Source organism: Rhinoderma darwinii, chromosome 4 (assembly GCF_050947455.1).
Source record: "Rhinoderma darwinii isolate aRhiDar2 chromosome 4, aRhiDar2.hap1, whole genome shotgun sequence".
NCBI lineage: Eukaryota > Metazoa > Chordata > Amphibia > Anura > Rhinodermatidae > Rhinoderma > Rhinoderma darwinii.
This window is the reverse complement of record NC_134690.1, coordinates 121,274,576-121,562,933: the sequence shown is the minus strand read 5'-3', so window position 1 is coordinate 121,562,933 and position 288,358 is coordinate 121,274,576. Positions and strand designations below refer to the sequence as shown.

General features: G+C 42.0%; 1 protein-coding gene across 2 annotated transcripts; it reads left to right on the top strand.

The window, feature by feature from the left end:
- The first annotated feature begins 90,861 nt into the window (after positions 1 to 90,861).
- On the top strand, positions 90,862 to 272,182 carry GPR149 (G protein-coupled receptor 149). 2 transcript variants are annotated; one of them, XM_075861525.1, is made up of 4 exons: positions 90,862 to 92,204; positions 99,521 to 99,713; positions 152,340 to 152,758; positions 270,081 to 272,182. In XM_075861525.1, exons 1-4 carry the CDS (start codon positions 91,278 to 91,280, stop codon positions 270,648 to 270,650), a joined length of 2,109 nt encoding a protein of 702 aa, XP_075717640.1. In that variant the 5' UTR covers positions 90,862 to 91,277; the 3' UTR covers positions 270,651 to 272,182. The 2 variants fall into 2 exon arrangements, with proteins under 2 accessions (XP_075717640.1, XP_075717639.1); XM_075861524.1 differs by having other exon boundaries at positions 152,298 to 152,758.
- The last annotated feature ends 16,176 nt before the right edge of the window (positions 272,183 to 288,358 follow it).

The following is a 288,358-nucleotide window of genomic DNA, read 5'->3' as shown; positions in this document are numbered from 1 at the left end:
TTTTTAGAAAAGAGTATTTTTATTGTGGGAACTTAAAACGTAAAAAAAACTATATAAATTTGGTGTCGCTGTAATCGTATCGACCCACAGAATGAAGTTAACATGTTGTTTATACTGCACGGTGAACATTGTAAAAAAAAAAAACGTGCTAGAATTGCTGTTTTTTGGTTTCCTCATCTCCCAAAAAATTAAATAAATAGTGATAAAAAAAATCGCATGTACCCCAAAATGGAACCAATAAAACTTACAGCTCGTTCCACAAAAAACAAGCCCTCACGCATCTCCGTGAACGGAAAAATAACACGTTATGACTCTCAGAACGCAATGATCCTAAATGACGGCCCAGACTAATTTTTTAGGTCCAGTAGAATTTCACTAAATACCCCACATCATCATTTGCTGGACCCCACAGGTGGACCCCGTTTAGGGCCTTGTGCTGCTTATAGGGCTAGTGAAGAAGTCAAAGATTAGGCAATACTGGAGCGCAGATATTTTGTATAATACCCCAAAAACCCGGCCTGTGCATAAAGGATTGGTTCAAAGCATACCTGTAAAGGATCTGCCAGGCACTGCTTCGGGGTTAATTCCCAGAATTAATCAGTCAACACCTGAGTGTACATCCCTGAGACAGACACCAGCTTCCTCCACTCAGGCTGGCAGGCTTAGGAGTGGGAGAGCCTATCGCAACCTGGCCAGACTCAGCTAGCTCCCGCCCTCGGTCTATTTAAGCCTGCTCTTCCTGTCCATCTGTGCTTGTGAATTCTTTCCTTGAGGTTTCCTGGCCCAGCTACAGCTCCTGCTACTTTTTGATCCTGCTCCATACAGACCCCGGCTTACCAACTACTCTTCTGCTTTTCGCTTTGTACCTCGCACTCTCCTGGCTTGACTCGGCTCGTTCACTACTCTGTTGCTCACGGTGTTTCCGCGAGCAACTGCCCATTTCCCTTGCTTGTATTCCCTTGTTTGTTTGTCGTGTTTGTCATGCACTTACTGAGCGCAGGGATCGCCGCCCAGTTGTACCCCGTCGCCTAGGGCGGGTCGTTGCAAGTAGGCAGGGACAGAGTGGCGGGTAGATTAGGGCTCACTTGTCCGTTTCCCTACCCCCCCCACCATTACAAATTCACAAGCCCTATACCTAGTCTACCCTGGTCCCTGACACCATTATGGAACCCCGTGAAACCCTGGCTCAGCAAATGCAGGGTCTCTCCCTACAGGTCCAGGCCCTGGCTCAGAGGGTCAACCAGCCTGATGCTACCTTGGTAGTTCCCCTCACCGCACCCCTTGAACCCCACCTCAAGTTGCCCGACCGGTTCTCAGGTGACCGGAGGGCTTTTCTCTCCTTTCGGGAGAGTTGTAGGCTTTACTTTCGCTTAAAGCCTCACTCCTCAGGTTCTGAGAGCCAGCGGGTGGGTATAATTATGTCCCGGCTCCAGGAAGGGCCCCAAGAGTGGGCCTTCTCCTTGGCTCCTGGCGCCCCTGAACTTTCCTCCGTTGATTGTTTCTTTTCTGCCCTCGGACTTATTTATGACGAGACTGACAGAACTGCCTTTGCCGAGAGTCAGCTGGTGACCTTACGTCAGGGTAAGAGACCTGTTGAGGAGTATTGCTCTGACTTTAGGAAGTGGTGCGTAGCTTCTCGGTGGAATGACCCTGCCTTAAGGTGCCAGTTTAGGTTGGGTCTGTCGAATGCCCTGAAAGACCTGCTAGTTAGTTATCCCTCTTCTGACTCCTTAGACCAGGTTATGGCTTTAGTGGTACGACTTGACCGACGTCTCAGGGAACGACAACGTGAACGTTTATGTGTTTTTTCCTCCGACTCCCCCATGATGCCTCCCGAAGTCCCGTTGCTTCGTTTCTCCCCTAAAGACTCAGAAATACCTATGCAACTCGGGGCCTCCGTGTCCCCTCAACAACGTAGAGAATTCCGCAGGAAGAATGGTCTCTGCTTCTACTGTGGGGATGTCAAGCATCAAGTAAACAACTGTCCCAAGCGTAAGAATGCTGTCAGAGAGCTCCCGCGTCTAAGTGATCATCGGGGAGGTCACTTGGGCGCACAGGTATTTCCCGTAAATATGAAACGTACTAAGATATTGCTTCCCTTTCAGGTCTCTTTTGGTGGTAGGTCTGCTACCGGCAGTGCCTTCGTGGATTCAGGGTCCTCTACTAATATCATGTCTGTGGAATTTGCTATGTCTCTCGCTATGCCTCTGATTGATTTGCCTAAACCTGTTCCGGTAGTGGGTATCGACTCCACTCCTCTTGCTAATGGTTATTTTACACAGCATACCCCTGTTTTTGAACTCCTTGTTGGCTCCATGCATTTGGAGCAATGCTCTGTACTATTGATGCAGGGATTATCGTACGATTTGGTTCTAGGTCTTCCCTGGTTGCAGTTGCATAATCCTACGTTTGACTGGAATACTGGGGAGCTAACCAAATGGGGTAATGAATGTTGTACGTCATGTTTTTCTGTTAATTCTATTTCTCCCCCTAAGGAGGTGAATACGCTACCCGAGTTTGTTCAGGACTTCGCTGATGTTTTCTCTAAAGAGGCCTCCGAAGTATTACCGCCTCATAGAGAATACGATTGCGCTATCGAATTGGTACCAGGAGCTAAGCTTCCTAAGGGTAGGATATTTAACCTTTCTTGTCCCGAACGTGAAGCCATGAGGGAGTATATCCAGGAATCCCTGGCCAAGGGTTACATTCGTCCCTCTTCTTCTCCGGTAGGTGCTGGCTTCTTCTTCGTAGGGAAGAAGGATGGGGGTCTTAGGCCATGCATTGACTACCGTGGCCTGAATAAGGTCACGGTAAGGAACCAGTATCCCCTTCCTTTGATTCCTGATCTCTTTAATCAGGTTCAGGGGGCCCAATGGTTCTCTAAATTGGATCTACGGGGGGCGTATAACCTTATTCGCATCAAAGAGGGGGATGAGTGGAAGACTGCGTTTAACACGCCCGAAGGCCATTTCGAATACCTCGTCATGCCCTTTGGGTTGTGCAATGCCCCTGCGGTCTTCCAGAACTTCATAAATGAGATTTTGAGAAATTACCTGGGGATATTTCTTGTAGTGTACCTTGATGACATATTGGTGTTTTCCAGGGACTGGTCCTCCCACATAGAGCATGTCAGGAAAGTGCTCGAGGTCCTTCGAGAAAACAAACTGTTTGCCAAAATCGAAAAATGTGTATTTGGGGTACAGGAGATACCATTTTTAGGTCAAATCCTCACTCCTCATGAATTCCGCATGGACCCTGCCAAGGTTCAGGCTGTGGCTGAATGGGTCCAACCTGCCTCCCTGAAAGCGCTACAGTGTTTTTTGGGGTTCGCTAACTATTACAGGAGATTTATTGCTAACTTCTCGGTCGTCGCTAAGCCTCTTACGGACCTCACTCGCAAGGGTGCTGATGTCCTCCATTGGCCCCCTGAGGCCGTCCAGGCTTTTGAGACCCTCAAGAAGTGCTTTATCTCGGCCCCCGTGCTGGTTCAGCCCAACCAAAGGGAGCCATTTATTGTGGAGGTTGACGCGTCCGAGGTGGGAGTGGGGGCCGTCTTGTCCCAGGGTACCAGCTCCCTCACCCATCTCCGCCCCTGTGCTTACTTTTCTAGGAAGTTTTCGCCCACGGAGTGTAACTATGATATTGGCAACCGCGAACTTTTAGCCATTAAATGGGCATTTGAAGAGTGGCGCCACTTCCTGGAGGGGGCTAGGCACCAGGTAACGGTCCTTACCGACCACAAGAATCTGGTTTTCCTAGAATCTGCCCGGAGGCTAAACCCGAGACAAGCTCGATGGGCGTTGTTTTTTACCAGATTCAATTTTTTGGTTACCTATAGGGCCGGGTCTAAAAATATTAAGGCGGATGCACTGTCGCGTAGCTTCATGGCCAGCCCTCCTTCGGAGGAAGATCCTGTTTGTATTTTGCCTCCAGGTATAGTCATTTCCTCTATCGAGTCCGATTTAGTCTCTGAAATTGCTGCTGATCAAGGTTCAGCTCCTGGGAACCTTCCTGAGAACAAGCTGTTTGTTCCCCTGCAATTCCGGCTAAGGGTACTTAGGGAAAATCACGACTCCGCACTATCTGGCCATCCAGGCATCCTGGGTACCAAACACCTCATTACCAGAAATTATTGGTGGCCTGGTTTGCCTAAAGACGTTAAGGCCTACGTCGCCGCCTGTGAGGTTTGTGCCAGGTCCAAGACTCCCAGGTCCCGACCAGCGGGCTTACTGCGTTCGTTGCCCATTCCCCAGAGACCTTGGACACATATCTCCATGGATTTTATCACCGATTTGCCTCCATCCCAAGGCAAGTCGGTGGTGTGGGTGGTGGTAGACCGCTTCAGTAAAATGTGCCACTTTGTGCCCCTCAAGAAACTACCCAACGCCAAGACGTTGGCTACCTTGTTTATCAAACACATCCTGCGTCTCCATGGGGTCCCCGTCAATATTGTTTCTGACAGGGGGGTACAATTTGTTTCATTGTTTTGGAGAGCCTTCTGTAATAAGTTGGGGATTGATCTGTCCTTCTCCTCTGCTTTCCATCCTGAAACCAATGGCCAAACGGAGAGGACTAATCAGTCTCTAGAACAATACTTAAGATGTTTTGTCTCTGACTGTCAATTTGATTGGGTTTCTTTCATTCCCCTCGCCGAATTTTCCCTTAATAACCGGGTCAGTAACTCGTCAGGGGTCTCTCCCTTTTTCTGTAATTTTGGGTTTAATCCACGGTTCTCCTCCGTTTCACCTGGTTGTTCCAACAATCCCGAGGTGGAGGTCGTTCATCGGGATCTGTGCACAGTCTGGGCCCAGGTTCAGAAGAACCTAGAGGCGTCCCAGAGCATACAGAAGGCTCAGGCCGATAGAAGACGTTCTGCTAACCCCCTGTTTGTGGTCGGGGATCTGGTGTGGTTGTCATCCAGGAACTTGCGTCTCAAGGTTCCGTCCAAAAAGTTTGCTCCCCGGTTTATTGGGCCGTATAAGGTCATTGAGGTCCTCAGTCCTGTCTCTTTCCGGCTGGAGTTACCCCCGTCTTTTCGTATACACAACGTGTTTCATGCCTCCCTCCTGAAACGCTGCTCCCCGTCCTTGGCCCCCTCGAGGAAACCTCCTGTTCCTGTCCTCACCCCTGAGGGGGTGGAATTTGAGGTGGCCAGGATCGTGGACAGCAAGATGGTCCAAGGCTCCCTCCAGTACCTGGTCCATTGGAGAGGATACGGGCCCGAGGAGAGGACTTGGGTACCCGCCCGGGATGTTCACGCTGGGGTATTGGTCAGGAGGTTCCACCTGCGTTTCCCCAGTAAGCCAGGTCCACTTAGAAAGGGTCCGGTGGCCCCTCATAAAAGGGGGGGTACTGTAAAGGATCTGCCAGGCACTGCTTCGGGGTTAATTCCCAGAATTAATCAGTCAACACCTGAGTGTACATCCCTGAGACAGACACCAGCTTCCTCCACTCAGGCTGGCAGGCTTAGGAGTGGGAGAGCCTATCGCAACCTGGCCAGACTCAGCTAGCTCCCGCCCTCGGTCTATTTAAGCCTGCTCTTCCTGTCCATCTGTGCTTGTGAATTCTTTCCTTGAGGTTTCCTGGCCCAGCTACAGCTCCTGCTACTTTTTGATCCTGCTCCATACAGACCCCGGCTTACCGACTACTCTTCTGCTTTTCGCTTTGTACCTCGCACTCTCCTGGCTTGACTCGGCTCGTTCACTACTCTGTTGCTCACGGTGTTTCCGCGAGCAACTGCCCATTTCCCTTGCTTGTATTCCCTTGTTTGTTTGTCGTGTTTGTCATGCACTTACTGAGCGCAGGGATCGCCGCCCAGTTGTACCCCGTCGCCTAGGGCGGGTCGTTGCAAGTAGGCAGGGACAGAGTGGCGGGTAGATTAGGGCTCACTTGTCCGTTTCCCTACCCCCCCCACCATTACAATACCACACCAATCCATGGATTATTCATTCTCCCCATTATTACATCATCCTATTATGCCCTGATGTACTCCGCCCAGTTTATATATACCCTGATGTACTCCACCCAGTTTACATATACCCTGATGTACTCCACCCAGTTTACATATGCCCCCACATTATAAGATAAAATACCACTAAAACACCAAGCAAAATCTGCGCTTCAAAAGCCAAATGGTGGTCTAACTGAGCCTGGCAGTGTGCCCTAATAGCAATTTACACATATGGGGTATTACTGTATTCTGGAGAACCCGCTTAACAATTTATGGGATGTGTGTCTACGGTGGTACAAGCTGGGCACAACACATTGGGCACTGAAATGGCATATCTGTGGAAAACGGCAATTTTCAATCTGCAACATCTTTTATTTACTCATTTTTGCAAAACACTTGTGTGGTCAAAATGCTCACTACAGCCCTAGATAAATTCTTTGAGGGATCTAGTTTCCAAAATGGGGTAATTTTTCGGGGGTACCACTGTACTGGTACTATAGCTCAATTCAACATGGTGTCAAAAAACGAATCTTGTAAAATCTCCACTCCAAATACTAAATGGCGCTCCTTCCATTTAGAGCCTTGCTGTGTGTCCAAATAGCAGTTTATGACCACGTGTGGGGTATTTCCCTACTCTGAAGAAGTTGCTTTACAAATGTTATGGTGCTTTTTATCCTTTATTTGTTGAGAAAATGAAAAATTTTGAACTAATGCTACATCTTATTGGAAAATAATGTAATTTTTCATTTTCACTGCCCATTTCTAATAAAATCTATGAGACACCTGTGGGGTCAAAATGCTCACTACCCCCCTAGATGAATTCCTCACTGGGAGTAGTTTGCCAAATGGAGTCACTTTGGGGTAGTTTCCACTGTACTGGTACCTAAGGGGCTTTGCAAAAGCGACATGGTGCAGAAAAACCAATCCAGCAAAATCTGCTCTCCAAAAGCCAAATGGCCCCCCTTCCGTTCTGAGCCCTTATTTGAATTCATACAGTGGTTTATTACCACATATAGGGTATTTCCGTACTCTGGAGAAGTTGCTTTACAAATGTTATGGTGTTTTTCTCCTTTATTTGATGAGAAAATGAAACATTTTTACCTAAAGCTGTTTACTGCCCAATTCTAATGAAATCTATGAAACACCTGGGGAGTCAAAATGCTCACTACACCCCTAGTTGAATTCCTCTAGGGGTGTAGTTTCCCAAATGGAGTCACTTTTGGGGGGTTTCCACTGTACTGGTACCTTAGGAGCTTTACAAATGCGACATGGTGCAGAGAAATCAAACCAGCAAAATCTGTACTCCAAAAGCTAAATGGCGTGCCTTCCCTTCTGAGTCCTGCCGCTTGCCCAAACAGCAGTTTATGACCACATGTTGGGTATTTCCGTACTCTGGAGAAGTTACTTTACAAATGTTGGGGTGCTTTTCCTCATTTATTTTTTTTAAAAATTAAAAATTCTGAGGTAAAGCTACATCTTATTGGAAAATAATGTAATTTTTCATTTTCACTGGCCAATTCTAATGAAATCTTTGAAATACCTGTGGGGTCAAAATGCTCACTACGCTAGACGAATTCCTCTAGGGGTGTAGTTTCCCAAATGGAGTCAGTTTTGGGGGTTTCTTTTGTTTTTGCATCACAAGTCCTCTTCTAACCTGACATGGTGCCTGAAATATAATTTAAGAAAAGGAAGGCCGAAAAATCCACTAGGTGCTCCTTTGTTACTACGGCCATTGTTTCAGGCCCGTACCACACTGGGGACACATGTGGGATATTTATAAAAACTGCAGAATCAGGGCAATAAATATTCAGTTGTTTTTCTCTGGTAAAAAACCTTCAGTATTACAGGAAAAATGGATTAAAATGGAATTTCTGCAAAAAAAAAAATGAAATTTGCAAATTTCCCTTCCACTTTGCTTTAATTCCTGTGAAACGCATAAAGGATTAAAAAACTTTGTTACATACATAGTTACATACATAGTTTGTACGGTTGAAAAAAGACACATGTCCATCAAGTTCAACCAAGGGATGGGAAAGGGGAAGTGGGATGGGAAAGGGGAAGTAAAAAATTTCTACACATAGGAGCTAATATTTTTTTGTTCTAGGAAATTATCTAACCCTTTTTTAAAGCCATCTACTGTCCCTGCTGTGACGAGCTCCAGCGGAAGACTATTCCATAGATTCACAGTTCTCACAGTAAAGAAGGCTTGTCGCCTCTGCAGGTTGAACCTTTCTTTTTCCAGACGGAGGGAGTGCCCCCTTGTTTTTTGTGGGGGTTTTACATGGAACAGGATTTCACCATATTTTTTGTATGTGCCATTCATATATTTATATAAGTTAATCATGTCCCCCCTTAGTCGTCTTTTTTCAAGGCTAAATAGGTTTAGTTCTTTTAATCTTTCCTCATAACTTAGATTCTCCATGCCCCTTATTAGCTTCATTGCTCTTCTTTGTAAATGCTGTTTTGAATACTTTAAGGGATGCAGTTTTTAAAATGGGGTGATTTGTAGGGGTTCCTCAAAGCTACTTCAGATCTGAACTGTTCCCTAAAAAAATAGGCTTTTGACATTTTCTTTTGTGTGAAATTGCTGCAAAACTTATAAGCCTTGTAACGTCCTAGAAAAATAAAAGGATGTTCAAAAAATGATGCAAACATAAAGTAGACATATGGGAAATGTTAACTAGTCACTATTTTGTGTGCTATAACTATCTGTCTTACAAGCAGTTACATTTGAATTTAGAAAAATGCAGATTTTTGCAAATTTTCTCTAAATTTTGGTGTTTTTCACAAAAAATATTGAATTTATCGACCAGATTTTTTCACTAACATGAAGTACAATATGTCACGAGAAAACAATCTCAGAATCGCTTGGATAGGTAAAAGCATTCCAGAGTTATTACCACATAAAGTGACACATGTCAGATTTAAAAAATGAGGCTGTCATTTGGTCCAAAAGTGGCTGCGTCCTTAAGGGGTTAAAAAGTCAATTGAAAACTTGCTTAAAGGTTATGTACACCTTTGAAAACAATTTTTTCTTTATTTTTCTTTATTTTTTATTAATAATTATAATAAAATGTAATTACAAAGTTGCACCAATCACACTGATACACTTTTTTTCCTTTTTCGATACAGCTGCTTTGTATCCTGTTTACAGAGCAGCTTTATGGTGCGCCGCAAAAAGGTGCCAGCCAGTGCAACAGCATTGGCTATTGATTACTTGCCATTGCAAGTCTTCTTTTTTACAATAGAAACGACAGCCACAAATAACCTTTTAGATAAAGCTGGCTTTGACTAATCTCCCCTGAGGAATCGCTCGGTCACGAGGAAACGCGTCGGGAGGAATTATTGGCGGAGAGAGACCCACTGATCCCCTATAGAGTACCGTGCATCTGAACGAGTAGGGAGGGCAGTGACCCTCAAAAATTCTATGGGCAAACATAGCCAACAATATGAGGATCTTGAATGTGAATCCCTCTCTCTGAAATAATTGAGAACATTTATATGACCCACAACTGGGTGTATGTTATGCTCTCTATTTTTTCACAAGCAAAGAAGCACTATATACTTATAAGCCAGACTATATAGGTAGAGATAAGCAGCACTCTGCGACAGATTCCAACACGGTACTGGGTGCAAGCAGGTAATCCAGATCCGTGGATTATAAAACATAAATGAAAGAAATCCCACAGCACTCCGATGGTTCCAAAAAGTATGTGATTTATTCAAACAGCTGCAACGTTTCCGTCCTGCTATAGGACCTTTGCTTGAAAAAAGGTCCTATAGCAGGACGGTAACGTTGCAGCTGTTGACTGAATAAGGGCATGGCCACACGTGGCGGATTTCCTCCGCAACTGTCCGCATCAATGCCGCACCTAATCCGGGTTGCGGATTACGGCTGCGGATCTGCCCAAAATGTGCAGAAAATTGATGCGGACTAGCTGCTGCGGACTGCGGGAAAAGTGCTTCCCTTCTCCCTATCAGTGCAGGATAGAGAGAAGGGACAGCACTTTCCCTAGTGAAAGTAAACAAATTTCATACTTACCGGCCGTTGTCTTGGTGACGCGTCCCTCTTTCGGCATCCAGCCCGACCTCCCTGGATGACGCGCCAGTCCATGTGACCGCTGCAGCCTGTGCTTGGCCTGTGATTGGCTGCAGCCGTCACTTAGACTGAAACGTCATCCTGAGAGGCCGGACTGGAGACAGAAGCAGGGAGTTCTCGGTAAGTATGAACTTATATTTTTTTACAGGTTGCTGTATATTGGGATCGGTAGTCACTGTCCCGGGTGCAGAAACAGTTACTGCCGATCGCTTAACTCTTTCAGCACCCTGGACAGTGACTATTTACAGACGTCTCCTAGCAACGCTCCCGTCATTACGGGAGCCCCATTGACTTCCTCAGTCTGGCTGTAGACCTAGAAATACATAGGTCCAGCCAGAATGAAGAAATGTCAAGTTAAAAAAGCAAGACGCATCCGCAGCACACATAACATGTGCATGACAGCTGCGGACTTCATTGCGGAAATTAGAATCTCCATTGAAGTCAATGGAGAAATTCCGCCATGAGTCCGCCACTGCTCCGCAACAGACAGAGCATGCTGCGGACACCAAATTCCGCTCCGCAGCCTATGCTCCGCAGCGGAATTTTACGCATCGTCTAAACGAACACTGCTAAATTAAAGTGGAAGTCAATGGACAAACGGCTCCGCTGCGGATTAACGCTGCGGAGTGTCCGCAGCGGAATTTAAGTGAAATTCTGCCACGTGTGAACCCAGCCTAAATCACATACTTTTGGAACCATCGGAGTGCTGTGGGATTTCTTTTGTTTATAAGCCAGACTAGGTATATAAGAGTGTAGAAAGGAACAATATCTCATAGGCTACACCAGGCAAATGATTGATGATGGTACATATGTTAGAAATTTTTGTATGTTTGTATTTTGAATTTTAAAAGAAATACTAGTAAAAGTTATATTTTATATTTGAAACTCCGGATCATCCTCTTTTTTCTATCCTGTTTACAGAGCAGCTGTATGGTGCGCTGAAACCTGTATCCGTCAGGTCAGCAGCACTGACTGGTTCAGTGACAGCGGGTCTTGCGTGTCTATGACATGCAGGATCCATCTGTTATCGATCACATCTACACGCAGGAGCCACCTGTTATCAATCAGATCTAAGTTCATAACTTAGATGTGATCGATAACAGGTGGATCCGCAGGACCCGCTGTCACTGACCCTTTCAATCCTGCTTACCTGAAGAATTCAGAACTAGATCCAGATGCTCTGTATGCAGGATACAAAGCAGCTGTATCTCAAAAAGTAAAAATAATTTAAAATAAAATGTTATTATAAAGTTGCACCAATCACACTGATACACATTTTATTTAAGGGTGTACATAGCCTTTAAAGGCAATGTGTCCTCAAAAAAATAAATATTAAATTGATATTAAAAAGTAATCTTAAAATCCTGCAGTTCTCTCTTGCCACTGAGCCTAAGGGCATGACCACACGTGGCGGAATTGCGCTGGAATTCCGCTGCAGACAGTCCGCAGCGGAAATGCGCAGCGTACACGTTTCTCTATTGCCTTCCACAGCTTTTTAATAGGGTTTGTTTACACGTTGCGGACAATTCCGCAGCGGAGCATAGGCTGCGGTGCGGAATTTGGTGTCCGCAGCATACAATGGTTGTTGCGGACGTGTCGCGGACTTGTTGCGGACTCATTGCGGAATTTCTCCATTGACTTCAATGGAGAGTCAAAATTCTGCAATGAAGTCCGCAGATGTTATGTGTGCTGCGGAGCAGATTGGTTTTCCTAACATGACATGTCTTCATTCTGGCTGGACCTATGTATTTCTAGGTCTACAGCCAGATTGAGGAAGTCAATGGGGCTCCCGTAATTACGGGAGCGTTGCTAGGCGACGTCAGTAAATAGTCACTGTCCAGGGTGCTGAAAGAGTTAAGCGATCGGCAGTAACTGTTTCAGCACCCTGGACAGTGACTTCCGATCACAATATACATCAACCTGTAAAAAAAATAGAAGTTCATACTTACCGATAACTCCCTGCTTCTTCCTCCAGTCCGGCTTCCCAGGATGACGTTTCAGTCTAAGTGACGGGTGCAGCCAATCACAGGCTGCAGCGGTCACATGGACTGCCGCGTCATCCAGGGAGGTCAGGCTGGATGCCGAAAGAGGGACGCGTCACCAAGACAACGGCCAGTAAGTATGAAATTCTTTTACTTTCACTAGGGAATGTGCTGTCCCTTCTCTCTATCCTGCACTGATAGAGAGAAGGGAAGTACTTTCACCTGAATACGCAACGCCTAGTCCGCATCAATTTAATGCCCATTTTGGGCAGAGCCGCAACAGAATCTTCAACGCAGATTCTGTGCGGCATTGATGCGGACAGTGGCGGATGAATTCCACCATGTCCGGGCATGCCCATAAAGTAGTATTACATGGTTCGACGTGGGCTGTGTAAACGATTGCCGATCAATGAGATAGCTCGTTTATCAGCGCTTATTTACTCCTTTCACAAGGAGCTAGTATGGGACGAGCGCTCGTTACTATGATCGCTTGTCCCCATACATTTCTATCTTTTCGGCAGCATGTCTCCATGTTTACACAGGGAGATGTGCTGCTGACAAAGATAAAAATGTATGCATATAAAATGATGCGACCAGCCGATGAACGAGCATTTGCTCGTTTATCGGCTGATCATTGCCCTATTTACACAGGGAAATTAACGGGAATGAGCATTCTATGAACGCTCGCTTGCCCGATAATTGGCCCGTGTAAAAGGGCCTTTACAGTAGACTGAAACTTCCTGCACTTTACAAGGACAGGTAACACCTCTCTAAAGATAACTCAGGAGCCACCATTGACAATAGATGATGAACACAGCTCCCTCCCTGCCCAATGACCTCTGCATAGATCACAGAGCATGCTTAGAAAACTCTGCCAAAGAAATCAATGGGTCTCCACCTGTTCACAGGTTCCTATGTGGCTGCTATAAAGCATATCTCTAAAAGCTGTTAACAGCAGTCCAGGCAAAATGGTTGCTCCAATAATCATGTACAGAACATAAAATAAAAACATCTATAATTGGAAAATAAAAACAGATTAGGAAAAGAGATTATGTTTTACTATCTGGTTTTATTTAGCTAAAGAAAATATAGGTGATACATTCCCTTGAAAATCACCGAAAACATTTTTATTTTTTAACCCCTTTAGGACACAGCCTCTTTTGGCCTTGTGGACACAGATGATTTTTTCGAATCTGACATGTGTCAATTTATGTGGTAATAACTCCGGAATGCTTTTACCTATCCAAGCGATTCTGAGATTGTTTTCTCGTGACATATTGTACTTTATGTTAGTGAAAAAATTTGGTCGATAAATTCAATATTTATTTGTTAAAAACTTCAAATTTAGGCGAAAATTTGCAAATATTAGCATTTTTCGAAATTTTAATGTATTTGCTTGTAAAACAGATAGTAATACCACACAAAATAGTTACTAGTTAACATCCCCCATATGTCTACTTTATGTTTGCATAGTTTTTTTTCACGTCCTTTTATTTTCCTAGGATGTTACAAGGCTTAGAACTTTAGTAGCAATTTCTCATATTTTCAAAGAACAGCCTATTTTTTCAGGGGCCAGTTCAGGTCTGAAGTGGCTTTGAGGGTCTTCTATATTAGAAAGTCTCCATAAATCACCCCATTTTGAAAACTGCACCCCTCAAAGTATTCAAAACCACATTCAGAAAGTATTTTAACCCTCTAGGCGTTTCACAGGAATTAAGGCAAAGTAGAGGTGAAATTTACAAATTTCATTATTATTGCCGAAATTCATTTGTAATAAAAAAAAAATCTTTAACACAGAAGGTTTTACCAGAGAAATGCAACTCAATATTTATTGCCCAGATTCTGCAGTTTTTTAGAAATATCCAACATGTGGCCCTAGTGTCCTAATGGACTGAAGCACCGGCCTCAGAAGCAACGGAGCACCCAGTGGAATTTGGGGCCTCATTTTTTTAGGAATATATTTTAGGCACCATGTCAGGTGGTACTTTAACAGTCGAAACCCCCAAAAGTGACCCCATTTTGGAAACTACACCCCTCAAGGCATTTTTCTAGGGGTATAGTTAGCGTTTTGACCACACAGTTTTTTTGCAGAATTTAGTGAAATTAGTCTGTGAAGATGAAAATCACCTTTTTTTCTGTGGAAACAGATTTTTTTCATTTTACAAGGAATAAAGGAGAAAAAGCATGTCAACATTTGTAAAGCAATTCCTCCCAATTATGGCAATACCCCAAATGTGGTCATAAACTGATGTTTGGACCCACAGCAGGGCTCAGGAGGGAAGGAGCGCCTTTTGGATTTTGTAGCGCAGATTTTGCTGGATTGGTTTTCAGTGCCATGTCAGGTTTGCAACGCCCCTGAGGGACCAAAACAGTGGAAACCCCTCAAAAGTGACACTATTTTGGAAACTACACCCCTCAAGGAATATTTCTAGGGGTATAGTGAGCATTTGGACTCCACAGGATATTTTTTAGAGCTAAGGTGAACAAAAAACAGCGATTTTGGCGCTTTAAATTCTTTATTTCTTTCAGCGTTCACCATGCGCAATAAATTACGTTTTACTTTATTCTGCAGGTCGGTACGATTACGGCGATACCATATGTGTATAGTTTTTTTTACGTTTTGCAGCGTTTGCACAATAAAATTACGTTTCTATAAAATAATTTATTTTCTGAGACACCCTATTCTGAGCCGTAACTTTTTTACTTTTTGTCAAAAAACCTGTGGGAGGTCTTGTTTTTTACGGGACGGGTTGTAGTTTTTATTGGTACTATTTTGGGGTAAATGCGACTTTTTGATCACTTTTTATTCTAAATCTTGGGAGGGGTGGTGACCAGAAAATAGCGATGCTGACATTTTCCGTTTATTTTGTTTGCGGAAAAAATAACATTATAGTTTCATAGTTTGGGTCGTTACGAACACGGTGATACCAAATATATGTACATTTTTTTAAAGTTTTCATTTTTTTCCTATAATAAATGACTTATTATAGGAAAACAAAACTTTTATTTTTACACTTTTATAAAACATTTTGATAAACTTTTTTATTACTATTTACACTTTATTTTTTTGTTTAATAACTTTTTTTTAACTTTTTACACTTAATTTTTTTTTTACCTGCAGCTGTGATCACTGCTAGAACACATTACACTACTTAGGTAGTGTAACGCATTTCAACTGTCAGTGGGACGTCACAGTCTCTCTGACAGTTAGTCTATGAGGACCAGCTAGAGCAGGGGTGGGCAAACTTTTTGACTCGCGGGCCACAATGGGTTCTAAAATTTGACAGAGGGGCCGGGCCAGGAGCATTTGGAGGGAGTGTTTGGGCCGGATATACTAAAGCATTAAATGTAGTGTGTGCAAACCTCATAGCACAGTAAGAACACTACAACCCAATTTATTAACTGTCTTTCAAATGTGAAAAATAGCCCTTATCAGTTAATAAATTTGTCTCAAGGAATATGCAAGATATGGCATTTACATACTATTTCGCAGATACTGGGAGGAGGAAATGTAAATAGATTAAAATAACATACGCACTGTGATTTATCAAGAAAAAAGTTCTGTTGACTCTGTAAATTAGCTGCCAACCTCTGAGCAGTAGCCGCCCGTTCTTGTGTTGACTGCTTGCTAGCATAGTTTGCATGCTTCGTGGCAAAGTGACGGCTGATATTGTACTCTTTGAAAACCGAAGGGCTTAATGGTGACGTGAAACGAAGTGAAAATTAAAGTGAAATAAAGAGAAATACGCGCCACATTAACCCCTTAATGACCGGGCCATTTTGCACGTTAATGACCAAGGATTATTTTTTGTTTTTTCATGGTCGCATTCCAAGAGTCGTAACTTTTTTTTTATTACGTCGACATAGCCGTATAAGGGCTTGTTTTTTGCGGGACGAGTTGTATTTTGTAATTGCACCATTTTTAGATGCTTACAATATATTGATTAACTTTTATTAACTTTATTTTAGGAGAGAATTGAAAATAAGCAGCTATTCCAGCATTAATTTTCACGTTATAAATTTATGCCCTTTACTATGCAGCATAAATAACATGTTACCTTTATTCTACGGGTCGGCACGATTACGAGGATACCAAATATGTAAAGGTTTTATATGTTTTCCTATGTTTGCACAATAAAAACCCTTTTAGAAAAAAATTACTTGTTTTTGCATCGCCGCGTTCCAAGAGCCGTCATTTTTTTATTTTTCCGTCGATGTGACCGTATGTGGGCTTGATTTTTGCGGGCCAATGCGTAGTTTTCATTAGTACTATTTTGGGGTACATAGGACTTATAGATGAACTTTTATTTTATTTTTTATGGGGGGAATGGGAGAAAAGAGAGAATTTTGCCGTTGTTTTTTGCGGGTTTTTTGGACGCCGTACATCCGGCGGTTTCATTAATGTGTTCATTTTATTGGTCAAGTTGTTATGATCGCGGGGATACCATATATGTGTATGTGTTATTTGTTTTGACACTTTTACTGAATAAAACCACTTTTTGGGCAAAAAAAGTAGTTTTATTTGATTTTGACTGTAATTATTTTATTTTTTTTCAACAAACTTTATTTAACTGATTGACATTTTTTTTTTAAGTCCCACCAGGGGACTTCACTATGCGATGTGCCGATCGCATATATAATGCTTTGGTATACTTAGTATACCAAAGCATTATTGCCTGTCAGTGTAAAACTGACAGGCAACCTGTTAGGTCATGCCTCCGGCATCGCCAAACAGGCAGTTGCGGAAGACAGACCTGGGGGTCTTTGTTAGACCCCCGGCTGTCATGGAAACCCGACGGCGACCCGCGATTTGTTTGCGGGGGCGCCGATCGGGTGACAGAGGGAGCTCCCTCCCACTGTCAAACACATTAGATGCCGCTGTCACTATTGACAGCGGCATTTAATGGGTTAAACTGCCGGAATCGGAGCGCGCTTCGATTCCGGCAGTTGCAGCAGGAGCCAGGCTGTGTATAACAGCCGTGCTCCTGCCGCTGATCGCGTGGGTACACTGGCAGTACCCGCGCCATCACAGGACGGATATATCCGTCCTCCTGCGCGAACTAGCAGCTGCTGAGGACGGATATATCCGTCCTTCGGCGTTAAGGAGTTAGCAACGGTCAATGTGTTTTGAGTGCGCCATCTATTGGGAAAACGTGGGCATTGCAGGGAAAGGGGAAAAAAAAGGAGGTTTTTACTATGATTTGGACAAGTTCGGCGGGCCGGATTAAAAAGCCTAACGGGCCGTATGTGGCCCGCGGGCCGTAGTTTGCCCATGTCTGAGCTAGAGGCTGGTCCTCATAGGCTTCCATACATGGCAGACCCGGAGGCCGTTGCCTGGCCTCCGGATGCCATCACAAGCATCAGCAGCCCCCACAATTGCATGTTCACAGGTTCCTATGTGGCTGCTATAAAGCATATCTTTAAAAGCTGTTAACAGCAGTCCAGGCAAAATGGCTGCTCCAATAATCATGTACAGAACATAAAATAAAAACCTCTATAATTGGAAAATAAAAACAGATTAGGAAAAGAGATTATGTTTTACTATCTGGTTTTATTTAGCTAAAGAAAATATAGGTGATACATTCCCTTGAAAATCACCGAAAACATTTTTATTTTTTAACCCCTTTAGGACACAGCCTGTTTTGGCCTTGTGGACACAGATGATTTTTTCGAATCTGACATGTGTCAATTTATGTGGTAATAACTCCGGAATGCTTTTACCTATCCAAGCGATTCTGAGATTGTTTTCTCATGACATATTGTACTTTATGTTAGTGAAAAAATTTGGTCGATAAATTCAATATTTATTTGTTAAAAACTTCAAATTTAGGCGAAAATTTGCAAATATTAGCATTTTTCGAAATTTAAATGTATTTGCTTGTAAAACAGATAGTAATACCACACAAAATAGTTACTAGTTAACATCCCCCATATGTCTACTTTATGTTTGCATAGTTTTTTTTCACGTCCTTTTATTTTCCTAGGATGTTACAAGGCTTAGAACTTTAGTAGCAATTTCTCATATTTTCAAAGAACAGCCTATTTTTTCAGGGGCCAGTTCAGTTCTGAAGTGGCTTTGAGGGTCTTCTATATTAGAAAGTCCCCATAAATCACCCCATTTTGAAAACTGCACCCCTCAAAGTATTCAAAACCACATTCAGAAAGTATTTTAACCCTCTAGGCGTTTCACAGGAATTAAGGCAAAGTAGAGGTGAAATTTACAAATTTCATTATTATTGCCGAAATTCATTTGTAATAAAAAAAAAATCTTTAACACAGAAGGTTTTACCAGAGAAATGCAACTCAATATTTATTGCCCAGATTCTGCAGTTTTTTTAGAAATATCCAACATGTGGCCCTAGTGTCCTAATGGACTGAAGCACCGGCCTCAGAAGCAACGGAGCACCCAGTGGAATTTGGGGCCTCATTTTTTTAGGAATATATTTTAGGCACCATGTCAGGTGGTACTTAAACAGTCGAAACCCCCAAAAGTGACCCAATTTTGGAAACTACACCCCTCAAGGCATTTTTCTAGGGGTATAGTTAGCGTTTTGACCCCACAGTTTTTTTGCAGAATTTAGTGAAATTAGTCTGTGAAGATGAAAATCACCTTTTTTTCTGTGGAAACAGATTTTTTTCATTTTACAAGGAATAAAGGAGAAAAAGCATGTCAACATTTGTAAAGCAATTCCTCCCGATTATGGCAATACCCCAAATGTGGTCATAAACTGATGTTTGGACCCACAGCAGGGCTCAGGAGGGAAGGAGCGCCTTTTGGATTTTGTAGCGCAGATTTTGCTGGATTGGTTTTCAGTGCCATGTCAGGTTTGCAACGCCCCTGAGGGACCAAAACAGTGGAAACCCCTCAAAAGTGACACTATTTTGGAAACTACACCCCTCAAGGAATATTTCTAGGGGTATAGTGAGCATTTTGACTCCCCAGGATATTTTTTAGAGCTAAGGTGAACAAAAAACAGCGATTTTGGCGCTTTAAATTCTTTATTTCTTTCAGCGTTCACCATGCGCAATAAATTACGTTTTACTTTATTCTGCAGGTCGGTACGATTACGGCGATACCATATGTGTATAGTTTTTTTTACGTTTTGCAGCGTTTGCACAATAAAATTACGTTTCTATAAAATAATTTATTTTCTGAGACACCCTATTCTGAGCCGTAACTTTTTTACTTTTTGTCAAAAAACCTGTGGGAGGTCTTGTTTTTTACGGGACGGGTTGTAGTTTTTATTGGTACTATTTTGGGGTAAATGCGACTTTTTGATCACTTTTTATTCTAAATCTTGGGAGGGGTGGTGACCAGAAAATAGCGATGCTGACATTTTCCGTTTATTTTGTTTGCGGAAAAAATAACATTATAGTTTCATAGTTTGGGTCGTTACGAACACGGTGATACAAAATATGTGTACATTTTTTTAAAGTTTTCATTTTTTTCCTATAATAAATGACTTATTATAGGAAAACAAAACTTTTATTTTTACACTTTTATAAAACATTTTTATAAACTTTTTTATTACTATTTACACTTTATTTTTTTGTTTAATAACTTTTTTTTAACTTTTTACACTTTATTTTTTTTTTACCTGCAGCTCTGATCACTGCTAGAACACATTACACTACTTAGGTAGTGTAACGCATTCCAACTGTCAGTGGGACATGACAGTCACTCTGACAGTTAGTCTATGAGGACCAGCTAGAGGCTGGTCCTCATAGGCTTCCATACATGGCAGACCCGGAGGCCGTTGCCTGGCCTCCGGATGCCATCACAAGCATCAGCAGCCCCCACAATTGCATGGGGGCTGCTGATGTGCTACAAACCCTCTAAATGTGGCGAGCGCAATCGAGCACCACATTTATCGGGATAATTGCAGAAATCAGCGGCGATGAGCCGCTGATAGGCAACACTGGAGTGTCAGCTGTTGGGGACAGCTGATCTCCCAGTTCCCGATGCACACCTTGTCGCCGACAGTGTGCATTGGGAACGACACAGTGACTTCCTGTCACTGTGACAGGAAGCCTATCGGGACCAGCCGAAGGTTGGTCCTGATGGGCTTCCGTCCATGGCAGACACGGAAGCCATTGTTTGACTTCCGTTTGCCATGCTAACTATCGGCAAACCCCGCGATTTCGGACCGGGGTCTGCCGATATGCTATAAACCCAGAGGTGTGTGAGGGCTTATTTGTTGCGGGATAATCTGTAGTTTTCATTGGTACTATTTTAGGGTATATGCGATGTTTTGATCACTTTTTATTACATTTTTTTGCATGCCGGGTGACCAAAAACAAGCAATTCTGACAATGTTTTTTAGTTTATTTTTTTGCAGCGTTCACCGTGCACTATAAATGACAATTTTACTTTATTTGCAGGTCGATACGATTACGGCGCTACCATATGTATTGTATATAGGTTTAACTATATACATATAGCCATAACTTTTTTATTTTTTAGTAAAAAAAAGTTGTGTAAGGGCTGGTTTTTTTGCGAACGGGCTGTAGTTTTTATCGGTACTATTTTCGGGTATATGTGACTTTTTGATCACTTTTTATTCTCTATTTTGGGAGGGATGGTGACTAAAATGTATCGATTCTGGTGTAGTTTTTTATTGATTTTTTTTGGGGTGTACATCGTGCAGGAAAAATAACATTATAGTTTTATAGTTGGTGTCGTTACGAACGCGGTGATACCAGATATGTGTACTTTTTTTAACGTGTTCAATTTTTTTCCTATAATTAAATTCTTATTATAGGAAAAAAAACATTTTTTGTTTATGTAACCTATAACTTTTATTTTTACTCTTTCTTTAAAGCATTTTTATGACCTTTTTTTTCAGTTTTTACTTGTCCCACTAGTGGACATTTAGACATGCAGCTTTGATCGCTGCTAGAGTACATTACACTACCTACGTAGTGTAATTTATTCTAACTGTCATTGTAACGTGACAGTCACACTGACAGGAAGCCTAGGAGGACCGGCCGGAGGCTGCTCCTCCGAGGCTTCCGTACATGGCAACCCGGAGGCCATTGTCTGGCCTCCGATTGCCACAACAAGCATCGGCAGCCCCCCACAATCACTTTGTGTCGGCTGCCGATGTGCTTCAAACCCCTTAAATGTGGCGATCGCAATCAGTTGCCGCATTTATGCGGTTAATTGACGAAATCAGCGGCGATGGTCCGCTGACCAGCAAAACTGGAGTGTCAGCTGTCGGGGACAGCTGACCTCCCGGTTCCCGGACACTATCCGTCAGGACAGTGTGCGCCGGGAACCACTTCGCAACTGTACGTTCTGGTGTGGGAAGCAAACCCTCTCCAGGACGTACATTTGCGGCGCAGTGCGTGAAGAGGTTAATGGCAGTTGCCTCTTTCAGCAGAATAATGTTCACTGCAAAAATTATTCAGGAATGGTGTGAGGAACATGCCAATGAGTTCAAAGTGTTGAATTCCTCAGATATCAATCCGAATGAGCATCTGTAAGATGTGCTGAAAAAACAAGCTTGATCCATGAAGGCCCCACCATGCTTACAGGTAGAGATGAGCGAACCGGGACAACCGAACCCGGTTTTGGTCCGAACATCGGGAAAAGTTCGGTTCGCAGCGAATCCGAACTTCACCGGGTTCGGCCGAACCCGTTTTGACCGAACCCGGTCAAAAATATTATACAAATCGGCAGCCACTTGTCTCTATCAATCACTGATAGAGAAAAGAGGCTGCTGATTAAAAATAAAATAAAAAGCATTTCATACGTACCCGGTCGTTGTCTTGGTGACAAGTCCCTCTTCTTCCTCCAGTCCGACCTTCTTTTCTGACGCGGCAGCCTGTGATTGGCTGCAGAGGCCTCTGCAGCCTGTGATTGGCTGCAGAGGCCGCGGCAGCCTGTGATTGGCTGCAGCGGTCACATGGGCTGTATCGTCATCCAGGAATGTCGGGCCGGATGTCGAGAGGGACGCGTCACCAAGGCAATGGCCAGGAGACCGGACTGGAGGAAGCAGAAAGTTCTCGGTAAGTATGAACGTCTTTTTTTTTACTGGTTGATGTATATTCTGATCGGAATTCACTGTCCAGGGTGCTGAAACAGTTACTGCCGATCAGTTAACTCTTTCAGCACCCTGGACAGTGACTATTTACTGACGTCGCCTAGCAACGCTGCCGTAATAACGAATGCACACATGTAGCCACCCGTCATTACGGGGCCTCATGCACACGACCGTAAAAAAACACCCGTTATTACGGGTCGTAATTACCACCCGAAATAGCGGGCCCATAGACTTCTGTTAGCCATGGGTACCTTCCCATTTTCTCATGGGAAGGTGCCCGTGCCGTTAAAAAGATATAACATGTTCTATTTTTTTATTTTACGGCCCGTGCTCCTATACTTTATAATGGGAGCACGGCTCGGAAAAACGACCGGCTGCCCGTGCCCGGCCGTGCTCATCTCCTGAAATACTCTGTGCTGCCTTAAACTCTGTGGACAGGTCAGGATCCTGTTTCTTTTAAATGCTGCTGGGGAACCCGCTCGATCCACTATATAAGGCTGCGCTACAGTGCAGCATTTAAAAGAAACAGGATCCTGACCTGTCCACAGAGTTTAAGGCAGCACAGAGTATTTCAGGAGATGAGCGTGCGGATCTTGTGCGGGGTGGTGACTTGCCAATCATGTGAAGGTGTTATTGAGGACAGGAGTGGAGGAGAGGTAACAGACTGAGCTACGTAATGGTAAGAGCAGAGTTCACAGCAGCACAGAGTATTTCAGGAGAGGAGCGTACAGATTCAGTGCTGCTGTGAACTCTGCTCTTACCATTACGTAGCTCTCAGTCTGTTACCTCTCCTCCACTCCTGTCCTCAATAACACCTTCACATGATTGGCAAGTCACCACCCCACACAAGATCCGCACGCTCATCTCCTGAAATACTCTGTGCTGCTGTGAACTCTGCTCTTACCATTACGTGGTGACTTGCCAATCATGTGAAGGTGTTATTGAGGACAGGAGTGGAGGAGAGGTAACAGACTGAGCTACGTAATGGTAAGAGCAGAGTTCACAGCAGCACAGAATCTGCACGCTCCTCTCCTGTAATGCTCTGTGCTGCTGTGAACTCTGCTCTTACCATTTTACCTCTCCTCCACTCCTGTCCTCAATAACACCTTCACATGATTGGCAAGTCACCACGTAATGGTAAGAGCAGAGTTCACAGCAGCACTGAATCTGCACGCTCATCTCCTGAATTACTCTGTGCTGCCTTAAACTCTGTGGACAGGTCAGGATCCTGTTTCTTTTAAATGCTGCACTGTAGCGCAGCCTTATATAGTGGATCGAGCGGGTTCCCCAGCAGCATTTAAAAGAAACAGGATCCTGACCTGTCCACAGAGTTTAAGGCAGAAGAGTATTTCAGGAGAGGAGCGTGTGATTGGCTGCAGAGGCCGCTGCAGCCTGTGATTGGCTGCAGAGGCGGTCACGTGGGATGAAGCCTCATCCCTGAAGGCCGGCCTTCTGACGTCATCCTGACGTGCGTGACCGCCACTACAGCCTGTGATTGGCTGCAGCGGCGACATGGATGAAACGTCATCGCTGGAGGCCGGACAGGAGGAATGTAAGTATGAACGTATTTATTTTTTATTACATTAAAATTGTATTTTCCGTGCGCCGAGCATGTACTGTCAAGGTTGCTGAAAGAGTTAGTGCAGCCCATTAACTCTTTCAGCACCCTGGACAGTACCATGCTCGGTGCACGGAAATTACAGGTTCGGTCAGAACTAGTTCGGTCCGAATCGAACTTTTTCGTGAAATTCGGCGAACTAGCCGAACCGAACTTTTCATAAGTTCGCTCATCTCTACTTACAGGACTTAAAGGATCTGCTGTTCTCGTGCCAATTACAACAAGGCACCTTCAGAAGTCTTACGGAGTCCATGCCACTACGGATGAGAGCTTTTTTTGCGGCATGAGGTAGACCTACACAATATTAGGCAGGTGGCTATTATAGCTGACTGGTGTATATGTGTTATATGTACATTTACCCATAACTGTGTGAATCCAACCTACGTGGGAAAAAGTAGCTACAACTTATAAAACCACTCAGAAATCCCAGCATGTGGTGATTCAAAAAGTAAATTGCCAGCGACTTACTTGACTGGAGCGATTTTAGAAGAGATTTTAAGGCTACTCAATACATCTCTATGGACTGCGATTTCATAGATATTTTTTATAGTGAGCGATAAAAAGTGTAGCCCTAACCTAAAAGCAAATATGGTAACAAATGTTTATTGTATAAAGCTTGTGAACATCAAAAAAACAATTTAATACTTAATTTAATATTTAATATTTAAACCTATTTAATACTTAATTTAATATTTAATATTTAATTTTTAAGATTTGATTCAATTATAGCACCATTGCTCCAGGGTTGTTTACACTAAGAATTACAATGGGAAAGAAAAACTGTATATTAGAAATTGACTATCTATACAAGGGACGCAAAAGGTCATCTATCTGAGTCCATTGCTGTTAAACAGTGTTCCCTTAAGGCCATATTCACACTAACGTGTCTGTTTTACGCGCGTAAAATACGCAGCGTTTTTCCTGCGTTGCAGTTCCGTGTGACATCGGTGTATGGTGCGTGTCTGCGTTTTTTACGCGCGTATGTCATCAGTATGTCACGCGTTTCACGTCAGCAAAATAAACTGAAGGTGTTTTTCTTTTTCAAAATCATTTCTTTAGCAACTGTTGCGTGAATCACGCACAGCACACAGATGTGCGTCCGTGTGCTGTCCGTGATTTTCACGCACCCATTGACTTCAATGGATGCGTGATGTGCAAAAAACGCACAAGTATAGAACATGAAGTGAGTTTCACGCAGCGGACACACGCGTGACGTGCGTTATTTTTACGCGCGTAACACGGACGTGAAATACGCTCCTGTGAATTAGACCTTACCCTGTGGCCTGTGTGTGGGATAACATAAAGATAAATCCTGTCAATCCAACAAAGCTAAAAGAATAAAGAAGCATGAAGAATGTATGAAGTGGTAAGGAAAGGGTGTTAGGGATGGTAAAAACAAGAAAGTAGCCAGGGTATAAGAATATACAGTGAAGGAAATAAGTATTTGATCCCTTGCTGATTTTGTAAGTTTACCCACTGTCAAAGACATGAACAGTCTAGAATTTTTAGGCTAGGTTAATTTTACCAGTGAGAGATAGATTATATAAAAAAAAGAAAAAGAAAATCACATAGTCAAAATTATATATATTTTTTTGCATTGTGCACAGAGAAATAAGTATTTGATCCCTTTAGCAAACAAGACTTAATACTTGGTGGCAAAACCCTTGTTGGCAAGCACAGCAGTCAGACATTTTTTGTAGTTGATGATGAGGTTTGCACACATGTTAGATGGAATTTTGGCCCACTCCTCTTTGCAGATCATCTGTAAATCATTAAGATTTCGAGGCTGTCACTTGGCAACTCGGATCTTCAGCTCCCTCCATAAGTTTTCGATGGGATTAAGGTCTGGAGACTGGCTAGGCCACTCCATGACCTTAATGTGCTTCTTTTTGAGCCACTCCTTTGTTGGCTTGGCTGTATGTTTCGGGTCATTGTCGTGCTGGAAGACCCAGCCATGAGCCATTTTTAATGTCCTCATGGAGGGAAGGAGGTTGTCTCTCAGGATTTGACGGTACATGGCTCCATCCATTCTCCCATTGATGCGGTGAAGTAGTCCTGTGCCCTTAGCAGAGAAACACCCCCAAAACATAATATTTCCACCTCCATGCTTGACAGTGGGGATGGTGTTCTTTGGGTCATAGGCAGCATTTCTCTTCCTCCAAACACGGCGAGTTGAGTTATTGCCAAAGAGCTCAATTTTAGTCTCATCTGACCACAGCACCTTCTCCCAATCACTCTCAGAATCATCCAGATGTTCATTTGCAAACTTCAGACGAGCCTGTACATGTGCCTTCTTGAGCAGGGGGACCTTGCGGGCACTGCAGGATTTTAATCCATTATGGCGTAATGTGTTACCAATGGTTTTCTTGGTGACTGTGGTCCCAGCTGCCTTGAGATCATTAACAAGTTCCCCCCGTGTAGTTTTCGGCTGAGCTCTCACCTTCCTCAGGATCAAGGATACCCCACGAGGTGAGATTTTGCATGGAGCCCCAGATCGATGTCGATTGACAGTCATTTTGTATGTCTTCCATTTTCTTACTATTGCACCAACAGTTGTCTCCTTCTCACCCAGCGTCTTACTTATGGTTTTGTAGCCCATTCCAGCCTTGTGCAGGTCTATGATCTTGTCCCTGACATCCTTAGAAAGCTCTTTGGTCTTGCCCATGTTGTAGAGGTTAGAGTCAGTCTGATTAATTGAGTCTGTGGACAGGAGTCTTTTATACAGGTGACCATTTAAGACAGCTGTCTTTAATGCAGGCACCAAGTTGATTTGGAGCGTGTAACTGTTCTGGAGGAGGCTGAACTCTTAATGGTTGGTAGGGGATCAAATACTTATTTCTCTGTGCACAATGCAAATAAATATATATAATTTTGACTATGTGATTTTCTTTTTTTTAAAAATATAATCTATCTCTCACTGGTAAATTTAAACTAGCCTAAAAATTCTAGACTGTTCATGTCTTTGACAGTGGGCAAACTTACAAAATCAGCAAGGGATCAAATACTTATTTCCTTCACTGTAGGTTGTGGAGAAAGCTGACTGTTTGTACAAATTAAAGGGGTATTACAGTTTCAGCAAATAAAGTTTATTCTTTGTATAATGGAAACGTATACAATTTTCTAATATGCTCTCTATATTAGTTCCTAACAGTTTACAAGACTTTATTTTTGCAGAGATTTGATGGACATGGAAAGTCCATAAGGCTGACATTGAACCCAATTGCTTGCAAGGAGGACAACCATCAATATCATTACTACAGATGTACTGTAAGTATGCAAAATCTATTTAAAAGAAGTGTGTTTTCAGGATATAACTAGTTAGAATATAGTTTTAAAGTACTATTTTGTTAGAAGTGAAGTAACAACTCCGCCAGGAATAGTGCCATTACTGCAGAAATGATGGTTGTCTTTACTGTGAATAAATGTGAGTTTGAAGGCAATGTAATGAATTGTTGTGTTCTCCGGCCAAAGACATCTCAAGAGCATAGCAAACATTTGAACATAATGCCTGAAAGCTTTGCAATTGAACAAATACAGAGCACTCTCAATAACATTCAGGCACTTAAAGACATGATACATTTGTCTTACTACTGTCAAATATGCCACATTTGAAGGGGTTAACCGGGGAACAAAAATTGCATTGCATTAATATATTTATGTGAAACGAAGTAACTTACTAATGTAGTTTAATTTAAAATTCTGTAGTAAATGGTGCAGTTCAAACCTTGTGAATTGTTCCCGGAAGTGCTGGAGCTTTTCTAATAATGATGATGCTCTGACACGTCCCCACGTGGCTGAGGGTTTGCTTCATGTGCTGTTCGTGAACATGACCACAAGGGGCTGTCACATTGCCTAATGCTTGAGTCCCGAGCAGAGCATCAGCTAGCGCTTTGCTCGGGACTCTAGCACTTCTCCTGACATCCATATTTGGTCAATTCAGGGGTTTCCTATCTCTGGAGTTCCCGAGCAGATCATCAGCTTATGCTCTGCCTGGGGACTACAGCACTTCTGCCACTGTCACTGTCACTGTCCATATATGTGCAGTATCCAGGTAGTCTCCCAGCTGCTGTATGTAAGTTGTCGGGTGGCTGAGGAGTTCTCTATATGTATTCCTTGCGTATTTGCTGGGTACCGTGAGTTCCAAGTGTGTAATAATAAGCATTTCCTTTTATCTGCTGCAAAGCTCTTGTGTACCCTGAATGTGATATTGTGCAAGGGTTAAAATATTCCCCTTGAGGAAGCGGACATCGCGAAACACGCGTCGGGGTTCCAATACACAGGTATCCAGGCCACCAGGACTACTATCATGGGTAAGACTATCTGAGTCACCAATCCCAGGGGTCATTTGCTTCAGAAAATATATACTTTGTACATCTTTTTCTTAACCTAATAGCTTATACCCAACTTACTGACTTTATACAAGATAGCATACTGCCCTAGTCACATGCCCTCTATAACAGGGACTTGATCAGGAGACTGTAGACTGCGTACACTCGTACCGGGGGCACGTGGCTTCACCTACTCACCTTCCCCATTAACGGCCATACCTTTTCCAAACCCCCGCCCCCCCCCCCCCCCCCCCCCCGTCCCCCCGTCCCTCTAATAAGACTCAGACACTTGGGCTGGATAAATTTGCTTCTTTATGTGTTACTGATTATTTTTGTGTGTTTGTGATTTTTTACAGGTTCGGTTGTTGGACTTCGGATACGAGGACTTCAATGACGGCGTTTTTTTATTCTTAATAAATTGGTTAATGAGGGTTGTGTTTTTTTATTTCAATAAAATATTTTTTCTATGTGCTTGTATCTTTTTAAACTTTATTATTAACGCCTTAGTAATGGCCGCTGGCTGATTGACAACCTCCATTACTAAGGCAGGGCTAAATGTTAGCCGGTGCAAAGGCCAACACTAACCTCCATTATTACCCCGATACCCACCGCCACCAGGGGTACTGGGAAGAGCCGGGTACGAACCAGTACCCGTCCATCTGTAGTGACGGCCAGACACCGGGGCAGCCGCAGGCTGGTAGTATTAGGCTGGGGACGGCCAAAAACAGTGGCACCTACCACCCTGGTAATGCTGCCTGCTGCTGCTGTGTTGTATCTGGCTGGTTGTGAAAATTGGGGGGGGGGGGGCCTGACATCGTTCTTTCCAATTATTTTTTATTTTGTTTCTTTAAAATGACGTGGGGTCCCCCCCATTTTTCATAACCAGCCAGATACAATAAAGCAGCAGCAGCCTAGCATTACCAGGGTGGGAAGGGCCACTGTTTTTGGCCTTTCCCCTCCTGATAATACCAGCTTGCGGGCGCCCCAGTGACCGACCATCACTACAGATGGTCAAGTACTGGATGGTACCCGGCTCTTCCCAGCACCCCTGGTGGCAGTGGGTACCGGGGTAATAAAGGGGGTTAGTGTTAGCCTCTGCACCGGCTAACACTAAGCCCCGCTTTAGCAATGGATGCTGTCAATCAGCCGGCGGCCATTACTAAGGCGGTAGTAATATAGTTTAAAAAAAAACACAAAGACATATAAAAAATATTTTATTGAAATAAAAAAAAAAAAACCCACACAACCCTCATTAACCATTTTATTGATAATAAAAAAAAAGCCGTCATCGAAGTAGTCCTGGAATCCGACGTAGTCCAATGTCCGGACCTGTAAAATAACACAAACACAAAAAAAAAACATTAGTAACACATGTGGTAGGCTTAGGGTATGTTCACACGAGGTCATTACGTCCGTAATTGACGGACATATTTCGGCCGCAAGTACCGGACCGAACACAGTGTAGGGAGACGGGCTCCGAGCATCATAGTTATGTACGATGCTAGGAGTCCCTGCCTCGATGCCGGACAACTGTCTCGTACTGACAACATGATTACAGTACGGGACAGTTGTCCTACAGCGAGGCAGGGACTCCTAGCGTCGTACATAACTATGATGCTAGGAGCTCGGCTCCCTGCACTGTGTTCGGTCCGGTACTTGCGGCCGAAATACGTCCGTCAATTACAGACGTAATGACCTCGTGTGAACATACCCTTAGAAACAGGACCCATGTGTGATACTGTCTGTGGGACCCTGTATCTAAGCCTACCACAAGGTAGGCTTAGATACAGGGTCCAGCAGACAGTAATCTTATACAGTATAAGATTACTGTGTGCTGGGGCCCTGTATCTAAACCTACAGTGTGGTAGGCTTATATACAGGGCCCATCAGACAGGATCACACATGGGCCATGTATCTAAGCCTACCATGTGATTGGCTTAGATACAGGGCCCAACAGACAGGATTACACAATCTGTGATCCTGTCTCATGGGCCCTCTAAGCCTGCTACATCGTAGGCTTAAAGGGGTTGTGCAGTCCCTAAACATTGATGGCCTATCCTCAGGATAGGCCATCAATAGCTGATGTGTCGGGGTCCATCTCCCGGGACCCGCCAATCAGCTGTTTTGAAGGGGCCGCAGCACTCGTATGAGAGCTGCTTCCCTTGATTTCACTACTCGTTCACACTGTGAATCGCCGACACCGATTCACAGTGTGACCGGAATGAAGGGGAAGCAGCTCTCGTACGAGTGCTGCGGCCCCTTGAAAACAACTGATTGGCGGGTCCCGGGAGTTGGACCCCGTCAGTCAGGGCTAATCTTACCTTCCTCTTCAGCCGCGGCGGAAGTTCTGTCCTCTCGATGTTGTGCGCGGCGCATAGCGCTGTGACGTCATGCGCTGCGCACAGCGCTTGACGTCAAGACCTCCGCTGCGATCCGGAAAAAGTAACAAAAGTAAAAATCCCCCTTTTTCCCTTATCAGTCCTTTATTATTAATAAAAATAAATAAATAAACAAATAAACTATACATAATTGGTATCGCCGTGTCCGTAACGGCCTGAAGTACAAAAGTATTTCGTTATTTATCCCGCACAGTGAACGCCGTCAAAGAAAATAAAAACAAGTCCTCACGCGGCTTTCTTGATGGAAAACAAACAAAAACGTTATGGCTCCTAGAATAAGGCAATACAAAAAGTAAATTACTTTTAATAAAAAGTATTTTATTGTGCAAACGCCATAAGACAAAAAAAAAATTAAAAAATATGGTATCGCCATAATCGTATCGCCGTAATCGTATCGCCACGCAGAATAAAGTGAATATGTCATTTATAGCGTACGGTTAACGCTGTAAAAAATTTCTTTAACAAAAAACAATAGTAGAATTGCTGTTTTTTAATCACCACGCCTCTTAAAAATAGAACAAAAACTGATCAAAAAGTCGCATGTACGTGGAGGCGGAGTTACCGCGCATCGTGATGGACGCTTAACTCGAGAGCTCCTCACTTCACCTCCAGAAACAACAGCTTCTAAGCGGATTACAGCGACAAAATGGTGAGAACCTCTAAGGATAAATACAAAAACTCTCCTGGTCTGACAAAACAGGGGAAACAACAACCAGAAATGGACAAATTTCTGAAGAAAAAACTCACGTCCCCGACTAAAATGGCGCTGGAACGCCAAGCAGAAGAGGCCGGAGATGACGACTCCGATGGAGAAAGTTCGACAGCATACTCGGACACGGCAAGGAGCAGAGATACATTCTCGAGATCATATTTTAAGAAAGTCCTGACACAGGCGGTCTCACCGATAATGCAGGAGTTAGCAGATATAAAAAACGACATCAGACAAATTGGACACAGAGTGGATGCGCTGGAAGAAGCCCAGTCCTCCATTTTGGAACATAGTGCCGCGGTTAATACCACGCTTGCATCACATCAACTCCACATTAATAATACTCACCTGATGATAGAGGATCAAGAAAATCGCAGCAGAAGACGGAATATAAGAATAAGAGGCCTCTCCGAACTGACAACAGGAGAAGTGCTGCAACAGGTGACGAACCAAATTTTTGTGGAACTAGTGGGGCAAGAGAGAGCCGCTACAATGGTGATAGAGCGGGTACATAGAGCTCTGAGACCAAAACCTGCACTGCATGAACTGCCGAGAGATATAATTTGTGGACTGTTGAGCTTCGTGGATACGGCATGTTTGTTGATGGCGGCGAGAGAAAAAGGAGACTTTCAGTTCGAAGAGTCCAAACTATTATTTTTTCAGGATCTTGCTCCTAGCACCCTTGCAAAGAGGAGAATTTTGAAACCTGTCACAGATAAATTGAGATCTAAGAAATTACCAGTGAGATGGCTATATCCGTTCGGACTAGCAACCATAAAAGATGGACGGCAAATTTCTATTCGAGCTCCAGAGGATTTACCGAAGTTTTGGGAAAAGACAGAAATTCAACCAATTGAAATCCCGTCCTGGCTACCGGCACAGCTAGATACAAATTTTCCGGCACTACGGTCACAAGAGGAGTGGCAGAGAGCTTCTAGAATGAAGTCTCCAAGAAATAAGAAACAACAAGCGACCGACTTCAGGCCTCGAGACACTTGACCTGGATAGAAGGACGTTATGTTATAATATATTATTTTCTCATTTCTACAGATAGCGGTGAAATTAGAAGACTGCGTGAGTGATGTAAAACAAATGTTTTAATTATATCTCACCCATACACGTAATTTTATTTTATTATATCTTATTTCAAGTTTACGCTATTTTATCTTATTGTATGCTGAAAGGTTAACTTTTCACAGTATATATAGGTAGATGAGAAAATGTAAAATGGCCGCTTTTGGTAATTCCTGTATAAAATAAGTCTGTATTCAGTTTAGCATAAACAGAGGAGAAGCTGTTCTTTACCGCAAAGATTGTTTAGTTCGCTACTAAAGTTTCTGGAGGGGGAATTTATATCTGGTGGCGCTATGCTTACCCCCCCCCCCCCCTCTTGTCTTTCCTTACTTTATTACTGTTCTAGTAAGAGAAAACAAACGGCGACCAGGGAGAATGTCTATCTCTCTATGGTCATCAGACTATGGTTAATTCTATGTCTTGACATATCGCTAAGCTCAGTTATACACGGCGGGCAAGATATAGAAGAAGAGCTTAAAAATGCATTTGTACATAATTTGTTACGTTTATACTGTGATCGTACTTGGATAATACTGCGTCTGTCTCACAATGAGGTGGATAGATGGCTTTGTGCAAAATAATATCATTTAATGTTAAAGGATTGAATATTCCGCAAAAAAGAAGCCAGATATTTAATTTAATGAGACGGGAAGCTGCCGATTTGGTCTTCTTGCAGGAAACACACTTTAAAACAAACAAGATCCCATCACTTCATACTAAAACATATGATAAATGGTATCATTGTACTCACAATGCGGCTTCTAGAGGCGTCTCAATTGGCATACGGAATACTATACCATTTACCCATGAAACCTCACAAGTAGACCCATTAGGTAGATATATCTTTATAAAAGGTACTATCTCCGGTAGGAAAGTCACGCTAGTAAACCTCTATGCACCGAACGTGAGACAGGCGCTGTGGTTGCTGAAAGTAATGCGATTATTGCAACCTTTTTTTGAGGGCCTTGTGGTATTAGGGGGAGACTTTAACCTAACTTTAGATCCGATTATGGATTCCTCTTCAAAAATATCACCTATTGCCCACAAAAACCTTAGACGTCTTAAAGTTATGCTAACCAAATTTCAGTTAATAGATGTATGGAGACTTCAACACCCATCTATGAGAGATTACACCTTCTACTCTAATCCACATGATTCGTACCATCGCTTACATTACTTATTTTTATCTAAACAGTATTTGCCCCAAATATGTTCTTCTACAATTGGGAACATTACCATCTCAGATCATGCCCCAATTTCTGTTAAGATAACTTTGGCAGAATTGCCGGCCAGGGAGAGGAATTGGAGATTGAATGATACACTATTAGAAAGTACTACAGATGTAGCATCAATTGAAAGTAAATTGAAAGAATTCTTTGCATTTAACGATGATCCTCTCATAGCCAGACCTATACTATGGGAGACACACAAGGCGTTTGTGAGAGGAGAATTAATAGCTTTGGGCTCACGTGTAAAGAGACAGAGATCTCAACTCATAAATGAGGTGTTAAACCAAATCTCCTATTTAGAAACCGTACATAAGAAATCGCAACTGCAAGCTAATCAGATAGAACTCCAGAATCTCAGACAGAAATTGAAAAATGTATTGAATGTAAGAGCAGCGAAATCCCTTCAGTTACTTAAATATAAATCATATGCCCATGGGGATAAAGGGAATAAAATGATGTCAAATCTTATTAAACAGCAAAGAGGAAAAACATTTATATCATCTATCCGAGACACCTTAAATAAGAAAATCACGAAGACTGCCCAAATAGCTCAAGAATTTCGGAACTATTATGAGGGGTTGTATAACCTAAATACGGAAGGTGATCAAAATAAAGAGGTTTCACGGGTTAATATGGTAGAGAATTTTTTTAAATCGATTGAGGCTCCATCCTTGACAGAAGAGGAAAAATCCTCGTTAATCGCCCCATTCACTTTAGAGGAAATAGAATTTTTTTTTAGTTCCATTCCAAATTGGAAAAGCCCTGGACCAGACGGTCTTCCTATTATTTACTTTGAAAAGTTTAAACAAACCCTATTGCCTTATTTCATGTCAGTATGTAATGATGTTTTGAGGGGTACACACTTCCCAACACAAGCATTAGCAGCAAACATCACAATAATCCCTAAAGAGGGGAGGGATCTGGAAGGATGCGGTAACTATAGACCTATTTCCCTACTGAATGCGGATTTAAAATGGTGGGCAAAAATATTAGCGACAAGAATTGGTTCCTTTCTGGCCAAGCTGATAGGAGTGGAACAAGTGGGATTTGTGCCTGGATGAGAGGGGAAGTTTAACACCACTAGAACCATTCAAGCCCTGTTCTATGCAAAACAACACAAGATTCCTCTGATGCTTCTTGGTACAGATGCAGAAAAAGCCTTTGACCGAATTGACTGGCCTTATTTAAAAGCGGTTCTGCATAAATTTGACTTCCCGCAACAATTCATTGACGCAATTTTCTCCTTATATAAGAACCCCACAGCAAGAATACAAGTGAACGGCGTCTTTTCAGACCCCTTTCCTATTGGGAATGGAACACGTCAGGGATGTCCCCTATCCCCTACCTTGTTCATACTTGTAATGGAAACTTTGCTATTAAAGATAAGACAAACTCCCAAAATTAAAGGGCTTCAGGTAGGGAATTTTGAACATAAAACGGCAGCCTTTGCTGACGATTTGTTAATTTATATAACCAACCCCTTGGAAGCGCTTCCAAAAATTTTACAGATCTTTGAAGATTTTGGCCAGGTATCTAACTTTAAAATCAATTATGACAAATCAGAAGCGCTTAATGTGTCTCTGCCACAGAGCATGTTCCTAGCTGTCAGTACACAATCTCCCTTTAAATGGCCGAAGTCTGAACTAAAATATTTAGGTTTAAAAATTACAGCGAACCCAAAGATGCTGTTTGATAGGAATTCTAATCCGATATACTACAAAATAAAAAAGTTTTTAGCAAAATTGAAAATACAATTTATGACAATGCTAGGCAGGAAAAACCTGATGACAGCATTTGTCATACCTCAAATTCTTTACATCTTACAATCCTTGCCCATTGATATACCAACATATTACTTCTCTAGATTCAAACGATTATTCATGGAGTTCTTATGGAATAAAAAACGTCCTAGACTCGCATACGCACAATTGATGAGGAGAAAGGGGGAGGGAGGGTTGTCATTCCCGTATCTAAATACCTATTATAGAGCTATACAATTAGGGAGATGGGCACAGTTAGCAAATAAAAACATCTCACTTCCACATGTTGATATAGAAAGGTATTCATTAGGTAATGGCCTGGTATCTTATTTATGGGTAGGGTCACAATTGCCCCCCAGAACATTGATTCAGAGTGACATGACTAGGGGACTAATTAAGATATGTCAAACCTCCTCGGCTTTACATCTACAGAATAATATGTACTCAATTCTGATGCCTCTGTCCATGGCACCATGTTTAGTTGATAAGAATTGTACTCGGATCCCAGAGACATGGTCACAGCTGCACTCCATAAAAATAGCAAGGCTCTTCGAAAAAACTGATTTACCATCTCTGGAGCAATTACACAGAGAATTACACATACCGCAACCCAACGATATACAGACGCTGGATTTTGCACACACATGTCAGAAGTTGAAGTTGTTAGCAAAGGAGAGAAAATCGGAGCCGAATTGGTTAGAAAATTATACATTATTTCCTACAGTTCCCAAAAGATCTATTTCCAAGATATATAAAGAACTAATAACTAATATGTCAAATAAAGTCCCGAGTTATGTGTGTGCTTGGGAGAAAGAATTTGGTTGCAGATTCTCTGAAAAAGAGAGATCTATTATTATGAGACACTCCCATGGCTTCTCGAGATGTATGAGAGTACAGGAAAACTCATATAAAACACTCACACGTTGGTACAGAACACCTGAATTTTTACATAACATATCAGTCTCACTAGTGAACACGTGCTGGAGATGTGATAAAGAAGTAGGTAATATGTCCCATATTTGGTGGTCTTGTACGAAAATTCAGGGTTTCTGGAGAGAAGTGGAAACTTTGATTTGGGATGTGTGTTCTGTCTCGATAAACCTCACGAAAGAACTAGTGTTACTTTGGTTGCCTATTAAAGATTTTTCGCCTTCAGCTAAAAATCTACCTACTTATATAATATCTGCAGCAAAACTACTGATCCCGGCTCAATGGAAAAAGACATTTACACCTACTAGATCACGACTTATGGCTAAATGACATCAGATTTGCAGGTTGGAAGAACTAGCTGGGTGGGAAAACAAAAATAGAAGCTCTTTCTTAAATATATGGCAGCCCTGGATAGACTATAGAGATAAAGTTTAGAAATATGGAAGGGACACAGAGATGTAAACAGTCAGTAAAAAGTCAGAAGACTACGAAAGTTACAAAGAGACAGATAGATAGAAAATGGATATTAATTTATTAACATTTCAATCCGGGTCTTTGGCCAAATGATATCTAAAAATATATCTGAGATATGATCACAGTGGTTCATATGTTCTTTAATTGTTTGTATGTCTGTTAATTACTTGTTATGAAAACCAGTAGACACACGTATGGTTACTGAAAAGAAGCACATTACTAACAGTTGACATGGTATGTAAATTGACATGGTATGATAAGATGTGATGGTTCACTGATAAACAGTGTTAATGTACTATGAAACACAGGAAAAGTTTGTAAAAACAATAATGTTTGTTATGCTATATATGTCTACTTTCAATAAAAAGAGTTTATACAAAAAAAAAAAAGTCGCATGTACCCCATGAAAACTACAATGAATTCCTCAAGGGGTCTAGTTTCAAAAATAGGGTCACTTTTCGGGGGTTTCCACTGTTTTGGCACCACAAGACCCCTTCAAACCAGAAATGATACCTAATAAAAAGGAGGCCTCAAAATCATCTAGGTGGTCCTTTGCTTCGGAGGCCGGTGCTTCAGTCCATTACCACACTAGGGCCACATGTGGGATATTTCTCAAAACTGAAAAACCTGGGCAATAAATATTGAGTTGCGTTTCTCGGGTAAAACCTTGTTTGACAGCAAAAAAATTGAATAAAAAGGATTTTCTGACAAAAAAATGAAATATGTAAATTTCACCTCTACTTTGCTTTAAATTCCTGTGAAACACCTAAAGAGTTAATAAACTTTCTAAATGCTGTTTTGAATACTTTGAGGGGCCTAGTTTCTAAAATGGGGTGTTTGATAGGGGTTTCTAATATATGGGCCCCTCAAAGCCACTTCAGAACTGAACTGGAAGCTAAAACAAAAAACAAAAAAAGAGGCTTTTTCTTATACCACACCCCGATCTACCGTATAGTCGTGTCCAGGTTGCATTATGAGGCAATACGTCGATTCTTACATTATACTGATAATGAGCAATGTCCACTCCGAGATGACCCCAGTTTTCACCGTTTGTATTAACGGAGACCCCTATTAGACTGTTTCAGTGCCCGGTTTTCCCAATGATACACCCCCGAGAAGTGTATTTCTATTGATGAGTCCTTGGTACATTTTAAAGGGAGGCTTCAATTCCGCCAGTACCTGCCAAGTAACAGGGCAAGGTATGGCGTGAAGATGAACAAGCTGTGCGAGAGTGCGTCAAAGATTTAGAAATTTAGGCTATATGTAGGGAAGGTTACCAGTATTCAGCCCCCAGAATGCCCCCCCCCCCCACCCGCTTACTGGGAGTTAATGCAAAAATTGTGTGGGATTTGGTGCACCCACTGCTGGACCAGGGTTACCACCCCTACCTGGATAATTTTTATACCAGCGTACCACTCTTCAAGCGCCTCGCTTCCAGAAGTAATGCGGCACTGCTAGAAGAAATCTGAGGGGCTTCCCTAAGACTCTGCTTGGGCAAACAAGAAGGGGTGAGAGCAGGGCACATTCTAGCAGAAACTTATTGTGTGTCAAGTACAAGGACAAGAGAGATGTCACACCAGCACCCATGTTCCTGTATGAGGTACCAGTTCAGAGACCCCCAAACCAGACTGCATCCTGGACTTCAATAGGTACATGGGAGGGGTGGACTTGTCAGATCAAGTCCTGAAGACCTGCAGTGCCATGCGGAGTGGTATAAGAAGTTGGCCGTGCACATCATACAGATGGCATTGTACAATGCGTACGTGCTACGTCGATGTACAGGCCAGAGGAGAACTTTCCTGGAATTTCAAGAGGTGGTTATCAAGAACGTAATCTTTAGAGACCAAGAAGGGGGTGTACCCAGTACTTCTGGAAGCGAGGCCACACGCATCGTACCAGGGCAACACTTTCCAGGAGAAGTTCCCCCAACTGGCAAGAAGGGAAAAAGTCAGAAGAGGTGCAAAGTCTGCTATAAGAGGGGTATAAGGTAGGACACAATATATCAATGTGATACATGTCCCGAAAAACCAGGGCCCTGTATGAAAGTGTTTTAAAATGTATTATACATCCCTTGATTTTCAATCTACCCCAGTTTTACTTACCCTGATGAACTCCACACAGCTTATCCCCCTCATCTTTCCCCTCTGAGCCATGCTGTGTGCCCAGGCAGCTGTTAACAGCCACATGTAGGGTATTGCCGTACCCGGGAGGACCCACTTTACAGTTTATGGGGTGTATGTCTCTGGTGGTACATGCTGGGCACAATATATTGGACACTGCTATGGTATATATGTATAGAAAATTGCAAATCTCGCTCTACACCATCTGCTGCACATTATCTTTTACACAATACCTGTGTGGTCAAAATGCTCACAACACCTCTAGATGAATGCCTTAAGGGGTGTAGTTTTTAAAACGTGGTCACTTTTTTGGGGTTTAAACTGTACTGGTACCTCAGGGGCTTCTGACATACATGACTTAGCACCAGACAATCCCCAGTAGGCCAAATGGTGGTCCTTTCCTTTTGAGCCCTCCCATGGGCCCAAACAGTCGTTTATCACCACAAATGGGGTATTGCCGCACTCAGGACAAATTGGGCAACAAAATGGGGTATTTTATTCCTTGTGAAAATAAGAAATTGAGCCAAAACTACATCTTATTGGAAAAATAAATATTTTATTTAACTCACAGCCCAGTTCAAATTAATTCTTTGAAAAAACTGTGGGGTCTAAATGGTCACAACACCCATAAGTGAATTCCTTAAGGGGTGCAGTTTCCAAAATGGGGGATTCTGATATAACATTTATTTTATAACTCTCTAAAAACAGGGGTACAATCATCACTGTGAAAAAGCCCCACCGTGTGTATTAAAAACGTATTAAACAATAAATACCGAGTTCTGATTCAATTGGTGAACCCTCTATGACTCAGTATTTGATCAAGATATCAATCCGGAATCAGCATTTGAAATGGGCATAACAATAGTCTTGACCCTAAACCACACTAGAGTCTGTGATAACCGCACCGGAATCTCCTAATGTTAAGGTATACAAACAATGCTAGTGTTCCCTATGCTAAAATTCCTCCTAACAACCGACCCTACGCGTTTCAATACTTATCATCAGGGGTCTGTAGCTTGGTCACTCTGGCCAGGATGCCAGCGATATTTAGTTCAGCAGCAGATATTCTGCTGTACACTACGGAAGCATGCTCGCATAGATGTCAGCGGCATGCTTCATTCCGGGACTATGAGTTACTATAAGCACCTGACTCCTCCCCCTGTCCTCGGCAGCGCCAACCGAACCAGCCAATCAAACTCACCACCCGAATTCGTGACGCCTGTCCATGTGACTCCCGGCCGTCAGCTGACAACCCGGAACCAACATCGACCGCATCAAACCCGAACGCGCAGGCGCAGTAGAGGCCACGGACGCATCGCCCATGCTGCCAGGAACTAACCACTACAAGGAAGGAGTACAACGATATTAAAAGTTTGGATAAGTGTTGCGGATCAGCTCAAAACCGCAACTGGACTGCCATTGATAAAGCAACTTCACTGTGAGTACATATTGTGTAGATAAATGAATGTCTACCACACTACGAAGTATTATTGAAAACACCTAGTGAAAAGGACTTAGCATGTTAGCCCAAACAATAAATGCAAATGACTGAAAAAACACCTGTCATAACAGCCATATGTATATCTGGCTGCCTTGAAAGGATAACAGACAATAAAAGTGCATGTTTAAATAAAACACGCATAGTTTGTCTGCTCGTTTAAACCCTCTGGTTGTACGCACGCCAATCTATAGATCCACTGGGCTTCTTTTCGCAGAATGAGGTTATCCCAGTCACCTCCCCGTTTGGGAGGCCTTATGAGTTCAATTGCCTGAAATTTTAAACATTCTGCACGACCCTGATGTTTAGAGTGTACGTGTTTGGATATAGGAGTATCTCTAGAATGAGCAATGTCTCCAATATGCTCTCTGATCCGGCGCCGAAACTGCCGCACCGTTTTGCCCACATAGTTTAGTGGACATGGACATGTAATCAGGTAGACCACCCCTGCTGTTTTGCAATTAACAAAATTACGAATGTCGTATTCCACTTTCGTAGCGACACTCCTGAACTTGTTACCTCTTTGGATGAACTCACAGGCCTTGCACCTGCCACATCTATGTGTACCTGGTATCTGTCTGTCCAGCCATGTTCCTTTTTGTGTAATTGGGTCAAAACAGCTATGCATAACCCTGTCCCTAATGTTTTTCCCTCTCCGGAACGTAACTGAAGGCCATTGTGTAATCTTGTCTACTAAGTCTGCATCAGTACTAAGGATACGCCAGTACCTTTTCAGGATTTGCATAATTTCACATTGTTTGGAATCATAAGTGCCTATGAGTCTCGTAACTCTCTCTTCCCTTCGTTTTCTAGGAACAAGGAGACTCTGTCTATCTGCATCTCTCGCTCCCTCATAGGCCCTTCTGATTACTCCCATGGGAAAGCCTCTATCCTTCAATCTAGTTGTGAGCTCCTGCGCCTGTCTCTCAAAGTCGTCCATGGAGCTGCAGTTCCGGCGTACTCTCATGAACTGACCTTTGGGGATACCACGTTTGAGGGGATAGGGGTGACAACTGTTCCATTGCAGGAAACTATTGGTTGCTGTTTCCTTACGGTGTACTTGAGTACAAATTGTACCTTCAGCTGTTTTTGTAATTTTAAGATCTAGAAAGGACAGTTCCTGATTACTGATTTCGCATGTGAACCTTAGCCCTAGATCATTTTGGTTGAGGGCGGCTACAAAACTATTGAATTCCTCCACTGTTGAATTCCAAAACAGTAGCACGTCATCAATATATCTGATCCAGATCCCTATTGACGAAGTCCACTTTGAAAACCTCTCCCTAAAAACAATTGTCTCCTCCCACCAGCCAAGAAATAGATTTGCATAAGTGGGAGCAGTTGGACTCCCCATTGCTGTACCACATTGCTGGTGAAAAAATCCTGTCTTCAAAGATAACTACATTTTTCTCCAGCACAAAATGTAATAACTGCAGAACAAGCTGGTTATGGGCCACAAATTGAGTACCTCTAGATCTAAGGAAGTACTCTACCGCCTCACAACCAAGTTTGTGTGGAATGGAGGAATACAAGGCCTCTACATCCAGGCTAGCCAAGAATGTACTGCGTTCCAATGTGATACCTTCAATTTGTTTCAAAACATCCATGGTATCACGTACATATGATGTAAGACTCAGTACAAACGGACGCAACACCTGATCTATATATGTGCTCACATTTTGAGTTAGATTGTTTATGCCTGAAACAATAGGTCTGCCGCGTAAGGGGGGATACCGTTTGTGGATTTTGGGCAGGCTATAAAAACATGCCATGATGGGAAATTGTGGAAATAAGAAGTTAAATTCACTAGCACTGATCAGGGACCTGCTTTTTGCATCACCCAAAATGCCCAAGAGCTCCTTTTTGAACAGTGCTGTGGGATTTTCCTTTAAGATGGTATAACAGTCAGGATTGAGCAAAATTTCCTCACACATTTTTTTGTAGTCTTCCCTACTCATCACCACGATGTTCCCACCCTTATCGGATGCTTTCAGAACAATATTTTGTTTTTTCTCCAACGTGGTTAGAGCTAGCCGTTCAGACCTAGACAAATTGTTGTCAATACCCCTCATATCCTGACTCAATGCTTTAATCTCATCTCCCACCATGTCAACAAATAAATCCACATTAGTGAAGTCTCCTATTGGTGGCAACATCCTACTCTTGGTCTTGAGATTGGTAAAGGGGCCTAGTCCTGGGGCTCTACTTGATTCCTCAAGCAACCCCTCCAAAGCCGCTAGGCCTTCTAAATCAGATTCTTCTAAACCCATTTCCATACATTTTTTTCTATTATGATGTTTAAAGAATTGTATCCATTTAAGTTTCCGGGCAAACAAATTTAAGTCCTTAATCCAGGTAAATGAATCAAACTTCACTGTGGGGACAAATGAAAGCCCCTTCTCTAATAACATGGTCTCAGATGCGCTCAGATTATATTCAGATAAATTAATGATTTGTAACATATCCGTGTCTATTCCCTTCACTAATCCTTTTGTCCCCTCAGCATGTAGCTGGAAATGGGGGGATTGTTGGATAAAAAATTACTGCCACTTTTGGAAGAGGCTCTGGCCCGGCCTCTACTCCTACCTCTGGCACCTCCCCTAAATTTCTGTCTGCCACCACCAGTCCCAAAGAAAGGACCCACTCTTTCAGAGTCTGTTGTTTCACTCTCAGATGTTGATGGGTCAGATTCTCTTGGTCCCCTATTTAGTTGTTGGTGCTGCTGTTGTTGTTCATTGACAAAATCGTAGGCTTTTTTCTCCCTAAATTCCTGCAGGTCTCTCTGGAACTGGAAGTGCTTACGCTCTTTTAAATGATTAGTGAACCTCTCTAGAGTTTGTTGTAGGATTTTATCTTTTTTCTCAAAACCAGGGGTATCAACAAGAGTCTTAACGTCTCAATTTCTTTTTTAAGGTCAACACTGATGTGATCAAACTGGATTTTCTCTTCCTCAACCAAAATTTGCATTAGTCTCAGTGAGCTCCCTGTGATCTCCTGTTCCCACCTCTCTTTTATATTAGATGTTTTTAATCTGGAAGCTGGGGCAATAGGTACTCTCAGGCCTCTAGGTACTATTTTGTTCTTGAGATAGTTCTCCAGACTCTGGATCTCCCACCAACTCCTTGTATAATCCTTATGTAGTCTAGTCAGGTTTTTAAAGGTGGATTTGAGGGACACACCCTGCGTTGTATACACCAGTTCACACTCAGAGAAGACACTTTTTGCTTCACTCATCCATCCTTCTGTACTTAAATCAGAAAGTGCGAAGGCTGCCATACCCAGATGTAATATACCATATAATGAACTGTATTAATTTGTAATATTCACTGTATTTTAACGATGTATGTAATTGTGCTCCCACAACATAGGAAAATTAATGGATTCACTGAAGTGATATATGAGTAAAATATAACATTTATTTTATAACTCTCTAAAAACAGGGGTACAATCACCACTGTGAATAAGCCCCACCGTGTGTATTAAAAACGTATTAATGTGTGTTTAATACGTTTTTAATACACACGGTGGGGCTTTTTCACAGTGGTGATTGTACCCCTGTTTTTAGAGAGTTATAAAATAAATGTTATATATAACCCATATATCACTTCAGTGAATCCATTAATTTTCCTATGTTGTGGGAGCACAATTACATACATCGTTAAAATACAGTGAATATTACAAATTAATATTAAACCCCTGGTTTTGAGAAAAAAGATAAAATCCTACAACAAACTCTAGAGAGGTTCACTAATCATTTAAAAGAGCGTAAGCACTTCCAGTTCCAGAGAGACCTGCAGGAATTTAGGGAGAAAAAAGCCTACGATTTTGTCAATGAACAACAACAACAGCACCAACAACTAAATAGGGGACCAAGAGAATCTGACCCATCAACATCTGAGAGTGAAACAACAGACTCTGAAAGAGTGGGTCCTTTCTTTGGGACTGGTGGTGGCAGACAGAAATTTAGGGGAGGTGCCAGAGGTAGGAGTAGAGGCCGGGCCAGAGCCTCTTCCAAAAGTGGCAGTAATTTTTTATCCAACAATCCCCCCATTTCCCGCTACATGCTGAGGGGACAAAAGGATTAGTGAAGGGAATAGACACGGATAAGTTACAAATCATTAATTTATCTGAATATAATCTGAGCGCATCTGAGACCATGTTATTAGAGAAGGGGCTTTCATTTGTCCCCACAGTGAAGTTTGATTCATTTACCTGGATTAAGGACTTAAATTTGTTTGCCCGGAAACTTAAATGGATAAAATTCTTTAAACATCATAATAGAAAAAAATGTATGGAAATGGGTTTAGAAGAATCTGATTTGGAAGGCCTAGCGGCTTTGGAGGGGTTGCTTGAGGAATCAAGTAGAGCCCCAGGACTAGGCCCCTTTACCAATCTCAAGACCAAGAGTAGGAAGTTGCCACCAATAGGAGACTTCACTAATGTGGATTTATTTGTTGACATGGTGGGAGATGAGATTAACCCCTTCCCTCTTTAGCCACTTTTGACCTTCCTGACAGAGCCTCATTTTTCAAATCTGACATGTGTCACTTTATGTGGTAATAACTCCGGAATGCTTTCACCTATCCAAGCGATTCTGAGATTGTTTTCTCGTGACACATTGGACTTTATGTTACTGGCAAAATTTGCTCGATATGTTCAGTATTTAATTGTGAAAAACACCAAAATTTAGCGAAAAATTGCAAAAATTAGCATTTTTCTCAATTTAAATGTATCTGCTTGTAAGACAGGCAGTTATAATACACAAAATTGTTGCTAATTAACATCCCCCATATGTCTACTTTAGATTGGCATCGTTTTTTGAACATCCTTTTATTTTTCTATGACCTCACAAGGCTTAGAACTTTAGCAGCAATTTCTCACATTTTCAAGAAAATTTCAAAAGGCTATTTTTACAGGGGCCAGTTCAGTTGTGAAGTGGTTTTGAGGGCCTTATATATTAGAAACCCCAAAAAAGTCACCCCATTTTAAAAACTTCACCCCTCAAAGTATTCAAAACAGCATTTAGAAAATGTCTTAACCCTTTAAACATTTCACAGGAATTAAAGCAAAGTAGAGGTGAAATTTACAAATTTCATATTTTTCTGCAGAAATACATTTTTAATACAATTTTTTTTATAACACAGAAGGTTTTACCAGAGAAATGCAACTCAATATTTGTTGCCCAGTTTTTGCAGTTTTAGGAAATATCCCACATGTGGCCGTAGCGTGCTACTGGACTGAAACACCGGCCTCAGAAGCAAAGGAGCACCTAGTGGATTTTGGGGCCTTATTTTTGTTAGAATATATTTTAGGCACCATGTCAGGTTTGAAGGGCTCTTGCGGTGCCAAAACAGTCAAAATCCCCCAAAAGTGACCCCATCTGGGAAACTAGACACCTCAAGGAAATTATCTAGGGGTGTAGTGAGCATTTTCACCGCACAGGTTTTTTACAGAAATTATTGGAAGTAGGCCGTGAAAATTAAAATCAACATTTCTTCAAAGAAAATGTAGGTTTAGCGATTTTTTTTCTCATTTCCACAAGGACTAAAGGAGAAAAAGCACCGCAAAATTTGTAAAGCAATTTCTCCCGAGTAAAACAATACCTCACATGTGGTAATAAACGGTTGTTTGGAGACACGGCGTGGCTGAGAAGGGAAAGAGCGCCATTTGGCTTTTGGAGTTCACATTTAGCAGGAATGGTTTGCGGAGGCCATGTCACATTTACAAAGCCCCTGAGGGGACAAAACAGTGAAAACCCCAAACAAGTGACCCCATTTTGGAAACTATACCCCTTGAGGAAATTATCTAGGGGTATAGTGAGCATTTTGACCCCACAGGTTTTTTGCAGAAATTTTTGCAAGTAGGCTGTGAAAATGAAAATCTACATTTTTTCAAATAAAATGTAGGTTTAGCTAATTTTTTTTCATTTCCACAAGGACTAAAGGAGAAAAATCACCATAAAATTTGTAAAGAAATTTCTCCCGAGTAAAACAGTACCCCACATGTGGTAATAAACGGCTGTTTGGACACACGGCGAGGCTGAGAAGGGAAAGAGCGCCATTTGGCTTTTGGAACTCAAATTTAGCAGGAATGGTTTGCGGAGGCCATGTTACATTTACAAAGCCCCTGAGGGGACAAAACAGTGGAAACCCCCCACAAGTGACCCCATTTTGGAAACAACACCCATTGAGGAAATTATCTAGGGGTATAGTGAGCGATTTGACACCACAGTTTTTTTGCAGAAATTATTGGAAGTAGGCCCTGAAAATAATAATCTACATTTTTTCAAAGAAAATGTAGGTTTAGCTAATTTTTTCTCATTTCCAGAAGGACTAAAGGAGAAAAAGCACCACAAAATTTGTAAAGCAATTTCTCCCGAGTAAAACAATACCCCACATGTGGTAATAAACGGCTGTTTGGACACACGGCAGGGCTTAGAAGGGAAAGAGCACTATTTGACTTTTTGAGATCACATTTAGCAGGAATGATTTGCGGAGGCCAGGTCACATTTGCAAAGCCCCTGAGGGGACAAAACAATGAAAACGCCCAAAAAGGGACTCCATTTAGGAAACTACACCTCTTGAAGAATGCATCTAGGGGTGTAGTGAGCATTTTGACCCCACAGATGTTTCATAGAATTTATTAGAATTAGGCAGTGAAAATAAAAACAGTCCTTTTTCTTCAATAAGACGTAGCTTTAGCGCAAATTTTTTCATTTTCTCAACAAATAAAGGAAAAAAAGAACCCAACATTTGTAAAGCTATTTCTCCCGAGTACGGCAATACCCCATATGTGGTCATAAACTGCTGTTTGGGCAAACGGCAGGGCTCAGAAGGGAAGGACCGCCATTTGGAGTGCAGATGTTGCTGGATTGGTTTCTGGGCACCTGTGGGCCCAAAACAGTGGAAACCCCCCAGAAGTGACCCCATTTTGTAAACTACACCCCTCAATGCATTTACCAAGGGGTGTAGTAAGCATTTTAACCCTGCAGGTGTTTTGTAGAAATTAGTGTGCGCTCAATGTTGCAGAGTGAAAATGGGATTTTTTTCCATAGATATGCCAATATGTGGTGCCCGGCTTGTGCCACCATAACAAGACAGCTCTCTAATTATTATGCGGTGTTTCCCGGTTTTAGAAACACCCTACATGTGGCCCTAATCTTTTGTCTGGACATATGACAGGGCTCAGAAGTGAAGAGTACCATGCGGAGTGGAGGCCTAATTTGGCGATTTACAAAGTATTGGTTCACAACTGCAGAGGCTCAGATGTGAAATAATAAAAAGAAACCCCTGATAAGTGACCCCATTATGGAACTGCACCCCTCAAGGCATTTATTAAGGGGTGTAGTGAGCATTTTCACCCCACAGGTCTTTTCCATAAATGAATGCGCTGCGGATGGTGCAAATTAAAAATTTATATTTTTCCCTAGATATGCCATTCAGTGGCAAATATGTCATGCCCAGCTTATGACGCTGGAGACACACACCACAAAAATTGTTAAAAGGGTTCTCACGGGTATGACGGTGCCATATATGTTGAAGGAAACTGCTGTTTGGGCACGCTGTAGGGTTCAGGGCCGAGGGAGCACCATTTGGCTTTTGGAGAGCGGATTTTGCTTGGTACTATATTTGTTTGAGTATTGCTGGTGTTTTATAATGTGGGGGTACATGTAAGCGGGGCGGAGTATATAAGGGGCATAGTCAGGTGGTATAAAAAAATAAAAATAATCCATAGATGTGTGTTACGCTGTGAAGCAATCCTTTCTGCACAGGCCGGTGTCGCACTGATAAATGGTGTCATTTCTTATCCCCCTTTTGGTCCACACTCCGCGCCTTTGTAGTTTGGGGAATTTTGCTGGGAAAGTATTATCCTGGTATAATACGGGCACCGTCGCTTCCATCGGATATGATTGGGCCCTCCCTTCCTGGTTCCCTAATTTTAGGTCCTTGATAAATCGCCTCTTGAAACAGAAGAAATGTTCTCCTCGGGCACAACTGCATATTTTTTTATTTCCTGACTTATTGGAGCCATAACTAATTTTATTTTTCATAGACGTAGCGGTATGAGGGCTGGTTTGTTGCGGGACGAGCTGTAGTTATTATTGGTACCATTTTGGGGTACATGTGACTTTTTGATCACCTTTTATCCTATTTTTTGGGATGCCAGGTAAACCAAAAAACGCAATTCTGGCACAGCTTTTTTTGGTTTTTTTTTATACAGAGTTCACCACGCATTATAAACTACATGTTACCTTTATTCTGCGGGTCAGTACGATTCCGGCGATACCTCATTTATAGAACTTTTTTATGTTTTACAACTTTTTGCACAATAAAATTACTTTTGTAAAAAGAATGTATTTTTTCTGTCGCCAAGTTGTGAGAACCATAACGTTTTAATTTTTTTGTCGACGGAGTTGTATGAGGGCTTGTTTTTTGCGGGACGAGCTATAGTTTTTATAGGTACCATTTTTGGATACGTGCGACTTTTTGATCACTTTTTATTGTAATATTTGTAGGGCAAAGTGACTAAAAAACAGAAACTCTGGTAACGTTTTTTACGGGTTTTTTTTACGCTGTTCACCGCGTGCAATAAATAATATAATATTTTGATACCTCCGGTCGTTACGGTCGTGGCGATACCAAATACATATGGTTTATTATTATTTTTCAATAATAAAGGACTTGATAAGAGTAAAAGGGGGATTGTGTGTTATTTGATTACTTGAAACTTTTATTGTTTTCAAACTTTTATTTTTTGCACTTTTTTTTACACTTTTTTATACTTTTTTTACACTTTTTCTCAAGTCCCACTAGGGGACTTGAAGGTCCAACGGTCAGATTTTTTTTTTTCTAATACATTGCACTACCTATGTAGTGCAATGTATTAGATCTGTCAGTCATTCACTGACAGCAAGCCGTTTAGGCTTCGCCTCCCGGCGGGGCCTAAATCGGCTTCCGTAATGGCAGAGCAGGAGACCATTGTGTCTCCTGTTGCCATAACAGCAGTCGCCAGTCCCGATTGCCTGTCAGGGCTGGCGATCTGCTTGTAACCGCTACGATGCAGCAATCGCTTTCGATTGCTGAATCGAAGGGGTTAATGGCAGGGATCGGAGCTAGCTCCGGTTCCTGCCGTTACAGGTGGATGTCAGCTGTACAGTACAGCTGACTTCCACCGCTGATGACGCCGGATCAGCTCCTGACCCGGCGCCATCTTGCCGGCAGCTACGGAAGCCGATCAGGCTCCGCCGCCGGGCGGATCTTGACCGGCTTCAGTGCTAGGCAGACCGGGAGGCCAGTATTAGGCCTCCGGTTGCCATTGCAGCCACCGGAACCCCGGCAATTTCATTACTGGGGTTCCGATGAGCTGCAAACACCTTAAGTGCAGCGATCGCGTTTGAGCGCTGCACTTAAGGGGTTAATGGCGGGGATCGAAGCTAATTTCGGTCCCCGCCGTTACAGTCGGATGTCAGCTGTAAGATACAGCTGAGATCCGGTGATGATGGGACCGGCTCAGCTTCTGAGCCGGTGCCAAACGTTTGACGTACATGTACGGCAAGATGCGGGAAGTCAGTACTTTCCATGACGTACATGTACGTCAAATGTCGGGAAGGGGTTAAAGCATTGAGTCAGGATATGAGGGGTATTGACAACAATTTGTCTAGGTCTGAACGGCTAGCTCTAACCACGTTGGAGAAAAAACAAAATATTGTTCTGAAAGCATCCGATAAGGGTGGGAACATCGTGGTGATGAGTAGGGAAGACTACAAAAAAATGTGTGAGGAAATTTTGCTCAATCCTGACTGTTATACCATCTTAAAGGAAAATCCCACAGCACTGTTCAAAAAGGAGCTCTTGGGCATTTTGGGTGATGCAAAAAGCAGGTCCCTGATCAGTGCTAGTGAATTTAACTTCTTATTTCCACAATTTCCCATCATGGCATGTTTTTATAGCCTGCCCAAAATCCACAAAGGGTATCCCCGCTTACGCGGCAGACCTATTGTTTCAGGCATAAACAATCTAACTCAAAATGTGAGCACATATATAGATCAGGTGTTGCGTCCGTTTGTACTGAGTCTTACATCATATGTACGTGATACCATGGATGTTTTGAAACAAATTGAAGGTATCACATTGGAACGCAGTACATTCTTGGCTAGCCTGGATGTAGAGGCCTTGTATTCCTCCATTCCACACAAACTTGGTTGTGAGGCAGTAGAGTACTTCCTTAGATCTAGAGGTACTCAATTTGTGGCCCATAACCAGCTTGTTCTGCAGTTATTACATTTTGTGCTGGAGAAAAATGTATTTATCTTTGAAGACAGGATTTTTCACCAGCAATGTGGTACAGCAATGGGGAGTCCAACTGCTCCCACTTATGCAAATCTATTTCTTGGCTGGTGGGAGGAGACAATTGTTTTTAGGGAGAGGTTTTCAAAGTGGACTTCGTCAATAGGGATCTGGATCAGATATATTGATGACGTGCTACTGTTTTGGAATTCAACAGTGGAGGAATTCAATAGTTTTGTAGCCGCCCTCAACCAAAATGATCTAGGGCTAAGGTTCACATGCGAAATCAGTAATCAGGAACTGTCCTTTCTAGATCTTAAAATTACAAAAACAGCCGAAGGTACAATTTGTACTCAAGTACACCGTAAGGAAATAGCAACCAATAGTTTCCAGCAATGGAACAGTTGTCACCCCTATCCCCTCAAACGTGGTATCCCCAAAGGTCAGTTCATAAGAGTACACCGGAACTGCAGCTCCATGGACGACTTTGAGAGACAGGCGCAGGAGCTCACAACTAGATTGAAGGATAGAGGCTTTCCCATGGGAGTAATCAGAAGGGCCTATGAGGGAGCGAGAGATGCAGATAGACAGAGTCTCCTTGTTCCTAGAAAACGAAGGGAAGAGAGAGTTACGAGACTCATAGGCACTTATGATTCCAAACAATGTGAAATTATGCAAATCCTGAAAAGGTACTGGCGCATCCTTAGTACTGATGCAGACTTAGTAGACCAGATTACACAATGGCCTTCAGTTACGTTCCGGAGAGGGAAAAACATTAGGGACAGGGTTATGCATAGCTGTTTTGACCCAATTACACAAAAAGGAACATGGCTGGACAGACAGATACCAGGTACACATAGATGTGGCAGGTGCAAGGCCTGTGAGTTCATCCAAAGACGTAACAAGTTCAGGAGTGTCGCTACGAAAGTGGAATACGACATTCGTGATTTTGTTAATTGCAAAACAGCAGGGGTGGTCTACCTGATTACATGTCCATGTCCACTAAACTATGTGGGCAAAACGGTGCGGCAGTTTCAGCGCCGGATCAGAGAGCATATTGGAGACATTGCTCATTCTAGAGATACTCCTATATCCAAACACGTACACTCTAAACATCAGGGTCATGCAGAATGTTTAAAATTTCAGGCAATTGAACTCATAAGGCCTCCCAAACGGGGAGGTGACTGGGATAACCTCATTCTGCGAAAAGAAGCCCAGTGGATCTATAGATTGGCGTGCGTACAACCAGAGGGTTTAAACGAGCAGACAAACTATGCGTGTTTTATTTAAACATGCACTTTTATTGTCTGTTATCCTTTCAAGGCAGCCAGATATACATATGGCTGTTATGACAGGTGTTTTTTCAGTCATTTGCATTTATTGTTTGGGCTAACATGCTAAGTCCTTTTCACTAGGTGTTTTCAATAATACTTCGTAGTGTGGTAGACATTCATTTATCTACACAATATGTACTCACAGTGAAGTTGCTTTATCAATGGCAGTCCAGTTGCGGTTTTGAGCTGATCCGCAACACTTATCCAAACTTTTAATATCGTTGTACTCCTTCCTTGTAGTGGTTAGTTCCTGGCAGCATGGGCGATGCGTCCGTGGCCTCTACTGCGCCTGCGCGTTCGGGTTTGATGCGGTCGATGTTGGTTCCGGGTTGTCAGCTGACGGCCGGGAGGCACATGGACAGGCGTCACGAATTCGGGTGGTGAGTTTGATTGGCTGGTTCGGTTGGCGCTGCCGAGGACAGGGGGAGGAGTCAGTTGCTTATAGTAACTCATAGTCCCGGAATGAAGCATGCCGCTGACATCTATGCGAGCATGCTTCCGTGGTGTACAGCAGAATATCTGCTGCTGAACTAAATATCGCTGGCATCCTGGCCAGAGTGACCAAGCTACAGACCCCTGATGATAAGTATTGAAACGCGTAGGGTCGGTTGTTAGAAGGAATTTTAGCATAGGGAACACTAGCATTGTTTGTATACCTTAACATTAGGAGATTCCGGTGCGGCTATCACGGACTCTAGTGTGGTTTAGGGTCAAGACTATTGTTATGCCCATTTCAAATGCTGATTCCGGATTGATATCTTGATCAAATACTGAGTCATAGAGGGTTCACCAATTGAATCAGAACTCGGTATTTATTGTTTAATACGTTTTTAATACACACGGTGGGGCTTTTTCACAGTGGTGATTGTACCCCTGTTTTTAGAGAGTTATAAAATAAATGTTATATTTTACTCATATATCACTTCAGTGAATCCATTAATTTTCCTATGTTGTGGGAGCACAATTACATACATCGTTAAAATACAGTGAATATTACAAAATGGGGGATTCCTACTGTTTTGGCACCTCAACACCTCTTCAAACCTGGCATGCTGCCTAAAATATATTCTAATAAAAAAGAGGCCCCCAAAATGCACTAGGTGCTTCTTTGCTTCTGGGGCTTGTGTTTTAGTCCACGAGCGCACTAGAGACACATGTGGGACATTTCTAAAAACTACAGAAATTGGACAATGCATATTTAGTAGTGTTTCTCTGGTAAAACCTTCTGTGTTACAGAAAAAAAAATAGAATACAATTGAAATTCAGCAAGAAAAATGAAATTTGCAAATTTCACCTCCACTTTGCTTTAATTCCTGTGAAATGCCTTGTAACGTCCAAGAAAAATAAAAGAATGTTCAAAAAACGATGCCAATCTAAAATAGATTTATGGAAAATGTGAACTAGTAACTATTTTGGGTGGTATAACCATCTGTATTACAAGCAGATCCATTTAAATTCAGAAAAATGCTATCTTTTCAAAATTTTCTCTAAATTTTGCAATTTTTCACGAATAAACACTGAATATATCGACCAAACTTTACCACTAACATAAAGCCCAATGTCTTACGAGAAAACAGTCTCATAATCACTTGTATAGGTTTAAGCATTTCGAAATTATTACCACATAAAGTGATATATGTCAGGTTTGAAAAATGGGCTCTGAGCCTTAAGGCCCAAACTAGGCAGCGTCTTTAAGGGGTTAAAGGCGTAACGCATTGCAGAGAAGCCCTTGTACAGCATTATCTTCTCCGGTACATGGAACTTAGAAACAGATGCCCCACTGGTGTGGACTGGAACAGGCTTGGATTCGTTGTATTACTTCACGGCACCGTGTAACACCGCGGACGCTACAAGGCTGGAAACGGATGAAGGTTTTGGCAACCGGATACTGGTGAGTTCACTGGCAGCTCCAGGCTTAGAATATTGCTTGTAGATAGGGAACTGGGCATATGTGGCCTACTCTAGCCTTAGCTAAAGTTGGATGAGTGAACAGACAGCATGTCTGTCTCACCTCATGGCTGAGCTAGAGTCGACTCACTACTCAAAAACTGGTTTCTGCTGGTTCTGCCCTCTGGGGAGAGAGGGTGGAACTTCTAGCTCCTCCTACAGAGCTAGCTGATTGGCTTCAAGTTGAAGCCTGAGGAGTAGCATATGACCAAGTATTTTACTCCTCTACAAAGTGAGAATATTTTAACCCTTGCACAACATCACATTCAGGGTATACATGAGATTTCTAGCAGATAAAAGGAAATGCATATTATTACACACTTGGAACTCACTGTACCCATCAAATACACAGGGAATACATAGAGAGAACTCCTCAGCCACCCGACAACTTACATACAGCAGCCGGGAGACAGTACCGGGATACTGCATATGGACAGTGATGTCGGCAGCAGTACTGGAGTCCCCGAGCAAAGCATCAGTTGATGCTCTGCTTGGGGACTCCAACACTTCTGCCAACGTCACTGTCCCTATATGGACAGTGATGTCGGCAGCAGTACTGGAGTTCCTGAGCAGAGCATCAGCTGATGCTCTGCCCGGGGACTCCAGCCCTGCTCCCGACGTCACTGTCCATATATAGTCAGTATCTTCAGGGGTTTCCTATCGCTGGAATTCCCAAGCAGAGCATCAGCTGATGCTCTGCTCGGGGACTCCAGTACTGATGCCAACGTTATTGTCTATATATGGACAGCGACGTTGGCAGAAGTTCTGGAGTCCCCAGGCAGAGCATCAGCTGATGCTTTGCTCGGGGACTCCAGTACTGCTGCCGACGTCATTGTCCATATATGGACAGTGACAGGGATGTTGGCAGAAGTGCTGTAGTCCCCAGGCAGAGCATCAGCTGATGATCTGCTCTGGGAACTCTAGCGATACGAAACCCCTGAATTGACCAAATATGGATGTCTTGAGCAGTGCTGGAGTCCCGAGCAAAGCCCTAGCTGATTCTCTGCTCGGGACTCAAGCAATAGGCAATGTAACAGCCCCTTGCGGTCATGTTCACGAACAGCACATGAAGCAAGCCCTCAGCCACATGGGGCCGTGTCGGAGCGTCATCATTGTTAGAAAAGCTCCAGAACTTCCGGGAACAATTCAGGAGGTTTGAACTGCACCATTTAATACAGAATTTAAAATTTAAGTACATTAGTAAGTTACTTCGTTTCATATAAATATATAATTGCAATGCAATTTTTGGTCCCCAGATAACCCCCTTAACTATTTTATAGTCATACTGTAAATTCAGTTCTGTACTAAATTTAGTATTCTTAGTCATAATGCAAACATTCACTACTTGCAGGCCAAGCACGAAAAAAAATAGTCTTCTAATGCGCATTACTACCACCATGTTCGTTTTAATCAATGACCAAGCCATAAAAAATTTTACTGCAAAAATAATGCAAGAAAGTTTTCCATCTGCAGAAAAGTCTACCTCTGAAACAATGTGCCTCAGAATACAGCTAAACCCCCTAATGAACGTGGTGTCTCTAAACAAGATCCCCCTTCCTTTGAAACATAGTGTTATAACCTTCAAAAGTATGGTTCATAAATATGTTACTGTAATCCTCTTGCTCTCTTTTGCAGCTCTTCCTGCTTTGAGACAACTCCTGGTATCACAGGTTAGAGCTCTTTAGCTTCTTGAGACATACTGGAAATGCATTAGTCTTATTGATCTTGGGTAACATGAATCAAACATAAGGTGCTTTACACAACTGGGATAAATATACAGATACCAAATAACTTGAATATCTTACCTAAAAAGCAAATTACATGCTGTCTGTGTTTCTGTAGAGGGAACTTGCTTGTTAATAAAGTATTTGGATTACAGCAGCTTCTGCACTGAGTCAAGCAGTTTTTAGTAGTGTACTAACATGGGAGTGGGGAGTAGTGGCAAGTGTAATGTAAGCTAGTAGGCCTGTAGAGACAGTGGCCAGTGACCGGGCTGCAGCTCCACTGTATCTGTAACATGTCAGAATATCTACCTTTTAGTAAATTAGAAGAATAGTTGTGCAACAAAAATAGCTGAGCGTTGAAGGAAAAGCTATAAAAATATATTTCACATGAAGATCTGAGAGCACTGTAAAGTTTGTATTTGTCACGATTCTGGGGTATGTTGACCTAAGAGGCCGCTCCACCGTAGCCGAATAGCAGCTGGCCAAACAAGAGTCAATGATAGTCTTTAGGACTAGAGTACCTGGATAGAAGACTTGGCTGACACTTGATTTGGCAGACACTTGGCACAGAAGACACTTGGCACAGAAGACACTTTACACAGACACTTGACTTGGAACGGAACACGAATAATGCAGTCATCTCGGACACTTGACTTGACTCGGACACAGATACTGGATACAGGATCCGGGAACACAGGATACAACTAAGGAGCCATTTGATAGACAAACATGGATAGACGGAACAACGCTCAGACAAAGAGGACAAGGGAAGAGTCATTTTTAAAGTCCAGGGTGCATAGGGATGGGCTAGGGAAAATTACACTTGTGCGCGTGCTGGCCCTTTAAGGCCGGGAACGAGCGTGCGCGTGCATCCTACAGGAATCAGTGGGCAGCTGCAGCCGCGTGTGCTGGCGTCTACGGGGAGGGAATTCTGCGGTCGCGGCTACCTGTGAGTAGGATATGCCGGCGGTCACAACAGTATTTTTCACTGGAGGCACAGATGATAGTGTACAATAGTAGCATTAAAGGGTTATTCCCAACATAAAGTTCAATATCCCAAGACCTAGAAATGTAAAACGAAACATCTTTCTAAATACCTTCTTTTTTCTATAGTGCAGCGTTTCTCAGATATGCCCTACTCTGAAGCGCATGTCTTTTATTAAGTTGTGCCGATCGTTTCTATGGAAACGACCACCATCGGCGTTTCATTCATTCTGTCGTTCTCCCTTTTTCTCCTCTCTCTTCTATATCATGAGCGCGCATTACCGGCGCGTGCGCACTTACTTGCCGGCTCTTCGTCCTCCCCCCGCTTTTCACATAGTTCTGCTCTTGCTCCACCCAGTTTTTTTACTATATGCTGATAGAGAGATAATTTTGTGACTCTCTTTGAACAGGCACTTTGTGTTGGCTTTGTAAGTACCTTTCTAAATTTACTTATATGTTTCATTATACATGTTTTTAATAATATATATTCTTTGAGTTATTTTCTTTTATTAGTAATTCATAGAGAAGAAAGAGTTTGAGAATATTTTATTTAGATGCACAAAATAGACTATTTTTGAGCAATGTTGTTATATCAGCCCTTTATCTTGAGCGAGGCACAAATTTAAAATTCAGCTAACATAGGGTGTCTTTCTACTATGTTGAGGCACTATGGAGTCTTTCTACTATGTTGGGGCACTATGGAGTCATTATACTGTGTTGAGGCACTATGGAGTCTTTATACTGTGTTGAGGCACTATGCAGTCTTTATACTATGTTGGGGCACTATGCAGTCTTTATACTATGTTGGGGCACTATGGAGTCTTTATACTGTGTTGAGTTACTATGGAGTCTTTATACTATGTTGAGATACTATGCAGTCTTTCTACTATGTTGAGGCACTACGCAGTCTCTATACTATGTTGAGGCACTATGCAGTCTTTATACAGGGTGGGCCATTTATATGGATACACCTAAATAAATTGGGAATGGTTGGTGATATTAACTTCCTGTTTGTGGCACATTAGTATATGGGAGGGGGAAACTTTTGAAGCTGGGTGTTGACCATGGCGGCCATTTTGAAGTCGGCCATTTTGTATCCAACTTTAGTTTTTTCAATGTGAAGAGGGTCATGTGACACATCAAACTTATCGAGAATTTCACAAGAAAAACAATGGTGTGCTTGGTTTTAACGTTACTTTATTCTTTCATGAGTTATTTACAAGTTTCTGACCACTTATATAATGTGTTCAAAGTGCTGCCCATTGTGTCGGATTGTCAATGCAACCCTCTTCTCCCACTCTTCACACACTGATAGCAACACCGCAGAAGGAATGCCTCCCGATCTGACCCCCTTAGACTTTTATCTTTGGGGTCATCTGAAGGCAATTGTCTATGCTGTGAAGATACGAGATGTGCAGCAACTGAAACTACGGATACTGGAAGCCTGTGCTAGCATTTCTTCTGCGGTGTTGCTATCAGAGTGTGAAGAGTGGGAGAAGAGGGTTGCATTGACAATCCGACACAATGGGCAGCACTTTGAACACATTATATAAGTGGTCAGAAACTTGTAAATAACTCATGAAAGAATAAAGTAATGTTTAAACCAAGCACACCTTTGTTTTTCTTGTGAAATTCTCGATAAGTTTGATGTGTCACATGACCCTCTTCCCATTGAAAAAACTAAAGTTGGATACAAAATGGCCGACTTCAAAATGGCCGCCATGGTCAACACCCAGCTTGAAAAGTTTCCCCCCTCCCATATACTAATGTGCCACAAACAGGAAGTTAATATCACCAACCATTCCCATTTTATTTAGGTGTATCCATATAAATGGCCCACCCTGTACTATGTTGAGACATTATGCAGTCTTTATATTGTGTTGAGGCACTATGCAGTCTTTATATTGTGTTGAGGCACTATGGAGTCTTTATACTATGTTGAGGCACTATGCAGTCTTTATACTATGTTGGGGCACTATGGAGTTATCATACTGTGTTGAGGCACTATGGAGTCTTTATACTGTGTTGGGGCACCATGCAGTCTTTCTACTATGTTGAGATACTATGCAGTCTTTCTACTATGTTGAGGCACTACGCAGTCTCTATACTATGTTGAGGCTCTATGCAGTCTTTCTACTATGTTGAGGCACTATGCAGTCTTTATACTATGTTGAGGCACTATGGAGTCATTATACTGTGTTGAGGCACTATGGAGTCTTTATACTGTGTTGAGGCACTATGCAGTCTTTATACTATGTTGGGGCACTATGGAGTTTTTATACTGTGTTGAGTTACTATGGAGTCTTTATACTATGTTGAGGCACTATGGAGTCTTTATACTGTGTTGAGGCACTATGGAGTCTTTCTACTATGTTGAGACACTATGCAGTCTTTCTACTATGTTGAGGCACTACGCAGTCTCTATACTATGTTGAGACACTATGCAGTCTTTATAATGTGTTGAGGCACTATGCAGTCTTTATATTGTGTTGAGGCACTATGGAGTCTTTATACTATGTTGAGGCACTATGCAGTCTTTATACTATGTTGGGGCACTATGGAGTTATCATACTGTGTTGAGGCACTATGGAGTCTTTATACTGTGTTGGGGCACCATGCAGTCTTTCTACTATGTTGAGGCACTACGCAGTCTCTATACTATGTTGAGAAACTATGCAGTCTTTATACTATGTTGGGGCACTATGCAGTCTTTCTACTATGTTGAGACACTATGCAGTCTTTATACTATGTTGAGGCACTATGGAGTCTTTATACTATGTTGGGGCACTATGCAGTCTTTCTACTATGTTGAGACACTATGCAGTCTTTCTACTATGTTGAGACACTATGCAGTCTTTATACTATGTTGAGGCACTATGCAGTCTTTATACTATGTTTAGGCACTATGCAGTCTTTATACTATGTTGAAACACTATGCAGTCTTTCTACTATGTTGAGGCACTATGGAGTCTTTATACTGTGTTGGGGCACCATGCAGTCTTTCTACTATGTTGAGACACTATGCAGTCTTTCTACTATGTTGAGGCACTATGCAGTCTCTATACTATGTTGAGACACTATGCAGTCTTTATACTGTGTTGAGGCACTATGCAGTCTTTATACTATGTTGGGGCACTATGCAGTCTTTCTACTATGTTGAGGCACTATGCAGTCTTTATACTATGTTGAGGCACTATGCAGTCTTTATACTATGTTGGGGCACTATGCAGTCTTTATACTATGCTGAGGCACTATGCAGTCTTTATACTATGTTGAGGCACTATGCAGTCTTTATACTATGTTGAGGCACTATGCAGTCTTTATACTATGTTGGGGCACTATGCAGTCTCTATACTATGTTGGGGCACTATGCAGTCTTTATACTATGTTGGGGCACTATGCAGTCTTTATACTATGTTGAGGCACTATGCAGTCTTTATACTATGTTGAGCCACTATGCAGTCTTTATACTATGTTGGGGCACAATGAATTCTTTCTACTATCTTGAGGCACTATGCAGTCTTTATACTATGTTGAGGCACTATGCAGTCTTTATACTATGTTGGGGCACTATGCAGTCTTTATACTATGTTGGGGCACTATGCAGTCTTTATACTATGTTGAGGCACTATGCAGTCTTTCTACTATGTTGAGGCACTATGCGGTCTTTATACTATGTTGAGGCACTATGCAGTCTTTATACTATGTTGGGGCACTATGCAATCTTTATACTATGTTGAGGCACTATGCAGTCTTTATACTATGTTGAGGCACTATGCAGTCTTTATACTATGTTGAGGCACTATGCAGTCTTTATACTATGTTGGGGCACTATGCAGTCTCTATATTATGTTGGGGCACTATGCAGTCTTTATACTATGTTGGGGCACTATGCAGTCTTTATACTATGTTGAGGCACTATGCAGTCTTTATACTATGTTGAGGCACTATGCAGTCTTTATACTATGTTGAGGCACTATGCAGTCTTTCTACTATGTTGAGGCACTATGCAGTCTTTATACTATGTTGAGGCACTATGAAGTCTTTATACTATGTTGAGGCACTATGAAGTCTCTATACTATGTTGGGGCACTATGCAGTCTTTATACTATGTTGGGGCACTATGCAGTCTTTATACTATGTTGAGGGATTATGCAGTCTTTATACTATGTTGAGCCACTATGCAGTCTTTATACTATGTTGAGGCACTATGCAGTCTTTATACTATGTTGAGCCACTATGCAGTCTTTATACTATGTTGGGGCACTATGAAGTCTTTATTCTATGTTGAGGCACTATGAAGTCTCTATACTATGTTGGGGCACTATGAAGTCTCTATACTATGTTGGGGCACTATGCAGTCTTTATACTATGTTGAGGCACTATGAAGTCTCTATACTATGTTGGGGCACAATGAATTCTTTCTACTATGTTGGGGCACTATGCAGTCTTTATACTATGTTGAGGCATTATGCAGTCTTTATACTATGTTGAGCCACTATGCAGTCTTTATACTATGTTGAGGCACTATGCAGTCTTTATACTATGTTGAGCCACTATGCAGTCTTTATACTATGTTGGGGCACAATGAATTCTTTCTACTATGTTGAAATACTCTGCAGTCTTTATATTATGTCGAGGCACTATGCAGTCTTTATACTATGTTGGGGCACAATGAATTCTTTCTACTATCTTGAGGCACTATGCAGTCTTTATACTATGTTGAGGCACTATGCAGTCTTTATACTATGTTGGGGCACTATGCAGTCTTTATACTATGTTGGGGCACTATGCAGTCTTTATACTATGTTGAGGCACTATGCAGTCTTTCTACTATGTTGAGGCACTATGCGGTCTTTATACTATGTTGAGGCACTATGCAGTCTTTATACTATGTTGGGGCACTATGCAATCTTTATACTATGTTGAGGCACTATGCAGTCTTTATACTATGTTGAGGCACTATGCAGTCTTTATACTATGTTGAGGCACTATGCAGTCTTTATACTATGTTGGGGCACTATGCAGTCTCTATATTATGTTGGGGCACTATGCAGTCTTTATACTATGTTGGGGCACTATGCAGTCTTTATACTATGTTGAGGCACTATGCAGTCTTTATACTATGTTGAGGCACTATGCAGTCTTTATACTATGTTGAGGCACTATGCAGTCTTTCTACTATGTTGAGGCACTATGCAGTCTTTATACTATGTTGAGGCACTATGAAGTCTTTATACTATGTTGAGGCACTATGAAGTCTTTATACTATGTTGAGGCACTATGAAGTCTCTATACTATGTTGGGGCACTATGCAGTCTTTATACTATGTTGGGGCACTATGCAGTCTTTATACTATGTTGAGGGATTATGCAGTCTTTATACTATGTTGAGCCACTATGCAGTCTTTATACTATGTTGAGGCACTATGCAGTCTTTATACTATGTTGAGCCACTATGCAGTCTTTATACTATGTTGGGGCACTATGAAGTCTTTATTCTATGTTGAGGCACTATGAAGTCTCTATACTATGTTGGGGCACTATGAAGTCTCTATACTATGTTGGGGCACTATGCAGTCTTTATACTATGTTGGGGCACTATGAAGTCTTTATTCTATGTTGAGGCACTATGAAGTCTCTATACTATGTTGGGGCACTATGAAGTCTCTATACTATGTTGGGGCACTATGCAGTCTTTATACTATGTTGAGGCACTATGAAGTCTCTATACTATGTTGGGGCACAATGAATTCTTTCTACTATGTTGGGGCACTATGCAGTCTTTATACTATGTTGAGGCATTATGCAGTCTTTATACTATGTTGAGGCACTATGCAGTCTTTATACTATGTTGAGGCACTATGCAGTCTTTATACTATGTTGAGCCACTATGCAGTCTTTATACTATGTTGGGGCACCATGAATTCTTTCTACTATGTTGAAACACTCTGCAGTCTTTATATTATGTCGAGGCACTATGCAGTCTTTATACTATGATGAGGCACTATGCAGTCGTTATACTATGTTCACACAATGTTGATTTTGTCTACTATGTTGAGGCCCTCTGAAGTCTTTAGAATATGTTGATGCACTATAAAATAAATTGTTTTTAATTTCATTTTACAATTTATTTATTTTTTAAGATAAAACACTTAATGACAAAATGCCTTTCCTGCATAATTAAAAATTGTGCAAACGCATGAAAAAATAAGGACCCTGAAACGGTTATGCATGTTTTCCCAAAAGAATGATCAATTATACGGTTATGGCTCATGCAGGCCCACAACATTTTCCAAACCTGGATGACATGGTTGATTATATATACATTGGGGAAAAAACAGATCGATAGAGATTATGTTCTATTCATTTTGATGTTGGATCATATAGATATGATGATTTAAAAAAAAAAAAAAAAAAAAAGACTTCGTTTGGACGTCATTCAAACCATTTTTCCAAGTTTTGTCAGTACTTTGGAGAAACCACCTTCACAATTTTTAGAAAGATCGGTAAAAAGAAAGAGAAAGAGTTTGTCCACTAACATAATTGACAATCAAAGCGCAAATGCTTCAGAAGGTTTTACAATCAAATCATTAGAAATTAGGACGCATGTAGATACAGCGTTGCAAAAACAATCATTCTTACCAACATTGTCTTCTATGGTAATAAAAAAAAAAAAAATATTACTACACATGTCAAAATTATTGGCAAGGCTGTAATCACAGACATTTTGTTTGGAAAGAAAAATCGTGCCGTTTCAACAAGAATAGAGGAACACCTTGTTATTTGATAAAGTATGATATTTATATTGGATTTTCTAAAAGGAATGAACCTTTTGAAGAAAAATTAAATTACCAGAGATCAGACACACACTCAACAGGACACGACAATTGGATGATCAGATGGAATTACCAATTACTCCATGTAAAAATATTACATTACAAGAGCTAAATTCACCATTGTCAGAAGCTACACAGGAGGAAGTTACATGCTGTTCATTTCAAAATTTCAGAAAAACATTGACCCCACACAGTCACCAAAGTCTGCAGTAACTGAAAATTTACTAGTAAGTCCAATTATTATAATTATTGTTAAAACACAATCATCACGTCGGCAATTGGATATATCTGAACATGCAGTACATGAAGAAGACATGTATTGTGATTCATTGGACCAAGTGATTATAATTTCCAATTAGTAGATTCTGAAGAAGAGAAAGATGAAGATACATTAGCATTTTTAAATGAAACAACGGATGATAAAGATGAAGTTGAAGAATGTAAATATGATGCAACACATATAGAAATTATTGAAGGATGTGACGTAAACCCAGTCATCGAACAAAAATTGATTGTTTTTAAACGTAGTTTGAAAAAACTAACTGAATTGGTTTCTTGTCGATACAGGAAAAAATGTAATCAAATGCTAACACATATCTACAGTATTTACGAAAATATGGTTCATGTGTTAATGTGGATGTCATGTGTGTCAGAGGCCACTTACAACAAATTTGGACAACTCAACCAAAAGTGAATAAAAAAACACTGGGTAATCTCCTTCTGTCAACAGGAATTGTTTTGAGTGGATGTAATTTCATGGAGATCAAACACTTCTTTGATTTACTAAACATTTTCATGATTTCGAGATCAACACATTACAGAAACCAACCTAAATACATATTTCCAATGATTCATGAGCGATGGAAAAAGGAAAGAAATGAAAATTTCCACGAAATTGGAAGAAATGCCGTTTGCTTGGCGGGAGATGGACAATCAGACAGCCCTGGTTTCTCCACTAAGTATTGCATATATACCATGATGGATACAGAGACTAGCAAAATTTTAGACTTTACAGTGGAACAGCTTATTCCACCTGCAAGTTCAGTTAGTCTCGTGAAAAAGGTCTTCAAAATCACTTTGGATAATTTAATAGATTTCAACATCAATGTTCGTATAATGACCACAGACAGACACGTAGGAACTAGAAAATGTATCAGGGAGGACTATCCGTCACTAAATCACTAGTTTGATGTTTGGCACCTTGCAAAATCAACTGGACAGAAGTTGCTAGCTATCTCAAAAGCAAAAAATTGTTCATAACTTGCACAGTAGATAGCACCTATAAAAAAATAATAATCTCTGGTGGTGTTCCTGAAATTGTGATGAAGACCCATATGTTTTAGTTCAAAAATGGAAGTCACTGCTGCATCATGTTCAAAATATACATGAATGGAATGAAAAAAATTGATGATGAGGTTAATGAAGAACAACGAAAGATATATAGTTTTGAATACTCTAAAGCACATAAGGCATGGGTGGAAAAAACACTCTATGAGCCAAGGCCTTAAAAAGTTCTTAAAAACATCCTCACAGATGTACTGTTGATGGCTGAGCGTCAAAAACAAAGTAGATGACCCTCTGTTTTACCTACACTACCTTCAAACATTGCACCTGTTGAAAGACCACCCCGTGAAGTAATGGTTTCATCTTTAATTCTAGATTTAGATAGTTCTAAAATGTTGAAGATTTTTATGATGAAAATTTTTTGGTTTTCAGGTTTGTTATACTTTTATAGATGCAGAATAATGACAATATTATATCATCTCTATGTTATATTGTTATGTTAGTGATGTTAAATTTACACATAAATTATGCTGTAACTTTTGACGTTTTTTGAACATCTTACTACATTATTGTATTCTAATAAAGAAATTTTGAGACAAACTTACATGGATGATATCTGACAGAAGAAGTTTAAATAAATCAATTTTGGCATAAAAAATTTTGTTTCACAAAATTTATTTTTGAAACGTTTTCAAAGTATTGTTTTATTTGTAGTGTTAGATCTATATATGTTTATTTAGAACTTTAGATCAAAATCAGTATTTGATAGAGGAACACGAAAATCCTCGATACTGAATACCAGTATATCTTTGGTTAGGATCCGGAAATTGTTGTCTAATCTGATGAACAAGATGGTATTGGACGACGATTGTGTTTTCCAACCCACATTGTGAAAGCACGGTATGCAGCTAGTCTTAGACATCTGTAATGATGATAAAATAATTTTTATTTTTTTTAACTCCATCCCGACATCCGCCGTATATATACGCCGCTGTCGGGAAGGTGTTCCCGCAAACTGCAGTACAGTTACGTCGTCGTGGTGGTGCAGGCTCAGAAGCGGAGCCCGCACCATCACTGCGGGGTGACAGCTGTATTATACAGCTGGCACCCTCTCTTGTAACTGCCAAGACCAGACCTATTCTCTGATCTAGTCGATTAATCCCTCAGGTGCTGCGCTCAATAGAGAGCGATGCATCTGAGGGTTTTTTACCCGCGGGCAACCCAGCGATGCAATCGCTGGGTTGCTATGGCAACCGGAGGCCAAATAATGGCCTCCGTGTCTGCCTTGTACAGAAGCCGATGGGGACCCGCCTCCTGCAGGCCTTTATAGGCTTGCTGTCAGTGAATAACTGCCAGCTCTAATACACTGCACTACGTATGTAGTGCAGTGTATTAGAGTAGCGATTGGGGCATCAGGCATTGAACTCCCCTAGTGGGACAAGTTAAAAAAAAGTGAATAAATATGTTGTTAAAAAATAAAAACACACACCTTTCAAGTAAAAAAAAGCAACTACCTTTTTTCCCATAATTAGACTTTTATTATTGGAAAAAATGTAAACAATAAAAAAAACTATACATAAATGGTATCGCCGCATCCGTAACGACCCAAACTATAAACCTATTATGTAATTTATCCCACACAGTGAACGCCATAAAAAACTAACTAAATAAAAACAATGCCAGAATCCCTGTTTTTAGGTCACATCTCCTCCCCCCTCCTTCAGGGCCATAGTATTTAGGAACTAGGAAGGGTAGGGACATAGCACATCTGCTGGAAGCGAGGGCACCCATGTTATACCAGCATAACACTTTCCCAGCAAAATTTCTCAAAGGAGAAAAAGTCCCCAAAAGGTGCAGTGTTCAAAAGGGAGATAAGAAAGAATACCGTTTATCAGTGCGACACTGGCCTGTGTATAACAGATTGCTTCACAGCGTACTACACATCTATGGATAATTGTATTATTTACCCCATTATTATACCCCCTTATTATGCCCTGATGTACTCCACACAGATTACATATGTCCCCACATTATAAACTGAAAGACCAGCAAAACCCCAAACAAAACTACTACCAAGAAAAATTTATGCTCCTTCCCTTCTTAGCACTACAGTGTGCCCAAACAGCAGTTTACGTCCACAAGCAAGGCATTACCATACCTGGGAGAACCCGCTTAACAATTTATGGAGTAAGATTCTCCAGTAGGACAAGCGTGAATAGGCATATCACAAGGGTGAATAGGCATATCAGAGGAAAAATTAAAATTTTTACTTTGCATCATCCACGTTTATATGCATCATCCAAATTTTTTTTTTAACAACATTTTTATAAAAAAATTTTTTTACTTGCCCCACTATATTAACTGGGGCCTATGTATTCATTTCTAAAAAAAAAAACACCTGTGGGGTCTAAATTCACACTACATCCCTTGATAAACGCCTTTAGGGGTGTAGTTTCTAAAATGAGGTAACTTTTTTTTTTTTGGTACATCAGGGATTTTGCAAATGCAACATGGCGTCCACCAACTATTCCAGCAAAATCTACACTCCAGAAGTCAAATACCACTCCTTTTCTTCTGAACCCTCCCATATATGTAAACAGCAGTTTATAACCACATATGGGGTGTTATCATACTCTGGAGAAATTGCTTTACAAGTGTTGGTGTGCTGTTTCTTCTTTATTCCTTGTGAAAATGAAAAATGTCGATCTAAATCTACATCTTATTGGGAAAAAAAAAATTTCAATTTTCACAGCTTAATTCTAATTAATTCAGCAAAAAACCTTTGGGGTCACAATTCTTACTATACCCCTAGATGATTCCTCAAGGGGTGTAGTTTCCCAAATGGAGTCACTTTTCCTGTGTTTCCACTAAACTAGTACTACGGGGGCTCAGAAAATGTGACATGGTGCCCAGAAACCATTCAAAAATCCAAATAGTGCTCCTTCCCTTCTGATCCCTACCGTGGGTCCAAACAGCAGTTTATGACCACATATGGGATATTTCCGTACTGGGGAGAAATTGCTTTACAAATGTTGTTGTGCTTTTTCTCCTTTAGTCCTTGTGGAAATGAAAAAAAATTAGCTAAACTTCCATTTTCTTTGAAAAAATTTAGATTTTAATTTTCACAGCTGCTTCCAATAATTTCTGCAAAACACCTGTGGGTCAAAATGCTCACTATACCCCTAGATCATTTGCTCAAGGAGTTTAGTTTCCAAAATGGGGTCACTCGTGGGGGGTTTCCACTATTCTGTCCACTATGGGGCTTTGCAAATGCGACATGGACCTCGCAAACCATTCCTGCTAAAGTTGAGCTCCAAAAGCCAAATGGCGCTCCTTCCCTTCTGAGTCCTGCTGTGGGTCCTGATTGACAGCGTCCATTACTGGACGCTGTCAATTAGGAAACACAAAATTGGGGGGGGGGACCCCACGCCATATTTTTACCAGCTAGATGGCAGCAGCAGGCTAGCATTACCGGGGTGGTAAGGGCCACTGTTTTTGGCCTTTCCCAGCCTAATAATACCAGCCTGCGGCAGGCCCAGTGCCCGAACATCGCTACAGCTGGTCAGGTACTGGGTCGTACCAGGCTCTTCGCAGTTCCCCTAGTGGCGGTGGGTACCAAGGTAATAATGAGGGTTAGTGTTAGCCTCTGCATCGGCTAACACTAAGCCCCGCCTTAGAAATGGACGCTGTCAATCAGCCAGCAGCTATTAAGAAGGCAGTAGTAATAAAGTTAAAAAAAACTACAAGGACATAAAAAAAAATATTTTATTGAAATAAAAAACACTCAATTAAAGAGGCTCTGTCACCAGATTTTGCAACCCCTATCTGCTATTGGAGCAGATAGGCGCTGCAATGTAGATTACAGTAACGTTTTTATTTTTAAAAAACGAGCATTTTTGGCCAAGTTATGACCATTTTCGTATTTATGCAAATGAGGCTTGCAAAAGTACAACTGGGCGTGTTGAAAAGTAAAAGTACAAGTGGGCGTGTATTATGTGCGTACATCGGGGCGTGTTTACTACTTTTACTAGCTGGGCGTTGTGTATAGAAGTGTCATCCACTTCTCTTCACAACGCCCAGCTTCTGGCAGTGCAGCACTGTGACGTCACTCACAGGTCCTGCATCGTGTCGGCACCAGAGGCTACAGATGATTCTGCAGCAGCATCGGCGTTTGCAGGTAAGTCGATGTAGCTACTTACCTGCAAATGCTGATGCTGCTGCAGAATCAACTGTAGCCTCTGGTGCCGACACGATGCAGGACCTGTGAGTGACGTCACAGTGCTGCACTGCCAGAAGCTGGGCGTTGTGAAGAGAAGTGGATGACACTTCTATACACAACGCCCAGCTAGTAATAGTAGTAAACACGCCCCGATGTACGCACATAATACACGCCCAGTTGTACTTTTACTTTTCAACACGCCCAGTTGTACTTTTGCAAGCCTCATTTGCATAAATACGAAAATGGTCATAACTTGGCCAAAAATGCTCGTTTTTTAAAAATAAAAACGTTACTGTAATCTACATTGCAGCGCCTATCTGCTGCAATAGCAGATAGGGGCTGCAAAATCTGGTGACAGAGCCTCTTTAACCATTTTATTGACAATAAAAAAAGCCGTCATCGAAGTAGTCCTAGAATCCGGCGTAGTCCAACAAACGAGACTGTAAAAAAACACAAACACAAAAAAATTAGTAACACAAAAAAGTAAAGCAATTCTTAGGGTATGTTCACACGGCCTATTTACGGACGTAATTCGGGCGTTTTTGCCCCGAATTACGTCTGAAAATAGCGCCTCAATAGCGCTGACAAACATCTGCCCATTGAAAGCAATGGGCAGACGTTTGTCTGTTCACACGAGGCGTAATTTACGCGCCCCTGTCAAAAGACGGCGCGTAAATAGACGCCCGCGTCAAAGAAGTGACCTGTCACTTCTTTGGCCGTAATTGGAGCCGTTATTCATTGACTACAATGAATAGCAGCGCTAATTACGCCCGTAATGGATGCGGCGTTCAAGCGCCTGCACATACCGTTGCGGCTGAAATTACGGGGATGTTTTCAGGCTGAAACATCCCCGTAATTTCAGCCGTAACGGACGCCCTCGTGTGAACATACCCATATACTTAACTTTCCTGGGTCCAGCGCATGTAGCCGCAATGTCAGCAAGCTGGGACCTATATCTAATCCTATCATGTGTGATACTGTCTGCTGGGCCACACTGTATTTAATCCTATCCATAGCTCAAAAGCTCATAGGTCAGAGTGCTACAGATATGCTGTCTCATATATATATATATATATATATATATATGTATATATATATATATATATATATACATATACACACACATACATATACACATACAAACATGCACACACATTTGTTTTGGGGGTTGGACATATGTTGGTACAAGGATACTTACTGCTGGGACCCTTTATCTAAGTCTATCGTGTGATACTGTCTGCTGGGCCATGTATCTAAGCGTGACAGATTTATGCGCGTAAAAAACGTAGCATTTTGCATCAGTGTGCTTCGCGTGTGACATGTGTTTTTCACACACTCGCAAGCACTTTAAAAAAAAATTTCAGTGTAATTAATGCGTCTGATGTCGTTTGGGTGTGGTGCGTGATTTTCACTGACCCATTGACTTCAATGGGCGACTAGGTGCTGAAAACGCACTAATATAGGACATGCAGTGAGTTTCACACAACGGACACTCGCTGCGTGAAAACTCATGCATATGTGAATAGCCCCATTGAAATCAATGGGGCCGTATTCTGTGCGTTATTTCAACGCACAGCACACGGACGAGATTCACGTTCGTCTGAATGAGCTCTAAGTCTATCATGTTTGATACTGTCTGCTGGGGCCATGTAATTAAGCCTATCATGTATGATACTGTAAGCTGATACAATGCAGCTAATTCTATCCAGCAGTGTAGCTATAGGAGCCTTAGTCTTATAGATATGATATCTCCGATACGTATTTAGAAAAAAATTATTTGGTGGGGGGGGGGGGAATATATGTCTTGGGGCTTGTGCCCATGACCTTTTGAAACCCTAGCAATGCCCCTGCTCGGGAGAGATTGCTTTCCAAACTTTGTGGTGCTTTTTCTCTTTTAGTCCTTCAAAAAATGTAGATTTTCATTTTCACAGCCTATTTCCAATAATTTTTTAAAAACAACCTGTGGTGTCAAAATGCTCACTATACCCCTACATAATTTCCTCATGGGGTGCAGTTTACAAAATGGGGTCACTTGTGGGGGGGTTTCCAGTGTTTTGTCCCCTCAGGGGCTTTGCAAATGCGACATGGCCTCCGCAAACCATTCCGGCTAAATTTGAGCTACAAAAGCCAATTGGCGCTCTTTCCCTTCTGAGCACTGCCCTGTGTCCAAACAGACGTTTATGACCACATATTGGGTATCATTTTACTCGTTAAAAATTGCTTTACAAAATGTAGGAGTGTTTTTCTTTTTTAGTCCTTGTGGAAATAAAACCAATTTGCTAAACCTACATTTTCTGTGAAAAATTTTATATTTTCATTTTTACTACCTACTTCCAATACTTTCTGCAAAAAAAATTGTGGAGTCAAAATGTTCACTATACCCCTAGATAAATTCCTTGATGGGTGTAGTTTCCCAAATGGGATCACTTTTGGGGGATTTCCACTGTTTTGGTACAACAAGACCTCTTCAAACCTGACATGGTGCCTAAAATATATCCTAATAAAAAGGAGGCCCCAAAATTCTCTAGATGCTCCTTTGCACCTGAGGCCTGTGTTTCAGTCCAGTAGCACACTAAGGGCATGACCACACGTGGCGGATTTCCTCCGCAACTGTCCGCATCAATGCCGCACAGAATCTGCGTTGCAGATTCTGCTGCGGATCTGCACAAAATGTGCAGAAAATTGATGCGGACTAGCTGCTGCGGACTGCGGGAAAAGTGCTTCCCTTCTCCCTATCAGTGCAGGATAGAGAGAAGGGACAGCACTTTCCCTAGGGAAAGTAAAAGAATTTCATACTTACCGGCCGTTGTCTTGGTGACGCGTCCCTCTTTCGGCATCCAGCCCGACCTCCCTGGATGACGCACCAGTCCATGTGACCGCTGCAGCCTGTGCTTGGCCTGTGATTGGCTGCAGCCGTCACTTAGACTGAAACGTCATCCTGGGAGGCCGGACTGGAGACAGACGCAGGGAGTTCTCGGTAAAGTATGAACTTATATGTTTTTTACAGATACATGTATATTGAGATCGGTAGTCACTGTCCCGGGTGCAGAAACAGTTACTGCCGATCGCTTAACTCTTTCAGCACCCTGGACAGTGACTATTTACAGACGTCTCCTAGCAACGCTCCCGTCATTACGGGAGCCCCATTGACTTCCTCAGTCTGGCTGTAGACCTAGAAATACATAGGTCCAGCCAGAATGAAGAAATATCATGGTAGTAAAAACAATACGCTCCGCAGCACACATAAGATCTGCGGACTTCATTGCGGAATTTTGACTCTCCATTGAAGTCAATGGAGAAATTCCGCCATGAGTCCGCCACTGCTCCGCAACAGACAGAGCATGCTGCGGACACCAAATTCCGCTCCGCAGCCTATGCTCCGCAGCGGAATTTTACGCCTCGTCTAAACGAACACTGCTAAATTAAAGTGTAAGTCAATGGACAAACGGCTCCGCTGCGGATTAACGCTGCGGAGTGTCCGCAGCGGAATTTAAGTGAAATTCCGCCACGTGTGAACCCGCCCTAAGGCTGGATTCACACGAACATGTTCGGTCCGTAAAGGACGGAATGTATTTCGGACGCAAGTCCCGGACCGAACACACTGCAGGGAGCCGGGCTCCTAGCATCATAGTTATGTACTACGCTAGGAGTCCCTGCCCCTCCGTGGAACTACTATCCCGTACTAAAAACATGATTACAGTACGGGACAGTTGTCTCGCAGCGAGGCAATGACACCTATCATCATAGATAACTATGATGCTAGGAGCCCGGCTTCCTGCAGTGTGTTCGGTCCGGGACTTGCGGCCGAAATACGTTCTGTGCTCTACGGACCGAACATGCTCGAGTAAATCCAGCCTAAGGCCACATATGGGATATTTCCTAAAACTGCAGAATCTGGGCAATAAATATTAAGTTGTGATTCTCTGGTAAAACCTTCTGTATTACAAAAAAAAATGGATTAAAAATGAATTTCTGCAAAAAAAAAAAAAAATGCTGTTTTGAATACTTTGAGGGGTGCAGTTTTTAAAATGTGGTGACTTATTGGGGGGTTTCTAATATATAAGGCACTCAAAGCCACTTCACAACTGAACTGGTCCCGGAAAAAATAGCCTTTTGAAATTATCTTAAAAATGTGAGAAATTGCTGCTAATGTTCCAAAGCCTTGTAACGTCCTAGAAAAATAAAAGGACGTTCAAAAAAACGATGCCAATCTAAAGTAGACATATGGGGGATGTTAATTAGCAACTATTTTGTGTGGTATAACTGCCTGTCTTACAAGCAGATACATTATCATTTCGAAAAATGCACATTTTTGAAATTTTTTGCTAAGTTTTGGGTTTTTTCACGATTAAATACCGAAGGTATCGAGCAAATTTTGCCAGTAACATAAAGTCCAAGAGAAAACAATTTCAGAATCGCATGGATAGGTAAAAGCACTCCGAAGTTATTACCACATAAAGTGAAACACGTCAGAATTGAAAAATGAGGCTCTGTCAGGAAGGTCAAAAGTGGCCACAGCGGGAAGAAGTTAAATATTACAAATAATAATAATTTATGTATTTATTTTATATAGGTTTAGGAATACATTTATTAAAACCTTACAATACAATACAATACAATACAATAAAACCTTGGATTAGTAAGATCAAAGGAACATCCAGAGTAGTTGGTGGTTATGGTTAGTATTCTTTTTAAATTATCTTTGTCCATGCAGATAGATTGAAAAGAGGAATTTGGGGTAATGCATGAAATCTATTGTCCCTCCAGTTCTCCAAAGAATCAAATTCTGTGTATCAAATAATACATTGATAAAGAAATAAAAAATATAGATTTATTAGAATGTGGCATCATAATTATAAGTACTTCACATACAGCTAGCTCCACCTATAGCTAGTGCCATACAGCACACCATTTAGATAGCAACCCCCATAAAGATATTACCATACTGAACACTATGTATATAGTCACATTCAGCTCCACCTATAGCTACCGTAGTGCCATACAGCACACCAGAAATTTTCTGCAGCAATTCCGTTGTGTGAGGACAAGCCCTAATAGCATCCCCACACAGTCATGATACCTCCTTAGTGCCCCCTCAGTCATGATGCCCCTTATTGCCCCCAAACAGTATCATGACCCCATAGTTCGCCCACACAGTATCACGCCCCATATTGTTGAACAATATGTTTTTTCTCCTGTTTTGATGTATTGAGTTTATGGTAACTAGTAGATGATCGAGGACCATATCTTTAAAGGCGTTATACAGGATTAGAAAAACAAGGCTATTTTTTCCCCAAAACACTGCTACATCTGGCCATAGGTTGGGAGTGGTATTGCAGCTTAGCCCCATACAGTTCTATGGAACTGTAATGACAGACACATCCCATAGACAAGTGTGTTGCTGTTTCTGGAAGAAAGTGGCTATGATTTTCTAATCTTGGACAACCCAGTTAAGTAAATATACAGAAATTTAAGATGAATGTTACATAATCCTATTCTCATTATTCATTATTGTTAGCATGACTGTGCTTTCCCGTTAGAGACTAAATTTGCAAGGTCTGATTTCATACACACATCAATTACAAAGAGAAGCAGAACAGAGCCTTGTAATGCACTAATTAAATCCATTGGAACCACATGTTGAGCCTGATCCAATTTGATGAGGAGTCGTGCCCTCCAGCTCCTGTATCTAAAATTATTTTATTAAATACATTGAAATAAGTATTTACAGTACTAAGACAAATCACTATCATCAATTTATTACTCAACCAATAAATCATTAAATTTCTGTTGAACATTTTTTGATGCTAAATCTGTTATATGGAATAGTAAAGGTTAATAGACCAATTTTTATAGTTATCAGCAATTTCCAAGATTTTGAAAATTCTTACTTTAATCCCTTGGCGCCACATGCAATTTTTCTGTTTTTCATTTTCGTTTTCTTTCCTCCCTGCCTTCCAAAAGCCATAACTTTATGTTTCCTTTGACATAGCCACATGACAGCTTTTTTTTTGTGGGACGAGTTGTAGTTTTTCATGGCACCTATTAGGGCTTGTCCGCTGCGGAATTGCTGCTTTTTTACCATCCGGAATTGTGGACGGAAAAAATGCAGCAGAATACAGTACGAGCAAAGTGGATGAGATTGAACTAATCTCATCCACACGCTGTGTAAATACTGAGCGGAGAAGCCACTCAGAAAATTACCTGCGGTGCAGAAATTTATTCCGCAGCATGTCAATTGTATTTTCGTAAATGCTGCTTATTTGTGTCGGGAAATCCACATTGAATTCAATGGGGAGCTAAATCCAGCAACAAATAGCAGTTGTTAAGTTTATTTTTGCGGCGGGTTTGCAGCGATCCCGCAACAAAAAACGCAACTCAGAAAAAAAAAGCCTGATACCCAGAAGTCTGTGTTCCTTCCTCCAACGTGGCCTCCGGGGATGACGTTTCATCCCATGTGACCACTGTAGCCAATTACAGGCTGTAGGCAGTCACATGGGATGAAATGTCATCCCAGGAGGCCGGCCTGGGTGACGTCAGAAGGCCGGCCTCCTGGGATGACGTTTCATCATCTGAACCCCGCTTTAGCCAATCACAGGCTGCAGCGGTCTTCTGGGATGAAACGTAATCCCAGAAGGCTGGCCTGCTAGCAAGTTGGCAAGTGCTGCAGTTTTCTACAGTGGACATTCCAGGTGAAAAACTGCATTACAGTATGGTGAAATCCCTGCAGTGCACATGGCAGATAAGCTGTGTGCTTTTACACAGTGTATCCGTCATGTGTGAACCCGGCCTTATGCCTACACACAGTGCAGTTTTGCTGCAGATTTTTCATGCATTTTTACAGCAAAAACCAGAGTTGGATCCAGGAGAGACCTATAAGGCCTTAATTTATAGGATGAGTTCACACGGGGCGGATACGCTGCATAAAAGCACGCAGCAGGGAATTCTTGGCGAAAAAACGCACCAAACTGTGGTGCAGTTTTTCGCCTGGAATGTACGCTGTAAAAAGCTGCAGCATTCAGCTGGCCTACTAGCAGGCCAGCCTCCTGAGATGATGTTTCATCCCAGGAGACTTCTGCAGCCTGTGATTGGCTGAAGCGGCGGTCAAATGGAATGGTAATGCTCCCATTGAAATTGGTTTCTGTGTTTTTCCGTTAAGGTTTCTGTTTTTTAGTGGAAAAAATAGCGTAGTCGACTATGCTATAGTTTCCGCAAAAAAAAGGAGACCTTACAGAAAGGAAACAATCGGAAACCAATAGCAACGGAAGCATTACCGTTAAAATCAATGGTAATTCAAACGGAAGCTACGGATGTAGCCATCTTTAACTTGACTGTGAGAACTTGCTGCAGCGTCATTGAACGTCATTGAAAAACTCAAGATAAGGGATCTAGCTACTGTTTATTTAAGGCATTAAAAGTCAAGGTAAAGATGGCTACATCTGTATGGTTTCCATTTGGCTTTTGGTTCATCGGTTCCTCCGACAGAAAGGTCAAAACGGAACCCAGGACGCTCAACGCTGATGTGAACACAGCCTATTATAATCTTTACACTCCCCTTGGAGTGCCTTGTTCGTTACGATTTATGCTTTATCACTAGGCCGGGATGGCATTGAATTTAAAGGGTATATCACTCTGCTGTGTCAGTGTGAGGCAGCAGCAATCCTTATTGAACTATGACACTCCGTCTGGATGGTCTCTGTGTGGAGGGTCTTCGTCATGTGGCAGCAATCTGGGTTTGAGGATGGTACTCCGTTTGGATGGCCTTTTCGTTACGGGTTGTTTGCCGGCATTTCAATGTGCTGCTACTTGATGTCTGACTCTGGCACTCTAATGTGGTTTATCTGTGGGCGGGTGTTTGTTCCTGCGTTCATCGTTCGCGATTTTAGTGGTTTTACATGATTAGCTCTCTCCTTGCTGTCGCACGGCGTCCACTTCGGTGCTGTGTCGTCTTAGATTGTTTGGCCGCCTGTAGCTCCCCCTGTTACCAAGGATGCGGCACGCATAGATCCCATTGGCTGTGTGGTCACTAGGGAGCCGGCCGATTGGATGGGCGTCGGTTTAGACGTTGCAAGATCCAATTGGTTTGGCTTGGTCGTGTCCGAAGCCTAGGAGGTGGGGTCTGAGGTGTATAAGACTTCAGTATTTCCCCGGCGCGTACTGGGACCGATATCAGTTGTCTTGTGCGCGCCGAAAACTTAATGAACAGCATAATACATGCTGACCGGCACTTTGTTAATAGAAATGAAATAATCAGACAAAATTATACCCCTGAGGACGCTCCCCTATGTGGTGCAGAAACGCGTTGGGAAGTGTGTCTGTTATATCTGTGGCAATCAGATTTATTTGAATATTTGTCAGCACACGTGGCAAGATAATGTTACAACGTATATCTGACATATCGGGCACTTGTGAATAGGTGCTTGCGGTGTGTCCATACTGTGATAGCTCTCGTGTGCAATCTGGATCTGTTTGCCAACGCCTGTATCTGGATCTTTGGCACTTTATGCCCTACCAATTTTAATGATAATTTTTGTGAATTAAAACTTATTTTAAAACATTTACACAGGCAGAATAATTACATCCTAATAAAGAGAAACGTATACCTATTACACTGCTATTTTTTGAAGTTCAGAAAAAAGTGTCGTCTAGCACTCGATCCAGTAAAACAAAAAACTTTTCATTCATAAACTCTAAAACAAGATAAAACATTCCTAGGAAGTATGTTTACGCGTTTCGGACCATGAGGTTCTTCGTCAGGACTAAGAACCTTATGGTTCAAAACGCGTAAGCGTCCTTCCTAGGAATGTTCTATTTTGTTTTAGAGTTTATGAATTAAAAGCTTTTTGTTTTACTGGATTGAGTGCTTTTTTCTGAACATCATTTATTGTCATATTTACCGGCTCTTATTCTGTGACGTGGCAGATATGGGGCTTATTGTTAGGCCCCTGACTGCCATGGAAACTTATTGGCACCTTGCGATCCTGTCGTAGGGTTGCCGATGAGTCCTCTCCCTCTGTAAGACATTATAGGTGCTGCGGTCAGTATTGACTGCGGCATCTAAGGGGTGTGAAACAGCCAGATTTGAGTCAACTCTGAACCCAACCATTGCAGCAGGGTGCAGCCTGTGTGTTACAGATGACAAATGCTAGGGATGGCATGGGCACTGTTCCTGAGCCAACACCATTCTCGTGCTTCCCACAAAGTACTATTACGACGTGGTGCAGGAAGGGGTTAATTAAAGACTCGTACCTACCATAGGCAGACCACATATTGCTGTGGGGCAAGTGGTGAGAGGTAGTCAGGCACTGAACTGCTCCTATTAATTTCCTTCACATGGTCAATATTCTGGTTACCTGCAGTCATCACTAAGGGGAGCTCAGTGTATAAATTTGTATGCAGAATTCCCCCACTAGGGGTGACTGCAGGTAACCAGAATATTATCATTAATCTGTCACTGTAGGAAACAGTGGATTTTAAATTCTGTTAGAAAAAGTGAACTGCGAACCCCTATAAAGATTTTTCTATGAATTGAATTAGCCTGATGAAATGCTGTTGGAAGTTATATATTCACTTTAATATAAAGGAGATAAAGACACATCTAAACTGTACTAATATACAAACACATTAGGACATTTGTGCCAGTTTAGGGCCTGTTCACATCACCGTTCCTTTCCGCTGAGGGTTCCGTCTGTGGTTTCCGTCGGGTTAACCCCTCAATGGAAAGGCAAACGGAAACCTAAACTTCCATTTCTCTCACCATTGATATCTATGGTGACGGAAACATTGCTAAAGGTTTCCGTTTGTCACCGTTGTGGCAGGGTTCAGTTATTTTGATGTAATCAATGGCGCAGTCGACTGCGCTATTGATTCCGTCAAAAACGACAGGACCCTGTCACAATGGTAACCATTAGCTAGGTTTCCGTCACCATTGAGATCAATGGTGAAAAAAACGGAAGCTAAGGTTTCAGTTTGTGTTTCCGTTGAGGGGTTAACCCGACGGAAACCACCGACGGAACCCCTCAGCGGAACAGAACGGTGATGTGAACACAGCCTTATTGGTCAGTATGTAATATGGAAATATGCCTGTTGCATAAAACAAAAATAAGTAGAATTTTCTGGAGATTACATTTACTTAATTTAGAGAAAAACGCATTGTGAATAAAAAATAAATTTTAAGACATTTTCCATTCAGTACTTCTGCGGGATCGTATAGAAGTTGTTCTAGAAGTGTTTCTTTAAATCAAGATATACATGCCTATGCAGTTAAAAAAAAGATGAGCAATGGAGTCACAATCTGCACACAGCCCACTGAAAAGGTCTCAGATGCTCCTATAAATATATTACAATATACTGTAGACCTCTCAAAATTATTGCTATGTAGCTTGAAAATTAGCTAAAATAATGATTTTACATGGCCAGCGTGACCCATTAATTACTTGTTCTTAGTGCAAGTGGTTCATGTGGAATAAGATGAATACATTTTTTGTGCTTAGTATTCATGCATAACATCCCAGAATATGTTAGCCAAGGGGTCCAGTAATTTATGTTTATGTTTGCCTTCAAACAATTTTATTTTTTGGATATTGCCTTTTTGCTCTTTATATATTTATAATATTTCCAGGAACATATTGAATGAAATGTTTTACACATAAAACATATGGTGCTGAATGAAATGTATTACACATAAAGCATATGGTGATCTAGATATAGTACATTTGTCATTATTCAAATGTGACGGTGCATGTTGCATGATAAACTTGACACATCGCGCTAGTAATAAACACATCATAGCTAGTGTAAATTTACACCAATATTTTGTGCCAAAACATGTCACTCCTCTTAGTTATGCCCCTTTTTCCAGACACTTTTCAAAACTGCTGAAGTAGGTGTGAAAAGTGTAAAAACATACTAAATCTGTTAGACATCATGAACTCCCCCACCATGTCTTAATCTTGATTTCCAAACACCAATCTCAGGTGCAGAAGAGGACATATCCTTGATGTCTTGTTCGAGAAGTTCCCTCTAATGTGCAGAAGAGCCTAATCTATAACATAAGTTCTTCTGGTTTTGTTCTCCAACATTTGGACCGCTGCTAATCTTCAGCTCCAAGAGGGATTACATGACCAACTCTTTTGATCACCAGAACGACTGCTTTAGTATCAGGTTGGGCCCGTCTGGTAAATAAAATCAGCCCTGGCATTTTAAAGAGGCTCTGTCACCACATTATAAATGCCCTATCTTCTACATAATGTGATCGGCGCTGTAATGTAGATAACAGCAGTATTTTTTATTTAGAAAAACGATACATTTTGACCAAGTTATGACCTATTTTAGATATATGCTAATGACTTTCTTAATGCCCAACTGGGCGTTTTTTAGCTTTTGACCAAGTGGGCGTTGCAAAGAGAAGTGACCAATCAGTGTCATACACTTCTCTCCATTCATGTACTCAGCACATAGTGATCTTGCGATATCACTATGTGCTCTCACTTACTCACACGTTAATGTTACTGAAGTGTCTTGAGAGTGAATAGACATCGCTTCCAGCCGGGATGCGATGTCTATACACAATCCCGACACTTCGGTAACGTTTGTGTGGGACTTAATGGGACTTAATGACAGCAAGCGTTACCGAAGTGTCGGGATTGTGAATAGACACCGCATCCCGACTGGATTATATGTCTATTCACTCTGAAGACACTTCTGTAACGTTAACGTGTGAGTAAGTGAGAGCACATAGTGATATCGCAAGATCTCGCGAGATCACGCTGTGTTGCGAGTACTGCTAAAAATGAATGGAGAGAAGTGTATGACGCTGATTGGTCAGCGTCATACACTTCTCTTTGTAATGCCCACTTGGTCAAAAGCTAAAAAACGCCCAGTTGGGCTTTAAGAAAGTCATTAGCATAAATCTAAAATAGGTCATAACTTGGTCAAAATTGATCATTTTTCTAAATAAAAAACACTGCTGTTATCTACATTACAGTGCCGATCACATTGTGTAGGAGATAGAGCACTTATAATGTGCTGACAGAGCCTCCTTAAAGCACAAATATCCACCTACTGTCCATGCAATATGTTTGCCTGGTTTCGGGCCCATCCTCCAGTTATACAAATACATTGTCTATTGCTTCTGATGCTCCTTGAAATGCTGCCTTCCTTTTTCTACTATTTAGATATTTCATACATCAATAAATCCTTCAAAACTGCATAACAGGAGCAGCATTTGAGGGGCTGAATGTATACACCGGTCACTACTATGATACAGGAACAGTGACTGATTATCCATTATAAAATGTTTGATCAGCACAGAAGGAAAACAGCAGGAATGGGACCTACTAGAGACGGTGACAATGCCCAGAAATGGACTCTCCAGAATCATATTTTAATTTCTAATAATAAATAGAATATTGCAGAAATGTGAAAAAATATATATGTGTGAAGTAAATATATAATACATCATACACCACCAGGATATCTAACGTGTCCATAATTTATTTATTGAGTGAATTTTTTGGCAGTAAATATAATTTTTATATTATTTAATTAGTAGGTAGATGAATTTAATATTTTCGTGATCCTTACTACCCAAATTCATCATATTCTTAAGAATGGCGCTATTCACTGTACACACTAACAATGCAGTCATATATAGTGTACGCATGAATATTTTCATTATATATAGTGTACAAATAATAACATCATGATAGACATACTGTACACAAATAATGCTGCTATATATACTACACACATAAATACACTGTACACATGAATAAACTTGGACACATGTGCCGCGCATGTGCTACTCACACCTAGAACACATGCCGCACAAACAGGGGCAGATTAAGGGTACCATGGGCCCCGGGCACTTTTTCAGGTCTGCCCCCCCCCCCACACACTCCGAAGACGCTGTACTGTATATATTTGCAGATTTCTGTTTAGGCGGCCCCAGATCTGGCACGGTTTTAATTTTAGCTGTAAAAGAAGAATGAGCCATACAGAAGAGAGAAAGCAGAATACTTTGAGACACTGAAGTGGTCAGGAGCTTTATAACTTTTTTATTTCTACGTCACTGGAGTGGTGTGTGAAGGATTATTTTTTGGAGGAGTTATAGTTTTTATTGGCACCATGTAAAGTGCCATATAATGGGTGAATTGGAAAAAAACTGAGATTCCTCCATGGTTTTTTGGGTTTAGTTTTTACTGTATATATTTACCTTCTCTTAAGGTAAAAGTAGATTTAACATATACTTTTACCTTAAGAGAAGGTAAATATATACAGACCCAGAACCAAGCTCAGCACATATATACAGCCCCAAAACCAAGCTCAGTACATATATACAACACCAGAACCAAGCTCAGTACATAAATACAGCCCCAGAACAAAGCTCAGTACATAAATACAGCACCAGAACCAAGCTCAGTACATATATACAGCACTAGAACCAAGCTCAGTACATATATACAGCACTAGAACCAAGCTCAGCACATATATACATCCCCAGAACCAAGCTCAGTACATATATATAACGCCAGAACCAAGCTCAGTACATATATATATAACTCCAGAACCAAGCTCAGTATATATATATACATCCCCAGAACCAAGCTCAGTACATATATACATCCCCAGAACCAAGCTCAGTACATATATACATCCCTAGAATCAAGCTCACTACATATATATGACTCCAGAACCAAGCTCAGTATATATATATATATATATATATATACATACAGCACCAGAACAAAGCTCAGTACATATATGCAGCACCAGAACAAATACAGTTCAGTACAGAGATCATTTGCAAATTTAGTTTAATCCCTGCTGTATAAATTTGTATGACATAAAACGACAACTCCCAGTATAGCCTGAACAATGGTTAGGATATGATGTGGGTGTTGCTGTTTAACAGAAAAGAATGCTACCATCCGTCATCTCGCTGAAGATCATACAGTGACTACAGTACTGATCAGTCACAGGGAGAATAAACATTTACATTGAGTGACTCACAGGTGATGTCTCAGATTCTTTTTTGTTCTTTTTCTCTTTTCTTCTCCATCCGGTCCAGACCTCTATTATGACTTCTCTCGGGCACGGCCCATTTATGCAGTTCACAGCTCAGATGTCTTCGGCTCCTCACTTTTCCAACATTTCCGCACCTGTAAATGAAGATAAAAGTCTCATGATGCCACACTATATGCTTCTAAATATATTTTAAAAAATATTTATATAGGTCTTTTTGGTGTTATGATCAGATATGGTCATTGTAAGAAAGGCAAAAAAAATCAGGATTAGCTTTAGATATTTTACCAGACAGTGTAGAGGTTAGTTTATAAATACTATCTGTATCTGCAGCACATAATTAACTAAAATTGTATTACTATGATGTTATCTGGAAGGCCTCATGTTGAATATGGATGTGATAGTGTAGGTAAAAGGATGAGGACCTGCCTGATGAGTCAAATAATTAGTTGATGACTTCAGGCTTATTAGAAAAATCTTACATATTAAAGATAATTCAAACTTAAAGGCAGGAGGCATAATGTCCTTCATTGTCCTAGATATTGCTATAAAAATCTTGCATATGAAAGATGATTCCAGTTTCAAGACAGAAGAGGAATACTGTCCTTCATTGTCCTAGACATTACTTGGAAGGTGATTAATGGCGAAGTCGTCAACAATATGCACCGCAAAATGCTCTTGCTGTTATTCGTGCCCTGGTTTTTGGCATTGGTCACATCATCTTATCTCCTATAGTGATACTCTATATTAGAATATAAGTAGCTTGGCAAGAAGTGACTACATAATACACGTAACAAATGTAAGAAGGAGATCCCCATACAAAACAATAACATACCATGTGATACACAAACTGTAAATCTAATATACACACTAATATACTATATGTACATATAATCTGACCTCTTTGTTTCGGTGAGTGCAAGAGCAAAACAATACATGAACACGATAAATTTAAAGCAGGGAAATAAATAATACATCTGTATATGTCCTGCGTTCTGGCATGCATCAGGTTTGTGCCGGCATAGACATAAGAGAAAGCTGGCTGCCACTGACAGCCCAAGCTTCCTGTTTAACCCCTTAATGACCAGCCTATTTTAAACCTTAATAACCAAGCTATTATTTAAAGAGGCTCTGTCACCAGATTTTTCAACCCCTATCTGCTATTGCAGCAGATAGGCGCTGCAATGTAGATTACAGTAACGTTTTTATTTTAAAAAAACGAGCATTTTTGGCCAAGTTATGACCATTTTTGTAGTTATGCAAATGAGGCTTGCAAAAGTCCAAGTGGGTGTGTTTAAAAGTAAAAGTCCAAGTGGGCGTGTATTATGTGCGTACATCGGGGCGTTTTTAATACTTGTACTAGCTGGGCGCTGTGAAGAGAAGTAACATCCTCTTCTCTTCAGAACGCCCAGCTTCTGACAGTGCAGACCTGTGACGTCACTCACAGGTCCTGCATCGTGATGGCCACATCGGCACCAGAGGCTACAGTTGATTCTGCAGCAGCATCAGCGTTTGCAGGTAAGTCGATCTTACCTGCAAACGCTGATGCTGCTGCAGAATCAACTGTAGCCTCTGGTGCCGATGTGGCCGTCACGATGCAGGACCTGTGAGTGACGTCACAGATCTGCACTGTCACAAGCTGGGCGTTCTGAAGAGAAGAGGATGTTACTTCTCATCAGAGCGCCCAGCTAGTGAAAGTATTAAAAACGCCCCGATGTACGCACATAATACACGCCCACTTGGACTTTTACTTTTAAACACACCCACTTGGACTTTTGCAAGCCTCATTTGCATAACTACAAAAATGGTCATAACTTGGCCAAAAATGCTCGTTTTTTAAAAATAAAAACGTTACTGTAATCTACATTGCAGCGCCTATCTGCTGCAATAGCAGATAGGGGTTGCAAAATCTGGTGACAGAGCCTCTTTAAGTTTTTCCATTGTCGCATTCCAAGAGATATATCTTTTTTATTTTTGCGTCGACATAGCTGTATAAGGACAAGTTGTATTTTTTTTTATTAGCACCATTTTGGGGTACATATAATTTATGGATTAACTTTCTTAACTTTTTTTGGGGGTAATAGAAAAAAAAACCAGCAATTTTGCATATTTTTTTTTTGCGTCCTTAAATTACGCCGTTTATCGTGTGGTATAAATAACATAATAACTTTTCATCTGTACTATTTTGGAGTACATGCGACTTTTTGATCACTTTTTATTACTTTTTTTTTAAAGGCAGGATGCACAGAAAACAGCAATTCTGGCATTGTTTTTTATTTTATTTTTTACGACGTTCGCCGAACAGGTTAAATAACATAATAGCTTTATAGATGGGGTCGTTACCGATGCGGCAATACCAAATATGCAGAACATTTTTCCTTTTTCATAATAAAGCATTTTGTAAGGGAAAAAGTGGGTTTTTCATATTTTTTTCCTTTGGGATTGTTATTTATTTAACTTTATTAAACTTTTTTTTAACTTTTTTATTAGTCCGACTAAGGGACTTTATTATTCGATCGTTTGATCGCTTTTATAATACACTGCAATACTTCTGTATTGCAGCGTATTTTTGCCTGTCAGTGTAAAACTGACAGGCACCTGCCAGGTCATGCTTCTGGTGTGGCCTAACAGGTATTAACTAGAGGCAGACCTGGGAGCCTTTCTAAGGCTCCCGGCTGCCATAGAAAGCACAGACATCTTGCGATCGCATGCAGGGTGTCGGTGGGTTGAGAGGGGCAGTCCCCTCCCCCATCCAAAACCACTTAGATGCAGCGCTCGCTATTGAGCGCCACATCAAAGGGGTTAAACGGGCGGATGTAGATCCGCCCGCTCTAGATGCGCTGCTCCAAGCCCTCAGCTACCGGAGGTAGCTGAGAGCATGGAGTTTTTCCTTTTCACGGCGCTGCTTATTTATTCTGATGCAGCGCCGTGAAAGGGCGTGTGTATCAGAATAAAGCCCGTTAGTAGCAGCCGTGAAAAGGCGTATTGGCGGTCCCTAACATATTAATGGTAGAAAGTGGAGAAAACGGAGATCTTTACCATTTTCTCTCTAAAACACCTTGGTAATGATTTTTTTTATTACATTTTTATTTTTCCAATAATTTATTGTGATACCAACACAACGGAGAGTAATACAAAAGAATACTACACACAATACCCTACAGATTTTCACCCCACCCATCCTCCAGATACAAGGAGCGAGGAAAAAAACAAAACAACCACTGCTACATATCAATTCCAGACACCCCAAAGTTCCTTCCATTTACATAGTTGGTTCTGCTTTTTAGCTCTTATCTTCTCATACATTTTGATTTTAAGTACAATGTTTCTCCATTCCTGAAAAGAAGGGGGAGACTCTGCCATCCATTTCCTTGCAATGACTAGTTTAAGCAGTAAAACTCTCAAAATGAGACATATTTGTGTTTGTGAAAACTTCACCATTGCCAGATCTTCAGCACAATTCAAAAGTGCCAACTGGGCAGATTTTGAGATCTTCGGATCTAACTTGGATGCCACTTCTTTAAATATCAAAGACCAATATGAATCAATAGCAGGGCACTTCCACTCCATATAAAAAACTGGCATTTATAGCATTTTGCCTCATCAGTTAAAGAGGCTCTGTCAACAGATTTTGCAGCCCCTATCTGCTATTGCAGCAGATAGGCGCTGCAATGTAGATTACAGTAACGTTTTTATTTTTAAAAAACGAGCATTTCATTTCAGCATTTCGGCTGGCACTAATATGAAGACATGTGGAGAGCAATAATATGGGGGCAATGTAGTTGGTACTATTATGGAGGTATTTTTGATTAGTACTAACCTAGGAGCATTGTAACATAAATAAAATAAAGCAGAATTTACCAAAAAATGTTCCTTTCCCCAATATTCTTATTTAATAAATTCTTCTTTATTTCTGGGCTATTGTAGTATGGACCTCGGGGGTCTGAGCTGCACATTGTATGTTAGGAACCCCTGTTGACAACTTGGCTAATACCCTCAGCTACCAACCCAGTATTGCTGCCCCCTCCCAAGTCTATAAAGCTTACCTATCCCCCTACCACTTGTACATTGGGCTATATATGTTTCTATCTGTTTTGTGCTGTTTAATTATTTGCATCGTCCAGCTTGGTAAATGCATCACTTGTCATTAACTGTTTGATATTGTACAGATTTATAGAAGGTTATTAAGCTAGAAAAAGACAGCAACAAAATACAATACACCATTTGGTTGAATACTATATGCAATTCAATTACTTGTCATTGATGTTTCCCTAAGTCACGTTTCTTCCATGAAGCAGCTGCTATAAAAGCTGTTTCCTCGGGCCTCTATCAGTCATCAAAAGTGCTGCTCGCAGGTCTTCAACACGTACTGTAGTATTTCACTGCTTGGTAAGATTATTTCCTTCGTCATAGTGTGTCTTTCAAAGCCCAGATCATGTCCAGTGAGATGTAAGTCCAATTTTATGAGATCCTGGAGTATTCTACTCTATATTATTGTAATTCTAGAACACTCATGTTTAATGTAAAAGTCTCATTACAACAACCTCTGTCTATATACCCTATTAGGTGATTTCCCTCTATGAGCCACAGTGGATATGAGTGGCTCTCGCTCTGACGAAACCAATCTGTCCATGCATGATAAGCTGGCTACAGTATAAAATGAGATGGGTCACGTCTCTGCCAATATACTGTGGGGAACATTTATAAAAGATGCCACAAACATTTTTCCTGGCTTAGATATGGACTTGATAATGGCTACCATAATTCTAAATTATTTGGTCACATAGTTTATATGGCACATGCAACATTTTCTGTGCCAAAAACTAATGGCCATCTTACATCAGGTGTACTTTGCAGATTATATTTTATTGTCTTTGCACGTTAGACACACGTTGGGTATATTTTGGGCCATTTCAGATGGCAGAAAACTGTTTATGACTTTCTATAGTTTACTTCAATCAGGTTTTTGTTATCTGATGGTCAGAATAGCATAGTATGCTACATTATACTATCCAGAAGAAAATAGGAAACTTGCCGAACATATTATCCGTTAATGGGGGAAAAAAACATCCTAACATTTTATACAGTATCCCCTAAAGATGGAAGCCATGACGCGAGTGCGAACCGAGTTTTACCCTATTGTACTTTGAAAATGATTTAATAATATGTCTGAAATGTACAGCATAATAGGAACACACAACTGCTTCATATTATACACACACGGCCTGTTCCCATCAACCAACGGGTGCCCAACAGGGTGGTGGAAATCGTTCAGGCCATTGAAGGAACGTACAATGTTCCTGGAACTATTCTATGGTGACACGACTGTTGTGCAATGGTATAAATAAATTCCTCTGTCTGGACCTGGTCTGAAACATTAAGAAATCTGTTCTCTTTAAACAACACAAGTTGGAAATTCTGACATGACACGGAATAGGTCCTTGTACTTGTGCAGTTGATTCAGACTATGTCAGACCTTTATCAGACCAGACGACCATTCCTGATATATAAATGTCTGATAGATGTGGATACCAGCTCTGGGACCCGCACCTGTCTCGAGGTCGAACCCACCACATCCACCTAAAGACCCAGGGGAGAGGTAGTCGGGATTAAAGAAACAGCCTAGTTCACTGTGCTACACTATTTACATAACTCCCATTGAAATTAAAGGAAGTTATGGAAACAGCGTAGCACAGCAAACGACACTGTTTCCGGAACTTGAGCGATACATAGATCACTGTGCTGCGCTGTTTCCGTAACTCATATTCACTTCTACAGGAGTTATGGAATCAGCATAAAACAGTCAGTAAACTTGGCTGTTTCTGTACTGCCGGTCTCCTCTCCACTGAATCTCTGACCGTTTGCTGCGGCCAGTGTCCACCTCACCAAACGAGGTCGGGAGACCCCCGTTATCAAGATGGGCGTTGGTCATAGAGCAGGGACCCACATTTATGGCACATTCTGTGGATATGCTTAAATAGCCTCTCTATTCTGGCTCATATAGGGGTCCCGAGCGAAGTGAGACAGTCCTTTAAATATCTACACCTTAGTATTTTTGCATAGAACACATTCTCTCAGACTCAGGGGACCTGACGACAACCCTTATCCCCTACCAAAACATTCCAACATGCAATCTTGCTTCATATCCCTGTCTGAATTCATTGGCACCACACTAGAGAAGAAGCTGGGCATGCCATGTTGTAACATATTGGCTCTCCAGAGACTTCACAATGATATTATATGCAAAATGGTGACATATTTGTGATGTCTGCTGTATATGTTGTTCAAAGAAAAAAGGTTAGAAAATGAATATTAGGCCACTGTAAGTAATTGATTGGGATGAAAATGGAAGGAGACAGGTTGTGGAAAAGAAGCAATATTGTGTTTTGCTATTAATAATGCGGTAATGACAGGCAAACTTGACCAACTCTTTACTGTTTGGCAATGTCACCTAATGGAATTTCCTGAATACATAACAAGTGTTAATGTACAAAAGTAAATACAGAACACAACATGCGACTTGAGCAGTCATCCAACAAAAAACCCAAGCCCTCAAGTTAAGTTTGTAAATATTTATTTTGGAAATCAATTGTTGCTTGACACTTTCTGTATATTTTGAAACACTGTCTCCTTATCAGTGTTCATTGTCCAATATTTCACCTTTGTATTAGACTGCAGAATGAGGCCTCATGCACACGAACGGAAAAACGCCCGTAATTACGAGTCGTAATTACGGCCCGTAATTACGGGCCCATAGACTTCTATTGGCCACGGGTACCTTCCCATATGCTTACGGGAAGGTGCCTGTGCCGTTGAAAAGTATGGAACATGTCCTATTTTAGGCCGTAATAACGGCACGGGCAGGCCCATAGACGTCTTTGTGGCTCCCGTAGTTACGGGTGGCTACGTGTGTGAACCCGTAATTACGGGAGCGTTGCTAGGCAACGTCAGGGGATAGTCACTGTCCAGGGTGCTGAAAGAGTTAACTGATCGGCAGTAACTCTTTCAGCACCCGGGACAGTGACTACCACTGGAGTTAATAGTATTAAAAGTTAACTTACCTGCTTCTTCCTCCAGTCCGGCCTCCCGGGATGACGTTTCATCCCATGTGACCGCTACAGCCAATCACAGGCCAGTCACAGGCTGCAGCGATCACATGGACTGCAGCATCATCCAGGGAGGTCGGGCTGGATGTCAAAAGAGGGACGCGTCACCAAGACAACGGTACGTATGAACTTCTTTTACTTTAAATCGCTGCAGAAACTCTGCCCGAAAGGGCTGCCCCTTCTCTATTTCCAGCACTGATAGAGAGAAGGGGCTGTCGATTAGTGCAGAGAAAACGGGTCTGTAGATACTGGTTGAATACTGGTTGAATACTGGTGACAATGGACCCGTATTTACGCCAGTATTTACCGGAGGAAAAAAATACGTTCGTGTGCCCTGTACCCTGTACCCCAGGCAAACATAACTATGTGGAATGGAGCTTAACCCTCCTCGATAGCCCACTGAGCTGATAAAACCAAGTTGCATATCGGTCTATGAGCTGCAATAAATGACAGCATGCGACCTGTGGATCATTGCAATGATCACTAGAGGATATACTGTAAGCTGCCCTTCCCCCATACAACGGGTGTCTGGTAAACAGAAGATTCTGTCACATGTATTTCTAGAGTGATAATGACATTGTTTTTTTTTCTTTTGGACAATTACACTATGGCTTTTATCTAGTAATAATCTATTGCAATATCTTAAATAAAGTAGGGTAAAATAAAACAAATTATTTCATAATTAAAATAAAACATGTATAATGATCAGTAGGGTTACCAAAAAATAATTATTATTTATAAAGGAAAATAAAAGCAGGATAATGGTCATTTACTGCATTGGAGGATGTTCCAGGCATTGTATGAACGTAAAAGACTCAGTGACACAACTGTTGTATAAAGAAGTTCCGATCATTTGCTGAGGGAAGATTTCATACATCATACTCGTGCTTTTATCCTCTTCCTATTGAGAGCTGGAGGCAAACTCCACCCTCCTGCAGCTCTGAACGGACTCATTCAGGAACATCTCGCTGCACTGGCGTCCTCCCCGGGCACACACACTCCTATTATCCCTCCGCGTCTTACCTAACAATCTACTGGTGCTGTGCAGGATGGCCGAGTAACGGGTGCAGGAGATGCTGCCGCCTTGACGCTTGCTGACGTTTATTTAAGGCACGGTGCGTTTTCCAAGAGTTTGGCTCCTGAATGCTTTTTTTTTTTTTTGAGGATCCCGTTGGAACTTTTACTACAGTGAAGATTCAGGAAAAAGAATCGAAGTTTGGAAAATGTTTATAATTTAAGAACCCGTGGAGCAGTATGGATGCCTCACCCACAGTAAACCTTGTCCTATACTAAGAGGATATACAATCTAAAGCAATGTCGGTCCCAACAACTCTTCTGTATGCAAATAGCAGCAGGTTCGGAACAGAGACCCCAAAGTCCCCATCTACTAGATATCTTTTCTGTCTTACACTAACGCTGACGTTGATCGTGTTGGTGAGCAGCATTTATTCTCTGGTGTCCTTGGTGCGGATAAAGAACAGGTCAGCGCTGTCTATGTTAGTGGCGTCCTTGTGTGTGGATGACTTGCTGTGCGTCTTACCTGCGTCTATCTTCATGGTAAAGCAATGGACAAATAATCCGCTTTCCCAGCCTCTGTGCACGGCCGCAGCCTTCCTCTACCTGTTTCAGGGAGTATCAAGCAATTTAAAGGCATCTATTATCATTTCCTATAACTTCTGCACAGCTACCAAGCCAGCAAACTATGAAACGACCAAAACGCCTCCCAAGATCTCCTGGGCGATTGTCGGCACATGGCTGGTTAGTTTGATGATAAGCGCACTGCCGTTTTGTGGTTGGGGTGCCTACAGTGCCACGTCTTGGGGTTGCCTTATAGACTGCACCAGTTCTTATGTGCTGTTTTTATTTGCTTTTTATTCTTTCTGTTTTTGTCTTCTGACAGTCTTCTCTGTCCCTCTAACTCACCAGTTGCTTTGCTCAGATAACCAGGAACAACGACTTTATTTCAATTATAGAGACATTGCTAAAGGCTATCTAACCCCCAATACTCCTCTGGGCAGTAATGCCTCGTCTATGTCTCCTGATAATCCGGCTGCAAAAACCCTGAAGAATTTCAATGAGAATTGTGTGAGCTCGGAGGCTGTGCACACGAGGAGTCTGGGTGACGAGCGGCACTGCACGCGCGGGATGAGAGAGAGCCGGAGCCTGACCGTGCTCTATGCTCAGAAGCGCTTCTCCCTCATACTTGCTCTGACTAAAGTCATTCTCTGGCTTCCAATCATGGTAAAAGCATGCTCTTCTATACTGCAATATATTGTCAATAAGAAGCAATGTATTCTGCATGCATGTCTAGAGATATATATATATATTATAATATATAATACTTGTGGCTTCTCTATCACACTCATTGAAAGTAAAAGCCCTCTTTATTGCTTTTTCTAGTGTCTGCAACCTTGACTTGTCACAAAGGCATTGCTCTGGCATTGAACTAAGGGAGAATATATGTCTTATTAAGGACTTTCCTGTCTGATGGCTGCAGTGATACATATTAGGGTATGTGCACACACACTAATTACGTCCGTAATTGACAGACGTATTTCGGCCGCAAGTACCGGACCGAACACAGTGCAGGGAGCCGGGCTCCTAGCATCATAGTTATGTACAACGCTAGGAGTCCCTGCCTCGCTGCAGGACAACTGTCCCGTACTGTAATCATGTTTTCAGTACGGGACAGTTGTCCTGCAGCGAGGCAGGGACTCCTAGCATCGTACATAAGTATGATGCTAGGAGCCCGGCTCCCTGCACTGTGTTCGGTCCGGTACTTGCGGCCGAAATACGTCCGTCAATTACGGACGTACTTAGTGTGTGTGCACATACCCTTAGGGTATGTTCACACGCAGTGGTTTCAGGCGTATAAACGCCCTGAAAAACGCATAAAAAAACGGAAGCTGGACGCCTACAAATATCTGCCCATTGAAATCGATGGGAAAAACAGCATTTAGTTCATACGGGGCGTCTTTTTACGCCGCTGTTTTAAAAAACGGAGCATAAAAGGACGCTCCGTAAAAAAAAAGTGCATGTCACTTCTTGAGGTGTTTTTTGGAGCTAATTTTCCATTGAATACTATAAAAAAACGCCTCAAAACAAGCTTCAAAAACGCCTGAAAATCAGAGGCTGTATTCTCTGAAAACAGCTCGGTAATTTTCAGCTGTTTTTGACTCAGCGTGTGAACATACCCTTAATGTAAGCAGATATTTTTTGTGAGGGAAAAGGTCCTTGGATGACGTTGATCATTTTGTAAATAATAAAATGCCTAATAATGGGAATATAAGCATTATTAGACAAACCATATATATCACTAGTTCACACCTATACATCAAACACATTAAAGCATAGATATAAAAACCACGGTGGTATAGGGCGAAAGCATGCGCACCATATTTATAAAGCAACTGGACGTCCTTTTTGTTATGAGATAAAACGTAGAAAACATGTGCGATATTTTCTACAAAAAATTCTGACTGTGCCATATGCGCCACTTCTGCCATTTTTATAAAAGTAGAAAGAGCTTAGCGGAAGGCGACAGGGCTGCCTGCAGCCCGACCAATTTACTTTAATTTACGCGAGAAGCTGGTGTAAATTATAGTGCAAATCTACGCCAGCTTGTAGCTGGCGTAGATTTAAATTTCTGGCGCACAGACTGCCGGAGATTCATACGCCTCTTAATAAATTAGTTGCATCTTACTCCCGCCTGGTTTAGATTAACCCCTTCCCGTCGTAAACAACTTTCAGATTTTAATTTAGATTTTTTCCTCCCCTCCTTCCAAAAGCCATAACGTCTTTATTTTTCCGTCGATATAGTCCTATGAGGGCTTGATTATTGCGGGACGAGTTGTCGTTTTTCGTACCACAATTTATTGTGCCATATAATGTACTAGGAAACGGGAAAAAGATTATTTGTGGGGTAGAAAATGAAAAAAACAGCGATTCCTCTATGTTTTTTTTGCGCGCCGTTTTTACGGAATTCACTGTGCAATTAAAACAACGTGTTAACTTTATTCTGTGGGTCAATACGATTACGGTGATACCAAATATATGTAGTTTTTTCTATATTTTTTTTAAACCTAAGTGTAAAAAAGAAAATGTATTTTGTGTCGCCAAATTCCGAGAGCCGTAACTTTTTTATTTTTCTGTCGATTAAGTGGTATGAGGGCTTATTTTTTGCGGGATAAGCAGTAGTTTTTCATAATACCATTTTGGTGTACATGCGACGGTTTGATCACTTTTTATTTCATTTTTTGTGGGAGATTAGGTGACCAAAAAATAGACATTCTGGCGTTTACAATTTATTTTTTTACAGCGTTCACCGTGCGGGTTAAATAATGATATATTGTAATAGTTCAGACTTTTACGGACGCGGTGATACCAATTATGTTTATTTATTTAATTTTTTCACTATGCTCTAGGGGAAAAAGTTTTTTTTTTTAACTTTTAATATTTTTTTTATTGAACTCATTTTTACTTTTTTTATTAGTCCCCCTAGGGGACTTCAACAAGCGATCGTTAGATCGCTTGCACAATATACTGCAATAATAATGTATTGCAGTATATCGTGATTCTGATAGGCATCTACTAAGCCCTGCCGGTGTACAAAGACGGCGGACCTGGGGGTCTTCATTAGGCCCCCAGGCAGCCATAGCAACCATCGCCCCCCCGCGATTGTGTTGCAGGGGGCGCGATGAGCTGTTAGAGGGGCTCACGCCCTCTTTCTAACGATTGAAATGCTGCAGTCGCTATTGACCGCAGCATTTAACGAGTTAAACGAGCGGGATCTCGCTCGAGCGCCATGCCGCTCGTTACTCTGAAGTGTCGGCTGTAACATACAGCCGACACCAGCATCGTATGGAGTGAGTTCACTCAGTGAGCCCGCTCCATACTTCCCCTACCCGGCTATGACGTAACTGTATGTCATGAAGGGGTTAAGACTGGCATGACAAACGCGTCCTAATAAATTCCCCCATTGTGTTACTCTATGAAGCAGAAGACATCTGTATGGATCAAGTACACATTAATTCTACACAAAAGTTAGCAAAGAATTTCTTTGTACATAAGTTCAGTATTAGAGATATTTATCATGAGAAAAAGTGATATTTAAAAAGAAAAGTAGAGCTAGATTTTGCTCAAATTAATGAGTTATAAGGGCATGACCAGACGTGGTGGAATTGCTCTGGACTGTCCGCAGCGGAAATCCGCAGCATACACGTTTTTCCATTGCTTTCCACAGCTTTTTATTTGGGTTCGTTTACATGTTGCGGACAATTCCGCTGCGGACCATAGGCTGCGGTGCGGAATTTGGTGTCCGCAGCATACACTGACTGTTGCGGACGTGTAGCGGACTTGTTGCGGACTCATTGCTGAATTTCTCCATTGACTTCAATGGAGAGTCAAAATTCCGCAATGAAGTCCGCAGATGTTATGTGTGCTGCGGAGCGTATTGGTTTTACTAACATGATAGTTCTTCATTCTGGCTGGACCTATGTATTTCTAGGTCTACAGCCAGACTGAGGAAGTCAATGGGGCTCCCGTAATTACGGGTGACTACGTGTGTGCACCCGTAATTACGGGAGCGTTGCTAGGCGACGTCAGTAAATAGTCACTGTCCAGGGTGCTGAAAGAGTTAAACGATCGGCAGTAACTGTTTAAGCACCCTGGACAGTGACTTCCGATCACAATATACATCAACCTGTGAAAAAAATAGAAGTTCATACTTACCGAGAACTTCCTGCTTCTTCCTCCAGTCCGGCCTCCCGGGATGACGTTTCAGTCCAAGTGACGGCTGCAGCCAATCACAGGCCAATCACAGGCCAATCACAGGCTGCAGCGGTCACATGGACTGCCGCGTCATCCAGGGAGGTCGGGCTGGATGTTAAGAGAGGGACGCGTCACCAAGGCAACGGCCGGGTAAGTATGAATTTCTTTTACTAGGGAAAGGGCTGTCCCTTCTCTCTATCCTGAACTGATAGAGAGAAGGGAAGCCCTCTTCCCCTCAATACGCAACGGCTAGTCAGCATCAATTTAATGCCCATTTTAAGCAGAGCTGCAACAGAATCTGCAATGAAGATTCTGTGCGTCATTGATACGGACAGTGGCGGAAGAAATACGCCACGTGTGGTCATGCCCTTATAGTGTCAAAACCTTCCCCCTACAAAAGTATTAATAAACCTGCCCTATAACAGAGACACATAGAAGGTCCTTCTTTTAAAGGATATTTCCCAGAATTAGTGGGAAAAAATATGTAATATAGTATATGACAATCTCTTTCTAACAAAGCCAGTACCAGTCTTGTATCTAACGTGGATCCAGAGATCTCCCCATTCATTGCTCCAATTTCCCTGCTAGATTTTACTCAGGCTGGCAACTCAGGAGGCGTATCCTTTCTGCCATAGCTCCTCCCCATCCCTGTCATACCTTGTATATGCAGATTGTTCTCTTTCCCTGCCTCTGTCTTCTCTCTTTGACATGCTTTACAAATGCCCCTATTACATGTCTTTTTAGAGGGAGAGCTCAGTCCTATATAACACAAGAAGAGGGAGAGCCTGCAGCTTCCACACAGTGAGAGGATGAGCAGGAGAGGGGAGAGCTCAATGCTGTAAGCAGTGCTGTATGCCGGCTCTCTCAACTAAAAAAAACTGCTGAGTCCCCTGTGTTTTTCTTACTTTGTGAGTCTCTATCCACACTACAAGCTGTTTTTCTGAATAAAAGATTTTTCTTTACTAATAAGCAGAGAAGGCATTTTCTATTGACTGGTTGTAGTTGCATACGGTTAATATTCCCAGGGTTAATACATAATGCAAGCAGGACTTTCTAGAATGTGCCGGGGAGTGATGGCCCTTGTTCCTGTTGCAGATTTCAGCTTTGAGCAAAAGCATCAGCACTCAGATACTGTGGGGGGAATTAACTGTTTTACTTGAGACATGCAGCAACCATTATCCTTATCAACAACATAGGGGATACAGGAATAACCGATACATAAAAACCAGAGAGAATATACAGACCAGAGGAACTACATATTAACAAATACTAACATTTAACACAGCGCCATCTACTGTTCTTTCAATAGAATCCCTTCAGTATAAGCTGCAGCTGTTGCTACATTCCAGCAGTCCCACGTTTGGTGTGATGTGCTATGAGGTGTTTTAACATTTGGTTGGACCCTTGGCATGTAAAATAACTTCTTAAACAACTGCAACAGGTTTCCATTATTTCATTGACAGATGAATGGATTATGAATATACTCGTAAGTCATATCAGCTGAATAATTTATGTGTCTATACAGACGCATAAACTTTTCCAAGATGTCCAACGATTAAATAACATAATAGATCATTTCAAGCATCTAGTCTAGTGCAATTTTAAATTTTAATAGACTCCTGAAATTTCTTTAACAATTACCTAGATATATTGAGATTAATTTATTAAGACTGGCGTTTCATACACCAGTCTTAATATAAAGAGCGCTGTATTAAAATGTGCCTAATGTATGAAGAGGCGCACACCTCTTAATAAACCAAGCGCATCTCTGGCTGTCTGTGCGCAGAAAGGGAAAACTACACCAGATATGAGCTTGTGTAGATTTCCGGCAGTATCTAGACTAAATTATAGTGAATTTGTCAGGTCGCTGGTGGCACCGTCTCCTCCCGCAAATGATTTGCAGAAATTGCAGATTAATAAATTCCTCAGATTGTCTTGTTTTATGAACAAAATGTGAATATTGTTAGCAATAAATTTGTTTTCTAAGATTAATATAAGGGGTTGCAGGGCCGGTGTCAGAACCCGGTGAACCCAGGCAAGTGCCGGGGACAACTGCCCTTGGGGGGCCCACTCGGCCGCCGGGTCCGCTGCCGTCATGCCTCCTTCAGGAGCGGAATCCCCGGCCAGAGCGTTGCCGACGCGATTGCCGGGGATTCCGCTCCTAGCGGGAGCCCCTGACTTCCCTGTCCATATATGGAAAGTGATATCAGGGGCTCGACCAGGAGTGGAATCCCTGAGAAGAGCGTTGCCAACGCTCCCATGCAGGAGGGAGTCCGATGCCGGAGGAGCCCCTGACGTCAGTGTCCATATATTGATAGTGACGTCAGGGGGTTCTCCAGGAGCGGACGCTCTGCAAACGCTCTTGCCGGGGATTATGCTCCTAGAGGGAGCCCCTGATGTCCCTGTCCATATATGGACTGTGACACCAGGAGCTCCTCCAGGACCTGAATCCCCGGCTAGAGCGTTGCCGACGCTCTGGCCGGGGATTCTGCTCCTGGTGAAGCCCCTGACGTCACTATCCATATATGGACAGTGACGTCAGGGACTCATCTGGGAGATTCCACTCCTAGAGGGAGCCTCATAGGCAATAGCTACAGGGAGGGGGTTGTAGTGCTATCTACAAGGGAGTATGTGGCACTATCTATAGGTGTATGTGTGGTACTTTCTACAGGGGGCTGTGTGTTTTTATTATCTACAGGGGACTGTGTCGCACTATCTACAGAGGGCACTGGCATTATCTACAGGGGGTGTGTGGCGCTATCTACAGAGGGCACTGTGGCATTATCTACAGAGGGCACTGTATATATGGGGCACAAACTGGGGGCCTAACTTCTATATGGGGACATAAAGGGGGCCTAACTTTTATATGGTACCACAAACTTGGGGCCTAGTTTCTATATCAGAGCATAAACGGGGCCTAACTTCTATAAGGGGGCACAAACTGCCGTTTTACTGCCGCTGTGAGTTCCCCCGCAAAGGGGCCCACTAAGTCTGGGTCACCCAAGGGCTCACATAAACCTGGAGCCAGTCCTGAGGGATTGTCTCAACAGGACAATCCCTCCTCAAAGCCCCCAGGCAACTAGCTGATCTCTATGGGACCAGAGTAAAACTTTGATGTTTTCTGTGCAGTAGTTATGTTAGAAGTTATTCAAGCCAAGATCTTGTTGGATGGAGCAGTTGCATATCTTACACCTACGTGTCCATAAAGTATTTCCCTCTGCATACCTTGTTATTTTATTTTACTATAAAAAAATAATAATAATGGCCCAAAAATCATGTGGGTTGCATTTTTGACTATTTGTAATGTAATGTATTTATTTTATTTTTAATTCTTGTTCACACAGTACAGTTTGATGGAGTTTTTGATGATATAGTATCTCACTACCATACCGGCTCTGTATAACATCAGAATTGTACATAGCTGTATAATAAAGCACCCATAGTAGTGTATGGAGCCCGGCTGTGCTTCTGTATGCATCCGTATGAAAATAGAAGTTGAATCTGCGAGAAAAAAATTGTGCATTGCTTCTAAGGGTCAATATTTCCGTAAAACAGTGCTTTGCGGAGGCACCAGACAGCGCGTACAGAGTGCCTATAGGAAGCCTTATACTTTTCTTCTCTACGATCCACTCCACTAATAAATATGTAACCTTCGTCTAATGATACATACTTTACATAAATAATGGGGATATTGATCTTGTCAAATGTCTAATGCATTTGTACTTTTGTTATTCATTAAATTGTGTTCTTCAAGTGGACAATTACCATGTAAAATCTCTGCCTTTCAGATACAGATTGCTGTTCAGCACATTGTTGGCTTCCAGAACCTTTCTTTTGAGACATTAGGTTTTCTTCTGACTTTGTTAGCTGCTACCACCACTTCGCTGTTTGTTTTATCTGAGCATTGGAGTCATCTTCCATGTGGCTGCATCATCAACTGCAAAAGGAATGCACATTTTATGTCATCAGAAGAATGCCAAGGTGGGTGGTTGATGTTTTTATCTTACCTAGAAAGATGTAACGTAAAAACAATATATGTATGTTGTTGTGGATATATCAACGGTAAAACAGTTGGCCCAAATGTATGAATTGTTTGATTATTTATTGCTTAAGCAGGGTGTTACATATAAGGTGACATATGTGTCATCCGGCATGTAAATAAAATGGCATGCACCCGTCCATCAGATAAAAGCAGCATTCATTGCACGCAGTTGTCTCTGTATCTTCTGCTTCAGAACGCTGTGGATTGTTGTTGTTTTCCTGTAGCTTTTTCATATTTTTGTAAGCACAAGTATAATTTTCACTTAAAGAAGCAGAATATATTTTTTACTACGTCTTTAAACATCAGAATCATAAGTCAAAATGCAGTATAGGACAATATGGTGGAGTTAGTTAATTTCTTTTACATTTCTCACCCTTTAGATCATTTCATTATCACACATTATTTTATTATGGGTTTCTCTAACTATCATTCTACCTATCCGGAAATGGCCCCTTGGAGAGCCCGTACTTCACAGTTTACAGATAAGCGGTCTAGACCATGAGATGTTAGACATCCATTCTTGACTGCTTCATAGTAGCCATTTCATCTACTCATCCACACATCAGTATTGAGTTTATTGAAAAACACACACACATGTACACAAAGAACACATACACACACACACACACACACACACACACACACACACACACACACACACACACATACATACATACATACATACATACATACATACATACATACAGTGAAGGAAATAAGTATTTGCTCCCTTGCTGATTTTGTAAGTTTGCCCACTGTCAAAGTCATGAACAGTCTAGAATTTTTAGGCTAGGTTAATTTTACCAGTGAGAGATAGATTATATATTTAAAAAAAAACTGAAAATCACACAGTCAAAATTATATATATTTATTTGCATTGTGCACAGAGAAATAAGTATTTGATCCCCTACCAACCATTAAGAGTTCAGCCTCCTCCAGACCAGTTACACGCTCCAAATCAACTTGGTGCCTGCATTAAAGACAGCTGTCTTAAATGGTCACCTGTATAAAAGACTCCTGTCCACAGACTCAATTAATCAGTCTGACTCTAACCTCTACAACATGGGCAAGACCAAAGAGCTTTCTAATGATGCACAAGGCTGGAATGGGCTACAAAACCATAAGTAAGACGCTGGGTGAGAAGGAGACAACTGTTGGTGCAATAGTAAGAAAATGGAAGACATACAAAATGACTGTCAATCGACATCGATTTGGGGCTCCATGCAAAATCTCACCTCGTGGGGTATCCTTGATCCTGAGGAAGGTGAGAGCTCAGCCAAAAACTACACGGGGGGAACTTGTTAATGATTTCAAGGCAGCTGGGACCACAGTCACCAAGAAAACCATTGGTAACACATTACGCCGTAATAGATTAAAATCCTGCAGTGCCCGCAAGGTCCCCCTGCTCAAGAAGGCACATGTACAGGCCCGTCTGAAGTTTTCAAATGAACATCTGGATGATTCTGAGAGTGATTGGGAGAAGATGCTGTGGTCAGATGAGACTAAAATTTAGCTCTTTGGCATTAACTCAACTCGCCGTGTTTGGAGGAAGAGAAATGCTGCCTATGACCCAAAGAACACCGTCCCCACTGTCAAGCATAGAGGTGGAAACATTATGTTTTGGGGTTTTTTCTCTGCTAAGGGCACAGGACTACTTCACCGCATCAATGGGAGAATGGATGGAGCCATGTACCGTCAAATCCTGAGTGACAACCTCCTTCCCTCCACCAGGACATTAAAAATGGCTCGTGGCTGGGTCTTCCAGCACGACAATGACCCGAAACATACAGCCAAGGCAACAAAGGAGTGGCTCAAAAAGAAGCACATTAAGGTCATGGAGTGGCCTAGCCAGTCTCCAGACCTTAATCCCATCGAAAACTTATAGAGGGAGCTGAAGATCCGAGTTGCCAAGCGACAGGCTCGAAATCTTAATGATTTCCAGATGATCTGCAAAGAGGAGTGGGCTAAAATCCCATCTAACATGTGTGCAAACCTCATCATCAACTACAATAAACGTCTGACTGTTGTGCTTGCCAACAAGGGTTTTGCCACCAAGTATTAAGTTTTGGTTGCCAAAGGGATCAAATACTTATTTCTCTGTGCACAATGCAAATAAATATATATAATTTTGACAATGTGATTTTTTGTTTTTTTATGTATAATCTATCTCTCACCGGTAAAATTAACCTGGCCTAAAAATTCTAGACTGTTCATGTCTTTGACAGTGGGCAAACTTACAAAATCAGCAAGGGATCAAATACTTATTTCCTTCAAAACACACACACACACACACACACACACACACATCTATCTACTAATTAAATGACAATTGGCCAGAGATGCATCACAACACAAGCATCACTCCAGAATAGTCCCCGGCAAAATCACTCTCACAGCATTGACTCTACTTTAAAGAGTGGTTCTCAAACTGCTAGGGTGCATCTGTGGGACCCTCTTCTCAGAGATGATGTCCTCCACTTAACTCCCAAACAGCTGAGGGGTCTACAGGAGAGGCGGGTGGAGGACATCATCGCACATAAGAGAGTCCCACAGATGCACCCTAGTACTTTGAGCACCACTCTTAACAAAGAAAAATTCCAGCACCTTCTTACAGTCATGCTCCGAATCCTGTCCATCGTTACTAGTCTGAACTGATATATTTAGAGCCTTGTGAAATAATGTGTCCTAGGATCGTAATATTTTCCTGTCAAAACTGTAACTTACTAGGGGATACTTTGTATCTCTCAGCAATTAGGTGGGACAGTAAAAAAGCAGTTGCACTGATGCACAGCTCCCTTGACGGGGAGGTTAACAAGACAAGCCAGCTTCAGACCAAAAACCAGTGTTACACAAGGCCGTCAAGCAACAGGCCGAGAGGTTATAAGAGATCGGTCAATCTGGTTCCCTGGGAATAGCTCTGCAACCAATAGCAGCAGTGGACTGAAGATTAATTTAATTAACGATGTCCAAATACAGGAGGTACCCAAAGGACCCATGCTGACAAACTAAGACCAGTAAGAAAACTACACCAAAACACTTTTGTTCCTCTGCTGCTCAGGTAGTTGTCAGTGACAATTTACGTGACAAACTCCTAAAAATAGAAAACACTCGTGTCTGAGGACGCTAAAGTACTCTTAATTATCATCTTACTGCCCCCACTATGCTTAATTCACAGCCACCACACTGTACCATTATCTGGAGTCAGTGAAAACTCTCAAATATATATATTATATACATTAGTAATCGCAGCATCAGCAAAGGACCACATTGTCAGCCCGGCAGTTGCAATCACCAGGGCGGATTGTTTTATGGGATAGTCCTGGCCCCAAAATGACCCCCAGGGCTGTCCTGAAATAAGCCGTGTTAGGACTATGCATAGGCTATAATGCATTGAAATACATATGTTTACCGGTGTATTGTAACAAAAAAAATAAAAAAGTACATGCACTGCTCACAAAATTAATATAAATTAAATGCTATGAGATGCTAAATTATACCATAAAAAGCAACATACCGAAGTACACATTACCCCTTAATTGTGGAAAAAGGCAATTAATAAATAAATATCTGTGGGCATTACGACCATTACAGTTTTTGAATAGACTAATTTTATTAGTATTGTAGTTTAGTAAGGAAATATGTGTGATCTGCATCTTTGTGAATGAACAAGCTGGAGAGTAGACTTATTACTGCCATGTGGGTGATGGAGAGGGAGCCCTATTTGGATATATTCTTTTTAATGGCCTTTCTTTTTGCGCTAGCATCTATTTTGCTTTTTGCTGTTTATTCCTATATAGAAGTAGGGGACATCTACAGGTACAATGAATCTTTATATCGCAGCTATGTGTCTATATCAACCAGGGCAGCAGAAATAATTGTGGGAAAAAAAGTTACTAAGGTAAAGTAAATGAAAAGAAGCTATGGCAACAAGGTCCTTCCGATCGTACTAGAAAATCATCGCACTCCTTTATCACTTCTTTTCCCTACTTTATGTTTCATCTGAGATATTGTTCTCAATACCCTGCATATTACATGGCGGTGCTTGCTCCTTCTTATATTCTGATACTAGGTATACAAGAGCACTCTCACAAGCATGAACATAGGCTTCAGAAAAGAAACACTCAGCTACAGAGGAATACTCTTGAGCATGTCTCACAATCCCAGACACTCAGCATTGTAACACCAGAGAAAGTATCCCCCGCAGGCATTAGAAACCTACTACGGAGTTCAAGAAAAGAACACAACACCCACTGGAGTCAGAGAGAATGGCAATATGCAAAACTGACATTTGATCTATGAAATGTATTTTAATTTACAATAGGTTTGTTTCAATAGGCTTATTTAATGTGATAGAGAATATGATATAGCAGAATACTATGGAATATATTATTTTATAAACAGAAAAAAAAAACTCCAGAAGTGAAGTAAAAAAGCAACATGCATAAGAGAATCAAGAAGAAAGGAAGACATCAGACAATGCCCAAAAATATTGAAATAAGGTCTCATGCGTAGTATAGGCAAAGCTTCTAGGTGAGAATACCTGTTTTGTATTACCTATTGAAGCTTGCTTTCTGACCCGGCTTGTTTGGCCATGTCTCTTTGATTCTCTATCTACTTGTCGTTGCTATCGTTTGCTGATCCCTAGACTTTTTGGCCATTTTCCTGCTTTTAGTTTTTGCACCTGAAGTTCTGCCTGTATTTGACCCTTATCCAGCTTCTACCTTAATCTCTGGTTTTGTTAGTCCCTGGATTGATACCGTTTAATGACAATTTTTCGGCTCCTGTTAACGCCTTTTTGCTTTACCTGCTCAAACTGTCAGTGGTCAAACACTCTGGGAGCTGGGATCGTGGTGTGCCGATAGTTGTCATGGCAGCCCAGGGGTCTAATGAAGGCCCCCAGGTCTGCCTTCTTTCTTCTCCTGTTAAGCTCTGTCTCTGGCAGGGCTTAACAGGAGCATGTAAAATGACTATACACTGCAATACATTAGTATTGCAGTGTATTGAACCAGAAATCTGACGATCGCTGATTCAAATCCTCTAGCGTGTTAAGAATAGTTATATAAAGTTTTAAGTAGTGTACAAAAAATAAAAAAATATTATAATATTATGTTGTACGGTGAAGGTCGTAAAAAAAAATGTAAACCGCCAGAATTGCTGTTTTTTGGTTACCTTAGTGCTAAAAAAACAATTAAATAAAAAAACCTGGTACCAATAAAAACTACAGCATGTCCCACAAAAAATAAGCCCTCACACTGCTCAATTGATGAACAAATAAAAAAGGTATGATTTACAGAATATGGCGACACAAAATATATTTTTTTTAAATTAATTTTTTCTCTGTAAAAATGATAAAACATAGTAAAAACTATATAAGTTTGGTATCACCATAATCGTATTTACTAGCAGAATGAAGTTAAGTTGTTTTTTTTACCGCACAGTGAAAACCGTAAAAGCGAAACCCCCCAAAAAATGATAAATCACAGTTTTTTTTCAATTCCACCCCACAAATAATTATTTTTCTGTTTCCCAGTACATTATATGGTACTTTAAATAGTGCCAATACAAACTACTACTTCTCCCAGAAAAAATAAGCCTTCACACCACTCCATTAACGGAAAGATAAAAAAGTCATGGCTCTTGGAAGGTGGGGAGTGAAAAACAAAACTTAAAAAACAAAAAATATCCGCAGTAACTAGAATCTCCTAGAAAGGACAAAATACTGTGTGAGGAGTTTAGTGCCATTTTGTGAATATCCAAGTATACAATGCCATGCAAGACTATATCAAAGAAGTGCAGATGATTCTGAGAATATTACCGTGTTTCCCCGATAGTAAGACACCCCCGATTGTAAGACGTATCGGGGGTTTCAGGGGGGTCGGCTAATATAAGCCGTACCCCGAAAGTAAGACATATGTCTTACTTTCGGGGAAACACGGGGGTATTGCCGCCTCCTGCCCACTTCCGCGCCGCCCCCCACTCCATACGTCACCGCGCCGTCCCCTGCACTTGTCAATGCCGCCTCCTGCTTAAAATACGGTAATGCACACAGTATTAACTCCTTAACGCCGAAGGACGGATATATCCGTCCTCAGCAGCTGCTAGTTCGCGCAGGAGGACGGATATATCCGTCCTGTGATGGCGCGGGTACTGAGACTGTACCCACGCGATCAGCGGCAGGAGCACAGCTGTTATACACAGCCTGGCTCCTGCTGCAACTGCCGGAATCGAAGCGCGCGCCGATTCCGGCAGTTTAACCCATTAAATGCCGCTGTCAATAGTGACAGCGGCATTTAATGTGTTTGACAGAGGGGGGAGCTCCCTCTGTCACCCGATCGGCGCCCCCGCAAACAAATCGCGGGTCGCCGTCGGGTTTCCATGACAGCCGGGGGTCTAACAAAGACCCCCAGGTCTGCCTTCAGCATCTGCCTGTTAGGCGATGCCGGAGGCATGACCTAACAGGTTGCCTGTCAGTTTTACACTGACAGGCAATAATGCTTCGGTATACTAAGTATACCAAAGCATTATATATGCGATCGGCACATCGCATAGTGAAGTCCCCTGGTGGGACAAAAAAAAAAAATGTAAAACAGTTAAATAAAGTTTGTGAAAAAAAAATAAATAATAATTCGACAATTTTTTCCCAATATAAGACATACCCCGAAAGTAAGACATAGTGGGGCTTTTGGGGATAAAAAGAAAGTAAGACACTGTCTTACTTTCGGGGAAACACGGTAGCAGGACAATAAGTACAAACAATGGGAATATTACAGTTTTAGGAGCCAAAGTTTTAACAATCTTTAAGGAAATAGAAATCTGCATGCACCCTGGGTATAAATATGCTTATGTGGATACTTGTATAGTGCAGTAGCTTTTGTACTGTCATAAAGCAGTAATTCCAATAGATTTATCTACAATCATAGAAAAGACCTTTGTTACAAGATTTATTTAAGCATTGGACGGAATGCTCAGTTTGTTTACGTCTATTCCAGACATCACATCATCATCATGTCTGAGAATGAAAATCGAATGGGAGGAGAGGTGATGGATTTATTAGTAGACTTCTTATTTCTTCTCGGAACATGAAGAATTTATACTTTAAGATATTGGAATATATTAAGGAGAAAACACCCAAATGGAAAAATGGGCTAGACTGTAAATAAAAATGTGCTCCAGAATAGGCTTAATGATGTTTTAGGATTGGTTCATATCTGTGCCATAGTTTATACACTACCGTTCAAAAGTTTAGGGTCACTTAGAAATTTCCTTATTTTTGAAAGAAAAGCACAGTTTTTTTCAATGAAGATAACATTAAATTAATCAGAAATACACTCTATACATTGTTAATGTGCTAAATGACTATTCTAGCTGCAAACGTCTGGTTTTTAATGCAATATCTACATAGGTGTATAGAGGCCCATTTCCAGCAACCATCACTCCAGTGTTCTAATGGTACATTGTGTTTGCTAACTGTGTTAGAAGGCTAATGGATGATTAGAAAACTTGAAAACCCTTGTGCAATTATATTAGCACCGCTGTAAACAGTTTTGCTGTTTAGAGGAGCTATAAAACTGACCTTCGTTTGAGCTAGTTGAGAATCTGGAGCATTACATTTGTGGGTTCGATTAAACTCTCAAAATGGCTAGAAAAAGAGAGCTTTCATGTGAAACTCGACAGTCTATTCTTGTTCTTAGAAATGAAGGCTATTCCATGCGAGAAAGTGCCAAGAAACTGACGATTTCCTACAACGGTGTGTACTACTCCCTTCAGAGGACAGCACACACAGGCTCTAAACAGAGTAGAAAGAGAAGTGGGAGGCCCCGCTGCACAACTGAGCAACAAGACAAGTACATTAGAGTGTCTAGTTTGAGAAATAGACGCCTCACAGGTCCTTAACTGGCAGCTTCATTAAATAGTACCCGCAAAACGCCAGTGTCAACATCTACAGTGAAGAGGCGACTCCGGGATGCTGGCCTTCAGGGCAGAGTGGCAAAGAAAAATCCATATCTGAGACTGGCTAATAAAAGGGAAAGATTAATATGGGCAAAAGCACACAGACAATGGACAGAGGAAGATTGGAAAAAAGTGTTATGGACAGACGAATCGAAGTTTGAGGTGTTTTTATCACACAGAAGAAAATTTGTGAGACGGAGAACAACTGAAAAGATGCTGGAAGAGTGCCTGATGCCATCTGTCAAGCATGTTGGAGGTAATGTGATGGTCTGGGGTTGCTTTGGTGCTGGTAAAGTGGGAGATTAGTACAAGGTAAAAGGGATTTTGAATAAGGAAGGCTATCACTCCATTTTGCCACGCCATGCCATATCCTGTGGACAGCACTTGATTGGAGCCAATTTCATCCTACAACAGGACAATGACCCAAAGCACACCTCCAAATTATGCAAGAACTATTTAGGGAAGAAGCAGGCAGCTGGTATTCTATCTGTAATGGAGTGGCCAGCGCAGTCACCAGATCTCAACCCCATAGAGCTGTTGTGGGAGCAGCTTGACCGTATGGTACGCAAGAAGTGCCCATCAAGCCAATCCAACTTGTGGGAGGGGCTTCTGGAAGCATGGGGTGAAATTTCTCCCGATTACCTCAGCAAATTAACAGCTAGAATGCCAAAGGTCTGCAATGCTGTAATTGCTGCAAATGGAGCATTCTTTAACGAAAGCAAAGTTTGAAGGAGAAAATTATTATTTCAAATAAAAATCATTATTTCTAACCTTGTCAATGTCTTGACTATATTTTCTAGTCATTTTGCAACTCATTTGATAAATATAAGTGTGAGTTTTCATGGAAAACACAAAATTGTCTGGGTGACCCCAAACTTTTGAACGGTAGTGTGTGTGTATATATATATATAACGGAAAATAGTGCTGGATCCATTGTACAATGGATATCACTAGCGCTTGACGGACCCCTTAACATATAATTTAGTCCGTCCTGGTGTCTGTAATTTTGACAGGAAGAATTGATTACTGAAATCTGACTGAATTGTTAACAGATTCTCCAAACTGAGTCACCAACGCAAATGTGTACACAGCATATTTTAGACAACTTTAATAGTGCATTTTAAAGCTTTTTATAGAAGATTTTGTGGTAAATTAAATGAATGAAAATAAAATGAAAAAATAAATGGTCTTTGAGTTGCCCCCTGAAATGAAGATTTTTAATTAGCTGTATTTTAGTTATACCGCATAATAAAGCAGATGTGCTGCATAGGCAACTTGATGTCTGCTCTGTGGAAGCTGTAATGGTCACCATAATGTGACTACTGCTGGCCATACATAGAAGATAAAAGTTTGGGTGAGCTGACAATCATATGCGTATAGAGGTAGTCTGAATGTCCCTCAATGTCTGTCGGAAATGAAGGATTTTGAATGTTCGATTTCCTTTGGATCACTGGGAGATAAGCCACTAGAAGAGGTGTCAGGCAGCAGTATATACCCCCTATTCCTATTAAAGTAAACATGCATGCTCAGCTGGGATAAACAAGCATGCTTTTGGGGGTAGTCGAGGGATATAGCTTTTGGTTGAAAGGGAATTCTGTGTATGGAACAGAAGATGAAAAAAAAAAAAAGCCTTACCTCTTGCCTCCCGAGATGTATGCATAGAGTGTTGGAAATATTTTTATGTTATAGATAGAGAAGTCCATGAATCTATGATTCAAAAAATCTTTTTTCTCATTAGTTATATTAATGGGAACATTGGTAATTTGATAGCCCTCAAAACGTTATTGCTTAAAGGAAGGGTGTCGCGAAAAAAAATAATTTAATATCAATTTGCTTTTAGTGTTTTATTAAAAAAAAAAATATTTATTTGTGTGTTTGTGTTTTACTTTTTTTTATTTTCTAACTTTTTCTTCTCTATGGGGGCTGCCATTTTTTTTCATCTCTGTATGTGTCAATTAACGACACATACAGACATGGAATACGGCACATACATCCCCATAGAGAATGCGAACGGGAGCCCTTCCATTCACTATGGTGTACGCCGTCTGTGTGGGAACGGCGCATGCGCCGCTCCCACACAGTCCAAATGTAAGGTCTTCGGCCAAGCGACATCCGTTGCCATTTTCTCGTGGACCAGAAGCCGCGGCCGGACAGTAAGTTTACTACTTCCGGTCGCGGCTTCCGGACATGTGTTCTGAAGCAAGCACTAGGAGCGGAGGGGGCAGACGGAGCGGACAGACCGGAGGGAGCGGCGGCGGCAGGAGCAGGTAAGTTATGTCTGTGTTTGTTCGTATTTTACTGTGTGATTACCACTGTATGTAAGCCTACTACGCTGTGTATTCGCTCAAAAAATGGCGACACACAGTGTAGGAGGTTTGAACATTCAATCCCCTCCTTTCTCCTGGCACTAGCCAGGATAAAGGAGGGGGGATTGTTTGAGGACGATAGAGCGAGTGTGTCTTCTCAAATTTTGCAGCATAAAGCAATGTGGTTGCTTTACCACATGCCAATGCTGCAATTTTGGGAATTGCTCCCTCTAGTGACCAGCACAGAGAAATGTTATAAATTAGAATGTAATTTATAATATTTCCTGACTCGTGAAAAAATTAAAAAAATGAGAACAATGTTTAATCACTTATACACTAACTGTTTAACTAAAAAAAAAAAAAAAAGTTCTAGCGACACATTCCCTTTAACATTACTAATGTGATACATTCCCATTCCTGTATTGCTGCATAACTACTGTAAGTAGACAGTTTTAACATAAAGAAGAAGAAAAAAAAGGAGAAAATATAACATATAAAACAGATTTTACACTGAATAGGCAGATGACAGCCCAAGTTCTAAAATGACCAACTAATTTTCAGGAGCAAATGCAAGTCTCAGGTGGGTATCATATACAGTAAAACCTCTTAAAAAAAATATCACCTCTTTGAGAAGACCACTCCCTTATCCAGACCAAATTTCCTGTGATAGATTTTCAGCTCCACCATATATTATGCATACTGGCCATCTTCGTTCAGAAGACCCCTAGAAGACCACTTTTCAATGCAATTTTGAGTGGTCGCATCAAAGAGGTTTCACTGTAACTGATTTCCATGACTTGATACAGTTAAACCTAAAACAAGACTATAGATATTATCGGTGCCAAAATTGTAAGCATTTTGGGAAGTGAAAGTATTTTTGGAAGGCTGGTTATTTTTTGGGGGTCAGTACTTGACTATGGTTGGATATTTTATAGAATTAGTTTTTTTTAACGTTTAAACATCTATGGTTAAATCATCAAGTGCAACTTGTCTTGGGGAGAGGGAAATTTGGGTTCAACCAGTGCTTCAGTCTTTTTTTTTTTTTTTTAGAACAGTACTTCTCTCAAAGGTCCTATTATATGGGGGACACATATATATTTAAGGGTTAAGAAATAAAAGGCAAATTTTGGTATCATCTGCTACAGATTTGCCTGTAAGGTCGGCATCTAAAGTCGGTTCCCAGAGGTCATTTAGGCTAGTGATTGGAGCCGCATGTATAGTGTTTTGCCCATCAGGACCATCTTCATAAGACTGATTCTAGAAGAGGTGGATAGCAATGATTTAGGCAATGTTTAATTAACTTTGACTATCGCTCAAACTGACATTTCTTATAATCGACTGCCATTATGTAACATCAGCTATCCATAACAGGTTATCTCACCAATACTGCCACTTAAAGTCACTGCGCATTTTCTCTAGGTCATCTTTCTTTGATAAAAATTATTCTAGTGGCACATTGAACATTTCTACCATAATTTTGCTGTGATCACAGTCTTTAAGAGATATTATGGTTTCAGCAAATAAATCATATTCATTGTGAATAATAGTTATACAATTTTCCAATATACTATATCAGTTCTTTATGGTATTCAAGATCTCTGTTTGCATTCATTCTATAGGGACTTTTACGGTTTCAAGGAATGAGTACATATAAGTACAATGTTTCATATCTGGTGGGAAAGTCCTACAGTATGACGATTTTGGTAGGAGGTGTATACTCTCATCTCTTCTCTCACTTGTGTCTCGCTCTCTGCCGACCCAGTTGATGCCCTGTTAAACGATCCTTTACCCCACATATCTAAGTATCCACGCAAACTCATTCAATATATCTTTCTAGCTTCAAAGATTGCTGTTGAACGGTCTTGGCGTACGCCAGGGGTCTCAAACTCGGCTGGGTAAGTGGGCCACATATAGAAAAAATGTGAAGTTGACGGGCCGCATTACTTTCAAATTTGATACATTACAAATTTATTGTTAATTAATTCGTTATTTGAACTACTATAACACTATGTTACTATAATACTACATTACTATAACAATACTATGTTACTATAATACTACATTACTATAATAATAGCGCTAGGTTTAAACTTACCGGAAATTTGCGAGATTTCTCCACGTGCTTATTTCAACAATCCACTTTTACAGTTTAAGTGTCGCTAAATGCAGTTCGGCAGCTCAGTTGGCAGCGTTTGGCAGACAGACAAATGTCAAAATTAAGCAGCCTCTTTTTAGATCGTGCCACAGAGCCCTCTATAGATACTGCCACAGTGACCTCTGTAGATACTGCCACAGTGCTTTCTGTAGATAATGCCACAGTGCTCTCTTTAGATAATGCCACAGTGCCCTCTGAAAATAATGCCACGGTGCCCTCTGTAGGTAATGCCACAGTGCCCTCTGTAGATGCTACCACAGTGCCCTCTGTAGATGCTGCCACAGTGCCCTCTGTAGATGCTGCCACAGTGCCCTCTGTAGACAATACCACAGTTCCCTCTGTAGATAATGCCACACACACACACCCCTTGTAGATAGCTCCATTGGGGCTCCCTCTAGGAGTGGAATCCCCAGCCAGAGCGTTGCCGACGCTTTGGCCAGGGATTCCTCTGCTGGAGAAGCCCCTGATGTCACTGTTCATACACACGTGAGGGGATCCTCCTGGACCGGAATGTGATGTCAGGGGCAACCCCAGAGTGGAGCACTAGTATAGGCTCTACTCAGGAACTCTGGAGAAGCAACTGACATCAGTGTCCATATATGGAGAGTGATCTCAGGGGCTTGCCCAGAGCTGGAGTCCCGGAGCAGAGCCGCTTCTAGCAACCTGCCTGGGATTCCAGCTCTGCTTCTGACATCGCTATTCATATATGGACAGAGATGTCAGAGGCAACCCCAGAGCTGGAGTCCCGGGTAGAGCGCTACTAGCGCTACTGCTGGGACTCCAGCTGTTCTGACATCATTGTCCAGTTCTGGGGAATCCCTAGACATCGCTGTCCATATGTGGACAGCAATGTCACGGGATTCCGGAGTCCCGGAGCAGAGCCTATGCTGGCGCTCTGCCGAGACTCCGCTCTGGGGAAGACCCTGACAAAACTGTCCGTATATGGACAGCGATGTCAGGGAATTCCACAGAATCCCGGAGCAGAACCTATACTAGCGTTCTGCCCGGGACTCAGGCTCTGGGGCAGCCCCAGACATTGCGTATCCATTCATGGACAGCGATGTCAAGGGATTCCACAGTGTCCCGGAGCAGAGCCTATGCTAGCGCTCTCGCCGGGACTCCGCTCTGGGGAAGACCCTGCCAAAACTGTCCATATATGGACAGCGATGTCGGGGATTTCCACAGAGTCCAGGAGCAGAGCCTATGCTAGCGCTCTGCTTGGGACTCCGCTCTGGGGAAGACCATGACATCGCGTGTCCATTCATGGACAGCGATGTCAGGGATTTCACAGAGTACCGGAGCAGAGCCGATACTAGCGGCTCTGTGTCCCGCGGGCCGCAGATGACCGCCTCAGGGGCCGCATGCTTGAGACCCCTGGCGTACGCTAACGATATTTATAGCTATTGTTAAAGCTAAAGTTTCTTGGATCATGGTTAATGACCATTTGACTAGCATCCTCTCGGATAGCTTGCACAAATTTAACAAAGCTTCTGGTGTATGTAGGACTCAGCTGGGTTTATAGCAGCAGATACATAAAGCAGGTGAGGGGATGGGGGAGGAGGAGTCTTCCACTTCCTACTCTTAAATACCGGTCCCTCTATTCTTTTCCCTTCCCTCCTCCCTTCCGCTCTCTCACTTTTTTTTCTTTCTTTCTACTGTCTCCTTCCCTTTTTTAGGACTACAGTTTTAGTGCCTACTTGATTTAGTTTATTTCCTTTACGGTATTATATATTGGTACCGCTTGCCAGATAAAAGACCGGAAACCAATTTTTTCTGAACTATATTGCTATATCATAGACTGTATGCTCTGTGTTCTCTTATTGAACCCTGTTGATTTGTTTTGTACACTATTTTCTGAAAATTCCAATAAAAATGATTGGAAAATAAAAAATGAATACAGAAAGCATATTGGAAAACTGTAGAACTTCAAACTATACAATGAATAACCCCTATTTGCTGAAACCATAATACCACTTTAAACAAGATGTTATATTAAAAAAAATGTGTCTAGAACTGTTTCGATATGAGAAACGGTATGGAATGTAAGAACTGCAGATTTTACATGTGGCCTTCAATGCATGAAGTGAGTGGGAAAAATTGTAGCAGGTGATACCACCAAAGTGCAACCAACTGGGTTTGTTTTCATAAAAAATTGGCAGTCACTATATGTCACGGAGCGGGGTGTGGACCCACTGGTCCGTACCGCGTAGTGGAATAGCAGCTGGCCAACAAGGTACAAAACAATGAAACAATGTCTATAGTTCAGAACGGGTACCTGAGGCAATGTAGACAGTAGCGGGAGCACGACTTGACTTTCACAGCAGGTGACACTGTGGATGCAGCGGAAGACACAACTTGACAGTATCAGCAGGTGGCACCGTGGGTGCAGCGGAAGGCACGACTTGACTTTCAGTTGTAGATACAATAGCACGGGATACAGGGTACAGGCAGCAGGAATGGGTAACACTGGGAACTGGAAAACACTGGGAGACCATTTGCTAGATAAACTTAGGTATACAACAACGCTCAGGCAAGGAACCAGTGGGCAGAGCCCCTTTTTATAGTCCAGCAGCCAATTGATGGGTGACAGCTGGACGCGTACTGACCCTTTAAGGCCGTGCTCGCGCCCTGCGGGAATCAGTACGAGAACCCGGAAGTGAGTGCCGGCATCTCCCTGAAGGGAGCGGACGACATGAAGAGAGATGGCAGGGGCCGTCAAGAGGTAAGTCTGAACGACAACCCCCAGCCATAGACGTAACAGTATCCCCCCTCTTACGCCCCCTCTTCTTGGGACCGGGGCAGGAAAGAAATTTCTTCACGAGGACAGGAGCATCAATGTTTTCCTCTGGCTCCCAAGACCTCTCCTCTGGACCAAATCACCTCCAATCCACGAAATAAAACTCCCTTACTTCTACTTTATTGGTGGCCAGGATCTCCCTCACTTCGAAAGTTCCGGATGAATCGCCAGGAGCCACTGCGGAGATAGGAGTCCTGGAGTAGTGGTTCAGGACCACGGGTTTTAGCAAAGAGACGAAGAAGGAGTTAGGGATCTTGAGGGAAGAAGGCAGTTGAAGCTTGTACAACACAGGATTGATCTGTAGTAGAATCTCGAAGGGTCCAAGGAACCTGGGAGCAAGATGGCACCCTCAGCCCGATATTCCTGGAAGATGGCAAGACTTTAGTACCTGGAAGAAACTAGGGAGGGTCTCGTCTTCTAGTGTCTGCCTTTCTCTTCATGCGGTCCACCGCCAGCAGAATAGAAGATCGTGTCTGCTGCCATATCTGCAGAAAGTTCCTGAAGGTAGAGTCGGCTGCAGGCACCTGAGACATAGTAGAGCCGGGCAGGGGTATTCGAGGATGTTGGCCGTAGACTATGAGGAACGGACTGGAGGTGGTGGACTCACTGGTATGGTTATTATAAGAGAACTCCGCCCACGGGAGCAGCTGCACCCAGTCATCATGTCGTCTTGAGACAAAGTGCCGCAGATAGTTCTCCATAATTTGGTTAATCCTCTCAACTTGTCCATTGGACTGAGGGTGGTAAGCTGAGGAGAAGTCCAACTTTACACCGAGTAGGCCGCAGAGTGCTCTCCAGAACTTTGAGGTGAATTGGACCCCTCGATCCGAGACAATATGCAGGGGTAATCCGTGTAGACGGAAGATGTGTTGCATGAAGAGATCTGCCAGACGAGCGTCAGAAGGCAGGCCAGTCAGAGGAGTAAAATGAGCCATTTTAGAAAAACGATCCACCACCACCCAGATCACACTGCATCCCGCAGAGAGAGGCAGATCTGTGACGAAGTCCATAGCAATATGCCGCCAGGGGGCATCGGGCACAGGCAGTGGTTGGAGCAGACCGTCTGGAGTGGGCAACTTTGTATGCTGCACACATAGTACAGGAGGAGACAAAGTCCATGACGTCTTTGGCCAGCGTGGGCCACCATAACTGACGGGCAATTAGGTCTCGGGTCTTACGGGCACCCGCGTGACCTGCCAGCTTGGAACTGTGACCCCAGCGAAGGATTCTTCTTCTGTCTGCCAGCCGTACAAAAGTCTTTCCCGGAGGAATGTCTCTAACCTGCAGAGGGTTAACAGAGTAGATGCAGGAAGGATCTATAATCTGTGGGGACTCCACAGTGTCCTCTGTCTCAAATGACCTAGACAAGGCATCGGCCGTCACATTCTTGTCGGCAGGTCGGTAGTGGAGTTCGAACCGAAACCGTGCAAAAAACAATGACCACCTGGCTTGACGAGGATTCAGTCGTTGAGCCGTCTGTAGGTAGGTCAAGTTCTTGTGGTCCGTGAAGACCAGGATAGGATGAGCTGCGCCCTCCAGTAGGTGGCTCCACTCCTGCAGGGCCAGCTTGATGGCCAGTAACTCCTGATCTCCAATCGAGTAGTTGCGCTCTGCAGAGGAAAACAGCTTGGAGTAGTAACCACATACCACAGTCGGCACCAACAGAGGAAGCGTCCACCTCTAATGAAAACTGTAAGGATACATCAGGGTGGTGAAGTAGAGAGGCTGACGTGAAGGCCCTTTTTAAGGTTTCAAATGCGATTTCCGCCTCTGGAGTCCATACCTTGGCATTCATACCCTTCTGAGTGAGGGTGGAGATGGGTTTGTCAAAGAAGAGAAGTTGGGAATAAACAGTCTGTAGAAGTTGGCGAATCCCAGGAAGCGTTATATGGCCCTTAAGCCTTGGGGACGTGGCCACTCCAGGACAGCCTTGACCTATTCAGGGTCCATCTTGAGACCCTGATCAGAGATGATATAGCCCAGCAAGGGTAGAGACTTCTCTTGGAACACGCACTTCTCCAACTTGGCGTAAAGATGATTCTCCCATAATATAAGCAACACCAGGCGGACATGGCCCTGATGAGTCACAAGATCTGGGGAAAAAGATAGCACGGGATACAGGGTACAGGCAGCAGGAACGGGTAACACTGAGAACTGGAAAACACTGGGAGACCATTTGCTAGACAAACTTATGTATACAACAACACTCAGGCAAGGAACCAGTGGGCAGAGCCCCTTTTTATAGTCCAGCAGTAATTTGGGCTAATAATTGATGGGTGACAGCTGGATGCGTACTGGCCCTTTAAGGTCGTGCTCGCACCCTGCGGGAATCAGTACGAGGACCCGGAAGTGAGTGCCGGCGTCTCCCTGGAGGGAGCAGACGCCGTGAAGAGAGATGGCCGGGGCCATCAAGAGGTAAGTCTGAACGACGACCTCCAGCCATAGACGTAACACTATAGTGTAACATCTGTGTTAGAAGAATTTATGTACTTATCAATGAGATTCAAGGAGTCACCCGAATAAATTGAAATATTGTGGCCTTTTATTCTCGTTAACGAGGAGACAAAACAACATCAGATTAAGTCATCCTTCAGCTTTTGTCTGCGGCTACCTTGAGCCGCAGACAAAAGCTTTTATATGGCTTTTATACATGGGATGAACCTAGTTCAATCCAGTTCTTAAACAGCTTTGTCATTTCTTTACTCGACATTGATACTTATGTAAATACTAGACTTCTCTCTTCAAAGGAATTCAACTGCCCACCCCCTCTACTTGATAACATATTAAACACCTTGTCAGCAAAAAACTCTCTGCAGAGAAACTTGTATAGCTCAATACACACTTTTAGTTTCCGATACATAAATTTAAAATAAAACTTTCCTAACAATCTGACTGCTGCAGTAATGTTCCCCAGAAGCAAAGGGGTACCATGTGTGAATTCAGCCACGATGTTCTAATATTTCCATCAATTAGGTTAGTATTTCTTTAAGCAAACCAACAGTAAAATATAAAAGTTTAACTAAATGATTTACACCAGTTTATACATGCTTCCCAAATGCTACATAAAACTGAAGTGTTTTTTATATTGATGTGAATATTGATGAGCAAATTTCCCTGATGGCAGTCCTTCACATGCAACAATTTGTTACGTTTCCATTGTTAGTTTGTATTAAAAGGGGTTATAAAGTGCTGAGCAGAACTATAAAGGGGTTATGTGGGGACCAAAAATTATTAGCAGTGTACTCACTGCAGTTTGTGATTACACTTGCTAAATATACATTCCGATCCCCTGTCTCGCTGATTCTGAGATTTTTATAGCGGGGGACCGGAAGTCTAGTTGCACAGTCTTCTTTGATGACTATATGACTCTTCGTCATGGGAGCGGCCCTGCTGTTCTCTATGTACCAGCAGCAGCAGTAGTACATCTATTACATAGAGTACAGCGGGGCTGGTCACATGACAAAGATTTGTGTTGTGATCAAGGAAGACTGTGCCAGCGCTATAAAAATCAAATAAAATCTAATAATCAATGTGACAGAGGACAGGAATGTATATTAGCGAGTGTACTCACATACTGCAGTGAGTACACTGCTAATACTTTTTGGTCCCCAGATAATCCCTTTAACCCCTTAAGGACGCAGCCTAATTTTGGCCTTACGGCTCAGAGCCCATTTTTCAAATCTGACATATTTCACTTTATGTGGTAATAACGTCGGAATGCTTAAACCTATCCAAGCGATTCTGAGATTGTTTTCTCGTGACACATTGGGCTTCATGTTCGTGGTAAAATTTGGTCGATATATTCAGTGTTTATGGGTGAAAAATTAAAACATGTAGAGAAAATTTTGAAAAAATAGCATTTTTCAGAATTTAAATGCATCTGCTTGTAAAACAGACGGATATACCACCCAAAATAGTTACTAATTCACATTTACCATATGTCTACTTTAGATTGGCATCATTTTTTGAATATAATTTTATTTTTCTTGGACGTTACAAGGCTTAGAACATAAACAGCAATTTCTCATATTTTTAAGAAAATTTCAAAAGCTTTTTTTTTTAAGGTACCTGTTCAGTTCTGAAGTGGCTTTGAGGGGCCTATGTATTAGAAACCCCCATAAAACACCCCATTTTAAAAACTAGACCTCTGAAAGTATTTAAAACAGCATTTAGAAAGTTTTTTAACCCTTCAGGCGTTTCACAGGAATTAAAGCAAACTGGAGGTGAAATTTGCAAATTTCATTTTTCTTGCTGAATTTCAATATTATTCCATTTTTTTCTGTAACACAGAAGCTTTTACCAGAGAAATACTACTAAATATGTATTTTCCAGATTCTGCAGTTTTTAGAAATGTCCCACATGTGGCTCTAGTGCGCTCGTGGACTAAAACACAAGCCCTAGAAGCAAAGAAGCACCTAGTGCATTTTGAGGTCTCTTTTTTATTAGAATATATTTTAGGCAGCATGCCAGGTTTGAAGAGGTGTTGAGGTATCAAAGCAATGGAAACCCACCAGAAGTGATCCCATTTTGAAAACTAGACCCCTCAAGGAATTCATTTATGGTTGTTGTTATCATTTTGACCACACCGTTTTTTCACAGCACCTATTTGAATTGGTCTGTGAAATTAAAAAAATTATATTTTTTCCAATAAGATATAATTTTTGATCAAAATTTCTTATTTTCACAAGGAATAAAACACCCCATTTTGTTGCCCAATTTGTCCTTAGTGCGGCAACACCCCATTTGTGGTGATAAACTGCCGTTTGGGCCCATGGGAGGACTCAGAAGGAAAGGAGCGCTATGTGTTTGTTGGAGTCCAGATTTTGCTGGATTTTTTTTCGGGTTCCATGTCGCATTTGCAGAGCCCCAGAGGTATCAAAGCAATGGAAACCCACCAGAAGTGACCCCATTTTGGAAACTAGACCCCTCAAGGAATTCATTTATTATTGTTGTTATCATTTTGACCACACCGTTTTTTCACAGCACCTATTTGAATTGGTCTGTGAAATTAAAAAAATGATATTTTTTCCAATAAGATATAATTTTTGATCAAAATTTCTTATTTTCACAAGGAATAAAACACCCCATTTTGTTGCCCAATTTGTCCTTAGTGCGGCAATACCCCATTTGTGGTGATAAACTGCCGTTTGGGCCCATGGGAGGACTCAGAAGGAAAGGAGCGCTATGTGTTTGTTGGAGTCCAGATTTTGCTGGATTGGTTTTCGGGTTCCATGTCGCATTTGCAGATCCCCAGATGTATCAAAGCAATGGAAACCCACCAGAAGTGACCCCATTTTGGAAACTAGACCCCTCAAGGAATTTATTTATGGTTGTTGTTATCATTTTGAACACACCGTTTTTTCACAGCACCTATTTGAATTGGTCTGTGAAATTAAAAAAATGATATTTTTTCCAATAAGATATAATTTTTGATCAAAATTTCTTATTTTCACAAGGAATAAAACACCCCATTTTGTTGCCCAATTTGTCCTTAGTGCGGCAACACCCCATTTGTGGTGATAAACTACCGTTTGGGCCCATGTGAGGACTCAGAAGGAAAGGAGCGCTATGTGTTGGAGTCCAGATTTTGCTGGATTGGTTTTCGGGTTCCATGTCGCATTTGCAGAGCCCCAGATGTATCAAAGCAATGGAAACCCACCAGAAGTGACCCCATTTTGGAAACTAGACCCCTCAAGGAATTCATTTATGGTTGTTGTTATCATTTTGACTCACCGTTTTTTCACAGCACCTATTTGAATTGGTCTGTGAAATTAAAAAAATGATATTTTTTCCAATAAGATATAATTTTTGATCAAAATTTCTTATTTTCACAAGGAATAAAACACCCCATTTTGTTGCCCAATTTGTCCTTAGTGCGGCAACACCCCATTTGTGGTGATAAACTGCCGTTTGGGCCCATGGGAGGACTCAGAAGGAAAGGAGCGCTATGTGTTTGTTGGAGTCCAGATTTTGCTGGATTTTTTTTCGGGTTCCATGTCGCATTTGCAGAGCCCCAGAGGTATCAAAGCAATGGAAACCCACCAGAAGTGACCCCATTTTGGAAACTAGACCCCTCAAGGAATTCATATATTATTGTTGTTATCATTTTGACCACACCGTTTTTTCACAGCACCTATTTGAATTGGTCTGTGAAATTAAAAAAATGATATTTTTTCCAATAAGATATAATTTTTGATCAAAATTTCTTATTTTCACAAGGAATAAAACACCCCATTTTGTTGCCCAATTTGTCCTTAGTGCGGCAATACCCCATTTGTGGTGATAAACTGCCGTTTGGGCCCATGGGAGGACTCAGAAGGAAAGGAGCGCTATGTGTTTGTTGGAGTCCAGATTTTGCTGGATTGGTTTTCGGGTTCCATGTCGCATTTGCAGATCCCCAGATGTATCAAAGCAATGGAAACCCACCAGAAGTGACCCCATTTTGGAAACTAGACCCCTCAAGGAATTTATTTATGGTTGTTGTTATCATTTTGAACACACCGTTTTTTCACAGCACCTATTTGAATTGGTCTGTGAAATTAAAAAAATTATATTTTTTCCAATAAGATATAATTTTTGATCAAAATTTCTTATTTTCACAAGGAATAAAACACCCCATTTTGTTGCCCAATTTGTCCTTAGTGCGGCAACACCCCATTTGTGGTGATAAACTACCGTTTGGGCCCATGTGAGGACTCAGAAGGAAAGGAGCGCTATGTGTTGGAGTCCAGATTTTGCTGGATTGGTTTTCGGGTTCCATGTCGCATTTGCAGAGCCCCAGATGTATCAAAGCAATGGAAACCCACCAGAAGTGACCCCATTTTGGAAACTAGACCCCTCAAGGAATTCATTTATGGTTGTTGTTATCATTTTGACTCACCGTTTTTTCACAGCACCTATTTGAATTGGTCTGTGAAATTAAAAAAATGATATTTTTTCCAATAAGATATAATTTTTGATCAAAATTTCTTATTTTCACAAGGAATAAAACACACCATTTTGTTGCCCAATTTGTCCTTAGTACGGCAATACCCCATTTGTGGTGATAAACTGCCGTTTGGGCCCATGGGAGGACTCAGAAGGAAAGGAGCGCTATGTGTTTGTTGGAGTCCAGATTTTGCTGGATTGGTTTTCGGGTTCCATGTCGCATTTGCAGAGCCCCAGATGTATCAAAGCAATGGAAACCCACCAGAAGTGACCCCATTTTGGAAACTAGACCCCTCAAGGAATTTATTTATGGTTGTTGTTATCATTTTGAACACACCGTTTTTTCACAGCACCTATTTGAATTGGTCTGTGAAATTAAAAAAATGATATTTTTTCCAATAAGATATAATTTTTGATCAAAATTTCTTATTTTCACAAGGAATAAAACACCCCATTTTGTTGCCCAATTTGTCCTTAGTGCGGCAACACCCCATTTGTGGTGATAAACTACCGTTTGGGCCCATGTGAGGACTCAGAAGGAAAGGAGCGCTATGTGTTGGAGTCCAGATTTTGCTGGATTGGTTTTCGGGTTCCATGTCGCATTTGCAGAGCCCCAGATGTATCAAAGCAATGGAAACCCACCAGAAGTGACCCCATTTTGGAAACTAGACCCCTCAAGGAATTCATTTATGGTTGTTGTTATCATTTTGACTCACCGTTTTTTCACAGCACCTATTTGAATTGGTCTGTGAAATTAAAAAAATGATATTTTTTCCAATAAGATATAATTTTTGATCAAAATTTCTTATTTTCACAAGGAATAAAACACACCATTTTGTTGCCCAATTTGTCCTTAGTACGGCAATACCCCATTTGTGGTGATAAACTGCCGTTTGGGCCCATGGGAGGACTCAGAAGGAAAGGAGCGCTATGTGTTTGTTGGAGTCCAGATTTTGCTGGATTGGTTTTCGGGTTCCATGTCGCATTTGCAGAGCCCCAGATGTATCAAAGCAATGGAAACCCACCAGAAGTGACCCCATTTTGGAAACTAGACCCCTCAAGGAATTTATTTATGGTTGTTGTTATCATTTTGAACACACCGTTTTTTCACAGCACCTATTTGAATTGGTCTGTGAAATTAAAAAAATGATATTTTTTCCAATAAGATATAATTTTTGATCAAAATTTCTTATTTTCACAAGGAATAAAACACCCCATTTTGTTGCCCAATTTGTCCTTAGTACGGCAATACCCCATTTGTGGTGATAAACTGCCGTTTGGGCCCATAGGAGGACTCAGAAGGAAAGGAGCGCTATGTGTTTGTTGGAGTCCAGATTTTGCTGGATTGGTTTTCGGGTTCCATGTCGCATTTGCAGAGCCCCAGAGGTATCAAAGCAATGGAAACCCACCAGAAGTGACCCCATTTTGGAAACTAGACCCCTCAAGGAATTCATTTATGGTTGTTGTTATCATTTTGACTCACCGTTTTTTCACAGCACCTATTTGAATTGGTCTGTGAAATTAAAAAAATGATATTTTTTCCAATAAGATATAATTTTTGATCAAAATTTCTTATATTCACAAGGAATAAAACACACCATTTTGTTGCCCAATTTGTCCTTAGTACGGCAATACCCCATTTGTGGTGATAAACTGCCGTTTGGGCCCATGGGAGGACTCAGAAGGAAAGGAGCGCTATGTGTTTGTTGGAGTCCAGATTTTGCTGGATTGGTTTTCGGGTTCCATGTCGCATTTGCAGAGCCCCAGATGTATCAAAGCAATGGAAACCCACCAGAAGTGACCCCATTTTGGAAACTAGACCCCTCAAGGAATTTATTTATGGTTGTTGTTATCATTTTGAACACACCGTTTTTTCACAGCACCTATTTGAATTGGTCTGTGAAATTAAAAAAATGATATTTTTTCCAATAAGATATAATTTTTGATCAAAATTTCTTATTTTCACAAGGAATAAAACACCCCATTTTGTTGCCCAATTTGTCCTTAGTGCGGCAATACCCCATTTGTGGTGATAAACTGCCGTTTGGGCCCATGGGAGGACTCAGAAGGAAAGGAGCGCTATGTGTTTGTTGGAGTCCAGATTTTGCTGGATTGGTTTTCGGGTTCCATGTCACATTTGCAGAGCCCCAGAGGTATCAAAGCAATGGAAACCCACCAGAAGTGACCCCATTTTGGAAACTAGACCCCTCAAGGAATTAATTTATGGTTGTTGTTATCATTTTGACCACACCGTTTTTTCACAGCACCTATTTGAATTGGGCTGTGAAATTAAAAAAATTATATTTTTTCCATTAAGATGTAATTTTTGATCAAAATTTCTTATTTTCACAAGGAATAAAACACCCCATTTTGTTGCCCAATTTGTCCTTAGTGCGGCAATACCCCATTTGTGGTGATAAACTGCCGTTTGGGCCCATGGGAGGACTCAGAAGGAAAGGAGCGCTATGTGTTTGTTGGAGTCCAGATTTTGCTGGATTGGTTTTCGGGTTCCATGTCGCATTTGCAGAGCCCCAGAGGTATCAAAGCAATGGAAACCCACCAGAAGTGACCCCATTTTGGAAACTAGACCCCTCAAGGAATTCTTTTATGGTTGTTGTTATCATTTTGACCACACAGCTTTTTTTCACAGCACCTATTTGAATTGGTCTGTGAAATTTAAAAAATGAAATTTTTTCCAATAAGATGTCATTTTTTATCAAAATTTCTTATTTTCACAGGTAACAAAATACCCCATTTTGTTGCCCATTATGTCCTTAGTACGGCAATACCCCATTTGTGGTGATAAACTGATGTTTGGGCCCATGGCAGGACTCAGAAGGAAAGGACCATCATTGGGCCTACTGGAGCTTTTCTGGTGCTAAGTCATGTATGCAGAAGCCCCTGAGGTACCAGTACAGTTGAAACCCCCGAGAAGTGACCCTATTTTAAAAACTACACCCCTTAAGACATTCATCTAGAGGTGTAGTGAGCATTTTGTCCACACAGTTACTGTGTAAAAGATAATGCGCAGCAGATGGTGCAGAGTGAGATTTGCAATTTCCTTTACATATATGCCATTTCAGTGTCCGATATATTGTGCCCAGCATGTGCCACCGGAGACATACACACCATAAATTGTAATGTGGGTTCTCCCGGGTATGGCAATACCCTACATGTGGCTGTTATTAGCTGCCTGGGCACATGGCAGGGCTTAGAAGGGAAGGACCACCATTTGGCCTACTGGGGATTTTCTGGTGCAAAGTCATATATGCAGAAGCCCCTGATGTACCAGTACAGTTGAAACCCTCGAGAAGTGACCCCATTTTAAAAACTACACCCCTTAAGACATTCATCTAGAGGTGTAGTGAGCATTTTGTCCCCACAGTTACTGTGTAAAAGATAATGCGCAGCAGATTGTGCAGAGTGAAATTTGCAATTTCCTATACATATATGCCATTTCAGTGTCCGATATATTGTGCCCAGCATGTGCCACCTGGAGACATACACCCCATAATTTGTAATGTGTGTTCTCCCGGGTACGGCAATACCCTACATGTGGCTGTTGTTAGCTGCCTGGGCACACGGCAGGAATCAGAAGGGAAGGACCACCATTTAGCCTACTGGAGCTTTTCTGGTGCTAAGTCATGTAGGCAGAACCCCTGAGGTACCAGTACAGTTGAAACCCCCGAGAAGTGACCCCATTTTAAAAACTACACCCCTTAAGACATTCATCTAGAGGTGTAGTGAGCATTTTGTCCCCACAGTTACTGTGTAAAAGATAATGCGCAGCAGATGGTGCAGAGTGAGATTTGAAATTTCCTATACATATATGCCATTTCAGTGTCCGATATATTGTGCCCAGCATGTGCCACCGGAGACATACACCCCATAAATTGTAATGTGGGTTCTCCCAGGTACGGCAATACCCTACATGTGGCTGTTATTAGCTGCCTGGGCACACGGCAGGGCTCAGAATGGATGACCACCATTTAGCCTACTGGAGCTTTTCTGGTGCTAAGTCATGTAGGCAGAACCCCTGAGGTACCAGTACAGTTGAAACCCCCGAGAAGCAAACCCATTTTAAGAACTACACCCCTTAAGGTATTCATCTAGAGGTGTAGTGAGCATTTTGTCCCCACAGTTACTGTGTAAAAGATAATGCGCAGCAGATGGTGCAGAGTGAGATTTGAAATTTCCTATACATATATGCCATTTCAGTGTCCGATATATTGTGCCCAGCATGTGCCACCGGAGACATACACCCCATAAATTGTAATGTGGGTTCTCCCGGGTACGGTAATACCCTACATGTGGCTGTTATTTGCTGCTTGGGCACATGGCAGGGCTCAAAAGGGAAAGATAAGGGGGATAAGCTGTGCGGAGTGCATCAGGGTAAATTACAAATCAAGGGATGTATGGTAAAATTTAAAACAATCTTTTATACAGAGCCCTGGTTTTTCGGGACACGTGTCGCATTGGTATATTGTGTCCTTCCTTATCCCTCTCTTATAGCAGACTCTGCACCTCTTTTGACTCTTTCCCTTTCCACCGGTTTGGGGAAATTCTCCTGGAAAGTGTTGCCCTGGTACGATGCGTGTGGCCTCGCTTCCAGAAGTACTGGGTGCCTCTCCTTCCTGGTCGCAAAAAATTAGGTTCTTTATAGCCACCTCTTGAAATTCCAGGAAAGTTCCCCTCTGGCCTGCACATCGACGTAGTACGTACGCATTGTACAATGCCATCTGTATGATGTGCACGGCCAGCTTCTTATACCACACCCTCGATTTCCGCATAGCGCTGTAGGGCTTCAAGGAACAGTGTCACCAAAATTTTTTTTTTCATGTCAGTTTTATGTTAGTGTTTTATTAAAAACGTTTTTATTTATTTGTGTGTTTGTGTGTTACTTTTTTCTATTTTTTCACTTTTTCTTCCCTATGGGGGCTGCCATTTTTTTTCCCATTTCTGTATGTGTCGATTAACGACACATACAGACATGGAATACGGCAGCCACAGTCCCATAGGGACTGCGAACGGGGCCCGTCCCATCCACTTCTGTGTACGCCGTCTGTGTGGGAACGGCGCATGCGCCGCTCCCACACAGTCCAATTTGAAATGCGTGCCGTCCGGCGCCATTTTCCTGTGGACCGGAAGTCGCGGCCGGACAGTAAAATTACTACTTCCGGTCGCGGCTTCCGGACTTGTGCACTTGGACCAGCGGCAGCAGACGGAGCGGACGGGCCGGAGGGAGCCGCGGCGGCAGGAGCAGGTAAGAGATTTCTATGTATGTTCGTGTTTGTGTGTGTTTACTACTGTATGTAAACCTACTACACTGTGTGTTAGCTCAAAAAATGGCGACACACAGTGTAGGAGGTTAGACCGTTCAATCCCCTCGTTTATCCCGGCACTAGCCAGGATAAAGGAGGGGGGGATTCTCAGAGCTCACTAGAGCGAGTGCTTTTTTCCCAATTTTGCAGCAAAAAGCAATGTGGTTGCTTTACCACATGCAATGCTGCAATTTTGGGAATAGCTCCATCTAGTGACCAGCACTGGGAAATATTATAAATTAGAATCTAATTTATAATATTTCCTGACTCGTGAAAAAAATAAAAAAAATTTGAACAATGTTTAATCACCTACACACTAAATGTTTAACTAAAAAAAAAAACATGTTTTGCTGGCAACACATTCCCTTTCAGGACTTGATCTGACAAGTCCACCCCTCCCATGTACCTATTGTAGTCCAGGATGCAATCTGGTTTGGGGGTCTCTGTACTGGTACCTCGTACAGGTACATGGGTACTGGTGTGGCCATGTATTGTTGTCAATACAAGGACATCTCTCTTGTCCTTGTACTTGACACACAATATGTTGCTGCTAGAATGTGCCCTGCTCTCACCCCTTCTGAGTGTTTGCCCAAGCAGTGTTTTAGGGAGGCCTCTCAGATTTCTTCTAGCAGTGCCGCATGCCGCAGTACTTCTGGAAGCGAGGCAGTTGAAGAGTGGGACGCTGGTATAAAAATTATCCAGGTAGAGGTGGTAACCCTGGTCCAGCAGTGGGTGCACAAAATCCCACACAATTTTTGCGTTAATTCCCAGTAAGGGGGGGGGGCATTCTGGGGGCTGAATACTGCTGTCCTTCCCTTCATATATCCTGAATTTATATGTATACCCTGATGCACTCTCGCACAGCTTATACAACTTCACGCCATACCTTGCCCTCTTACTTGGCAGGTACTGGCGGAATTGAAGCCTCCCTTTAAAATGTACCAGGGACTCATCAATGGAAATACACTTCTCGGGGGTGTATGCTTGGGCAAACCGGGCACTGATATGGTCTAATAAGGGTCTCAGTTTATATAAACGGTCAAAACTGGTGTCATCTCGGGGTGGGCACTGCTCATTATCGGCATAATGTAGGAAGCGAAGTATTGCCTCATAACGCATCCTGGACATGGCCATACGGTACATCGGGGTGTGGTATAAGATGTCCGTGCTTCAGTAGGTCCTAATGGATGGCTTTTTCAGAAGCCCCATGTTCAAGAGCAGTCCCCAGAACTTGCCCAACTCTGCTGCGTCTACAGGAGTCCACCTCTGGGATTGGGCATAAAATGAGTTGGGGTTCTTGGTGATATACTGTTGGGCATATAAATGAGTCTGGGAGACCATTAGTTCCATAAAGTCATCAGTGAAGAATAACTTGAAAAAGTCCATCTCACTGAACCCTGCCGTGTTAAATTTGATCCCTGGGCTGCCCGTGTACTCAGGGATTTGGGGTTCATAATGGTCTGGTGTGGGCGTCCAAATGGGGTCACTTCGCTCAGGGGTATCACTTGTTGTGGGGTCACTTCTCTCAGGGATTTCTACTATGGTGGTGGTCCCGGGGCGTCTCCTAGGGGGTCCCTCCTCTTCATCGCTGGATGAGGAGGTAGACACATAAAATAGTGTATCACCATCCGACGAGTCTGTGTCGGAGGCCAGAAATGCATACGCCTCTTCAGCAGTAAATGTCCGTTGGGACATGCTTGTTGTGCTAAGACAAAATTTATATACAGCAAAAAAAAAAAATCCCTAACTGGGAGCAATAGGATAGCACAACTAGCACAAATGCGTGTTTTGTTTTTAGAGAGCAAGTGGACTTCCCTGACACTAAAGCTAACTAGGGCGAGGGTTCCTAACACTAAACCTAACTAAATTTTATGTGGACTTCCCTAACGCTAAACCTAACTACGGCGACGATTCCCTGACACTAAACCTATCTAGATTATTCCAAGCTTCCCTGACACTAAACCTAACTACGGTGACGGGTCCCTGACGCTAAACCTATCTAGATTATTCCGAGCTTCCCTGACGCTAAACCTAACTACGGTGATGGATCCCTAACGCTAAGCCTATCTACGGTGACCGATTCCTGAAGCTAAATTCCCTGACACTATACCTAACTACGCTTTTTGACGGTTCCCTGACACTAACTAACCCTAATACTAAACTAACCAGTTAAATATTCAAAATTGGCTAAACTAACAATTTTTTTTTGTTTCTTTTTTTCTTTTTATATATTTTTTTGTTTTATATAGAAAAAAATGAAAACAAAATCCCCAGGGACCAAGAAATTTGGTCCTGAAGACTGAAAAGTGGTCAGTGATAGGAGATCACTGACCAAAAAACGTGGGTGGAACTCAAAGAGGAAGGGAACAGGAGTGGGTAGTGGATGGGGTGGTGGGAAGCAAAAAACACGTTGTTTTAGAAACTTTTTTTCACTTTTTTAACTTCTTTTCTCTTCTGACTCTCTGCTCACAACCGCTCTCAACGTCTCGCTAACTCCAACAGGGCGTTCAGGGCGGTTGCAGCAGGATGTGAGGTCAGAGAGAGGAAGTGAAGAGACCGATCGCTGCTTTTGGCTAGTTACTCACTGACTAGCCAATAGCGGCGATCGGCGAGGCAGGACCATAGTAAATGGTCCCGGCCCATTATGCTGTGATAGCCTGCTGTCAGAAACAGCAGCTATCACAGCTCATGAACGCGCCGAGCGCGCGCACCGCTGTGCTCAATGACACCGATCGCTGATATTGGCTAGTTACTGACTAGCCAATATCGGCGAGGCGGGACCATAGTAAATGGTCCCGGCACATTATGCTGTGATAGCGTGCTGTCAGAAACAGCAGCTATCACAGCTCAGGAACGCCGGGCTCGAGGACTGCTGTGCTGAATGAGACCGATCGCTGCTATTGGCTAGTTACTCACTGACTAGCCAATAGCGGCGATCGGCGAGGCGGGACCATAGTAAATGGTCCCGGCCCATTATGCCGTGATAGCCTGCTGTCAGAAACAGCAGCTATCACAGCGCATGAACGCGCTGGGCGCGCGCACCGCTGTTCTAACTGCAGGACGTACTATTAGGTCATGGAGCGCGAACGATACAGCTGCCATGACCTAATAGTACGTCCAGGAGTGGGAAGGGGTTAAATAAATCAGAAAACATCCCTCCTATAATAATAGCAAAATATATGGTGATTACGGTTCTTGTTTCCTTTTAAAGTTTTACTCATTCTAATTAGATTTTATAAATGAATGGGTAAATCCCTTCGTTGAAATGGATGACATTTGACTGAAGAACTACTGTATGGAATACATGTGTATTATCATTGTTTACTTAAAGGGGTTGTCTTATCAGACAGACCCTTTCAGATTGAAGCCCCTATAGATTATGCTGGAAGCAGCGCAGCCATCCAGGCTTTTCTGATACAGGGGAAATTTAGTACTAAAGTTTCAGATGAATGGCCGTGCACGGTTTGAGTCAGCCAGAGCGGGTTCCACTCTTATCTATTAGAAATGAAAGCTTGCCATGCTGAAAGTTTGCTATTTATTTTATGGTGACAATTTTGGTCTTGCACGGTTGTTTAAAAATTATTTGATAATGATTTAATAATTTTTTGAATTCCAGTTTCCATTTTAGATGAACAAAGTTTGTTAAGGTATGATTGGCCATTTACTTGTCTGAATGGAAGAAGCAAAGTGGCAGGAGGGTGCACCAAGCTAAATAGATAAGAAATTAAATACTGATAGACACATGTTATACATTGGGGGCTTGTAACAATTTTAATTAATATGTTTACTGGTTTATTTTCCAATCATTGGTCTTTTTGACTGAAAATGGCATAAATTAAACTGTGGTCTTAGACTTTTGCATAGTCATGTAGCTTTTGAATACTTTTTAATGCAAAGGACATTAAAACATTCCATTTAGGCCTTATTCACACAAACGTGTTATACGTCCGTGATACGCGCGTGATTTGCGCTGTGTGAAACTCACGACATGTCCTATACTTGCCCGTGTTTCGCGCAGCACGCACTCATTGAAGTCAATGGGTGCGTGCAAATCGCGCACGGCACTTGGAAGCACTTCCGGGTGCCGCGCGTGATGCGCGCTACAGTAGTAAAATTAATGAATGAACTTCGTGCTTTTCTGTTTGTAAACATAACACAAGAGTGTCATAATGATGCCGGCTGCGCGAAAATCACGCAGCCTCGCACCATATGCTGATGACACACGTACCTTTTGCGCGCGCATAACGCAGCGTTTTTTTGCACGCTCAAAACGGACACGTTCGTGTGAATAAGGCCTTAGAGATAATAATTGAACTGATAATAAGACCCTAGTTTTCCTTTTACATTAGACTTACACTGCATATTTATATTTTCCCCTAGTTTTACATATTGCTCAAGATAAGCTTAAATATGCAAATTAAATCACATGCTCAGGGCTGGTGAGAAATATGTAAAACAGTTTAATGCTAATTATTTTCTCAGGTTTTTAGTTTTTTTTTTTTTGTAAACAAATTTTATTGGGTTTTATAGCATTACAAAAAAAACAGAAAAACAATGAGAAATCAGATATTCTGTATCAAAATTGATCCCTGAGAAAAGGAAATGTACAATAATAGCAACACATTGCATAAGATACAACAGATAATACCATATTCTGCTACATTCACAGTATCACCGATGTACATTGAGGTACTTGTTTTTACATATAATATTAGACCCAGGTAACTTAAACAATCAAACAAACCCCCCCCCCCCCACCATAGCTCAGGGGCCCATCAGTTTTCAATTAATCTTTAATAGAAACCAATATACGACATTTGGGCATCAGATCTAATAATCATATATATCGTCATGATCAAGCTTTGTGCATCCCCCCTCCTTGCGCTAGTCCTTCACTGAGGCCCCAAATTACCTAGCGTCCCTGCAACCGCTCTTGTCAAATACCAGGACGTGTAATGAAATGGTGCCATCAATTCCACAATCTCGCTTTGTTGATAATGCTTGCAGATAAAGGTCTTCCATTTCTGAAAAAATTTGGAAGCTTTAGCTTCCGGTGTACGCTCTATATCTAACTTATCCATATGTATACCCTTCTTCATCTGGTACATTAGATCTGTAAGTGGAGGTATAAGGGGTGTAAGCCATTGTGCCAATAAGCATCTTTTAGCGATCAGCAAGAATACATGAAGGGCTTGTGGTGCCCTAGGGAGATCAGGAAAGACATGAAACAGCAGAGACAGTGGGTCCAGGGTTAGTGAGATTTCCCAAGTATCCTTTATAAATTGCACTATCTCGGTCCAGTACGGAACAAGTTTGGGGCACTTCCATAATCCATGTAAAAGATCAGTTTTGGGAGTGGCACATCTTGGGCAAGCCTCCAATCTATCTGGCGCATTTGGATGTGGGGGAATATTGAAACCATAGATAGCGCGATGTATAAATTTAAAATGTGTTTCACGCCATTGCTCATTTACTACCGCTTTCCTCACTTTTAACCACCCTTCCAAGATTTGTTGAGACAATTCTGAGACCGGGAACTCTTTACTCCATGCTTTAAACAGCAATGCTGCCGTAGACCTCCCCTGTTGGTCCCGAAGTGTTTTATACAGATGTGATAAGGAGGTTTTAGCTGGAGGAGATTCAATCATAGAATCAATGGGGTTTTCCAACCACACCTGTGTCACACCTCGACTCAAGGAGCGTATAAACGAGTGTAGCTGACAGTAAGCTAAATGATGATGTGAAGGGACATTAAAAGTATCCACCATTTCCTGAAAGCTCCTTACACGGTTTTCAGAAGGGTGTAGAATGTGCCTGAGTGTTGTGATGCCCAAAGCCCGCCAATGTCTAAAATTAGAGTTTTCTCTCCCCTGCGAAAAGCCCGGGTGTCCCCATAGATTCATGTGTGGGGATATACGCTGAGGAAGCCCAAATGAAGACCTAAGTGACTTCCATGCCATTATTGTATCTCTTAATAATATACGGTATCTCACATTGTCAGGAAGTATACCATAAGCAGTATGCAGTAACGATGACAACTGTAGCGGGTACACCACTCCTGCCTCTAGGGAATAATTGGAATAAAAGTTAGATTGCTGCAACCAATCTATCCCATGCCGAGCAAGGCATGCTAAATTGTACCTACGAAGGTCTGGGAAATTGAGGCCTCCCTGGTCTTTGGGTAACATAAGCTTCCTCAGCGCTATCCTTGGTCGTTTTTGGGACCATATAAAGGAAGTAAAGGCTGCATTAAGTTTCAAAATATCTGTGTGTCTAAGAAGAAGGGGTATAGTCTGCATCGGGTACAGCAATCTGGGAAAGCTTATCATCTTAACTAAATGACATTTTCCCATAAAAGATAATGGCAAGCTGCGCCACCTCGTTAATTCATTAACCAATTTAGACAACAGGGGGGGATAGTTGAGAGTATATATAGAATCAGGGGTACGTCCTATATGGATTCCCAGATATTTAATTGAACTTTTGGCTATGGTCACAGGGATGTTTAGAGTGGACCAGTTACTTGAGGTTCGTGTACGGGACAAATCTAAGAGTTCACATTTCTCCACATTCACCTTAAACCCTGAAGAGGCCTCAAAAGCCCTCAGTAGATCAAAAACCCTAGGAAGATCCCTAAGCGGATCTGATAAAAAGACCAATACATCATCTGCAAAATATGACGCCTTAACTACTGCCGAACCTACCGCTATACCATGAATGTCCACATCAGCCTCCAATGCCCTAATAAAAGGTTCAAGGGCAATGTTAAAAAGAAGAGGGGAAAGCGGGCAACCTTGTCTAGTGCCCTTAAATAATGGAATAGGGGATGACAGGAAACCAGGAGTGTATACTCGTGCTGACGGCTCTATGTAAAGTGCAGACAAGTATTTACGGAAAGGGCCCACTATATGCATGGAATCTAGAGTCCTGCCCAACCATCCCCAGTCCACCATATCAAAAGCTTTTTCGGCATCCACGTTAAGGATTGCCGGAGATGGATGAGCAGAAGTATTAAGATTTACGTCGTCTAGAACACTCAGAATTTTCCGTATGTTTGACACTGCTGAGCGGCCCTTGACGAAGCCCACCTGGCTAGGGGAAATTAATCTAGGGAGAATAAAGGCTAGCCTATCTGCCATTATTTTAGACATCAACTTAAGGTCCAAATTAATTAACGAGATTGGCCGGTATGATGATGCTAAAGCAGGATCCTTATCCTGTTTCGGCAATACCTTTATATATGCGACATTAGAGGCTGGTGGGATCGGCTGCCCAGACAGGTAGCCATTATATAGTTGAAGCAAACATGGAGCCATTTGATCCCTCAGAGCTTTGAAATATTCCCCTGTATACCCATCGGGGCCTGGCGCTTTATTAAGTTTCAGGGAATTGATCGCAGATTTGAGCTCATCCTCCGTAATTGGGGAATCTAACAGGACCTTCTCTTCCTCAGTAAGAACCGGCAAATTTAGGGAATCTAAAGAAAGAGGAGTCACCCCCGGTATACTCTGGCGACTAGCGTATAAAGTGGCATAGAAATCCCTCAAAATGGAATTGATCTGTTTGGGGTGATTCTGTATCTGCCCCAATTGATCCTTTAACCTAGCGATAACAGAGTGTGACCATGGACCTTTTGAGAGCCTAGCCAGAAGACTGCCTGCCTTGTTGCCAAAACGAAACAATTTCGCCTCTAAGGCCGAGCGCTTCAGTTTCTCACCCTTATCTAAGGTTTTTAGTTTTAAAGAGAAACCCTTAAAGAGTCATTCCACTGAATTTATATATTCATACTGCATAATCCGATCCACTAGGTAGTTCAGATGGTGCAGTATTTTATTTGAATTCCTGAGAAAATATGTTTTCAGGTCCCTTCCCACGCAGAGTAGGGGCACAAAGTTAGGGCCAGTCAACACCTATCATGAAAGGAAAGCCACATTGCTTTAACCCCTTTAGGACACAGCCTGTTTTGGCCTTGTGGACACAGATGATTTTTTCAAATCTGACATGTGTTAGTTTATGTGGTAATAACTCCGGAACGCTTTTACCTATCCAAGCGATTCTGAGATTGTTTTCTCGTGACATATTGTACTTTATGTTAGTGAAAAAATTTGGTCGATAAATTCAATATTTATTTGTGAAAAACTTCAAATTTTAGCAAAAATTTGCAAAAATGAAAATTTTCTAAATTGAAATGTGTTTGCTTGTAAAACAGATAGTAATACCACACAAAATAGTTACTAGTTACCATTTCCTATATGTCTACTTTATGTTTGCATCATTTTTTTTCACATACTTTTATTTTTCTAGGACGTTACAAGGCTTAAAACTTTAGCAGCAATTTCTCATATTTTCAAATAGTGCATTTTTGCTGTGCATATTACTGCAGAAAAGCAAACTATATGTGCACTTGTGGATTTTTACTGCATTTCCGCTGAGTAAACACTTTGCAAATCTCAACGTGCGGACTTTAGTATGGAATTTATGCTCCCCATTCAAGTATATAGGCCAAAAATCGCAACATCTCCGCACAGAATATGCAGCATATCAAATTCACTTGCTGTAGAATTGAAAGTCGCATTGCAGAGCACTTTTTTTATATAAATATAAATGCTGCGAAATTTCCACACAGAGTTCTGTTGCAGAAATTTCACAGCGTTTACGCTATGTGGGATCCCAGCCATAGAATTTACAACAGTTCTGTAGATTTTAGTTAAACCCCTTTCAGTTATATTGGGAAATTGACTTCATTGGCATGTATATTTGTAATTTGTTCTCATTTTAGTCCCCCTTTTTCTCTATTATTACATTGCCCACATACCAATTGACCGTTTTTAAAGTTTAGCTTTTTTTGCCTGTTATTATAACAACATCAAGCCATATAAAGCAGTTATTTTCATTCTCCGTACTGTTTGGTGATATGGCAAAGTTCTTTATATTTGGAGGGTATCTAATACACAGCTTGATCAATACAGTATGGGCTTTCTTATGGTTTTGTTCGAGATTTTGTGCAACCTTTAATAATTGATAATACTTCTTGTAAAGCTAACAGTATCTTGGGGATTCGTGAACCTTTATTGTCACGATAGATGTGTTGGACACTGCACCTTTATATAATTTGCAGGTTCCTACCTTGCCAGCAGGGATCTATAATGGTGTGCCGGAATGACTTAGCACGTCTGTCCCTCATATAGGGATTGATTAGGCGAGAGAAACGTTGTACAACTGTTCCCTTTACAAAAAACAAATCTTTCATCATATAGCTCTGCAGCTTTTCTCTCATTCTGTAAATGTGCCTAATACTTTTTCCTCCATTTTCAAATGTTTTGCCATTCACTTCTATGGAGTTATTTATTTATTTTTTGTTCAGCTGCTTTCTTAGCATGGCATATTCATAAGTAAGGGCAAATGCAATGTTAGGAACATGTCTTCAAGTACAAATTTTTGTCTTTTGTATGATCCCCATTTTTTTGTTTCACACCAAACGTATGCAGCATATTTCTGAGTAATAAATTCAACGGTGTGCTTCTATAGGTTCATGTACTGTGTAAGAGAACCATGTCCCCAAAAAGATTTATAAAAATATAAATAAATAACACCTTAATCCCACCTAACATTTTGCAATCAACATGGGATTACGAAACATACTATTAACATGATAATAAAATAACCATTATCAAAAATTAACAAATTAACTAAATAAATAGACATGACACTGGAGTGATGCTAAAAATACTCTGGCCATGGCCTTTTATTAAAGTTACCATAAAATATTGAATAATAAAAACCATTAACTTTATCATCCTGAATTATTAACCTGGCTTAGCCATAAGCTCAAGCCTACCACAAATAATACATAAATGTCCACTCATACTGCTGAGCGACTTACCCCAACAGGCCAGAATGCCCTAAAGCATCTCTGGCCCAACCCCACCAAGAGCAATTTCAATCATTGCCTGTAGGTTCAAATTAAAAATATCCTAACTGATCTCAGAAAATGTACAGCATCTTTCCTATAAAGGCCGGGCACACCACCTTCCAGATCTGTGTCTAAATGAAAAACCACCTAGCAAAGGTAAAAATTGGAACACTTATCTGTTCACTCATTTCCGTATCTTGTCGCAGAACTTTAAATCCCTAGACCCCAGGCATATTACGCGAGGAATAATTTCAGAAAAAAATTATTTAGACTTAGGGAAAAGATGCCTAAGTGTCAATAAACTGTGTTTCAAGAGGAAAATTAAATTAACAGTACTGTCTTTACCTATGTCGTTACCCCCTAAATGTACAATAATGACATCAGGATCCGGGTACCAATTACTCATCAACATAACTTGCTCAATCAAACTGTCACATTTCTCACCCTTAACACCCCTCCAGTAAATTTTTATTAAAGCTGGATCCAAGGATAAATTTGTACTACAACATCTATCCGCTGCTCTGCGTTCAGCCCAATGGATGAAAGACTGGCCAACGATCCAAGCAACTTGACCCGTGGAAACTAAAGAAACATAATTAAAATAAAGATAACGATGGTCTAATATAACGCTGAAAACAATTAGAATCCCATCTACCCATCCTTTTAATAACCCGAGTGCCTAAGCCAGCTCTATAGGCTTCTGTAGCTGCACCTATACGAAAAGAATGGGAATAAAAATGATGGTTCAACAATCCCAATTCCCTAAGACATTTCCACAGAACTGACCGAAATTGAAACTGAGTAAGTTTACTACCATCCTGATGAACTAAAAGCAACTCCATACCTGCAGGTCTAATGGCTAAATCATTTTTTAACAAAAAGACTAGACATACTAAGGATACTTGCAGCCTATTCAAACGCAACCAAGCACCTTTACCTTCTTGATCCGTTTTTGATTGTGCAATAAAGAAGAACATGAACTTGAGAAAATAATAAACCCGAATTATCCTTTTTTGTTTTTGGCAAAAGCTCCCCAATACGCAGCGCTCCAAAAAACATAAGAGAAAATGCCGCAGAGAACAATACTGCGTCAAAGTCAGATTAGAAACATTTCGAGCAAACTGAAAACAGTTGTAGCAAAACATCTGCAGGTATAGGACATCTCTCATCAGGGAAACAATTTCCTCTGTTGTAACGTTTTAAAATCTGTTTTTATTAAAAATAAACTATTTAACGGAACTTCTTGCAATATCTTCAGGAAAAAGGAAACACCAGCTAGAAGTTTACACACACTGCTATAAGCCAACTTTTCATCAAATAATTGAAGATAAAATATAAGGGATGACTGCTCTGTACTACGATAAACTGGGAGATTATACAAAGCTAACACCTGACACCATTTCTTCCAGGCTGCTACATATCCTGACCGTGTGGATTTCGCCACTGACTGCTCCAACAACTGAAAAGTTACTTCCAAATTAACCCCCACAGGTGATCTGGACAAGGTTCCCCTTCCTTTTATGCCCAGGGGACTAAACCACGGAATCTGGGAAACTGAAAACGTGACAAAGCATCAGCAATAGAATTATCTAAAACCGACTGAATATCCCTAACAGTAGCCTGCTTACCTCTACACAAAGACATAAGCAATATCTTCATTTTCTGAATCTTCTCCTCTGGTAACCTAACCTCACACGCTGCTGAATCAATTACAATACCAAGATATTCAATACAATCGGTGGGAAGAACAGTTTTATTAAGCGCTAAAGGAACACCGCAAAAACTACAAACTTCAAAAAATATGCCTAGTATTTGTGAACAAACTGGAGAGATAACAGGGCCAACAAAAAGAAAATCATCTAAATAATGAATTATACCTCCCTTCATACATTTAACAGCCACTACCCACTCAAAAAAAACTAGAAAAAGCTTCAAAATACAAACAGGACAATGAACATCCCATAGGTTAACATTTATCAAAATAGAACTCGTTAAAAGCAAAACATGTGCCTTTACGAAAAGTACCAGCTTGTAGGGCAACCCAAGGGGCTACAGGTTTTTGTTTTAAAAAGCCTGCTGGGTTTTGAACCAGTGACCTTTCAAACACAAGGCAAACAAGCTAACCACTACACTATTGAAGCTATCAATAAATTTCTTATAACCTTCCAACACAATATCTACATTCTGAAACAAACCTGAACATTTCTCTGAATTTTTCTCCCAAAATACTAGAATAAATACAAAAAGCTTGTAAGCAATTATTAAAAGATTTGGGTATTGGACGCCGCCTGTCCTCCTGATTTATCCTCTTTCTTCTCCAGCTGAGAAGAAAATTCTTTAGAAGCTGGCAAAAGAGAGAGTAAATCAACATAGTCATTCTTCCAAATGTTATCCTTAACTGAAGGAGATAAATGAAACCCTAATAGGGACACAACGCACGTCATTGTTTTTTTATAACAATGTTCAGCTAACCCCCTCGAACATCTTGGGGATGCTACCGACTCCAATTCACTAGTACCCGGGTCATCAGAAGGATCAATAGACCTCCATACCCCTGCTATGTTTAATGGGGTACTAGCTGGTGATGGTGAAACAGCCCTGCTATGAGCAGCTGTGGGAGCAGAAGCAGAGTTCTGCAGGGATGAGATGAAAGTGGACAGCTACGCTAACAGGGATGTGAGATCCGCCTGTGGTAAACCACACTCACCATTCCTTGTGGGATGCTGCTCCACTGGGTCCTGTAGTCCTGAAGATGCCACAACCGTAGACCAGCAACAGCATTAAGCTGGCGATCTCTACGGGCCTGCCGAAGTTGCGCCTCTGCGGATCCTTGTAATCCACCGGAAGCAACAGGAATTAATCCAGGCCGAGACTCCTGTCGTAATCCAGAAGAAAATCTGCTGGATGAAGCGTCAGTAGCCACTGGAACAGGGAGCCTCAGGTCTTCCGTCCGTCCTCGTCTGCACCGTGCTCTGATAGGAGAAGGGGAATACAGCCGACGTCGAAGCCTGTTGCGTAAGCTCGAGCGTCCCGCCTCATCCGCCGCTGCCGAAACTTCTTCCTCCACGGACGCTAACCTCACCACTCCAGCTGCCGCCTCTGCGCTTGCTTCTTCGCCTCCGAAACCAGACTGTGGTTTCGCATCACTCCGGAGCTCTAGCAGACGTGACTCCAACCAAGCCGACGACTCAGCAGATGTAGCCCTGGTTCTCAACTCCTCGATCAATGCCTCCATGATGTCTGTAAGTAAATGACTTGCTTCACAATCCTCCTGGTCCGTCCCTCAGGGTCCAATCTCCAGTCAGGCAGTGAACATGTATTCCAGGAATATGTCAGAAGGTCTGCCAAGACCACTGCATATTCCTGGTTTATATCTACCTAACATGTCACCTGACCACATCTCTTACACCAATCCCTGACTGTTACTAAGGACCTCACTGTCACATAGGCCACAGCTGTGGCCCAATGACAGACATCACTGTGCAGAATTCCCATTCTGCCCAGATACTGGCGGGAAAAATACCCGCCTAAAAACCAGGGATGTCTGTAATCCCATGTAGAACCCTCCTAATGTTTCGGGTTCTTTCATTCTCAACATACCCCTAGATAAATACTTTAGGGGTATAGCTTTTGAAATTGGGTCATTTCTGGGGGTGTTACATAGTTTTGCCAGCTAAAATCCTTTGATTGCAGACAATGGAGTCGGCCTAGAAGTCATTCAAGTTAAAATTATGTCCTAAAAAGCAACAGGGTGCTCCTTTGTTTTTGAGCCCTACCATGTGGCCAGGCAGCAGACTTCTGAACATAGGAGAAACTGGGCAATAAATGTTGGGGTATGTTTCCTCAGTTTAATTTACTATGTACAAAATTTTTGTTCTATAAATCAGTGATCCCCAACCACCGGGCTGCTGACCAATATCGGGCTGTGGATCAATTGGAATCGCCCCAGTGGCCGCTAGGAATTCTGGACGAAAACCGCACCAAACTGTGATGCCAGTTTTCGCTCTGAATGTCAGCTGCGGAAAACTGCAGCATTTAGCCGGCCTGCTAGCAGACCGGCCTCCTTGGATGAAACATCATCCAAGGAGGCCAGCCCCCTGACGTCATCCAGGCCGACCTCCTGGGATGACGTTTCATCCCATGTGACCGCAACTACAGCCTATGATTGGCTGCAGCGATCACATGGAATGAAACGTCATCCCAGGAGGCCGGCCTGAAGGAAGGAACACAGACTTCTGGGTAAGCATACGTTTTTTTCTGAGTTGCGTTTTTTTGCGGCAGAATTGCTGCGATTCCACCGCAATAAACGCAACAACTGCTATATGTTGTGGATTTTACCTCCCAATTGAATTTGATAGTGAAAACCCACAACAATTAAGTAGCATTTACGCAAATACAATTGATATTGTATGGCGTGTGGATGAGATTTGTTTTATCTCATCCACTTTGCTGCTACTATTTTATGCTGCGGAACTTCCGCAACTAATTTCGTTAAGGAAAAGCTGCAGTATTTGGGCAACGTGTGAACTGACCCTAAAAACATTTTCATTTTTATTCTATTTCCATTTAATTGCAGTATGCAGGGTGTTTTGTAATGCGTGTGATACTACCCAACCCCCCTTCCCCCCGGAAAAATTGTCTTGCATGAAAGTAGTACTTGGTTCACAAAAGCTTGGGAACCGCTGATATAAATGATGCATTTGTAAAATAAAAATTAGATTTTTTCGCACCTACTTTACCCCTTCCCGACATTTACCATGCATATATACCGCTCTGTCGGGAAGGGGTTCCCTCAAAGCACAGTACAGTTATGTCGCGGAAATAGTGCCAACTCACAAGCTGGGCCCGCACCATCACCGTCGGGTGTCACAGCTGTATGTGACATCTGACACCCTGAAGTAACGGCCAGAACCGGAGCTAGTCTCCAATCCGGCCGATTAATCCCTCAGATGCTGCACTCAATAGAGATCGCAGCATCTGAGGGGTTTTTAGCCAGCCTGACTCGATCGCTGGGATGACGATGGTTGGTATGGCAACCGGAGGCCTAACAATGTCTGCCCTTTATAGAAGCCTATGTAAGCCTCGACGGGTCCTCATAGGCTTGCTGTCAGTGTATGACTGACAGATCTAATACAATGGACTACATATGTAGTCCAGTGTATTAGAATAGCGATCAGGGCTTCAGGCCTTCAAGTCCCCTAGTGGGACAAAAAAAAAAGTTAATAGAAGTGTTGTAAAAAAAAAGGTTTCAAGTTAAAATTGCCAAAATCCAAATTGCCTTTTTTCCCATAAGATTTTTATTATTGTAAAAAACAGTAAAAAAACCATACATATTTGGTATCGCTACATCTGTAACGATCCAAGTTATAATACTATTATGTCATCTATCCCACACGGTGAACGCCGTAAAAAAAGTGATAAACAACGCCAGAATCGCTGTTTTTAGGTTCCATCTAATCCAAAAAAAATTGCATAAATAGTGATCAAAAATCATATTTACCCCAAAATATTACCAATATAAACCGCCCGTCCCATAAAAAAAATCCCTGACACAGCTTTGTCCACGCAAAAATGAAAAAGTTATGGGTCTTTGATTATGGCAACACAGAAAACGAATGATTTTTTTTTAAAGTGATTTTATTGTGCAAAAGCTGCAATACATGAAAAAAAAATTAAATACATTTGGTATCACTGCAATCGTATCAACCAGCGGAATAAAGTTAACATCTAATTAATGGCACACGGTGAATGCCGAAAAAACCCCAAATAAAAAACAATCCCAGAATTGCTTTTTTTTTGTAATTTCCCCTTCCAAAAAATTAAATAAAAATTGTACAAAAATTTGTATATGTGTTCCACAATGTTACCAATAAAACTACAGCTTGACTCACAAAAAATAAGCCCGCACACAGCTCCATCACCTAAAAAATAAAGAAAGTTATAGCCCTAGTAATGCGGTGATGAAAAAACATCCCGCTGTGCAGCCTGGAAGGGAACATTCCTTCAGTTTCAGGGCCCTAGTATTTGAGAACCAGGAGGGAAGGGAAATAGCACGTCTGCTGGAAGCGAGGGCGCCCGTGTTATACCAAGGCAACACTTTACCAGCAAAATTTCCCAAACTACAAAGGAGGAAAAGTCCCCAAAATGTGCAGAGTGTTACGAAAGGGGGATAAGAAAGGATACCGTTTATCAGTGCGACACTGGCCTGTGCATAACGGATTCCTTAGAGCGTACCACACATCTATGGATAGTTTATTATTTACCCCATTATTATACTACCTTATTATGCCCTGATGTACTCCGCAGAGATTACATATGTCCCCACATTATAAACGGAAAGACCAGCAAAACTCCAAACAAAACTACTACCAAGCAAAATCCACGCTCCAAATGGCGCTCCTTCCCTTCAAAGCCCTACGGTGTGCCCAAACAGCGGTTTACATCCATAAATATGGCATCGCCATACTTGGGAGAACCCGCTTAACAATTTATGGGGTAAGATTCTCCAGTGGCACAACCTGGGCACAACATGTTGTGTGGTGGAACGGCATATCAGTGGAAAAATTGCAATTTTCACTTTGCATCATCCAGTGCGTATTAATTTCTGAAAAACACGTGTGGGGTCCAAATGCTCACTACACCCCTTGATAAATGCTTTTAGGGGTGTAGTTTCTAAAACGGGGTCACTTTTTTTTTTTTGGTACATCAGGGCTTTTGCAAATGCGACATGACGTCCACAAACCATTCAAGCAAAATCTGAGCTTCAAAAGTCAAATACCATTCCTTTTCTTCTAAACCCCCCAATATATGTAAACAGCAGTTTATTTCCGTACTTGGGAGATATTGCTTTACAAATGTTGGGGTGCTATTTCTTCTTTATTCCTTGTGTAAATTTAAAATGTTAATCAAAAACGACATCTTGTAAAAAAAATTTTTTTCATTTTCCCAGCTTAATTCTAATTAATTCAGCAAAAAACATTTGGGTTCAAAATTCCCCAGATGAATCCGCAAAAGGTGTAGTTTCCCAAATCGAGTCACTTTTGGGGTGTTTCCACTGTACTAGTACTACAGGGGCTCAGCAAATGCCACATGGTGCCCAGTAACCATTCCGAAAGCCAAATGGCACTCTTTCCAGTCCGAGTCCTACCGTGTGTCCAAATAGCAGTTTATGACCGCGTATGGGGTATTGCCGTACTCAGGAGAAATTGCTTTACAAAGGTTGGGTGCTTTTTCTCCTTTAACCCTTGTAGAAATTGAAACATTTTAGTGGAAAAATTTATATACTCATTTTCACATATTCCACAAAAAACCTGGGGGGGGCCTAAATGCTCACTATACCCCTCGATAAATTCATTAAGGGCTTTAGTTTCCCAAATGAGATCACTTTTGTGGGGTTTCAACAGTTTTTGTCCCTCAGGGGCTTTGCAAATGACATGATATCTGAAAACCATTCCAGCAAAACTTGAGCTCCGAAAGCCAAATGGCGCTCCTTTCTCTTCTGAGCCCTGCTGTGTGTCCAAACAACAGTTTATTACCTCATGTGGGGTATTGCTGTAATCGGGAGAAATTGCTTTACAAATTTTGGGGTGTTCTTGTGGAAATTAAAAAAAATTAGTTCAACCTACACTACCGTTCAAAAGTTTAGGGTCACTTAGAAATGTCCTTATTTTTGAAAAAAAAGCACAGTTTTTTTCAATGAAGATAACATTAAGTTAATCAGAAATACACTCTATACATTGTTAATGTGGTAAATGACTATTCTAGCTGCAAACGTCTGTTTTATAATGCAATATCTACATAGGTGTATAGAGGCCCATTTCCAGCAACCATCACTCCAGTGTTCTAATGGTACATTGTGTTTGCTAACTGTGTTAGAAGGCTAATGGATGATTAGAAAACACTTGAAAACCCTTGTGCAATTATGTTAGCACCGCTGTAAACAGTTTTGCTGTTTAGAGGAGCTATAAAACTGACCTTCCTTTGAGCTAGTTGAGAATCTGGAGCATATCATTTGTGGGTTCGATAAAATTCTCTCCAAATGGTTATAAAAAGAGAGTTTTCATGTGAAACGCGACAGTCTATTCTTGTTCTTAGAAATGAAGGCTATTCCATGCGAGAAATTACCAAGAAACTGAAGATTTCCTACAACGGTGTGTACTACTCCCTTCAGAGGACAGCACAAACAGGCTCTAACCAGAGTAGAAAGAGAAGTGGGAGGCCCCGCTGCACAACTGAGCAACAAGACAAGTACATTAGAGTCTCTATTTTGAGAAATAGATACCTCACAGGTCCTCAACTGGCAGCTTCATTAAATAGTACCCGCAAAACGGCAGTGTCAACGTCTACAGTGAAGAGGCGACTCCGGGATGCTGGCCTTCAGGGCAGAGTGGCAAAGAAAAAGCCATATCTGAGACTGGCTAATAAAAGGAAAAGATTAATATGGGCAAAAGAACACAGACATTGGACAGAGGAAGATTGGTAAAAAGTGTTATGGACAGACGAATCGAAGTTTGAGGTGTTTGGATCACACAGAAGAACATTTGTGAATCGCAGAACAACTGAAAAGATGCTGGAAGAGTGCCTGACGCCATCTGTCAAGCATGGTGGAGGTAATGTGATGGTCTGGGGTTGCTTTGGTGCTGGTGAAGTGGGAGATTTGTACAAGGTAAAAGGGATTTTGAATAAGGAAGGCTATCACTCCATTTTGCAACGCCATGCCATACCATGTGGACAGCGCTTGATTGGAGCCAATTTCATCCTACAACAGGACAATGACCCAAAGCACATCTCCAAATTATGCAAGAACTATTTAGGCAAGAAGCAGGCAGCTGGTATTCTATTTGTAATGGAGTGGCCAGCGCAGTCACCAGATCTCAACCCCATAGAGCTGTTGTGGGAGCAGCTTGACCGTATGGTACGCAAGAAGTGCCCATCAAGCCAATCCAACTGGTGGGAGGGGCTTCTGGAAGCATGGGGTGAAATTTCTCCCGATTACCTCAGCAAATTAACAGCTAGAATGCCAAAGGTCTGCAATGCTGGAATTGCTGCAAATGGAGCATTCTTTGACGAAAGCATAGTTTGAAGGAGAAAATAATTATTTAAAATAAAAATCATTATTTCTAACCTTGTCAATGTCTTGACTATATTTTCTAGTCATTTTTCAACTCATTTGATAAATATAAACGTGAGTTTTCATGGAAAACACAAAATTGTCTGGGCGACCCCAAACTTTTGAACGGTAGTGTACATTTTATTGGAAAAGATTTATATTTTTATTTTCACAGCCTACTTCCAATAACTTGTGAAAAAAACCTGTGGGATCAAAATGCTCACTATACCCCTAGATAATTACATTGAGGGGTGTAGTTTCCCAAATGGGGTCACTCGTGGGGGTTTCCACTGTTTTGTCCCCTCAGGGGCTTTGCAAATGCGACATGGCCTCCACAAACCATTCCTTCAAAATTTTAACTCCTGTGTGTCCAAACAGCCGTTTAAGACCACATATGGGGTATTGCTGTACTCAGAAGATATTGTTTTACCAATGTTGGGGTGCTTTTTCTCCTTTCATTCTTGTGGAATCGAAAAAAAAATAGTTAAACCTACATTTTATTGGAAAAAAATATTGTATTTTTATTTTCACGGCCTACTTCCAATAATTTCTGCAAAAAACCTGTGGGGTCAAAGTGCTCACTACAAACCCAGATAAATTCCTTCTGTGGTATAGTTTCCAATATAGGGTATTTTTGGGGATGCTTCCTTTGTTTTGGTACCACAAGACCTCTTCAAAACTGACAAGGTGCCTAAAATATAATCTAATAAAAAGAAGGCCCCAAAATCCACTCAGTAATCCTTTGCTTCTAAAGCCGGTGCTTCAGTACATTAGCACACTAGGGCCACATGTGGGATATTTCTAAAAACTGCAGAATCTGGGTAATAAATTTTTGAGGCTATGTTCACACTGACTTTTTTGCAGGCGGAATTTCTGCCTCAAAATTCCGTTTGGAAGTTTGAGGCAGATTTTCCTCTCACTGCACGCCGATTTTCGCGGCGTTTTTCGCCCGCAGCCATTGAGCACCGCGGGCATAAAACGCCACGGAATACGCTTTCTCTGCATGCCATTGAAGTCAATGGGAGGTCAGAGGCGTAAACACCCGAAGATAGGGCATGTCTCGCGGGAAAAAGACGCCTCCGCCTCCCATTGAAATCAATGGGAGGCATTTTCGGGCCGTTTTTGACGAGTTTTGCGGCGCGGTTTCCGCGTAAAAAAAATCATCAAAAAACACTGTGTGAACATAGCCTTGGTTGTATTTCACTGGTAAAACCTTCTGTATTACAGAGAAAAATGGATTAAAAATGAATTTCTGCAAAAAAAAATAATTTGTAAATTTCACCTCTACTTTGCTTTAATTCATGTGAAATGCCTAAAGGGTTAAGAAACTTTCTAAATGCTGTTTTGAATACTTTGAGGGGTGCTGTGTTTAAAATGGGGTGATTTATGGGGGTTTGTAAAGTATGGGCCCCTCAAATGCACTTTAGAACTGAACTGGTCCCTGAAAAAATAGCCTTTTGAAATTTTCTTGAAAATGTGAGAAATTTCTGCTAAAGTTACATAATTACATAGTTAGTACGGCTGAAAAAAGACACATGTCCATCAAGTTCAACCAAGGGACGGAAAAAGGGAAGGTAAAAATTTCTGCACATAAGAGCTAATATTTTTTTGTTCTAGGAAACTATCTAAGCCTTTTTTAAAGCCATCTCCTGTCCCTGCTGTGACCAGCTCCTGCGGTAGACTATTCCATAGATTCACCGTTCTCACAGTAAAGAAGGCTTGTCGTCTCTACAGGTTGAACCTTTTTTTCTCCAGACGGAGGGAGTGCCCCCTTGTTTTTTGAGGGGGTTTTACATGGAACAGGATTTCATCATATTTTTTGTATGTGCCATTAATATATTTATATACACTACCGTCCAAAAGTTTAGGGTCACTTAGAAATTATTTTTGAAAGAAAAGCACAGTTTTTTTCAATGAAGATAACATTAAATTAATCAGAAATACACTCTATACATTGTTAATGTGCTAAATTACTATTCTAGCTGCAAAGGTCTGGTTTTTAATGCAATATCTACATAGGTGTATAGAGGCCCATTTCCAGCAACCATCATTCCAGTGTTCTAATGGTACATTGTGTTTGCTAACTGTGTTAGAAGGCTAATGGATGATTAGAAAACACTTGAAAACCCTTGTGAAATTATGTTAGCACCGCTGTAAACAGTTTTGCTGTTTAGAGGAGCTATAAAACTGAACTTCCTTTGAGCTAGTTGAGAATCTGGAGCATTACATTTGTAGGTTCGATTAAACTCTCAAAATGGCTAGAAAAAGAGAGCTTGCATGTGAAACTCGACAGTCTATTCTTGTTCTTAGAAATGAAGGCTATTCCATGCGAGAAATTGCCAAGAAACTGAAGATTTCCTACAACGGTGTGTACTACTGCCTTCAGAGGACAGCACAAACAGGCTCTAACCAGAGTAGAAAGAGAAGTGGGAGGCCCCGCTGCACAACTGAGCAACAAGACAAGTACATTAGAGTCTCTATTTTGAGAAATAGATACCTCACAGGTCCTCAACTGGCAGCTTCATTAAATAGTACCCGCAAAACGCCAGTGTCAACGTCTACAGTGAAGAGGCGACTCCGGGATGCTGGCCTTCAGGGCAGAGTGGCAAAGAAAAAGCAATATCTGAGACTGGCTAATAAAAGGAAAAGATTAATATGGGCAAAAGCACACAGACATTGGACAGAGGAAGATTGGAAAAAAGTGTTATGGACAGACGAATCGAAGTTTGAGGTGTTTGGATCACACAGAAGAACATTTGTGAGACACAGAACAACTGAAAAGATGCTGGAAGAGTGCCTGACACCATCTGTCAAGCATGGTGGAGGTAATTTGATGGTCTGGCGTTGCTTTGGTGCTGGTAAAGTGGGATTTTGAATAAGGAAGGCTATCACTCCATTTTGCAACGCCATGCCAGACCCTGTGGACAGCGCTTGATTGGAGCCAATTTTATCCTACAACAGGACAATGACCCAAAGCACACCTCCAAATTATGCAAGAACTATTAAGGGAAGAAGCAGGCAGCTGGTATTCTATCTGTAATGGAGTGGCCAGCGCAGTCACCAGATCTCAACCCCATAGAGCTGTTGTGGGAGCAGCTTGACCGTATGGTACGCAAGAAGTGCCCATTAAGCCAATCCAACTTGTGGGAGGGCCTTCTGGAAGCATGGGGTGAAATTTCTCCCGATTACCTCAGCAAATTAACAGCTAGAATGCCAAAGGTCTGCAATTCTGTAATTGCTGCAAATGGAGCATTCTTTGACGAAAGCAAAGTTTGAAGGAGAAAATTATTATTTCAAAAATCATTATTTCTAAGCTTGTCAATGTCTTGACTATTATTTTCTAGCCATTTTGCAACTCATTTAATAAATATAAGTGTGAGTTTTTATGGAAAACACAAAATTGTCTGGGTGACCTCAAACTTTGAACGGTAGTGTACATTAAACTTAATTTGCCAACTGGATGCACAAACACTTAGTTTGTTTAAATCCGCTTGCAATTCACGAACATCTTCCATAGACTGAACTATATGTGGTATATATATAACTACTAGTGGTCCCAGCACTGAACCCTGGGGTACACCACTTATAACCGGGAACCATTCAGAGTAGGAATCATTGATCACAACTCTCTGGATACGGTCCTTGAGCCACTTCTCAATCCAAATACAAACTTTATTTTCTAAACCTATAATCCTTAATTTACCCATTAGAAGTCTATGAGGGACCGTGTCAAATGCCTTTGCAAAGTCCAAAAACACTATATCCACAGCGGCCCCTCTGTCTAGGCTTCTGCTCACCTCTTCATAAAAACAGATCAGGTTAGTTTGACAACTTCTGTCCTTAGTAAAACCGTGCTGGCTGTCACTTATAATACTATTTTTTGTCACCTAATCCTGTATATAGTCCCTCAATAGCCCCTCAAACATTTTCCCCACGATGGATGTTAAGCTTACTGGTTTACCCGGGGAAGACCTAGAACCCTTTTTGAAAATTGGCACTACATTTGCCCTGCGCCAGTCCCTTGGCACTATACCAATCACTAGAGAATCTCTGAATATTATGAAAAGAGGGACAGAAATAACTGAACAAAGCTCTTTAAGAACTCTAGGGTGTAACCCATCTGGTCCCGGGGCCTTGTGCACATTTATTTTATTTTATTTAGCTTGGACCATCTCTACATTCATCCAATTCAGTATATCAACTGATATATTAACAGCACTGGCAGCGGCTACATCAGCTGCTCTTTCTTCTGTTGTATATACAGAGCTGAAGAACCCATTTAGTAACTCTGCCTTCTCTTGATCCCCTGTGACCAACTCCCCATTACCATTATCTAGGGGTCCTACATGTTCAGACCTTGGCTTTTTAGCATTTATATACTTGAAGAATTTTTTGGGATTTGTTTTACTATCATTGGCCACCTGCCTTTCATTTTGTATTTTTGCTAATTTTATTACATTTTTACAGATTTTATTAAGCTCTTTATATTTTACAAAGGCTACAGCTGTACCCTCAGATTTGTATTTTTTAAATGCCCTTTTTTTGTCATATTTTGCCCTTTTTACAGACGGTGTAAGCCATGTGGGGTTTAATTAGAGTCGTTTATACTTGTTACCTATAGGAATAAATTTTGCACTATAATTACCCAAAGTAGATTTGAAAATCTCCCATTTATCATTTGTTCCATTATTTGACATTAGTTCTTCCCAGTTTATATCCTGAATTGCAGCCCTCATCCTGGGGAAATTGGCTTTCTTAAAATTAAGTGTTTTTGCTCTCCCAGCCTGTGTTTGTTTTTTACAGTATAGGTAAAATGTAACTATATTGTGATCACTGCTACTGAGGTTTTCACGAACATTGACATTCCCAACAAGCTCTTCATTATTAGAAATGACCAGATCCAACAGAGCTTCACCTCTAGTCGGGTCTTCCACAAACTGGCCCATAAAATTTTCCTGCAACAGGTTGAGGAAATGTCCCCCTTTGCAGTTGAAGCCGAACCATGACACCAATTAATATCCCGGTAATTAAAATCTCCCATTATCACTACAGTACCCGCTTGTGCAGCCCGCTCCATCTGTTTATATAGCTGAACTTCCATCTCTTCAGTTATATTGGGGGGTCTATAGATTACACCAAAAGTAATATTTTTTCAATGTTAACCTCCCTTTGTAATTCCACCCACAAGGTTTCAACCTCCAACACAGTATTCACCCACTATTGTCTCTTTCACACTCTTTCATATCAATTAAAAATAAAATGATGAGCAAAATACTTAATACTCTGCCCATTGAATACCTTGAGGGTGAAGTTTTTTTTAAATGGGGTAATCCTTTTAGGGGGTTCTTTATGTTCTAGCACCTCTGGGTCTCTGCAACCCTTGCTTGGTGCATAAAAACAAACTGTACTTCAAAATGATCAAAATTCCCTTTACATTTTAAAGCTATGTCATACATTTTAAAATGTTAAATATTTTAAATACATTACTGTCAAAATAAAGTAGACATATGGAAATATACAATTTATAACACATTAGTACAGCATGTATATTAATATGTAAGATACTAGAGTTAAAAATAGCAAATAAATGAGCTTTTTTCTAACATTTTCTGAATTAGTGTTTTTAATAGAAATCGCAAATCATATCGGCCTATTTTTACCAAATAAATATAGTACAATATGTCACACCAAAAAAAGGCAGAATTACTTTGATACACCAAAGCATTACAGGGTAATTTTTTTTTAAATGTTTACACATACCACATTTTCACAATTTGGCTCGGTTCTTAAGGCCAAAACAGACTCAGTCCTTAAGGGGTTAATACTGTATGGTATATTTGCTTTTGTTTCTTGAAATAGTGAGTGTGTCATAACTTTATCAATGAAAACTGTTGATAGATTGCGTAACACAAGTGCATTATAATAATATACCATCAGAGACATAACTGGTGCTTCTCAGACTAGCAGAAGAGCATCATTCACTTTGTAGTATAAAGAGGTATAAATGCTATGCTTGCTTTGTAATTATATTTTTTTACTTTCTAGTCAAGAAAAGAGGATTTGATTTCAATCTTTCTTTCAATAAAGGCTATGGCATTTACAAGATATCCCAGGAAAATCATAACACTGGAGAAAATTCTATTTCCTACCATAATTTAATAAATTATGAATGTGAGAACACAAATGACCCCCGTTGTGACCGGATCCTCAATTCCGCTGTACTGGATTTCAGCACTATCAGTCTGCAGGACAGTTCCATGCTAAAGGATGTTGGCAAACTCAGTAGTCTTAATACAGAGATAAAAGCAGATCCAGTCAACGACAAGGCCATTGGTCGGCTGCTTTCTGAAAAAATTGGAGTTTTTAAACGAGAGGACATAAGAAACTTTGAAAAATCAGCATTCTATGAAAGTCAGGAGAGGAGATTGTCTCATGAGGAAAATCGTAAGCCAGAACTCACAGACTGGGAATGGTGCAGAAGCAAGTCTGAACGGGCACCACGACAGGTAATGCTACACTTACGACCATACAAATGTATTAATACTCAAAAACACATAGTAGTGAGAACCTTTAACTTATTACTGCTCGCCACACCTTCCATGTGACTGTATCCATTCTTACAACCTTATTCATTTTACAACCTAGGCCATATCCATTTGTACAACCCACCTACTGTCATGGTCCCCAGGCTGAATTTTAACAATTAACCAAAATGTTAGAACTTGAACAAGCACATTTAAGACTAATATATTGTATAATAATAATAATAATAATCTTTATTTATATAGCGCCAACATATTACGCAGCACTTTACAATTTAGAGGGGACATGAAACAAACAATATCAGACATTACATAGTGACAAAGTTCATTTACAATTCAAATCTGGGGAGTGAGGACCCTGCTCGCAAGAGCTTACAATCTATGAGGACATAAGGGAGACACAAAGTGTAATAGTGTTTATTCTGTACAATGGTCCGGCCATTTTTATACACATGCGGTGGTAACATAAATCTGCATGAGCCGGTCACCAGCCAGTATCCGTGTATGACGGACATGAAGAGAAGGAGTGTGAGGGAATCTTATTCTGATGACTAATCTAAAAGGAGGGCCATGGAAAGGAGTCAGATTAGGGAATGTTATAGTGATAGTATATGGCTGTTCCATCACTTTCTGATCAGGAGGGGTAACACTTCTGTCACTGAAGAATTAAATTAAATCCTGATTCAGCACTGCAGTTCCCTGCACAGGCTGTGGCTCAGGATTGGTTGGGGTCACCCTGTAAGTTGGCCCCTGCATTGATCAGAAAGTGATGCCATATCTTAGAATTATGCCAACACTTTATGAGATGGGAAATCCCTTTAATGTTTCCAGGGTGAGATCAAGGGTGGTGGAGGCCCCTGGGCAAAGTATTTATGAGGAAAAAGCAAAATGATAAATAGTTCTGCCATAGCCGTCACCTTGACATAAGAATACCTCAAGGAAAGACATTTAGAATAGATTCCATGAGATCAGAATGGAGACCCCTAAATTGTGGGTGTGGGTGTAGGAAATTTAGTGCAAGAGGACAAATGCAAACACATTGGAAAATGTGGCATGTTCAGGGACTGTAGTCACCAGTTTCCCTAATGTCTGACAGATTTTTGGCTTTTAGCATGTGGCAAAATTATTATTTCAATAGTAAAAAAAAAAACCTGGCAGCCTGCCTATGATAAGTGTGATCAGGCACACAAATCATGACTTTTCAATAATTTTGCCAATTTTGCAACATTTTAGACTTCAGTGAACATGCTCCAAAAACTTGCAATTGTACCAAAATGACAAACTCAACCAACAATTTTGATAATTTTCTGAACTAGGGTGAATAAGGTGAAGGAAGTGACAGAGAGTGACTTTAGTACAGGTTAAGGCCCTATTCAAACTGAGTTTTTTGCAGGCAGAAAAAATCTGTCCCAGAATTTAAAAAAACGCAGCGGAAAATGCTCAGAAACAAGAGCTGTGGTTTTTTTTCTGCCTCCCATTGATTTCAATGGGAGGTCAGAGTCAGAAACTGCGGCAAGAAAAGACATTCCGCTTTTTTTTCCATTGAGGGTCCCAAAGCCGCCCTGTAAAAAAATTTGATTCTGACGTGGTTTCCCTGTCAAAATCGGCACCAAAAAACTCCATGTGAACTGAAACTTAGGCCGGATTTACACAAGCGTGTGCGTTTTGCGCACGCAAAAAAATGCTGCGTTTTGTGCGTGCAAAAGGTACTTAACAGCTCTGTGTGTCAGCCGCGTATGATGCGTGGCTGCGTGATTTTCGCGCAGCCGCCATCATTATGACACTCTGTTTGTATGTTTGTAAACAGAAAAGCACGTGGTGCTTTTCTGTTTTCATTCATACTTTTTACTGCTGTTGCGCGAATCACGCGCGTCACATGGAAGTGCTTCTGTGTGCTGCTCGTGATTTTCACGCACCCATTGACTTCAATGGGTGCGTGATGCGCGAACAACGCACAAATATCGGACATGTCGTGAGATTTACGCAGCGGACACACGCTGCGTGAAACTCAGGGACAGTCTGCACGGCCCCATAGACTAATATGGGTCTGTGCGAGGCGCGTGAAAATCACACCCGTTGCACGGACGTATATCACGTTCGTCTAAATAAGCCCTTAAAGTTTGTCAAAAATGGTTAATCTTTAGGCTGGAATTACACATGCAGTTTTTGAGCCTAACACAGGACTGGATCCAAAATAGAGGAGACATATAGTATCAGTCTTTCCTTTATACTTTTCCTTCTTTTTGTATCAACTCCTTTATTTGGATAAAAAAATTACATTAAATAATGTCACAAAAACCTTTGCTCCACTCTTCTTCACAACATAATTCATTGATGTTTGAGGGGATATTGTTTATGCACAGCTCTATTAAAGGGGTTTTCTCATCTCATAAATAACATACAGATATCTCTAAGATATGTCATTATTTTCTGATCAGTGGGGTCCAACTTCTAGGACCCTCGCTGATTGTGAGAATAAAGGGGCTGCAGCGGTGCATGGGTCTTAAAAGTCTCTCGTGCACATCGGCGCTCCCGGTGGAACCTTTTAAGGTAGAGGAAGTGGAATAACCTTTTAAGATCCTGCCAAAGCATTGCAATGAAGGTGAGGCCTAGACTACGACTTTCATACAACTACCATACCAACACCTTGATTTTTTTCTAATTAAGCTACTCAGATGTCAATTTTCTGGTGTGCCTGAAATAATTTTCTTGTTGCATGATCCAATTTTGCCCCAGGGCTGCTGGACAGATGACCTCACATTTGTCCCAATGATATTTTGGAGTTCATCCCTGTTTCAAAGCCATGTTGTAAAAATGAATCCCGGAACTGTATCCAAAAAAGAAATAGAAATATAACCTTATAAAAATTTTCTTATTAAGATCCAGTCCTGTTTAGAGAGACCGTATGAAGGTCTTAGGCATTGTGTGAACAAAGTCTAGGACTTTATAATCTCTATTTTTTTTTATGTCAGCATAAAAATTGAGTCCCCTGTGGATACTCAAGGTGTGCAAAGGCAAAAATAAAGAACACTGCGAGACGGTTCTGAAGCTGACATTTCAGAGGAAAATACTAATGATCAAATGAAAAATCAGAAGATTGCTAAGTCCACAGAGATCTCAGTTGGGCGATGATATTCTAATGCCATCTGTAGACCGAGAATGGAAAATGTATAAACCTTTCTACGCCAATTTTCAGGCATAGAAAATTTGCAAAAAGGCGTATACAACGTACTGATGCCGGGCAGCGTGAGAACATTGTATGTGACGCAGCACTGATGACGTTAAGTGTTGCGTCGCATATAAGCCCTGACCTAGAGGGGAGAAGTGAAGAGGAGCGGTGAGATGAGGATCCATTTTATTTTATTTTTTTAACCGATTGTCGGAAAATAGATAGCGCACACAGTCTCTTAATAAATCTGCTGCATCTCACTCTAGCAGCGCAAAAAGCTAAGACTGGTCTATGAAACGCCAGTCTTAGTAAATCTGCCCCAAAGACTGTAGCTAATTCTTTAAAAATCTCATGACCGCTATCCAATGCTTTGTATTTGACATAGTGATAACTGCAGATCTGTTTGTAAGAGAAATAGTAATAGTTGTAAATCTGTTTGTTGCATTTCTAGACGTCAATCATTATTGTCATACACCTATTCCAGTTTACTGTTTTGATGCTCAGGTTCAGTGAGATCCTCGGCTTGTTCATGCAGAGTTTTTCGCTGTCACCTATTCTCCCCACCATGCTCTATTTTTATTAATACAGAGAGAATGATTTTCTGGATAGAATTGCCGTGAGGTAAGTGGTCATATTCTGACTAATTGATCGTTATCTGCTTAAAGACATTGACGTTTTGGTTTCTGTAAACACCATATGCTTCAGACAGTAAAATACAATTTCCGGTCCATAATAAAACTTCTGTTTTGTGCCACTTCCTACTAGTTACTGCCAACTTGATCTTTGTTGTGTCAGTGGAATAAGCTTCCATATGTGTATCCTGTTAATTGTATTTCTTCAGGGATTTTGAGCAAATTAAACACAAAACCATATTATATACAGAGAAAAGGCTGCTGTAAAAGTATTATGGCGTACAGGAGTATGTGTGTTCTGCTTACATATAAGGGGAAACGTGTTTAGCATGAAAATTGTGCCAACATGTTTTACTATGATAAAATGATGATGGGTAGGGCAGTTACAGACGATCTGATTAAGGGCAGATACAGACGGACGTTGCGTTTTTGCGCGCGCAAACAACGCAGCGTTTTGCTCGCGCAAAAACCATTTGACAGCAGCGTGTGTCATCCGTGTATGATGCGCGGCTGCGTGATTTTCGCGAAGCCGCCATCATAGAGATGAGGCTAGTCGACGCCCGTCACTGTCCAAGGTGCTGAAAGAGCTAACTCTTTCAGCACCCTCGACAGTGAATGCCGAACACAATATCGAAAAACCTGTTGAAAAAAAAGAAAAAGTTCGTACTTACCGAGAACTTCCCGGCCGTTGCCTTGGTGATGCGTCCTTGGTGACGCGCCTCTCGACATCGGGCCCCACCTCCCTGGATGACGCGCCAGTCCATGTGACCGCTGCAGCCTGTGCTTGGCCTGTGATTGGCTGGAGCTGTCACTTGGACTGAATTGTCATCCCGGGAGGTCAGACTGGAGGAAGAAATCTGTCTATTGGGTACGACAATAATTCTATCGGTAAGTTATCGTTAAGTCAGAACTTCGTTTTTTTTTCTACAGGTTCATGTATATTGGGATCGGAAGTCACTGTCCATGGTGCTGAAACAGTTTAACTCTTTCAGCACCATTGACAGTGACTATCTCCTGACGTCGTGTACCGATAATTTTTTTGCCGGGTTCGGCCAAAACGTGTTCCGCCGAACCCGGTGAAGTTCGGTTCGCTTGTCCGGCTTCGCTCATCGCAAAGACACTCCGTTTGGATGTTCGGAAACAGAAAAGCACGTGGTGCTTTTCTGTTTACATTCATCCTTTTGACAGCTGGTGCGCTGTTTCAGTCGGTTCGCACGGAAGTGCTTCCGTGCAACCTGCATGGTTTTCACGCACCCATTGACTTCAATGGGTGCGTGATGCGCGAAATACGCAGAGTTATTGAACCTGTCGCGCTTTTTGCGCAGCAGACAAACACTGCGCAAAAAGCACGGACTGTCTGTACTGCCCCATAGACTTGTATTGGTCCATTCGTGCCGTGTGAAAACCACGCGGCCCGCACGGACCGAATACACGCTCGTGTGAATCCCCCCTAAGGGTATATCCACACGTAGTGTAAATACTGAAGAATTTCCGACCGGATTTTCTGTGCAGAATTTCCGCTGCGTATTACAGTAGCTCAGAAATTTTAGACGGAAATTCTGCAGTATTTATGCTAGTGTAAACTTAGCCAAACGCTGTAGATTTTATACTTGCTGCAGAAACAAGCCAATTCAGATGACTGGAACAAATTTTCAGTGCCAGAAATTTCTGCAACAAAATCTGCAGCGTGTGCAGGGGGTTTTAGGCTGGATTCATGCGAGACGGAAATACTGCGGATTTTCCGCTGCAATATATGCATATTTTATGTGCGGATTTTGCTGTGGATTTCACCCCTTCTACATTGAAAAGGCTGAAATCCGCATTGACAATCCAGAACAAAATGAGCAGGCAATCCGCAGCATGCTCTTATATCCTTCCGGAAAATGTTCGTTCAGCAGCATGTGGATGAGATTTGTTCAAATGTCATCCACACGGCTGGGATTGTAATCCTGCACGGAAAATTTGCAGCATTTCTGTCCCATGTGAATCCAGTCTAACAATGCTTGTCTTGGTTTTGCATATGGTTTCCCAGTATTTTATCCTCTATGAATAAAATAGGCTGCTTCTAGCCCATAAGAACATATTGTTGCTATAATGATGAAAAAAACTCTGTATGTTTCCGTCTGTCAAGCTGCTAAATGCTATTCAGTCATTTCTTATAAAAGTTGGGTGATAAACAGTATGGATCTATCGATCTCAGCGTTTTATTCATTAATTGAAAGGTCACAGACAAGGACAGAGTGGTATATGCGTTTCGAGCTGAATTCCCTTATCCATATGCTACTAATAAAGGCCTTCCTTACTCTTAGCAATAATGTGATTTGTTTGTTTTTGCGAAGTTGTAAAAAAAACAAAAAAAAAAACATCAGTAGCGGTATCAGTAATTCTAATTACCATTACGATCAAACTTGTGGCAGCATATGTGTGATCATTGTACAGATGGTATTATACATCAGATACTCGCAATGATTTTTCAAACATTCGGTGGTGGATTGAAAATTGGCTACGTGTTAACGGACCTTTACACAAAGCACGATACGTGTAAGCAGATTTTTATGCCGGAAAGGAGAGAAAGATGATCCAGCGCTGTGTAGAGTTAAAATTGATACTATGTTCCCACTTTTATTAGTAGAAAGATGATTTAAAAATAGAACAGAGACGCAGTCTCAAGGTGGAGAATGATGCGGGCTGGTGCCCGAGCCTATGCGTTTTGAACACGTGCAGTGTTCTTATTCATGACAAAGAATGATTTAGAACACTGCACGTGTTCGAAACGCGTAGGCTCGGGCACCAGCCCACATCATTCTCCACCTTGAGACTGCGTCTCTGTTCTATTTTTAAATCATCTTTCTACTAATAAAAGTGGGAACATAGTATCCCTTTTAACTCTACACAGCGCTGGATCATCTTTTTCTCCTTTCCTGCATTACCTACCGTGGGCCGTCGCATGGATCCGAGCGAGGTGTTCATTCTGAGACGCAGAACCGGTGAGCTGGAGGTTTCCTCCTTTTTCTATTTTCTCCAGATTTTTATGCCCTTTAGGGCTAGTTCACGCAGAGTTTTTTGGTGCGGATTTTGACGCAGAAACCGCGTCAGAAACCGAAGCCAATACTCTCGGGGAAAAAATAGCGACATGCTCTTTCTTCCCGCGGTTCTGTCTCTGACTTTCCATTGAAATCAATGGGAGGCAGAGAAAGCATTTTTCGCAGCATTTTTTGCCCACAGCGCACAATGGCCACGGCCAAAAAACGCAGCAAAGAAAGTGCAGGCAGGGCAAAATATGCCTCAAACAGGAATTTTGAGGCAGATTTTGACCTGCTGCCAGAACATTTGTCGCGTTATCGCTGCGTTTTTCGCCCTCGGCTATTGAGCACGTTGTTTCTTTTTCCCGCAAACGTATTTTACCGCTCACAAGGAAAAAACGCCTCTGCCTCCCATTAAAATCAATGGCTGGCGATTTCTGGCGTTTTATGGCGCAGTTTCCGACACAGTTTTTGCGTCAAGAACAGCGCCAAAATACTCAGTGTGAACTAGCCTTAAGGGGAAAAACACAGCAGAACACAATAGCAGCAAAGTGGATGAGATTATACAAATCTCATCCACACGCTGCGTAAATACTGAGCGGAAAAAACGCTCAGAAATTCACCTGTGGTGCGGAAATTTATTCCGCAGCATGTTAATTGTATTTGCGTAAACGCTGCTTATTTGTTGCAGGAATTCTTCATTGAATTCAATAACGAGCTAAATCCTGCAACAAATAGCAGTTGTTGCGTTTTTGCGGCGGTATCGCAGTGATCCCGCCGCAAAAACGCAACTCAGAAAAAAAAGCCTGATACACAGAAGTCTGTTCCTTCCTCCAGCGCGGCCTCCTGGGATGACGTTTCATCTCATGTAAACGCTGCAGCCAATCACAGGCTGTAGCGGCGGTCACATTGGATAAAACGTCATCCCAGGAGGCCGACCTCGGTTACGTCAGAAGGCCAGCCTCCTGGGATGACGCTTCATCCCATGTAACCGCCGCTGCAGCCAATCACTGAAGGCTGGCAAGCCGGCTAAGTGCTGCAGTTTTTCACAGCGGATATTCTGAGCAAAAAACTGCACCACAGCTTGATGTAGTTTTTCGCCCGAAATTCCCTGCGTGCTTTTCCGCAGCGTATCCTATCCTCCTAAAAGATAGGACAGGTGGTATCAATTATTTCATTCAGTTACCCTATAACAGCCTGCATCCTAGTAGTCACATTGTGTTCTTTTCTGTCCTTCCTTCCGGAAAGACAGGTGGTTTCTGGATCGTTGGGAAGTGTATTCTCTTCTTATATTATCTACTGTAGGTTTGGATTAAGTATCTTATGCATTAAGGTCCGTTTCTTAGGCTATGTTCACACGCTTAACAAAAAACAGCTGAAAATACGGAGCTGTTTTCAAGGGAAAACAGCCTCTGATTTTCAGCCGTTTTTTTAAGCAATTTGCGTTTTTGCTGCATTTTTTACTGCCATTTTTGGAGCTTTTTTTCTATTGAGTCAATGAAAAACGGCTCCAAAAACAGCTCAAGAAGTGGCATGCACTTCTTTTTACGAGGTGTTTTTTTATGCGGCCATTTTTGAAAATGGGCAGATGTTTGGAGGCGTCCAGCCCCCCACATTTTTAGCCATTTTTGGGGCGTTTACGGCCCGAAAAACGGCTGAAAATTGTCCGTGTGAACATACCCTTATGGCTAAAAAGGTTTCCAGCCGGATCGTATAAAAGGAAGTCTGCAGGGCTTGTAAACTTATGATTTGTGCCGGTTCTCCTCTTAGTGGAAAGAGCGTTTTATGCCTCCTCTCTGCCCGTAGAACGGATCTGGGCAATGCCGCTGGTGCCATTTTCTTGAAGCCCGTATTTTTTCACTTTGAACGGGGCCATGTTACGCTTCCACGCATGCGCATTCCAGCATCCTCGACCGCTGTCTGCGCAATCCCAAAAGTAGATGGAGGATTCTCCCAGATTATTACGGTAACCTGTATTTTCTTCTTTTTTACATGTGGTATTCTCAACATAAGGGGTTTTCTGACCGGTATGTTCTCTATTCACAGATGTCTAGCCAGGGCTCTGGGGATAGAGGATCCGGGAGGAAGTCTGCAGGGAAACGCAGACACCTATCATGTGGGGCTTGCGATGCCCCATTACCAGATGGTAATGATTATTTTTTCTGCTCTGAATGTAGAGATAATTAATTTCCTGTAGAGGATCAACCCATGTCCAACAGGGAAATTCTACTCTGGATGTAGGATTTTGTCCATGACTCCTTCACTGAATTCAAAGAAAGCTACTGACATGAGAGGGAAAAATTTGGAGGAACATCCCAGGCCCACATGATCCAGACCAATAAGGGAACATGTCTCATCTCCTAGGGAGTCAGACGTTGTGAAGGGATTTAGAGTCATCGACGAAATACATACCTCTCCATCTGAGAGTGATGACGCTCAGGACATTAATCTCTTTCCTCTAGAGAAATTGTCCAGATTACTCAAAACCATACATTCAGATAAACGGGTTCAGTATGATGGCACAAGCGAGGATAGCTTGCCCAAAAAAACTAGGGCATTCAAAGTGGATGCCATCACAAAAAAGCTTATGATAAAAGTCCATTCTAAACATTAGAAGTCCATTCTAAACAAGAGATTCAAGACAATGTTCGTCATTGATGAGGAACAAGAGAAAGAATGGGGGGAACCCCCTAAGGTAGACGTAGCTATTGCCAAGCTCTTTAGGCGTACAGTAGTTTCCAGTGAAGATGGGTCAAATTTTCAGGACCCAATGGACCCAAGGATTCATAGCGCGCTGCGCAGGGGCTTCCTAACATCCGAAGGAAAGGCAAAGACGTCACTAGCCTCCTCCGCGGTAGCAACGAACTTAAGATCTTGGCTTCTCCAGATGGAGGAAGATATAGACAATGGAGTCTCACGAGATGACATCCTTAAGTCTTTCAGACAGGTCTCACTGGCGTCAGATTTTCTTTGTGACGCCATGATACAGCAGGCCGGATTTGTGGCCTGTAATATGGCCCTATCATCAGCTGGGCGGAGGTCCCTCTGGATAAAGCGATGGGGAGCCGATGTGCACTCAAAAAATGCCCTTTGTTCTATGGAGTTCCAGCACAATAGGCTTTTTGGGACTGAACTAGATTCTCTAATGGAGAATCTGTCGGACAAGAAGGGTAAATCAGTCCCTCAGTCAGGGAAACTTAAATGGACATCTTCCTTTTGTGGCCAATCCAGAGGTCAGTACAAGGCAGGAAGACAATAGAGAGGAGAGAATTCCTCCTCCACTAGTATGCAGAGTTCCCAGCATGGAATGTATAGACGTCAGAGGGGTAGAGGACAAAACCCTCAGGGCGCCGGCAGAAGGCTGTAATTCTGACGCCAAAAGCTTGCCAGTGGGAGGAAGACTGAATTTTTTTCTATCCCCAATGGGAAGAGTTCATAAAAGACCGTTGGGCACTAGATATAATACAAGATGGTTACAAAATAGAATTATTGTCGTACCCAATAGACAGATTCCTTCCAACTGCTACATTTACCAAAGAAAAGCAGTCTCTCCTAGAAAAAGCTATTCTGGAGTTTCTAGATATGAGATTTGAAGGACGCATTTCTTCACATTCCGATCCATCGGGGATACAGAAAATTCCTAAGAATTGCCGTCTGGATACAGGGGAAATTACTCCACCTGCAATTCACAGCACTGCCATTCGGGATATCATCAGCCCCATACACATTCACCACGGTGATTGTAGCTGTAGTAGCCGGCCTAAGAAAGAAAGGTATCACTATAATACCTTATTTAGACGATTGGCTAGTAAAATCCAGCTCAGTAAAGGTTCTCAGTGCCCACCTGCAGATTATTCTCTCAGAGATTCAGGCATTTGGTTGGATTATCAATTGGGAGAAATACGATATTCAGCCCACACCGTAAAAACAGTTCCTGGGCTTCAGCCTGAACACCCGGCAGATGATGATGTATCTTCCATCAGATAGACTATATTGGGTACAAGAGTCAGCACGAGACATCAGCCAGATAAAGCCTGTGTCAATTCGTCTAATGATGAGGGTACTAGACCTGATGACATTAGCCAGCGAGGCAATCAACTGGGCAAAATGGCATATGCGACCCCTGCAGCAAGAGATACTGAGGGTTTGGAACCGAGACTTGGGTACTCTGGACAACAAAGTAATAATATCCAGAGATACAAGAACCTCCCTAACCTGGTGGTTTCAGTTAAAGAACGGCAGGTCCTTTGCCCCACAGTCTTGGATAGACATAACAACAGATGCATCCAGCTCAGGTTGGGGTGCTCACATCGCAGGACAAATGGTGAAGGGGACTTGGTCTCCGGAAGAGGGGTTAATATCCTCGTATCGCAGGGAGATGCGAGAAGTTATGAGGGTCCTGGCATATTTTCACCAATCCATTCAGGGGAATCCCATACGAGTTCGCTCCGACAATGCGACTACAGTATCTTACCTGAACCGTCAGGGAGGCACCCGATCCATAGCCCTTCTCATAGAGGTGGCACCGATCCTATCATGGGTGGAGGAAAATAATCAACAGCTGATCGCTGTACACATAAAAGGGACCCTCATCACTGTAGCGGACAAACTAAGCCTCGACCTTCCACTACCAGGGGACTGGTCCCTAGACCAACAGATTTTCAGACAGATAGTGGAATATTGGGGTCAACCACAAGTGGACCTAATGGCCACCCAAACGAATGCGAAGGTGGAGCAGTTTTGTTCCCTGTTCAGGGCAGACAAACCATGGACCTTGATGCCGTTTCCATACCATGGGAGTTCCACCTGGCATACATATTCCTGCCCATTCCAATGAGCCCAAAGGTCTTGCAGAAGATCAAACGGAAACAAGTCTCAGTCCTTGACATATGCCCCTACTGGCCAAAGAGAGCATGGTTCTCGTTACTCATGTCAATGAGCAAGAGAAATTTCTGGGTACTTCCTCAGATCCCATCCCTTGTGTCACAAGGCAACCACTATTGTCCTCATCTGGACCATCTCCAATTAACAGCATGGAGGTTGATCGCTCCTTTTTAGCTGACTCAGGACTATCAGAGACAGTCATCAACACCCTCTTACAGTCTAGAGGAGCTGCTACTAACTATAGCAGGATCAAGGCAGCATTTTCAAAATGGTGCGGAAACAACCAGCTCTCCCCCTCATCGCCATCCGTCCAGAACATACTGGAATGTTTACAGGAGGAGTTTGATAAAGGGCTCAAACCTGGCACAATAAGATTGCGGATATCTGTACTATCAGCCTTTTTAGTGCGGAAGCTGTCATCAGAACCTCTCATCCAGAGATTTGTAAAGGTCGTACAGAGAATTAGACCAACAGTAACTGATCCAGTCCCTAAGTGGGACCTATGAATCGTGCTCAATCATCTCTGTGAACCTCCGTTTCAGCCTCTTCATTCCGTAGATCTAAAATATATTTCACTCAAGGTCTGTTTTCTAGTGGCTATAACAACTGCCAAGAGAGTCAGTGATAAACAGGCCTTGGGGTTTTCGGAGCCATATCTACTCTTCATGCAGGATCGCGTCCTCATCAGGACATTATCTTACTTTACCCCGAAAGTTCCTTCCTTCCAGAATATATATCAACAGGTGAAGTTACCTTTATTCTGTCCAGAACCATGATCAGAGGAGGAATGGAAACTTCAGTCATTAGATGCTGGCAGGGCCTTTAAAGATTTATATTAGTCGTACCAAGGACTTTAGAAAATCCAATCATCTCTTCCTATTTTTTCAGAGAAGGAATAAAAGCCAATAATCATCTAAGGCCTCCTTGTCCAGATGGATAAGGAAAGCAATTACTATCTGCTATACCCAGGCAGGATTACAAGCTCCGAAGCCCATCAGGGCACACTCTACTAGGGCCGTACCCACATCATGGGCAGAAAAAAACTGCATTCCAATTGACCAAATCTGCAGGACGGCGTCATGGTCCTCTTCACACACGTTTGTAAAACACTACAAACTAGACATCAGAAGAGATGGGGAGGCAGGCTTTGGACGAGCAGTTATTCCTCAGTTCAGAAAGACCCACCCTAAATGGTTACATGCTACATCCCCATGAGTGCTGCTGCTGTGGACGTCAAGGAAAGTGTAATTTCTACTTACCGTAAATTCTCTTTCCTTTAGTCCAAGCAGCAGCACTGCTTCCTCCCCCCCCCCCCCAATAAAAAGTATGTTTCTTTGCTCAGCAGATCTCGAGTATCCGTGGGTTTTCTTGTTCTTACGGTTCTAAATACACATATCGTGACTACTAGGATGCAGGCTGTTATAGGGTAACTGATTAACCAAATAATTGATACCACCTGTCCTATCTTTTAGGAGGATAGAATATCCCCATGAGTGCTGCTGCTTGGACTAAAGGAAAGAGAATTTACGGTGAGTAGAAATTACGCTAAAATTGCTATTGTTTTATCACCTACTTCTAAACAAAATAATGTCTATGGGACTTGCTTCATTCTCGACTGGACAATTGTGATTGCTAAGAGTAGCTCAATATTCTCAAACTGATCACTTACTAGATGATCAGAGCAATTTTTTATACTTATAATCGAATAAGTGATTCATTTAATAAATAGTAAATACACTACCTACCTTACTGAGACGTAAGATGGTGTAGGGATGCATCCATACTGTTTTAGGATTGCTTTTCTACAACAAAAGACCACATAATGGGACTTGGATCAATAACTAGATTCCAAGTACAGAGGAACACTACACCTCTACTGAGCATAAAGAAAATTATATAAACATGAAATTATGTCCGGGGGGAACAGCATGGTGATATTTTTTTTGTACCCTCTAAACCCCGTTCTAGCTTTCATAGCTTACACACACAGAGGTAGAACGGGGTTTAGGGGCCCCGTTCTAGAGATAAGTGCGGGTACCAGAGGAGGGATCCACATCTATTTGACATTTATGAAATATCCTTTGGATATCTCATAATTTCCCTCGTGGGAAAACCCCTTTAACCCCTTAAGGACGCAGCCTAGTTTGGGCCTTAAGGCTCAGAGCCCATTTTTCAAATCTGACATATTTCACTTTATGTGGTAATAACGTCGGAATGCTTAAACCTATCCAAGCGATTCTGAGATTGTTTTCTCGTGACACTTTGGGCTTCATGTTCGTGGTAAAATTTGGTCGATATATTCAGTGTTTATTGGTGAAAAATTGCAAAATTTAGAGAAAATTTTGAAAAAATTGCATTTTTCAGAATTTAAATGCATCTGCTTGTAAAACAGACGGTTATACCACCCAAAATAGTTACTAGTTCACATTTCCCATATGTCTACTTTAGATTGGCATCGTTTTTTTAACATTCTTTTATTTTTCTTGGACGTTACAAGGCTTAGAACATAAACAGCAATTTCTCATATTTTTAAGAAAATTTCAAAAGCCTTTTTTTTAAGGTACCTCTTGAGTTCTGAAGTGGCTTTGAGGGGCCTATGTATTAGAAACCCCCATAAAACACCCCATTTTAAAAACTAGACCCCTCAAAGTATTCAAAACAGCATTTAGAAAGTTTTTTAACCCTTCAGGCATTTCACAGGAATTAAAGCAATGTGGAGGTGAAATTTGCAAATTTCATTTTTCTTGCTGAATTTCAATATTATTCCATTTTTTTCTGTAACACAGAAGATTTTACCAGAGAAATACTACTAAATATGTATTGTCCAGATTCTGCAGTTTTTAGAAATGTCCCACATGTGGCTCTAGTGCGCTCGTGGAATAAAACACAAGCCTCAGAAACAAAGGAGCACCTAGTGCATTTTGAGGCCTCTTTTTTATTAGAATATATTTTAGGCAGCATGCCAGGTTTGAAGAGGTGTTGAGGTATGAAAGCAATGGAAACCCACCAGAAGTGACCCCATTTTGGAAACTAGACCCCTCAAGGAATTCATTTATGGTTGTTGTTATCATTTTGACCACACCGTTTTTTCACAGCACCTATTTGAATTGGGCTGTGAAATTAAAAAAATGATATTTTTTCCATTAAGATGTAATTTTTGTTCAAAATTTCTTATTTTCACAAGGAATAAAACACCCCATTTTGTTGCCCAATTTGTCCTTAGTGCGGCAATACCCCATTTGTGGTGATAAACTGCCGTTTGGGCCCATGGGAGGACTCAGAAGGAAAGGAGCGCTATGTGTTTGTTGGAGTCCAGATTTTGCTGGATTGGTTTTCGGGTTCCATGTCGCATTTGCAGAGCCCCAGAGGTATGAAAGCAATGGAAACCCACCAGAAGTGACCCCATTTTGGAAACTAGACCCCTCAAGGAATTCATTTATGGTTGTTGTTATCATTTTGACCACACCGTTTTTTCACAGCACCTATTTGAATTGGGCTGTGAATTAAAAAAATGATATTTTTTTCCATTAAGATGTAATTTTTGTTCAAAATTTCTTATTTTCACAAGGAATAAAACACCCCATTTTGTTGCCCAATTTGTCCTGAGTGCGGCAATACCCCATTTGTGGTGATAAACTGATGTTTGGGCCCATGGCAGGACTCAGAAGGAAAGGACCACCATTTGGCCTACTGGAGCTTTTCTTGTGCTAAGTCATGTAGGCAGAAGCCCCTGAGGTACCAGTACAGTTAAAACCCCCGAGAAGTGACCCCATTTTAAAAACTACACCCCTTAAGACATTCATCTAGTGGTGTAGTGAGCATTTTGACCCCACAGTTATTGTGTAAAAGGTAATGCGCAGCAGATGGTGCAAAGTGAGATTTGCAATTTCCTATGCATATATGCCATTTCAGTGTCTGATATATTGTGCCCAGCATGTGCCACTGGAGACATACACCCCATAAATTGTAATGTGGGTTCTCCCGGGTACGGCAATACCCTACATGTGGCTGTTATTAGCTGCCTGGGCACACGACAGGGCTCAGAAGGGAAGGACCACCATTTAGCCTACTGGAGCTTTTCTGGTGCTAAGTCATGTAGGCAGAACCCCTGAGGTACCAGTACAGTTGAAACCCCCGAGAAGTGACCCCATTTTAAAAACTACACCCCTTAAGACATTCATCTAGTGGTGTAGTGAGCATTTTGACCCCACAGTTATTGTGTAAAAGGTAATGCGCAGCAGATGGTGCAAAGTGAGATTTGCAATTTCCTATGCATATATGCCATTTCAGTGTCTGATATATTGTGCCCAGCATGTGCCACTGGAGACATACACCCCATAAATTGTAATGTGGGTTCTCCCGGGTACGGCAATACCCTACATGTGGCTGTTATTAGCTGCCTGGGCACACGACAGGGCTCAGAAGGGAAGGACCACCATTTAGCCTACTGGAGCTTTTCTGGTGCTAAGTCATGTAGGCAGAACCCCTGAGGTACCAGTACAGTTGAAACCCCCGAGAAGTGACCCCATTTTAAAAACTACACCCCTTAAGACATTCATCTAGTGGTGTAGTGAGCATTTTGACCCCACAGTTATTGTGTAAAAGGTAATGCGCAGCAGATGGTGCAAAGTGAGATTTGCAATTTCCTATGCATATATGCCATTTCAGTGTCTGATATATTGTGCCCAGCATGTGCCACTGGAGACATACACCCCATAAATTGTAATGTGGGTTCTCCCGGGTACGGCAATACCCTACATGTGGCTGTTATTAGCTGCCTGGGCACACGACAGGGCTCAGAAGGGAAGGACCACCATTTAGCCTACTGGAGCTTTTCTGGTGCTAAGTCATGTAGGCAGAACCCCTGAGGTACCAGTACAGTTGAAACCCCCGAGAAGTGACCCCATTTTAAAAACTACACCCCTTAAGACATTCATCTAGTGGTGTAGTGAGCATTTTGACCCCACAGTTATTGTGTAAAAGGTAATGCGCAGCAGATGGTGCAAAGTGAGATTTGCAATTTCCTATGCATATATGCCATTTCAGTGTCTGATATATTGTGCCCAGCATGTGCCACTGGAGACATACACCCCATAAATTGTAATGTGGGTTCTCCCGGGTACGGCAATACCCTACATGTGGCTGTTATTAGCTGCCTGGGCACACGACAGGGCTCAGAAGGGAAGGACCACCATTTAGCCTACTGGAGCTTTTCTGGTGCTAAGTCATGTAGGCAGAACCCCTGAGGTACCAGTACAGTTGAAACCCCCGAGAAGTGACCCCATTTTAAAAACTACACCCCTTAAGACATTCATCTAGTGGTGTAGTGAGCATTTTGACCCCACAGTTATTGTGTAAAAGGTAATGCGCAGCAGATGGTGCAAAGTGAGATTTGCAATTTCCTATGCATATATGCCATTTCAGTGTCTGATATATTGTGCCCAGCATGTGCCACTGGAGACATACACCCCATAAATTGTAATGTGGGTTCTCCCGGGTACGGCAATACCCTACATGTGGCTGTTATTAGCTGCCTGGGCACACGACAGGGCTCAGAAGGGAAGGACCACCATTTAGCCTACTGGAGCTTTTCTGGTGCTAAGTCATGTAGGCAGAACCCCTGAGGTACCAGTACAGTTGAAACCCCCGAGAAGTGAACCCATTTTAAAAACTACACCCCTTAAGACATTCATCTAGAGTGTAGTGAGCATTTTGACCCCACAGTTATTGTGTAAAAGGTAATGCGCAGCAGATGGTGCAAAGTGAGATTTGCAATTTCCTATGCATATATGCCATTTCAGTGTCTGATATATTGTGCCCAGCATGTGCCACTGGAGACATACACCCCATAAATTGTAATGTGGGTTCTCCCGGGTACGGCAATACCCTACATGTGGCTGTTATTAGCTGCCTGGGCACACGACAGGGCTCAGAAGGGAAGGACCACCATTTAGCCTACTGGAGCTTTTCTGGTGCTAAGTCATGTAGGCAGAACCCCTGAGGTACCAGTACAGTTGAAACCCCCGAGAAGTGACCCCATTTTAAAAACTACACCCCTTAAGACATTCATCTAGTGGTGTAGTGAGCATTTTGACCCCACAGTTATTGTGTAAAAGGTAATGCGCAGCAGATGGTGCAAAGTGAGATTTGCAATTTCCTATGCATATATGCCATTTCAGTGTCTGATATATTGTGCCCAGCATGTGCCACTGGAGACATACACCCATAAATTGTAATGTGGGTTCTCCCGGGTACGGCAATACCCTACATGTGGCTGTTATTAGCTGCCTGGGCACACGACAGGGCTCAGAAGGGAAGGACCACCATTTAGCCTACTGGAGCTTTTCTGGTGCTAAGTCATGTAGGCAGAACCCCTGAGGTACCAGTACAGTTGAAACCCCCGAGAAGTGACCCCATTTTAAAAACTACACCCCTTAAGACATTCATCTAGTGGTGTAGTGAGCATTTTGACCCCACAGTTATTGTGTAAAAGGTAATGCGCAGCAGATGGTGCAAAGTGAGATTTGCAATTTCCTATGCATATATGCCATTTCAGTGTCTGATATATTGTGCCCAGCATGTGCCACTGGAGACATACACCCCATAAATTGTAATGTGGGTTCTCCCGGGTACGGCAATACCCTACATGTGGCTGTTATTAGCTGCCTGGGCACACGACAGGGCTCAGAAGGGAAGGACCACCATTTAGCCTACTGGAGCTTTTCTGGTGCTAAGTCATGTAGGCAGAACCCCTGAGGTACCAGTACAGTTGAAACCCCCGAGAAGTGAACCCATTTTAAAAACTACACCCCTTAAGACATTCATCTAGTGGTGTAGTGAGCATTTTGACCCCACAGTTATTGTGTAAAAGGTAATGCGCAGCAGATGGTGCAAAGTGAGATTTGCAATTTCCTATGCATATATGCCATTTCAGTGTCTGATATATTGTGCCCAGCATGTGCCACTGGAGACATACACCCCATAAATTGTAATGTGGGTTCTCCCGGGTACGGCAATACCCTACATGTGGCTGTTATTAGCTGCCTGGGCACACGACAGGGCTCAGAAGGGAAGGACCACCATTTAGCCTACTGGAGCTTTTCTGGTGCTAAGTCATGTAGGCAGAACCCCTGAGGTACCAGTACAGTTGAAACCCCCGAGAAGTGACCCCATTTTAAAAACTACACCCCTTAAGACATTCATCTAGTGGTGTAGTGAGCATTTTGACCCCACAGTTATTGTGTAAAAGGTAATGCGCAGCAGATGGTGCAAAGTGAGATTTGCAATTTCCTATGCATATATGCCATTTCAGTGTCTGATATATTGTGCCCAGCATGTGCCACTGGAGACATACACCCCATAAATTGTAATGTGGGTTCTCCCGGGTACGGCAATACCCTACATGTGGCTGTTATTAGCTGCCTGGGCACACGACAGGGCTCAGAAGGGAAGGACCACCATTTAGCCTACTGGAGCTTTTCTGGTGCTAAGTCATGTAGGCAGAACCCCTGAGGTACCAGTACAGTTGAAACCCCCGAGAAGTGAACCCATTTTAAAAACTACACCCCTTAAGACATTCATCTAGTGGTGTAGTGAGCATTTTGACCCCACAGTTATTGTGTAAAAGGTAATGCGCAGCAGATGGTGCAAAGTGAGATTTGCAATTTCCTATGCATATATGCCATTTCAGTGTCTGATATATTGTGCCCAGCATGTGCCACTGGAGACATACACCCCATAAATTGTAATGTGGGTTCTCCCGGGTACGGCAATACCCTACATGTGGCTGTTATTAGCTGCCTGGGCACACGACAGGGCTCAGAAGGGAAGGACCACCATTTAGCCTACTGGAGCTTTTCTGGTGCTAAGTCATGTAGGCAGAACCCCTGAGGTACCAGTACAGTTGAAACCCCCGAGAAGTGAACCCATTTTAAAAACTACACCCCTTAAGACATTCATCTAGTGGTGTAGTGAGCATTTTGACCCCACAGTTATTGTGTAAAAGGTAATGCGCAGCAGATGGTGCAAAGTGAGATTTGCAATTTCCTATGCATATATGCCATTTCAGTGTCTGATATATTGTGCCCAGCATGTGCCACTGGAGACATACACCCCATAAATTGTAATGTGGGTTCTCCCGGGTACGGCAATACCCTACATGTGGCTGTTATTAGCTGCCTGGGCACACGACAGGGCTCAGAAGGGAAGGACCACCATTTAGCCTACTGGAGCTTTTCTGGTGCTAAGTCATGTAGGCAGAACCCCTGAGGTACCAGTACAGTTGAAACCCCCGAGAAGTGAACCCATTTTAAAAACTACACCCCTTAAGACATTCATCTAGTGGTGTAGTGAGCATTTTGACCCCACAGTTATTGTGTAAAAGGTAATGCGCAGCAGATGGTGCAAAGTGAGATTTGCAATTTCCTATGCATATATGCCATTTCAGTGTCTGATATATTGTGCCCAGCATGTGCCACTGGAGACATACACCCCATAAATTGTAATGTGGGTTCTCCCGGGTACGGCAATACCCTACATGTGGCTGTTATTAGCTGCCTGGGCACACGACAGGGCTCAGAAGGGAAGGACCACCATTTAGCCTACTGGAGCTTTTCTGGTGCTAAGTCATGTAGGCAGAACCCCTGAGGTACCAGTACAGTTGAAACCCCCGAGAAGTGAACCCATTTTAAAAACTACACCCCTTAAGACATTCATCTAGAGTGTAGTGAGCATTTTGACCCCACAGTTATTGTGTAAAAGGTAATGCGCAGCAGATGGTGCAAAGTGAGATTTGCAATTTCCTATGCATATATGCCATTTCAGTGTCTGATATATTGTGCCCAGCATGTGCCACTGGAGACATACACCCCATAAATTGTAATGTGGGTTCTCCCGGGTACGGCAATACCCTACATGTGGCTGTTATTAGCTGCCTGGGCACACGACAGGGCTCAGAAGGGAAGGACCACCATTTAGCCTACTGGAGCTTTTCTGGTGCTAAGTCATGTAGGCAGAACCCCTGAGGTACCAGTACAGTTGAAACCCCCGAGAAGTGAACCCATTTTAAAAACTACACCCCTTAAGACATTCATCTAGTGGTGTAGTGAGCATTTTGACCCCACAGTTATTGTGTAAAAGGTAATGCGCAGCAGATGGTGCAAAGTGAGATTTGCAATTTCCTATGCATATATGCCATTTCAGTGTCTGATATATTGTGCCCAGCATGTGCCACTGGAGACATACACCCCATAAATTGTAATGTGGGTTCTCCCGGGTACGGCAATACCCTACATGTGGCTGTTATTTGCTGCTTGGGCACATGGCAGGGCTCAAAAGGGAAAGATGAGGGGGATAAGCTGTGCGGAGTGCATCAGGGTAAATTAAAAATCAAGGGATGTATGGTAAATTTTAAAACAATCTTTCATACAGAGCCCTGGTTTTTCGGGACACGTGTCGCATTGGTATGTTGTGTCCTTCCTTATCCCCCTCTTATAGCACACTTTGCACCTCTTTTGACTTTTTCCCTTCTTGCCAGTTTGGGGAACTTCTCCTGGAAAGTGTTGCCCTGGTACGATGCGTGTGGCCTCGCTTCCAGAAGTACTGGGTGCCCCTCCTTCCTGGTCGCCAAAAATTAGGTTCTTTATAACCACCTCTTGAAATTCCAGGAAAGTTCCCCTCTGGCCTGCACATCGACGTAGCACGTACGCATTGTACAATGCCATCTGTATGATGTGCACGGCCAGCTTCTTATACCACACCCTCGATTTCCGCGTAGCGCTGTAGGGCTTCAGGACTTGATCTGACAAGTCCACCCCTCCCATGTACCTATTGTAGTCCAGGATGCAATCTGGTTTGGGGGTCTCTGTACTGGTACCTCGTACAGGTACATGGGTACTGGTGTGGCCATGTATTGTTGTCAATACAAGGACATCTCTCTTGTCCTTGTACTTGACACACAATATGTTGCTACTAGAATGTGCCCTGCTCTCACCCCTTCTGAGTGTTTGCCCAAGCAGTGTTTTAGGGAGGCCTCTAAGATTTTTTCTAGCAGTGCCGCATGCCGCAGTCCTTCTGGAAGCGAGGCACTTGAAGAGCGGGACGCTGGTATAAAAATTATCCAGGTAGAGGTGGTAACCCTGGTCCAGCAGTGGGTGCACCAAATCCCACACAATTTTTGCGTTAATTCCCAGTAAGGGGGGGCATTCTGGGGGCTGAATACTGCTGTCCTTCCCTTCATATATCCTGAATTTATATGTATACCCTGATGCACTCTCGCACAGCTTATACAACTTCACGCCATACCTTGCCCTCTTACTTGGCAGGTATTGGCGGAATTGAAGCCTCCCTTTAAAATGTACCAGGGACTCATCAATGGAAATACACTTCTCGGGGGTGTATGCTTGGGCAAACCGGGCACTGAAATGGTCTAATAGGGGTCTCAGTTTATATAAACGGTCAAAACTGGGGTCATCTCGGGGTGGGCACTGCTCATTATCGGCATAATGTAGGAAGCGAAGTATTGCCTCATAACGCATCCTGGACATGGCCATACGGTACATCGGGGTGTGGTATAGGATGTCCGTGCTCCAGTAGGTCCTAATGGATGGCTTTTTTAGAAGCCCCATGTTCAAGAGCAGTCCCCAGAACTTGCCCAACTCTGCTGCGTTTACAGGAGTCCACCTCTGGGATTGGGCATAAAATGAGTTGGGGTTCTTGGTGATATACTGTTGGGCATATAAATTAGTCTGGGTGACCATTAGCTCTATAAAGTTATCAGTGAAGAAGAACTTGAAAAAGTCCATCTCACTGAACCCTGCCGTGTTAAATTTGATGCCTGGGCTGCCCGTTCATAATGGTCTGGTGTGGGCGTCCAAATGGGGTCACTTCGCTCAGGGGTATCACTTGTTGTGGGGTCACTTCTCTCAGGGATTTCTACTATGGTGGTGGTCCTGGGGCGTCTCCTAGGGGGTCCCTCCTCTTCATCGCTGGATGAGGAGGTAGACAAATAAAATAGTGTATCGCCATCCGACGAGTCTGTGTCGGAGGCCAGAAATGCATACGCCTCTTCAGCAGTAAATGTCCGTTGGGACATGCTTGTTGTGCGAAGACAAAATTTATATACTGCAAAAAAATAAATCCCTAACTGGGAGCAATAGGATAGCACAACTAGCACAAATGTGTGTTTTGTTTTTAGAGAGCAAGTGGACTTCCCTGACACTAAAGCTAACTAGGGCGAGGGTTCCTAACACTAAACCTAACTAAATTTTATGTGGACTTCCCTAACGCTAAACCTAACTACGGCGACGATTCCCTGACACTAAACCTATCTAGATTATTTCAAGCTTCCCTGACACTAAACCTAACTACGGTGACGGGTGCCTGACACTAAACCTATCTAATTATTCCGAGCTTCCCTGACGCTAAACCTAACTACGGTGATGGATCCCTAACGCTAAGCCTATCTACGGTGACCGATTCCTGACGCTAAATTCCCTGACACTATACCTAACTATGCTTTTTGACGGTTCCCTGACACTAACTAACCCTAATACTAAACTAACCAGTTAAATTTTCAAAATTGGCTAAACTAACTATTTTTTTTTGTTTCTTTTTTTTCTTTTTATATTTTTTTTTTTGTTTTATGTTTTATATAGAAAAAAATGAAAAAAAAATACCCAGGGACCAAGAAATGTGGTCCTGAAGACTGAAAAGTGGTCAGTGATAGGAGATCACTGACCAAAAAACGTGGGTAGAACTCAAAGAGGAAGGGAACAGGAGTGGGTAGTGGATGGGGTGGTGGGAAGCAAAAAAAACGTTGTTTTAGAAACTTTTTTTCACTTTTTTTCACTTCTTTTCTCTCTGACTCTCTGCTCACAACCGATCTCAACGCCTCGCTAACTCCAACAGGGCGTTCAGGGCGGTTGCAGCAGGATGTGAGGTCAGAGAGAGGAAGTGACGAGAATGATCGCTGCTATTGGCTAGTTACTCACTGACTAGCCAATAGCGGCGATCGGCGAGGCGGGACCATAGTAAATGGTCCCGGCCCATTATGCTGTGATAGCATGCTGTCAGAAACAGCAGCTATCACAGCTCAGGAACGCCGGGCTCGAGCACTGCTGTGCTGAATGAGACCGATCGCTGCTATTGGCTAGTTACTCACTGACTAGCCAATAGCGGCGATCGGCGAGGCGGGACCATAGTAAATGGTCCCGTCCCATTATGCCGTGATAGCCTGCTGTCAGAAACAGCAGCTATCACAGCGCATGAACGCGCCGGGCGCGCGCACCGCTGTTCTAACTGCAAGACGTACTATTACGGCATGGAGCGCGAACGATAGAGCTGCCATGACGTAATAGTACGTCAAGGAGCGGGAAGGGGCTAATACTAAACTAACCAGTTAAATTTTCAAAATTGGCTAAACTAACTATTTTTTTTTGTTTCTTTTTTTTCTTTTTATATTTTTTTTTTTGTTTTATGTTTTATATAGAAAAAAATGAAAAAAAAATCCCCAGGGACCAAGAAATGTGGTCCTGAAGACTGAAAAGTGGTCAGTGATAGGAGATCACTGACCAAAAAACGTGGGTAGAACTCAAAGAGGAAGGGAACAGGAGTGGGTAGTGGATGGGGTAGTGGGAAGCAAAAAAAACGTTGTTTTAGAAACTTTTTTTCACTTTTTTTCACTTCTTTTCTCTCTGACTCTCTGCTCACAACCGATCTCAACGCCTCGCTAACTCCAACAGGGCGTTCAGGGCGGTTGCAGCAGGATGTGAGGTCAGAGAGAGGAAGTGACGAGAATGATCGCTGCTATTGGCTAGTTACTCACTGACTAGCCAATAGCGGCGATCGGCGAGGCGGGACCATAGTAAATGGTCCCGGCCCATTATGCTGTGATAGCATGCTGTCAGAAACAGCAGCTATCACAGCTCAGGAACGCCGGGCTCGAGCACTGCTGTGCTGAATGAGACCGATCGCTGCTATTGGCTAGTTACTCACTGACTAGCCAATAGCGGCGATCGGCGAGGCGGGACCATAGTAAATGGTCCCGTCCCATTATGCCGTGATAGCCTGCTGTCAGAAACAGCAGCTATCACAGCGCATGAACGCGCCGGGCGCGCGCACCGCTGTTCTAACTGCAAGACGTACTATTACGGCATGGAGCGCGAACGATAGAGCTGCCATGACGTAATAGTACGTCAAGGAGCGGGAAGGGGCTAATACTAAACTAACCAGTTAAATTTTCAAAATTGGCTAAACTAACTATTTTTTTTTGTTTCTTTTTTTTCTTTTTATATTTTTTTTTTTGTTTTATGTTTTATATAGAAAAAAATGAAAAAAAAATCCCCAGGGACCAAGAAATGTGGTCCTGAAGACTGAAAAGTGGTCAGTGATAGGAGATCACTGACCAAAAAACGTGGGTAGAACTCAAAGAGGAAGGGAACAGGAGTGGGTAGTGGATGGGGTGGTGGGAAGCAAAAAAAACGTTGTTTTAGAAACTTTTTTTCACTTTTTTTCACTTCTTTTCTCTCTGACTCTCTGCTCACAACCGATCTCAACGCCTCGCTAACTCCAACAGGGCGTTCAGGGCGGTTGCAGCAGGATGTGAGGTCAGAGAGAGGAAGTGACGAGAATGATCGCTGCTATTGGCTAGTTACTCACTGACTAGCCAATAGCGGCGATCGGCGAGGCGGGACCATAGTAAATGGTCCCGGCCCATTATGCTGTGATAGCATGCTGTCAGAAACAGCAGCTATCACAGCTCAGGAACGCCGGGCTCGAGCACTGCTGTGCTGAATGAGACCGATCGCTGCTATTGGCTAGTTACTCACTGACTAGCCAATAGCGGCGATCGGCGAGGCGGGACCATAGTAAATGGTCCCGTCCCATTATGCCGTGATAGCCTGCTGTCAGAAACAGCAGCTATCACAGCGCATGAACGCGCCGGGCGCGCGCACCGCTGTTCTAACTGCAAGACGTACTATTACGGCATGGAGCGCGAACGATAGAGCTGCCATGACGTAATAGTACGTCAAGGAGCGTGAAGGGGTTAACTATTGCAATAAATTGCACGATTGCATTGAAAAAATAAATTGCCTATATAGCTAAGGCCTAACAGTTTTCCGAGGGGTTGTCACCCAGTTTTCTTGGAGTCTAGAATGGCAAATCTGACCAGTTACACAGTGTCAGACAAGTAATAATAAGGTAGCAGCCTTTTATTTTTGAACATTTGACTTCTTACATTGTTTCAGGATGCGGATCCTAACAAAATTTCCAATCTCCCACTCTCAGGTGAAGAATAATAAGTGAAACAAAGGAAAAGTGCAGTCCCTGACCACAATGACACAACCAATTCATAACGTGATCTGACGCCAGGCAGTACATGTGGTAATTCTCTATTTATACTGTGCCTTTTGAGCTACAAAACGGCTTTTCATATTTGGCACCGTCTCATTGGACTCGAATCAGTCAATTCTTTTCTCACAGGGGCATCTTTTCACTAAGCGCCAGGAAACCAATATACGCTATAACAAATATCTATTTTTAACATATATTTCTTATGGTTTGAAATCCAAGCACTGGGTTTTCTGTGTGAGGAGATAGCAGTAAAAAGAATGTACTCACTTATTCTAAAATAAAGTAATACAGCCTCTGGCATGAATGGAAAAACATCCAAAACTTTAATTAATGGGGTTGTCCAGTTTCAGCAAATACATATTATTCTATAAATCATATAAAGTTAAACAATTTTCCAATATGCCTTCTGTATCATTTCCTCAGGGGTTTTAAGATTTCTGCTCACAGTCATTTAATAGGAACATTCATCATTCAATTCCAGTGGATAGAAATCTGTCCATGGTCATGTGATGGACACACAAGTGCAGGACTGATCACAGTAAGGCTGGGTTCACACGACCTATTTTCAGACGTAAACGAGGCGTATTATGCCTCGATTTACGCCTGAAAATAGGGCTACAATACATCGGCAAACATCTGCTCATTCATTTGAATGGGTTTGCCGACGTACTGTGCAGATGAGCTGTCAAACAACGACGCGTAAATTGACTGCCTCTTTGCAACGTAATTTGAGCCGTTCTTCATTGAGGTCAATGAAGAGCAGCTCAAGATTTACGAGCGTCACAGACGCCTCGTATATTACGAGGAGGAGCTTTTACGTCTGAAACGAGGCAGCTTTTTTCTCCTGAAAACAGTCTGTCTTTTCAGACGTAAAAGCCTCTCATCGTGTGCACATACCCTTACAGTATATGTATCGGAGCTGTGTCTTGTAACGAGTCATGCACCTGTGTAAAATCACATGATCAGGACAGATCTTTATAACCTAGGAGAAAACAATAAAGTTCCTATTGAATAACAGTAAGCACAGATCTCTAAAACGGAAAGGGATTGATTTTATTTGCAGAAACCAGAATACCCCTTTAATATTAAAAATTTTATAGGCATCTCTTAGTTTTTATTACGTTTAATTAAAACTTTGTAAAGTGGGACACATTTATCAAAAGTGTCATAAGTATAATACAGGTGTAGACTCTTAACACATGAAATACACAGTTGCAGGAAGCATGAAATTTACTTTTACAATGCCTTTCTTTGCGCTAAGCGTCAATTTAAAATTTGCTGCAACTTTGTGTTTAATGCGTTAAAGATGTTGTCCAGGACATTTAACCACTTGGCGTCACAGCCATTTTTCATTTTTCACTCCCCGCCTTTCAACAGCCATAACTTTTTTACATTTTTCCGTCATTGGAGTGGTGTGAAGGCTTATTTTTTTGCAGGAGAAGTTGTAGTTTCTATAGGCACTATTTAAAGTACCGTATAATGTACCGGGAAACTGTAAAAAAAATATATATATTTGTGGGACAGAATTGGAAAAAACTGTGATTACTCCATTTTTAGTTTTTATGTGTTTTTTACCATGCCGTAATAACAAAAACGTAACTTAATTCTGCTGGTCAATACGATAACGGCGATATCAAATTTGTCATTTTTCTTTTGTTTTAGTACTTCTACAAAGAAAAAAAACTATTTGTTAAAAAAACAACAATATATCGCCATATTCTGAAAGCCATAACTTTTTTATTTTTTCGTCGATTAAGCTGTGTGAGGGCTTATTTTTTAAGGGACTAGCTGTAGTTGTTTTTGGTACACCCATCTACTTGATCCCTTTTTATTACATTTTTTTTTCAAGGTGACCAAAAAAACGCTGATTTTGGCGTTTACATTTTTTTTTTTTACTCCGTTCACCATGCGAGTTAAATAATGGTATATTCTAATAGTTCGGACTTTTATGAATGTGCCGATAACACTTTTGTTTATTTTTTTTACATTACTTTAGAGGAAAAATTGGAAAGTTTTTTTTCAAACTTTTAATATTTATGTTATTTTTTGTACACCACTAAAAACTTTTAATATTTTTAACACTGTCATTTGACATCGTCAGATTGATGGTTCAATACACTACAATACTAATGTATCACAGTGTATTGCCATTTTTACAGGCTCCTGTTAAGCCCTGCCAGAGGCCATTGGCAGGGCTTAACAGAGGCAGAAAGAAGGCAGACTGCCATGACCCCCAGGCTGCCATGACAACCATCGACACTCCATAATCGCGCAGTGGAGGGTGCAGATGGGATGTCAGAGGGTGCTGCCCTCCTCATTCTAAAGGCTTAGATGCCGTGGTCACTATTGACTGCGGCATCTAAGTGGTTAAATAGCCAGGACCAGAGTTCTATATGTTCCTGGCCGTTAGCTGTGTATTACAGATGACATCTCACACTGACACCCGCAGCGTATGTAGTAGGCTCAGCGCGTTAGCCCACTCCATACTTGAACCCCGTATTAGGATATACCGGCACGTTCTGGTGCGTCAAGGAGTTCAAAAACTACATCTTTATGTTACAAAGCAAATTGTGCCAAATTTATCCTAATGTGTGTCGCATAATATATTTGGCACAACTTACAACATGTTAGACACACTAATCCAACCTCATGGCTGATGTAAATGTATGCCAGTGTGTTATGCCTAAAAATGGCGCAAGCCAATCATTTATTTGGTGCAGCCATTAAAAATTGCTGCTGCACATGGCTTCAGTCTTTTATAAATATGCGTATGTCACATGTGATTTTGAATGCGCATTACATCACTTTTCTACCGCATTCAATTTGATAAATCCCATTGTCCAGCACAAGGTATGCATACATGTAGCTATACATATCTTAACTACGTATATGCTACAGTTTATGTAAGTAAATTATCCTTGTAGCTATGGCTCCAAAAATCTGATCATCTTATATTAAATTTGCCATGCTAGGAGCCTAGACTTTCAATAAGTAAGCGGAGTATACTAAAATAAATTGGTTGCATTTGCAGAATAATATCCAGGAGTTATCAAGCGGTGGTACCTCAGATGACTGCATTCTCACCTTTTTTTGACCTGCACGCTATGAAATCAGGACACTGTCCTAATAATGTGAGAGGAGTATTAGCTGGCTGTGGTAGAGGGAGGTTAGACATTACGATTTCACACAGCTGCAGGAAAAGGTCAGAGTAACACCGAAAACATGAATTTTACAAATATATCTGACAATTTCAGCTTTGTCTCAGGAATAAATAATCATTTAGGTGATAGAGTTCATTCAGTAATACTGTACAGAATGCTACTTCAGGTGACCTGATGACTGCTAGCCTAGGGCTACACTGTGACATTTGCCATGTTAGCCCTAGCCCAAAGGCATTGCAGCAGCATATCAAGACAGCTCACCATTGCTTTGGGTTGTTCCTCAAGTGACTCATGATGTATACCTCAACAGAAGACTGCAACATATCCAGCCCCCGGCAGAGCGCTACCTGATGCTGGCCCAGGGGAAGCTCCTGACGTTACATTCATATATGAGAAGGAAGCTCCAGTGATATAACTGTCAGTTACGTTGGCATTCGTCACCTATAGGCTTCCATGTTAAAATTATACATCTTTTTGCGGGATCACTCAGGATGAAATAGAGTAGTCTTCTAGGCTATTCCATTCTTCATTTAAAAAAATGGTAACCGACATAAACCAGCCCAGTGGAGGCCAAAATGACACTCTTTTGGGTTCTGTCGAGCTAATGGAGCCCTATGGACATGACGTGCACGATAAACGTAGCTAGGAAACATGATCTGAAGTGGGCCTTAGCTGAAATATTTCTTTAATACATTTAAAATGGGCTGCAGGAGTGCACCATGCCCACTCCCATATCCCAGTGAACAGAAAATAAAAATGCCACGTAGTCATTGGTCTATATGCATGAACGCACTGTTCACAGAAGTCTGGAATGTACTTTATGTATGAAAGTCCTAGTAAAGTTAACACACTCATCACAGAGCGGGAGAGCCCATCGCATATGACATAGTCTCCCCTGGCAAATGGGCATCCTCAAGATGCCCATATGCCCTAACCTCTAAGTACACTGTGAATCACCAAAACATATTGAAGACCGCTTCATATTTTAAATAAATCCCCTCTTACCTGGGTCTCGGTCCCAAGCTACACCTCTGTTGTCATACAAGAAAGTATACCAAACTTTTTGGAGCCTTACTAAATAGGGTTAAAAGGTCCCTAATTGCCGACAGTATAATGTATCAATGAAAACCATTTTAAATCCATTGAGTAGGGAATGCTAAATAAATAACTTAGGAGGCCCTCTTTTATAAATAATTGTCATTCCTTGATACATAAAGTTATCAACTATCACTATATTATTAGAACTATGGTAACATATAGATGACGACCACAGTAAAAACAGATACACTACTAAGGCAGCAAAAATGGTGCAAATACATAATAATGGCTTATGCGGCATGATCAAATTGGCACAAATCGCTCAAAATGTTAGACACATAAACTACTGTAATGCCGTGGTCTGCCAAGAGGCTCATATATATTCATCTGACCTTAAATTATTCATTAAATAACTATTAAATACATCTGGGATGTAAATCCAGGTAGAATTTCACTGCCATAACTGATTCATTTATAAAGGAACACTCTTCTTCTGAACACTGATTAATTAATAACTATCAGTAATGGAGAATGGATATTGTGTATCTAGGTAACTGTGCAAACGCCCTACATACTATGTCACTACAACATAGAAGAAAGACATAAAAAAAAATAACAAACATATTTTGCACATTTGTAGAATTGGATGTAATCTATTTGACCTATGAGTTTAGGATGTGTACGGTTGCATCTAGTGTGTGAGAAGGGTTGTCACGGCTGCACAGTCCTATTTTCTATGCCGGAGTGCACAACCATCAGGCCAAAACAGCTCCTATTGCGGTCTGTCCCTTACCTTTAAGGCCTCATGCACACAAATGTGTTTTAGCGTCCGCAATTCACCCGAAAATCTGCTATGGGCCCATGCACACAACCGTGGTTTCCACGGTCCGTGCACTGGCCGGGAGCCTGGACCGCAAAAAGATAGGACATGTCTTATTACGGGCCGCATTTGCAGTCCAGGCTCATTGAAATCAATGTGTGCACTGTCCGTGATTTGCGGACGGCCCGCGGATGACACTCCATGGCCGTCCGTGCCGCATTCACGGGCCTAAGGGGAAAGTGTCTGGTGCACAGCTAGTGCACATGAGAAGCACATCTGTGGCTTTTTATTTTATCTGAGTGCGCTATTAACTGGAGGTAATACTACACACTATTTATGTCCGGATCTATGTGTCCTTCTTACATATCTGCTACTCGTAGAGGTGAATGACGTCCTCAGGTAAAGTGTTTTTGGCACGATTGTTATCTTCAACTCCTGGTAAAACGGATGCAGGAGAGGTGATAACCCATAAGGCTTCGTTCACATCTGCGCCAGGGTCCTGTTCCGATGGAGCTTTCCGTCGGAACGGGACCCTGGCTGACACAAACTGAAACCAAAGGTTTCCGTTTCCATCACCATTGATTCAATGGTGATGGATCCGGTGCCAATGGTTTCTGTTTGTCTCCGTTGTGCAAGGGTTCCATTGTTTTGACGGACTCAATAGCGTAGTCGACTACGCTATTGATTCTATCAAAACGCGGAACCCTTGAACAACGGAGACAAACGGAAACCATTGGTTTCCGTTTGTGTCAGTCAGGGTCCGTTCCGACAGAAAGCTCAAACGGAATGTCGGAACGGCTCCCTGGCGCAGATGTGAACGAAGCCTTACATACAATGAACACATAGAGCAGTTCAACTACAGAAATAGCAGAGCTGAAATTGTTATTGAGCTCTTTGGAACTGCATTGGGCTGTTCATCATGGTAATTCTAAAAGTAAAGATAATGGGGCACAGTTCCTTGGGGTATCGTTTGCAAAGAACTAATGATTTTCTCTCATGCTTCAGGCAGTTTTTAAGCGTAGATATGGAGAAATAGTGCAAGCATGTGCGCCATATTTGTAAGGCCGATTATATTTTCCTCATGTCTGACAGTTTTCAGTTTGGGGGAGTGGTCTAATTTGTACCAAATGTGTGGAAATTTCTAAAGCACATGCATTATTTTCTTCTCAAATCAAACTATCAATATTAGATCCGTAGAAGGGTTTTGTAAAGTGCAGCACATGCGCCAAATTCATATCTTAAAAAAACAGGTGTTTTTTGTCATGCTCACTCATTCCTAGTGATGACTTCAAATAGATAATCGGCTGGAAACTGTATCAGCCACATGATATTAAGTGATATTTGGTTGCAGTCTGAAGTTTATAGTAAATTAATTTGTTGCACTGCCTCCAGGGTTGGTATTTCTTATTTTTACACCTGTATCTGACAGTTTGTCTGTACAATGTCAAATGTTTTCAGGGGAATGAGACAAAACTTTAGTGTCTGAACTGTGCAATATCTGATGGCGTATTTACATTTAAGATCCGTAGCCAACTTAATGGTGGTTTCCAGTATCATTTGACATTTTATCTGTATGGACGATGCATTTGTAAGCTCCACCATAAACAGAGAACAGGTACTTACGCGGATTACAGTGGCACAGTTTATTTTTGTATTTTAGGACACATTTTGATTTAAAGACTTCCTCCACCCATAGATTTAAAAAACGCCAGCATTGTTTAAAATATGACAGCGTTTTTATGGTGTTTTTACTGTCGTTTTTCATTTAGTGTAATTTTGTTTTTTCTGAAGTCCTATAAAAAAGCTAATGGATATAAAATGCCAAACCCAGAGCATTCCACATTTGGAATAAAGTCAGTGACCACAGAAACACCACAAGCAAAAACAACGCAGTGTATTTGGAGCTCTTTATATTTTATTATGGACTTTATTGTAACATCTGGCCACACTAATAAACGCATTACAAAAAAGCAAATGAAAACACCATGAAAAACGCAGCAAACTGCTGTTTGTGAAAGCAGTCTTAGGTTCAGTTCACACGTTGTGTAAATACTGCGGGTTTTCCGCAACGGAATTTATTGTGGAAAATCCATAGCAAATGCAGTAGCAGCAAAATGGATGAGATTAAACAAATCTCCACACGCTGCGTAAATACAGAGCGGAAAAAACGCTTAGAACTTGACCCGCGGTGCGGAATTTTATTCTGCAGCATGGCAATTGTATTTGCATAAACGCAGATTATTTGTTGCGGATATCCCCATTGAATTCAATGGGGAGGTAAAACCCGCAACTAATAGAAGTTGTTGCATTTTTTGCAGCGGGTACGCAGTGATTCCGCCGCAAAAAAAGCAACTGAGAAAAAATCTTATGCTTACCCAGGAGTCTGTGTTTCTTCCTCCTGGGATGACGTTTCATCCCATATGACCGCTGCAGCCAATCACAGGCTGTAGCGGTGGTCACATGGGATGAAACGTCACACCAGGAGGCCGGCCTGGATGACGTCAGAGAGCCGATCTCCTGGGACGACATTTCATCCTATGTGACACACAGGCTGCAATGGTCTCCTGGGATGAAACGTCATCCCAGGAGGCCAGCCTGCTAGCCTTTTTCGCAGCAGATATTCTGCACCACAGCTTGGTGTGGTTTTTCGCCCGCCGTTCCCTGCGGCACACACAGGGCGGATACACGGCGTGCTTTTGCGCAGAGTATCCGCCCTGTGTGAATTCAGCCTTTAAGTGATTTTCTAAAATGACAATAACTTGTATACAAGCTTAAAATAGTATAGTGGAAATGATTTACCCTTTATGCATCACCCTCTGTAAACAATCTGGTTGTCTCTCTCTGCTCTCTGTATACAATCTTGTGTGATAATGTGTAGTCCATAATAACAAAAGGTCACATGACCGCAGCCACTATAGTGGCATCATTTTAGAGGGCAGTCTTGGTGACATGATATGGCATCACTATGGATGACACATCATCAAACAAAGTTGTATAATAATGGAGGAGGGAGACATCTTGATCAACAGTGCGGAAATAAGTAAGAATTGTTAAGGTAATTATATTTAAATTTATGTAGAAAAGTTATTGTAATTCTTGAAAACTCCTTTAAAGACTATGGAAGACTTTTCTTTTCTTAAAACTAAAACAATGTGCAACTTTGTAATTGGCTTTTATTGAAAAAAAAAAAAAAAAGAACTTTTTGAGATACAGTTTCTGTGTATCTTGAATACATAGAAGCTGTATCCTGCACTGAAACCTAAATCCGTCAGGTCAGCGGGAGTGCTGGTTTTCGGTGACAGCTGGTCCTGCATGTCTCTGACACGCAGGATCCAACTGTTATCGATCACATATAAGTTTCCATAGTCTTCATAGGTTTCTTCAAAGGTTTCCATAGCCTTTAAAACCACAGACAACATTGTGCTATCACGATGAGCTATGCTGAACGGCATATTCAGCTCTGAAGCATCTTGCAATCTAAGCTGTTACATTTATATGTGACACAATGATTTTTAGCATCTTGAAAATTGTCCATATGTCTGAATAGTCTTATTTTCAGATACTGTATGACTGCACTGTGAAATGCTTTTATGAAATGCTGAATGCTCTGATATTGATGTGCTCTAATTTACACGCTGTATACATTTTTGGGCTTTAACCCCTTCCCGACATACGCCGTATATATACGGCGCTGTCGGGAGGTGGTTCCCGCAAAGCGCCGTATATATACGGCGCAGTGATGGTGCGGGCTCAGAAGCAGAGCCGGCACTATCACTGCGGGGGGACAGCTGTATTATACAGCTGGCACCCTCCTGTAACTGCCAGGACCGGAGCTACTCTCCGATCCGGCAGATTAACCCCTCAGATGCTGCGCTCAATAGAGCGCAGCATCTGATAGGTTTTCACCCGATCGGCAACCCAGTGATGCAATCGCTGGGTTGCTGTGGCAATCGGACGCCAGAAAATGGCGTCCGAGTCTGCCTTGTACGGGAGCCGATGAGGACCCGCCTGCGTCGAGTCCTCATAGGCTTGCTGTCAGTGAATAACTGACAGCGCTAATACACTGCACTACGTATGTAGTGCAGTGTATTAGAGTAGCGATCGGGGCATCAGGCCCTCATGTCCCCTAGTGGGACAAGTAAAAAAAGTAAAAAAAAGTAAATAAAAATGTGGTAAAACAATAAAAACACACACATTTCAAATAAAAATAAAGCTAAACTGACTTTTTTCCCATAGTAAGTATTTTATTATGGGAAAAACCGTAAAAATAAAAAAAACTATACATAATTGGTATCGCCGCGTCCGTAACGACCCAAACTACAAAACTATTATGTAATTTATCCCGCACGGTGAACGCGGTAAAAAAAAAACATGAAAAACAGCGCCAGAATCTTTGTTTTTAGGTCACATCTCCTTCCAAAAAATGCTATAAAAAGTGATCAAAAAGTCACATTTACTCCAAAATAGTACTAATAAAAAACGCCAATCCGTGCCGCAAAAAATAATCCCTGACACCGCTTTGTGCACGCAAAAATAATAAAGTTATGGGTCTTAGAATATGTCGACAGAGAAAACAAATGATTTTATAAAAAAAGTGATTTTATTGTGCAAAAGCCGCAATACATAAAAAAAACTATATAAATTTGGTATCGCCGTAATCGTATCGACCCGCAGAATAAAGCTAACATGTAATCTAGGGCGCACTGTGGATGCAGAGAAAAATAAACAATAAAAAACTATTCCAGAATTGCTTGTTTTTGGTAATTTCCTTTACCAAAAAATGAAATAAAAAGTGATCAAAAAGTCGTATGTGTTCTAAAATGGTACCAATAAAATCTACAGCCCGTCTCGCAAAAAACAAGCCCGCACACCGCTCAATCAACTGAAAAATAAAAAAGTTACGGCACTAGTAATGCGGTGATGAAAAAACATCTCAATGCGCAGGCCGGAGGGGAACATTCCTTCAGTTTCAGGGCCCTAGTATTTAGGAACTAGGAAAGGGCAGGGACATAGCACATCCGCTGGAAGCGAGGGCGCCCGTATTATATCAGCGCAAAACTTTCCCAGTAATATTTCCCAAACTACGAAGGAGAAAAAGTCCCCAAAAGGTGCAGAGCGTTACAAAGGAGGGATAAGAAAGAAAACCGTTTATCAGTGTGACGCCGGCCTGCGCATAACGGATCGCTTCACAGCGTAACACACATCTATGGATAATTGTATTATTTACCCCATGATTATACCCTCCTATTATGCCCTGATATACTCCGCACAGATTACATATGCCACCACATTATAAGCTGAAATACCAGCAAAACCCCAAACAGAACTATTACCAAGCAAAATCCATGCTCAAAATGGCGGTCTTTCCCTTCTTAGCCCTACAGTGTGCCCAAACAGCAATTTATGGCCACAAGTAAGGCATTACCATGCCCGGGAGAACCCGCTTAACAATTTATGGGGTAAGATTCTCTAGGGGCACAACATCTTGTGCGGTGAATGGGCAGATCAGTGGAGAAATTGCAATTTTCACTTTGCACCATCCACTGCGTATTCATTTCTGAAAAACACCTGTGGAGTCTAAATTGTCACTACATCCCTTGATAAATGCCTTTAGGGGTGTAGTTTCTAAAACGGGGTCACTTTTGTTTGTTACATCAGGGGTTTTGCAAATGCAACATGGCATCCGCAACCCATTCCAGCAAAATCTACGCTCCAAAAGATAAATACCGCTCCTTTTCTTCTGAATGCTCCCATATATGTAAACAGTCGATTATAACCACATATGGGGTGTTACCGTACTCGGGAGAAATTACTTTACAAATGTTGGGGTGCTTTTTCTTCTCTATTCCTTGTAAAAATGAAAAATGTGTATCTAAAACTACATCTTGTTGGAAAAAAAAAATATTTTTCATTTTCATGGCTTAATTCTAATTAATTCAGCAAAAAACCTTTGGGATCAAAATTTTCACTATACCCCTAGATGATTCCTCAGGGGGTGCAGTTTCCCAAATGGTGTCACTTTTGGGGTGTTTCCACTATACTAGTACTACAGGGGCTCAGCAAATATGACATGACACCCAGAAACCATTCCAAAATCCAAATGGTGCTCCTTCCATTCTGAGCCCTACCGTGTGTCCAAACAGATGTTTGTGACCACATGTGGGGTATTATTTTACTCGGGAGAAGTTGCTTTACAAATGTTGTGGTGCTTTTTCTCCTTCAGTCCTTGTGGAAATGAAAAAAAAATACCTAAACCTACATTTTCTTTGAAAAAATGTAGATTTTCATTTTTACGGCCTAGTTACAATAAGTTCTGTAAAAAACCTGTGGGGTAAAACTGCTCACTCTACCCCTAGATAATTCCCTCATGGGGTGTAGTTTCCAAAATGGGGTCACTTGTTGGGGGTTTCCACTGTTTTGTCCCCTCAGGAGCTTTGCAAATGTGACATGGCCTCCGCAAACCATTCCTGCTAAATTTGAGTTCCAAAAGCCAAATGGCGCACTTTCCCTTCTCAGCCTCGCCGTGTGTCCAAACAGCCGTTTATTACCACATGTGGGGTATTGTTTTACTCGGGAGAAATTTCTTTACAAATTTTATGGTGCTTTTTCTCCTTTAGTCCTTGTGGAAATGAAAAAAAATTAGCTAAACCTACATTTTATTTGAAAAAATGTAGATTTTCATTTTCACAGCCTACTTGCAAAAATTTCTGCAAAAAACCTGTGGGGTCAAAATGCTCACTATACCCTAGATAATTTCCTCAAAGGGTATAGTTTCCAAAATGGGGTCACTTGTTGGGGGTTTCCACTGTTTTGTCACCTCTGGGGCTTTGCAAATGCGACATGGCCTCCGCAAACCATTCCTGCTAAATTTGAGCTCCAAGAGCCAAATGGCGCTCTTTCCCTTCTAAGCCCTGCCGTGTGTCCAAACAACTGTTTATTACCACATGTGGGGTATTGTTTTACTCGGGAGAAATTGCTCTACAAATGTTGTGGTGCTTTTTCTACTTTAGTTCTCTTGGAAATGAAAAAAAATTAGCTAAACCTACATTTTATTTGAAAAAATGTAGATTATCATTTTCATGACCTAGTTCCAAAAATTTTTGCAAAAAAACTGGCCGGTCAAAATGCTTGCTACACCCCTAGATAAATTCTTCGAGGGGTGTAGTTTCCCAAATGGGGTCACTTTTGGGGGGTTTCCACTGTTTTAGTTCCACTAGACCTGTTCAAAGCTGACATGGTGCCTAAAATATATTCTAATAAAAAGGAGGCCCAAAATCCACTAGGTGCTCCTTTGCGTCTGAGGCCGGTGCTTCAGTCCAGTAGCACGCTACGGCCACATGTGGGATATTTCCTAAAGCTGCAGAACCTGGGCAATAAATATTGAGTTGCATTTCTTGGGTAAAACCTTCTGTGGTACAAAAAAAATGGATTCAAAATGAATTTCTGGAAAAAAATAATGAACTTTGTAAATTTCACCTCTACTTTGCCTTAATTCCTGCGCAATGTCTAAAGGGTTAAGAAACTTTCTAAATTCTGTTTTGAATACTTTGAGGGGTGCAGTTTTTAAAATGGGGTGACTTATTGGCGGTTTCTAATATCTAAGGACCTCAAAGCCACTTCACAACTGAACTGGCCCCTGTAAAAATAGCATTTTGAAATTTTCTTGAAAATGTGAGAAATTGCTGCTAAAGTTCTAAGCCTTGTAACGTCCTAGAAAAATAAAATGATGATCAAAAAACGATGCCAATCTAAAGTAGACATATGGGGGATGTTAGTTAGCAACATTTTTGTGTGGTATAACTGCCTGTCTTACAAGCAGATGCATTTAAATTGAGAAAAATGTTAATTTTTGCAATTTTTCGCTAAATTTTGGTGTTTTTCACAATAAATACTGAATGTATCGGGCAAATTTTGCCAGTAACATAAAGTCCAATGTGTCACGAGAAAACAATCTCAGAATCGCTTGGATAGGTAAAAGCATTCCGGAGTTATTACCACATAAATTGAAACATGTCAGATTTGAAAAATGAGGCTCTGTCAGGAAGGTCAAAAGTGGCCAAAGAGGGAAGGGGTTAAAGGTGTGCAGGGCTTCTCAGTAAATTATGTGATTATCTTGCCTGACATGTTTCTCTTGTGATCCTCTGTTGCTAAGATTATTCTTCATTGTGTTACGTTCTGTCTCTTCAGTGAAGAGTATGTTATTTTGAAGTAAATACTAACCATCTGGCTTCAAGTGGCCGGAGCATATGCATCCTTTGAAAATTCTGCCTTGGAGGCTTTTACTACAGGGGACTCTATAGGCTTAATCACTGCAATTTAACTTGTTCTTACAGACTTACTTATGATTAGAAGAAGAATACAAAGCATGTAATGTGGATATGCAATTTGTACCTGTGCCCTGCATAATGGATAAATAGGCAAAATGGATAAAGCTGTTGTCTATCCATTAACTTGGCCGTATGATCCCAGAATATTGTCCATGTCAGTGTTGTATAGATTCTATAAGTAAGAAACTTTATTTACAACTACTGGTGCTTTGGGACTATCTACCTAAAGCTACATTACATAGTTTTTTAGGTTTATTTAGGTTGAAAAAACGAAAGTCTGTCAAGTTTAACGTCTTCAGAACAATTATACATCATTTATTGCTAAATTTTTAACCCTGAATGCTATTTGTCATTGTATAAGCATCTAGACATTTCTTGAATTCTTACATTTGATCTGCCTTTACTACCTCTTGGGGTAGGGCATTCCAAAGTTTAACTACTCTAACTGTAAAGAACCCTTTCCTATATTGATGTCTGAAACGCCATTCCTCCACACGTAATGAATGTCCCCTGGTACTTTGTACATAAACGTATACATACTGATCACCTTTAGAGCATCTTTTATCCAGATTGAACAAGAAAACAATTTTCACATCGTGTTTATGCTCTCCGCCGAGCTTCAAAAAGGGATATTCAGACATATTCCTTGGTGTATACCAAAACAACGGACGATCGGACACACTCGTGTAAATAAGGCCTAAATCAATTCAAAATCTTTATTAGAACACAATAAAATATAAATAAAAAACAGACCACTTGTATAAAAACTAATAAAAAAGCACAATCATGTGCAGGACCAAAGTCCTAATACCTGGTTGGGTAAGAGGACATACCACATGTGGAGAGAGATTATATAGTAAGACATAGAAAACTATGTGTATCCCAAGTAACATAACGTGCACATAAATGCATTTGAATTGAAAAGTGCAGAAAATTGTGCAAACATAGCACTACAAACAAATAATAGAGGATCTCAAAAGCAACCATATCTGGTGTACCTATAGCTAGATAGAGAAAACCACATATTTCGCCATATTAATGGCCTCATCAGGGGTGAGTGCTTTACAGCATACCTTTTTTTGGAGGACAGTATAGCGTAGTCTGCCATACTTTTTTTTTTATACATAATAGTCAATGGGTGACGTATGCAAGCATTATGCTTTATGTTTGCATACGTTAAACATATATGTTTTTAACTCTTTTTTTTGTAGAGGAAAAGAAAAAAAGAGTTTTAATGTTTAACGTATACATTAATCGGATACACAAACGAATGCCTATATGTTTAAGGTATACGTAAAAAAGTAGACGGAAGCATTAGTATGGAATACTTTTGTCTATGTTTGTACCACATATGCTAAGCGCATATGCTAAACGTACACTCAAAACATAATGTGAACATTGTCTAAGAGAGACGTTCCATCTCATGAAATAATCAGCTGCCTTTGAACCCTCTCCAGCTTTCCTATATATTTTTTAAATTTGAACAAAACTGAATCACATATGTGAGATGTGGTTTCACAAGGGATTTATAGAGGGGCAATATTAGGCTGGGTTCACACGACCTATTTTCAGACGTAAACGAGGCGTATTATGCCTCGTTTTACGTCTGAAAATAGGGCTACAATACGTCGGCAAACATCTGCCCATTCATTTGAATGGGTTTGCCGACGTACTGTGCAGACAACCTGTCATTTACGCGTCGTCGTTTGACAGCTGTCAAACGACGACGCGTAAAAATACAGCCTCGTCAAAAGAAGTGCAGGACACTTCTTTCAGACTTAATTTGAGCCGTTCTTCATTGAAGTCAATGAAGCACAGCTCAAAATTTACGGATGTCAGAGAAGCCTCGCAAAATGCGAGGAGGAGGAATTACGGCTGAAACGAGGCAGCTGTTTTCTCCTGAAAACAGTCTGTCATTTCAGCCGTAAAAGCCTCTCATCGTGTGCACATACCCTTACATTGAAATAATGGGGTTTTATCTCTCTTTTTGTATACCCTGAAATCTTATTTGCTTTTGCAGCTTCTACTTGACATGGAGTACTGCTTTAATGGGGTATAAATGAAGGGCATGCATTGTGACTCCATCTCTTTTTTTAATGTTTTGTATGTAGAAGAATTTTGTTGGTTATGCTACATTGGTGGTAGTGTAGTGCAGCACAACCGAACTTAGCTGATGAGGTCTGTGACTCCTGCCAAGTCCTGCCTATTGTTCCTCCCCTCTAGGGGAAAGCTAGCGAATAAGGAGAGTGGAGGCAGGACAGGGGAGTCTCAACTGTCTCTGCCCTGGTGTGAAATGCATCTGTTGGAGAGGAGTTAAAAATAAAGTTATTATAACAGCCATTATTGTTGTGTGTGAGGCAGACGCCAGTTTAGAAGCTTGACAGGAGAGGTTAATCTATGGGAAATTCAATGAGGACTGTGATAATTATACAGCTAAGTCTCTCAGAAGAGAATAATAGCCAGAAAAAGGAGACTCCTGCGCTTTATACTTCAGGCCTGTTGTACTGCGGCCCACTGTACAGTTCATATAAGTTATTATGAAAATATTGATTACTGTTACCATACTGATTGTTGATTATGCTACGTTATCAGGTGGCGATTTATATTCGGAATATAAAAAGATTCTTGACAAGAATACGGTAGTGGCGTGAAGTTAATTTAGGCTTGCCTGATAGAATATCCCCACCCTTAGGGCTTATTTACACGAACGTATAATACGTCCGTGCAACGCGCGTGATTTTCACGCGTCTCGCACGGACCTATGTTAGTCTATGGGGCCGTTCAGACAGTCCGTGATTTTCACGCAGCGTATGTCCGCTGCGTGAAACACACAACATGTCCTATATATGTGCGTAGTTCGCGCATCACGCACCCATTGAAGTCAATGGGTGCGTGAAAATCACACGCAGCAGACAGAAGCACTTCCGTGTGACGCGCGTGATTCGCGCAACAGCAGTCAAAACTATGATTGAAAACAGAAAAGCACCTCATGCTTTTCTGTTTACAAACATACAAACAGAGTGTCATAATGATGGCGGCTGCGTGAAAATCACGCAGCCCCGCATCATATGGTGATGACACACGGAGCTGTTAAGTGCCTTTTGCGCGCGCAAAACGCACACGCTCGTGTAAAGCCAGCCTTACACTGGTTTAGCTCACTAGTGACCCAAATACCCAGGTCCGTCTCTTGTTCTGTTAGCCCCAGTTTTATTTAATTTAACATTTATACATTAATACTATTACTGCAACCTAGATGCATTACTTTATATTTATTAACATTAAATTTCTTCTGCCATGTTCTTGCCCATGGTGCCAGCTTATCTAGATCGTTCTGTAATATTTTACAATTGAGCTGAGTTTTAAGTATCCTAAAAATTTTGTATCATCAGCAAAACCCTTATTTTTTATTTCATCCACAAGTTTATTAATACAAATATTAAAACATATTGGGCTTAACACAGATTCTTGGAGTACCCCACTGTTGACTTTAGCTAATTTTGAGTATGTACCTCTGTTTTTTTTTTTGTCCTTCCACCAATTCTTTATTTATGTACATACATTGTCCCTTTGTCCCTGTCTTTGTACCTTCAGTTCAAGCCTGTTTTGAGGTACAGAATTAAATGCTTTACAAAAATCTAGATATATCACATAACCGGCATTACCAATATTCAGATTTGCATAAACAGTACTGTGCAAAAGTAGGCAGTTGTGGAATAATAATGCAAAGTGAGAATTCTTTCAAAAATAGAAGCGTTAATAGGTTTTTTATAAATGAACAAAATACAAAGCGAAAAAAAATTAGAAATATAAATCAAATCAATATGTGGTGCGTCCAATTCTTCTTGGTACACTTGAATAAAGTCATGAATTTTGTAGGATTATAGTCAGGTGTATGATTAACCAATTATACCAAACAGGTGGCAAGGATCACCATTTTCATATGTAAGTTGAAACACAGTCATTAAGTGAAACAGAAACTGCTGTGTAGGAGGCTTATATCTGGGTGAGGAACAGACAAACTCGCTACAAAGGTGAGGTTGTGGAAGACAGATTCATATCACAGGTCCAACATGGCAAGACTGAGCACAGTAACAAGACACAAGGTAGTTATACTGCATCAGGAAGGTCTCTTCCAGGCAAAGATTTTAAAGCAGACTGGGGTTTCAAGATGTGCTGTTCAAGCTCTTTTGAAGAAGCACAAAGAAACAGGCAAGTTAAGGACTGTAGACACAGTGGTTGGCCAAAGAAACTTAGTGCAGTAGATCAAAGACACATCATGCTCACTTCCCTTCGAAATCAGAAGATGTCTAGCAGTGCCATCAGCTCAGAACTGGCAGAAACCATTGGGTACACCCATCTATGTTTGGAGAAGTCTGGACAGAAGTGATCTTCATGGAAGAATTGAGGCCAAAAGCCATACATTTGACGTTGAAACAAGGTAAAGCGACTCAACTATGCACAAAAACATAGGAACTGGGGTGCAGAAAAATGTCAGAATGAGCTCTTATCAGAGTCAAAATTTGAAATATTTGGCTGTAACACAATGTAGTTTGTTCGCCGAAGAGTTGGAGAGCTGTAAAATAATGAACGTCTGCAGATTCCTTGTAAGTTTCGGACTTAATTTCAGCCAATGGAGTTGGGGATTTGGTCAGGATTTATGGTGTCTTCAATACTGAGAGATACAGGCGGATACTTATCCATCATGCATTACCATCAGGGAGGCGTCTGATTGGCTCCAAATTTTTTTTGCAGCAGGACAACGAACCCAAACATACAGCCAATGTCATTAAGAACTATATTCAGCGTAAAGAAGAACAAGGAGCGCTGGAAGTGATGATATTGCCGCCACAGAGCCCTGATCTCAACATCATCCAGTCTCTCTGGGATTACATGAACAGACAGAAGGAATTGAGGAAGCCTAGATACACGGGAAATCTGTAGTTAGTTCTCCAAGATGTTTGGAATTCTTCTATTCATTCACTTTGCATTTGTTTAATTGATAAAAAAAAACTATTACTTCTATTTTTTTTAACAATTTTTCACAACTGCCTAAAACTTTTGCACAGTACTGTACCTTTTCATAGAAACCGAGCTCAATTCCCTTAATACCCGTGTATGAATACTGTCTGGACCGCAACTGTACTTCTCATGTTAAGTAGGTAATATTGGTAACATTGATTACTGTCCTCTTACATGATATCTGGCACAGGCAGCTCATCGGTGAACACAGTTGAAAAGTATATGTTTAGTATTTTAGTCTGTTCTTTATCCTCTACAATTCATTATATTCCCATGATCACCTCTTAAAGGGCCAATACTATCATAGCTAGAAGGAAAAAAGACATATGTCCATTAAGTTCAACTAAGGAATGGCAGAGGATGTGGATGAAGGGAAGGAATATGGGCACGGTGGGCTCCAGGTTTACGTGGACCGTTGGGCAACACAGACTAAGTAGGCCCCTTTGCGGGGACGACGACTCACGGAGGCAGTAAAATGGCAGAAAATGTCACTTTGTGTCCCCATATAGACGTTATGCCCCGTTTATGCCCCCATATAGAAGTTAGACTCCCAGTTTGCACCCCCATAAATTCAGTGCCCTCTGTAGATAGTGCCACAGAGCCCCTCTCCCAGGTAGCGCCACACAGCCCCCCTGCCTGGTAGTGCCACACAGCCCTCTCCTCCCAGGTAGTGTCACACAGCCCCCTCCCAGGTAGTGCCACACAGCCCCCCTCCCTGTAGGTATCGCCTTTGGGGTTCCCTCTAGGAGTGGAATCCCCAGCCAAAGCATTGCCAACGCCCTGCTAGGGATTCCGCTTCAGGAGAAGCCCCTGACGTCACTGGCCATATATGGACAGTCTTGTCAGGGGCAACACCAGACCCATAGTCCCAGACAGATCACTAATAGCCTGCCTGGGACTCCTGCTCTGCTCCTGACATCACTGTCCATATATGGATAGTGATGTCCGGAGCAGAGCTGAATTTCCAGGCAGAGCGATTGTAAAGGCTCTCCTCCTGTACTCTGGCTCTGTGGAAGCCCCTGACATCACTGTCCATATACGGCTAGTGATGTCAGAGGCAAAGTCCCAGGCAGAGCGGTACTAGAACTCTGCCTAGGACACTGCTCTGCTCCTGACAACACTGTTCATATACGGACAGTGATGTCAGGGGCTTCCCCAGACGGAGTCCCGGAGCATAGCCGCTTCCAGCGCTCTGCCTGGGACGCCTTCTCTTCCCCTACCAGGAGAGAAGGAGTCCCAGGCAGAGAGCTAGAAGCGGCTCTGCTCTTGGACTTCATCTCTGGGGAAGCCCCTGACAGTCAAGGGCTTCCACAGAGACAAGGTCCCGGAGAAGAGCCGCTTCTAGCACTCTGCTTGGTACTCCTTCTCTCCTCCTGACATCACTGTTCATTTATGGACAGTGATGCCGCGACGACAGCTGCGTCAGCACGGCCCTGAATATGGGTAAACTTTAGTTTATTCCTATTGATTCAGAAGAAGGTAAGAAATCCATAATGCTTGAAGCAATCTGCCCTAAAGAGGAAATCTTTCCCTCCTGATCCTGAGTGGCGTTTAGACTAAACACACATTCAAAACAAGCATTGTATACATTTACATATTGTTGCGATTTTTCTTTTATAAATTTATAAACATGTTGGGGATTTATTTTAATGTCTTTCGTCATTTATTTTCTGTGGTTAGCTTTGCTAACTTGAGTTAATTTTTACATTTCCTATTTAAAACTTTGTAATGTGGAAAGCTCTTTCTACACCCATGTTCAATGTTTTAAATGTTCTTTGTTATTGTCTTATTAAATTCAGTACTTTTATTTAACCATATTGTTTCTCTTTTATTTCTAAACATATGTTCACACCATGTTCAGTAAGTGTAAATTTTTTTATGTATTTGAGTCTAAGGATGGCTTATGCTACTGTATTGTATACAGTGAATACTATCGGGGCTTTATGTTCGGAGCAGACGCTGGGACATTTTCCATGGCGTATGTCCTGATCGTAACCCATAACGTGATGTCAATCGAGCTTAAGTCATTATAGGCTTAACACGTTTGTGTAAGGTATCTTTAGTTTGCTGATAAGTATGAATAAATATATTTCACCTGTATTGACAAATTATGAATTAGAGCAGATTTTCTTTATAGTGACTTTTGATTGTAGCGGCCACATGTTCCTTCTATCAATGGGAATTAAAAATGTATATATTCCTGTGGCATTGACAACTTTATCAACATATGTCTCATGGGACTATAGAGTATATGGGCTAAGTCACCAGCAGGTGCGGTTTTTATTATTGAACTCCCCAGTAACAATAGAAACTCCAATCAATATTAGATAGAACACAAGAGAAAAAGGAGTCAGAAACTATTAAATAATATAAATTGCCAATGGCATAGAAAAATACAAATTTTATTGGACAGTACAGATAACATGATTAAAATTAGACTACAAATCAGAAGAAACTGTACATCTCCAATAGTATAGGAGGGGAACTCGGGTCACAGTAGTAAGACAAATAACAATACAGACAGCAACTTCTATCAGTAATTCTGAGTAGTTGCAGTATAATAGATACAAAACAAGCGAAGATTGGCTGCAAACATGCACAATATTGCTACATATCACCAAAAACAATATGTCTAATAACAGGCAGTGAGGAGTGAACACAGTGGTAAACAGAGAGAGTCTCCGTAAAATCAAGCCTGTTATCTAAATCGACATAGAGTGTTTAAACTAAACCTATCTTAAGCGCAAAAAATAGGTGTATCGATAGATATGCAAAGTAGTATTACAGGTATTAAGGTTGCAAGAAAATCAACACTGGTACTGACCCATATGGTTCCACGGATGTAGTAACTCCCAGGTGCGGAGAGACCCCAACGCGCGTTTCGCGTAGATGGCTTTCTCAAGGGTTGTAGTCTAAGGGATTTGTAGTCTAATTTTAATCATGTTATCTGTACTGTCCAATAAAAGTTGTATTTTTCTATGCCATTGGCAATTTATATTATTTAATAGTTTCTGACTCCTTTTTCTCTTGTGTTCTATCTGGCATTGACAACTTGTAGGCTTCAGAAATTAACTTAGGCAATTAATACACTAACGTGTTGCTTACGAACCATTTGTATTTTGCGGTCCGTAAGCAACGGATCCGCAAAACACGGACAGCACACGGTTGTCATCCCTGTGCTATCTGTGGTTTTCGCGTCACCATACACTTAAAAGGGTGAAACCAAGCTGCAAACACGGACAGGAATAGGACCTGCACTGAGTTTTGTGACCCGGTCCCACGGTCCCCACAAGGAAACATGAATAACACAGTAGTGTGTATGGGGGCCATAATGAAATGAATGGGTCAGTGTTCTATCTGTAAAAAAAACAACAGATAGTACACTGATGAAAACAATGTGTGCATGTAGCCTTAGGTTGTATTAAATCACATGCAATTTCATGCAACCACAATATCGCAATCATAAAAGATCCACTGTGTACCTAAAAAGCAATTCCCATGACCATTTCTAAGAATTTTATAAAACATGAGGAGTCTTGGAAGCGGAGATGATGAGTATCATCATCAAGTATATTTAGCCTAAAGACCCCTAGTTCTTATCGTCCTCTGTCTCTGGTCATTTCAAACTTCTTATATCTAAAAGTGAGGCATTCATGAAAACACATTGCAGGAAATGATCTGATCCAGCTAGATATATATATATATATATATATATATATATATATATATATATATATATATATGTTCTCTATATAAACATTATTTTTGCTATATGTAAAGTGTAATAGTCTTAGATACAAGAGGGATGTCACCTCTATTCCATTATGCTTTTACATGTTTCTCTAGTATAAATAAAAATGTTTATTCAAAGCTGATGTTCTGGAAAAAAAGGTGTTTTATTGTGAAAACTTGCTTAAGAACTTTGATTCAATAAATCGTACAAATCTATCTTCTGTGTAGACTAGTATAATCTAAAAACTATTAATGAAAATGTAGAGGCAGAGAGCTCTTTAATAATAAAGAGAATGGAAAATGGGGGTCATGTATGTTTCAAGGATTTCTGAAAGCATCGGAACTGTAAAAAAAAAATAACAGACACAGTGCTTTGCAAAATTGATGTCTATATAGAGGCTGTTGCATACTCAAGTAGAATTCTAGGAAATTCAAATTAATCTTCAAAAACACTAAGGACCAAATATTCTGTACTTATAGTGGCTGTGGAGGATATTTTAGACCTACATATTCATGAACGTGTAAGTTAAATCCTGTTCCTGTCTTCTAAATAAAATGTCAAGTGAAACTTACAAAAAAAAATATTTTGAAAAATCCAACTGCAGTACTAATTGTGATCAAATGGGCAATAGGGCCGAGCTTGTCTGATAAATAAAATTACTTTAATGTCTCAAACTAACTGATCTGCAATCATCCAATAGTCCACAATTTTAGGGTACAAACAGAATTATTCCAAATGCCAAAATGTCACGTCAGCTTAGGTGAAGAATCAATACAGGGCCTATCAAATTAGTGACATTCTTAGACTATTTTGTCAGGTCCGTATTTCACACCGAATAACCACCTCTGTAAATTGAAAGCTGAAGGCATGCCTGGAAAGAAGTAAACCAGCCAAAAATGTTTGGTACACAACTTCCCTTGATCAGACAAGGAGAACTGAACTTTATTCAGAACAAAGAAACACACAGAGAAGACACATGCCCCTCCCTATAGATGTGGGACTTGCTTAAATCCCATTGGCTCCTTAGCTCTAAGTTTTCCTGTACATTCTTCTTCACACTCCTTTTTGCATTCCAGGGGGCGGTTTCTTCCAGAGGCGTGTTATGCAGGCTCTTTGTGTAATATACTGAATATATATATATATATGTAAGGATAATATTTTTCAAACAATATACATGATAATGATCCCTGACAGTCCCCCCTAAAAATATTATTATTCTATCCCTGAGTCTTGCCTATCAACCTACAACTGACCACTCGAACCAGGCGGGTAGGGGTTTTGGATTTCTTCACCAGCTTGAGACGAGCTACTCCTGATGAGTAATCCCCCTTTGTAACTGGACTTCCAAGGTGTCGGAGTGGTCCTAACTTTCCCTATTCTCCTCTGGATACAGGATGGTTGTCTTGATATAATCTACAAACCGCTGCTGGTTGTAATATATATAATTAATCCGGTCTGCATTTTTATTAACAGTAATAATTGTCGCACTGTCACTTACTGTCCTAATGGGACTTTACCCCTGCAGATATGACAGGTCATGGGCAGCACAGTGACCTTCACCTCACACCTTCACATAAAACTCCTCAGATTGTAATTTGCAGCACCGTGGCATATTTACACACATTATAATTATAGACCTCAGACATTATAAACAATAGGGCCTCAACTATTAATCATAATGCTATCACCAATCTCATGCTATCACCCTCAGGTTTCGGGTCCCATCAGTTCATTGCCAGTCCTGTACACCATCGTCTTCTTCTTCTCCTGTCTTCTGCTCTTCACTGACTGTCACCCTCAGGGTAACCCACACAATTGTGCAGTCAGACTATGTTGGTGTCCAGTGGGGGAGTTATTATTACCCCCTCCTAGCCACTTACTTATCAAAACACTTGATCCTGCTGACGGATTCACTCAGGTCTTTGGTCTTTACTTTGATCTTTGCTGATGTCATCAGGACTTGGTTTGGTCCTTCTCATCTGTCCGACACCGTCTCCTTTAGTTTACGTCATCAGGCTGTACATAGCACCTCATGTTGTGAGCCTGGGGTGAGATCCCACGTAGGAGGATTAGTGGAGTTGTATTGTGACTATCACAAACCCTCCGCATCTGTACTCTTCCTCTGGCAAGTTACTTGTCTGGGCGGCCGCTTAGAATTGTGACACTGCCGTCAGTTCATGATAAACGCGTTGTACTGGCTCAGGCTGTGCCTGCCGCATCTCAGTGATGGAGTTCATCATATTAAAAGTCTCTTAGTTCATATTTACTGGCACTTGCCGGGGACCCCGAACTCTTGTCAATTGTTAAAATAAATACTAATCTGGTGAAAACATCATCCGCATACATTATAAACGTTGTTCTAAGTACATACAATAATGTCAGGCCCTTAAACGACATCAAACACCTTTATATAAGGAAAAAAAACAAAAAAACTTCTCTGTTACAATGGACAGGGCACCTAGAAGATGTGTAATTATTGGGTACTTTTAATTTGCACTTGGTGATACTTTTTCAGCAGGATTTGTACCTTGATCTCAGCTGATTGCCTAGAACATCTCCACCTCACAGAAACATACACAGATTCCACATGTTTATCTGACAAGTGTCTCAAACCAATTTTTTCTTACTCTAATCTGGTTCGTTCTACCTGGGAAGGCCTCTCAAGGTCGGTTCTCTTTGTGGAAGGCGGGTATGATAAGGTTGGCACCGGTCTGCCAGGACTGTTCTGTAAGCAAATCAAACAGCTCTAACAGAATTTAGCAGCATCAGCTGTAAAACCTGGGGCATACCAATTAGATCTTACCAAATCGATCCTTGCAGTCTTGGGGCATATGTGAGGTCATACACCATCAATGCAAGTACCATCAAGAGTGCCTTGGGTGTTACCGGTTCACCTTCCCTTATCCGTCCACATTCTGTCAGAATCTGGTTCTCACGCCTTCCGCTCCCAGTTGGACTCTTCCTGTGGAGAACAAGCTTTTCATAGCCTAATCAGTAATTGATCTTAATCAGATAATTAACTTGAAGAAAAACATTAACAATGACAGATTTATGTTAAACGTTCACACTGGTCAGTAACTAAAACTGCTACCTACAAACTGATTCCTCTTTTCTTTATATATATATCTATACATACACATATACACTGCACAGAATTCTCTGCTCTAAAATTTCCCTTTCACAATAATAACAACAAAAATAAACAAATAAAAATGTTTTCGAATGGGAATATTCCGCTTCTGTACCTTTTATCTGACACATCCAATAGTCCAATGCTGAGGCTGGTCTAGAACTTTACATAAAACTTAACTTCAGTATTTAATATTCCCACAACACTTCTTAAATACAGTTATTAAACAAACTAACCTTGGGACAACGTCTAGAGAACTGCTGACATCTTATCATTGTACAAACACCAGTTCAAACACTGTTCCCCCGTCCCTTACACACAACGTCTGCAGTGGGGAAGATACCGGCCGGGCTTCAGACCCCCCTGAGAACAGGACTACACACACGAGCACATTGTCATACACTTCTACCTCGGGTAGTTGTATGTTCTGCAGTCGCTGGGACGGGTAATCTGGCCGGGCTGCACTTTTCACAGGTACCTTTGCTGTTTTACCTATGTCATGCCGTGCGCACATCATGCCGTCTGCTACACACCTAGTGGTGGCATTATTGTATCCAGGGACAAGCCAATTTACTGACACCTGGCTACACATATCCTTGTTGTCAGGTCTGTCGTCTCTCGCTCTCTCAATTGGCTTACCCGATGATCTAATAAAGTTCCTACTACCAATGGGCCCATAATTGTGGGCGATGCCAAAAGCGTACCTAGAGTCAGTGTAAATGTCGGCCGTCTTACCTTTCGCCAGGTTACAAGTCTCAGCGAGCACCTCCAGCTCCGCTCCTTGAGATGAACAAGACGGTGAGAGTGGTTTCTGGGTAATTTACCTGGTGCCTCGTATCCTGTCTTGTACATACTGTATAATAAAATCTCTTTATTACAAATTTACATTAAAAACCCATGTCACATATAGATAGAACATTTCAAAGGGGTGGCGTCTTCATCCTCTAAAATAAAACCAAATCTTACACACTTCTCCACACTCATCTGATAATCCAGAATACTTTCAGAATCTCACTTTTATCAGGTTCTGCAAATACTTGATTAATACAAAAAAAAATAAAAAAAATCCTAAAAACGTTACATCAAATTAACAATGTCCAGACAATTTTTGTTTTGCCTTCTCCCCGTCTAAATCCATAAAGACTCGTGTGGGTGACGTCACCTCTGCCTCCTGTGTAAATTTGCTGGAGGGGGATAGTCTCTAACACAATACCTCATATTGGGTGGAGACTACAGCACAGCTTACCCAGTGCCATATTTACTGTTCTGGAAAGATCTGGAACCATCTACACAGAAAAACCTCAAAATGTAGGTTACTCTCATACACATTTAATCTGGATTACTCATTGGGGTCTCTTACACATTTTTAGATCTCCTGAAACCAAATTAATTAACTCAAAAAAAAACAAAATTGTACCTGATCAGTCCTTTCACCATTCCCCCCTTTGTGGACTCTGCGAAAGTAATGTAGCAGAGTTCAAAACTACATCTCAACATAACAAAGTCGGGCACTCTATCTGTGCAGCACTAGTTTAACCCCTGTAATACACAACAGCCTGCAACAAAAAAAATGACTTTTTTCCTGACGAAAATACATTTTATCTTTACAATGACATAACTCATGTGTGAAATCAAAAACAAAACAATTGTAGTTAGTTATTCAATAAAACAAAATATTATATCTGATAACATTAATTACTTCAAACCAATAAACTGTATATAAAAATAAAGAACGGTGGGGGCAAATACATTTTCAAAACCCCGTGTCTCACAGTATCTATAGTTTAATACATCTGAATTAACGTCAAAACACATGAAATCTGGTCAAATCATAACACATAAATATCGTAACTTTTATAAACAACAGCGCATGCGCAAAGAGAAGAAATTTATTTAGGTTTGTAGACATTACTGATATATATATATCTAGCAGTGCATATTGAAATCCTTTGTCTCATCAGCCCTGCAGACTGCACCCAGTCAGCCCCCCCTCCTCCTCCCAAACACAGCATACTACAGGGGGGAAGGAGGGGTGGGTGTCACACACTCATTTCTCACAGCTTCTAGTCTCACAATCTTAACACTTTCAATGCCGGCAAAACAACATACGTATCTGCAATCATACATCACACCATTGTATAGGAATTATCTACGTTCAAAACATCAAACACATAATCTGTAACAGTCCAATCTGTCGGCCACCATCTCTATATTATGATGACGTGTTGCTTCATCAGTGAACAGCGTCCTGCACACTACAATGGAACTTCTGTAAATAGAAAAGACACTACAAATGACAAAATTAACAAGGCGATTATTTCATACTGATTTGGTTGGGCCGGGCGTGGCCACATCAGGGGTGGGTGGTGGTGGGCAGCCTCTCCCATTGGAAACACATTGCGCAGCTGTGAAGGGGGGGGTTTCCCACCCACAATGAGGACACACTCAACATGAGGTACGGACACCATTACCGGGCGTCGGCTGGTCCTGTGTTTTCTAATACATATAACATACAATACCTTTCTTATTCCTAACTTCCATTCACTTCACCAAATCATGAATAGGATCGGGTGATCCTGATGATTTGAATATGGACCGTAAACCATCCATTCTAACAGTCTATATTATACATGTAATTTATATAACAATCTTCGGTCTACAACTCTCTGGTCTGGCCACTATATTACCTACAAATCTATTACACGTCTTATCAGTGCATTGCATTGCACCCCGCGTGCACCTGTCTCACGTCTTATCACATGTCTTATCAGTGCATTGCACCCTGCATGCCTGCGTATAGGACAGGTTATAATACTATCCACAACTTATCAGTGTTTAGACACCCCGCGTGCACCTGTATAAGACAGGTTATAATACTATCCACGACTTATCACACATCTATATTGTGTCCGCGTATTTTCTATCTAGTCCCTAATTACCCAGAGGATGGTTAGTCGGGCGCGACTAAGGTCTCACAGGTTTTCGACCTCACAGCGGAAAATATCGCCTCTGTCGCCTGAGATAATCCAGGAAATCAACAAAAGGGTTCTACAGATCGCCACAAGACTGTCCACTAACACAGATAAGTCGAAGATTCATAAAATGAACTCGCTTACCTTGTTGCGGAGGTGATCAAATTCCTTCAATTGGCAACTTTGAGTCCTCTGTTTCACCCTGTGATTGTCGATTGTCCGGATTTTGATATTTCCTCGAGTGAGGCCCCACGTTCGGGCGCCAAATGTCAGGTCCGTATTTCACACCGAATAACCACCTCTGTAAATTGAAAGCTGAAGGCATGCCTGGAAAGAAGTAAACCAACCAAAAATGTTTGGTACACAACTTCCCTTGATCAGACAAGGAGAACTGAACTTTATTCAGAACAAAGAAACACACAGAGAAGACACATGCCCCTCCCTATAGATGTGGGACTTGCTTAAATCCCATTGGCTCCTCAGCTGTAAGTTTTCCTGTACATTCTTCTGCACACTCCTCTTTGCATTCCAGGGGGCGGTTTCTTCCAGAGGCGTGTTATGCAGGCTCTTTGTGCTCCATGAATCCAATCTCTTTGTGTAATATACTGAATATATATATGTAAGGATAATATTTTTCAAACAATATACATGGTAATGATCCCTGTTAATTTCATGTTTTATTGTGTAATTACACTAAATCTGAATCACAGAAAAAGAGTTTTAATGGGATCTTTATGGGGATAAAAAACAAAGTTGCTGTCCGGATCCCCCGCTGTGTCTGTTTACACTTCTGCATGATGACCATCACATGAGCAGAGCGGCTGCAGTGACATCACTAGTGTGCTGTTATGGGCCCACCCACACACATAACGTTCCTATCGGCAAACTGTTTTAACGCATATATGTAAACAGACATGCAGCAGTGGTCCCAAACAGCGGCAGCGAGGGAAGAGTGAGGAATTTAAAAGGTTAGTATAATGAGAAGTTTATTATTCTAGTATTTTGGGTTTAATGGAATGTTTGTTTTTTTATCCCAGGAAACCCCTTTAAATATCAATATGAAAACAAATGTCTACAAAGTGCTCTACATTCATTACATTTTAAAATTACATTATTTGAATGCATTACTATTCCTATTACAAGTGCTTGAGTGTGTACACCGGAAAATACAATGTTGTAGCGTGTGTGCCGTGGCAACACGCCCCTTCCACAAAGGGGAGTGACCAACAGCACCCAGCATAATTAAATGCTGTAATCTGTTCAGAGACAGTGTTGGTGAATCTGGAGAGAGAATTAAAAAACACACGGCGCCAACATGGTGTAGGTCATATTTGGTAAAGGTAGAGCAGGACAATATGAATTGATAACTGCTCACCTATTGGAGTTGTGCTGCAACAAGCACAACAATGGTACAAATGTAAAGGATGAAGCTGCAGCCGGGTTAGAAGAAACGGCCACCTGAATAGGGGAACCACAGGGAACCACATGTATATATATATATATATATATATATATATATATATATATATATATATATATGCAAAAAAATGGAGCTTCCAAAAAATAGCGCTGCTAAAATCCAATAGAGGACAATCCAGTAGTTCAAAACAAGACTACATTTATTAGAACAAACATAAAACGGACTATGCGTTTCTACGCCGAACCGGCATCTTCATCAGGTCGAATAGAAAGACCAGATTAGACTTTGCCAAACAACAACTAAAGAAGCCAGGATAGTTCTGGAACAGCATTCTTTGAACAGATAAAACTAAGATCAACCTGTACCAGAATGATGGGAGGAAGAAAGTATGGAGAAGGCTTGGAACGGCTTATGATCCAAAGCACACCACCTCCTCTGTAAAACATGGTGGAGGCAGTGTGACGGCATGGGCAGGAGTCCCTGGGTCACTAGTGTTTATTGATGATGACTGAAGACAGAAGCAGCCGGATGAATTCTGAAGTGTTCAGGGATATAATTTCTGCTGAGATTCAACCAAATGCAGCAAGATTGATTGGATGTCGCTTCACAATACAGATGGACAATGACCCAAAAACAACAGTTTTTAAAGGCAGAGGTGGAATATTCTGCAATGGCCAAGTCAATCACCAGATCTCAACCTGATCGAGCATGCATTTCACTTGCTTAAGACAAAACTTAAGGCAGAAAGACCCACAAACACGCAACAACTGAAGATAACTGCAGTAAAGGCCTGGAAAAGCATCACAAAGGAGGAAACCCAGCGTTTTGGTGATGTCCATGGGTTCCAGACTTCAGGCAGTCATTGCCTGCAAAGGATTCTCTACAAAGTATTTTAAAAAATACATTTTATTTATGGTTAATTTGTCCAATTACTTTTGAGTCCCTGAAATGAGGAGACTGTGTAGAAAAATGGTTGCAATTCCTAAACGTTTCACAGGATATTTTTGTTCAACCCATTGAATTAAACCTGAAAGTCTACACTTCAATTGCATCTCAGTTGTTTCATTTTAAATCCAATGTGGTGGCATGCAGAGCCCAAATATGATGAAACGAAATAAATACATAAATAAATGGATAATAAAAGTGCAAATATAAAATGTAAGGTGCAAGAAAGTATATATATATATATATATATATATATATATATATATATATATATATATAAAAGTGTATATGGAATATACATAAAAATGTGTAAAATATGTGTGACAGTGCAAGTATGGGGAAATACATAATATTAAAAAAGTGACAATACGTGCTAAAAATGGTGTGCAAAAAAGTATTGTTTAGTAATGCAAAAAGTGCAACAAAGAAACACAGCAAAGATATTCTATATAATAAGGTTGATAAAAAGCACATCCACCATGTGAATATCAATTAGAACCTTGTGTGCTAATAGTGTGGACCAAAGTATTGGTGAGGTTATTTCAATTGCATATAAAAAAAAATGTGCAGGTCCTTCTCAATGAATTAGAATATCATCAAAAAGTTAATTTATTTCAGTAATTGAATTCAAAAAGTGAAACTCATATATTCTATAGATTCATTACACACAGAGTGATCTATTTCCAGCATTTTTTTCTTTTAATGTTGGAGATTATGGCTAACAGTTAATGAAAACCCAAAATTTAGTGTCTAAAGAAAACTAGAATATTATATAAGCCTAATTTCAAAAATGATTTTTAAAACGGAAATGTGGGCGTACTGTAAAGTATGTACATTATATGCACTCAATACTTGGTCGGGGCTCCTTTTGCATGAATTACTGCATCAATGCGGCGTGGCATGGAGGCGATCAGCCTGTGGCACTGCTGAGGTGTTACGGAAGCCCAGTTTGCATTGATAGCGGCCTTCAGCTCGTCTGCATTGTTGTGTCTGGTGTCCCTCATCTTCCTCTTGACAATATCCCATAGATTCTCTATGGGGTTTAGGTCAAGCGAGTTTGCTGGAAAATCAAGCACAGTGATACTGTGGTTATTAAAACAGGTATTGGCACTTTTGGCAGTGTGGACAGGTGCCAAGTCCTGCTGGAAAACTAAATCAGCATCTCCATAAAGCTTGTCAGCGGAGGGAAGCATGAAGTGCTCTAAAATTTCCTGGTAGATGGCTGCGTTGACTCTGGACTTAATATAACACAGTGGACCAACACCAGAAGATGACATGGCTCTCCAAACCATCACTGACTGTGGAAACTTCACACTGAACTGCAAGAAACTTGGATTGTGTGCCTTTCCACTCATCCTCCAGACTTTGGGACCTTGATTTCCAAATGAAATTCAAAATTTACCCAACCTCATCTGGGATCCTTTGAGAAAAAAACAGTATCAGGGCGCACCCCCCTATAATAGCTACATAATAGATGGTCCCGCAAATAATTTTACCTCCGATACGTAATAGAGGATGTGCAGTCAAGTACTCATACAAGGTCTGATCAGATGTTAAAATCGGTTAAAACTTTTGCATGATGGTCACAAGTTGTTGACTATGTGCGGTAAAGTTCATAATAAACCTAACTCTCACCTGCTTTTAACCGTGGTCATGGTCTTTTCAGGTCAGCCCGTAATTGGTATTTGGCCCGGTGATATGCATGGTTAATAGATCGATTACTGTAACCCCTTTCCTGGAAACAATGCCGTCATTCATAAGTTTGTTTCTAGAAGTTCTCCACGTTGCAACAATTGCGGTGAATCTGAAGGTATTGACCGACTGGAATGTTCTGTACGAGGTGGCGTGCATAGGAAGACCTGGCATGTAACAGCGAATTAGTTGCCGTACTTTTGCGAAAGACATCCGTCTGTATAAACCCCATATTGTCTACCTGTAGGTACACATTCAGATAGTCAATCATAGTGGTGTTATGCTTGTAGGTAAGTGAGATGTTGCAACTTTATAACAGGCTTAGAACTTTAGCAGCAATTTCTCACATTTTCAAGAAAATTTCAAAAGGCTATTTTTACAGGGGGCAGTTCAGTTACAAAGTGGCTTTGAGGGCCTTATATATTAGCAACCCCCAATAAGTCACCCCATTTTAATAACTTCACCCATCAAAGTATTCAAAACAGCATTTACATAGTTTCTTAACCCTTTAGACGTTTCACAGGAATTAAAGCAAAGTAGAGGTGAAATTGCCCAATTTAATTTTTTTTTCTTTTTGCAGAAATTCATTTTTAATCAATTTTTTTTGTAACACAGAAAGTTTTACCAGAGAAATGCTACTCAATATTTATTGCCCTGATTCTGCAGTTTTAGAAAATATCCCACATGTGGGCCTAGGGTGCTAATGGACTGAAGCACAGGCCTCAGAAGCAAAGGAGCACCTAGTGGATTCTGGGGCCTTCTTTTTATTATAATATTTTGGGCACCATGTCAGGTTTGAAGGGCTCTTGCGGTGCCAAAACAGTGGAAATCGCCCAAAACTGACCCCATTTGGGGAACTACACCCCTCAAGGAAATTATCTAGAGGTATAGTGAGCATTTTGACCCGACAGGTTTATTGCAGAAATTATTGGAATTAGGCTGTGAAAATGAAAATCTACCATTTTTCAAAGAAAAAGTAGGTTTAGCTTATTTGTTCTCAATTCCACAAGGACTAAAGAAGGAAAGGAACCCAAAATTTGTAAAGCAATTTCTCCCGGGTAAAACAATACGCCACATGTGGTCATAAATGGCTGTTTGGACACACGGCAGGGCTTAGAAGGGAAAGAGCTACATTTGGCTTTTGGAGCTCAAATTTAGCAGGAATGGCTTGCAGAGGCCCTGTCGCATTTGCAAAGCCGCTGAGGGGACAAAACAGTGGAAACCCCCCACAAGTGACCCCATTTTGGAAGCTATACTTATTGAGGAAATTATCTAGGGGTATAGTGAGCGTTTGACAGCACAGGTTTTTTGCAGAAATTATTGGAAGTAGGCCGTTAAAATGAAACTCGAAATTTTTTCAAAGAAAATGTAGGTTTAGCTAATTTTTTCTCATTTCCACAAGGTCTAACGGAAAAAAGGCACCGCAAAATTTGTAAAGCAATTTCTCCCGAGTAAAACATTACCCCACATCTGGTCATAAATGGGTGTTTGGACACACACAGGGCTTAGAAGGGAAAGAGCACCATTTGGCTTTTGGAGCTCAAATTTAGCAGGAATGATTTGCAGAGGGAACAAAACAGTGAAAACACCCAAAAAGTTATGCCATTTAGGAAACTACACCCCTTGAGGAATTCATCTAGTGGTGTAGTGAGCATTGTGACCCCACAGGTGTTTGATAGAATTTATTAGAATTGTGCAATGAAAATAAAAATAATCCCTTTTCTTCAATAAGACATAGCTTTAGTTTAAATTTTTTCATTTTCTCAACAAATAAAGGAAAAAAAGAACCCCAACATTTGTAAAGCAGTTTCTCTCGAGTACGGCAATACCCCATATGTGGTCATAAACTGCTGTTTGGGCACACGGTAGGGCTCAGAAGGGAAGGAACGGCATTTGGCTTTTGGAGGACAGATTTTGCTGGACTGGTTTCAAGGCTCTATGTAGCATTTGCAAAGCGCCTGTGGGAACAAAACAGTGGAAACCCCCCAGAAGTGACCCAATTTTGGAAACTACACCCTTCAAGGTTAATGTTAACCCCGCAGGTGTTTTGCAGAAATTAGTGTGCACTCGATGTTGCAGAGTGAAAATAATTTTTTTTCCATAGATATGCCAATATGTGGTGCCCAGCTTGTTCCACCATAACAAGACAGCTCTATAATTATTATGCTGTGTTTCCTGGTTTTAGAATCACCCTACATTTGATTCTAAAACTGGGACATTCGACCAGGCTCAGGAGTGAAAGAGTACCATGCAAAGTTGAGGCCTAATTTGGCGATTTACAAAGTATTGGTTCACACTTGCAGTGCTCTGATGTGAAGTAATAAAAGAAACCCCTGAGAAGTGTCCCCATTTTGGAAACGACACCCATCAAGGCATTTATTAAGGCATTTATTTAGTGCACATTTTCACCCCACAGGTCTTTTCCATAAATTATTGCGCTGCGGATGGGGCAAAGAAAAAAAATCTACATTTTTCCCTAGATATGCCATTTCAGTGGCAAATATGTCGTGCCCAGCTTGTGCCACTAGAGACACACACCCCAAAAATTGTTAAAAGGGTTCTCCCGAGTATGGCGATGCCATATATGTGGAAGAAAACTGCTATTTGGGCATGCTGTAGGGTTCTTAGGGGTGGGATCGCCATTTGGCTTTTGGAGCGTGGATATTGCTTGGTAGTAGATTTGTTTGGAGTATTACTGCTATTTCAATTTATAATGTAGGGGCATATATAAGCTGGACAAAGTACATCAGGGGCATAGTCAGGTGGTATAACAATGGGGTAAAAAAAAACATTAAAATTATCCATAGATATTTTGCTGTGAAGCAATCCTTTCTGCACAGGCCAGTGTCGCACTGATAAATGGTGTTGTTTCTTATCCCCCTTTTGGTCCACACTCCACACCTTTGCAGTTTGGGGAATTTTGCAGGGAAAATATGTTCCTGGTATAATACGGGCACCCTAATTTCCTGCAGATATGTTTGGGCCCTACCGTTCATGGTTCCCTAATTTTAGGGTCTTACTAATTCGGCTCTTGAAACAGAAGAAATGTTCCCCTCGGGCCTGCACAGTTGCATATTTTTTTCTTTCCTGGCTTATTGGAGCCTTAACTAATTTTATTTTTTGATAGACGTAGTGGTAGGAGGACTGTTTTTTTGCGGGGCGAGCTGTAGTTTTTATTCGTACAATTTCGGGGTATATTGGACTTTTTGATCACGTCTTATCTTATTTTTTGGGAGGCCAGGTGATCAAAAAAAATGCAATTCTGGCATTGTTTTTAGGGTTTTTTTTATACAGCGGTCACCATGCGTTATAAATTACATGTTACCTCTATTCCGCTGATACCAAATTTATAGCACTTGTTTATGGTTTGCAACTTTTTGCACAATAAAATTACTTTTGTAAAAAGAATGTGTTTTTTCTGTCGCCAAGTTGTGAGAACCATAACGGTTTAATTTTTTAGTCGACAGCTGTATGAGGGCTTGTTTTTTGCAAGACGAGCAATAGTTTTTATAGGTACCATTTTTGGATACATGCGACTATTTGATCACTTTTTATTTGAATTTTTGTAGGGCAAAGTGACCAACAAAAAGAAATCCTGGTGTAGTTATTTTACAGGTTTTTTTACGCCGTTCACCTCGTGTAATAAATAACATAATATTTTTATAGTTCAGGCCGTTACGGTCGTGGCGATCCCAAATATGTATGGTTTATTTATTTTTTTCAATGATAAAGGACTTGATAAGGGAAAAGGGCGATTGTGTGTTATTTTAATACTTGAAACTTTTAAGGTCCAACTGTCTGATTTTTTTTTTCTAATACATTGCACTACCTGTGTAGTGCAAAGTATTAGATTTGTCAGTCATTCACTGACAGCAAGCCGATTACATGTCAGGGCTGCCGATCTGCTAGCAACCTCTAAGATGCAGCGATCGCTTTCGATCTCTGCATCTAAGGGGTTAATGGCAGGGATCGGAGCTAGCTCCAGTCCTGCCATTACAGATGGATGTCACCGCTGATGAGTCGGCGCCATCTTGCCGTCAGCTACGGAAGCCTTTCTTGAAGTAGAGGGTTATAAGTGAGTTTCTTAAAACATGCACTGTTGCGTAGCTGCTGAAAGACTTCTCTTTTGTAATCTGTACTGGCCATATAACAACATTACTTCCTTTATCGGTGGGTTTTATTATCACCTTCTGATCATTTGAATTTGAAATTTACCTATAATACTTCAAGTTCTGAAACTCAATTTTTGGATTTACTTCTAAGGGTATGTTCACACAGCTTATTTACGGACGTAATTCGGGTGTTTTACGCCACGATTTACGTCCGAAAATGCGCCTCGATAGCGATGGCAAACATCTGCCCATTCATTAGAATGGGTCTTACGATGTTCTGTGCACACGGTCATTTTTTTTACGCCCCGCTGTCAAAAGGCGGGGCGTAAAAAAGACGCCCGCGTCAAAGAAGTGCCTGTCACTTCTTCAGACGTAAATGGAGCCGTTTTCCATTGACTCCATGGAAAAACAGCTCCATTTACGTCCGTAATGAACGCAGCGAAATAGCTCCTCAACATGCCATTACGGCTGAAATTACGGTGCTGTTTTCTCCTGAAAACAGCCCCGTAATTTCAGCCGTTACAGACGCTGCCGTGTGAACATACCCTAAGTGGGGATCGCTAAAACAAATGTGTTTCTACGTCTCTATACCGTAAACCCTTGGCAGGGAATACTATTTTGCATGCATCCAGCTGTCACCCTAGTCACACTGTAAAAGCAATACCGCAAGGTGAACTAATCAGAACTAGAAGAGTGTGTTCAGACAATCAGTCTTTTTCTATACAATGCAAGGATCTAGAACAAAGACTCTCACACAGAGGCTATAAAAAGTAGAAGTGGAGAAAAGGGTGGAATTTTGTTAAAAATAAATCTCAACAATCCCTTTTGGATATCAATAGGAAAATAGATCCCTCACCAATATCTCCTATTGTTTTCTCCACTGCACACAGCTCTAACTATACCCAGATAACCAACATTATTAAAAAGTATATTCCTATGCTAAATCAAGATAATATATTGTCTGAAATTTTGAACCAGGGCTGCAAATATGTGCCTAAAATGGGTGATACACTTTCACCAAGCCTTTTTACATCTAATACTACCAATAAGACATTGGCTATCTCAAAAAGGTTTTTTCAAATGCGGTGGTAAAAGATGTAATGTATGCAAATATAGTATAAAAATGAAAGAATTTAACCAGGGTTCGGCATGTGGTGGAACGGGTGGACAAATTGCTGGGAGGGGCTGGTGATGACCCAGCTGTCGTGGTCCATGTCGGTACCAATGACAGAATAAATGGTAGGTGGAGGAGCCTTAAGAATAATTTTAAAGAACTAGGCTACAAGCTGAAGGGAAGGACCTCCAAAGTAGTATTCTCAGGAATACTGCCTGTGCCATGCGCATCACAGGAAAGACAGCGGGAGCTCAGGGAGTTAAATGCATGGCTGAAGTCTTGGTGTAGAGGAGAAGGATTTGGGTTCCTAGAGCACTGGGCTCACTTTTCATTGGGGTACAAACTGTATTCTGCAGATGATTTGCACCTAAATGGAAGGGGGTCCGCTGTGCTGGGGGAGAGAATTCTAGCTGGGGTGGCGGAGTATTTAAACTAGGGCTGAGGAGGGTGGTCAATGTAGAAAAAAAAGGGGTAGCCAGGTTAGAGAGGGGTCAGACTATATTGGTGGGGGGAGAAAAAGAATGTGGGGAGAGGACTAGACAACAAGATAAGGAGATCCTTTCGTTACAAAACATCAGTGTAAATAAAAAGGCCCGATTAATGTCAAATCACATTTCTGATAATAAAAGTGAAAAACTGACAGGCAAGTTAAAGTGTATGTTCACAAATGCCAGAAGTCTAGCAAGCAAAATTGGGGAGCTGGAGGCCTTGATACTGGAAGAAAATATAGATATAGTTGGTGTTGCTGAAACATGGCTGGACTCTTCACATGACTGGGCTGTAAATCTACAGGGTTTTACACTTTTTCGGAAAGACAGGACAAATAGGAAAGGTGGTGGTGTATGTCTGTATGTGAGAAATGATATGAAGGTGAGTGTGAAAGAGACAATAGTGGGTGAATACTGTGAGGAGGTTGAAACCTTGTGGGTGGAACTAGAAAGGGAGGTAAACACTGAAAAAATTACTTTTGGTGTAATCTATAGACCCCCCAATATAACTGAGGAGATGGATGTTCAGCTATATAAACAGATGGAGCGGGCTGCACAGGCGGGTACTGTAGTGATAATGGGAGATTTTCATTTCCGGGATATTAATTGGTGTCATGGTTCAGCTTCAACTGCAAAGGGGAGACATTTCCTCAACCTGTTGCAGGAAAATTTTATGGGCCAGTTTGTGGAAGACCCGACTAGAGGTGAAGCTCTGTTGGATCTGGTCATTTCTAATAATGCAGATCTTGTTGGGAATGTCAATGTTCGTGAAAACCTTGGTAACAGTGATCATAATATAGTTACATTTTACCTATACTGTAAAAAACAAACGCAGGCTGGGAGGGCAAAAACATTTAATTTTAAGAAAGCCAATTTCCCCAGGATGAGGGCTGCAATTCAGGATATGGGCTGTGAAGAACTAATGTCAAATAATGGAACAAATGATAAATGGGAGATTTTCAAATCTACTTTGAGTTATTATAGTGCAAAATTTATTCCTATAGGTAACAAGTATAAACGACTCAAATTAAACCCCACATGGCTTACACCTTCTGTGAAAGGGGCAATACATGACAAAAAAAGGGCATTTAAAAAATACAAATCTGAGGGTACAGCTGCAGCCTTTGTAAAATATAAAGAGCTTAATAAAATCTGTAAAAAGGTAATAAAATTAGCAAAAATACAAAATGAAAGGCAGGTGGCTAAGGATAGTAAAACAAATCCCAAAAAATTCTTCAAGTATATAAATGCTAAAAAGCCAAGGTCTGAACATGTAGGACCCCTAGATAATGGTAATGGGGAGTTGATGACAGGGGATCAAGAGAAGGCAGGGTTACTAAATGGGTTCTTTAGCTCTGTATATACAACTGAAGAAAGAGCAGCTGATGTAGCCGGTGCCAGTGCTGTTAATATATCAGTTGATATACTGAATTGGATGAATGTAGAGATGGTCCAAGCTAAATTAAATAAAATAAATGTGCAGAAGGCCCCGGGACCAGATGGGTTACACCCTAGAATTCTTAAAGAGCTTAGTTCCGTTATTTCTGTCCCCCTTTTCATAATATTCAGAGAATCTCTAGTGACTGGTATAGTGCCAAGGGACTGGCGCAGCGCAAATGTGGTGCCTATTTTCAAAAAGGGCTCTAGGTCTTCCCCGGGTAATTATAGACCAGTAAGCTTAACATCCATCGTGGGGAAAATGTTTGAGGGGCTATTGAGGGACTATATACAGGATTATGTGACAATAAATAGCATTATAAGTGACAGCCAGCACGGTTTTACTAAGGACAGAAGTTGTCAAACTAACCTAATCTGTTTTTATGAAGAGGTGAGCAGAAGTCTAGACAGAGGGGCCGCTGTGGATTTAGTGTTTTTGGACTTTGCAAAGGCATTTGACACTGTCCCCGATAGACGCCTAATGGGTAAATTAAGGACTATAGGTTTAGAAAATATAGTTTGTAATTGGATTGAGAATTGGCTCAAGGACCGTATCCAGAGAGTTGTGGTCAATGATTCCTACTCTGAATGGTCACCGGTTATAAGTGGTGTACCCCAGGGTTCAGTGCTGGGACCACTATTATTCAACTTATTTATTAATGATATAGAGGATGGGATTAATAGCACTATTTCTATTTTTGCAGATGACACCAAGCTATGTAATATAGTTCAGTCTATGGAAGATGTTCATGAATTGCAGGCAGATTTAAACAAACTAAGTGTTTGGGCGTCCACTTGGCAGATGAAGTTTAATGTAGATAAATGTAAAGTTATGCATCTGGGTACCAACAACCTGCATGCATCATATGTTCTAGGGGGAGCTACACTGGCGGATTCACTTGTTGAGAAGGATCTGGGTGTACTTGTAAATCATAAACTCAATAACAGCATGCAGTGTCAATCAGCTGCTTCAAAGGCCAGTAGGATATTGTCGTGTATTAAAAGAGGCATGGACTCGCGGGACAGGGATGTAATATTACCACTTTACAAAGCATTAGTGAGGCCTCATCTAGAATATGCAGTTCAGTTCTGGGCTCCAGTTCATAGAAAGGATGCCCTGGAGTTGGAAAAAATACAAAGAAGAGCAACGAAGCTAATTAGGGGCATGGAGAATTTAAGTTATGAGGAAAGATTGAAAGAATTAAACCTATTTAGCCTTGAAAAAAGACGACTAAGGGGGGACATGATTAACTTATATAAATATATTAATGGCACATACAAAAAATATGGTGAAATCCTGTTCCTTGTAAAACCCCCTCAAAAAACAAGGGGGCACTCCCTCCGTCTGGAGAAAAAAAGGTTCAAGCTTCAGGGGCGACAAGCCTTCTTTACAGTGAGAACTGTGAATCTATGGAATAGCCTACCGCAGGAGCTGGTCACAGCAGGGACAGTAGATGGCTTTAAAAAAGGCTTAGATAATTTCCTAGAACAAAAAAATATTAGCTCCTATGTGTAGAAATTTTTCCTTCCCTTTTCCCTTCCCTTGGTTGAACTTGATGGACATGTGTCTTTTTTCAGCCGTACTAACTATGTAACTATGTATATATATATGTAACTTACCCAATAACAAAATACAGCATATAAACTCTTTTATAAACAGTGACACACATCATGTAATTTACACTATTAGGGTATGTGCACACACACTAATTACGTCCGTAATTGACGGACGTATTTCGGCCGCAAGTAGTGGACCGAACTCAGTGCAGGGAGCCGGGCTCCTAGCATCATACATATGTACGATGCTAGGAGTCCCTGCCTCTCCGTGGAACTACTGTCCCGTACTGAAAACATGATTACAGTACGGGACAGTTGTCCTGCAGAGAGGCAGGGACTCCTAGCATCGTATATAACTATGATGCTAGGAGCCCGGCTCCCTGCACTGTGTTCTGTCCGGTACTTGCGGCCGAAATACGTCCGTAAATTACGGACGTAATTAGTGTGTGTGCACATACCCTTACATGTGTCTCGTGCAACCTCAAATATATAGGCTGTACTACCAGAAAACTGAAAACACGCATTGCAGAACACATATCAGATATTTTAAACATTTCTGTCAAAACATCTGGAGCAGTGAAACACTTTATTGATGCACATAGCACCTCTTTGGAATACTTTAGATTCTATGGTATAGAACAAGTGAAAAAGCCTGTCCGAGGAGGTGATTGGAAAAATCATCTCCATAATAGGGAAGCATTTTGGATTCTTCAACTGGAAACACATTATCCAAAGGGATTAAACTGGAGGGGAGATCTTCTATATTTATATTAATCCTTTTTTGTCTTCATGATTCTTCCTCTATAAAATATTTTTTTGTAATTAATATTTTTTTTATTTTTCATTATTGTTTTTTATTATATATTTTTTTTATTTATTTATTTTTTTCTTTTATTCTTTTTTTTTATTTATTTTTTGTCCAGCTCGTCCCTTTGCTTCAAGATATGTAGACAATAATTCTCAAATATGTTATGAGCAAATACATATACACATAATTTCTGTTTTTAAATTATGCAAAGAAAATAATATTATTGCATTTGTTCAACTGTACTATACTGTATACACATATGGCTTGAAGCGCCATACTGTACGCATAATGCGTTATCCAAAATTTCAGCATGTCCCCCGGCTGTTTAAATCCATAAATCCGTATTTCAACTATAGCAACGAACTCCCTCTTTTTCGTTCAATGTGTTTTTGCACTATATATTCATTCATTGTGTATATACATATATATATATATATATATATATATATATATATAAACCAAATACAATGTCAGCCGCACAGCCTTGTAAATCGTAGATGGGTGCCGACCTGCCCAGGTCAGGGCTAACAGACCTGATGTAGTAGGATCCAAAAATCAGGCAGCACAAAGTAGAAAAAGGTGCTTTATTGGTCCATATAAACACGATGTTTCAGCTCAACACAGGAGCCTTTTTCAAGTGAACAGATTCATGTTATGACCACACATATATAGGAGAACCAATTATAAAAAAGTAGTGCCAATAGAGTGCAACCACACGTATAAGGTTGTCATAATAGGTACATAGTGAATTTATATATGTAATATTAAATGAGTAGGGAGTGTGTTATAAAAGTGCTATCTCAACAGGACTGCAATACATAACAAGATACATTACAGAAGGTTATACAATTCTAACAATCTTTTAATTGTATATAATTAATAAAGATCATGCATATGTGTAGATATCACTACACTTGAGAGACTCACCAAGAGTAAGGATCCGGCTCCAACGTAAACACAAACCATGTGTGCTATAATCGCCATTATCGAGCTGCAAGTACGCAGACTCGTGAATAACGGGCTGTCAAAAGCATTGGTATCAGTACTGCGCATGTCACACAAGCGCAGTCCCGAAAGGGACGCCAGTCGGCCGTATCTGAAGAGGGCAAATGCCAATCATAGTTGTGCGAGAAAAATCCACAATAAGCAATGGATTTTACGAGTGAAAGGGAACCCTAATCACTCCACTCAATATGGGAAGACAGTATGTACTAAGGTGCCAAATATGTATGTGCATATATAAAAAGCTCAGTCTACTGCATGGAGGCTTAAATACAGAACCCTGAATCAAGGGTATTCTGAAAAGATAAATCAACTCTCAATTATATATATATATATATATATATACACACATATATAACGCAAAAGCTGCACGTATTGCATAGTTGTACCTGTCTAACCCAAAACACATATCAAATATTGGCGCGTCTTAATGCATTCAGAGATACTAATTATAGCTGTCAAAATATTCAATAGGAATTGCAATAAACATATTTCTTTAGTATAAATGAGCCAGTCCCAATATCGGTGAGTCGATCAATGCCGCGATGTAATATGAAAAAGTGATCTGTGAATAAAGAAAAGTGTATTAAAAACAAGCAATACAATTATGAAAAAGACATGAAATGGTAATCGATCCTGATATCAATGAAGATGTGGACTGTATATCTAATATATGAGGTGTAACTGTATGTAAAATGTATTTATTTAATAATGGTACCCAGAGGAAACTCAACGTTTAAACCACCTGGTTTGAGTGTACCCAATCTGTAAATCCACTGCAACTCGCGAAGTTTCAACAGCCTAATTCTATCACCACCCCTATGTAGTGGGGGTACATGATCCACTATCCAAAATTTCAATTCTCTTTCACTGTGTTTAAAGTCGGAAAAATGTTTGGAGACCGGAAGATCAAGTCTCTTTTTCTGTATAGTGTAACGGTGTTGGTTCAGTCTCGTTTTAGCATCAAGTGTCGTTTCTCCTATTTCTCCTACATACAGGAGACGGCAAGGACACTGGAGTACATAAACAATAAATTCAGTATTACATGTCAAAAAAGAATTAAAAAATAATTGTTTACCAGTGTCAGGATGCTCAAACTGGCTGCCCTTGACCAAGAGCGTGCAGTTCGTACAACAAAGACATGGGAAACAACCCTTCTTCGGGGAAGATAAAAAAAGTCTGTCGTTTTATTCTTGATGGTCCAAAATCTGATTTGACTAACTTGTCTCTCAAATTGAGTGGTCTAAGGTAAGTAAACAGAGCTGGTTTTCTGAAGGGTTCTACATGTGGGAAACATCGACCCAACATGGGCCAGTGTAATCGTATAACGTCATATATCCGATTACTTATCTGTGTATGAGTGGTAATAAATGGGATGCGTTTCTGATCTCTACATACCTTGTTTTGTAAAAGATCAGGTCTAGGAATAGAGTCTACCCTACATCTATGCTGTTCTAATATACGTTTGGGGTATCCTCTTGTAAAGGATCTGCCAGACACAGCTTCTGTGTCGACGCCCGTGGTTAATCAGTCTGCACCTGCTCCTAGGTCTGATAGAGTGACTCTATCTGCTACCACTCAGGCTGGTAGGCGCAGGAGTGGGAGAACCTATCACAGCCTGGCCAGACGGTTCTAGTTCCCGCCCTCGGTCTATTTATACCTTCATTTCCTGCTTGTCTTTGCCTGTGATTCTATCCTGTTTCCTGGTTCTGCTGCTCCTGCTATTATTATTGACCTTGCTTCATTTTGACCCTGGCTTTACTGACTACGCTCCTGCTCTGCGTTTGGTACCTTGTTCACTCCTGGTTTGACTCGGCTCGTTCTCTACGCCTGTTGCTCACGGTGTTGCCGTGGGCAACTGCCCCATTTCCCTTAGCTTCTGTGTACTCTTGTCTGTTTGTCTGTCGTGCACATATTGAGCGTAGGGACCGTCGCAAAGTTGTACGCCGTCGACCTAGGACGGGCCGTGCAAGTAGGCAGGGACTGAGTGGCGGGTAGATTAGGGCTCACCTGTCTGTCTCCCTACCCTGTCATTACATAATCACAGGCCCATATACTTTTTCTACCCTGGTCCCTGACACAACTATGGACCCTCTTGAGACTCTGGCTCAGCAAATGCAGGGCCTCTCCCTACAGGTCCAAGCCCTAGCTCAGAGGGGCAACCAGCGTGATGCCACCCTGGTAGTGCCCCCCACCTCACCTCTTGAACCCCACCTCAAGTTGCCTGACCAGTTCTCAGGGGACCGGAAGACTTTTTTCTCCTTTCGGGAGAGTTGTAGGCTCTATTTCCGTCTAAGGCTCCAATCCTCAGGTTCTGAGAGCCAGCGAGTAGGTATAATTATGTCCCGGCTCCAGGACGGGCCCCAAGAATGTGCCTTCTCCTTGACTCCTGACGCCCCTGAACTTTCCTCTGTTGATCTTTTTTTTTTCTGCTCTTGGGCTCATATATGACGAGACTGACAAGATTGCCTTTGCCGAGTCAGCTGGTGACCTTACGTCAGGGTAAGAGACCCGTTGAGGAGTAATGTTCTGACTTTAGGAAGTGGTGTGTAGCTTCTCAGTGGAATGACCCTGCCTTGAGGTGCCAGTTTAGATTGGGTCTGTCGAAAGCCCTGAAAGACCTGTTAGTTAGCTATCCCTCTTCAGACTCTCTAGATCAGGTTATGGCTTTAGCGGTACGTCTTGACCGACGTCTCAGGGAACGACGACTTGAAAGTTTTTGTGCTTTCTCCTCTGGCTCCCCCATGATGGCTCCCGAGGTTCCGTTGCTTCGTTCTTCCACTGAAAACTCGGATAAACCAATGCAACTCGGGGCCTCCGTGTCTCCCCAACAACGTAGAGAGCTCCACAGGAAGAATGGTCTCTGCTTCTACTGTGGGGATGGCAAGCATCAAGTGAACAACTGTCCTAGGCGTAAGAATAAGCAGCTGGAAGAACTTCCGCGCCTAAGTGATCATCGGGGAGGTCACTTGGGCGCACAGGTATTTCCCGTAAATATGAAACCTAATAAGATCTTGCTTCCCTTTCAGGTCTCTTTTGAGGGTAGGTCTGCTACCGGCAGTGCCTTCGTGGATTCAGGGTCTTCTGCTAATATTATGTCTGTGGAATTTGCTATGTCTCTAGCTATGCCATTGATTGATTTGCCTAAACCTGTCCCGGTAGTGGGTATCGACTCCACTCCACTTGCTAATGGTTATTTTACGCAGCATACCCCTGTTTTTGAACTCATTGTTGGCTCCATGCATTTGGAGCAGTGCTCTGTACTGGTGATGCAGAGATTATCGTCCGATTTGGTTTTAGACCTTCCCTGGTTGCAGATGCATAATCCCACGTTTAACTGGAATACTGGGGATCTTACCAAATGGGGTAATGAATGCATGACGTCATGTTTTTCTGTTAATTTTATTTCTCTCCCTGAGGAGGTGAACACTCTACCTGAGTTTATTCAGGACTTCGCTGATGTTTTTTCTAAAAAGGCCTCCGAAGTGTTACCTCCTCATAGAGAATACGATTGCACAATCGATTTGGTACCAGGAGCTAAGCTCGCTAAGGGTAGGATATTTAATCTCTCTTGTCCCGAACGTGAAGCCATGAGAGAGTATATCCAGGAATGCCTGGCCAAGGGTTACATTCACCCCTCTACGTCTCCGGTAGGTGCTGGCTTCTTCTTCGTAAGGAAGAAGGATGGTGGTCTTAGGCCATGCATCGATTACCGAAACTTCCTTTGATCCCTGATCTCTTCAATCAGGTCCAAGGGGCCCAATGGTTCTCTAAGTTTGATCTTCGGGGGGCTTATAACCTTATCCGCGTCACAGAGGGGGATGAGTGAAAGACTGCGTTTAACACACCCGAAGGTCATTTTGAATACCTCGTCATGCCCTTTGGGTTGTGTAATGCTCCCGCGGTCTTCCAGAATTTCATAAATGAGATTTTGAGAGACTACCTGGGGGTATTTCTTGTAGTGTACCTTGATGACATACTTGTGTTTTCCAAGGACTGGTCCTCCCACATTTAGCATGTCAGGAAGGTGCTCCAGGCCCTTCGGGAAAACAAACTCTTTGCTAAAACCGAAAAATGTGTGTTTGGGGTGCAGGAGATACCACTTTTTGGTCAAATTCTCACTCCTAATGAATTCCGCATGGACCCTGCCAAGGTTCAGGCTGTGGCTGAATGGGTCCAACCTGCCTCCCTGAAGGCGTTACAGTGCTTCCTGGGGTTTGCTAATTATTACAGGAGATTTATTGCTAACTTCTCGGTCATGGCTAAGCCTCTTACGGATCTTACTCACAAAGGTGCTGATCTCCACTAGCCTCCGGAGGCGGTCCAGGCTTTTGAGGTCCTTAAGAAGTGCTTTATCTCGGCCCCAGTGCTGATTCAGCCTAACCAAATGGAGCCATTCATCGTGGAGGTTGACGCCTCCGAGGTGGGAGTGGGTGCTGTCTTGTCCCAGGGTACCAGGTCCCTCACCCATCTCCGTCCCTGTGCCTACTTCTCCAGGAAGTTATCGCACACTGAGAGTAACTATGACATTGGCAACCGCAAACTCTTAGCCATTAAATGGGCATTTGAAGAGTGGCGCCACTTCCTGGAGGGGGCTAGGCACCAGGTAACGGTCCTTACCGACCACAAGAATCTGGTTTTCCTAGAATCTGCCCGGAGGCTAAACCCGAGACAAGCTCGATGGGCGTTGTTTTTTACTAGATTCAACTTTTTGGTCACCTATAGGGCTGGGTCTAAAAATATTAAATCTGATGCATTGTCGGGTAGCTTCATGGCCAGCACTCCTTCGGAGGAAGATCCTGCTTGTGTTTTGCCCGCAGGTATAATCATTTCCTCTGTTGATTCTGACTTAGTCTCCAAAATTGCGGCTGATCAAGGTTCAGCTCCCAGGAACCTTCCTGAGAACAAGCTGTTTGTTCCCTTGCAATTCCGGCTAAGATTACTCAGGGAAAATCATGACTCTACACTATCTGGGCATCCAGGCATCCTGGGTACCAAGCACCTCATTGCCAGAAACTATTGGTGGCCTGGGTTGCCTAAAGACATTAAGGCCTACGTCGCCGCTTGTGAAATTTGTGCTAGGTCCAAGACTCCCAGGTCCCGACCAGCGGGCTTACTATGTTCTTTGCCCATTCCCCAGAGACCTTGGACCCATATCTCCATGGATTTTATCACCGATCTGCCTCCATCTCAAGGCAAGTCAGTGGTGTGGGTTGTAGTAGACCGCTTCAGTAAGATGCTACCCAATGCTAAGACGTTAGCTACCTTGTTTGTCAAACACACCCTGCGTCTCCATAGGGTTCCTGTCAATATTGTTTCTGACAGAAGGGTACAATTTGTTTCATTGTTTTGGAGAGCTTTCTGTAAAAAGTTGTAGATTAATCTGTCCTTCTCCTCGGCCTTCCATCCTGAAACTAATGGCCAATGTTTACGGTGTTTTATCTCTGACTGTCAATATGATTGGGTCTCCTTCATTTCCCTGGCCGAATTTTCCCTTAATAACCGGGTCAGTAACTCGTCAGGGGTCTCCCCCTTTTTCTGTAATTTTGGGTTTAATCCACGGTTCTCCTCCGTTTCGCCTGGTGGTTCCAACAATCCCAAGGTAGATGTCGTTCATCGGGAACTGTGCACAGTCTGAGCCCAGGTTCAGAAGAACCTAGAGGCGTCCCAGAGCATACAAAAGACTCAGGCAGGTAGAAGACGTTCTGCTAACCCCTTGTTTGTGGTCGGAGATCTGGTGTGGCTGTCTTCAAAAAATTTGCTCCTTAAAGTCCCATCCAATTTGCTCCCCGTTATATAGGGCTGTACAAGGTCATTGAGATCCTTAACCCTGTCTCCTTCCGACTGGAGTTACCCCCGTCTTTTCGAATACACGACGTGTTTCATGCCTCCCTCCTGAGACGCTGCTCCCCGTCCTTGGCTACCTAGAGGAAACCTACTGTCCCTGTTCTCACACCTGAAGGGGTAGAATTCGAGGTGGCCAAGATTGTGGACAGCAGGATGGTCCAAGGCTCCCTCCAGTACCTGGTACATTGGAGAGGATACGGGCCTGAGGAGAGGACTTGGGTACCCGCCCGGTATGTTCACGCTGGGTTATTGCTCAGGAGGTTCCATCTTCGGTTCCCCAATAAGCCAGGTCCACCTAGAAAGGGTCCAGTGGCCCCTCATAAAAGGGGGGGTACTGTAAAGGATCTGCCAGACACAGCTTCTGTGTCAACGCCCGTGGTTAATCAGTCTGCACCTGCTCCTAGGTCTGATAGAGTGACTCCATCTGCTACCACTCAGGCTGGTAGGCTCAGCAGTGGGAGAACCCATCACAGCCCGGCCAGACGGTTATAGCTCCCACCCTCGGTCTATTTATACCTTCATTTCCTGCTTGTCTTTGCCTGTGATTCTATCCTGTTTCCTGGCTCTGCTGCTCCTGCTATTATTATTGACCTTGCTTCATTTTGACACTGGCTTTACTGACTACTCTCCTGCTCTGCGTTTGGTACCTCGTTCACTCCTGGTTTGACTCGGCTCGTTCTCTACGCCTGTTGCTCACGGTGTTGCCGTGGGCAACTGCCCCATTTCCCTTATCTTCTGTGTACCCTTGTCTGTCATGCACATATTGAGTGTAGGGACCGTCGCCCAGTTGTACGCCGTCGCAAGCAGGCAGGGACTGAGTGGCGGGTAGATTAGGGCTCACCTGTCTGTCTCCCTACCCCGTCATTACACCTCTGGCCTTGAACCTATCTATCATCTGATCAAGGCCAACACAAAGTTTGTCAAGTCTGTCTATAATTCTCTTGGTTCGCAAAAGTTGACTAACCGGCAAAGAATTAATCATTTTTCTAGGATGTGAGCTGTCATATCTCAGTAAGCTGGTAGAGATTGGTTCGGAATGCACTAGATCAGAGAAGGTGCACGAATAGGGTCCCAACCCAATCGTATTTTAGAGAAAGTATTCGGCACACTGAGTCGTGAGTTTCAATTTCTTAGAATTTATTATATTAGATGCCAGGGGTTTGGTGCGTGCAACGTTTCGGTCAAAGGACCTTCGTCAGGCACTACAAGTGTACAGAACATTACACGTGAGTATATTTGCATCATATACATACATAAAATTAACATAAAACATGACATAAGTAAGAAAAAATGATAAGACAAAATAACATTAAAAATGAAATGTGCTATAAAGTAATACAGGAAAATAATAATGTTACAACAAGACCCCTGGCATCTAATATAATAAATTCTAAGAAATTGAAACTCACGACTCAGTGTGCCGAATACTTTCTCTAAAATATCTCAGTAAGCTGTTCCTATCCGTAGTTTTAACGAATAAATCAGTGTAAAATGTAGTACCACTCAGTTCCACTAGCACATCCAGAAATTGCAATGTACTCCTGGAACTGACTAATGTAAACTTCACTGTCCGATCTATGGTATTTAAGAAATTATGAAACTCTGTAAGCTCAGGGGAGCTGCAAGTCCAAACGAGGAAGACATCATCTATGTATCTACACCATCTCAGCACATGCCGGAAATGGTGGGACACATAGACGAGATCCTCCTCGAGTGAACGCATATATATATTAGCATATGTGCGGGCAATGTTAGAGCCCATGGCAGTTCCTTGACATTGGATAAAAAACTGATCACGAAAAATGAAATAATTCTTTGATAGAATAATTTCCAATAGTGATAATATAAAGGATCTACATTCAATAGAGTAATCTGATTGTAATAATGATATCTCCACGGCTCTCAATCCACCCTCATGCTGTATGGACGTATAAAGCGAAGTTACATCGAAGGCCAAAATGACCTCCGCCCCTTCACCCAATTTAATCTCTTGTAATTTATTTTTTAAATTCTGCTGTGTCCTGTATATAAGAACGTGCCCCCATAGCAAATTCCCTTAGACATTTGTCAAGAAAAATCGCTATATTAGAAAAAATAGAATCAAACCCAGAGACGATCGGTCGCCCTGGCGGGTCTGTAAGAGTTTTATGTATTTTGGGCAATATATATATCATGGGGGTAATGGGATGTTCGACAACCAAATTTTTTTTTAAATCGACATCAATGAGGCCCCCATTACTGGCGTCATTGATAACATTTTGAATAGTCCTAGAGATATCAAATTTGGGGTCACACGGGATTGGTGTATAGATCGTTGTGTCTGCAAGCTGGCGGTATATTTCCTTAAAGGGAATGTGTTGCCAGAAAAACATGTTTTTTTTTTAAAAATTAAACATTTAGTGTGTGGGTGATTAAACATGGTTCAAATTTTTTTTATTTTTTTCACGAGTCAGGAAATAGTCAGGAAATATTATAAATTAATTCTAATTTATAATACTACCCATTTTTGGTCACTAGATGGAGCTAGTTCCCAAAATTGCAGCATTGCAACATTGGGTTAAAAGCCCTCGCTCTAGTGAGCTCTCAGCATCCCCCCCTCCTTTATCCTGGCTAGTGCCGGGATAAACGAGGGGTTTGAAAGGTTTAACCTCCTACACTGTGTGTCGCCATTTTTTGAGGTAACCCACAGTGTAGTAGGTTTAAATACAGTAGTAAACACACACAAACACTAACATACATTGAAATCTCTTACCTGCTCCTGCCGCCGCGGCTCCCTCCGGCCCGTCCGCTCCCTTTGCTGCCGCTGTTCCATGTGCACAAGTCCGGAAGCCGCGACCGGAAGTAGTAATATTACTGTCCGGCCGCGACTTCCGGTCCACAGGAAAATGGCGCCGGACGGCGCCAATTTCGAATAGGACTGTGTGGGAGCGGCGCATGCGCAGTTCCCACACAGACGCCGTACACGGCAGTCAATGGGACGGGAGCCGTTCGCAGTCCCTATGGGACTGTGGCTGCCGTACTCCATGTCTGTGTGTGTCGTTAATCGACACACACAGAAATGGAACAAAAAATGGCAGCCCCCATAGGGAAGAAAAAGTGTTAAAAATAAGAAAAAGTAAAACACAAACACACAAATGAATAAAAACGTTTTTATTAAAGCACTAACATCTTTAACATATAAAAAAAATTATTTGCCATGACACTGTTCCTTTAAAATATTGTGAAGTATCCATGATGACAGTAGCCCCGCCTTTATCAGCAGGTTTGATAGTAATACTGTCATCATGGATCAATTCATCAAGGGCCGTAGCCTCATCCTTCGTCATATTATTATATGTGAATGTTTCATCCTCATATCTAGATTTCAAATTACATATATCTCTTTTCACAACATTAATAAAGGCATCGACCCCAGATTCAGTGAAAGATGGAACAAAACACTCTTATTATACAAATTTTTAAGCTCTAATTCAGTAAGCTTGGCCTTAGGGATAGGTACATTATTGGTAAACCACATTTTGAGTTTAACACTCCTAAAAAAGTTATAAAGGTCAGCTTCAACCTGAAACCAATCCGTTTTTTTATTCGGACAGAAAGAGAGACCTTTACTTAATACCCCCAATTGTGTTACAGACAATACTTTACTAGAAATATTTACCACTAAGTCCGTTTCTTTTGGTACATTCCCCGTGTTACTGGGGGTCGATTGCTCAATGCCTGGTATCCTCTTTCGACGATGCCGCCTACCGCCCCTTCTGGTGCGTCTCCCACCGGTGTGGTCATCACCGGAGTCCCACCTAAATAAGATGTGTCTCCAGTGGATCTCATATAGCCAGGGTTCCTTATGTTGTCGGAGTGTCCCTTTTTCTTTCTGGTTTCTTTGGCCGCTGTACCCAATCCTTTCAGATCATCTTGTTGCCAATTGTAGACTTGTCCGCGACTATAATCGTCTGCGTCACGATACCATTTTTTTCTTTTTACATCTTCAAGATCAGATTTAAATTTGACCAAATAGGTATTGATGCCAGTGTTGATGTTATCAAATTCTTGACTAGAGACAATAGATTTCAACTTTGCATCTGTTTCTTGCATGCATACGGTCAGAGTGGTGACCTCTTTTTGTAAGAAATGGATATTGAGCAGCAGAATATCCATGGCATATTTATTAGATATTTGTTGAAAGCGTTGACAGAAGACTTGATTTTCAGTAAATAGGTTGGGTCTCATGCTGGATCTCATCCCTCTTGGGATTCTTTTCACCTTAAAATATTCGCCAAGTGTGGCTAGATGTAGCTGGAGGTTGATCAATCGCTTGTGTTCACTCTCCTTTCTATATTTAAGGTCAAATACTGACGGGGTACTTAGAAATCCAGCCTCACCCATATCACCTCCAAGTATTCGATCCACGTCAGCGTCGGTATAGGTGAATACATCTGGACATGATGCACCAGCTGATTGTGAAGGTAGGGACATTCTATGGCGTGCAGGCTAAATGACTAGCCAAATAGTAAAATCCAAATTCAATGTCAGCCGCACAGCCTTGTAAATCGTAGATGGGTGCCGACTTGCCCAGGTCAGGGCTAACAGACCTGATGTAGTAGGATCCAAAAATCAGGCAGCACTCCGAAGTATGAACAAAGTAGAAAAAGGTGTTTTATTGGTCCATATAAACACGACGTTTCAGCTCAACACAGGAGCCTTTTTCAAGTGAACAGATTCATGTCATGACCACACATATATAGGAGAACCAATTATAAAAGAGTAGTGCCAATAGAGTGCAACCAAGCAAGTTGGGGACATTCCTCCAGGGAAGACTTCTGTGCGCCTGGCTGATCGTGGAAGAATCCTCCGCTGGGAACTCTCCTCTAGACTGGCAGGTCACGCGGGGTTCTGTAAGACCTGGGATCTGATTGCTTGTCATTTCTGGTGGCCCACGCTGCCCAAGGACATTACGGACTTTGTTTCTTCCTGTTCTGTATATGCAGCCAACAAGGTCGCTCACTCCAGACCTGCTGGTCTACACCAGCCATTGCCTGTGCCCAATGCTCCCTGGCAGCATATAGCTATGGACTTTATTACGGACCTGCCTCTCTCTTCCGGATGCAGTACTGTCTGGGTGGTGGTGGATCGGTTTTCAAAGATGGCCCACTTCGTTCCTCTGACCGGTCTTCCTTCTGCTCCTCAGCTGGCCAAGCTATTCATCCAACACATCTTCCACCTGCACGGCTTGCCGCAGCATATTATGTCTGATCGGGGGTTTCAGTTTACGTCAACGTTCTAGAGAGCCCTCTGCGGACTCCTCGGTGTGAAGTTGGACTCTTCCTCAGCCTACCATTCTCAGTCCAATGGTCAGGTCGAGAGGATCAATCAGATCTTGGAGAACTACCTACGCCACTTCATCTCCAAGCAGCATGATGACTGGGTGCAGCTGCTTCCATGGGCTGTTCTCATATAATAATAACACCAGCGAGTCCACAAGGAATACACCGTTCTTCATTGTCTACGGCCTACACCCACTAATTCCTCTCCCAGTCCCCGATACTTCCGAGGTACCATCGGCTGACTCCGCTTTTTAGAGACTTCCTGCAGATCTGGCAGCAGACTCGAGCCTCCATCCTAATGGCAGTTGACCGCATGAAACTAAATGCTCACACAAGGAGAAGAGAACCTCCTCAATTTCTCACTGGCACGAAGGTCTTGCTGTCTTCTAGGAATATTCGACTAAGGGTGCTGTCATGCAAATTTGCTCCCAGGTTCCTCGGACCCTTCGAGATCCTACAGCAGATCAACACTGTTGCCTACAAGCTTCGGCTGTGTAACGTCTATGGCCACGGTCTGTCGTTCTGCCGTAAACCTCGACATCTTACCTCTCTGCATCGTCGTCCTGCTGTGAGGCGCCGGCACTCACTTCCGGACTTCGAGACTGTCTCTGGCGTGCGCGCGCGCCCGCGCGTGCATGGTCCTGAAGGGCCAGTGTGCGCATTTTGCAGGAAGTCTGCAATCTAGCCCAGGATGCCCAGGGCCATAAAAAAGGGCTCTGCCCTCTTGCTCTTTGCCAGAGCGTTGTTTGTTACCCATAGTTTGTCGTGCTAATGGTCTCCCACTGTCTTCCAGTTTCCCAGTGTACCTTGTTCCTGTATCCCGTATCCTGTTTCCGTGCTACCCAGTTCTAGTGCCGTTCTGTGCTGTTGCCGTGCTGTGCTACAGTCTCACTTGATTTGCTACGCCTCTCCTGACGTCTTCCCCCTGCCTGGTTTTGGACGTGTCTGCCTCGTTACTGCCTATGATTGCCTCAGGTATCCTCGCTGAACTATTTGAACTCTGTACTTACCTGTTTGGCCAGCTGCCATCCCGCTACGCGGTGTGGCCCAGTGGGTTCACACCCCGCATCGTGACAGTACGCTCTGGCCATTGGCTTCCGCTGGTCAATTCAAGGGCTTGGCACCCTCCCAAGCCATGCAGGCGGACCTGCTGGATCTCCGTGCTAGGCAGGATCAGATCCTTGTGGCAGTGGACTCTATGGCGCAGCAGCTAGGGACGCTAATTACTTCTCTTCCTGCCTCTATGCAAGTCCTTCAAGCCGATCCTCCTGTTACTCCTCCTGGCAGTTCCTGTCCGGGTCCTCGGTTCTCGCTGCCATTGCCCTCTCGGTTCGATGGAGATGCCAGTGCTTGTCGGGGGTTTCTGAACCAATGCCACATTAATTTTACCCTGCACTCTCGAGCATTTCCGTTGGACGGAGCCAAGATCGCATTCATCATATCACTCCTGACTGGCAAGGCCCTGGCATCGGCTAATCCTATCTGGGAACGTCAGGGACCAGAGACCCAAAATTTCCAGGGATTCGTGCGAATATTCCGAACTGTTTTTGAGGAGCCTGGGCGAGTCTCATCGGCAGCCACTGCCATCTTCAATCTTCGCCAAGAGGACACCTCCGTGGGCGAGTATACGATCCAGTTCCGGACTCTGGCAGGAGAGCTATCCTGGAACAATGAAGCCTTGGTGGCATCCTATTGGCATGGCCTGTCGTCCGAGATCAAGGATGAACTGGCCGCTCGAGACCTGCCTCCTGCCTTGGACGACTTGATTCTGCTTGCCACTCGGGTAGACATAAGGCTGAGGGAGAGATCTCACGAGGTTTGTCAGGAGCGTCGGTGCCCTAGACTGGTGCCCAACTTTCAGCAACCCCTCTTTCCTGCTTCTATAGCTTTGTCCGAGGTCCCGATGCAAGTAGACCGACTAAAATTATCGACCCAGGAGAAACAGCGCAGGCGCACCTCTGGACTTTGCTTATATTGCGGCCTCGCTGGCCATGTTGTGCGTCTGTGCCCTCACAAGCCAAAAAACCCCAGCGCCTAGGTTTGGTTGGAGAGACAACCCTGGGCGTCAACACATTGAATCAAGAACTCTCTTCCAAACTATTCATTCCCGTAACCATCATTACTGGCGAGAGGTCCCATCCGGTCTCTGCCTATCTGGACTCCGGCTCTGCAGCCAACTTCATGTGCCAGTACCTTGTGGATCTCCTTCAGTTGTCTACTATTTTACGATTGAAAGGCCGTTGATCGTTGCCTCGGTGGATGGACTGCCATTGCCTGACTCAGTTGTGTCCGTAACCAAGCCGTTGAGACTCCAAGTGGGAGCCCTTCATGCTGAACTCATCTCCCTGTTCGTCCTGTCCAAGGCCGTCAACCCCGTGCTGCTGGGTTTGCCTTGGCTCCGTCTGCATGCCTCCGTCCTGGATTGGAACTCTGGAGAGGTCCTCCAGTGGGGCCCGAAGTCTCTTGACCGCTGTCTGGGCAATATCCAGTCGCCACAGCCTGCCCCTCTTCAGTCTTTGACAGGGTTTCCTTCTTGTTTCTCCATGTTTGCCGATGTCTTCAACAAAAAGGAGGCTGGGACCTTGCCGCCACACCGGGCATATGACTGTCCGATCGACCTGGTTCCTGAATCGTCTCCTCCTCGTGGTTGAGTGTACCCTCTCTCCTTGCCAGAGACCCAGTCCATGTCGGCCTACATTAAGGAGAACCTGGAAAGGGGTTTCATTCGTAAATCCTCATCCCCGGCCGGAGCTGGGTTCTTTTTGTTAAAAAAAAAAGACGGATCGCTACGACCTTGCATTGACTACCAAGGCCTAAACCAGATCACGGTGAAGAACAGGTACCCTCTGCCTTTGATTTCTGAATTGTTTGATCGCATACAGGGGGCAAAAATCTTTTCTAAACTGGACCTGCGGGAGGGCCTACAATCTGATTCGGATTCGTTGAGGTGACGAATGGAAGACTGCCTTTAATACTTGTGATGGCCACTACGAATACTTAGTTATGCCTTCGGGCTGTGTAACGCACCCGCAGTATTTCAAGAATTTGTCAATTACATTTTTCATGAATTCCTTTATGTTTATGTTGTGGTGTATCTCGATGACATTTTGATTTTTTCCCCAGATCCAGTAACTCATCAAAGTCATGTCTGCCAGTTGTTGCTCCGTCTAGAGAGAATCGCCTTTATGCCAATTTGGAGAAGTGTGTATTTGAGAAGAAGACTCTATCCTTCCTGGGCTATATTATCTCCGATCAGGGCCTCGAGATGGACCCCCAGAAGGTAAAAGGCTGTCCTGGATTGGCCACGCCCCCAAGGCTTAAGGGCCATACAACGCTTCCTAGGATTCGCCAAATTCTACCGACTGTTCATCCCCAACTTCTCATCTTTGACTGCTCCTATCTCTATCTTCACTAAGAAGAGTATGAATGCCAAGATGTGGACTTCGGAGGCTGAAGCCACATTTGAATCCTTAAAAAAAGCCTTGACGTCTGCCTCCATTCTGCACCATCCTGATGTATCCCTACAGTTTTCGTTAGAGGTGGACGCTTCCTCGGTTGGTGCTGGTGCACTGTTGTTCCAGAGAGGATCGAAAGGCAAGGCTGTGGTATGTGGCTACTATTCTAAGCTGTTTTCTTCCGCAGAGCGCAACTACTCGATTGGGGACCGGGAGTTACTGGCCATCAAGCTGGCTCTGCAGGAGTGGAGACATCTACTGGAGGGCGCGGTTCATCCTATCCTGATCTTCACGGATCACAAGAATTTGACCTACTTACAGACGGCCCAGCATTTGAATCCTCGTCAAGCCAGGTGGTCGTTGTTCTTTGCTCGGTTCTGATTCGGACTCCACTACCGACCTGCCGACAAGAATGTGAGGGCCGATCTTTTGAAACCGAGGACTCCATGGAATCTCCACAGAATATTATTGACCCATCCTGCATCTTCTCTGTGAATCCCCTGCAAGTTAGAGACATTCCTCCGGTAGGACTTTTGTACGTTTGACTGACCGAGGAAGAATTCTTCGCTGGGGTCACAGTTCTAGCTGGCAGGTCACGCGGGTGCTCGTAAGACCCAAGATCTAATCACCCGTCAGTTCTGGTGGCCCACGCTCCCCAAAGACGTTATGGACTTTGTCTCCTCATGCACGGTATGCGCAGCAAATAAAGTTGCTCACTCCAGACCTGCTGGCCTGCTCCAACTACTGCCTGTGCCCGTTGCCCCCTGGCAACATGTAGCTATGGACTTTGTCACAGATCCTTCCTTCTTCTCCGAGTTGCAGTGTGATCTGGGTGGTGGTGGATCGATTTTCCAAGATGGCTCACTTCATTCCCTTGACCGCCCTGCCGTCTGCTACGCGATTGGCTGATCTCTTCATACAACACATCTTCCGTGTGCACGGCTTGCCCCTGCATATTGTCTCGGACCGAGGGTTCCAGTTCACCTCAAAGTTTTGGAGAGCACACTGCGGCCTCCTCGGTGTAAAATTGGACTTCTCTTCGGCCTATCATCCCCAGTCCAATGGGCAAGTCGAGAGAGTTAACCAGATTATGGAAAACTATCTACGCCACTTTGTTTCCAGGCGCCAAGATGATTGGGTGCAGTTGCTCCCGTGGGCAGAGTTCCTTTATAACAACCACACCAGTGAGTCGACCACTTCCAGTTCATTCTTCATCGTCTACGGTCAGCATCCTCGAATAACTCTTCCTGTTTCTACTATGTCCCAGGTTTCTGCAGCTGACTCGACCTTCAGGGACTTTCTACAGATTTGGCAACAGACCCGATCTTCTATCCTGTTGGCGGTGGACCGCATGAAGAGAAAGGCAGATACAAGAAGACGGGCGCCTCTGCAGTTCCTTCCAGGGACTAAAGTCTGGTTGTCTTCTAGGAATATCCGGCTGAAGGTCCTCGGACCCTTCGAAATCCTGCTACAGATTAACCCAGTATCCTACAAGCTCCAGCTCCCCCCTACCCTCAGGATTCCTAACTCCTTCCACGTCTCCCTCCTGAAACCCGTGGTCCTGGACCGCTACTCCAGGACTACTAGTTCCACAGTGGTCCCTGGCGGCTCATCGGGGGCTTTCGAAGTAAAGGAGATTCTGGCTACTAAGAAGGTGGGCGGAAAGGACATTTTATTTAGTGGATTGGAGGGGGCTCGGCCCAGAAGAGAGGTCTTGGGAGCTAGAGGAGAACATCGATGCTCCTGTCCTCGTGAGGAAGTTTGTCTCCCGCTCTGGTCCCAAGAAGAGGGGGCGTAAGAGGGGGGATACTGTAACGTCTATGGCCACGTTCCGTCGTTCTGCCGTAAACCTTGACTGCCGTGGCCATGGACATCTTACTTCTCTGCAGCGTCGTCCTCCTGTGAGGCGCCGGCACTCACTTCCGGACTTCGAGACTGTCTCCGGCGGGCGCGCGCCCGCGTGTGCACGGTCCTAAAGGGCCAGTGCGCGCATTTTGCAGGAAGTCTGCAATCTAGCCCCGGATGCCCTGGACTATAAAAAGGCCTCTGCCCTCTTGCTCTTTGCCAGAGCGTTGTTTGTTACCCATAGTTTGTCGTGCTAATGGTCTCCCAGTGTCTTCCAGTTTCCCAGTGTACCTTGTTCCTGTATCCCGTATCCTGTTTCCGTGCTACCCAGTTCTAGTGCCGTGCTGTACTGTTGCCGTGCTGTGCTACAGTCTTGCTTGATTTGCTACGCCTCTCCTGACGTCTTCCCGCCGCCTGGTCCTGGACGTGCCTGTTTCGTACTGCCTACGATTGCCTCAGGTATACTCGCTGAACTATTTGAACTCTGTACTTACCTGTTTGGCCAGCTGCCATCACGCTACGCGGTACGGCCCAGTGGCTCCACACCCCGCATCGTGACAGTACGCTATGGCCATGGACTCCGCTGGTCAATTTAAGGGCTTGGCACCCTCCCAAGCCATGCAGGCGGACCTGCTGGATCTCCGAGCTAGGCAGGATCAGCTCCTTGTGGCAGTGGTCTCTATGGTGCAGCAGCTAGGGACGCTAGTTACTGTGCAGCAGCTAGGGATGCTAGTTACTTCTCTTCCTGCCTCTATGCAAGTCCTTCAAGCTGATCCTCCTGTTACTCCTCCTGGCAGTTCCTGTCCGGATCCTCGGTTGTCGCTGCCATTGCCCTTTCGGTTCGATGGAGATGCCAATGCTTGTCGGGGGTTTCTGAACCAATGCCACATTCATTTTACCCTGCACTCTCAAGCATTTCCGTCGGACGGATCCAAAACTCCTAGCCCTGCGGTTGCCTCCAGCGGCCCTTCAGAGACCTTTGAGGTTAAGGAGATCTTGGACACCAAAAAAGTGAGAGGAAAAACTTTTTATTTGGTGGACTGGAGGGGGTTTGGTCCTGAAGAGAGGTCCTGGGAGCCAGAAAGGAACCCCAATGCTCCTACTCTTCTGAAAAATTTTCTCTCTCGCTCTGGTCCCAAGAAGAGGGGGCATAAGAGGGGGGATACTGTCATGTCTGTGGCTGCGGGCTGTCAGCTCCAATCTCCCCCTGACAGCTGCAGCGACGAGTCGGCAAGCGCTGGCCCCAGCCTCCTCCTCAGCAGACGCCAGCGCTCGCTACCACTCACATCAGCCAGATCCCGTAGGGTGCGCGCGCTCGTGCCTGCTCTTAAAGGGGCAGCGCGCGCACTGGACTTTGATTTACATCAGGCCGTGAGTACCCTGGACTATAAGAGGGGTCCAGCCCCCTGCTTTGATGCCTGAGCGTCGTTGTTGTTTACTAAGTTTGTCTATGTGATGGCCTCCTAGTGTGTTCCTGTTCCTTGCATTCCGTACTATTCCGGACGAGTACTGTGCTGAGCCAAAGTCATGCCGTGCTGTATATCACGCCTGTCCTGCTTCACCACACCTGACGTCTGCCTGCTGCCTAGTTCCAGCCGAGCCTGCCTTTCTACTGTCCAAGCTGCCACAGATACCCTATACGATCTATAGACATTGACCTGCGCCCACTGGCGTAGCTATAGGGGTCGCAGCGGTCGCAATTGCGACCGGGCCTCGAAGCCAGGGGGGCCCACAGCCCCCCGCACCACATCAATAAATAGTTAATATAGCAACTCGGGCCACGAGCCCCTGTTACTATAGTATCAGACTGTACTTACCTTCCTGGCTCCGGATCGCAGCGGAGGTCCTGACGTCAAGCGCTGTGCGCAGCGCATGACGTCACAGCGCTATGCGCCGCGCACAGCATCGAGGCGACAGAACTACTGCCGCGGCAGAGGAGGAAGGTAAGATTAGCCCTGACTGGCGGGGACCGACTCCCGGGACCCGCCAATCAGCTGTTTTGAAGGGGCCACAGCACTCGTACGAGAGCTGCTCCCCTTCATTCCGGTCACACTGTGAATCGGTGTCGGCGATTCACAGTGTGAGCGAGTACTGAAATGAAGGGGAAGCAGCTCTCGTACGACTGCTGCGGCCCCTTCAAAACAGCTGATTTGCGGGGTCCCGGGAGACGGACCCCGACACATCAGCTATTGATGGCCTATCCTGAGGATAGGCCATCAATGTTTAGGGACTGCACAACCCCTAAGCCTACGATGTTGCAGGCTTAGGGGGCCCATGAGACAGGATCACAGATTGTGTGATGCTGTCTGCTGGGCCCTGTATCTAAGCCAATCACATGATAGGCTTAGATACATGGCCCATGTGTGATCCTGTCTGATGGGCCCTGTATATAAGCCTACCACACTGTAGGTTTAGATACAGGGCCCCAGCACACAGTAATCTTATACTGTATAAGATTACTGTCTGCTGGACCCTGTATCTAAGCCTACGTTGTGGTAGGCTTAGATACAGGGTCCCACAGACAGTATCACACATGGGCCCTGTATCTAAGCCTAACACATGTGTTACTAATCGTTTTTTTTGTGTGTTTTCTTACAGGTCCGGTCGTTGGACTACGTCGCATTCCAGGACTACTTCGATGACGGCTTTTTTTTTTATTATCAATAAAATGGTAAATGAGGGTTGTGTGGGTTTTTTTTTTATTTCAATAAAATATTTTTTCTATGTCTTCGTTTTTTTTTTTTAACTATATTGATACCGCTTTAGTAATGGCCGCCGGATGATTGACAGCATCCATTGCTAAGGCGGGGCTTAGTGTTAGCCGGTGCAGAGGCCAACACTAACCCCCTTTATTACCCCGGTACCCACCACCACCAGGGGTGCTGGGAAGAGCCGGGTACCATCGAGTACTTGACCATCTGTAGTGATGGTCGGCCACTGGGGCGGCCGCAGGCTGGTAGTATCAGGAGGGGAAAGGCCAGATACAGTGGCCCTTCCCACCCTGGTAATGCTAGGCTGCTGCTTTATCGTACCTGGCTGGTTATGAAAAATGGGGGGGACCCCACGTCATTTAAAAAAAAAAAAAAAAAATTGGAAAGAACGATGTCGGGTCCCCCCCAATTTTCATAACCAGCCAGATACAACACAGCAGCAGCAGGCAGCATTACCAGGGTGGGAAGGGCCACTGTTTTTGGCCTTCCCCAGCCTAATACCAGCCTGCGGCCACCCCAGTGCCTGCCCGTCACTACAGATGGACGGGTACTGGTTCGTACCCGGTTCTTCCCAGCACCCCTGGTGGCGGTGGGTACCGGGGTAATAATGGGGGTTAGTGTTGGCCTCTGCACCTGCTAACATTAAGCCTAGCCTTAGTAATGGAGGTTGTCAATCAGCCAGCGGCCATTACTAAGGCGGTGATATACAAGCACATAGAAAAAATATTTTATTGAAATAAAAAAACACAACCCCCATTAACCATTTTATTGAGAATAAAAAAACGTCGTCATTGAAGTCCTCGAATCCGAAGTCCAACAACCGAACCTGTAAAAAAACATAAACACACAAAAATAATCAGTAACACATAAAGAAGCAAAATTATTATTCTTACCTTTCCTGGGTCCAGCGCTGGAGCCGCAATGTCAGCGTGCTGGGCCCTGTATCTAATCCAATCATGTGTGATACTGTCTGCTGGACCCTGTATCTAATCCTATCATGTGTGATACTGTCTGCTGAGCCACTGTATCTAATCCTATCATGTGTGGTACTGTCTGCTGCGCCACTGTATCTAATCCTATCATGTGTGATACTGTCTGCTGAGTCATTGTATCTAATCCTATCATGTGTGATGCTGTCTGCTCAGCCACTGTATCTAATCCTATCATGTGTGATACTGTCTGCTGAGCCAATGTATCTAATCCTATCCATAGTTTATAGGGTCGTAGTGCTATAGATATGCTATGCTGTCTCCTATGCACACATTTTTTTTGGGGCGGACACATATGTATTGGGGCTATTTCCCCATACATTTTAAGCCCTGAGGGTATGTTTACACGGAAGCGTCCATTACGGCTAAAATTACGGTGCTGTTTTCAGGAGAAAACAGCACTGGAATTTCAGCCGTAATGGCATGTGCAGGCATCTTTCGCTGCATCCATTACGGACGTAATTGGAGCTGTTTTTCCATGGAGTCCATGGAAAACGGCTCCATTTACGTCTGAAGAAGTGACAGGCACTTCTTTGATGCGGGCGTCTTTTTTACGCGCCGCCTTTTGACAGCGGCGCGTAAAAAAAATGACCGTCGGCACAGAACATCGTAAGACCCATTCAAATGAATGGGCAGATGTTTGCCAACGCTTTTGAGCCGCATTTTCGGACGTAATTCAATGCTAAAACGCCCAAATTACGGCCGTAAATAGGGTGTGTGAACCCAGCCTTAGTGACACCCCGGCTGCTAGTGCTGCATTGTTGGGTCACTTAGGAGACCCAGCGATGCAGCTGAAAGCTGCAGACCGTCGGCCATGAGGAGTTTGCGGGGGGAGGGGGGCAATAAGAACTTTTGCATCGGGGCCCATGAGCCTTTAGCTACGCCCCTGCCTGTGCCCTGTTTGCCAGCTGCAGCTGGTAGGTGGAGGAGCCTTAAGAATAATTTTAAAGAACTAGGCTACAAGCTGAAGGGAAGGACCTCCAAGGTTGTATTCTCAGGAATACTGCCTGTGCCATGCGCATCACAGGAAAGACAGCGGGAGCTTAGGGAGTTAAATGCATGGCTGAAGTCTTGGTGTAGAGGAGAAGGATTTGGGTTCCTAGAGCACTGGGCTGACTTTTCATTGGGGTACAAACTGTATTCTGCAGATGATTTGCACCTAAATGGAAGGGGGTCCGCTGTGCTGGGGGAGAGAATTCTAGCTGGGGTGGCGGAGTATTTAAACTAGGGCTGAGGAGGGAGGTCAATGTAGAAAAAAAAGGGGTAGCCAGGTTAGAGAGGGGTCAGACTATATTGGTGGGGGGAGAAACAGAATGTGGGGAGAGGACTAGACAACAAGATAAGGAGATCCTTTCGTTACAAAACATCAGTGTAAATAAAAAGGACCGATTAATGTCAAATCACATTTCTGTTAATAAAAGTGAAAAACTGACAGGCAAGTTAAAGTGTATGTTCACAAATGCCAGAAGTCTAGTAAGCAAAATGGGGGAGCTGGAGGCCTTGATACTGGAAGAAAATATAGATATAGTTGGTGTTGCTGAAACATGGCTGGACTCTTCACATGACTGGGCTGTAAATCTACAGGGTTTTACACTTTTTCGTAAAGACAGGACAAATAGGAAAGGTGGTGGTGTATGTCTGTATGTGAGAAGTGATATGAAGGCGAGTGTGAAAGAGACAATAGTGGGTGAAGACTGTGAGGAGGTTGAAACCTTGTGGGTGGAACTAGAAAGGGAGGTAAACACTGAAAAAATTACTTTTGGTGTAATCTATAGACCCCCCAATATAACTGAGGAGATGGAAGTTCAGCTATATAAACAGATGGAGCGGGCTGCACAGGCGGGTACTGTAGTGATAATGGGAGATTTTAATTTCCGGGATATTAATTGGTGTCATGGTTCGGCTTCAACTGCAAAGGGGAGACATTTCCTCAACCTGTTGCAGGAAAATTTTATGGGCCAGTTTGTGGAAGACCCGACTAGAGGTGAAGCTCTGTTGGATCTGGTCATTTCTAATAATGCAGATCTTGTTGGGAATGTCAATGTTCGTGAAAACCTCGGTAACAATGATCACAATATAGTTACATTTTACCTATACTGTAAAAAACAAACGCAGGCTGGGAGGGCAAAAACATTTAATTTTAAGAAAGCCAATTTCCCCAGGATGAGGGCTGCAATTCAGGATATAGACTGGGAAGAACTAATGTCAAATAATGGAACAAATGATAAATGGGAGATTTTCAAATCTACTTTGAGTTATTATAGTGCAAAATTTATTCCTACAGGTAATAAGTATAAACGACTCAAATTAAACCCCACATGGCTTACACCTTCTGTGAAAGGGGCAATACATGACAAAAAAAGGGCATTTAAAAAATACAAATCTGAGGGTACAGCTGTAGCCTTTGTAAAATATAAAGAGCTTAATAAAATCTGTAAAAATTTAATAAAATTAGCAAAAATACAAAATGAAAGCCAGGTGGCCAGGGATAGTAAAACAAATCCCAAAAAATTCTTCAAGCATATAAATGCAAAAAAGCCCAGGTCTGAACATGTAGGACCCCTAGATAATGGTAATGGGGAGTTGATCACAGGGGATCAAGAGAAGGCAGAGTTACTAAATGGGTTCTTTAGCTCTGTATATACAACAGAAGAAAGAGCAGCTGATGTAGCCGGTGCCAGTGCTGTTAATATATCAGTTGATATACTGAATTGGATGAATGTAGAGATGGTCCAAGCTAAATTAAATAAAATAAATGTGCACAAGGCCCCGGGACCAGATGGGTTACACCCTAGAATTCTTAAAGAGCTTAGTTCAGTTATTTCTGTCCCCCTTTTCATAATATTCAGAGAATCTCTAGTGACTGGTATAGTGCCAAGGGACTGGCGCAGGGCAAATGTGGTGCCTATTTTCAAAAAGGGCTCTAGTTCTTCCCCGGGTAATTATAGACCAGTAAGCTTAACATCCATCGTGGGGAAAATGTTTGAGGGGCTATTGAGGGACTATATACAGGATTATGTGACAATAAATAGCATTATAAGTGACAGCCAGCACGGTTTTACTAAGGACAGAAGTTGTCAAACTAACCTAATCTGTTTTTATGAAGAGGTGAGCAGAAGTCTAGACAGAGGGGCCGCTGTGGATTTAGTGTTTTTGGACTTTGCAAAGGCATTTGACACTGTCCCCGATAGACGCCTAATGGGTAAATTAAGGACTATAGGTTTAGAAAATATAGTTTGTAATTGGATTGAGAATTGGCTCAAGGACCGTATCCAGAGAGTTGTGGTCAATGATTCCTTCTCTGAATGGTCACCGGTTATAAGTGGTGTACCCCAGGGTTCAGTGCTGGGACCACTATTATTCAACTTATTTATTAATGATATAGAGGAAGGGATTAATAGCACTATTTCTATTTTTGCAGATGACACCAAGCTATGTAATATAGTTCAGACTATGGAAGATGTTCATGAATTACAGGCAGATTTAAACAAACTAAGTGTTTGGGCGTCCACTTGGCAGATGAAGTTTAATGTAGATAAATGTAAAGTTATGCATCTGGGTACCAACAACCTGCATGCATCATATGTCCTAGGGGGCGCTACACTGGCTGATTCACTTGTTGAGAAGGATCTGGGTGTACTTGTAAATCATAAACTCAATAACAGCATGCAGTGTCAATCAGCTGCTTCAAAGGCCAGCAGGATATTGTCGTGTATTAAAAGAGGCATGGACTCACGGGACAGGGATGTAATAATGCCACTTTACAAAGCATTAGTGAGGCCTCATCTAGAATATGCAGTTCAGTTCTGGGCTCCAGTTCATAGAAAGGATGCCCTGGAGTTGGAAAAAATACAAAGAAGAGCAACGAAGCTAATAAGGGGCATGGAGAATTTAAGTTATGAGGAAAGATTGAAAGAATTAAACCTATTTAGCCTTGAAAAAAGACGACTAAGGGGGGACATGATTAACTTATATAAATATATTAATGGCACATACAAAAAATATGGTGAAATCCTGTTCCTTGTAAAACCCCCTCAAAAAACAAGGGGGCACTCCCTCCGTCTGGAGAAAAAAAGGTTCAAGCTGCAGAGGCGACAAGGCTTCTTTACAGTAAGAACGGTGAATTTATGGAATAGCCTACCGCAGGAGCTGGTCACAGCAGGGACAGTAGATGGCTTTAAAAAAGGGTTAGATAATTTCCTAGAACAAAAAAATATTAGCTCCTATGTGTAGAAATTTTTCCTTCCCTTTTCCCTTCCCTTGGTTGAACTTGATGGACATGTGTCTTTTTTCAGCCGTACTAACTATGTAACTATGTAACTATGTAATAATACCGTCGAGGCGGTACGGTCCAGTGGGTCCACAGACCCTTCGTGACAGTTCCTTTCTGACCTCAAATGTTACAGGATTGGTCGATGTTGATTTTAAAACACATGTCCTAAGTGTGTTACGGTATGCTATGAGTAAGAACACTCCGTTCGAAACGAGTTAGCAGTAACACGTCCCACCTGTGTCCAATGGACTTTTATTCTATATCGAAATAAAGCTCTTTTTATATTTTTCTAAATATAGATGTGCTGAGGATTTTCTTTCATAAACTCTTCTATTTATCGGAGCTAGCTCCGGTTCCTGCCATTACAGGTGGATGTCAGCTGTAACATACAGCTGACATCCACCGCTGATGATGCTGGTTCAGCTCCTTAGTCGTCGCCATCTTGCCGTCGGCTATGGAAGCCTTTCTTGAAGTAGAGGTTTATAAGTGAGTTTCTTAAAACATGCACTGTTGCGTAGCTGCCTAAAGACTTCTCTTTCGTACATCTGTACTGACCATATAAAAACATTACTTCCTTTGTCAGAGGGTTTTATTATCACCTCCTTAAATTGTTCCAATTCCCTCAAAGCCTGGCATTGTAGTTGTGTGAGACTGTCTCCCACAATGGAATTAGGGATGTTCTCAAGCTCACGTGTAACTACCTCAATGAATACATCCACCTCTGGACACATAGAAGAAGGAGGAAATTTGGTCGATTTTGTGTAATAATTACAGTGGGTACTTACCCAGAGAGAGAGAATCCTGTTCATGTAATAAATCCTCAAGTGACCTCAGGGCCTCTTGTTCCGCTTCAGTAGGAAAGATGTCACCATCCTGTTGTTTGTGCCAGTACTTTTTAAAAAAACAATTTTCTGCCAAAGAGTTGAAGATCCTTTATGGCTAAAAGGAATTAAATTTAGAAACACGAGAGAAAGACAAACCTAATTCCAATACAGCTATTTGTGACTCAGTAAGGTGAATATCGGATAGGTTGATTACCTTGCATTTAGAGGGTTGATAGTCCCAACTCCTGGTATCATATCCCCTCGGGCGGTTACGTTGAGTCGTCTATTGATGTTTCTTGCGCTTACCTCCCTGGAAATATTGACTGTGACTACTGTTGTTGGATTCCATGCCAGAAGAAACCAACGAAGTCCTGGAAGCAGACCTCAATAGGGGTATTCTTTGTTGTTTCCAATGATAGACCTTGTTGTTGTTAAAATTATCCAAATCTCTCAGAAATTTCATGGATTTCAGACCTTGTATATCATTCGCCCATTCTTTAAATTTTTCCTCCAATTCCTTATTGAAGACCTCTATCTTATCTAGGGCTTTCATTTTGTAATTTTTTTTCTGAGGATCTTCAATCTCCCACTCCAAGACTGTCAGGTTACTAGCATTATGTTTAATGATCAGCTACATGTAAGCAAAGGAACATTTAGAACTTCCTTACTCCCACAGATTAATAAATGTATCATCCTCAATTGGAATAATCCCTCGTTGGATATAATTCTCAAGTGATATTTTATTCCACCATAAACATTTTCGACGATGGAGTAAATTCTTTATGAAATCTTTCCGCTGATTCTGATCTGGAGACTATACCGGGTCTTTGGAGAATTGTTTTTTTTTCAGATGTGCCCTTCAGGGCACGTCTCTGGCTTTGTAATCCATTTAGTGAAATTGTATCAGATAAAAAGAAGTCTGTAAAAAACAGATAGTGTAACAATAACACTGAAGCAAAACATTGATCCTAAATAAGGATAATTTTATCCTTATTTAGGATCAGTGTTTTGCTTCGGTGTTATTAATGGCGTGTACGTGTTGCACTTATTTGCTCATAATATCTACTGTACTCTCAGAATTACATTTGGAGCGCTCCTTGGTCTTTCTCTCTTGTTCCTACTAAATCATCAATGGAAAAGCCAATTGGCATTTTAAAAACTAGAATACTCTGTGAGATTCTCTCAAGTATAGAACCTATAGAGTGTAGGGCACAATTAACACAATTGTATTTGAAAAATAATATATAAATTTTATTAAATATCACAACATTAAAAAATAGGTCATACAGAGCATAAGCAAAAGGACGTCTAACAATGCAGAGGACATACAGGGAACAGTAACTGACAATGTCAAGGGTAGTATGGCAATTTTCTTCCGCCGAAACGTGCGTCGGGACTGACGTTCTCTCCTTGCAGAGGACTACAATGGGTATGTTATACCTCTTATCTTCTAGGTGTTATTTCACTTAAATTGCCTGTATCATACACCTCAGGTACTTTGTGGACCATGCTAACATTTAGCTCTGTATTTGTGGTCACACTTGCGCTGGTTGCATTTACTTTCTTGCAGTCTCCTTTCCACAGAAGTTTTTTGTACCATTGACTTTATCATATCAATTTAACTTAGAAGAAAATTGCCATACTACCCTTGACATTGTCAGTTACTGTTCCCTGTATGTCCTCTGCATTGTTAGACGTCCTTTTGCTTATGCTCTGTATGACCTATTTTTTAATGTTGTGATATTTAATAAAATTTATATATTCTTTTTCAAATACAATTGTGTTACTTGTGCCCTACACTCTATAGTTTCTATATCAGTTATTTAGGGCAATACACCAAGGTTTACTTGGCTCCACTGAGGTCTAGCCTTTATACATAGGCACTAGTGTAGCATATATCAATATATGTATACTAATTAGACCTTTTTCCTGCATGTACCAATCGGTTTATGAGATTCTCTCAAGGCATACAGATGCCCGTATGCCCATACAACCGGTTGAGGACTGCCCACTATATAAATACAGCACTGGTTTAAACTTGCTGCTCGATTGATTCGGCAGCTGAATGTTGGGTGCCTGGTTGTCAGAGACTTCACCACTTTTGTCTTCTCTGTACTCATGTACACAGCACTCAATGAGCGCAGTGTATAGAATAGAGGCAGTGGCAGCACCGCTGCCTCTATTGGCCCCGGTGGTTATGTGACTGGTCAAATGATCGCCAGGATGCCGGTAGTAGGAAGCTGCTGGGTCTAACTAATAATAATAATAATAATCTTTATTTATATAGCGCCAACATATTACGCAGCACTTTACAATTTAGAGGGAACATGAAACAAACAATATCAGACATTACATAGTGACAAAGTTCATTTACAATTCAAACCTGGGGAGTGAGGACCCTGCTCGCAAGAGCTTACAATCTATGAGGACATAAGGGAGACACAAAGTGTAATAGTGTTTGTTCTGTACAATGGTCCGGCCATTTTTATACACATGCGGTGGTAACATAAAGCTGCATGAGCCGGTCACCAGCCAGTATCCGTGTATGACGGACATGAAGAGAAGGAGTGTGAGGGAATCTTATTCTGATGACTAATCTAAATGGAGGGCCATGGAAAGGAGTCAGATTAGGGAATGTTATATGCCTGTCTAAATAGATGTGTTTTCAGGGCACGTTTAAAACTGTGGATATTGGGAATTAATATGATTGTCTGGGGTAGCACATTCCAGAGGACGGGTGCAGCACGAGAGAAATCCTGGAGACGGTAGCGGGAGGTTCGGATTATGGAGGATTTTAATCTAAGGTCGTTGGCAGAACGTAGAGCCCGAGTAGGGTGGTAGACAGAGATGAGGGAGGAGATGTAAGAAGGTGCAGCACTGTGGAGAGCTTTGTGGGTGAGAGTAATAAGTTTGAATTTTATTCGGAAGGGGATGGGCAACCAGTGCAGTGACTGGCACAGATTAGAGGCGTTGGTGTAGCGGTTGGTCATAAAGATGAGCCTGGCTGCTGCATTGAGGATAGATTGGAGAGGGGAGAGTTTAGTGAGGGGAAGACCGACTAGTAATGAGTTACAGTAGTCAAGACGAGAGTGAATAAGAGCAACAATGAGAGTTTTGGCAGTTTCCTCCGTAAGAAAAGAGCGGATTCTGGAGATGTTTTTGAGGTGAAAATGACAGGAGCGTGAAAGTGATTGTATGTGAGGAGTAAAGGAAAGATCGGAGTCAAAAATAACCCTGAGACAGCGGGCGTGCTGCTTAGGAGTTATGATAGTGCCACACACAGAGATGGAGACATCAGGTTAAGGGAGGTTAGTAGACCCAGCACAGCCCTAACAGTGACAATAATGAGCTGTGCAGCGCCAGTTACTGTGGAAAAGTCTAAAATTAACGAATAAAGTCCCTCAATAGTATTTCCTGACCTTTAAGGGACAGGCCATAATAATAGAAAAAATTAAATAAAAAAAACAAACAAAAATTAATTAAATAAAGATTACACATAAAATACTTACCTATAAAAAAACCTTCCCACGCCAATGATTGTTATAACGCTACCCCTGACCCAATTAAACTATACTATATTATTACCAGAAAAAAACTGAAGCTAAAACTTAAAAAAGCATATTTTTTTTTACTATTTATTTTTCAAACTCTAAGCTTAATGGTAAAAAAGCAAACATAATGTGTATAAAAATAAAAGAAACCTGCATTGATCATGAAAAAAACATTGAAAACATCATGTAGCTATCCCAACAAATAAAAAAGTTATAGCCATTTAACTAACACGTGCTAAAAATGGCTAAACGATTCCTGGCCATGAACGGGTAATTGCCAAGCATTTTCCAAAAGGGTGTCCTTTTAGCATATGTTGGCCAGTATATGTCGGGATCCCACAGCCCAAACAGTAGTGAAAAGAGTAAACAGCTGCATATGTCTGGCTATACTGTTTGGCAGAACTGTTTGTCTAGATTCACACATGTAGTTTATGATGCAGGTTTTTTTTAGACAAACACAGAAATGTATACAAAGGAGAAAAGGAGAAGGAGAATAATCCTTCCTTGGCTCTTGGCTAAAAAAAACTGCATTTAAAACTTTAGGTGTGAATCCAGCATTATGGCAGTGTGGCAAAGAAAAACAGTTCAAAATATATGAAATTACGTTTTTGGCTATTGTTTGCCAAAAAGGTATTAGGATGATTCTTAATTCCGGTGAAAATATAGCCTAATTTCTTATGCAATTAACCAAATGTTTGTCTCTTTTGTTTCCGCTGGTTTTACCCACGCATTACCAACTCTCAGTCCGAATACAGTGACTTGGGGCACTCGTTTTCAGTAACAGTGTGAATCCCAGGCATTAGACCCCCCCCCCTCCCTTATTTTATAGTTTTATGATCCGACTAATTCAAAGGCCAAAAAAGTAAACAAAAAAAGTTTGACATACAGTTGCTAAAACAGTCACCATAGAGCATAATAGGGCTCTTGCATGCTTCTGTATTATGGCTCAAAACAAACGTGGAGTATGCAACAGTATCCCAAATCGTTAAAAGAAAAAAGACATTTGTCACAGCTATGTAACTTTTAGGGATTTTTGAGTTTGTTAAAAGTTAATGCGCTGATAATTGTGACCTTTAAGTGAAGATTGTGTCCTACTTTCTAAAGGACATAATAGCTAAAAGCTTTTCCAGACAGACTGTCATTGATTTTAGAGTGAGAAACATTGCAGTGACATAATACTGCTGTTTGCCGTAATAATCCAAAAGTGAATTCTAGGGCATATGATATAATTAATCTACTGTGTATGAGGGCTTAGAAGCCACAGAACCCACATAGAGTTTGTGTCTAACTTTACAGTAATCAAAAAGAAGTAGCAGCATGTTACCAGTGGATACACTTCTCTGGACCTGATCACAGTTTGGCAAATTTAAAAGTCCTAATACTAAAGGGTCATTTTAAAAACAAAGGAATCTAACACCTGGATTTATGAGCCACTACATGGACATACATCACATCCTCCATCAGACTGACTCCAGATGCCTTAACTCCTAAGTCATCACCCCTATAACCTCTGTTTTATTGCCCGGCTTATCTTAATGATGTATCACATCATGTACTAATTGTCTTTGTGTAACATCTTAAATGTTGTGCTTTTTTCTAAGTCATTAATTTGTAAACTGCCTGAAGAAGGAGCCTGTGTGTTCTGAAAGCTTGCATATTGAACTTTTATGGTTAGCCAATAAAGGTATCATACCTACTATACTTTTGTCTTTTTTGACACCAAAGTATTTAACATTGAATATCAGGCAAGAAAACATTGAGAAAGGATTATACAGCCATTCTAACATGATTTTCAAAGTAAGTACACCATCTCCATCAGGTCTAAGATATCTATTTATAATAATGTGTGCAATTTGCATTGTGAAATCTGATGACAGATCCTCTTAAAAGAATTTTGGGGGAATTGTCCTGCTTTCTTTGGCCACCTGCCTTTCATTTTGTATTTTTCCTGATTTTATTAATTTTTTGCAGATTTTTTTAAGCTCTTTGTGATTTTCAAAGTCTAAAGCTGAACCCTCAGATTTGTAGTTTTATAATGCCCTTTTTTTTGTCATTTATTGCCCTCTTTACAGTAGGTGTAAGCCATGTCAGGTTTAATTTTAGTTGTTTATACTTGTTACCTAAAGAAATGAATTTTGCAATATAATTACACAAAACATACTTTGAGCACTCCCATTTAGCATTTGTATTGTTATTTGACATTGGTTTTTGCCAGTCCATGTCCTGTTGTGCAGCCTTCTACCTCAGGAAATTGGCCTTCTTAAAATTAAGTCTATTGCTCTTCCAGCCTGTGTTTGTTTTTTACAGTTTAGGCAAAATGAACATTTTTTGAGGTCTGTAGACGCAATCCTGTGCAAAATATATTAGACTGAAGGTTTAAATGCGTGTGTCAACGGACACCCTTCAGTCACTTTCACAGATCCAAATCCATTAGTTATATCGATATATCAGAGAGACGTAAGAGACACAGAGTCATGCTTTGTATACTCAAAAATGTTTCTCTAGTTTATTGTTAGTACGCAGTTAAAATTGTATCCCACAAGTGGGGAGTTGGCTTGAGCTGAGCCAATTACACGTAAGAGAAGGTTTCTCATGAGAAATCACAAGTAAGACAAAGCTTCCCACGAGAATCTTACAGCTGCACAGTAAACACATGAGTTCTCGGACAGTAACTTACATAAGGAAAGGTAAACACATGATTTGCCAGGCAGCCCCAAGCATAAGTTTGATTTTACAGAGAAACAGATACCTCAAACTATAAAATGGAGTCTTCATACAAAATGGAGTCACATAAACATACTTTACTCACTTTCACATGGTCACTGTTAACAAGGTCATATCTTTGGTATGTTTACATGAGTAGTTTTCATGGTAATGATGTAAAAAAAACATGGCGGTTTTGAAAAAACAATAGCAAACTTTTGCTACAATTACCAGGCTTGCAACAAAAATCACTACAAAAAACAACTCATCTAAACATACCCTTACTCCTATGACCCCTCTTCTTGCTAATTTACAGTAAAAAAAGGAGCACTTGAAGGCAGTAATACATGATTGTAGGATTACAGAACATTAAACTGACCATCAAGAATAGTTGCCTGCAAAAAAATAGATGTAATATAATCATAGTGGTATACTATAGGAGAAAATGTGTTAATAGAGTGGGGGAGATAAAGCAATACTGCCGCACCGTACAAGTGGTGTTCCAGACGCTCCTGGTTGTGGCTGTTTTTGGTACTCCAGCTAACAGAAGCACAGTTCAATTTCATTGAATGGGACTGAGCTGCAGTACCAGGCATAATTAAAATTACAGAGCTGTGCCTGGGTAAGCAATAAAAAAGTGCGCAGGGCCTGTTATAAAATAACAAAGGAAGTCTTATTCACCTTATCAATCCCCCGCGTCTCTGATTCCAGTGCTTTTCCTAGATCCCCCATCGGTCTCTACTTCCTGTTCCAGCAATGGTGTCCAGACATGGGCACATCATCTCTGGAGCATGAAGTAAAGACCGGTGGGAGACCCTGGAAGTACCGGAATTGGAGAGTGAGGGGATCGGTGAGTATGACTTATTTTATTGATTTTTAACATGCTCAGCTGTTTTCTAAATTACTTTTCCTGGCTAAACAACCCCTTTAAATGTGTGTAGTGTGGGAGGTGATGGGGAGCTGCGTTCCTGTAGCCATGCAGTGGAAATTTTTTTGAAGGGGCCGCAATGCTAAACTAGTGATGCGGTCCCTCCATTCTCAGGATCAGTAGGTCTAGCTGTAGTTTTGTGATGGGAGAACACTTTAACTTTATACAATATACATCTCTGAATACTCCCTAGTATTAAAGGGCATGCACATATACTGTAATGACAGGGATAGGGAAACAGACAAGTGAGCCCTAATCTACCCGCCACTCAGTCCCTGCCTACTTGCAACGACCCGCCCTAGGCGACGGGGTACAACTGGGCGACGGTCCCTACACTCAGTAAGTGCACGACAGACAACCAGACAAGGAAACACAGAACAAATGGAAACGGGGCAGTTTCCCACGGAACACCGTGAGCAACAAGAGAAGTAAACGAGCCGAGTGAAACCAGGAGTGTACGAGGTACCAAACGCAGAGCAGAAGAGTAGTCAGTAAGCCAGGGTCATATGAAGCAGGGTCAAATAGTACAGAAGCTGCAGCAGGGCCAGGAAACCAGCAGAGAAGAGTTACAAGCAAAGGAGGAACAGGAAAGGCAGGTATAAATAGACAGAGGGCGGGAGCTAGCTCCGTCTGGCCAGGCTGTGATAGGCTCTCCCACTCCTAAGCCTGCCATCCTGAGTGGTGGAAGATGGAGTCAGTCTCACAGACATAGAAGCAGGTGCAGACTGATTACCTATGGGCGTGGATACAGAAGCTGTGCCTGGCAGATCCTTAACAGTACCCCCCCTTTTATGAGGGGCCACCGGACCCTTTCTAGATAGACCTGGTTTATTGGGGAAACGAAGGTGGAACCTCCTGACCAATACCCCAGCGTGAACATCCCGGGCGGGTACCCAAGTCCTCTCCTCAGGCCCGTATCCTCTCCAATGGACCAGGTACTGGAGGGAGCCTTGGACCATCTTGCTGTCCACAATCTTGGCCACCTCCAATTCTACCCCCTCAGGGGTGAGAACGGGGACAGGAGGTTTCCTCGAGGGAGCCAAGGACGGGGAGCAGCGTTTAAGGAGGGAGGCATGAAACACGTCGTGTACTCGAAAAGATGGGGGCAACTCCAGTCGGAAGGAGACAGGATTGAGGACTTCAATGACCTTGTACGGCCCTATAAACCCGGGAGCAAACTTCTTGGACGGGACTTTAAGGCGCAAGTTCTTAGACGATAGCCACACCAGATCCCCGACCATAAACAAGGTGTTAGCAGAACGTCTTCTATCTGCCTGAGTTTTGTGTATGCTCTGGGACGCCTCTAGGTTCTTCTGAACCTGGGCCCAGACTGTGCACAGTTCCCGATGAACGACCTCTACCTCGGGATTGTTGGAACTACCAGGTGAAACGGAGGAGAACCGTGGATTAAACCCAAAATTACAGAAAAAGGGGGAGACCCCTGACGAGTTACTGACCCGGTTATTAAGGGAAAATTCGGCGAGGGGAATGAATGAGACCCAATCATATTGACAGTCAGAGATAAAACACCTTAAATATTGTTCTAGAGACTGATTAGTCCTCTCGGTTTGGCCATTAGTTTCAGGATGGAAGGCACAGGAGAAGGACAGATCAATCTCCAACTTTTTACAGAAGGCTCTCCAAAACAAAGAAACAAATTGTACCCCTCTGTCAGAAACAATATTGACAGGGACCCCATGGAGACGCAGGATGTGTTTGACAAACAAGGTAGCTAACGTCTTAGCATTGGGTAGTTTTTTGAGGGGCACAAAGTGGCACATCTTACTGAAGCGGTCTACTACAACCCACACCACCGACTTGCCTTGAGATGGAGGCAAATCGGTGATAAAATCCATGGAGATATGGGTCCAAGGTCTCTGGGGAATGGGCAAAGAACGTAGTAAGCCCGCTGGTCGGGACCTGGGAGTCTTGGACCTAGCACAAACTACACAAGCGGCGACGTAGGCCTTAACGTCTTTAGGCAACCCAGGCCACCAATTGTTTCTGGCAATGAGGTTCTTGGTACCCAGGATGCCTGGATGACCAGATAGTGCGGAGTCATGATTTTCCCTAAGTACCCTTAGCCGGAATTGCAGGGGAACAAACATCTTGTTCCCAGGAAGGTTCTCGGGAGCTGAACCTTGATCAGCAGCAATTTCAGAGACTAAATCAGAATCAATAGAGGAAATGATTATACCTGGAGGCAAAATACAAGCAGGATCTTCCTCCGAAGGAGGGCTGGCCATGAAGCTACACGACAGTGCATCAGCCTTAATATTTTTAGACCCAGCCCTATAGGTAACCAAAAAATTGAATCTGGTAAAAAATAACACCCATCGAGCTTGTCTCGGTTTTAGCCTCCGGGCCGATTCTAGGAAAACCAGATTCTTGTGGTCGGTAAGGACCGTTACCTGGTGCCTAGCCCCCTCCAGGAAGTGGCGCCACTCTTCAAATGCCCATTTAATGGCTAAGAGTTTGCGGTTGCCAATATCATAGTTACTCTCAGTGAGCAAAAACTTCCTGGAGAAGTAGGCACAGGGACGGAGATGGGTGAGGGACCTGGTACCCTGGGACAAGACAGCCCCCACTCCCGCCTCGGACGCGTCAACCTCCACGATAAATGGCTCCATTTGGTTGGGCTGAACCAATACCGGGGCAGAGATAAAGCACTTCTTAAGGACCTCAAAAGCCTGGACAGCCTCAGGAGGCCAGTGGAGGAGATCAGCACCCTTGCGAGTGAGGTCCGTAAGAGGCTTAGCGATGACCGAGACGTTAGCAATAAATCTCCTGTAATAATTAGCGAACCCCAAGAAGCACTGTAACGCCTTCAGGGAGGCAGGTTGGACCCATTCCGCCACAGCCTGGACCTTGGCGGGGTTCATGCAGAATTCGTGAGGATTTGACCCAAAAATTGTATCTCCTGCACCCCAAACACACATTTTTCGGTCTTCGCAAACAGTTTGTTTTCCCGAAGGACCTGGAGCACCTTCCTGACATGCTCAATGTGAGAGGACCAGTCCTTGGAAAACACAAGTATGTCATCAAGGTACTCTACAAGAACTACACCCAGGTAGTCTCTTAAAATCTCATTTATGAAATTCTGGAAGACCGCGGGAGCATTACACAATGCAAAGGGCATGACGAGGTATTCGAAATGACCTTCGGGCGTGTTAAACGCAGTCTTCCACTCATCCCCCTCTTTGATGCGGATAAGGTTATACGCCCCCTGTAGATCAAACTTAGAGAACCATTGGGCCCCCTGAACCTGATTAAAGAGATCAGGAATCAAAGGAAGGGGATACTGGTTCCTTACAGTGACCTTATTCAAGTTACGGTAGTCAATGCATGGCCTAAGACCACCATCCTTCTTCCCTACGAAGAAGAAGCCAGCACCTACCGGAGAAGTAGAGGGGCGAATGTAACCCTTGGCCAGGCATTCCTGGATACACTCTCTCATTGCTTCACGTTCGGGACTTAGAGATTAAATATCCTACCCTTAGGGAGCTTAGCTCATGGTACCAAAATCGATAGCGCAATCCTATTCTCTATGAGGAGGTAACACTTCGGAGGCCTCCTTAGAGAAAACATCAGCGAAGTCCTGAACAAACTCAGGTAGCGTGTTCACCTCCTCAGGGGGAGAAATAGAATTAACAGAAAAACATGACGTCAAGCATTCATTACCCCATTTGGTAAGATCCCCAGTATTCCAGTCAAACGTGGGATTATGCAACTGCAACCAGGGAAGGCCTAAAACCAAATCGGACGATAATCCCTGCATCACCAGTACAGAGCATTGCTCCAAATGCATGGAGCCAACAAGGAGTTCAAAAACAGGGGTATGCTGTGTAAAATAACCATTAGCAAGAGGAGTGGAGTCGATACCCACTACCGGGACAGGTTTAGGCAAATCAATCAAAGGCATAGCTAGAGACATAGCAAATTCCACAGACATGATATTAGCAGAGGACCCTGAATCCACGAAGGCACTGCCGGTAGCAAACCTACCACCAAAAGAGACCTGAAAGGGAAGCAAGATTTTATTACGTTTCATATTTACGGGAAATACCTGTGCGCCCAAGTGACCTCCCCGATGATCACTTAGGCGCGGAAGTTTTCCGGCTGCTTATTCTTACGCCTAGGACAGGTGTTCACTTGATGCTTGTCATCCCCACAATAGAAGCAGAGACCATTCTTCCTGCGGAACTCTCTACGTTGTTGGGGGGACACGGAGGCCCCGAGTTGCATGGGTACCTCCGAGTCTTCCGTGGAAGAACGAAGCAATGGAACCTCGGGAGGCATCATGGGGGAGTCAGAGGAGAAAACACATAAACATTCACGTTGTCGTTCCCTGAGACGTCGGTCAAGTCGTACCGCTAAAGCCATAACCTGGTCTAGGGAGTCAGAAGAGGGATAGCTAACTAGCAGGTCTTTCAGGGCGTTCTACAAACCCAACCTAAACTGGCACCTTAAGGCAGGGTCATTCCACCGAGAAGCTACGCACCATTCCTAAAGTCAGAGCAATACTCCTCAACAGGTCTCTTACCCTGACGTAAGGTCACCAGCTGACTCTCGACAAAGGCAGTCCTGTCAGTCTCGTCATAAATGAGTCCGAGAGCAGAAAAGAAAAGCTAAACGGAGGAAAGTTCAGGGGCGTCAGGAGCCAAGGAGAAGGCCCATTCTTGTGGCCCTTCCTGGAGCCGGGACATAATTATACCCACCCGCTGGCTCTCAGAACCTGAGGAGTGGGGCTTTAAGCGAAAATAGAGCCTGCAACTCTCCCGAAATTAGAGAAAAGTCTTCCTGTCCCCTGAGAACCGGTCAGGCAACTTGAGGTGGGGTTCAAGAGGTGAGGTGAGGGGCACTACCATGGTAGCATCAGGCTGGTTGACCCTCTGAGCCAGGGCCTGGACCTGTAGGGAGAGACCCTGCATTTGCTGAACCAGGGTCTCAAGGGGGTCCATAGTGGTGTGAGGGACCATGGTAGACTAGGTATATGGGCTTGTGATTATGTAATGACAGGGATAGGGAAACAGACAAGTGAGCCCTAATCTATCCGCCACTCAGTCCCTGCCTACTTGCAACGACCCGCCCTAGGCGACGGGGTACAACTGGGCGACGGTCCCTACACTCAGTAAGTGCACGACAGACAACCAGACAAGGAAACACAGAACAAATGGAAACGGGGCAGTTGCCCATGGAACACCGTGAGCAACAAGAGAAGTAAACGAGCCGAGTCAAACCAGGAGTGTACGAGGTACCAAACGCAGAGCAGAAGAGTAGTCAGTAAGCCAGGGTCATATGAAGCAGGGTCAAATAGTACAGAAGCTGCAGCAGGGCCAGGAAACCAGCAGAGAAGAGTCACAAGCAAAGGAGGAACAGGAAAGGCAGGTATAAATAGACAGAGGGCGGGAGCTAGCTCCGTCTGGCCAGGCTGTGATAGGCTCTCCCACTCCTAAGCCTGCCATCCTGAGTGGTGGAAGATGGAGTCAGTCTCACAGACATAGAAGCAGGTGCAGACTGATTACCTATGGGCGTGGATACAGAAGCTGTGCCTGGCAGATCCTTAACATATACACTGATCATACTAGTAATATATTTTGTTAAAGGGAATCTGTCGCGACGTTTATGCTGCCCTCCCTGAGGACACTGATGCAGTGACAGACACACTGATTTCTCCGTTATATGTGCCTGTTTTGTACTTTTTGTGAAATTTACTTTTTAATAGTTGAAGCTCGCATTGCATTCTCAGCTAGGAGTCTGCAGCATTCATGAACTTCGGGCTTCCTCCACCCACTTGCTGCTGATTGACAGCTTTCTCCTTATTACTGTGCATAGTGAGAAATCTGTCAATCCGCGAGGACTCCTAGCTCACAGCGCAATGGGAGCGCTGCAACTAAAAATGATTGCTGCCCTTTCCATCAAAGTCTTCGGGAGTTATGAAAGGAGCCGAGCACTGAAATGCCATCAGTAGGCTTCCATTCCATCAGGACTTATATTGTATTTAGTAGGCAGAATAGTGCTCCCAGAACGGTTGCAACTAATCTGGGCTGTCTCGCTCTCCCTCCACTCTCCTTTTTGTGGCTGCCCTGAGAAGCAGATTATATGGTCACACTTTTAAGCTCTATGCTAAACTAGAAACGTGGCCCCTCATTCTTGGAATTGGTGGGTGTAACTGCAGTTCTGTGATTTAACCCTGTACACTATTACTTCTCTGAATACTCTGTATAAAAACTCCAGCTTAGCTTTTTCTTCACTAGCTACCTAAACTCCCTGCCAGGTATGGTATCTTGCTTTAGTGAGAGTCAATACAATTCAGACATTGCACATTAAATATATGATTCACCATGTCTGGCTCTGTCAATATGATTACATCAGCAGATTCAGGTTAGCCCAAGGGACAGAAGGAGAAAGATACATTTCTAGCCCAGACTTCAGTGTAATGATTAAATTCCGTTTAGTAGCTATTAAAAGCAATTAACTGTGATTTACAAACTGCTCAAATGCCTTACTACACTGCTCTTTTATTTCTTAAGATGAACCAGATTGCCTGCCAAGCATCTAGAATCATACTATGTACATTTTTGTGCCATCCCACTGTATATAACACATATGTACAACATGACCTGCGGTACCTTTATGTGCAATGCTTGGCAACGTAGACAACCACAATGCCAGGTCTGAAAAACCCAGCGAGAAACGTGGCAACTGAAGGAATTTTGAGGAAGATTTTTCTGCCTGCAAAAACCTGTGTGAGCTAGGCCTTAAGATAACATTTTGGCTGTCGGCCGCCTCCACTAGAGGGAGCTTACTGGAAATGATCTATACATTGCATACAATAATAAAACAGTATGCAGTAACCTCCTCTGCTCATTGTAGTAGTGGCTGCAGGCATCCAAAATGCAATCTTTTAACGCTTTGTCTTTTTCTGTGCAGGGGATTTGGAGCTCTGTACCAGAATAGGAGCTCTAATAACTTTACCGGTATATTAAAAAATTAATTAGCACAAATTTTTGAAGCTAAAAACAACATAGTGTTAAAGGCTGGACACTCACTTTAAGTTTATTAACTGATTCGTTGCAAGTCCAATTTCTCCATCCAATGGGAAGAGACACAATAGAGGGTCAGAGACCTAGGCTTGATATTGCAGTGCCAGTAACTAGGAAAACATTGATATTGTAGTGTTGGTAGCTAGGGCTACTGTCTGCTAAACCCACCTAGGAGGCTTAAGCGTAGCTACAGTGTTCCATGTCACAACCTTATTGCTTGCAGCTGGATATGTTGCATTGCCAAGGGTACAACACTGATCACAACACTCTCATTGCATTTCCTGTTGCCATCTGGCTATAGCCATGCTCAAAGCCCTAGGAGTTGTAAATTGTGTAAATTGATATATAAATATATCTTAGCAAACAACAATATAGTAAATGTTCTCTACATTTGCAGTAAACATTATGTCAAACTTGTATTGCGGCACTTCACATAGTTCAATCTGACAGTCCTTGGTACAAAACAGTTGTGCACTGCTATAAAATAATATTCCTATAATTTCAGATTTACAGATCCCAGAAACAAGCTTGATGAAGACAGTAAATGTATTGTATTACTTAATACTTTAGGATTACCTTTAACACACTGCTTAGTTTATCTTAAAGGAATTATCTAGTAGAGTCAACCCCTATCCATAGCGGCGAGTCTATCTCAGATTATTGAAGTTTTCAGCTCAAGGGATAATTGCTACTGAAGAAAGGGACAAAGAGACTTCACAGTACCTAAAGGGGTTGGCCAGTTTACTATTAAATGCTTTTAAATAGTGTCTTGATGCAAAACAAGACACTTTCTAATATGTCTTCAGCCCTTCGGCCTTCCTCGCCAGTTCTGGCTGAGGACGCCCCCATATAAAAGACGCTATCCCCCGCCGCCATCGTCCATGGCAGCGTGCGACATGGAGAGGCAGAAGACTCAGTTTGTCCATGCCTGAACAAGCCGGAACCTCCGGCCCCTCTTCTGCGCTTACGCTGGTTTCCGACTTGCACAGGAACAGCGCAGGCGCAGTGGACACTCTTCAGGCGGCATCTGCGTCCTTTCAAGTTCATATATATAGATATATATATATATATTTTATATATATATATATATATATATATATATATATGTATGTACACACATTCATACTGTACAGTATGTCACCTTCTATAAGCCCTGATCTAAATCCTGTTGAACATCTGAAGAAGGAGCTGAAACATGCAGTCTGGAGAGGGCACCCTTCAAACCTGAGAAAGCTGGAGCAGTTTGCTCATGAGGAGTGGGCCAAAATACCTGTGTACAGGTGCAGAAGTCGTTTGTTTGCAGTGATTGCCTCATAAGGTTGTGCAACAAAATATTAAGTTAAGGGTACCATCATTTTTGTCCAGGCCAGTTTCATAATTTTTTTTTGTTGAACAACAATTCAAAAGCAATGTCTGATTTACATTAGTTGATTTTCAGTAAATTAAAATGTATTACTAATTTTGTCAGTTTCAAGATATTTGACCATTGTGAGTTTTCCTTTCTTCAACAGAAAGGTACCAACAGTTTTGTCCACAACTGTACATCTCTACAGTGTGTATATATCATATATATATATATATATATATATATATATACACACACACACACACACTTAGGTCCAGAAATATTTGGACAGTGACACAATCTTCATGATTTGGGCATTGCATGCCACCACGTTGTATTTGAAATTAAACAACCGAGATGTAATTGAAGTGTAGACTTTCAGGTTTAATTCAAGGGGTTGAACAAAAATATCCTGTGAAACATTTAGGAATTGCAACCATTTTTATACACAGCCTCCTCATTTCAGGGGCTCAAAGGTAATTGGACAAATTAACATTACCATAAATAAAATGTTTTAATACTTTGTAGACAAATCCTTTGCAGGCAATGACTGCCTGAAGTCTGGAACCCATGGACATCACCAAACGCTGGGTTTCTTCCTTTGTGATGCTTTGCGAGGCCTTTACTGCAGCTGTATTCAGTTATTTCTTGTTTGTGGGTCTTTCTGCCGTAAGATTTGTCTTAAGCAAGTGAAATGCATGCTTGATCGGGTTAAAATGTGCTGATTGACTTGGCCATTGCAGAATATTAAATTTCTTTGCCTTCAAAAACTCCTGGGTTGCTTTCGAAGTATGTTTTGGGTCATTGTCCATCTGTACTGTGAAGCGACGTCCAATCAACCTTGCTGCATTTGGTTGAAGCTGAGCAGAAAGTATATCCCTGAACACTTCAGAATTCATCCGGCTGCTTCTGTCTTCAGTCACATCATCAATAAACACTAGTGACCCAGTGCCTTTGACAGCCATGCATGCCCTTGCCACCACACTGTCTCCACCATGTTTTCTTCCTCCCATCATTCTGGTACAGGTTGATCTGTCCAAAGAATGCTTTTCCAGAACTGGGCTGGCTTCTTTAGATGTTGTTTGGCAAAGTTTTATTTTGTCTTTCTATTTTTGGGGCTGATTAATGGTTTGCACCTTGTGGTGAACCCTATGTATTTGCTCTCATGAAGTCTTCTCTTTATGGTAGACTTAGATACTCATACACCTACTTCCAGGAGAGTGTTCTTCACTTGGGTAAATGTTGTGAAGGGGTTTTTCTACACCATGGAAAGGATTCTGTGATCATCCACCACCGTTTGGAGTTTACGAGATCACCAGTGCGCTTTTTTTTCCAAGAATGTACCAAATTGTTCATTTGGCCACTCCTAACAATTGTGCTATGTCTCTGATGGATTTCTTAATTTTTTTAAGCCTGATGATGGTCTGTTTCACTTGCATTGAGATCTCCTTTGACCTCATTTTGTGGGTTCACAGCAACAGCTTCAGAATGCAAATGCCAGACCTGGAATCAACTCCAGACCTTTTACCTGATTAATTGATGATAGATTAATGAGGGAATAGCCCATGCAGCCCATTAAATAGCTTTTGAGATAATTGTCAAATTAGAGAAGACTTCACGACCACAAGGTGCAAATCATTAATCAGCCTCAAAAATAGAAAGACCAGATTAGACTTTGCCAAACAACATTTAAAGAAGCCAGGACAGTTCTGGAACAGCATCAAACTAAGATCAACCTGTACCAGAATGATGGGAGGAAGAAAGTATGGAGAAGGCTTGGAATGGCTCATGATCTAAAGCACACCACATCCTCTGTAAAACATGGTGGAGGCAGTGTGATGGCATGGGCATGCATGGCTGCCAAAGGCACTGGGTCACTTGTGTTTATTGATGATGTGACTGGAGACAGAAGCAGCCGGATGAATTCTGAAGTTTTCAGGGAATTACTTTCTGCTCAGATTCAACCAAATGCAGCAAGGTTGATTGGACGTCGCTTCACAGTACAGATGGAAAATGACTCAAAACATACTGCGAAAGCAACCCAGGAGTTTTTTAAGGCAAGGAAGTGAAATATTCTGCAATGGCCAAGTCAATTACCAGATCTCAACCCGATCGAGCATGCATTTCACTTGAAATGAGGAGGCTGTGTAGAAAAATGGCTGCAATTTCTAAACGTTTCACAGGATATTTTTGTTCAACCCCTAGAATTAAACCCGAAAGTCTACACTTCAATTGCATCTCAGCTGTTTCATTTAAAATCCAATGTGGTGGTATGCAGAGCCCAAATCATGAAGATTGTGTCACTGTCCAAATAATTCTGGACCTAACTGTATATGTGTATATATATATATATATATATATATATATATATATATACACACACATGCTGAAATACATACATATATATATATATATATATATATATATATATATATATATATATATATTTATCTTTGTGTAAATGTGTGTAGAGTTTGGGGGGATATAATAAATCTTTGTTCAGAGATTGGAATGGGGGAATCGTACCATTTCTTTTATACTGTTGGGGTGTACAGTGAGGCACACTATTATACATCTGTACAGTGGTAGCTGAGGTGCTGTGCAGCCGATGACTGAGGTGTCGTCACAAGATAATAGGCAGAGAAGGATGTGCTGTCCTGTGTTGGGAATGATGCATGCTGAGATTTTTACTTTAATTTTTGACATTTCCCGCCGACACAGGCCTACGGAGAGAGCGCTGCTACTGGAGCCTGGCAAGTTGGAGAGGCTACATAACTCATATATTATTTACTTTACTTGTCCTCATTACAATTCATTAGTGCTTTTCTTATTGTCTAGAGCACTTTTGAAATTGTATGCTGATAGTGGCCAACCCCTTTAAAGGCCTTTCTCTATATCTTTTTCTCTAGCCTTTCAGCTGTATTAACAATATTTTTATAAAAATAGATTTAGGTGTTAAGCATCTTCTTACTATGGATACACACCTCAATACAGATGAGATCTTAAAAAGAATAAACCCTAGTATTAAAGGGGATGGGCACTAATACTAAATACTAAAGAGTGTAAGCATATTCAGTGCTAATACTTTGTAATACAGTATATTGATAAACATCTGTCACTGGGGATATGTCACAAATGCCTGATAGGTGAGGGTCCTACCTCTGGGACCCTCACCTATCAGATTGGGAGTCTGGTGACCCCAATTTACTAATTCCCGGCCACTGCAGTCTGCACACAGTTCAATGGAGAGCTGGCGGCACTTGCACGCTGCCCTTCCCATCAAAGTCTATGGAAGTTATTGAAAGAGCCGAGCACTAATTTTTAGTTTTTAATGGCAAATGCCATCAATTGGCTTCAGAAAGCCTCCATTCCATCAGGTTTTACATTGTTTTTAACAGGAAGAATAGTTGCAACTAATTTAGGCTCTATCCATCTCCCTCCTCTCCCTTTTTTGTAGCTGCCTTCAGCTCCAAATTATATGGTAAAGCTTTGAAGCCCTATATATTATTAGCATATATCCCCATCAAAAGGTTTGTCCCATTAGGAGAACCTCTCCCTTAAAAAGACAGTCTATCCAGTGCAGATACAGCTACTAAAACCTCTGGTAATCTGCTGGGGGAAGCTGTAGATGAACACACATTTCTTCTGCAGTGTCAAGTGAATGGGGGATCATGTAATGTATGGTCTCGTATCTATTTGATAGGACAACCCCTTTAAAGTGGATCTGTCAGAATTTTTTGCTGCTCTTTCTGAGGACAGCATAAAGTAGTGACACACGTTATTGGTTAATGTGCAGTAGTTTCTGAGCACTTACAGGCTATATTTGTGAGGCACAGCCAGCACGGCAGGCATCGAGTCTAATGATATGAATTATATTCACAGTTATTTACATATTTCTCCATATTCACAGTAATAAGGAATATCAAGCATTTTACCGCAAATATAATCTGTAAATTCTCATAAACTACTGAACATTAAATGGACACTAACTTTTCACACAACTTAGTATACCTGGCATATATATATTAACTTTGTAATTTAATTACGGATAACAATTGTGTTGCTTTATCCATGCAACGTAGGTTTAGATAGCACTGGGTGATTCAGTATAAGGGTATGTTCACACGCAGTGGTTTCAGACGTAATTTGGGCCGTTTACACCTCGAATTATGCCTGAAAAAACTGCATCATTACGCCTCCAAACATCTGGCCATTGCTTGCAATGGGATTTACGGTGTTCTGTTCCCACGAGGCGCAATTTTACGTGTCATTTTAAAAATACGGCGCGTAAAAAGACACCGCGTCAAAAGAAGTGCAGGTAATTTCTTGGGACGTTTTTGGAGCCGTTTTTCATTGACAACATTGAAAAACAGCTCCAAAAACGACCGTAAAATACGCTGCGAAAAACGCGAGTTGTTACAAAAACGTCTTAAAATCAGGAGCTGTTTTCGCTTGAAAAAAGCTCCGTATTTTCAGACATTTTTGAGTTTGCATGTGAACATACCCTATGGGTGCATGAATAGGGGCCCAAACCTCTATAGACTGTAGAAAGTATTACACACACCAGTAGGGATAATTTTGCAGGTAAAATCTTTCATCCCTCATACCAGGGTGCAACATTTCTGGACCAGCACGGACCTTTCTCAAGCACTTCTATATACTGGTAGGACGGTGTGACTGCGCAAAGAATAGCAATATACTGCTATTCTTTGCAATGACATGCTGCCCATACAAATCTATGGAGAAGGCAGGGGGAGCAGAGAGAGAAGGACACAGACAAATGTGCTGCAGCTTCCTGGTAAGGGTTTTATCTCACTCCAGTGCTGGATTCTCAGCTACACTGCTCATTGCTGCTATATAATGTTCCCTATGCTGCTGCAGCTTCTATTTCTATATGTAATAGAGATAGGAGTGCAGAATTAATTCTCCTCTATTCTCCTCTTCTATGTGAGCTGTGTATAGGAGACATGATAGCAGTGAGGCTCCACCCACAAGCTCAAGGAAAATTGAGATAGAGCTTGCAGAAGGGGAAACTGATCAAAAATGCAGAATACATGTCATATAATGGGCATAAATAGTGTTATTCCTCATGTACACACATATGACAGCTTATTCTGAAAAGTCACCTGAAAGGTTAGGTAGGCTTTAATGCTGAAATCAGCATATCTGTCACTATTTTATGCTGCTCTCAAACAGGGCAACATAAAAATCTGACAGTTCTGCTATAGGTCCCAAGACGCTCTTGTCACAATCACAGATAGGTGCACTTGTGCTCTAACATGCTGCCATACCAGCTTTCATTGTTTCTTTGTAGCAGGTTGTTTATCCTACCTATTTACCAGATGTTATATAGGGGTTGTCTGGGCATTTTTTATTGATAGCCTATCCTTAAGAAAGGTCATCAATATTATATAGGTTGGGGTCCAACTCCTGGCAACCCCACCGATTAACTGACTGAAGGGGCCATGGCATTTGCCGCTGTGGCCTGTACAGTGTTTACCAGGCACAGCAACATACAATTCTGTAGCGGCTGTAACTAGGATTGCATTCAGTCTCATTAAGGCCGGATTCACACGAGTGTGTGCGTTTTGCGCGCGCAAAAGGCACTTAACAGCTCCGTGTGTCATGATCATATGGTGCGCGGCTGCGTGCTTTTCGCGCAGCCGCCATCATTATGATACTCCGTTTGTATGTTTGTAAACAGAAAAGCACGTGGTGCTTTTCTGTTTTCATTCATACTTTACACTGCTGTTGCGCGAATCACGCGCGTCCCATGGAAGTGCTTCCGTGTGGTGCGCATGATTTTCACGCACCCATTGACTTCAATGGGTGCGTGATGCGCGAAATACGCACAAAGAACGGACATGTCGTGAGTTTTACGCAGCGGACTCACGCTGCGTAAAAATCACGGACTGTCTGCACGGCCCCATAGACTAATATAGGTCCGTCCGAGGCGCGTGAAAATCACACGCGTTGCACGGACGTATTTAACGTTCGTCTGAATAAGCCCTAACTTGAATAGGACTGGAACTGCAATCCCAGGCACAGCCTGTAATGTCGGGGTAGGGAGACAGACAGGTGAGCCCTAATCTACCTGCCACTCAGTCCCTGCCTAATTGCACGGCCCGTCCTAGGCGACGGCGTACAACTGGGCGACGGTCCCTACCCTCAATATGTGCACAACAGACAAGGGTACACAGAAGCTAAGGGAAATGGGGCAGTTGCCCACGGCAACACCATGTGCAACAAGAGTAGTGAACGAGCCGAGTCAAACCAGGAGTGTACGAGGTACCAAACGCAGAGCAGGAGCGTAGTCAGTAAATCCACGGTCGATATGAAGCAGAGGTCAGTAGTATTAGCAGGAACAGCAGAGCCAGGAAACAATAGAGAATCACAGGCAAAGACATGAAGCAAATTAAGGTATACATAGACCGAGGGCGGGAGCTAGAACCGTCTGGCCAGGTTGTGATAGGTTCGCCCACTCCTCAGGTTACCAGCCTGAGTGATAGCAGCTCGAGTCACTCTATCAGACCTAGGAGCAGATGCAGACTGATTAACCACGGGCGTCGACACAGAAGCTGTGTCTGGCAGATCCTTTACACAGCCGCTACTGAAGTGTATGGTGCTGTACCTGGTAAACATTAAAGAGACCATGGCTTCATCAATCAGCTGATCGGTGGGAGTGCCGGGAGTCGTCCCCACCCCCCGATCTACTATTGATGGCCTATCCTAAGCATAGGCCATCAATAAAAAAAATGCCTCTTTATTGTACGGCTGCTCCAAAATTCCCTCTATTTTGACCCCAGATCTCTGTTGTCAAACTTTTAGTCACAAAATCAACTTGTTGGGACAACCGCCTCACAATAATAGGATATAACAGTGTAAAATTTAGGTTGATACCATATTAGGCTGTGTTCACACGCTGTAGTCATACTATCATTTTTTTGCCACAATTTTATTTCTTACAAAATAGGTGCAAGTAACACCTAAATGTATTCATTTTATATAGTATCTTGTTACTGTTGTAAAGGACCGTACTGTCAAAAATTACTGCGCAAAAATAGCAATGCACATAGCACCCCCTACAGCCTTTCAAAGTGTACAACAATCCAAGAAGAGATAGCACTGCTGACTTTTTTTTTTTTTAATTAATCTTATCCATACGGCATTGATAGCAGCAATATAAGAATGGAGCTAGACATTGAATTTAGTCCCATACCTGAAGGCATCAGCCATGTATTGTGACATTATGGCCCATAGAAATGAATCTCATTGTACAATTAACTTGAGTGCAGCGTATCCGTGATGTCAACGCTAGGACAACAAAATTAAATAGGGAGATCATCTTGGCTGCAGGATAGTCACAAGGCATCTTTTTTCTTTGTAGGCAAAACCAGGAGTAGATTATTAATAGACGGAAAGTATAGTAGGAGAGACTTACATTACTCCTCTATCCTGGATCAGCTCCTAACTTTAATTGAAAAAACTACACTGTATGAACAAGGCCTTAGAGCAGATTAAAATAGACTGGTTATATTAGTTTTAATACAAAATTGTAATTAATTAATTATTGTAATAATTAATAATGACTGTTTAACTGTTTTCTTTTCCAGCGTTTTGGAGGAGCATTGGCCATACCACTGTGTGCTTTCCAAGGAACAGTATCCCTTCAAGCACCCACTGGAAAAACTCTTTCCTTGTCTACTTATGAAGTAAGCAGCGAAGGTCAAAAAATTACACCTACATCTAAAAAGATTGAAGTGTATCGGTCAAAAAGTGTGGGCCATGAGCCAAGCAAGGAAGACTCTCCCACCCAGTTTCCAGATACCAATGTCAAGATACATCTTGAAGTTCTGGAAATTTGTGACAACGAAGAAGCAATGGACACTGTATCTATTATCAGCAATATAAGTCAATCTTCTACTCAAGCCCGTTCTCCTTCACTGCGATACTCGCGCAAAGAGAACCGATTCGTTTCTTGTGACCTGGGAGAAACGGCCTCTTATTCCCTTTTCATTCCAACCAATAACCCAGACAGTGACATAAACATTTCTATTCCAGATACTGTTGAAGCTCATCGTCAGAACAGTAAACAGCAGAATTTGGAGAGAGATAGCTACCAAGAAGAGATACAATTGCTGAACAAAGCTTACAGGAAACGGGAGGGAGATAGGGACAGTTAAGATGGAAACATACTCAGAATATGAACTTATCTGTACTTCTGTATTCACACTAATTTGTCTAGTAAATGGAACAGCTGAATGTCTTAATTGATTGCTTTGTACTTATTTTTTTGTTTCTTGCAGTACAAAACAAAAGCTTTGAAATGTCAGGCATTATCGAGAACTTTATATCATTATATTAAGAGTGTAGCATTAAAAATTAGAAGTTTTGTGCCATTAATAAAAAGAAAAAAAAACCAACTAATTATTGTACATATATCTATTGCCAACCTGTTGAATGAAAGAGAAACAGAACATTACATGTGATGAAAAGAATCTTAGGCAGTGGCGGTAACCAATATATCAGCATTGTACTAGCAGTAATATTATACAACGAATATGTGCTTACTACAATATAGTTTTAACCACAAAAGTTTCAAGATTTCATCTAATGCAAAGAGCTGAAATAATGGATTTTTCCCTGTGTGGAGAAAGTTTAGATATTTAGAAGGTGGTAACAGCAGCATGGATTGTGAAGGTGTGGGGGGAAGGAGAGGGTCACAAGAGGAAGTGGGAGACTCATGCCCTGTTATGTCTATGGGCAAATTGAAATTGAAATGTTTCTAGATTAAAATGTTTCAAATTGTGAAATTATGTAAATTAGTAATGGAAGTGATAATCTAATTGGGATCAACTTTTAGAAATGCTAAACAACAATATTGATAATGTGAAGCGCTACTTAGTACATGATGCTTTAAATCCTTGACTAAAATATTTACAATACATTTCAATTTAATTCAACTAAATAATTCCAGTAGACTTCCAAAAGAAACATTCGAAGAGGACCTATCAGCTATTCTGACATGTCTATTTTAGTAAATGCTTACATTCGCCATGAAAAAAAAATTCTGGACAATCGTTATGGTACAGCTCCTCTGTTCTTCCTAGAAATAAATGAATACATTGATAACGGTTTGTTACCATACCCCCCCTGTTAATAGGTTGTGTCACTACACATTCTGACACTATTAGTACTGATTCAGGGGTCAGAGTGTGTAGGGACACCCCCAATTTAAAGTGTCATGGTAACACTGAGTCAACAATTTATTCATACATTTCCAGAAGGAAAAATAGAGGAACGACACAATGCTTTCTTAGAAAAACGAGTTCCAAGAAAAGATGCTTCAGAATTATTAATTCATGAGGTATAAAAGAGATTACTAAAACAGCCATGTCAGGAGACCTCAGCAAATAGTTTAAGCAACAGATTATCTGATGGCTATTTGGCGATGTGGGAACCTGCTGTACATATGGATGAGTTGTGAGATTGCTTACTATTAATAAATAAACCTAAAATCCTCATTTATTGTAATGCATTTCAATTCTAAATTTGCATCTTCCTTAGGCAAGGATATACATGCTACATACGAAAACAACACATAAAAAAAGTATGAAAAGAGCAGTGGAATCATTAAAGGGAATATATCCCCTATATTATTATTTTTTTAACTAAATAAAATAAGATAGTTAAACATATAGTATTCTTTTTTCTAATCTGGTTTTATTCTATTTTCTGTACATACAGTACTGTGCAAAAAGTTTCAGGCAGTTGTGGAAAAACGCTGCAAAGTAGAATGCTTTCAAAAATAGAAGTGTTAATAGTTTTTTTTAAGCAAATAACAAAATACGAAATGACTGAACAGAAGAGAAATCTAAATCAAATCAATATTTGGTGTGACCACCCTATGCCTTCAAGACAGCATCAATTCTTCTAGGTACGCTTGCACACAGTTTTTGAAGGAACTCCACACGAAGGTTGTTCCAAACATCTTGAGGAACAACCAAAGATGTTCTGTGAGTGTATACTTCCTCAAATCCGTCTGTCTCTTCATGTAATCCCAGACAGACTCGATGATGTTAAGATCAGGGCTCTGTGGGTGCCATATCATCACTTCCAGGGCTCCTTGTTCTTCTTTACTCTGAAGATAGTTCTTAATGACATTGGCTGTAGGTTTGGGGTCGTTGTCCTGCTGCAGAATAAATTTGGAGCCAATCAGATGCCTCCCTGATGGTAATGCATGATGGATAAGTATCTGCCTGTATTTCTTAACATTGAGGACACCATTAATCCTGACCAAATCCCCAAATTCATTTGCTAAAATGCAGCCCCAAACTTACAAGGAATCTCCACCATGCTTCACTGTTACCTGCAGACACTCATTATTGTACGGCTCTCCAGCCCTTAGTCGAACATGCTGCTTTCTGTTACAGCCAAATATTTAAAATTTTGACTCATCTGTTAAGAGCACCTGCTGCCACCCCATTTCCATTGTTTTCGTGCATAATTGGGTTGCTTGGCCTTGTTTCCACGTCGAAGGTATGGCTTTTTGGCTGCAATTCTTCCATGAAGACCACTTCTGGCCAGACATCTCTGAACAGTAGATGGGTGTACCTGGGTCCCACTGGTTTCTGCCATTTCTGAGCTGACACTGGCAGCTGGCAATATTCCGATTTCGAAGGGAAGTAAGCATGATGTGTCTTTGATCTGCTGCACTAAGTTTCCTTGGCCGACCAGAGCATCTAAGGTCCTCAACTTTGCCCGTTTCTTTGTGATACTTAAAAATATCTTGTACAGCACATCTTGAGTCCCCAGTCTGCTTTGAAATCTTTGCGTGAGAAAGACCTTGCTGATGCAGTATAACTACTTTGTGTATTGTTGCTGTGCTCAGTCTTGCCATGGTGGACCTGTAACATGAAACGGTCTTCCACAACCTCATCTTTGTAGCAGAGTTTGGCTGTTTCTCACACAGTTGTAAGCCTCCTAACAGCTGTTTCTGAAACAGTTAATGACGTGTTTCAACCTACATATGAAAATGATGATCATTATCCCGTTTGGTATAATTGGTTAATCATACACCTGACTATAATCCTACAAAATCTATGACTTTGGGCAAGTGTGCCTAGAAGAATTGCTGCTGTTTAAAAAGGCAAAGGGTGGTCACACCAAATATTTATTTGATTTAGATTTTTCTTCTGTTCATTCACTTTGTATTTTGTTAATTGATGATAAAAAAACTGTTGACACTTCTATTTTTGAAACCATCCTTACTTTGCAGCATTTTTCCACAACTGCCTAAAACTTTAGCACAGTACTGTAAATATGGGGGGGGGGCATCTTTTTCTGAGAAGGTGCTATGCTTGGTTAACATCTTTTAGAGATATGCTTTACAGCAGCCACATAAATCATAGGAAACTGTAGTCTGGAGATGACCCATTAACTTCTATGGGAGAATGTTCCAGGCATGCTCTGTAACCTGTGCAGATAGGGGGAGGAGGGGAGCTGTGATCATCACCTATTGTCAATGGTGGATCATGTGTTATCTATATATACAGTATGTGTTGTATTTCATTGTAATCCTGCCTGTGATGATAATGAGATGATTACTGAGAAGTAACCTCTACAGAGCAGTAGGTATCAGTCCATTATAAGACTCAGTGGCCAAAAGAAAAAAATTAAAAGATTTCAAGATGTTTTATATTATAGATAATGACATGGAAAATAAAAACAATTCTTAAAAAATATGTTTAACAAAAACTTGCTTTAAACAATAGATCATTTTCTTATGACACATTCCCTTTAATACTGTTAATACATTGAAATCAATAATAAAATAGTAGGCAGTATGCTTCTCAGCTTCCCCTAGTGGTGGCTGCAGGGAGGCAAAATAATTTATCAAACTAATATATTAATGGAGCTTCAACTGCCACGAAGATATGTTAAGAAATTGAACTAAATGTTGTTAAAAGATGGATATTCACTTTAAATTAGAGAATCTACAAGCTGGCCTCATAATTGTGACCTACTGATTGTATTCGCAGCTTAACGGACTCTTGAAGTGCTAAACAGAGAAAGACAATATAAAGGATGTATCCTTAACTCATTCAAAATAAATTTTTCGAAACATTTTCGCTGGGCGAGAAAGTTTCTGCACAAAAGTACTCTTGAAGATTCTGATTTTCTGAGAGTGCTCGTTGACAGACAGAGTGTCTCTTTCGCATGTAGAATGCAATGAGCAAAAGATTTACCCTTATCGCCACCTTGGGAACCATTTAGTGACAGATGCCATTTAACTTACAAAGTCATACTAGAAGATGTGGGGGGAAAATTGAGGCATTCTGAATAACAATTTGAAATAGGTAATCTTATTAAAGATTGCCTTGTCTTATACTAAGCAGTAGAGAGGACATATATTTTTGATAACCACATTCCTGTCTTTAGAGAACCTTCCATTCTGATGCATTTATGTACTATGGAGTCGAAAGCCAGATGTCCATCTCTGGCTAGGGTATAGGGATTGCCCTACTTTAATAAGCATGTAGGACAGAGTTGCTAGTAATCTATTTTACAGATTTATGTTTGCATGATATCTAATACTAGGAAGAAATCAGATGTAATGTTTTTCAAAGGATATATATATATATATATATATATATATATATATATATATATTAGGAAAATGTTAGTTCTACAATTAAAATGAATTCTACAATCTCTTTCATATGACTAATTGCAATGCCTCTTTTGGCAACCAATTGTTTTCAATTACTCTAATGCATCTAAAATAAAAGATAAAGCAACTTTAATAATCCTTATAAAAAATGTCCTGCCATTTTGTGTTTACAGTTCCTATGCAGAGCTGTGTCCCCATGGTAACTGTTCGCTCCGGTGTTAATGATTTTACGCTCAGTTTCTGTTACTTTTCGAAAATCAGAATAATACAGCATGCTGCGCTATTCTATCCAGTAAAAAAATAAAAAAAGGATACCTGACAGAAACTTGATAAATCTATTATAAGACAACAAAGGTAAACAAGTAAACAAACAAACAAACAAACAAACAAACAAAAAAAGATCATGTTAGATCCAACATAGGTCCGGTAAAGATGAAAGCCATGACACCATAATCCCTCTTTTACTGTCTGTAGATTAGCAAGAGAATGGATCAGATGGATTAACACAAGACTACAGGGTCAGATCACACACAGGTTTGTAATCTATAACCACGGAGAAAGAGATGTCTGTATAAGAGCTGAATACACAAAGTCATAGGATATTTTTCATCAAGATTATTTAAAAAGGTGACATTTTTTTATTTTAAATGCAATTAAGCAATACAAAAAATGGTTGCAAAAGTGAACATACCTTTAAGTTCTGATAAAGCCCTCCCCTGCCTTTAAATATATTTGTGCATGTTAATGGGAACTGAACGTGTTTTAAATAGATGATCAAAAACTATTTTAATATATGGCACAACTAACAAAATCTATATCCTATTTCAAAGCCGCAGACCCTACTGAAACAGTTAAGTTTTAAAAAGTTACTTAAAGGGGTTGTTTAGTTTGGAAAACCTAGTTTCATATAACCTATTATGGAATTCTGAGTTAATAGTGTGGAATCCACTGTTCAGGACCCTCATTTCTGGGCCAAAGTAAAGAGCAGTCATAAAGAGCGTCTCTCACTCTGGATAACCTATCCTGTCCTGCATTACACAGGCAACCCACTAATTTTAATGGGATCTGTGTAATGCTTAATTTTCCCTGTGGAGGTGCTGCAGGGAAATTTAACGCTACCTAACATGCTTCCCCACAGATTACAGGTGATTGCTGGTTGTCACAGCAGTGGGATACTATGTGCTTATAGCCATGGAACCCTTCTAAAAGTAGGTATTTTCCAACGGGGGAAAACCCCTTTAAAAGCAAGAGACATTTCTATTGTAGATTTTACTCATTTAAAAAAGAAATAGTTAATTAAAATAAACCTGCAAACCATTTCTGTTATCCTCTTAGATTTACTAAAGTTAAACAGCCTTGTTATGTCACTAGAGCCGATGTCTAATTTAATTGATAAAAAAAAAGTTTTTCGTTTTTTTTCTATGTAAAGCCTGATCATAAAAGACCTTTCTTTTTCCTGTGGCAAATGTAGTATAAAATGTACAGCTGGAACGAATTAGACCATATTGCAAATTAGCCTTAAATGTCAGCAATGAACGCTTAAAGCAGAATTCTGTGTACTCTCTAGGTGTTCACCACAGCGCACACGTTTGTAGAGGCATCTGCTTTGTACACTGTGCCATGTGGAATAGAGAGCCAATAGCAAATAAACAATTCACTGCCGGCATGTATGTAGTTATAATATTTCTTGGCACACGGCTTTAAGCTTCTACTATGACCCATTCTGTGTTGTTGATGTATAAAATAATAACAATAAAAGTACCTTGTACCTTTGATCAAATTTTTTGGGTTAAACGGATTTATATGTTAAAGTTCATCTCCACTCAATTAATAAAACTTACATGCACAAATGACTATTCCTAATATCTTAGTCTGTACAGTTTTAGGCCTCGTGGATACGGCCATGTTACAGCCTTATACATCTTCCGAGTTATACAGAGCCGTAATACAGATCTTATAGTCTATGGTGCCTCATTTATCTCCATTTGTCTCCTATTTCAGGGAAAAACAAAGAGATGGATCCAGCGCTGTGTCCTTGAGGTTTGTTTAAAATCGGAAACTATTTCCAAGTTTTAATGAAAATTTATATAAAAACAGGTAGCATTACAGATAGATATTCTCAAGTAAGTAGTAGGATTTATGGCAGTGTGAGCGGTGCCTACGCGTTTCTGACGCATGCAGCGTCCTTAGTCATGGCTTCAGAAGCCGACACGAGGACCCGCGCGCAAGTCTACACATGCGATAAGGTGAGCTGGAGGAATCCTCCCAAACTTTTTTTCTCCTATTTCACACAGAGGCTTACATAGTGTTTTTTTCTGCAATATTCCATATAGATACAGATTCAGACGCATGGCTTCTAAGAAAGAAGGTCTCCGAAATACGGTATTGTACAGAGTACCATACAGCAGCCATTTTGAGGGGCTTTTGTCTTTGTTTTACAAGTCATCCACCAACATTCAAGTATACCATGCCTCTTCAATGACATGGGTGCTCAGCCAAATACCCAAGGTGAGTACTTTGTCCCAAGCAGTACCGTTTCTGACTGCAAAAAGGGAGCATTTGGCAGACATTTCCACCACATCCCTGCACTATCTCATCTGTAATAAAACGGATGAGTGCAGGAAGAGGATGTTCCATTCACCAGTCACCGTGGAGTTCTCACATGTCACTTTCTAGCTACTGAGAGTAAAGAAGAAGAGGATTAGGAACATGACGCAGGTAAGTGTGTTGTATTTTACTCTGGAGCCGGCATTATGAGGACAACTCAGTATTCTCTTGTGGATATGATCAGCAGGGGTATAGTAGGTGTGACCAGAATATGGAAGGTATATTTTATTTCTACACTTGTCACCCATGCTGTGTAAGTCACACACACACCTATTTATCTATTCCCATGTCATGTTGAGCCTCACACGAAAACTGTGGTGACTCCCGCCGTTCACTTACCTCCAGTCGACATCGTCCTTCCCACACTGCCCCTCTGCTTCTGACACAGTGTCTGGCGGCCCCTCTAGCTGTGTACTGACAATTTCTTTATTCTCCCAGTTATCCCTGGGCTTTAAAAGGCCTTCCCGCTCTAGAACACATTGCTAGAGCTATTTGATTCTCTTGTGTACCTGTGTGTTCCAAGATCATCTTTGCTTTCTAGTGTTTGAAATCCTGTGTACCGACCTTTGCCTGTTTTTTGACCGTGCCTGCTGTCTGCCCTGACCTTTAGCTACATTTACCGTGACGAATCTATGCGGTCTGCCCTGACCATTAGCTACGTTAACCATAACAGACCTCTGCAGCCTGCTCTGGCCTATTGCTATCGGGACCATTCTGCACCCATTACGTCAGCCGCCCCCAAGGGAGACTACTCAGGGGGTACAATTACAAAAAGGAGACCCTGGTAGTTGGCGGGCACTTTACCAACATATAACGACTGGATGCCAACCTGCAGAAAAACCCTATTTCTCAACTACCAGGACACATGAATTGGGAAGTTGGGTAGTAAGTGACATGCATTCATGTACTCCGGGGGTAGTGACCTGGGGTTTTCCTGCAGTGATGTCCACATCCCTGTACAGGGGTTAAAAGGTGAAGATCAGGGGTTCCCTTAGACTCTGCTCCCAGAGTAGTTTCAAGTAAAAATCCATTGGTAACAAGGTGGGTTTACACCGCCCACTGCTGGCCCAGTTACCGCACATTCCTCGGGCTCTGTGACAAAAACGTAGAGAAGCGCACCTTTTTCTTGTTCCATCTTCTTTCTTTGTCCAAATCTGTCAGCCTCAAAGTGTTAAGGGGGTTTTACACTGGGCGATTATCGGGCTGACAAGCGCTCAAAGAACGCTCGTTGCCGATAATTGCCCTATGTAAACAGGGCAGCGATCAGCAGATGAATGAGAAAACTCTTGATCAGCTGCTGGTCGTATCATTTTAAAAAACTAAAATATTATAGTTGCCGGCAGCACATGTCCCTGTTTTTGTAGTGTAATACAGCACTTTTTTTTTTTAATATATTGAAATATGTGAAAATATTTGCTTTAACAACCCGCCAAGACTAGATAGTGATTGCTGTAAATTCCATACAGGATAACATGATAGAACAAATGGGTGCGGAAGTCATCTTTTGTAAATGTCTCTTTATATTAAATATCTGCAGGCAAAATTGGTGGAACTCAATAAAAGAAATAAAATGCTTCTTTGTTTTTATCTCACCAAGGATCAAGCACATAGTACCCTAAATACTGTCAGAACTAATTCCACAGGAACAAGACAAATAGCATTCATAATATATTATACTCTAGAGAACAGAGATGTGACTCATATCATTTGCTTCTAAACACTTTAATTTCAAAGGTTGCCAGGCAACTACACAGATGCCAGTGAAAAAAGCGCAAATCATTGTTAAATGGAATTGTCACCTTTTATTTTTCTACTTCGCTATGTCCTTCATCAGATTAACAGTATAGTCAGCGTCCCATCTTTCCTTATTTTCCTTAGCTATTATAAGGTAAACCGACAGAGCATTTTAAGGTAAAGAAAAGCTTAAAGAGGTTGTCTGAGAGTGTAGCATTTTAAAACCGCCCTCCTCCCCATCAAAGCAGCCTTACAAAAAAACAAGATCCCTTTTCTATATTCTTAATTTTCGCATTTTCATGCCTTTCCCCATTGCTGGTTCCATGAGATCCCTTTTCTCCTTCTTATAAAAGTAGTGCAATTACGTAACGGCCGTGCTATTTCGAAGGGTGGCGGTGGAATAAAATATATGCTAAACTCCCATCTATCTTTGCATAAGAAACATGGCAATTGCAATTAGGGTATGTTCACACGGCTTATTTTCGGCCGTTTTTCGGGCCATAAACGGCCGAAAAATCAGAAGCAGAACGCCTCCAAACATCTGCCCATTGATTTCAATGGGAAAAATTACGCTCTGTTCCGATGCAGCGTTTTTTTACGCAGCTGTTTTTAAAAAAGCCAGCGTAAAAAAATGCCCGTGAAAAAGAAGTGCATGTCACTTCTTGAGCCGTTTTTGGAGCAGTTTTTCATTGACTCCATAGAAAAACAGCTCCAAAAACTGCCTTAAAAAACGCAGCGAAAAACGCAAGTATTCTAAAACGTTTTTTATTAAACGTGAGAACATACCCTTAGAGTATTGTATTGCCGAACAGTTGGCCAAACGAAAATCTATTGGGTAATACACATGGTGTAGTCATAATAACATGAAAACAACGCATAGCAACATAGATTAAGGTGTACTCCCAATTAAGTTGGTAAATTATAGAGGTCCTTAGTGGTAAACATTGTTGTCATAAAATCGAAAAAATTGTCAAGACACTCACTGACATATTTCTCATAGATGTAGTGAATCTTTAACCCTAGAATATAAGGGCTAAAGCTTAGATCTCGGTATCATACTAACCCCCCTACTGATTATCCCGAGCTGTGCCCTTTCAACAGGAAAAGGACAATGTTGTTTTGAACGACTACAGCTCAGGGCAGCAGTGTGACTGCAGAGGAAGCATACTAAAGGCTCTAGCTAAGGCTTGTTAGTGGATAGAGCCACGAGTTGGTCTTGTTCTAAAGCCAAGTATCTTGGGTTTAAAATAAGACCAGGATCGTGGCACTGGTCATGATCTAGCCTGAGCTTGAGTAGGTTTTTGTAAAAGCTGCATTGCAGTTTTCACTTCTGCCTGTGTGAAGAACAGAGGGAAGGGGCAGTGGGGAATGTGATGACAGCAGTGCAGGGTGAGGAGGAGAATATGTCTTCTTTCTTCAGTCCCAGTATGGTTTCATGTAACATGAACTTTTATTCATATTATCACCACACTTATCAGAGAGAATACTTGCTCTCTGATTGTCACATCTTATATATTTGTTTTAATCAATTCTGTGCGCCTAACTAGGCTACTAAATCCACAACCCAACTAAATAAGTAAAGTATTTAGAAACATTTTTACAAAATCCTAAGAATAAAAAGAAAACTTGTTTACACAATAATAAAGAGAATAAAAAAAGGACACATAATTAGTATCATCACATCAGTAACGACCCGTACTATTAACCCCTTCCCCCTGCTTGCATTCTGGGCCCTAATGACCAAGCCATTTTTTACGTTTTTCCATCGTCACATTCGAAGAGCTAAAACTTTTTTATTTTTGTGTCGACATAGCTGTATAAGGTCTTGTTTTTTGCGGGAGAAGTTGTACTTTTTAATAGCACCATTTTGGGGTACATATAATTTATTCATGAACTTTTATAAAAAGATTTTTTGGGGGGGGATAGAAGAAAACCTGAAATTTCACCACTCTTTTTTTGCGTCCTAAATCTACGTAATTTACCATGTGGTATAAATAACACAATAACTTTAATCAGCGGGTTGTTACGATCGCAACGATACTAAATTTGTATAGATTTTGTATGTTTTACTACTTACACAGTAAAAACACTTGTTTTTCAAAATTATTTGTTCTTGCGTCTCCATATTTGAAGAGTCATAACTATTTTATTGTTCCGCCGATGCAGTTGTATGAGGGCTTTTTGTTTGCGAGACAACTTGTAGTTTTTATTGGCACCAGTTGAGATTAGATTAGACTTTTTGATCACTTTTTATCACATTTTTTTTAAGTCAGGATTAACAGAAAACATTAATTTTTCCATTGTTTTTTATTTTATTTTTTACGGCGTTCACCGTGCGGGTGAACTATGCGATCATCCGATCGCTATTATAATACACTGCAATACTTTTTTATTTCAGTGTATTACTGCCTGTCCGTTTAAAACGGACAGGCATCTGCTAGGACATGCCTCTGGCATATCCTAGCAGGCATTCACTACAGGCAGACCTGGGGGCCTTTATTAGGCCCCAGGCTGCCATCGGAGACACAGACACTCGGCGAACTTATCGCCGGGTGTCCGTGGGATGAGAGGGAGCTCCCTCTCTCTCTCCAAAACCACTGCGGTGCTGAATAGCGTGCACCGCATCTGAAGGGTTAAACGGGTGAGATCGATACTAAGGGTATGTTCACACACCCTATTTACGGACGTAATTCGGGCGTTTTAGTCCCGAATTACGTCTGAAAATACGGCTCCAAAGCGTCGGCAAACATCTGCCCATTCATTTGAATGGGCTTTACGATGTTCTGTGCCGACGGTCCTTTTTTTTACGCGCCCGCGTCAAAGAAGTGCCTGTCACTTCTTCAGACGTAAATGGAGCCGTTTTCCCTTGACTCCATGGAAAAACAGCTCCAATTACGTCCGTAATGGACGCAGCGAAAAGCGCTTGCACTTGCCATTACGTCTGAAATTGCGGAGCCGTTTTCTCCTGAAAACAGCTCCGTGATTTCAGACGTAACGGAGGTTGCCGTGTGAACATACCCTAATATCGATCTCACCCGGTCGAGCAGGGACGCCCCCAGCTACCTCTGGCAGCTGAGAGCAGGGAGATTTGACAGTTCCCTGCTCTGTTTACTTTATTCTAAAGCAGCGCCATGGAATGGCGGCGCTGTAGAATAAAGCCCACTAGTGACCGCCGTGAAAAGGCTTATCGGCGGTCATTAAGGGATTAAATTAAAATGTTATTTATATTGCATGGTAAATAAAGTAAAACAAAAAACTAATAAACTATAACGTAACAGCTGTTTTCTCTTCATCTCTGTCTAAGTGTCATACTCTCAAAGTGTCCTGGCAGTTATACATGGCACAGATCTAACATCCATCTCTCTTCTCTTCATACAGATATATAATCCATTTCATTCCTGCATGAACCTCATCCCTGCTGTAGCTGCATTTCAAAAAGCTGAAACTTTTATTTTATGGTATATAATCCATTTCATTCCTGCATGAACCTCATCCCTGCTGTAGCTGCATTTCAAAAAGCTGAAACTTTTATTTTATGGTATATAATCCATTTCATTCCTGCATGAACCTCATCCCTGCTGTAGCTGCATTTCAAAAAGCTGAAACTTTTATTTTATGGTACTCTGCTTTCCTGTCTTGCTATATAGTCTAATGTTATCTCAAAGTTTTGTCAAAGTGTTTGATCGTCGTTAAGTTTTATGATCATCCAGACCTGCTAGTTTGTTTGTTTATCTCTGCATAGCTTTTCACCTCATGTGTCTAGTTGATTTGATTAATAGCTGAACGAGCTTAATTAGGCCTAGATCTGAGCATCTACTCCCCTATAAATTTAGATGTAGCATATGGGGAAGGCACTCGTGCAGGGGGGCACGACGGCAGAAGTCATCTCTGTCTAAGTGTCATACTGTCAAAGTGTCCTGGCAGTTATACATGGCAGTTGCACAGGGTCAGTGACAGGTATGCTGCATTACCAAACCAGACAAACTAGCCCACGCTCTCAATATTAGATTTCTAACTATCTGTAAACAAACATGTTTGCCACCGCTCTCATCATTATAGCTGCTCTTGGTTTTCAATCCTATCGCCCATTTAAGACTTGCCCAAAAACAGTCCACATCAGTCCTTCTCTCCTGGCCTCACCCATGTACAGCTCCCATTCACTATTCACTTTCCTCAGTCAACTTAACCCATCTCATCCCACTGCCCAACATAAAAAACGCTCTCATAAATCACAGAACTATCTGCTGTCTCTCTCCATTCTCCTGCTATTAGCTGCAGGGGACATCTCTCCCAACCCTGGGCCTCCCTTTTCTTCTGCCAAGCTCAACCACTTACCTGCCACACATAGAAACCCTGCAAATCTTCTTACCATTCCTTGTATGTCTTCTCCTGTCTCTTTTAACTGTGCTCTCTGGAACTCTCGGTCCGTGTGCAACAAACTCACCTTTATTCATGACTTATTCCTTTCTAACTCTCTCAACCTTCTGGCTCTTACAGAAACATGGCTACACCTGTCTGACACTGCTTCCCCTGCTGCTCTATCTTATGGTGGTCTCCAGTTCTCTCATGCCCCCAGACCTGAGAACAGGCAGGGTGGAGGAGTAGGTATACTTCTTTCCCCACACTGCACTTTCCAGGTCATTCCCCCGGTCCCCTCACTCACATTTCCCTCTTTTGAAGTCCACACCCTCAGACTCTTTCACCCTTTTTCCCTCCGAGTGGCAGTTGTCTACCGCCCACCGGGCTCACCCCGCCAATTCCTGGATCATTTTGCTGCCTGGCTTCCACAATTTCTATCCTCTGAAACACCCACTCTCATCATGGGTGACTTCAACATCCCCATTGATAACCCAATCTCCTCATCTGCCTCCCAGTTTCTATCTTTAACCTTGTCCCTCAGTCTGTCACAACTTACTAACTCTCCTACACATGAAGACGGGCATTCACTTGACCTGGTCTTCTTCCGGCTCTGCTCAGTTTCTGACTTTATTAACTCTCCTCTCCCGCTTTCTGACCACAATCTTCTCTGCTTTACTATCAAATATTCTCTGCCTCCTCAGGTCATCCCTACGTATCAGACATACAGAAATCTACATGCCATTAACACTGTGAAACTCATAGACAGTCTACAGTCCTCATTGTCCCCTATCTCTTCCCTCTCCTGTCCCAATCTGGCTGCCAAACTTTATAATAACACTCTCAAAAATGCATTGGATGAAGCAGCCCCCACTACACTCCGAACCACCCGACAAAGACGACGACAACCCTGGCACACGCCTCAATCCCGCTTTCTTCAGCGGTGCTTGAGATGTGCCGAACGACTGTGGAGAAAATTGCATTTGGATACAGATTTCCTCCATTACAAATTTATGCTCAAAACTTACAACTCTGCCCTTCACCGCGCCAAACAAGTCTATTTCACTTCTCTCATCTCCACACTATCTAATAATCCAAAACGCCTCTTTGATACTTTTCACTCCCTCCTTAGTCCTAAAGTTCAGACGCCAATCACAGATCTCAGTGCTGAAGACCTGGCCAATTATTTTAAAGTTAAAATTGACAACATCCGGCATGATATTATCTCCCAGTCCCCTAGTAACATCGATCCCCTTCCCCCCCGCACTCCCTCTTCTTCACTCTCAGCATTTGACCCAATAACTGAAGAAGAAGTCTCGAGGCTCCTCTCTTCTTCTCGTCCTACTACCTGCCCTAGTGATCCTGTCCCCTCACACCTCCTCCAGTCCCTTTCCCCAGCTGTCACTAGTCACCTGACTAAAATATTTAACCTCTCTCTTTCCTCTGGTATCTTTCCCTCCGCTTTTAAACATGCCATTATAAACCCATTATTGAAAAAACCAACTCTTGACCCATCCAGCGCTGCCAACTACCGACCAGTCTCTAATGTGCCCTTCATCTCCAAACTCCTGGAACGCTTGGTCTACTCTCGCCTTATCCGCTATCTCTCTGCTAACTCCATTCTTGACCTCTTACAATCTGGTTTCCGCACTCTACACTCCACAGAAACTGCCCTTACTAAAGTCTCAAATGATCTCTTGGCGGCTAAATCGGACGGTAAATCCTCTCTCCTGATTCTTTTGGATCTCTCTGCAGCCTTTGACACTGTAGACCACAAACTCCTACTTAACATGCTCCACTCTATTGGCCTCAAGGACGCGGCTCTCTCTTGGTTTTCCTCCTATCTCTCTGACCGCTCATTCAGTGTGTCATTTGCTGGTTCCACTTCTTCTCCTCTTCCCCTTGATATCGGGGTTCCTCAGGGATCAGTCCTAGGTCCGCTCCTCTTTTCTCTCTACACAGCTCCTATTGGACAAACCATTAGCAGACTTGGCTTCCAGTACCATCTCTACGCTGATGACACCCAATTATATACCTCTTCCCGTGACATCACCCCTGCTCTAATACAGAACACCAGTGATTGTCTGTCCGCTGTCTCTAACATCATGTCCTCTCTCTATCTGAAACTGAATCTTTCTAAAACTGAGCTCCTTGTGTTCCCACCATCTACTAACCTCCCTAAACCTGATGTCTCCATCTCTGTGTGTGGCACTATCATAACTCCTAAGCAGCACGCCCGCTGTCTCGGGGTTATTTTTGACTCAGATCTTTCCTTTACTCCTCACATACAATCACTTTCACGCTCCTGTCATTTTCACCTCAAAAACATCTCCAGAATCCGCTCTTTTCTTACGGAGGAAACTGCCAAAACTCTCATTGTTGCTCTGATTCACTCTCGTCTTGACTACTGTAACTCATTACTAGTCGGTCTTCCCCTCACTAAACTCTCCCCTCTCCAATCTATCCTCAATGCAGCAGCCAGGCTCATCTTTATGACCAACCGCTACACCAACGCCTCTAATCTGTGCCAGTCACTGCACTGGTTGCCCATCCCCTTCCGAATAAAATTCAAACTTATTACTCTCACCCACAAAGCTCTCCACAGTGCTGCACCTCCTTACATCTCCTCCCTCATCTCTGTCTACCACCCTACTCAGGCTCTACGTTCTGCCAACGGCCTTAGATTAAAATCCTCCATAATCCGAACCTCCCACTACCGTCTCCAGGATTTCTCTCGTGCTGCACCCGTCCTCTGGAATGTGCTACCCCAGACAATCAGATTAATTCCCAATATCCACAGTTTTAAACGTGCCCTGAAAACACATCTATTTAGACAGGCCTATAACATTCCCTAATCTGACTCCTTTCCATGGCCCTCCATTTAGATTAGTCATCAGAATAAGATTCCCTCACACTCCTTCTCTTCATGTCCGTCATACATGGATACTGGCTGGTGACCGGCTCATGCAGCTTTATGTTACCACCGCATGTGTATAAAAATGGCCGGACCATTGTACAGAACAAACACTATTACACTTTGTGTCTCCCTTATGTCCTCATAGATTGTAAGCTCTTGCGAGCAGGGTCCTTACTCCCCAGGTTTGAATTGTAAATTAACTTTGTCACTATGTAATGTCTGATATTGTTTGTTTCATGTTCCCTCTAAATTGTAAAGTGCTGCGTAATATGTTGGCGCTATATAAATAAAGATTATTATTATTATTATTATTCCTAAAACAGGAATAAAAAGTGATCAAAAAGTCGTATATATCCCAAAATCGTAAAAATTAAAACTACAAGTCATCCCGCAAAAGAACAAACCCTAACACAGCAAAATGAAAATAGAATGGGTTTTAGAATGTCGCGATACAAAAACATTATTTTTTTAAAAGAAAAGTGTTACTATGTGCAAAAGTAGAAAAACATAAAAACTATATAAATTTGGTATCACCGTAATCATAACAAATAAATGCAAATAAATATATATAATTTTGACAATGTGATTTTCTGGTTTTTTTTTAAATATAATCTATCTCTCACTGTTAAAATTAACCTAGCCTAAAAATTCTAGACTGTTCATGTTTTTGACAGTGGTCAAACTTACAAAATCAGCAAGGGATCAAATACTTATTTCCTTCACTGTAAATGTCTCTGATGGGAAAACCCCTTTAAGGGTATACTTTGTTTTCCAGTATATAGTTGTGATGTTAAAAACATATAAATACTTAATATCATGTAGGTAAGAAAAATGAAAATGCGGCACTCACCCATTTGCAATTCTTCTAAACTTTATTATGACATCTTGGCAAAGATAAAAGCGTTACAGGGAGGACAACAAGTTGTAGGTTACAGCCTGTTTCGCGCTGGAGATCGCGCTTCTTCTGACCTAGTACGTCACTGCTGGCGGCGTTCTTTTAAACTACCGTCAGCTGTAGCATCCATAGTAACGCGTGTAGCAACAGTGAACAGCTTCTGAGGCACACCCCTTTATGTTAATTCCTTTCAGGGAGGAAGAAACTTCATTTTCACTTGTCTGAAAAGGATTCCAAAAAACACACCTTGACCTGACCTGAAAACCGTTGAGAAACTGAAATTTCTATCACGGCTACGTCAGACATAAATAGGTGAGTGAGATTTTAAAAAAATATATAAGTTTAGATGGAACCTTTTGATATGTGTCGGGTGGTAGGATAAATATGTATATAAATGGTTATGATATAGGAAGCCGTTCATTATTCCTTTACAGAACGCATGGTTACACTGTTGTACACATGAGTGAAGATAAAATGTAAAAAACCACAAAAAAGGCCATATTTACTAGGTATGGGTGAAAACCCGTTTCCAGCAGGACGCAGACAGGTCAAAAAATGCTGCAGAAGGAGGGTGCATTAAATAGTGATAGCCACTCCCACTAGTCTTGAGGGGAGTGGCGAACTAAGTGCTCAAAGGTGTGCGATAAATGAGTGTCAGTGTTAGTGTGGTGCTAGGGTGTGAATGTATGGTAAAAAAGAAATGTGTATG

What these genes read in the sequence shown, in the direction of transcription:
- GPR149 (XM_075861524.1), top strand. Translation starts at nt 91,278, where the DNA reads ATGTCGGTCCCAACAACTCTTCTGTATGCAAATAGCAGCAGGTTCGGA. An exon ending in TTCTCTGGCTTCCAATCATG is followed by an intron (nt 92,205 to 99,520) that starts GTAAAAGCATGC and finishes TCTGCCTTTCAG; the next exon opens with ATACAGATTGCTGTTCAGCA. An exon ending in GTCATCAGAAGAATGCCAAG is followed by an intron (nt 99,714 to 152,297) that starts GTGGGTGGTTGA and finishes TTTACTTTCTAG; the next exon opens with TCAAGAAAAGAGGATTTGAT.